General features: G+C 54.0%; 5 protein-coding genes and 1 long non-coding RNA gene across 24 annotated transcripts; 3 read left to right on the forward strand and 3 right to left on the reverse strand.

The window, feature by feature from the left end:
* Positions 1–59,892: 59,892 nt before the first annotated feature.
* BRD1 (bromodomain containing 1) lies at positions 59,893–115,118 on the reverse strand. Of its 10 annotated transcripts, none has more exons than XR_010156183.1 (15): positions 114,743–114,880; positions 110,230–111,610; positions 91,308–91,464; positions 86,554–86,685; positions 86,124–86,252; positions 85,371–85,683; positions 81,622–81,882; positions 75,066–75,376; positions 74,879–74,983; positions 66,378–66,443; positions 66,152–66,287; positions 65,508–65,635; positions 64,522–64,631; positions 62,202–62,356; positions 59,893–61,026 (listed from the first exon to the last, which is right to left on the reverse strand). XR_010156183.1 is itself a non-coding variant. In XM_016939441.4 (13 exons), exons 2-13 carry the CDS (start codon positions 111,594–111,596, stop codon positions 60,843–60,845), a joined length of 3,177 nt encoding a protein of 1,058 aa, XP_016794930.1. In that variant the 5' UTR covers positions 111,597–111,610; positions 114,743–115,118; the 3' UTR covers positions 59,893–60,842. The 10 variants fall into 10 exon arrangements, 7 of the variants coding, with proteins under 7 accessions (XP_016794930.1, XP_016794927.1, XP_016794932.1 ...); XR_010156184.1 differs by having other exon boundaries at positions 66,378–66,575; XR_010156185.1 differs by lacking the exon at positions 66,378–66,443 and having other exon boundaries at positions 114,743–115,118.
* A 5,017-nt stretch (positions 115,119–120,135) lies between these two features.
* Positions 120,136–141,458, reverse strand: LOC129138461 (uncharacterized). Its single transcript, XR_008541714.2, has 4 exons — positions 141,288–141,458; positions 139,089–139,214; positions 124,886–125,146; positions 120,136–121,336 (listed from the first exon to the last, which is right to left on the reverse strand). It is a non-coding gene; the product is annotated as an uncharacterized LOC129138461 (long non-coding RNA).
* Positions 141,459–141,844: 386 nt separating this feature from the next.
* Positions 141,845–181,210, forward strand: ZBED4 (zinc finger BED-type containing 4). 3 transcript variants are annotated; one of them, XM_024352738.3, is made up of 3 exons: positions 141,901–141,990; positions 173,336–173,438; positions 176,103–181,210. In XM_024352738.3, exon 3 carries the CDS (start codon positions 176,432–176,434, stop codon positions 179,945–179,947), a length of 3,516 nt encoding a protein of 1,171 aa, XP_024208506.2. In that variant the 5' UTR covers positions 141,901–141,990; positions 173,336–173,438; positions 176,103–176,431; the 3' UTR covers positions 179,948–181,210. The 3 variants fall into 3 exon arrangements, with proteins under 3 accessions (XP_024208505.2, XP_024208506.2, XP_016794938.3); XM_024352737.3 differs by lacking the exon at positions 173,336–173,438 and having other exon boundaries at positions 141,845–141,990; XM_016939449.4 differs by lacking the exons at positions 141,901–141,990; positions 173,336–173,438 and adding an exon at positions 142,335–142,490.
* On the reverse strand, positions 181,183–210,991 carry ALG12 (ALG12 alpha-1,6-mannosyltransferase). 2 transcript variants are annotated; one of them, XM_009438650.4, is made up of 10 exons: positions 210,718–210,976; positions 205,833–206,072; positions 205,614–205,746; positions 202,478–202,651; positions 201,939–202,133; positions 201,289–201,392; positions 199,777–200,000; positions 196,443–196,612; positions 196,285–196,360; positions 181,183–182,499 (listed from the first exon to the last, which is right to left on the reverse strand). In XM_009438650.4, exons 2-10 carry the CDS (start codon positions 205,992–205,994, stop codon positions 182,466–182,468), a joined length of 1,272 nt encoding a protein of 423 aa, XP_009436925.1. In that variant the 5' UTR covers positions 205,995–206,072; positions 210,718–210,976; the 3' UTR covers positions 181,183–182,465. The 2 variants fall into 2 exon arrangements, with proteins under 2 accessions (XP_009436925.1, XP_001140006.1); XM_001140006.8 differs by lacking the exon at positions 181,183–182,499 and adding an exon at positions 195,322–196,172 and having other exon boundaries at positions 210,718–210,991.
* Positions 210,992–211,084: 93 nt separating this feature from the next.
* CRELD2 (cysteine rich with EGF like domains 2) lies at positions 211,085–220,774 on the forward strand. 7 transcript variants are annotated; one of them, XM_001139663.8, is made up of 11 exons: positions 211,096–211,353; positions 211,731–211,813; positions 212,228–212,338; positions 212,654–212,745; positions 214,086–214,262; positions 214,801–214,947; positions 215,116–215,211; positions 215,808–215,891; positions 216,935–217,030; positions 217,989–218,129; positions 220,501–220,774. In XM_001139663.8, exons 1-11 carry the CDS (start codon positions 211,225–211,227, stop codon positions 220,551–220,553), a joined length of 1,209 nt encoding a protein of 402 aa, XP_001139663.2. In that variant the 5' UTR covers positions 211,096–211,224; the 3' UTR covers positions 220,554–220,774. The 7 variants fall into 7 exon arrangements, 5 of the variants coding, with proteins under 5 accessions (XP_009436927.2, XP_001139752.2, XP_063664357.1 ...); XR_010156186.1 differs by lacking the exon at positions 214,801–214,947 and having other exon boundaries at positions 211,086–211,353; positions 215,808–216,037; XM_001139752.8 differs by lacking the exon at positions 214,801–214,947 and having other exon boundaries at positions 211,086–211,353.
* Positions 220,775–255,100: 34,326 nt separating this feature from the next.
* On the forward strand, positions 255,101–258,668 carry PIM3 (Pim-3 proto-oncogene, serine/threonine kinase). The gene is made up of 6 exons (XM_024352533.3): positions 255,101–255,615; positions 255,708–255,817; positions 255,901–255,951; positions 256,031–256,400; positions 257,281–257,457; positions 257,532–258,668. Exons 1-6 carry the CDS (start codon positions 255,531–255,533, stop codon positions 257,717–257,719), a joined length of 981 nt encoding a protein of 326 aa, XP_024208301.1. The 5' UTR covers positions 255,101–255,530; the 3' UTR covers positions 257,720–258,668.
* The last annotated feature ends 22,808 nt before the right edge of the window (positions 258,669–281,476 follow it).

Consider the following 281,476-nt stretch of genomic DNA (forward strand, 5'->3'; position numbering starts at 1 on the left):
ATGGAAAATGTCCTAGATAACTCACCAAAACTGACATAAGAAGAAAAAGGAAATGTAAGCAGCCCTATATCTATTAAATACATTGTATCGCATTTAAAACCTTTCCGCAAAGAAAACTGTAGCCCCAAGGGATTTCACCAGTGAATTCTGCCAAATATTTAAGGAAGAAAATGCTGATTATATCCAAACTCTTACAGAGAATTGTAGAAGCATGAAAATGCCCCAACTCATTTCTGAACCCAGCATGTCACTGATACTTAAGTAAGACTAAGAAATTACAAGAAAATTGAAATAAAGGCCAATCTTCCTCATGAACTTGGATGAAAACTCCATAGCAAAATATTAGCAAACCAGACCTACTAACATAGACAAAAAGGAATGTATCACAAATACATCTGGAAGTGTGTTCACCTGGGAATGCAAGGTTGATTTAACATTTAAAAATCAATCCGTGGGATCCGTCACATTAATGCTGAGCTGAGGGGTTCACCACATGAAAAGATTCCCAGATGAAAACACTCCTTGCCTCCCACTCTGTTGACAGATGCTGATGGCAGTCAACCAGCCAAAGACCTGTGGAGAAGCAAGGTGGAAACTGGTGGGCTTGGCTGATTGGGAAAAGAAATGACCAGAGGAGGAAGAAAGGAGACAAGGAGGAGGCATTCTCTAAATCTCAGGAAAGCTCCCAAATGCTTCCCGAGCCAGGAACCCAAGACCCACACCTCCCACCACGGGCATTGGTCCCCAAGCCCTCCATCTCCTCAGCAGCAACATTACCCTTAAAGCCCAAATGCAATCAGGTTACTTCCCAATTGAGTGAAACTTAATTGCAGAGGATGAACCCAAAATCCTACTGGGCATCCAAGACCCTTGGCAAAACGGCACTACGCTGCCCTCCAGAGTTACCCACGTGTCTACCTGTGAACCCTCGACCCCTGAGCACTCATGTCTTTGGGAACTTTGATCACACACACCCACCTCTCATGCTCCTGCCTCACCCGACACCCACATATTTCTCTTCTGAGCCACGACCAGTCCCGCCCTCCCTGGGTGCCCCTGTATGTCCACCCTCCTGTGTTGGGTCCTGCTGTGTCCCAGCACCTGTTCCCAGGCCAGCTCTTCCTCCAGTCCTGGCACCACGCCTCGGTTGTTCATCCCCAGTGCTGGGCACATACGTGATGGCTTCGTCCGTTTGGGCCACGGCAGCGAACTACCATAACTTATAAACAGCAGGCATTCACTACTCACAGCTCTGGAAGCTGGGAGTCCAAGAACAGCTCTGGAGGCTGGCAGGCTCTGTGTCGTGGGGACCCACTTCCTGGCTCGTAGATGGCATCTTCTTACTGTGTCTTCCTGTGGTGGAAGGGATGAGGCTCCCTGGAGAAATGGTTGATTGCAGGCCTGGGGTAGGATACAGACCTGGCACCTTGAACATCTTGTTATAGCAGAGAGAAAAGAAGCCTTCAGAGCTGCGTCACATCAAAAGGATTCAAGAGTCAATTCTGTAAAATCCGCTAGTTCAAAACAATAAGAAAGAAACCCCACTGTTCCTAGTTTTTTGAAAACCGGTAAATAAAAGGAAGAATCAAGCCCTAACCTCACTTTCCTACACAAATGATATCTTGAAGTAGTCAAGTGGTCAAGGAGGAAAAGTGTCTCCTAAGAGAAGAATTCCAGCCCTGCGTAGGGAAGGAACAGTGGAATTAGAGCTCACCCCTTTGCAAACTCCAGTGGCAACGGTGGGTCTGGACACTGACCGTCAACAGTGGTCACGTGGCCAAGGGCCTGCCGGACACTGAGTGCACCCTGATGAAGAGCACAGGACCACCGTGGGCCACGCTGCTCACCAAAAAAGCCCAGCAGGCCCACGATCTGACTGTAACCTCACAGGGAATTCAGGGCAGAAGAAGGCATCTGAAATCAGCACCACAGAACACAACCAGCAAAATCCTAAATGTAGAGAAATCAGCAGGCCCAGCGACATGGCCTCTTCAACATGTTCCAGGGAAAAAGGAAGGAAGAGAGCCATTTCCACAGGACTCTGAGACACACCCAAGACCCACCTGCCAAGGCAGCCCAAGGCCAGGCTTGGGCCCTGACCAAACAAAGCAGAACATGAGATGGGAGATGGCTGGGGAAATGTAGACACTGACCAGATACTTGTTGATATGAAGAAATTGTGGGCAACTTTTAGATGTGGGAGTGATATTGTGGTTGCTTTTAAAAAGGAGTTTTTGTCTTTTGGAGATACAAACTGGAATGCCCCATCCATGAAATGCTGAGATCTGGTGCTTCCCTGATGTTCCAATGAAAGGAGCTCTGAAATGAGAGCATCCTAAGGCCCTGCCAGAGGGAGACGGGTATAGCGGATGATGGTCTAATGCTTTTTCCAAATATGTTTGAAGTTTTTTATAATAAAAGGCTCTTTTTATACAAATCCCCGGGAGAGGCTCAAACCGGCCCAGCTGGGATCCGGGGCCCTCTTGGCCCACCCTCTGTGGCCAGGGAGAACACAGGTCAGCCCGGCCCACCTGCAGACAGGCTGGCCCCAGAGCCGGGCCAGGCTGGGCCTGAAGTCAGCACCACGGACAGCTCTGGCCGGGCAGCGAGGAGTAGCCCCTTTTGCATGGAGGCCGCGGCTCCCAGGCCAGCTCCAGCCTTCCCAAACCAGAGTTTTCTCAAGCTCGGGATTCTAAAAGCATTTATGGGGAGACACAGTCCCCTATTCGAATAACATGGTCAGAAGGGCTTTTCCCAGAGAGCGGCTGAGGCGGGGCACAGCTCAGAACAGCAACATGGCAGCCACCGTGGCAAGACCCAGTGGGCTCTGAGCTGTGGCTGGGGCCAGGGCTTTGCCTCGACTGTCCTGAGGGAGGAATTCAGAAAGCTCACTTCCTAACTGAGCTCGTTTCTAATCCTCATGGATACCAAGAGCTGCTTCCACTAAAGCCCCCCTCTTCCTCCACGGGTCACCTGTCACCTCTTTAGTTTCCTCCTCCCAGAGGCCTCCGACACCAAGACAGGGCTTCCAAAACCAGGACTGAGGCAGCTGCCAGCTCCAGGCTGGGCTCTGGGTCTAGTCTGCAGGAGGAGGCTGAGGACGTCTGAGTTAAGGGCCGGAACCTCGAGGCAATATTGATTATGCATCTTTATCACACAAAATCAAATTCCCTCCGCAGAGAGCTTGAATTGCTGGGAAGAGCAGCACAGTCAACACAACAATCACACACCCCTGTCCTCGGCGCAGAATTGGAGATTGTATATATTTATTTGGAAAAGGCCTGGGCTACTTGTGGCATCCTGCCAAGACAATTTGAAAGGTATCAACAGTTTAAATGACATTTTCACCTTCAGCAAATACATCTCTGCCTGCTCGGAATGCGACGCTATCCTGCCCCGGCAATCTATGATACAGTCGCGTCAGAAATAGGTGTCAGCTCTCATTACATTCCCAAGGATAAATCCCACTTATCAGGGCCTGCAGAGTCCCAGGCCTCCTGACATCCCATTTCAGACAGCAGCCTCCCACCCCCGCCCCTCCTCTCCCTAAGAGATGCCGTCGGAGTTTTCAATCGCTGAGCTTCTGCTGGATGGGAGGAGACGGGCAGGCATGGCTGAGCTCCTGCTGGATGGGAGAAGACAGGCAGGCATCGCTGAGCTCCTGCTGGATGGGAGAAGATGGAGAGGCAGCCTGAGATTTTCGGGGCATGGTGGACAGGACGCCCTGTGTTATCAAAGACACCTTGGGTGATCAAGCCCCCGGGCCTGTCTGCTCCCTTGCTGGAAAGTTTTCTATTGTCAAAAAGAAAGACTCTGTTGCTCAGAGGCATGGGTCTCCGGGTCATAGTCTCAGCTACCCAGAAGGGTGTCCTCCCTAATCCCAGGGGCAATGAACTAAGAAGCACAGGGAGCTGTGGAGTCACGGAGCCCCCAGGGAGCAAGAGGAGCAGGAGAGCGTGGCCGGCGGAATCCTGAGAGTCAGACTTTGCAAACAGAGGAAACTCTGCAGGGGAAGAAGAGGGTGTGTGTTTGCAAAGGTCTCAGAGAAGATCGATCAAATTTTAAATCTCTATCCAGTTAATAACGGAAAAAGAGAGAGGAAACAAATAACCAACACTGTGGGAGGCTGAGGTGGGAGGATCGCTTGAGCCCAGGAGTTCAAGACCAGCCTGGGCAACATACTGAAATCCTGTCTTTAAAAAAGTAAATAAAAATAAATTCATAAAAATTTTAAAGACATTTTTAAGCATTGGAAAGACAATCCACCGCCCGGAAGAAAATATTTGTGAATCACAAATCTGATAAAAGAATAGTAAGAAAAAATAAATGCACGAAAGATTTGAACTCATATGTCGCCAGATATACAAATGGCCAATAACCACATGGAAAGATACTCAACATTGTGAGTCATCAGAGAAATACAAACTACGAAGTATCTCTAGACCACACCTTTTCGAATGCCCAGAACTCCGACACGGGCCATATCAAGGGCTGGTGGGAATCGGGGACACCGAGAGGCAGATACCCTGCTTGCCGCTCCCGCATTTGAAGGCTGGTGGGAATCGGGGATACTGAGAGGCAGATACCCTGCTTGCCGCTCTAGCACTTTGGAGAGGAGTTTGGTGGTTTCTGCGGAAGTGAGGGGGATGCGCCTACAGGACTGAGCCATCCCGTGGCCAGCGATCTGCCAAGAGGGGTGAACGCCATGTGTCCGTGTGAAAACACGCACATGTTCACAGCGGCTCCCCTTGCAATAGCCAAAACCCGAAAACAGCCCAATGTTCCCAATGGGAAAATCATAAACAAGGTTTACTATAGCCAGGCGGTGGAATAGTACTCAGAGATAGAAATAAAAGACTTAGGACTGATACACAAGATGCCATAGATGAATTTCAAAATGATTAGGCTGAGTGAAAGAAGCCGGACGGAAAAACTAAAACCCTGCAAGGCACACGACCCCATTGGCATAAAGCCCTGAAGAAGCCCCTACACGGCCGGGCGCGTGGCTCACACCTGTCATCGCAGCACTCTGGGAGGCCGAGGCGGGCGGATCACAAGGTCAGGAGTTCGAGACCAGCCTGGCCAACATACTGAAGCCCCATCTCTACTAAAAATACAAAAAATTAGCTGGGCGTGGTGGCGGGCGCCTGTGATCCCAGCTACTTGGGAGGCTGAGGCTGGAGAATCACTTGAACCCGGGAGGCGGAAGTTGCAGTGAGCTGAAATCACGCCACTGCGCTCCAGCCTGGGAGACAGTGCAAGACTCTGTCTCAAAAAAAAAAAAAAAAGGCCCCACCCAGCACTTAGGGCAGTGGTTGCCTGGGGAGGGGTGTGGGGAGGCGGGTGGGCTAGGAAGGGGGTCTGCAGAGGGGCACAGAGAATCTTCAGGGGGCGGTCTGTTCGGTCTGTTCATTCTCCCGATGGTGGACATGTTTCACGTCCAGCCTTACCAAAGTGCGCACTGCTCAGTCCTGAGCAGCTCCTGCATGTCAGCTACACATCGATAAAGCCAGACTCGACTCCCCACTGGGCACAGGGCATCAGCAGCGTCCAGGATGCTTTGGGGACCCATGAAAATGTTTTCGTTTCTTTTAAAATGTGGAGGAGTGTGACCTTGTAGATTCAAAGCAAGTATTTTAGTTTTTTCTCACACTGGAAAACAAAACGAAAATTTTAGCACCCATGAAAACCTATTGAATTCTGCCTATAACGGAAAAAAAAACAAGATGTCAAAAGATTTAGCTATGTCCAAAGTAACTTTTACTATTGACGTTATTCTGAGGCAAGGAGCCCACAGTGAGTGGCCAAAGCACCATGGGTGGTGAAAGTCACACTGCAGCCCTAGGAGAGGCTGTTCTGTGTTCTGTGTTTTCAGGATTCTAGCTCAGAATGTGTGGTTTCATGAGCAGGGTCAGCCCCACAGGGGAGGCCAGTGCACCCCCGCACTGGCGGTGAAGGGTGGCCTGTGTCATTGGGGTCCTCAGGCTCCCACCAGCACCCACAGCCCAGCCTCACCTGAAGGTGGTCCCAGACTGCTTGCAGCCCTCGTCCCCAAGTCTTGGAGAGGAGAGGCCAGCACATCTCAGAGCCGGTTTGGGAGAAAGGCGCTTCGAATCCGACGTTTTATTTTCCCAGGCGTTTGAGTAGTCCTCAGTTTCTGCTTGCTTGCTTGCTTTTGTTTTGGTTTTGTTATTTGTTTTTTAGAGACAGGGTCTCGCTCTGTTGCCCAGGCTGCAGTGCAGTGGCTCAGTCATGGCTTCCCGCAGCCTCCACCTCCTGGGCTTAATCGATCCTCCCATCTCAGCCCTGTGAGTAGCTGGGACCACAGGCACACACCACCATGCCTGGCCATCAGCTTTCTGATTTTATCAGAGAATTGACCTGTAAAGGGAAGGAAGCGGCACCTGTGGTTTAGGAAAAGACACCACCACATAGGTTGCTAGATGCCATCCGCGCCATCTGCCCTGAGGGCCCCCAGCAGAGACTGGATCCCACTGGGACCCGGTTAAACGTCCGCATGAAATCCATCAGGCTCTGTCAGGCCCTGGCCCTCTCTGCACTCACAGAGATGGGCCTGAATCCATTGACATTCACGTCTCCTTTACTGAGTCTCCTGGAACAGCCCACCTTCCTCCTCCCAGAAGTCTCTGATTTCCTCCCTCGCTGCTGCTGGTGCTGCAAACCTGGTGCACGCCTGAGTCCCCGTCCTCGGCACACCTGCTGCTCTGGAGAGGCTCTCTGTGAATGGTAGACACTCTGGGCTCCCTCGCTGGGCTCCCAGGACCTTTGGGGAGGAAGACGTGAGTCTGCAGCAGCATCTCAGGACAGGGGAGGGGAGGGGAGCACTCCAGGGGTGGGGTCACGCTGCTTTGTGATGCTTCCCATTGCCAACCCCTGCCCCCCAGCTCTTTCTCCCCAGCGCCAGATCAGCCCCAGCACAGAACCCTTGTTCTGGGCAGGTTCAGAGGAGCATCCGGCCCAGGGAAGAGGAGGCCCAGGCAGGTGGGGCCCGGCAGCCCCAAGTGGCCAGAGCTAGGACGATGGCAGGGGCCTAGGACAGAAGAACACGAAGACCCAGGGTCAGGAAGGGAGGGCCAGCGATGCCACCTGAGCAGGCATGCGACCAGACCAGACACAGGAACGAGGGCTCTGGGCAGGTGCCAGAGTGGGCAGGAGCCACACACACTTAAATCTACCCACTTCACACAGAGACACTTATGCACATGCATGTATGACACATACCGCATGTATGACACATGCCACACAGACACACACCACACAGGCATGCATGCAATATGACACGTCTACACACACACACACGCCAGGGCACACATGCACACAACTTAGGCACACATCACCCACGAGGACATGCGGAACATGTGTTCACACCACACAAGACATACAGTCATCCCTCCGTGTCCGTGGGTTCCAGAACCCCCCACAGACACTAACATCCGCAGGTGCTCACGTCCTTTGTCGAAAACAGTGCAGCATTTGCTTGAAACCCAGGCACATCCTCCTGGATGCTGTCAATCATCTTCAGGCCCCCCTGTGACACCGAGTCCAGTGTAAATTCTGTGTAAACAGTTGTTACACGGCACAGGTTTTCTAATATATTTTTATTATTTTTAATTGTTGTTTTGTTATTTTTTAATTTTTTTGATATTCAGTTAGTTGAATCCACAGACGAAGAGCCCACAGATGTGAAGGGGTCATCATATACACACACGTGCGTACATGCACACACAGACACATGCATACTTACACACATACCCAAACAGCATGACACACATACACACACATGTCCACATCACACACACACACCCTGCAGACCCGGGGACTTGGCTGTGCCCTGGGGTCTGACCCCGCCCGTCTGCCCTCCCACACAGCCGTGGTCACTGCTTTTGGAAGTGCTAATGAAAACCTGCTGCGCAGGAGAAGCAGCAGCCGAGTCACCTGGAGCTTGGCAAGCCCATCCCTGGAGGCCGAGGCTGATCACCATAATCCACAGTCCTATTTACATCTTTATTTCATTCTGGGAGCCGCGGCCGCCAGCATTTGCATAACTTACGGCCAGTGGTGTGCGCCCTGCCCCGGGGAACGCAGACCGTCTCCTCCCCATCAGGCCTGGGACCCGCCTGATTGGCAATTTGATTAGGAGACAGAATAATGCCGGGCGATAGAGTATGTAATTTATTTAAATGGAACAAAACGTGACACGCTATCACTGGAACCTGGGACCACACCTGTAGGAGCTTATTTGACACAAATTGAGATTTCAGGGTTTACAGATATTGCAAATGAAAACTCTCCGTAGGGTGTCAATAAGAGTTCAACGGTTCCTTTTATTTGGTTTGAATTAATCACAATATAGGGGAAAAGTAGGTTCTATTTTTTGAAGGCTTTTTGAATAAAATCATTCTAAGAAGCATACATTTCTTCCGGAGATATAATTAAATTTCCAAATTGTAGTTTCCGGCTCTTACCCTCTGCAGTCAGTGCTGGGAAGGAATGTTGCTAATATTCAGGCACCAGGAAAGTTCGCGCTCAGTTCCTAGCCCAGCAGAGCCACTGCGCCCTCTCGGGAGCCACAGAACACCTGTGAGGACAGCACCTGTGGGCTTGAACCAGAAGCCCAGCCCTGCACCTCCCCTCCACTTCCCTTTCTTCTCCTTTTTCTTCCTTTCTTCTTCCTGGCAAACTGCAGAAATACCTTGCTATGAGCTAGGCCTGGACTCCTATCTGTGCAGCCACTCACAGTGGTCAGTTGCATCCGTCAGCCACTGCTGCATAACAAGCAACCCACGGTAAGTGGCCTGAAGTGATAAACAGGTAGTACTGCTCACACATTTGTGGACAGCTGGGCAGGTGTGGTCTCAGCTGGGTCCACTCATGTGTCTGAGGTCCGTTGTGGGTCCCAAGGCGGTTCTGCCATGGTTATCTGGGCTCTCTCCCGTGTCTGGGGATCGGCTGGGTGTCAGCTGGCCTAGGATGGCCTTGACTGGAACAAATGGGCACTCCCCTCTCCTCTCTCATTCTCCAGCAGGCCAGCCCCCGGGTCCAGCAGGGGTCTGAGAGAGCAGAGACTTGCAAGGCCCCTTGAGGCCCCAGAAGACAGCACATTCTTCTTTCCCCCACAGTCTATTGGCCAAAGTAAGCCTCAGGCCCAGCCCAGATTCGAGGAGTGACGAAAGAGCCTCCGTGTCTTTTGGGGGGCAAAGCTGCAAGGTGACAGGACAGAGGCTGTGGAAACTGGGAGACCTTTCTGTCCCCCACAGCCGAGTGGCTGCAGTGGGCCCCAGAGCTGCATCCCCTGGCCTCAAAAGCAGAACAGCCATTGCTGCCCCGCTGCCTATCCTGGTGTCTCTTCCCCGGACCACACGTCTGAGTCTGGGGCCACTGGAGAAGATGGCATCATGACCCAGCCAGCCTGGCACATGTGATGATGCTCACAGCTGGCTGATCCCGCAGGAACCGCAGGGAAGCAGCTGATTAAAGGCATCTCAAGGCAAATACTTGTAAGCAGCAAAACTGCCTGGGGGAGAACAGACAGTGAGTCCACTCTGGTCCGTCTCTAAACCCTCCACTTGCTCAAAGCCAGGGCCTCATGCTTTTAACAAGTTGATCGGCTGAACACGTCTCCCCATGAAGACCCATGAGGTCAACAGCAGTCTCAGCTCTCTCCACGGTGACATCCTCCAGAGCCTTCTTACAGGATAAACTGGAAAGGTCTCAATATTACAGGGAATAAGTAATTCCTTCTCTTCGATGGGCCATCAGTAACCCCACACTTAATTTCCAAACACATGCAAACGGCAGCTGCAGGCATCACTTTTACCCGCATTTCATGAGACAGGAACATGAGCGACACATCTGAACATCACTGCCACTTGGAGGGGTATTAACTAATTTAACCCACAGAATCAGCGTTGTGGCTGAGGGCTCTTCTATGAAATGTCAATAAATATTGGGCCGGGCGCGGTGGCTCACGCCTGTAATCCCAGCACTTTGGGAGGCCAAGGTGGGCAGATCACGAGGTCAGGAGATCGAGACCATCCTCGCTAACAGGGTGAAACCCCGTCTCTACTAAAAATACAAAAAATTAGCCAGGCACGGTGGCGGGCACCTGTAGTCCCAGCTACTCAGGAGGCTGAGGCAGGAGAATGACGTGAACCTGGGAGGCAGAGCTTGCAGTGAGCTGATATCGCGCCACTGCCCTCCAGCCTGGGCGACAGAGCGAGACTCCATTTCAAAAAAAAAAAAAAAAGAAGAAGAAGAAATGTCAATAAATGTGTTCAATGTGTGTGTTTAACATTGTCGGCTTGAACACGAAGGCAAGGAGCAGGCATTGTCAAGAGAATGAACATACTGAGAGGGAAAGAGTCTCCACCTCGCAGTCAGGTATTTCTGAGGAAGAGACATATGAAACGCATGTGGTTTTTCACATTTGGAGAAAGTGACGACTGTAAGAAGCTGACTGGATAAATAGTGGGGAAAGCTCTGTGCATAGCCAGCAGGAGAGTGCCTGGCATCTGCCGGTAGCTACACAGGCTCCTGGGAGAATCACCTTGACTAAGCGTCGATTTCACAAAGCTCCCAAGTCCAGGAGGGATTTCCACCTCTGCCTCCCTTCGTGGCAGTGACTATTCTGGGGAATTGGACTTAGGTGGCCTCTGCTGCCTGGCCCCTCTGCCCGTGCCACAGGTCCAGGGGTGAGTCCTGCCTGTGCCCAGGGTCCCGCAGGTCCCAGCTGGGTGTGGCTGGCATGGCTGGGGGATGGGCCCAGGCACAGGCTCCTCTCCTTGGGTGGAGCCCAGCAGCCCCCACCTCCTGGGCTGGACCCCTGGGGGGCCTGCACTTCCCAGCTGAGCAGGTAGGGAGACTGCCATGCAGATGCTGTGGTTGGAGCAATTCCAAAGCACAGGCTGCCGTATGAACAGGAGGCGAGGATTAAAACAGAAATAAGAAGTTCTCTCTCATCAAGCGTGGCAGTGACATACAAGGTCCTTCCCAGCAGAATTTCGCTTTTGTGTGATGAGAAGTTCTTTGCGTGGAGGGTGGTGATGATGACACAATGACGGGCCTGCGCCTGGCGCCAACTCACTGTATGGAGGCCTAAACATGGTCAGAATGGGAAATTTTATGTATTTTTACCAGAATTTGTAAAAGTCATAACGAGCCCAGTCTTTGTGGCAGAGGTATGCTCAAGTGTCTTTTTTTTTTTTTTTTTTTTTTTTGAGACACAGTCTCACTCTGTCACCAGGCTGGAGGGCAGTGGCTCAATCTTGGCTCACTGCAACCTCTGCCTCCCAGGTTCAAGTGATTCTCCTGCCTCAGCCTGCTGAGTAGCTGGGATTACAGGTGCGTGCCACCATGCTTGGCCAATTTTTTTGTATTTTTAGTAGAAACAGGGTTTCACCGTGTTGGCCAGGATGGTCTCGATCTCTTGACCTCATGATCTGCCTGCCTCAGCCTCCCAAAGTGCTGGAATTACAGGCGTGAGACACTGTGCCCGGCCAAGTGTCCAGTTTTTTAAAGTCCCTCTGATGGTCGCCCACTCACATGAAGACAATGCACTGAGTACCCACATTGGAAGGAGAGCCAACGGCCCCAAAGGAAGCAAGCGGGGCTTGTGGGCAACCTGAGGCCATGTGAGGGAGACCTGCCACCAAGAGGCAGAGTCTATCTATTTCCTCTCTGTGAATCTGGGTGGGTCACTTGCTGGGGCACCAGGTCAGACGTGCCCCCGGGGGGCTCCCAGCCTGGACTCCAGGGGACCCAGAGCCTCTGCTTGCACATCCTGGGACCCCAGGGCCGCTGTGCAAAGAAGCCCCAACTGGACTCCTGGGTGGAGAACTAAGGGCTCAAACCCCCAGCTCTGCCAAAATTAACTGGAGACTCCCAGAAACAGAGATGCCTCGCTGCCACGGGGGCCACAGAGCTGCCTCGCTGCCACAGGGGCCACAGAGCTGCCTGGCTCACCCACCCAAAGTGCCGGCCCTCGGAGTCCTGAGCTACGTGAGTGCTTATTGCTTTCCTTTTTAAGTTTTTATTTTCAGCTGGTTTGTTACACAACAAAAGCTAACTGATTAACCAATAAATTTGAAAATTTAGATGGCAAGAACAAATATAGAGAAAATGTACAAAAGTGATACAAGAGAAACAGAACATCTCAATGATCTTTTGTCTGTTAAAGAAAATGAACCTTCAGGCTAGGCTTGGTGGAGCACACCTGTAATCCCAGCACTTTGGGAGGCCAAGACAGGCAGATCACTTGAGGTCAGGAGTTCAAGACCAGCCTGGCCAACATGGTGAAACCCCGTCTCTACTAAAAATACAAAAATTAGCCTGGCGTGGTGGCAGGCGCTTTTAATCCCAGCTACTCAGGAGGTTGAGGCAGGAGAATCGCTTGAACCCAGGAGGTGGCTGTTGCAGTGAGCCGAGACCATGGCACACTCCAGCCTGGGCGACAAGAGTGAAACTGCATCGAGAGAGAGAGAGAGAGAAGGAAAGAAGGAAAGAAAGAAAGAGAGAGAGAAAGAAGGAAGGAAGGAAGGAAGGAAGGAAGGAAGGAAGGAAGGAAGGAAGGAAAGAAAGAAAGAAAGAAAGAAAGAAAGAAAGAAAGAAAGAAAGAAAGAAAGAAAGAAAGAAGGAAGATGAACCTTCAACCTAAAACTTTCCCACAGAAAGTCTCCAGGCCAGGTGAGTTCCCTGGTGAAATTTTTCAAACATTCAAGAAAGAAATAAGCCCAACCCACACTGCTGGCACAATGATGCCAGCGTAATCCTGGTGCCAAAACCTGACCAAAGGAAAGGTGGCTATGGGGCCAGCCCTCATGAGCAGATGTGCAAATCTAAACAAGTGTCAGCAACCAGACCCAGTGCTGTCTTAAAGGATCTTGAACTGCAACTAAATTATTTGTCTTTTCATTATTAATTTTTCCAACATTGAACAAATGCTCTTTCACTGACACTGGTCCTCTATTTAGCCACATGTGAGCTTCTAATTTAAATTATGTTTTGTTTTTAACATTTTGGCCGCGTGCAGTGACTCATACCTGTAATCCCAATGCTTCAGGAGGCTGGGGCAGGAGAATCATTGAGCCCAGGAGTTTGAGGCCAACCTGGGCAACACAGTGTGACCCCATCTGTACAAAAAAAAGTAGGGGGCAGGTGTGGTGGCTCACACCTGTAATCCCAGCACTTTGGAAGGCCAAGGCAGGCAGATCACCTGAGGTCGGGAGTTCGAGACCAGCCTGACCAACACGGAAAACCCAGTCTCTACTAAAAATACAAAATTAGCCACACGTGGTGGTGCATGCCTGTAGTCCCAGCTACTCAGTAGGCTGAAGAAGGAGAATTGCTTGAACCTGGGATGTGGAGGTTGTGGTGAGCCGAGATCGTGCCATTGCATTCCAGCCTGGACAACAAGAGTGAAACTCCATCTCAAAAAAAAAAAAAAAAGAAAAAGAAAAAACTAACCAGGTGTGGTGGCATGCACCTGCGGTTCCAGCTGCTCAGGCAGCTGAGGCAGGAGAATCACTTAACTCCAGGAGGTGGAGGCTGCAGTGAGCCGTGATCACACCACTGCATTCCAGCCTGGGCAACAGAGTGAGACCCTGTCTCAAAAATAAATAAATGATAAATAAACAATTTCTACTACGTTCTTTGTCTAGCCAGTTGTTCTTGTTCCTAATACTCTGTTCCTGTTTTATGAATGATATCTGTCTTCATCTCTCTGAAGACTGAATTTTCAATGGACTCACTGTGAAGTTCTGACTACTTTGATTACCTCTGGTTTCTCAGCTGTGACTCCTCCTGTTTGTTGAGGCGGCAGCCTCTTTCCAGAGCGGGACGTCTTTTGGTGTTCGGTGATCCTGGCTCCTGGGGCTCTCTCTCCCGCAGGTGTCCAGGCTTGAAGAGGCCTCCGTCTGCAGCACTTTCGCTGCCCTGCTCTTGCCCTTCAGGTTGGATGTCAGTGCCTTGAGTTACAAACCCGTGTCGGGGGCTCCATCCGTCACCACAGCCGGACACAGTGCCACACACCTGTGCTCCCCAGTACTCATGGGGCTGACACAGGAGGATGGTTCGAGCCCAGGAGTTGGAAGCTGTAGCACACGGTGACTGTCTGTGAAGAGCCACTGCCCTCCAGCCTGGGCAACACCGCGAGACCCTGTCTCTAAAAAATAAATATATATATATATCTCTCTCTCCACAGCTGGGTAATGCAGTGGGTTGAATAGTTTCCAAAATGTTCATCCAGAACCTCAGACTGTGACTGTAGCTGGAAATAGATTCTTGGCAGATATGAGTGATTAAGTTTAGATGACGTCACACAGGAGCAGGGTAGGCCCTCAGTCCTATGACTCGTGTCCATTTAGGAAGCGGAGGGGACACAGAAAGGAAACAGGTGCCCGGGAAGATGGCCTTGTGCAGACAGATGCAGAGACCGGAGCGATGCAGCGGCTGCTGAGGACACCTGGGGACACCGGGGCGGGAAGCCGGAAGAGGCAGGAAGCCGGAAGAGGAGGCAGGAAGGAGCTTCTCCCGGAAGCCGCAGGGAAGGCGGCCCTGCCCACACCCTGAAGTCAGACTCCTGGCCTCCAGAATGGAGGACAACACGTTTCTGTTGTTTTAAGCCCCGCAGTATTGGGGTCTTTGTTCCGGCAGCCCTGGGGCACCCCGTGGACACCCTGCCTGAGGGCGCTGCCCCGTCCCCGGTTCCGTGCCCAGGCGTTTGCCCCGTGCGTCCTGTCCTGAAGGATCATGGCCGGGTCACTGTGGCAACGCCGTTGGTCACTGTCCCCACAGAGCAGCTTCTGCAACACGCACGACGTCAGGCGCCGCAACCTCGGGACCCCAGTGACCAGGAAAAAGGAGACTTGTACATAAACAGAACCAGCATTTTCCAGAGAAACTCCAGAACAGAAAAACATGCAGGGCATTTTGGAGAAGGAGAAGCGGGAGTTGAGACCGTCAGAAATGGCGGGAGTCCGTGCCCTGCACCTGCCAACCGCCGGCCCCGTTCCAGGGGGAAACCGCGGTCTCTCCCTCTCCACGGGAGCCAGGAGCCCGCCCGGTGTTCCCCACCTCGCAGGGGGGAGGGAGGGTGGCCTCCCAAGTCGCACGCGGGGAAGCGGCAGCTCCGGGACCCGGGCATGGGTGGCCCTGCTCCATACAGCCCCGGCCACCACACCCCTGGCCGGTCCCACAGCCTCACACCAGCCGCTCCAGCCATAGCCACAGACAGCTGAATCGGCCCCGATGCTCATTCCTGGAGCTCGTGCTCCCTCCTCTGGACTCCCCGAGAACTGTGCCCGGACCGCGCGCAGCCGAGCGTCTCCCTGCACAGAGGCACTCGGCGCTGTCTGCAGAATGAACCGGTGTGCAGAGACACGCGGGCCGGCCAGCCCCTGAGAATCGCCCGGGAGCCCGGCCGGGTGGTCCCCGCGCCTCCCTGGTCTGTCCCAGTCAAAGGTCCTGATTTATCGGGGGATTTTGTGGGACTGGAAACCGCCTGGCTGAGGGAGGGTCGGGAGGATTTCACTCCAGTGTCTGAGGACTGGCTGCTGATGGCTTTGATGCCTCCCCTCTCCCTCCTCCCTGGGCCCCACACCGGCCAGGCCTCACTTTAGTGCCTGTAGAAGATTCGAAGCACAGAAGCCCCTGGCATCCCGGGGAACCCCCGCCCCGGCCCCACCCCAATCACGATAAACCCTGGCCTTTGGACCAGCTCGGATGGGGCGGGGCGGGGGGCTCCTGCTCCCCTGGAAACCTCGGTGGTGTAAGGGATGGGACGTTCTCACCCTCCTGGTGTGTGTGTGGCATCTTCAGTCTTGACATCTGAATCGAACATTGGGCAGGGGTCTCTCCTGTCCTTGCAAGGTGACCGTCACTGGGATGCCCCATCTCCAGCTGAGCAACAGCACTGTGTGTCCCAGACCTGAACAGCGAGTGGAGACAGTGCCGCTGTGCCACCGCAGGGCACCTCCCGCTGCCTTGGACACCCAGGCCCTCCTGGGAGGGATCCAAACCACTGACCAGAAATAACACCTGAAAACCGGAACCCGGGTCCTGGGGTCACACGCAGCCGAAGGGATGGGCTGGGTGCACGAAGGACGGGCACGGTAGAGCTCAGCTGTGAGGGTGTCATCTGGGCTCGGAGCTCAGCCGCTGTGTCACCTGACCCCCTGCAACTCCGCGTGCCAGGTGGGTCGTCTGGTTTTATCCCCAGAGCACCATCCTGGAGAAAACCAAGGACACGGCAGGGTATGAGGAGCATGGGTTCCTGGTTCAGAATGAGCTTAAACAAAAGGTTTATTGGCTGGGTTTGGCGTTCCATCTGTTTATTTGCTTTTGTCTGTGGTATAAATGTCATGAGGAAGCTGAAAATGGAGAATTAGGAATGGGCCTAAGTTGCTAGTGTCTGAAACCAAGGTTAAGCTGAAGGGGAAGCCCAGGGTGGATGGACCCAATGCTAGGTGGCTCAGAGGCTTCAGGAATGGCTGGATCCAGGAGCTTATGTGACGTTATCAGATCTCTCTCTCTTTCTGTCTCTCCTCTCGCCCTGTCTCCCCCTCTGCCCACCACTATCACTACCATGCCCCCCAGCCCCCGTGAACCTGCTTCTCTTTGAGTCAGGTCAGGCCCCTGAACCCTCCTACCCACAGCCATGAGGAAGACGCTGTTCCCCGCAGCCAGCTTCATGCAGACTCCCCAGTTGGCCCTGCTGTGGGCAGGAAGATGAGGCACCTTCCCTGGCCAGCCATAGACGAAGTGGTGGCCCCTGGGGCCAGGAGACGAGGGGGTCCTCTGGTGATGGTGTGGGTGCAGTGCAGCTGCCCTCATGAAAAAAAGAAGACTTCAGGCAAAGATCTAAGTAAGAGATTCCAGGATCTACGATAACCCAGCTCCGAGGGGAGGGAGGGATGCAAGAAACACACAGCGTAGAGTTCAACTCAGCAAGAAGGGGCAGCATGGCTCAGAGTGACGGACCCTCACACCCACCACCTGCGTCCCACCAACCCGATGCCCACAGCGGCTGGACAGGCTGGACCAGGGGAAGTCAGCGTCTTGGATGCTGGTGCTAGGCCACCTGCATTAACCCTCAAGTCCACCCCAGTCTGCAGCGTGGAAACTCAGCACCGGGCTTTTGTGAAGATTTAATGAGTTGGTTCCTGATTAGAATCTGGCCCCAACCACAGGCCTGATGAGGCTTTGCCCGGCAGGCCTCGGGGAAGCTACCCTCCCCGCGCCAGTCTTCTGCAGCCAGCGCATCACGGCGTCTGCAGGGAGCTGCAGTCCCGGGCCCAGCGGCCACCCCAGCACCAGAAGGCCAGCTCCCACTCACGTCTAGAGTCCTAGGCCAGGCACCGACATCCAGAGGCCTCCTTAGCGGGGTGGGGGTGGCAGCTGAGCCACTTTCCTCCCGTCATGCCCTTCCTGCCCCTGGCCCCAGACTGTTTTTAGAGGCAGTGTCTTGCTGTGTTGCCCAGGCTGACCTCAAACTCGTGGCCTCCAGCGATCCTCCCGCCTGACTTCTCCAAGTGCTGGGATTGCAGACGTGAGCCGCCACTGTGCCCGGCTCTGCCAGGAGCCTCTTGCTGGGGGCTCCTCCTCTTGAGGCGATCCCCACATCTGCACTGCACCCGGACAACCCTCACCCGTCCCCTCCGTGGGGTGAATGGGACACGGGAGCCGGTGCCTCCCTCTGCCTCTGGTCTGTGGCCACCACCGTAGTGAGTAAAGGCTTGATGGCCGCGGTCGGTCCAGCTGTTCCTCCTCACTGACCGGCTGGACATCTGGTGGCTCAGCAGAGTGTGTAAGAGCCTCTGTAAGCCCCAGCGCAGGACACACTCTCCAGGTAGCCTTGGTCTCAGGCTTGAGCCAGCCCTCTCACACCAAGCTCAGGCCAGCTCTCAGGAGGCACCGCTGCCTTCCACCCTGGAACAAGAAACCGCAGCCACCGTGAGACTCCAGCTCCCTGCCCGCAGCCCATCGGCCATCCGGTCCTTTCCTTTCAATTTTGTCCAGCATTTCCCCAGCCCAGTCCCCCCAGGCCCTGCTGGTACCCATCCCCGCGGTGCCAAGGGGACGCCTGCCCAAAGCCGACCGCAGCCCCTCTCACGGTGGCTCCCAGTGCCCGTTTAGAGAGAGAGTGAGTTCTTCGGAGGAAAAGGAGAAGATGTCTGAGGCAGCCTCTGCAGGGCAAGTGTTCTGCAGGGCAGGTGTGGGGAAGCTGGGAGTGGTCCCAGCCCTCGTGGGAGGCCTGTGGCAGCCCCGGCTCTGGAGTCAGCGCTCCCTCCTGGGAACCGACAGCTGTCTGTGAGCTCTGACTCGGCAATTCGGAAGTGGCCATGGGGACTGCATGTTTGGAATAGGGGTCTCCATCCCTCCGTTAACTGGAGACGCAGTGGAGACAGTGACTGAGACCCCAGGGGAAGGGACACCTCACAGGAACCAGAGCAGAGAAAACACAGACTTGTCTGAATCCACTTCTAGCATCTCAGTAATTCTGAAACATCAAACAGAGCTCGGCTATCAGAGGCAACAACTGAGTTGGAGGAGGTCCTGCTTCACCCCGAGAGGTTTCCCCGGCCCCGTGAACCATTGTTCTGAGGAAGTTCCCCACCTCCTTCCCCGCTCCCCACAGCCACAAGTCGTGAGGGGCTTCCCCCTGGGTGGGGGGCTCCTCTCCACCTCCACTCACCCTGTAACATCTGTTTCCTCTGCCCGGCGCACAGAACAGGGGCTGCTCAGAAGCTGATTTGTTTTCTGTTGAATTTGTTGAAGAATCATGTAAAATGGACCCTTATAAGGGAAAGTAAGTTTAAACCTTCAAAAGAAAAGTATACACCAACCTGGTTCAGGGTGAGGAGTCCCTGCTTTCTCTCCAGATGTTGGCTGTGTTAGTCAGAGTTCTCCAGAGGAACAGAGCCAGGGGGTCGTGCACAGAGAGAGGTTTATTTTTTAAAATTGGCTCCCACAGTTAGGAAGCTGAGAGCTCACCATCTGCAGCTGGCAAGCTGGACACCCGGGAGAGCTGGACACCTGGGAGAGTCGGACACCTGGGAGAGCCAGACACTCAGGGGAGCCGGACACTCGAGAGAGCCGGACACCCGGGAGAGCCGGACACCCGAGAGAGCCGGACACCCGGGAGAGCCGGACACCCAGGAGAGCCGGACACCCGAGGGAGCCGGACACCCGAGGGAGCCGGACACCCGGGGGAGCCGGACACCTGGGAGAGCCGGACACCCAGGGGAGCCAGACAGCCAGGGGAACCAGAAGCCTGGGAGAGCCAGTGCTGCAAGCTCTAGTCCTGGTCCAAATCTGAAGGCAGGACGATCCCATGTCCAGGCAGAAGGCGCCACGCCTCCGACAGACCCAAGGAGGCCCCACGCGCTGGGGAGGGACCACTGCGTTACTCACCCATGGACTCAAGTGTTCTCCTCACAGCCCAGCCATGGTGACACCTCGATTCCACAACACATCGGCGAGTGCACGGCCTCCAGGTGGCTACATGCCCGGCGTACTCATCACACTTGGCCCGGCGGAGCCTGGGTGGCTTCGTCTGACCTTATCTACTGGGCCAACTTACCCTCCAGATCCCCCAAGCCATGGTCTGTGGCGCCCCTTTCTCCCGTCCTGCTCCAGACAGCGAGGGCCTCTCCGTGGTTGAGGGCAGGGAGCACAGTCTTTGCCGAGCCCGCACGCTGCTCCCGGGATAGCAGGCACAGGCAGACGCAGCCCCGGCCCCGGGAGCAGGTGTGGGCTCCAGCTACACAAAGGAGATCTCAGAATCGGGAAACATGGCCACTCTTGGCACCCAACTTCTTTTTGAAATATTGAAATATTTTTCTTTTTACAAAAATGTGTTGTGTTCAAATGCTATAGGTTTACTTTTGTTATATGGAAATGAATGAATATGGTCTAACTTCTCAGTTTTAATTTCAATAGGGTAGATATCAGTAGACATAAGCCACATAAACAAAAGCTTGCTGGAGTCCTCAATAATTTTTTTTTTTTTGAGACAGGGTGTCACTCTGTTGCCCAGCCTGGAGTGCAGTGGCACAATCTCAGCTCCCCGCAGCCTCAACCTCCCTGGATTCAAGTGATCCTCCCACCTCAGCCTCCCAAGTCATGGGGACCACGCCTGCCTAATTTTTGTGTTTTTTGTAGAGATGGGGTCTCACTTCATTGCCCAGACTGGTCTTGAGCTCCTGGGCTCAATTGATCCTCCCTCCAGCCTCGGCCTCCCAAAGTGCTGGGATTATAGGCATGAACCATCACACCCAGCAAATAATTTTTTTTTTTTGAGATGGAGTCTTGCTCTGTCCCCCAAGCTGGAGTGCAGTGGCACGATCTCGGCTAACTCTCACTGCAACCTCCGCCTCCCAGGTTCAAGCGATTCTCAGGCCTCCGCCTCCTGAGTAGCTGAGATGACAGGCATGCACCACCACGCCTGGCTAATTTTTTGTACTTTTAGGAGAGACGCCTGTAATCCCAGCACTTTGGGAGGCCAAGCGGGGAGGATCACTTGAGCCCAGGAGCTCAAGACCAGCCTGGGCAACATGGCTAAACCCCATCTCCACAAAAAATTTGCCAGGCATGGTGGTGCATGCCTGTGGTCCTACCTACTCAGGAGGCTGAGGTGGGAGGATCACTTGAGCCCAGGAGTTTGAGGTTGCAGTGAGCCATGATCACACAACTGCACTCCAGCCTGGGCAATAGAGCAAGACTCCATCTTAAATAAATAAATAAAATGTACCATCTTAACCACTTTTAAGCGTGTGCTTCTGTGGCGTTAAGTACACCAACATTCCTCTGCAACCATCGCCACATTCATCTCAAGCACCTGTCATCTGCCCAGACTGAGACTCTGTCCCCATTAAACACTAACTTACAATTTCCCTTTCCCGACCCCCTTCCCCGCAAATTCTACTTTCTGTCTGTGTATTTGATGACTCTAGGCTCCTCACATGAGCAGAATTATGCAGTATTTCCCTTTCGTGTCCAGTTTGTTTCACTTAGTAAATTTTTAAGGTTCATCTATGTTGTAACATGTATCAGAATTTTCTTCCTTTTATTTTTTTTGAGATGAGGGCTCACTCTATCACCAAGGCTGGGGTGCAGTGGCACAGTAATGCCTCACTACGACCTCTGCCCCTCCTCTGGGTTCAAGCAATTCTCGTACCTCAGCCTCCCAAGTAGCTGGGACTACAGGTGTGGACCACCACGCCCAGCTAATTTTTTGTGTTGTTGGTAGAGACAGGATTTTGCCACATTGCCCAAGCCGATTTTCTTCCTTTTCGAGGCTGAATAATATCCCACTGGACGTGCAGACCACATTTTGTTTACCCATTCATGCACTGATGGACACTTGCGTTGCTTCCACCTTTTAGCTCTTGTGAATAACGCTGCTGTGAACATAAATGTATAAATATCTGTTCAAGTATTGCTCTCAGTTATTTTGCGTGTATATTCGGAAATGGAATTTCTGGATTACATGGTCATTCAGTTTTTTGGGGAAGCCAGCACATGGTTTTTCCATAGCTGCTGCATCATTTTACATCCCCACCAAGAGTGCACAGAGTTCCAATTTCCCTCTGTGCTCATCAACACTTGTTATTTTCTCTTGCTTCCGTAAGAGCCATCCTAATGGGCATGAGGTGTGGTCTCACTGGTTTTTACTTGCATTTCCCTAGTAATTAGTGATGTGGAGCATCTCTTCATGTGGATCTTGGACACTTGTGTATCTTGTTTGGAGAAATGCCTACTCAACTTCACCCACGTTTTTTATTGTGTTGTTTGGTTTTTGTTGTTGTTGAGTTGCAGGAGTTCTTCACACATTCAAGATATTAATCCCTTATCAGGTAGATTATTTGCAAATATTTTCTCCCATTCCACATGTTGCCTTTTCACCTTTTTGATAGTGTCCTTCAAAGCACAAATGTTTTTAATTTGGGGCCGGGCACGGTGGCTCACCCTTGTAATCCCAGCACTTTGGGAGGCTGACGCGGGCGGATCACCTGAGGTCAGGAGTTTGAGACCAGCCTGACCAAAATGGTGAAACCCTGTGTCTCCTAAAAATACCAAAACTAGCCGGGCATGGTGGCGGGTGCCTATAGTCCCAGCTACTTGGGAGGCTGAGGCAGGAGAATAGCTTGAACCCAGGAGGCGGAGGTTGCAGTGAGCTGAGATTGTGCCATTGCACTCCAGCCTGGGCGACAGAGCAAGACTCTGCCAGAAAAAAAAAAAGAAAGAAAGAGAGAGAGAGAAAGAAAGAAAGTTTTTAATTTTGTTAAGGTCTGATTTACCTATCTTTTCTTTTGTTGCCTATGCATTTGTGTCATATTCAAGAAATCATTGCCAAAATCAGTATCACAATGCTTTTCCCTTATCTTTTCTTCTGAGAGTTTTAGCTTTTACAAGTAGATCTTTGATAAATTTTGAGTTAATTTTCAAGTCTGGTGCTACATAAAAGTTCTATTTTATTCTTTTACATGGGGATATCTAGTTTTCTCAGCAGCGTTTGTTGAATGGACTGTTCTTTCCCCATTGAATGGTCTTGGCACCCTTGTCAAAAATGATTTGACTGTATATACGAGGGCTTATTTCTGGGCTGTATTCTATTCCCTTGGTCTATATGTCCTGTGTTTATGCTGGGACCATACTGTTTTGATGACTGTAGCTTTGTAGTAAATTTTGAAATTAGAAAGTGTGAGTTCTTCAACTTTGGGTTTTTTTTTTTTTCTTTTCCAGACTGTTTTGGCTAGTGAGGATCCCTTGAGATTCCACATGAATTTTAGAGTGGGTTTTTCTATTTCTGAAAAAAAAAAATAAGTCTGCATTTGGGAGGCTGAGGCGGGCAGATCACAAGGTCAAGAGATCAAGACCATCCTGGCTAACACAGTGAAACCCTGTCTCTACTAAAAAAATACAAAAAATTAGCCAGGCATGGTGGTGGGCAGCTGTAGTCCCAGCTACTCAGGAGGTTGAGGCAGGAGAATGGCATGAACCTGGGAGGCAGAGCTTGCAGTGAGCCGAGATTGCCCCACTGCACTCCAGCCTGGGCAACAGAGCCAGACTCTGTCTCAAAAAAAAAAGTGTTTGGAATTTTGATAGGAATTGCATTGAATCTACAACTTGCTTTGGACAAGATGGATGTCTTAACTATAATAAGTCTTCTAATTCGTAAACACTGGGTGTCTTTCCATTTATTTATGTCTTTTTATTTTTTCAGCAATGTTTTGTGCTTTTCAGCATACAAGTCTTTCACTTCCTTGGTTAATTCCTAAGTATTTTATTCCTTGTGGTGCTATTATGAATGGAATTTTTGAATTTCTTTTTTGGATAGCTCATCAGTATATGCAAATGCAATTGACTTCTGTGCGTTGATTTTGTATCCTGCAACTTTGCTGAATTCACCTATTAGTTCTGTTCGTTCTAACAGGTTTTGGGTGGAATCTTTAGGATTTTCTGCATATTCCATCATGTTGTCTGTGAACAAAGATAATTTCACATCTTCTTGTCCATGTTGGATGCCTTTTGTCTATTTCCTCTGACTGCTGTGGTTGGAACTTCCAGTGCTGTGTTGAACAGCAGTGAAGAGTGTGGGTACGTTTGCCTTGTTCCTGGTCTCAGAGGAGAGGCTTTGTGCCTCTTACCATTGAGTACAACGCTCACTGTGGGTTCTTCCTACGTGGCCATTGTTATGTTGAGGTCGTTTCGTTCTAGCCTGGTTTTTTCCATGTTTTTATCATGAAAGGGTGTTGAGTTTGTTCAAAGGCTCTTTCTGCATCGATTAAGGTCACGTGGTTTCTTTCCTTCATTTGGTTAACATGGTGTACAACATTGATTGGTTTTCATATGTTGAACCGTTCTTGCATTAAGGAACAAATTCCACCTGGTCCTGGAGTAGAATCCTTTTAATATGCTGCTGAATTGGGTTTCTGCTAGTATTTTGTTGAACTTTCCATTCTATTACAAAATAAAACGTTTTTATGTTTCATTGATTCATTCTCCTATTACGGAAAATATCGAACATGCACATGGAATCCCTTTCATATGTGTCTTCGGTATCCCTGTGACCAAGAGCAAGAGAGAGTCACGAGAGGCAGAGATCCTCGGAGACCCAGGGCTTTGAGCTGGATGCAGCGCTGGCCAGGCCCCTGGGGTGTCTTGTGGTGGTGAAGACGGGGTTCTGTGGGTTCCACGTGTGGGAAAAGTGGTGAGGCCACCATTTGATCATCTGATGATCAGAAGAGTGTGGGTGGCAGGAGCTGGCAGCTGTCACCAAAGCCACTTCCTGTTGTGCTTAGGCACACAACCAAACTATGTTTTCCAGCCTCCCTTGATATTGAAGATTATCACAGGACTGAGTTCTGGCAAAGGAGTATGGGCATCAGGTGCACCAGCCTGGTCTCCAGGACACCCTGGGAAGCTGTTCCCGGGCTCTTTTTCCCTCTGTCTGGAACCAAAGTGACCCCAGGGCCATGTCTGGGACCACGTGTGGAAGGTGGAGGAAGCCTAGGAGAAGGAATCCAGTTCCTGACCGTTAGGAACAGAGCCAGCCATGAGCAGCATTGGACTCGAGAGTAAAATACACTTGACTGTGTGCAGCAGCAGAGATGTTTAGGGTTTTTCTATTATACTCACTGAGGTATTCACCCATGTAGCCACACCACCATCTCTGGGTGTGGAGCTGCACTGGCCTTTCCCTCTGGAACACTCTGACCTCCCCGTCTCCTTCTTTCTAGAACACTCTGACCTCCTGGTCCCCTTCTTTCTGGAACACTCTGACCTCTCAGTTCCCTTCCTTCTGAAACACTCTGGCCTCCCTGGCCCCCTTCTTTCTGGAACACTCTGACATCCCTCTCCCCTCTCACCTGGCTCTGCTGCCTGCCGGGCTGTGTCCCACGGCCAGGGCTCCAGGGGAGAAGGGGAACCTCAGCCTCTCGGGTAGAGAAAAGTCGGGGAACTGACTCACAGCCTCACGCCTCTGGGGCCCCAGTCACTCTCCCACCTCCCCGCTACCGTACCCGCCCCACCCCCTCGGTCGCACACCTGCCCCACGGGAACACAGCGGAGCCTCTAGAAAAAGTCCAGGTGCTGCTTCCACACAGGCACCAAACCTGAACAGCAGCACAAAGGAAGGTGTCTGAAAGGTGCTTGCAACACTCACCCAGAGATAATGCTGCGGTTTCCACAACTGCTCTGTTTTAATATCGACTCCCACGAGTTGAGGGGACGTTATTTTCCTTATTTACAGATAAGGAAGGTGAATCTAGGCAGCCCCTCCCACTCACCCTCCTGCAGCAACGCCCCTGACACCCCTCTACCCACCCTGCTCCGGATGCCTGAGCTGCCTCCCCTACGTGATGGCCTCAGAGGTCTCAGCTGAGGACCTGTGGGGGCACCTGTGAGGTCCAGTCATCTGAAGCCATGTCCACACTTGAAGACCCAGGCTCGCTGAGAAAGCTCGGCCTCGGCTGGGCTGCTGGGGCTGCTGGGGCTGCAGGGGAGGCCGGGATGACCCAGAGGGAGGAACCAGCACCAGGCTTCAGGGAGGGGGTGGTCGGGGATATTAGAGAGAAGAGTCCGCAGCAGGTCCCAGCTCCGTCGTGTGGCCAGGGACACCCCTGAGGCCTGGTGGCCCATCCCTGCCCCCCCCCCCAGGGCTTATTCTCCCTCAGGGCACCCAAGAAGAGAAGACTTCCCCTGCCCTCATAATCTCACTGCAAAGGCCGGGTAGGGCTGAGACATTTCGGAAGGAGGCCCACTGCCCGCAGAGAGGGTCGGCCTCCTCCGGGGTTCTGGGGAGGGGACAGTGGCAGGAGGCACCTGGTGAGATCTGGTGAGCACCAGTTCCAGAATGGGGGATGTGGGGCGCTGTCCCAGGTCATGACCGTCTCTGGAGGGCCTGACTATGTCAGGCTCAGGACTCAGAGGACCTGTGCAGCAGCAAGAACAGAGGGGTCCGAGGAGGCAGAGACGGGGGAGATGGGGCTCACAGCGGCACTTGTCATGCAGACTCGGGGCTCCTGGGCATCTCTGATACTCAGGGGCCATGGGGTCAAGACGGATTCAGGGATCCGGCCAGGTCCAGGGACTGAGTGGCCTCAGGGTTGCCTCCATCCACTGCACCTGTGGGTCCCCACATGGCCTGAGTCAGCCCAACCTGGAGCTCCGGCCAGGGGCAGTGCAGGACTGGGCAGAGCCTCACCAGAGAGACCAGTGGTGGCGGACACGGAGGGGATGCCATCCTCGGAAGGAGAAAGGGTTTATCTCCTAGAGGAGAGCTGCCCGGCCGGGGGCGCAACAGCGGCCTGGGGTCCAGAACAGAGGGAAGGGGCACCGTGCTGTGCGGCCCGGCTGTGCTTCAGCCTCCTGGGAGACTCAGCCCCCTGGGAGGCTGCCCACAAACGGGCCAGGCGTCCACCTGGAGGAATGAGCTCCCTGTCAGCTCCGTGGCTCCCCAAACTGGCACATATACCCAAGTCAGACAACACAGAAGCATGGTCTCCATGTGGAGTGGAACGCAGACCCCCTGCCCAGGCCCTGCTGGCTGACCTTGGGCCCCTTCCAAGCCACTAAGCCCTCATCACAAAAGTCAGACGTGCTGATCTCTGAAGCCAGGCCTGACGCCAGGGGCCTGGTTTTCCGCTCTTGACGGGAATAGCTCACAGCTGTGTGTCTATATTGGAAGCCGCTTCTACCAAGCCCAGTTATTTATATATCTCCTTCCCAAATGGAAATATAAGGAAATGTGTTAGCAATTTTGACTTTATTTCATAAAACACAGGATGAGGCCAAATGGAAGTCTGTTTCTGAATAAGATTACAGATTACAGATCTGAAAAACAAAGTTGTCTTTCAGCTGCAAATATCATTTAGAGAAAATTTCTTGTTTTGTAAAAAGAAGCTGTGTGTTGACAGATTTCTTCCCCTCAAATTCTAGAGGAATTTCAAAGCTCTCAGAGGTTCTAAGCTCTCAAAGTTCTACCTGTGGGGGAGGTGGTGCTTGCGTCCTAGACACCCCCTGCCCCCTGCAGGCCCAGTGCAGTGGGGTCGCCAGACACAGCTCCGTGCCCACAGGCTTGGTGGCAGGGGCAGGGCTGGCTGCCATGGGGGGGATGCCACCTCCGCCCTGACCAGCACCTCAGGTACACCAGCCCAGCAGCAGGATGCAGAGGTTCCAGGATCCCCATAGCAGGACAAACATCCTCATCCTTCCCTGGGCATCTGGAAACCCAGCTATGCCATCGAAGGCTTCCGGGAAGGCGCACCTTGCCCACTCGCAGCTTGCCCCCCACCCCCAGCTTGTCCCCCACCCCGGGCTTATCCCCAACCCCCAGCTTGTCCCCAACCCCCGGCTTGTCCCCCACCCCACCTTTCCTTTAACTCTTGCTCGGCCTCATGTAGAGGTTGAAGGGAACACCCCCAGGCAGGTGACAGCTCCCCACCATCGGGTGACCCACCCGCTGCCTCCCAAGCCCTCTCACTTGCCCCCCCCCCAGCAACGCCCCTGAGCCCCCACTTCCTGCCCTGCTTGGCAATGCCTGAGCTGCCTCCCCTATGTGATGGCCTCAGAGGCCTCACAGGGAAGCCTAAGACCCCCCGTGCCATGCCCACCCTGCCCACAGGACCCTTGAAGACCCCAGGTGGCCACGGGCTCCCTCCTTTCTGTCCCCTAGTTCCTCACTTCCTGGTGGTCTCTCCTCGCCTGTCACCTCCCCGAAGCCTTCCTTGGCTGTCCAGGCGCCTCTCAGCACACATCTTCCTCTTCCGACCCTGGGTGTCGCATCTGCACGCGTCAGTCAGCGCGCTTGTGCTGGTCTCTCCTTCCCGCTGCTGGTCAACCTCGCCGGGCACCTACCATAGGCCCTGCATCCATGATAGGGACCGGCAGAGCCCTGGGGAGGACACCGAACCTAGGAGGGCTTCCTGGAGGTCAGTGAGAGTGGAGCTGGGAGTATGAGGAGGACCATCACCCCTGGACTGGGTTCCTGCATATATGAGAGAGGAGACTGTGCCATTCCTGCATATACAGAGAGTGTATCATTCCCGCATATACAGAGAGGAGAGGGTTCCATTCCCGCATATACAGAGAGGACAGGGTTCCATTCCCGCATATACAGAGAGGAGAGGGTTCCATTCCCGCATATACAGAGAGGACAGGGTTCCATTCCCGCATACACAAAGAGGAGAGTATACCCTTCGTGCACATGCGTAACCTCATTGCATGCTGATGAGAAGCCTCGGGCGTGCGTGTGCATGGGCACTGGGCGACACACAGCTCTTCCCAGTGATGCCCCTTCTGTCTTTAAAATTATGATTAGTAATGAGCACAGAATTTTTCTTGAAAAAACAAGAGTAAGAAGTCATTTAACGATTTCCAAACTAATTACGAATATGGCCATACTTGAAAAGCCACTACCTAAAAGTGATGACTTGGCTCAAGCTGCAGTGAGAACCCGCGCAGGAGGCACCCGCCGTGAGAACCCGCACGGGAGGCACCCACCGTGAGAACCTGTGCGGGAAGCACCCGCAGCCATGCCACTTTTCACCTCGGCCCGAGGCAGAGACCCCTTCACATCCCCAACTTGCCTGCCCCCGCCTCCTCAGTGGAGTGATAGAATAAAGGACGTTGGTTCTGGTTATCATCTTTGAGTTGCCAGGTTTTTTAATGGCTGCATGGAGATATCATTCACATACCCTCAAACTCACACGCTTAAAGTGCCCAACTCAATGCCTTTTAGTATATTCACAGGCTGTGGGTCTATCACCACAATTTTAGAATATTTTATCACCTCAAAAAGGAAGAAATCCTGCTTCCAGCAGCCATCAGTCCGAGTCTCCCGTTTCCCCGGCCCCTGTCCATCATGAAGCCACTCTCTGTCTCTGTAGATGTGTCTGTTCAGGACATTTCACATCAATTCAATCATACACCATGTGGTCCGTGGAGACCAGCTTTGTTTACTCAGCATGATGCTTTCGAGACTCTGTGGGGGCGATCTGGCTGTGGCATCTGTCACCCCATTGATTACCAGGGTTGATTCCACTGATGTGGCCAGCTCAGCGGCATTCCCTTCCCGCCTGACCACTCCGTGTGCCTCCCTCCCAAAACTGTGTGCTCAGCCAAAGAAAATGACCTTCCCAAATAGAGAAGGACCGTTCTTCAGTCCGGGGTGTCCGAGCAGCCATGCTTCCCTGCTAGAACCTCCAAAGAAGCTCTCGAGGTCCATCCATGGTGCAACAGGAATCAGACCTTTGTTGCCATTTAGGGTTTAATACGATTCTATTGTATGGATTACATCACATTTTGTGTAACTACTTATCCCTTGGAGAAATTTGGGTTGTTTCCACTTTTTGGCTATCACTAATCATGCTGCTATGAACACAGATGTACAGCTTTGTCCATGGACACGTTTGCCTTTCTCCTGGGTAAATGCCTAGGAGTAGAATTCCTGGGTCATCTGGTAACTCTATATTTGACATTGGAGGGAAAATGAGACTGTTTTCCACAGCGCTACACCATTTGCCCCTCCTGCCAGTGATGGATGAGGGATCTGGTTCTCCACATCCTCCCAACACCTGTCATTGTGCCCTTTAGACTACAGCCATCCCAGTGGATGTTAAGCGTTGTCTCTTTGTGGCTTTGATTTGCCTGTTCCTGACAGCTGCTGACGTTGAGCATATGTCCATGTCCTTAGTGGTCATTGGTGTGGTTTGGCTCTGTGTCCCCACCCAAATCTCATCTTGTAGCTCCCATAATTCCTACGTGTTGTGGAAGGGACCAAGTGGGAGATGATTGAATTATGAGGGTGAGTCTTTCCTGTGCTGTCCTTGTGGTAGTGTATAAGTCTCACGAGATCTGATGGTTTGATAAAGGGAAACCTGTTAGGCTTAGCAGTCATTTTCTCTTGCCGCCGCCATGTAAGAAGTGCCTTTCACCTCCCACCATGATTCTGAGGCCTCCCCAGCCATGTGGAACTGTAAGTCCAATTAAACCTCTTTTTCTTCCCAGTCTTGGGTATGTCTTTAACAGCAGCGTGAAAACAGAATAATACAGTAAATTGGTACCAGTGGAGTGGGGCACTGCTGAAGAGTTACCCAAAAACATGGAAGTGACTTTGGAACTGGGTGACAGACAGGGGTTGGAACAGTTTGGAGGGCTCAGAAGAAGACAGGAAAATGTGGGAAAATTTGGAACTCCCTAAAGACTTGTTGAATGGCTTTGACAAAAATGCTGATAGTGATATGGACAATGAAATCCAGGCTGAGGTGGTCTCAGATGCAGATGAGGAACTTGTTGAGAACTGGGGCAAAAGTGACTCTTATTATGTTTTAGCAAAGAGACTGGCAGCATTTTGCCCCTGCCCTAGAGATGTGTGGTACTTTAAAGTTGAGAGAGATGATTTAGGGTATCTGGCAGAAGAAATTTCTAAGCAGCAAAATATTGAAGTGGTGACTTGGGTGCTGTTAAAGGCATTCAGTTTTAAAAGGGAAACAGAGCATAAAAGTTTGGAAAATTTGCATCCTGATGGTGCGATAGAAAAGAAAATCCCATTTTCTGAGGAGAAATTCAAACCAGCTGCAAAAATTTGCATAAGTAACAAGGAGTGAATGTTAATCCCCAAGACAATGAAGAAAATGTCTCCAGAGCATGTCAGAGGTCTTCATGGTAGCCCCTCCCTTCACAGGCCTGGAGGTTTAGGAGGAAAAAGTGGTTTTGTGGGCTGGGCCCAGGATCCCTGCGCTGTGTGCAGCCTAGGGACTTAGTGCCCTGCATCCCAGCCACTCTGAAAGGGGTCACAGTAGAGCTCGGGCCGTGGCTTCAGAGGGCAGAAGCCCCAAGCCTTGGCAGCTTCCACGTGGCATTGAGCGTGAGGGTGCACAGAAGTCAAGAATTGAGGGTTGGGAACGTCCTCCTAGATTTCAGAAGATGTATGGGAACTATTACTGCTGTAATAGTACCTTTTATAATTTTTATATGTTCTAGATATAAATGATCAAATATTTGATTTGCAAATATTTTCTCCCATTCAGTGGGTTGTCTTTTCATTTGCTATAATAGACACATAGTGTCCTTTGATGCACAAACGTTTTTAATTTTGATGAAGTTCAACATATCTGTTTTCTCCTTTGTTGCTTGTGATTTTGGTATAATATTTAAGACACCATTACCTATCCAAAGATTTACATGTGTGTTTCCTTCTAAGAGTCTTATAGTTTTAGCTCCTGCAGTTAGATCTTTGAGCTGCTTTGACTTAATTTTTTGTATGTGTGAAGTGGGAACTCAAATTTATTATTTTGCATATGGATATACAGCTGTCCCAACAGGGTTAGTTGAAAAACTATTCTTTTCCCCCAATAAATGGTCTTAATGTCTTTGCCAAAAACCAACTAAGGGTTTAATTTCTGGGCTCTCTATTCCACTGATCTGTGTGTCCAGCCTTGTATCATTACCACACTGTCTCCATTACTGGTGTTTTGTATTCAGTTTTGAAATAAGGAAGTGTGAGTCCCCCAGCTTTGTTCTTTGTAAAGTTTTGAGTTTTGAGGTTATATTCAGGGTCTTTTTAGATTCCATACTAATTTTAGGATGGATTTTTTTTCTGTTTCTGCAAACAGGTCAACTTGCGTTTGGATAGGGATTGCACTGATTCTGCAGATCAATTTGGAGAGTATTACTGTCTATTCAGTATCAGTCTTATGGTCCATGAACTTGAAATGTCTTTCCATTTATTTAGGTCTAATTTAATTGCTTTCAACAATGTTTTGATGTTTTCAGAGTTTAAGTTCTCCACTCTCTTGTTAAACATATTCCTAAATGATGTTCCATCTTTTATTTCTGATTTTAGTAAGCTCAGTCTTCTCTCTTTTTTTCTTAGTCTAGCTAAAGGTTGGTCAGTTTTGCTGATCTTTTGGAAGAATCAGCTTTTATTTTACTGATTTTCTTTATTTTCTAATCTATATTTCACTAACTTTTTTTCTATTCTTTATTATTTCCTTCTTTCTGCCTGCTTGAGGTTTAATTTGCTCTTCTTTTTTCACTATCTCAAGTTGGGAGGTTAGGTTGTGGATTTGAAAGCTTTCTTCTTTTTAAATGTAAGGGTTCTCAGATGTAAACTTCCTCTCTGCACTCTTTTAGCTGCATTCCATACGTTTTGGTATGTTGTATCTCCAATTTCATTTATCTCAAAGTATTTTCTTATTTTCCCTGTGATTTTGTCATTAATCTGTTTTGTTATTTAGGAATGTGTATTACTTAATGTACACATATTTGTGAATTTCCCAAGTTTCTTTCTATTTTTTTTTCTAATTTCACTCCATTATACTCAGTGATTGTGTTTTGAATGGTTTCAATCCTTTGAAAGTTACTGAGGCTGATGGATTCACAGCCAAATTCTACCAGAGGTACAAAGAGGAGCTGGTACCATTCCTTCTGAAACTATTCCAAACAATAGAAAAAGAGAGACTCCTCCCTAACTCACTTTATGAGGCCAGCATCATCCTGATACCAAAACCTGGCAGAGACACAACAAAAAAAGAAAATTTCAGGCCAATATCCCTGATGAACATGATGCAAAAATCCTCAATAAAATACTGGCAAACCAAATTCAGCAGCACATCAAAAAGCTCATCCACCATGATCAAGCCAGCTTCATCCCTGGGATGCAAGGCTAGTTCAACATATGCAAATCAATAAACATAATCCACCATATAAACAGAGACAATGACAAAAACCACATGATTATCTAGATAGATCCAGAAAAAGGCTTTTGATAAAATTCAACATCCCTTCATGCTGCAAACTCTCAATAAACTAGGTATTGATGGAACATATCTCAAAATAATAAGAGCTATTTATGACAAACCCATAGCCAATATCATACTGAATGGGCAAAAGCTGGAAGCATTCCCTTTGAAAACTGGCACAAGACAAGGATGCCCTCTCCTACTCAACACAGTATTTGAAGTTCTGGCCAGGGCAATCAGGCAAGAGAAAGAAATAAAGGTATTTGAATAAGAAGAGAGGAAGTCAAATTGTCTCTGTTTTCAGATGACATGATTCTACATTTAGAAAACTCCATCGTCTCAGCCCAAAATCTTTTTAAGCTGATAAGTAACTTCAGCAAAGTCTCAGGATAGAAAATCAATGTGCAAAAATCCCAAGCATTGCTATATGCCAATAATAGACAAGCAGAGAGCCAAATCATGAGTGTACTCCCATTCACAATTGCTACAAAGAGAACAAAATACTTAGGAATACAACTTACAAGGGACATGAAGGACCTCTTCAAGGAAAACTACAAACAACTTCTCAAGGAAATAAGAGAGGACACAAACAAATGGAAAAAAAATTCCATGCTCATGAATAGGAAGAATCAATATCATGAAAATGGCCATACTGCCCAAAGTAATTTATAGATTCAATGCTATTCTCATCAAGCTACCATTGACTTTCTTTGCATAATTGGAAAAAACTACTTTAAATCTCATATGGAACCAAAAAAGAACCTGCATAGCCAAGCCAATCCTAAACAAAAACAACAAAGCTGGTGGCATCACACTACCTGACTTCAAACTATACTACAAGGCTACAGTAACCAAAACAGCATGGTACAGGTACCAAAACAGATATATAGATCAATGGAACAGAATGGAGACCTCAGAAATAATACCACACATCTACAACCATCTGATCTTTAACAAACCTGACAAAAGCAATGGGGAACGGATTCCCTATTTAACAAATGGTGCTGGGAGAACTGGCTAGCCATATGCAGAAAACAGAAACTAGACCCCTTCTTTACGCTTTATATAAAAATTAACTCAAGATGGATTAAAAACTTAAATGTAAAACCTAAAACCATAAAAACCCTAGGAGAAAACCTAGGCAATACAGTTCAGGACATAGGCATGGGCAAAGACTTCCTGACTAAAACACCAAAAGCAATTGCAACAAAAGCCAAAATTGACAAATGGGATCTAATTAAACTAAAGAGTTTCTGCAAGCAAAAGAAACTATCACCAGAGTGACCAGGCAACCTAGAGAGTGGGAGAAAATTTTTGCAATCTATCCATCTGACAAACGTCTAATATCCAGAATCTACAAGGAGCTTAAACAAATTTGCAAGAAGAAATCAAACAACCATATCAAAAAGTGGGCAAAGGATATCAACAGACACTTCTCAAAAGAAAACATTTATGCGGCCAATAAACATATGAAAAAAAGCTAATCATCACTGGTCATTAGAGAAAGGCAAAGCAAAACCACAATGAGATACCATCTCACACCAGTTAGAATGGCAATTAATAAAAAGTCAGGAAACAACAGATGCTGGCAAGGCTGTGGAGAAATAGGGACACTTTTACACTGTTGGTGGGAGTATAAATTAGTTCAACAATTGTGAAAGATGTGGAAGACAGTGTGGCAATTCTTCAAGGATCTAGAACCAGAAATACCATTTGAGCCAGCAATCCCATTACTGGGTATATACCCAAAGGATTATAAATCATACTACTATAAAGACACATGCACATGTATGTTTATTGCAGCACTATTTACAATGGCAAAGACTTGGAAGCAACCCAAATGCCCATCAGTGATAGACTGAATAAAGAAAATGTAGCACATGTATACCATGGAATACTATGCAGCCATAAAAAAAGAATGAGTTCATGTCCTTTTCAGAGACACAGATGCGGATGGAAGCCATCATTCTCAGCAAACTAACACAGGAACAGAAAACCAAACACCGCATGTTCTCACTCATAAGTGGGAGTTGAACAATGAGAACACATGAACCATAGGGAGGGGGACATCATACACCAGTGCCTGTTGGAGGGTGGGGGGCAAGGGGAGGGAGAGCATTAGGACAAATACCTAATGCATGCGGGGTTTAAAACCTAGATGATGGGTTGATAGGTGCAGCAAACCACCATGGCACATGTATACCTATGTAACAAACCTGCACATTCTGCACATGTATCTCAGAACTTAAAGTAAAATAAAAAATTTAAAAAAGAAAGTTACTGAGGCTGATTTAATGGTCTAGTATGTGATCTACCATGAAGAACATCCCATGTGTGCTTGAAAAGAATGAGTGTTCTGCTGTTGCGTGGAGTGGTCTGCAGATATCACTTAGATCTACTTGGTTGCAATGTGTTTGAGTTTTTCATTTCCTGTTGCTATTCTGCCTGATCGTTCTATCCATTTTTGAAAATGAAGCATTGATGTCTCCAACTATTTTTGTTGAAATGTCTATGTCTCCATTCAATTCTGTCAGTTTTTGTTTTACATATTTTGGGGCTCTGTTGTTAGGTGCCTATGTTTACAATTGTTATTTTACCTGAAGAATTGGCTTTTATCATTATAAAATATTCCTCTTTATCCCTAGTAACACTTTTTGTTTTAAATTTCTGTAAGTACTCCAGCTCTCTTATGGTTGCTGTTTGCATGGTATGTATTTTTCATCCTTTTACTTTCAGCATTTTTGTATCTCTGAATCTAAAATCTGTCTCCTTTAGACAGTATATAATTGGATATTGGTTCTTTATCCAATCTATCTCTGCCTTTTTATTGGATTGTTTAATCCATTCACATTTAATGTAATTATGAATATAGTTGAATTTGTCTGCATTTTACCTTTTGTTCCCTATATGTCTCGTGGTCTCATGTCTTTTTGTTGTTGTTGTTGTTAATCTATTCCTCCTTTACTGATTTCTTGTTTAATTAAGTGAATATTTTCTAGTGTAATTTTTTTTATTCCTTTCATGGCTTTTTTACCATATTTTAAGTTATTTTCTTAGTGGTTGCTCTACAGCTTACCACATATGCTTAACATATCAGAATCTACTTCAGATTTATATGAACTTCAATTATATGTTGGCATGTTATCCTTATATTATTTATTTTCCTTGTTTATATTATCCTTTTTTATTTACCACTTATTATTCTCTTCATTTGTCTTTTCTTTAACTTTTTTTTTTTTTTTTTTGGTATAGATGAGGCCTCACTGTGTTGACCAGGCTGGTCTTGGAACTCAGCCTCCCAAAGTGCCGAGATTTCAGGCATGAACCACCCTGGCCACCTTCATTTGTTTCTGTGGGTCTGAGTTACCATCTGTTGTGACTTCTTTACTTCAATACAATGTTGTTCCCCATACCTCCTTTGTGCTATTGTCAAATATATTCAATTTTTGTTTGTTACAGGTCCAGGAATACAACCATATACATATTGTTTTACACAATTGATTTTCAAATCACTCAAAGAAAGAAGAAATGTGCATTTATATTGTCTTTTGTAATTCATTATTACATTTCTAGGGCTCTTTTATTTGGTGTGGATTCACATTTCCATCTGGGATCACTTTCAAGGCAGATCTGCCAACCATGAATTATTTTGGCTTTTGTTTATCTGAGAACTTATTTGGCCTTCATGTTGAAAGATCGTTTTCAGGCTATGACAATCTTGATTTACAGGTTTGTTTGGATTTTTGTTCAGTCCTTTAAATATGTCATCCTACTGCCTCCTGGCCTTCATTGTTTCTGATGAAAAGTCACCGGTTAATCTTGTTGGAGTGACCATGACCATGACCATGAGGAGTCATTTTTTTCTCTTGCTACTTTCAGGATGTTTTTTGGTTGTTTTTTGTTTTGTTTTGTTTTGTGTTTTGCTTTCGGCTTTCACTATTTACTATGATGAGTCTGCATGGGGATTTCTTTGTATTTATTCTACTTTGAGGTCACAGGGCTTCTCAGATGTATAGATTAATGTGTTCAGCAAATCTGGGAAATTTCCAGGCATTATTTGTTCACATATTTGTTCTGTCTTTTCTCCTTTTCTTCTCAAGTAAACCTGTGATGAGGATGTTGGTGACTGAAAGTTGTCCCACATTGCTCTGAGGTTCTATTCATTTTTCTTCCATTTTCTGTTTTTCAGATTGCATATCTCTATGAATCTATATTCACATTCACTGATTCCTTCTTCTGCCAGTTCTAAACCACCATTGACCCCCTCTAAAAAATCTTTTTCAATTATTGTATTTTTCAACTCCAACATTTTCACTTGATTCTCTTTTATAGTTTCTTTTTATTCAGTCTGTATTTGAGTCTCTATTGATAGTTTCTATTCATACTCTCACTGTCTTCATGTCTTCCTTTACTTCTTTCTTGTAGAAAGTAAAAGTTCCTCTTCAAAGTTTCCCTTCTTGTTAAAGAATAAATCATAAGTGTTAGAAATAATAGTTTCTTTTAAAGACTAACTTTATGCTAGACATGCTCGTGGACATGTAGTACATTCTGTGTCCTTGTACTTTAACCAAGATATCTGTGCTGGACGTGCTCACAGGCATGTCCCAGCTCGCAGCCTATACCCCTTCCTTATTTGGGAATGTTATTACTTTTCTAATTTCTTTCATAAGCAGCTTCCTCTTTTCCTTTATCCTTCCATTACTTTTACCTATTTAGAAAAGTTTTATACTGTTAGCCAATCGGGTTTTAGTTTAAATTGTGCTGTCTGGCTCTAGCCAATGGAGACAGGACACAGTAACAGGGACAAACTGCATAAGGGATAAAAATTGCTTCCCTCCTTTGTTCAGGTGTGCTCTCACCATTATTCCATCTGCGAGGAGCACCCTTTCTGCAGGAAGTAAAGATTGCCTTGCTGACAGAATTAAATTTATGTTCAAGTGCTATTTCTTTGCAGCACCGGGGAGCGAGCATTTACATATAACAATTCTGCATGGTTTTCTTTAGTTCTTTGACTGTATTAATGATGGATACTTGGAGGTCCCTGTCTGTTAAGTCTGGCATCTGATCCCTCCCATGGGCAGCTTCTGTTACTGCTCTTTTCCCTGTGTATCCGTCATGCATTCCTATTTATTTTAATGTCTCTTAGGTTTTGTTAAGAACTGGACATTTTAAATAATATTTTATAGTAACTCTGGATACTGATTCCCGACCCCCCACCCCCTAGGGCTTGTTTTTGTTGTTGTTTGCTTATTTATTTCTGACTTGGCTAGGTTACTTTAGTAACATTTATTTCCCCCGTAGAATGGCATTTCCCCCTTCAGTGGCATTCTCTAGTGGGCTCAGCCTTGGGTGTATACACAACCACCCTAGATGACAGCAGTTTTGTTTTCACTGGGGCTATTCCTGTCTCTTTCCCTGATCTCTCTGTTAAGCTCTCTGCCTCATTTGCCATTACCCTCAGCCTGTTAAGCTCCACTAATTACCTGCTGGTCGCTCTATTGTTTTTCACTAAGCCCTGGGGCATTAATTGCTCAGCACACTAATTCAATTAAATTCAGGCAGAAATAGTTTTGAGTTCCAGTCTTAGGTTGATTCTGACCCAGGAGGGCACTTCTTAGCTATCTCTTTACTTAGTTCTTTCCAGCAAACTAGCTGGCCCGTGGTAACAGCTCATTGCTGTTAATTAGGAACTATTGTTTTCTTTTTTTTTAACTTTAATTTTAGGTTCAGAGGTACATGTGCAAGTTTGTTATACAGGTAAACTCCTGTCGCGGGGCTTTGTAGTGCAGATTATTTCATTACTCAGATACTAAGCCTAGTACCGAATAGTTATTTTTTCTTATCCTCTCCCTCCTCCCACCCTCAATTTTAACAGCACCTGATGTATGGAAGGAACTCAACGGTTTCCTGAATTTTTGACTTAGCTTTCTTACAATAACGTATGATTTACACTTGTCTCATGCAGGCTAAAGGCAGAGGGAGCAGGCAGGGCTGCTTGGGGGTCTAAACCCACAAAGCCTGCCCCTGGGAAAGGGACTGGGTGCTGTGAGGCTTGGAGGCTCCAGCTCAGCCTGAAAGGTGCAGGTCAGGCCTCTGCTGGGAGGCAGGGAGCCCTTCAGGGGTGATTTTCATGGAGCGTGAAACTGGACCAGAGACCCCTACACACACCCGAGGCCCCTGGGCTCAGAGGTTAGAGGTCAGATGCTGCCCTTGTCTTCCTGTTTCCCCAGGAGGAGGCTGCCTATGGGACCCAGGACAATGGCACCCGGGTGCCCAGTGCACGCCCGGGGTCCCCACCACCAGTACCACCCCACCTACCATAGGCCCAGGACCTTGGGCTCAGCCCCAGCCCCAGAGGAAGGAGGAAACTGACAGGCCCAGGACCTTGGGCTCAGCCTCAGCCCCAGAGGAAGGAAGAGACCAAGGACAGCAGCACCTGGGTGCCCAGTGCACGCCTGGGGTCCCCACAACCAGTGCCATCCCCACCCCCTGCAGGCCGAGGACCGTGGGCTCAGCCCCAGCCCCAGAGGAAGGAGGCTGCAGGGCCCTCTACCTTCTGTACTCAGGGCCTGTCTGGAGTTTTCCTAATTAGCTCTCACTGTCTCCAGGTGATGTGAGCCAACTGCGTGTGTGTGACACTATTCACAGCACAGAGGGCAGAGCTGGTGCTCCCAACCACAGGTGTTCAGGGCACAGAGGCTGCCTTACTTGCCCGGTTACACATGCAGCTTTTCTATTGATTGTCCGTCAAGCGAGCCTGCTGCAGACCCAGCTTCTGGGAGTCCTGAAGGACCCACAATCCCTAGGGTTATACTGCCTGGCTCCCCTAGGTAGTCCCACATCCTCCACCCACCAGCACAGGGGACGTTCATGAGCCCCACCCAGGCACAGAGCTGTGGGGAAGGGGGGGTCTCGTGGAAGGTGAGCCTGGAGGCAGGGCCGTGCCCCTGGAGCCATACAGGGGCTCAAAAGGACCTCCTTTCCCCTCCTGGGGACACCAACCGGACTGCGTCCAGCCTGGGCCCTGGGTTCTCAGAGCTTTTCCCGGGAGAAAGACACCCCAGCCTCCCCTGACAAGCTTGTTCCCAGGACAGCAGCGGCCGGGTTGGACGCCCAGTAAGGGGGCCTTGCCTCCTGCCCTCTCCATCAAGACAATCATACAGGGAAGAAAGGCTTCAGTGCCAGGGAAAAGTAGGGGGCCTAGGACAGAAGCAGCCCCCAGGGGAGGCAGGGGTCAGCCTCCAGGAGCTCCCGGTGGGGAAGAGCCTGGCAGAAATGTGAGCAGTGCTCTGGAATGAGTCAACCAGCGACAGCAGGCAAGCGGGGGCACCCTCCAATTGTCCTGAGAAGGGCCAGTTTCTGAGCCAAGGCTGCGGCAGCCTAAAGTCCCTGCGGCTGCAGCCTCCATCCCACCAGTCACAGCGACCAAGACTTGTGGCGAAGACCTTGCCCTGCTCCCCTCTGGCCAACTGGGGTCTGCACTCTGAGCCTCTCCAGAGTGTCCGGCAGGGCCTGCAGGGCAGGAGGCAGCGCCCACTCCGTGGGGAGCACAGGTGCCCTTCACCCCTACCCTACCCACAGGGCTCCAGGCAGGACAGGCAGGGCAGGGGTCCGCAGCCCCCCACATGGCCATCCCGGGGCTCCACGGCATCGCCTGGAACGTCTCTGAGCAGCTCTGCCCGAGCCTTCCCCTCCAGAGCAGGCCCCGACCCCCAGCCCCAGGCTCACCCCAAGGCCCCCGTCCTCAGCCAGGGCCCCCATGCACTGCCCCAGGTGTCCCAGCCCCGCTGGCTACTCCCCGGGGGTCCCACCGCAGTCCCTGTTTCACCCCTGACCCCTCTGCTGGGACATCTGGCCAGGGACCACTGGGCCCTGTGCCCTCCCATGGGGTTCAACGTCCCCACCCCATGGCAGCCTTCTGGGGACTCCCGTTGGGGTCGTGGGGGCGGCACCATTATGGGGCAGGGGACAGAGCCGATTCCCTGGGCGGGTGTGGTTTGGTCCGCGAGGGCTATGGGGTCCTGGGGGAACGGTGGGCGGCGACCAGGAGAGCCCGGCAGGGACCCCCCCCCCATGCCAGGCCCAGCGCGGCCAGGAGGACCCAGGAGGGGTGAATGAATGAATGAACGAATGAATGAATGAGGGAAGGAAGGGGAGGGGAGGGGAGGGGAGGCCAGACCCTGAGGGCAGGGCAGGTCTCACCCCTGTCTCAGGCCCCCCATGAGGCAGATGGTCCCACCCTGCAGGAGCCCCCCATTCACTGCCCTGGGAGATGCCCGGCTATGTCCTGCCCTGCGGGGCCTCGGGGTCCAGGGAAGAAGTGGCCCCCTCCGGCCCCTCACAGAGGCGCCCGCTGCACCTGAGGGTCCTCGACCCCACCCCGCCATCCCCCGGACCCCTGCCCTGGGCTCCAGCTTCCTCCCGGCCAGCCCCGCCAGCCCCGGGAAAGGCCACGCTGTCTCCTGCCTCCCCGTGGAGGTCTCATGAGCCGCCGCACTCCGGGCTGCGAAGAAACACCCCAGTCCCCTCTCCCGTTACCCTCCCTGCCTCCTGGGTACCCTGCAGACCCCACACGGGACCCCCAGGCAGGTGTGACCTCGAAGAGAAGCCACATTTCACCACCTCCTCAGAGACTCAGATGAAGGTCCACACACTAAATGCAGATCTGGAGGACGCTGAGCCAGGGTCACCTCTGACTTTTGTTTTTGTTTTTGTTTGAGACGGAGTCTCGCTCTGTCGCCCAGACTGGAGTGCAGTGGTGCGATCTTGGCTCACTGCAAGCTCCGCCTCCCGGGTTCACACCATTCTCCTGCCTCAGCCTCCCGAGTAGCTGGGACTACAGGCGCCCGCCACCACGCCCGGCTAATTTTTGTATTTTTAGTAGAGACGGGGTTTCACCATGTTTGCCCAAGCTGGTCTTGAACTCCTGAGCTCAACTGATCCGCCTACCTCAGCCTTCCGAAGTGCTGGGATTACAGGCATGAGCCACCGCGCCCAGCCATGCCCATCAGTTTTGGGGCTATTTGTTTTGGTTTTTTTTTTTTGACATGGAGTCTCGCTCTGTCACCCAGGTTGGAGTGCAGTGGTGCAATCTCGGCTCACTGCAACCTCTGCCTCCCGGGTTCACGCCATTCTCCCGCCTCAGCCTCCCGAGTAGCTGGGACTACAGGCGCCCACCACCAGGCCCGGCTAATTTTGTTTTTGTATTTTTAGTAGAGACGGGCTTTCACTGTGTTAGCCAGGATGGTCTCAATCTCCTGACCTTGTGATCCGCCCACCTTGGCCTCCCAAAGCTCTGGGATCACAGGCGTGAGCCACCGCGCCCGGCCCAGACTTTTCTTTTCTGTGAATGCTACACGTCTTGGCATCTAGCCTGACAGGTAGAATTTACTTGCAAGGACCTCACATTGATCATCAGTCAAGGATCAGGGCTCCAGAAGTAAATCATACAGAAAGTGACCACACCATGTCCCAGGCCACACATGGCCCATGCGCGCCAGGCCCAGGCCAAGCCTGCGGCAGAGTGGGCAGGTGGCCCTGGGAGGAGCAGAGGAGACAGGAAGGCAGGTGCCCCTCAGCTCCCTCCAGCGCCCACCTGGCTGTGGTTTCTCACCGGGAACAAGAAGAATGAAGACCAAACCCTGAGGGGAAGATGTTTCCCAGCCTCTGGGCCAGAAAAGCTGCTCCAGGGAGGAGAGGGGTTGCACATGGTGCCCCACGTCCCCTGTCAGAGGCCGCTGGCAGGACCACATCCCGGAGCCCCCCCAGAACCCAGGAGGCGCAGGCCTGGAGCCCGGCCAGGCACACACCAGGGCTACTCCGACCCTGGAAAGAGGTTAGAAGCAGCCGCTGTCTGGATTCTCAATGACAAAGGGATGGATGTTCAGGAAGACAGAGGGGGAGTGGGGTGTGGGAAGGAGGACACTGAACAGAAAGGGCCTGGATGCCCACAATAACAAAAGCAAAAGCTGAGGAAACTTCACAGGGGGCAGGGTTGGAAAGAGGAGGGGTGGGGTTCAGGCTAGACAGAGGAGGGGTGGGGTTCAGCCTGGACAGAGGAGGGGTGTGGTTCAGACTGGACAGAGTAGGGGGTGGGGTTCAGGTTGGACAGGAGGGGTGGGGTTCAGGCTGGACAGAGGAGGGGGTGGGGTTTAGCCTGGACAGAGGAGGGATGCGGTTCAGACTGGACAGGAGGGGTGGGGTTCTGGCTGGACAGAGAAGGGGTTGTGGTTCCGGCTGGACAGAGAAGGGGGTGGGGTTCGGGCTTGTTCTGCAAACCCAGCGTGGGTACCTCGGCCTTTCTTATCCCCAGCATGCACTTGGAGCCTGTGCCCCTCACCTGTCGGCTCTCCCAGCTCGGGGGTTTGTGCCCCTTCCTGGTCCCCTCCCCTTGGGTGTTGCCCGGACCTGTTTCTTGCTCCTAAGCCACATCATAGGATCAAAGCAATAGAGTGTCCGTGGCTAAGTGTGTGTGCAGGACCACACCACGTACGATTGTGACCCCGCCTTGCTGGAGCTGCTGTCTCCTTTGCTGCGGGAACACAGCAGCCGGGCTGGGCAACACCACGTACCTGGGACCTTCGGTGGCCTCTAGCACCAGAGTGCAGCCTCTGGACAAAAGCCAGTGAGAAAATGAAGCCGTCAGTCCTACAGTTGGAAGGACGGATGGTTGCCAGCACCCTGAGTGAGCGTGGAGGTGAACTCTGCCCCAGCTCAGCCTCCAGCCCAGCCACCACCTGATGGCAGCCTGTGGGCCGAGGACCCCACGAAGTGGTGCCAGACCACTGGCCACAGAGACTGAGATGACAGATGTGTGTCGTTTTGAGCTGCAAGGTTTGTGGTGACCTTGTTACACAAGGACAGACGCTAACACAACGGGTTCCCACAGCAGGTCTCCAGGGCTCAGGGAGTTCTAATCACGAGACCTCGGGGGGGTCTTTCGGCTGAGTGCAGAGAATAACGCGGCTGAAGATCATGGCCAGACGCCTGAGGACAGATCACCAGCCACTGACACCCTCAGCATCGAGAGCTGCTGCCGAACTGTGGCCAGGCCCTTTCTTCTTTTTTTTTTTTTTTTTTTTTTTTTGAGACAGAGTCTTGCTCTGCCGCCCAGGCCCAGGCTGGAGAACAGTGGTGTAATCTCAGCTCACTGCAACCTCCATCTCCCTGGTTCAAGCGATTCTTGTACCTTAGCCTCCCAGTAGCTGGGATTACAGACGCGCGTCAGCACACCCAGCTAATTTTTGTATCTTTAGTAGAGGCGGGTTTTCACCATGTTGGCCAGGCTAATCTCGAACTCCTGGCCTCAAGTGATCCACCTGCCTCGGCCTCCCAAAGTGCTGGGATGACAGGTGTGAGCCACCGCGCCCGGCCAGCCAAGCCCATTTCTAAGAACGTCCATGGGAAGGAAGGAGGGATGTAGCCAGGGCCAGGACCACCCCAAGAGCAGAGTGATGGGTGCGGGTGGGGAGCAGAGCTGGAAGGGGCCCAGGGGCCGTGGTTCGTGGACCTGAGGCCCAGACCAGCCCCCAAACGGTGCAGCTCCTGGCTCTCCATGCAGCTTCCTAGGGACCATCAGTAAAACTGTGACAGCAAACCCATCAGTAATGTGATTTAATTAAGAGATAACGACAGTGGAACTGGGAATTGTGCCGGGTAACGGGTCGTCATCGCCTCAGGAGCAACAACTCGGAACTCAGGATATTAATGCATCACCGTGGCACTGTTTGGGGAGAACTGCCATGTTTTTCAAATGCCTTCAAACTTCTATTTTCCTTCCACAGTCTCTGAGTTTGCCCCAGCCCCCCACTGATTAGTTCCAGCTACATCTGCCTTTTCTCATTAAAAGAAAAGCTCGTGCATTTTATTTTCAATTAACTTGCAGGAATCTATCAGGAGAAAGTCCAGCTGAACCTCATCATTCACAGGGCAATTTCTCAGAACCGCCAGGGACGGCAGGTGTGATCCAGGGTGGGGCTGGCCTCCCACCTGCTGGGGCACGTGCACCCCAAGGGCTCTCTCGGGCCAGGGCCGCTGCGCTCAGCCTCCTGCACAGATGCACCTGCTGGGGCACGTGCACCCCAAGGGCTCTCTCGGGCCAGGGCCGCTGCGCTCAGCCTCCTCCACAAAGCAGGGAGTGTGGGGAGAGGCCTCATCACACTTCCCACCTGGCAGCAGGTGCCTGGACACCTGAATCTCCTCCGCTCTGCCCTCCAGTCTTGTCCCCTTGAAGACACATGGGGCAGGGCCGGAGGGCTAATGCGTTATGATATGGGTTCTGGCCTCTGGCAGCTCTCAGAGCCTGCCTGGCGCTCCCTTGGTGAGAATCTGGCCTCTGGGCACCTCTTGACTCCCCTGGCAAGACAGAGTGGCCTGAGGGAGCCATTGGTCCCAGGGGACACTCGCCAGGACCCTCCCGCAGGCTGTGGATGTGTGTGGCCTGTCCTCGGCTTCCCTGGACCAGACCTGCCCATGGGCCTCTGGTATACGTGGGTTCAGTGCGTGGCTCCTGGGAGAAGAGTGGCTGTTTAGCCACTGAAACATCACCTTCCTCACAGCTCTTTCCTCTCATAAGTTTGCGCCTTTCTCCAGGCCCCAGCTGTGCCCAGTGGCAGGGATAAGATGAGATGTTCTGAAGTACTCGTCAAAGGCCCAGAGAAGCATCGCATGGGACAGGAGGGGAAGGACTCCTGGGGGCCCGTCCTGGGCCTCTGCCCGGAGACCCAGTGTCTTCCTGCCAGCATCTGCTGCCAGGCAGCAGCACCTTCTCCAACACCTCATGCCAAGCATTTAGTGTTTTGTTTGGGAAGTCGCCGGGCACAGCCTGTCTTGCAGGACACAGGAGAGGACACTGGAAATATCACTCATCATCAGAACAACCCTGTTCTCCAGGGCTCAGCTCTCACCTCCACTCCTCAGGGCACGGACAGGTGGGCGGGGCCGGGAGCCTCCGCAGCCCACACCCCTGCGAGGGGTCTTGCAGGAGGGGAGGCATCTGCGGCAGAGCCCAGCGTCCCCACCGCCGGCATCCCTGCCTGTCTGCAGTTCAGCCTGGCTCCCAGCAGGCCCGGCAGCATCTCCTCTGTGAGCCCCCAGCCCCTGCCACCGAACATCGCAGGGCAGCCTCACCTCCCCATCCCTGGGAGGACAGGGTCCCTGGAGCGGACACGGGAGTGGGGCCGCCTCACATTTGCTCCCAGAGCAGACCCTCCTGCTTCCCTCCACAGCAGGCCCTCCGCAGGAAGCCCCCTCCCATGTCCTGTCCCCCACACAGCAACCCCAACCGCCTTCACCCAACCTGCCCCACCCCCGCTGCAGCCCCTTTCCAGCCCAGCTCCTGCCCCCCACCAACCCTCCTCCTCCTAGAAGCTTCTCCCCTTGGCATTCAGGTGAGGTAAGAGACTGGCAGGACTAGTTTTCTGGTCCCAGCCCCACTGACCCAAACACGACCTGGTCCAGGCAGGATGAAGTGAAAAAACCAGCAGGAACCAGCAGACGATGAGAGGCGGATCCCTGGCTGCCCTCACTGCTCATTGGCATCAGACGTGCCCACCAGTGCCATGACAGTTTACCAATGCCCCATACGGTGCCACCCCTTTCCATGGCAAGGACCCATAAGGTGCCACCCCTTTCCATGGCAATGCCCCATACGGTGCCGCCCCTTTCCATGGCAACGACGCATACGGTGCCGCCCCTTTCCATGGCAAGGACCCATAAGGTGCCACCCCTTTCCATGGCAATGCCCCATACGGTGCCACCCCTTTCCATGGCAAGGACCCATACGGTGCCACCCCTTTCCATGGCAAGGACCCATACGGTGCCACCCCTTTCCATGGCAATGCCCCATACGGTGCCACCCCTTTCCATGGCAACGCCCCATACGGTGCCACCCCTTTCCATGGCAAGGACCCATACGGTGCCACCCCTTTCCATGGCAAGGACCCATAAGGTGCCACCCCTTTCCATGGCAAGGACCCATACGGTGCCACCCCTTTCCATGGCAACGCCCCATACGGTGCCACCCCTTTCCATGGCAACGACCCATAAGGTGCCACCCCTTTCCATGACAAGGACCCATACGGTGCCACCCCTTTCCATGGCAAGGACCCATAAGGTGCCACCCCTTTCCATGGCAAGGACCCATAAGGTGCCACCCCTTTCCATGGCAATGCCCCATACGGTGCCACCCCTTTCCATGGCAACGACGCATAAGGTGCCGCCCCTTTCCATGGCAAGGACCCATAAGGTGCCACCCCTTTCCATGGCAATGCCCCATACGGTGCCACCCCTTTCCATGGCAACGCCCCATACGGTGCCACCCCTTTCCATGGCAACGCCCCATACGGTGCCACCCCTTTCCATGGCAAGGACCCATACGGTGCCACCCCTTTCCATGGCAAGGACCCATAAGGTGCCACCCCTTTCCATGGCAAGGACCCATACGGTGCCACCCCTTTCCATGGCAAGGACCCATACGGTGCCACCCCTTTCCATGGCAAGGACCCATAAGGTGCCACCCCTTTCCATGGCAAGGACCCATAAGGTGCCACCCCTTTCCATGGCAAGGACCCATAAGGTGCCACCCCTTTCCATGGCAACGCCCCATACGGTGCCACCCCTTTCCATGGCAAGGACCCATACGGTGCCACCCCTTTCCATGGCAACGACCCATAAGGTGCCACCCCTTTCCATGGCAAGGACCCATACGGTGCCACCCCTTTCCATGGCAAGGACCCATACGGTGCCACCCCTTTCCATGGCAACGACCCATAAGGTGCCACCCCTTTCCATGGCAATGACCCAGAGGCTACTGCCCTTTTCCTAGAAAATTCTAAAATAACTTGCCCCTCAATTTGCATTGGCCCATCCTTAATTTGCATGTAATTGAAAGTGGGTTCTCATGGGTATAAATATAGCTGCCAAGCACCCATACACTGTTGGCTGTGGGTGCACTGCCTAGGAGTTAGCCCTGTCCTCAAGAAGCAGTACCGTTCAATGAAAGACTGCTGTCCAACACCACTAGCTCACCCTTGAATTCCCATTGGGGAAGCCAAGAACCCTCCCAGGCTAAGCTCTAGTTTGGGGTCTTGCCTGTCCAGTAACAGGGGGGGCCTCCCTCTGCCACTTCACTGGCCCTTCCTTGTTCCCCCTCCAAGTGCAGTGCCCAGAACCCAGACACCACCCACTCACGGGACCTTCCCTCTTTCCAGAGAATTCTGAGTCTTGGCCTGGCTGTCCTAACTCCCCTCCCCACAGCTTTTGACTTTCACCTCCACTGGGCTGTCCAGCCATGACCCCAGCCCCCGGCCCCTTCCTGTTACAGCTGGAGGGTCCTGACTCCCACGTCCCCCACAGGGGCCCCCAGCCAAGCACAGCTCCAGACCTGTGGGCCCCATGCAGGCACCATGGTTCATACCTGTAATCCCACCACTTTGGGAGGCTGAGGCAGAAGGATTCTCTCGAGCCCAGGAGTTACAGACCAGCCTGGGCAACACAGCAAAACCTTGTCTCTAAGGAAATAAAAGCAAAAATAAAGAAAATCAAGATGGTAGCAGCAGAGCAGGTGCTCCCACGCGTGCTCGCCCAGTGCATGGCTGGAATCCTGCCTGCTCTGCCCCTCCTGGCCGTGCCCCTCTTCCTGCAGATGACTGATCAGAGCAGGTGCTCCCATGCGTGCTCGCCCAGTGCATGGCTGGAATCCTGCCTGCTCTGCCCCTCCTGGCCGTGCCCCTCTTCCTGCAGATGACTGATCAGAGCAGGTGCTCCCATGCGTGCTCGCCCAGTGCATGGCTGGAATCCTGCCTGCTCTGCCCCTCCTGGCCGTGCCCCTCTTCCTGCAGATGACTGATCAGAGCAGGTGCTCCCATGCGTGCTCGCCCAGCATGTGGCTGGAATCCTGCCAGCTCTGCCCCTCTTCCTGCAGGTGAATGATGGGGACTCTGCACAGTGCCTGCCCCCCTCCTCAGAGTTACCTGCCCTGATGCTCACACAATGACAGCCCTGCCCTCTCCAGCCCCTGCTGTGTCCCTCCACCTTCACCCCACAGTGACTGTGTGCTTCTGTCCGAGTCCCCATGAACCACAAGCCCGTGGTTGAAGGTCTCTTCCTGTTGCTGAAGCCCCAGTCCCTGGTGTGTCCCCCAGGCTATGGTAGGGGTCCCAGAACATCTGTTGACCACTGTAGTCAGTTCCAATTTCAGACATCAGTGTCCACAGGGGCTTTGGTGCGGATGCCAGTGCTTTGGGCTGGCCTCTTCTACAACTCACCTCCAGCCATGTCATGGCCTCAGCTTAAATCCCTTCAGATGCACGACTGACCAGGCCAGCACAGCAGCCTTCTTTTGAAATACCCAGTCTTTCTTCTGAGCAAGGGACGTTTTCACCTCTTCTTTTTAACTTCTTTCGTAGGCTTCTTTTCATAGACTGGATTATCTTGTATAGCAGCATGCATGAGCTTTCTTTTTTTTTTTTTTTTTTTTTTTTTTGAGATGGAGTCTCACTCTGTCACCCAGGCTGGAGTGCCATGGCGCAATCTTGGCTCACTGCAACCTCCACCTCCCAGGTTCAAGCGATTCTCCTGCCTCAGCCTCTGGAGCTGCTGGGATTACAGACATGAGCCACCACGCCCGGCCACAGCATGAGCTGTCTTGTACATCTCCACCATCATGTCTGGAGTTAAGCTTTTTTTTTTTTTTTTTTTTGGTGGAGTCTCACTCTGTCATTCAGGCTGGAGTGCAGTGGCGCGATCTCAGCTCACTGCAACCTCTACCTCCCAGGTTCAAGTGATTCTCCTGCCTCAGCCTCCCAAGTAGCTGGGATCACAGGCACCCACCACCACATCCAGCTAATATTTGTATTTTTAGTAGAGACGAGGTTTCACCATGTTGACCAGCTGATTGTGAACTCCTGACCTCAAGTGATTGCCCTACCTCGACCTCCATAAGTGCTGAGATTACAGATGTGAGCCCCTGCGCCTGGCCTACCCTGTTCTTTATGTATTGAGAGAACTGTTTCTTGTAAGCATCTTCATCTTCCTCCATTAAGTAACGCATGTAATCTGCAACATTCTGGCCTATGATGTGCTTCCAGTGTACTTCTGCATTAAAGTCTTTGCTTTCAGAATCATGACCAGGGAATTGTTTGGTACCGTGAGGGATAGACCAGCCTCCATCCACAGCTCCCTTTAGGGCACCAAAAACTTTACTGCCAGTGGCAGTTCTGGCAAGGCCTGCATCCAAAGAGTAGGCAAAGGCACCCAGCTGACCATCTATGCTTTCCACACTGTATTCATCGCCAGTCACCTCCACTTGGCCTTCTTAGATCTTGTCCAGGCCAAACCTATTGAGAAGCCTGTGGGCCAGCAGCAGGCCAGGACAATACGCTGCAGTGTCATTTGTCAGGCCAACCTTCACATCATATTTTGGCAGTTCGTGTGCATATGCTACACAGACTATCATATCCCCCTCTATACGGGCTAAGCAATCTAACAAACGATATCTCTGTCTGTTACACAAACAATCATCCTGTATTTGGATATGTGGTGTTTATTTTTATCCTGTATCACCAAATGTTTCTGAGCATAGTGATCAGTTTTACCCTCACCTCATCGTCTAAATTTCACTTGGTATCTCTTAAAGCAGGCCTTATTCTTAATTTTAACAAACCCCATCCCATGGAACAGAGACCCACGTCTGTGGCTCAACAGAGACCTACGGGCCCAGCAGCGCTGGGCAGGGAAGGGCTTTACCAAACATTTAAATAAGAAATGCTAATCCTTCAAACATTTTTTCAACATAACGGAAGAGAAGGTAAGACTTCTAGATATGGTTTGGATGTCTTGTCCCCTCCAAATCTCATGTTGAAATGAGATCTCCAATGCTGGAGGTAGGCCTAGTGGGAGGCGTTTGGGTCACAGGGCTGGATCCCTCAAGAATGGCTTGCAGTAATGAGTGAGGAGAATTCACTCATTATTCCTGAGGCCCTCACCAGAAGCAGATACCAGCATTATGCTTCCTGTATATCCTGCAGAACCATAAACCAAACAAACCTCTTTTCATTATAAATTACCCAGCCTCAAGTAATTCTTTATGGCAGTGCAAACTGGAGTAACACGCGTCCCAACTAATTCTGAGGCCAGTATTACCCTGAAACCAAAACCAAAGAGATCACAAGAAAGAATATCCCTTCTGAATACAGATACAAATATCCTTAACAAAATACAGAATTCAGCAATGTATAAAAAGGATTATATCCTAAAACCAAAAAAGAATTTATCCCAGGAATGCAAGCTTGGCTTAACATCCAAAAACCAATTAATGCAATACATTAATAGAATAAAGGGACAAACCACATGATCATCTCAAAAGACACAGGAAAAAATAGAAAATTGCAAGTGTTGGTGGCGATGTGGGGAAATTGGAACCTCGTAAACTGCTGGTGGGAATGTAAAATGATGCAATTGCTTTGGAAATCAATCCAGCAGCTCCTTAAAGTGTTAAACAGGGCTGGGCACAGTGGCTAACACCTGTAATCCCAGCACTTTGTGAGGCCGAGGCGGGCGGATCACGAGGTCAGGAGACCGAGACCATCCTGGCTAACACGGTGAAACCCCGTCTCTACTAAAAATACCAAAAAATTAGCCAGGCGTGGTGGGGGCGCCTGTAGTCCCAGCTACTCGGGAGGCTGAGGCAGGAGAATGGCGTGAACCCAGGAGGCAGAGCTTGCAGTGAGCTGAGATTGCACCACTGTACTCCAGCCTGGGTGACAGAGCGAGACTCCGCCTCAAAAAAAAAAAAATATACATATATATATATATATATATATATATGTAGAGACATGAATGCCAATTCTTATGATGCTTATTTATTCATGAAACCAATGGCTTATATGCCAGAAATTCAGTCCCTGGGTTGACACCAAACCCAACTGTTGGCTTTTCCTGCTGAATGGAGGGGCTGGGAGAAGCCGCCTCCAGCTGGCAGCCTCAGACCTGTGTCCACCTGGCAGGCCCCCACCCAGGCGGGGACAGGCCACCAGGCGGGAGTCACTGGGGCACTGCTGGGGCTCAGGACACTTGCAGGATGAGTGAAGGAGGAGGAGAGGGAGGAAGGCAGAGAGGACCACCTCGGCCACTCTGACCTTGCCTCCTGGCCACGCCTGGGTTCTCAGAGGCAGGAGCTGGGGGGCTGCAGGGCTGGGGGCCACAACCACTCTCCAGCTGCTGTCACCCTCCCTGGCAATGAACCCCAAAGCCCCCACCTCCCCACCGCGGGTGCCAGACACAGGCCTGGTACAGGTTCCACGTTATCCGTGTCAGTGTTTCCCACGCAGGGCCAAGAATTACCAGGACGCTGCTATCATGGCCCAGCAGCATCCGTCAGCCACCACTCACCTCGTTCTGGCTCCAGCTACTCGTACCAGGGTGGGGAGAAGCCCGGGAAGCCAGCTCCCCACGAGCCCCTGGCTCAGCCTCACAGCCTGACTGCGGGTGGGGAGAAGCCCGGGAAGCCAGCTCCCCACGAGCCCCTGGCTCAGCCTCACAGCCTGACTGCATCATCCGAGCCCTTGGCCCTGGCCTGCCCTGACCCTCCTGTCCCCAGGCCCATTTCCAACCTCCAGTATCTGCAAACAGAAAAGGACAGTGCCCCGCCCAGGGGCTTCCCTTACGGCCCCTGCAGGGAGTGAGGCCTCCCTACTTCAGGTGGGCCTGTAGCAGCTGCACCTGAGGCAGGGCTGGCAGCCCCTGTGGGGAGTGAGGTGGCCCTACTGCAGGTGGGCCTGTAGCAGCTGCACCTGAGGCAGGGCTGGCAGCCCCTGTGGGGTGGGAGGCTGCCCCACTGCAGGTGGGCCTGTAGCAGCTGCACCTGAGGCCGGGCTGGTGGCCCCTGTTGGGAGGGAGGCCGCCCCACTGCAGGTGGGCCTGTAGCAGCTGCACCTGAGGCAGGGCTGGCGGCCCCTGTGGGGAGTGAGGCCGCCCCACTGCAAGTGGGCCTGTAGCAGCTGCACCTGAGGCAGGGTTGGGAGGAAATGGCCACCCGGGTCAGCCAAGTCAGATGGGAGCGGGATGGGGAGGAGCCCAGTGGGCCTGGGGCCTGCAGCCACCCCCACAGCAGCACACCCAGGGCAGGGTGCATGGGGACCCCAGGCCCTCAGGAGAGAGCTGGACCTGAGTCCATAGCGGGTACGGAAACCAAACCAACCAGGCTGCTGGACAGGTGCCTTCCAGCCCCGCTGACCAGCCCTGTGGCCAAATGGACGTCAAAGCCGGAGTGCCGCCCATCCCCCAGGAGCCAGAGTGGGAGGCTGGCACAGCCTCCTCGGGCACGTGTGGGCAGGTGGCCCCGACCTCTACAAGGTCATGCGTTGTTTTTTTTTAGTCTAATTAAAGATTGGTCAATTTTGTTTATCTTTTCAAAAAACTAACTTTTGTTTTGTTGATTCATTGTATTGTTTTCTAGTCTCTATTTTGTTTAGTTCTATTCTGATCTTTATTATTTCCTTCCTTCTATTAATTTGGGATTTGGCTCATTCTTGCTTTTCAGTTTCTTCGAGGTGCACTGTTAGGTTGTTTACTTGAAGTCTTTCTATCTTTATATATGTAAAGTGTATCTCTTTATCTATCTATGTAGATAGATAAATAGATACAAAGAGACAGGGACTCGCTCTGTCACACAGGCTGGAGTGCCGTGGTACAATCGTGGCTACCTGCAGCCTCGACCTCCTGGGCTCAGGTGCTCCTCCCCACTTAGCCTCCCAAATAGCCAGGACCACAGACACACACCACCACACCCAGCTAATTTTTGTATTTTTAATATAGATGGAGTTTCATTATGTTGGCCAGGCTGGTCTTGAACTCCTGACCTCCACCTCGGCCTCCCAAACTGCTGGGATTACAGGCATGAGCCACCGTGCCCGGCCCTGACTGTGTCTTTTCCAATAGCCTGTCTTTGAGCTCATTGATTCCTTCCTCTGCTTGACCCATTCTGCTGTTAAGAGCCTCTATCAATTTTCCAGTTCAGCAGATGTTTTTCTCAGTTCCAATATTTCTGTTTGATTTTTTAATTTCAATATCTTTGTTAAAATTCTGTGATAAGTTTCTGAATTGATTTTCTGGGTTATCTTGGAGATCGCTGAGTTTCCCTACAACTGCTATTTTGGATTCTTGTTCAGAGGCTCACATGTGGCCATCTCATTAGTCACTGGTTCCTTGCTTTGTCCCCTTGAGTGGTTCACAGTTCCCCGTTTGCTTGTTTCTTGTGAATGCACATCTGTGTCTTTGCATTGAAGGATTAGTTATTTATTCCAGTCTTCTCTGTCTGGCTTGTTTTGGTTTTTACTGGGTATGTTTGCTTAGAGACTCTTTGCCATGTACCTGTTGAATTTTTTTTCTGCTAGGTTGCTGCCTCCTTCTTCGGCACTAGAGGGCAACATAAGTCCAGGTTTTCCTCAGCTCCAATAAAGGATCAGAGTGGGGCTTCCCGTCCCAAATGGGGAAGGTCCCACAGGGGATACCCCGGCAGTGTGGGAAGACTGGCTGGCGGTCCGTGCCCAGGGAACCTATGGACTGTGCCTCCTACCATGTAGCTGAACAGCCTGACTTGGTGCCTCCTTTGGCTGAATTACAGGGCAGTTTTTAGAGCTGGAGATGCTAGTCCCAACTCTTCTCTTTGTCTCTGGCTGGCCTCAGGGATATTTCTCCTTTAAGCATTCTGAATGCTTCCCTTGGGTTGAAGCAGAACAAGTCTCCTGCCAGGGAGCCCAAGATACTGGGAAGCTGGTAGTCCACCTTGATCTCATTTTTCCAGTGCAGAAGCCATGAGTCAGGGGAGATTTGCCCACACTTGGTGCAGGTAGACTGGGGGAAGGGACATCATAGATATAGAATTCCAGTTCTCTTACTGCTTGCTCAGAGTTTATTCACTTCTCTGTGGCCCTGGGGACTGTCTCATCCTCGTATTTGAGTTCTGGGATGTTGCTGGAGATAATCTTGGTGCTGAATATTTGTTTTGGATTTTCTGTGGCAAAGAGTGAAGCCAGCTTGCTTCTATGCTGCCATCTTGGAACTAGCCATCTCCTCAATTCTTTTTTCATTTGCTTTTAATTATAGGTGATAATAACAAGTGAACTCTATAAACCAGCAGGTGCCACGTGTGGGTGCATTTGCCACATATTGATCCTCCAAGGTGGGGGTTGGCTAACCCACCCTGGGCTCTACTCCCCACCCCCCACCTGGCTCGCCCGTGGGGGCGCCATGGGAGGCCGGTTGCTGAGCCCCAGAACCTGGCTGTCCTCACCTGTACGACAGGATGGGGTGGGGAGTCAGAGGAGGCAGGGAGGAAGTAGAGGGTCTTGGTGCTTCAGACTGGGAGTCCCCACAGCTGGGCTGATGTTAAAACTCTGGGGCGAGAGATCAACAAGAGATGTGTTTCATTTGCAATGGGAGAAACACTGTAATGAGATAAGGTAGAGCTGCACTAAGAGTCAGTGAGCAGACATTGTAAGTGAATGCTAATGTCATGAAATATCCTCGCAGGAGGGGTCCTAGCTCAGCAGAGCCGTTGCCGGCCTGGTCAAGGGCCAAGCTCACGTGCAGGCCCCCTCCAGGGAGTCCAGGCTTCTTACTGCGTCGCTGAGTCTGGCTGCCCCAGCCCCAGGGCTCCCAGAAGCCCCCACTCACACAGTGGAGTACACACCCCACCATGCTCCCTGGAGGGGGGACTTTGGCTAGGTCCCGAGAGTGGGGGGCAGGGGGGCCTCTGGGCACTTCACTTTGGACACTCATTATACTGAAATATGCATAGAATTTGGCCGTAATCTTCTGCTTTCCATGAGAACAGTGATTTTTGTAAACTAGCAGAGGCCTTCTCTCCTACTTGTGGTGTGGGGGTCATTTTTGGGATCCTCCAGCCTTTGCACATCGCTCCCAGCCCCCACTCCCCGGCATCCACAGGCCCTCGAAGCTCACAGAGATGGAACAGCTGTGCTGCCCGGTGCCTGGCCTTCAGCCCAGCCAAGCCTTGCTGCCCTGAAGTGAGCCCAGCAGAGGGAACAGGATGACAGCCTCCAGCTCCGGCCACAGACACCGCCTGACCGGCTCTCATCTCCAGGTAGACAGGAAGACACTCTGAGTCCCTCTCAGAGCCATCCCTCAGAAGGGGGAGCACTGGGGGAGGGGGGAGGAGGCCCCTGAGGGCCACCGTGGTACTCCACTGACCTCCCTTCCTCCAGATGCTCACAGGACTCAGTGCCACGGCCCAGCCTGGGGGGTGAGCGCTCAGCCATCAGGTGGGGCCCCTCACCCCTCGCTCCTCCCCAGCAACTTCTTCAGTGCAGTGGGCACCCAGAGGACAGGGCCTGTGAGGCCAGGGGTCACTGTCCACAAGACCGCAGGGCTGGACCGAGGCTCTGGGGATGGAGATGGTGATGGTGCACAGAGGAGGCTCAGAGGTAGCACTGACCGGGCATGGGGACAGGCCGGGGGGTCAGGGACGAGACCCGAGGGGACCCCCATGCTGAGAGGGCCTCAGGGGAGGGGCGCATCTGCAGGAAGGGGCTGCAGGGCCTCCCACCCACCCCCTGTGCTCGCAGTCCAAGCACAACCTGGGTGCTCAGAGCCTGGGCCCAAAGGATTTGGAGCCTGAGTGGGTCTCTAGGGGATAGAGTGAGCAGTACAGATTTGGGCTGGACCTCCTGGGGGTCTGACTGAGGGTCTTCACTCCCTACCTGCTGCTGCCCCTGGTTCCTGCCACCCCCATGTGGCCCAAGGCAGGGCCCACCCACAGAGAAGGGGACCTGGGGCTCAGCTCCTCACTGCATGCTCCCTGCAGCCCCTGTCCTCTCCCCATGTGACTAAGGGGCTCTCCCCACCTGGCTGAACCCCCAGCTCCCTAAGCCTCACGTTTCTGCCCTCCCTTTCTTGCCCGCACTGCCAGACACATGACTATTTCCTCCTCCCCTGAAGTCAGGCAGGAATAACCTCCCCAAACCAGAGGGACTCCCCGGCCGGTGACAGAACCGGCCAGGGACAGGGGTGGTCCATGGGCCAGCCCAGGGCTCGGCGGCAGCTTGGCAGGGGCTTGAGACCCGGAAAAATGGACTCCGACACTACCCAGGAGGACCCCCCAAAAATGTCCACAGCATTACACACTGACGGACACTTTGGAATCATCCCAGCCTCTCCGAGCAGCCTGTCCTCCTGCATACAAGGCCCACCACAGCCTCAGAAATGGGAAAGACAGATCGGCTTTCCCAAACTGCTCACGCCCCAAGCTAGGAAGGAGCAGCTCAACTTTGAGCCAATTCCACAAGCAAACAGTGCTGGTTTTAGGGAAGGACGAGCCGGACTCCGTGCGACAACCCTGCACAGCTGGGTGGGCAGCTGCACCCAGGAGGAATGGGTGCAGGGGAGGAGGCCAGCTGGACACACCTGAGCGGGAAGCTGGGATCCCACGCTGGATACGGAGCCCCCTGCCTGAACCCCCTGCCTGAACCCCACCAGCCAGTCATTGTGTAGACTCCAGACCCCCCACCAGCCAGTCAACCCAGGGAGGGGAGCATGACTCAGTGGGCGCCGCCACAGTGGGTGGGCTTCGCTAGGGCACAGCCCGGAACCCAGGGAAATTGGATTGCTCTGCACTCTATTTTGAAGGCCTTTTCACATCGGCATACTAAGTTCCTCCTCATTCTTTTTAACCCACTGCCACAGGTTTTTCAGCCAAGACAGGGCGGAGTGGTGTCAGTCAGAACAGGAGACCACACTGTGAACTTGGTTCCCAAACATGAAACCCTGGCGGCTTCGTGCCCTGAGTGCTCTGGGTCTCAGCTGCCGACGCCGAGGCGCTCCTCCGGGGGCTGGGAGGGCCCGGGGTCCTAGCGAGGTAGGGAGGCTGCGGGGAAGTCAGTGGGGTGCGGGCGGTGTGGACACCTCCCCAGCCCCAGCCAGCTCCGGTCCCGGTGGCCTTGGGCCAGAACGGATCTGCTCATGAGGTGGGCACCAGCCCCGTGGGCTCAGGGAGATGTCAAAGGCTCTGGTTTTGGGGGAAAAGGTAGGGAACCTCTTGCTCCCTCCTGGTTCTGAAAAGCCAAGACGCACCAACTCCCCGAACCAACACGCCCACCCTCCCCACACTCAAGCCGAGCGCACCGCCCTGGAGTTAAGGAGGACCGCGGCGAGGGCGCGCCCTGGGAGACAGAACCCTGGAGAGCGCACGACCTGGACGGCGGGCGAGGCCAGGATCCGCGTCTGAGCCGCTGGGAACCCATGAGCCCCGTCCATGGAGTTGAGGAAGGGGGGTCGCCCCACGGGGTGAGCGCCCTCTACACAGCGCGCTTCCTCTTCTCTCGTTAGCGCCGCGGGACCAGCCTCTGGTTCTGCACCTCGCGCTCTGGGAGCAGCGCCCGGCTTTGGCGAGCGCTTCCCCGGGGCTGCCCAGCCTCTGCTCCGCTCGCCCCGCCAGGCCCGGCTCCGCGAAGCCCTCAGGGTCCAGCCCAAGGCCCCGATTCCCCAAGGCCAGCGCCCCGGGGCAGCATTGGAACAGGGCGCGGACGCCAGTCCTCCGAGCATGGAGTAACTGCAGCTTTTGAGAAAAGAAAGCGGACCCCACCCCATCGAGAACGCGGCGCCTTGTTTAGGGACGTTCCTGGGCCGTCAGGGAGTGTCGCCGGCTCCTCGGCCCCTCCCTCCTCCCAGCCCCCACCCCCGACAGCCGCCTCCCTGGGGACCTCCCCTCGGGCTGCGCTTTCAGCCCAAACACAGGGAGGTCTTCCAGGAGCCTGCCCAGTCACCACAGCAGCCCAGAGACCCCCACTCCCACCTGTACCTGCCAAGCCTTCAGAGAGGGCGGCCTGGACATGCCCCGCACGGGAGGAGCCCCGCCTCAGCACCCCTGCAAGTGGCAGCAACCCAGAAAACCCGTGAGAGGCCTCTGAGCAGCCCAGGAAGTGGCTGGAAGACGCATAGGCAGCTCACTCCTCTGTAAGAGCAAGGACCGGAGAACACATGCTGACCCCTGCTTTTGCAGAGGGGCGATGCTTCAGGACAGGCGCGCTCAGCAGGTGTCCATCTTATTTCACACCTTTGTGTTTATATCATCTTATTTTGCATTTTATGTCTAATTAATAATATGCAGCTGGCCAGGCGCAGTGGCTCAAGCCTCTAATCCCAGCACTTTGGGAGGCCGAGGCAGGTGTATCACTTGAGGGCAGGAGTTCAGGACCGGCCTGGGCAACATAGCAAAACTCCATTGCTAATAAAAATACAAAAATTAGCCAGCCGTGGTGGCGGGCACCTGCAGTCCCAGCTACTCCGGAAGCTGAGGCAGGAGAATCACTTGAACCCAGGAGGCAGAGGTGGCAGTGAGCTATCAAGCCATTACACTCCAGCCTGGGCAACAGAGAAAGACTGTCTCAAAAAAAAAATTAATACGCAGCAGAATATTATGTGGTCAGCCCAAGCAGTCCCCCCCACTCAGCCCTCTGTCCCTACAGCTCCAGGCACTCCCCCAGCCCCTCCCCTGGACAAGAGGTAATGCCCAGAGGGTGAAAATCCACCAAGGTTAAGCCAGAAACAAAAAGCTCAAAGCTTCGGCATCTCCCTCTGCTCAGACTCTTAGAGCAGATTCCTCTCATCGACAGCACGATCAGGCTGTGGGTGGCAGAGAAGGGGTGCAAACTGCACCCGCCATTAGCTGGGCTTCTCGGCTAATGAGTGCTCCACGGCCTGTCCCCACCTGGCTCCTGCACCCGCTTCCTTTCTGCGTGGGCGGTGGGTGATCCTGGGGGCCACCAGCTGCTCGTGGTGGGGAGGGGCCTGCCGGGCGGGGCTGGCTGTGGGAAGGAGAGCCACGACAGATAGGAAGCACCTGCCAGATGCAGGACAGCAACTATCTAAGGAAGACTTGATTTCCAAGTTTCTATGGAGATGTTACAAACGGTGTAGGCTTAAAAAAAGCATTTAAAACTTTTATGTAACTAAAGTTTTAAAATAAAAATATGATCAGGTGAAATAACAAATAATGCCATCCCATGACAGTTTTCAAGATAAAGGTGTGTCCCCGCCCCCTGCAGCCAGCACCCCACCCGTCCTTGGGGCTCACCTAGCCGTCTAGGGCTGTAGGAATAAAATGGTCACACCGTCCAAATCTTGACTTTATTTTTAATATAAAAAATGCAAATTTGGAAACCCACCCTACTTTCCCCAACATAATGCTTTACCTCTTAAAAATAAAAATAAAGTACTAATTCTATATACATCACAGGTACCATACAAAAATGTATCCAAAGTTTCTATTGCTACCAAAGTGTTCTAAATTAAAACAAGTTACAGAAAGCCCCTCATTGTAAACAAAAGATTACAAGTTATAAAATCAAAGTACACACAGGCCAGAGTCATTTATACAATGCAATGCATTCTGCTCCCAAGCCAAGTTGAATTTTTATGTGCCTGTATAAAAATGCATATCAATATACCTTTGCAAATGTATTTTTCATTATAAAGCAAATGAATACACTTTCTACAATAAATAATCCGCTGGGAGGCACACCTGCGGGGTTTGAGGTGGGCGGGACGACGGGAGCGGGGACACACCCACCGGCGGTCACGGGCAGCGGAGTGTTTTTGGTGATCTGCAAGTGATGTACACAGCATAACTTTATTCTCCCCTCTTTCCACAAAGTACCATTCAAAATAATGCCATTTTCTTTCTTAAAATACACATTTGTCATTGTAAATTTACATCCCGTCTTATTAAATAAGTGGTACTCTGTGTAAAGAGCATGATTTACAAAATTATTAAACATTCAAAAGTCTTTAAGAAAAAGCTACATATCAAAGAAAGTGACGCCAGCAGCACGGCCCGGGGACGTGCGACAGACGCACTGGGCTGCCCGGACGTGCCCACCCCACTCACAGCGCCCAGACGGAGATGGGTTCCTAGAAAACTTGGAAATAAAACCTCCCCCCTCCCCGGGGAAAAAGAATTAAAGAGCTACAACTAAAAATCAGAATAAGTTAAGTTTTGAACAATATACAAACATGTACAGCTTATCAACACTATGGACAAGACCCACGCTGGCGGCCGGGCCATCAGTCAATGTCACTGAGGTCACTGGTCGGCTCCCCGTGGACGCGGCTCAGGTGGTTCATGGCGCGGTCAAAAGCGATCCGCACGGCCTTCCGGATGCTGGAATTCCTCCCTTCCATCATCTTTAACTTGTCTATAGTTTCGTCAATACCAAGGGGAACCATTTTGGACTTAGGAAGCCACTGCCTTTTTAAAAGGAAAAACAGGGGGAAAATCATTGCTTGCACATGGTATTTCAGCAGGCTCCATGTAATCATCTAACAAATTCACTGCCCTCCGACAGAAAGGGGCCCTGCTCAGCACCACCAAGACAGCTGGGCCCCGTGCAGGGACAGGCCCGAGGCCAGGAGTGCACCCCTCCCTTCCCCTCCCCGACTTGGGGATACGGGGAGCTAAGCAAGGCATAAAAACCATCACCTCCTCCTCCACCTCCAAAATGTTTCCCAGTGCCTGCTTAGTGACAAGACATGCACACACCAAGCCCAGAGTCAGGGTGGGCCCTGGAGCAGAGGCCGGTGGTTGGGGAGACCCCATCAAAGGGGCCCTCGGATGGACAAGGTGTGGGCCTCGCTCAGGGCCTGACAAGCAGTGGCCACGTGGCCAAAGAGGCAGAGGTCGAGGCAAGGAAGAGAAAGACGGTAGGGATGCCTGTGCTGCCAGTCCTGCTCCAGGCACACCATAGGCAGGTGGCCCCGAGCCCCTGCGCCAGGTCCCAAGTGCAGCCAGCTCCATGGGGAACCAGGAAGCACCTGCCCAGGCCACGTGCGCAGGGCACAGCCGGGGCCACAGCTCCTCCCAGAGGCATGTGCTGCCAGCGTGTCCTACACAGAGGGATCTTGGGGTCTAAACCCTGGCACATGAGGGTCCCAGACGCTCTGGGAAAAAGCAGCTCAGGGCACAGGGGGAGCCTCCTGTGATGGGGTGGATGTCTGAGCAGAGCTGCATGATGCTGGGACAGAAGGCTCTAAGAACAGGGCCAGAGGCCAGGCCCGGGCGGGGGCCATGTCCTGCAGTACAGGGGTCCGGGAGCACAGCAGAGGGACCCCCAACACTGGAGCGGACACATGGGTAAGGAGTAGGGAAGAGACAGTCCAGGCCAATGGGGCTCAGGCGAGAGGGAGAGGAAGCCATCAGGCAGAGACAGACCCTGTGCTCAGTGCCCGTCCCACAGTCCCGGCGAGGGGGCTGGGCAGTGCCCTTCTCCACCAGGCAAACAGCGGAGCACTCACCTCCGACTTTAGCTGTGCCAGGGCCCAGCAGACAAAGAGGCTGCTCGCCACAGCGACACTCAGGTCACCGAGCCCACGGCCCCCACACAACCACCCCAGCCGGTCCCCGGAGTCTAAGGCCTCTCAACTCACCAACTTCTCTTATTATCAAAAAAGAGAACGAGGAACAGCTTCTCATCAGACTTGGTCTGCATGTGCTCCCCAATCTTCAGCACGTCCAGGGGTGGGGCCGGGATGGTGACGCCGTTGTGGTGGCCAGGCACACGGGGCATCTTGGGGTCGATGATCTGCACGAGAAAGACCCGCTGAGGTCATTGTGAGGCTCACACCCATAGACAACCGCACCTGTCACTGGCACCCCCCCCCCCCGCCCCCCGCAGCTGTGTGAGCCTCCTCAGACCACCCTCACGTCCCCCTCGCCGAACCATCCCTGCCCCTTCCAGCTGTGTGAACCTCCTCCGACCAACCCCGCCCCCCTACCCCAGCTGTGTGAGCCTCCTCAGAACCCCCCCGCCTCCCCACCCCAGCTGTGTAAGCCTCCTCAGACCACCCCCGCCCCCCCACCCCAGCTGTGTGAGCCCCCTCAGAACCCCCCCGCCTCCCCACCCCAGCTGTGTGAGCCTCCTCAGACCACCCCCGCCCCCCTACCCCAGCTGTGTGAGCCTCCTCAGAACCCCCCCGCCTCCCCACCCCAGCTGTGTGAGCCTCCTCAGACCACCCCCGCCCCCCCACCCCAGCTGTGTGAGCCTCCTCAGAACCCCCCCGCCTCCCCACCCCAGCTGTGTAAGCCTCCTCAGACCACCCCCGCCCCCCCACCCCAGCTGTGTGAGCCCCCTCAGAACCCCCCCGCCTCCCCACCCCAGCTGTGTGAGCCTCCTCAGACCACCCCCGCCCCCCTACCCCAGCTGTGTGAGCCTCCTCAGAACCCCCTCGCCTCCCCACCCCAGCTGTGTGAGCCTCAGACCACCCCCGCCCCCCTACCCCAGCTGTGTGAGCCTCCTCAGAACCCCCCCGCCTCCCCACCCCAGCTGTGTAAGCCTCCTCAGACCACCCCTGCCCCCCCACCCCAGCTGTGTGAGCCCCCTCAGAACCCCCCCGCCTCCCCACCCCAGCTGTGTGAGCCTCCTCAGACCACCCCCGCCCCCCTACCCCAGCTGTGTGAGCCTCCTCAGAACCCCCTCGCCTCCCCACCCCAGCTGTGTGAGCCTCAGACCACCCCCGCCCCCCTACCCCAGCTGTGTGAGCCTCCTCAGAAACCCCCCGCCTCCCCACCCCAGCTGTGTAAGCCTCCTCAGACCACCCCTGCCCCCCCACCCCAGCTGTGTGAGCCTCCTCAGAACCCCCCCGCCTCCCCACCCCAGCTGTGTAAGCCTCCTCAGACCACCCCCGCCCCCCCACCCCAGCTGTGTGAGCCTCCTCAGAACCCCCCCGCCTCCCCACCCCAGCTGTGTGAGCCTCCTCAGACCACCCCCGCCCCCCTACCCCAGCTGTGTGAGCCTCCTCAGAACCCCCCCGCCTCCCCACCCCAGCTGTGTGAGCCTCCTCAGACCACCCCCGCCCCCCTACCCCAGCTGTGTGAGCCTCCTCAGACCACCCCCCCCGCCTCCCCACCCCAGCTGTGTGAGCCTCCTCGGACCACCCCCCCGCCCCCCTACCCCAGCTGTGTGAGCCTCCTCAGACCACCCCCCCGCCTCCCCACCCCAGCTGTGTGAGCCTCCTCAGACCACCCCCGCCCCGCAGCTGTGTGAGCCTCCTCAGAACTCCCCCACCTCCCCACCCCGTAGCTGTGTGAGCCTCCTCAGACCACCCCCGCCTCCCCACCCCAGCTGTGTGAGCCTCCTCGGACCACCCCCCCGCCTCCCCACCCCAGCTGTGTGAGCCTCCTCGGACCACCCCCCCGCCTCCCCACCCCAGCTGTGTGAGCCTCCTCGGACCACCCCCACGCCCCCCTCGCCGAACCATCCCTGCCCCTTCCAGCTGTGTGAACCTCCTCCAACCAACCCCGCCCCCCTACCCCAGCTGTGTGAACCTCCTCGGACCACCCCCGCCCCCCTACCCCAGCTGTGTGAGCCTCCTCAGAACCCCCCCACCCTGCAGCTGTGTAAGCCTCCTCAGACCACCCCCGCCCCCCGACCCCAGCTGTGTGAGCCTCCTCAGACCAGCCCCCCCGCCTCCCCACCCCAGCTGTGTGAGCCTCCTCAGACCACCCCCACGCCCCCCTCGCCGAACCATCCCTGCCCCTTCCAGCTGTGTGAACCTCCTCTGACCAACCCCGCCCCCCTGCCAGCTGTGTGAACCTCCTCGGACCACCCCCGCCCCGCAGCTGTGTGAGCCTCCTCAGACCACCCCCCCGCCTCGCCACCCCAGCTGTGTGAGCCTCCTCGGACCACCCCCGCCCCGCAGCTGTGTGAGCCTCCTCTGGACCTGCAGGCGCCACGAGAGCCGCACTCACCAGTGCCGGGTAGGAGGGGTAGCCGCTGCACTTGGCCCACACCACCTTCAGAGGCTCCAGCACCGAGGCGGCGGCATCAGTGGAGATCCACATGCTGCTCTGGCCGACTTCTGCGGAGAGGGGCGTCAGCAGGACACAGGCGTCAGCAGGACACAGGGGGCACGCCCCGCCCCCCCACAAAAGGTGCAGCAACAGGGTGGGTCCCCCGAGCACAGTCCAGCTCCCAGGCCTTTCTCAGCCACCCCGGCGGCACCACTGCCTCCCCTGTGGAGTCCAGGCCCTTGCATCCCCACTGTCCCTGCAGCCCACCTGGGGCCACCAGCCTCCCACGGACCCAGGGAAGCTCCTGCCCTCCGGGCTACAAGGCTCCAACTCCAGGTGCCCAGCACAGTCCCTTCTGAGCCCTCCTTGCCCCAAGGACGGGGCTCCCAGCATGCTCCTGCCTCATTTACACAACTGACACCCCAAATCGGAAACCAAAGTCCTGGCTCCCCCTCCGCCAGACCAGCTCCCTGCTGTCCCTCCCACCTGGGGGATCTCCGTCCTGATGCCCCCTCTCAGCATGGCTGCCTTCCACAGTGAGGGCTGTGCGACCCCAAACCCTGGGGCCTCCCCCTCCCCCAGGGGCCTGAAGTTGAGGGCACCCACCCTGCAGTCAGTCCCCTGTGCAGCTGCAAATGACCACTGAACCTAAACAACCCCAGACAGCCTTGACAGTGCCTGGCAACCAGCAGCCACACAGAGCTGGACGTTCCACAGGGAAACGAAGGCAGGATGGAGGAGGCGCCACCTCCGCAGGCACCCGGCCAGGGCCACAGCCCAGAGCCCCTCGGTGTGTGATGAACCCTTCCCCGGGAGGTTGGCCAGGGTAGGGCTCCACACAGGGCACCATGCTCCCTGAGCCGGAGTCCAGTCCCCAGCAGTCGAGCCCTAAGACGCTAACCAGGAGGTGTGGAGAGCCATGGAGGCAGGTCCGGGCGACTCACCGGCTGCGATCCTGGCCGCCTTGGCGTAGTTCCCATTCTCGATGCAAGAGATCAGCTCACTGCGGTCCTCCAGCGTGTGCCGTCGCACAAGAGCCGGTTTGCCCCGCCCACATTTGGGCGCATTAAAGCTTCGGGAGGAAGAGCAGAGGGAGTCAGGCGCCCCGCCCCTGCCTTCAGCCTCACTCAGGCTTCGTCCCGTGAGCTGTCCGCCACCAAGCTGGCCACGCATCCTGCCTGACACCCCCACGGCCAGACAGGCCTGTGGGTGTGCAGGTCTGGAGGAAGTGAACCTGTGGCAGGGGGTACTCAGGAGGCCAAAGTGGCCTTCACAGGGCAGACAGGCAGGGCTGTGCTCATTGCCAGATTCTGGGAGGTAAAGATCAAGTGTAAAACTTCATTGCAGATTCTAAAATTGTGTTCCTATTTCACGCAGTGTTTTTCCTACTTCTGCTTGAATTCTATAAAGCAGATTAATATGCAGCATGGGAAACTGTCCACAAGGGCAGAGCACACATGAATCCTGGGCCAGAATTTTTCAGAGAACACTAAGATGGGAGCTGGAATGTCCCGGCTTCCAGGACAGCCAGGCAGGGCGGGCGGTGCTGGGAGCTGCGTGGCGGGAAGCACGGGGCCGCGGTGCCCACCTCGAGTCGCAGAGCGGGCTGTTGCTGGAGGAGATGCTGGACTCGGAGGCACAGCGTCGTCGGGGTGTGGCCTTCCTCCCCAGGCCGCCGCCCGGCTCCTGCTCGCTCCTCGCACCCCCAAAGCCATTGGTGAGACCTGGAACACAGGCGGGCAGGCCCTGAGCTCAGCACAACCAGGGCACACTCAAGCATGACTCAACGACGTTACACTTGGAACACATCTTACAAAGCAGGTTTCACAGACAGGTAAGACAGCATCTTCCTTTTCACTCCCGAGTTCCCGAGCATAGTCCTTACAGTAAGCAGACACCAGTTACTCGTTAAATGAAATCAACTTAACAAATTGCAGTCGGCTCCAATCGTAGTAGTTTGCTGAGCACCATGAAGATGCTCCTCTTGACAAGCCCGGGTCTTTAGACAGGCTCTGTGAAGGCAAAGAAAGGATGCCGTGAGCCTGCCATGGGGGCAGATGTGCAACCTGTGAGTGCAAACACGGGGGCGGCCTGTCCACGTGGGCACCGGCCACGTTTGAACGGAAACTTCACCAGGCCGAAGGGGCCACCAAAGACACAAAAACATGTTCACAGGAGCAGAGCTCCAGGGAATAGGAAATCAGGTTTTAAAAAGAAAAAACCTTGGTTCAAAAGACGAGTGTTAACATGAAGTCAAAAATGCTGACGAAACACTTTAAAACACAAAATCCGGGGCCACTGCCGTGTCTGAGTGTGTCTGGCCTCGCTCACCATGAAGCTGCAAGTACTGTACACAGCTAAACAAAACACCACTCACAATTCCATCATCTCAATGTTTAAAAAATAAGGCAAATCTCAGTATTTTCCCCCTAAAAATCCTGACTTTGTCAGTCAACGGGAAACAACACATCTGCCCAAGGCCCCCCGATGAGGTCCCCCATGGGAGTCACAACGGGGGGATGATGTTCCTGCTGGGGGCCCTCTGGGTGTCAGAGCTGAAGGGGTGTGTGATTTTTTTTTTTTCTTTTTTGAGGCGGAGTCTCGCTCTGTCGCCCAGGCTGGAGTGCAGTGGCACGATCTTGGCTCACTACAAGCTCCACCTCCCGGGTTCACGCCATTCTGCTGCCTCAGCCTCCCGAGTAGCTGGGACTACAGGCACCCGCCACCATGCCTGGCTAATTTTTTGTATTTTTAGTGGAGACGGAGTTTCACCGTGTTAGCCAGGATGGTCTCAATCTCCTGACCTCGTGATCCGCCTGCCTCGGCCTCCCAAAGTGCTGGGATTACAGGCGTGAGCCACGACACCCAGCCATGTGAATTTTTTTATCCAAAAAGAACCCCGTTTTCCTGCCTACCTACCTCATCCTTAAAAAATTTTTAAATCTATTTCCAAAGGAAATTGTGTAAATTTGTAAATAGAGCATTTCTGTAGAATTTTTTTGGAAACGATGTCTCGCTCTGTCACCAAGGATGGAGTGCAATGGACTCCATGGCTCACTGCAACCTTGACCTCCTGGGCTCAAGTGATCCTCCTGCCTCAGCCTCCTGAGTGGCTGGGAGACATGTTTTGAAGGGAATGGCTGGACTGCGGGATTTTCCACCCGCTTCGTACGCTTCCCGTCTGTTCTCAATGAGCATGACCGACTTTTCAATACAGGGGCTGAATCAACCTCTACCCGCTTCATACACTTTCTGTCTGTTCTCAATGAGCATGACTGACTTAAACAGAGGGGCTAAATCAAGCTCAGAAGGGAATGCACAGATTGGGCAGGTGCACTGCTGCCCTCCACAGACTCGAGTCAGACACCAGCTCCGTCTCTCCTGGACTGGAATGTACCGTGAGCTCCAAGGGAAGCTCTGTGTTTCTCATTTTAACCTCGGTCATTTTAAGGCAGGAACTGTGGCCAGTTGGGGGTGTCCTACTCATTTCTGGCAAGGAAACAAATAAATTTAAAAACCTACAGGAGAAGGCCTTGAGCCACACGCTGAGCTGCCCTGGGGCTCCACATCCTCCCCATACTCATCACAGAGCGGGCTCAGACCCTGCACACTCAGGCCCCGAAGATGTCTCAAGAGGGAATTAAAAGTCCCGTCCTGGCCCCCGAGAACCCCTCAGGAGCAGCGACTCCATCCCTACTCCAACCTGAGTGGGTGAAGGCAAGGGAAGCCCACCCAGCTCGCATCAGCAGTGGACGGACGGAGCCCAGCACCCCTGCCAGCATTCAGCCCACAGGCCCGGGGAGGGGTCTGCCAACACGTGTGAGCCGTCTCCAGAGAGCAGCCATGAGCCTGGCGACCCACACCCCACAGCCAGGCCCTCAGCACACTCCAGACCCCAGGTGCAGGGTGAGCCTGCTCCAGGCTGAGCAGACGCGGCCCAGGGCCTGGGTGGGGAGGCTTTTAGTAGTTACTGGTCGGCCGAGCAATGGCCACTTGGGGGAAGACGATGACCAGTGCGGCCTTCACAAGACTGCCCAGAGGTGCCAGCCTGAGGGCCCTAGCACGAGAGCACCCACAGCTGTGCCGGCACCAACACAGCCAAGCCATGCACAGACCACTCAGCAGCCACGACGGCCCCAGCTCCGTGTGCACCACCGCATGGAGTGGGGCCAGGAAGGGGATTAAAACACAAGGCAAGTCCTTAATTCTCAGAAAGAGGAGAATGATAAAATGCCCCTCTTAATTTTCCTAAGCATTCAGTGAGTGCGTGTATGACGCAAGAACACACAGAGGTTCTGCGTGTCACCCATGAAAATGTGACAGCACCTGGGAAGACATGGGCAGCACAGACAAACCCAGCCCAACTGAGACACCACCCAGCCCAACCAAGACACCACCCAGCAGGAGGCCTGGCGGGGGTGGGACAGCTGCAGGGCTTGCTAACAGGCGGTCTGGGGGCTGCGGCAGTGCAGGGTCACCCAGGAAGCCAAGAAGCCAGACCAGGACACAGACACATCCCGGGAGGCTCTGCAGCCACCGCCTGGAGTCCCCAGAACCTCGGGGGAGCTGCAAGGTGGCCTGTGCTGCCCGGACCCTCCCAGCCTCCACCTGGACCACCAGAACATAATCTAAGACAGCTATGGTTCTGAGATCTCTCAATCTCGGCCCTGCCAACTCCCGCCCTGGGAGGCTCTTCCGGCCAGCTGGGAGATGTCCACCATGACCCGCACCTCAGCACCCCTGCAAGGACCTCAGCCCAGAACATTCTGAAGCCCAGGCCAGCCTTGAGGCGGGGCCCAACGTGGGGAACCCAGGGCCTAAGGTCTGCAGAGATGGGTGCCCGGTCCATGAGGCATTTGCAAACAGCAGGCACTGAGGCCGAGCCCAAGCCTCCAAATCGTGTAAATAGCAAGGGGCAACTTTCAGCAACTTTTTCAGCACGAGGTTTTTTTTTAATGCTGAAAGTAAAGCTGGTGACTGTGAGAAATACGTTAAAAGAGGCGGCGGCTGCCAGGAAAGAGCCGCTGCCCCATCAACACAGGAGCTGCACGGAATTCCCACAGCGGCCAGGGTCCACCCACCCTCAAGGGCCTTCCCAGTGACCTCCTAGGAGGCCAAAGACTGAACACAGAAATGTCCCTCTCTGCCCCCAAAGGAGATGGCGCAAAGGTGTCCCACAGCCCAGCCAAGCGCAGTCCCCGGAAGCCTGCCCGTCACCAGGTACGTCCACAGCACACCTGCAACTGTCCCGGGAAGTCCCCAAAGGGTCTTCTGAGAGACTGAAGGCCACAGCGGCTGAGACACCGCCCCTCCCCACAGGGAAGAGAAGCCCCAGGGCCCACCTGGGGAGGCGGAGGCCTGCAGGTCTGACTGATGGGCCGTAGTCTCCTCTGGTCTCAGGCTCCCAGCCCTCAACCCATGTGGACACCACAAATCCTCCAGGCCACAGGTGCAAGAACACCAGGCCCTGATCAGTGGCTGCCGAGACGCCTGAGGGCATGGAGCCATGGGAACACAACCCCACAGCACGGGATACAAGCCCGCCCCTGCCGCCGGCACCCAAGCTGCTACCTCGGCTTCTCCGGCTCATGCGAAGCTTGGCCGTATGAAGCAGGTGGGCTGAGCCTGCACCCTGAAAACCAGAGCCCTGAGGGCCCCACGCAGTGGCAAAGGAGAGCCCACTATCTCCTGTTTTCAGTTTCACTTTTACCATCGTTAAAAGAAGAGCAGTTTTGGTGCATTTTTCAACCTCTCAACAAAAACACACACGGAAGAAGATTCCAACAGCACCCTGCTCTTGCTGGGACCCGCTCCGTGACAATGCAGCCAGGGACGGTCAGAGACAGACCCAAGGCTCATGTTGCTGGGACCTGCTCCGTGACAATGCATCCGGGACGGTCCGAGACAGACCCAAGGCCCAGGCCAGATGCCTGCACAAGACTTGCTCCGTGACAATGCCGCTGGGGACAGTCAGAGACAGACCCAAGGCCCATCTTGCTGGGACCCGCTCCGCAACAATGCAGCTGGGATGGTCAGAGACAGACCCAAGGCCCAGGCCAGATGCCTGCACAAGACTTGCTCCGTGACAATGCCGCTGGGGACAGTCAGAGACAGACCCAAGGCCCATCGTGCTGGGACTCGCTCCGTGACAATGCAGCTGGGATGGTCAGAGATAGAACCAAGGCCCAGGCCAGACGCCTGCACGAGACCTGCTCTTGCTGGGACCCAGCTCCATGACAATGCAGCTGGGATGGTCAGAGACAGACCCAAGGCCCAGGACAGACGCCTGCACAAGATCCCAGGCACAGATGCCCCACCCCACGAGCAGGGCTTCTCAGTTGGCCGCAGGGGCACTCAGCGTGGTGACCAGCAAGAGACAAACAGCAGCACTGCTCAAGAATCCACTGGGGATTGTGGGGAAAAAACAGAGGAAGGGGAAGTAAGGGGAGAAGGAAATCAGGTAGAAAACCCAGAAATACAGAAGATGCTAGCGAGTGAGTGAGCACGCACTGTCCATGCCACATCCTCAGACAGTGCCGAGCCAAGTTCCTCCATATCCCATGGCACAGACACAGCACAACGCGCCTGGGCATGGCCGTCACACCTGAACCACCAGTCACTCTGGGACGGCTCCGCACATGCTCAGGACAGCCTCAGAATGCTGTCCACTGTGTCGTCAGCTGCAGCAGGCTCCCAGTCGGAGCCGGGCTCTCCTCTGCGTCCTTCGTGACTGTCCAGAGGGAAGGCTGAGGTGCCACGACATCCCGCCAGCTCCAGGCGTGCACCGGGCGCCAGCACCATTCCCACTGCCGGGCTCTGACTTACAGAGGGGGTGGGCTGGGGTGGGGGAGAGCTCCTCCAGGGCTGCTGTTTGTGATTTTGTTTAGAGGATGTTTGAGCTGATGATTCCAATGTGATCCGCAAGAATTAAGTGAAAGGCAAGATGCAGTGATCTTTGTGCGTTCCAAAACGGCCGCTTAGCAGAACTCCAGTCCAAGTTGAGGTAAGAGAAAATGATTAGGGTCCAAAGAGTGAACTACCCAGCACATTAGTGGTTAAAGTGAGAACCTGGAAAACAGTGAAAAAGCCATTTAGTCTGAATGAAAGGGCAGGACAGCTCAGCCTCCTCCCTGAACAGCCGAAGGACACTGAAGACACCCCCGCGCTCTCACGCCCCAGCACGTGCACAGGGAGACTCGCGGCAGGGGTCTCCGCAACGGCGGCGAGTAGACAAAGACACCCCCACGCTCTCACACGCCCCAGCACGTGCACACAGAGACTTGCAGCAGGGGTCTCCGAAACGGTGGCGAGTGGAAGGCTGCTTCAGGTGACGGTTCACTGCTGGTGAGCGTGCAGTCGCGGAGGAAGGAAGCCACGAGTCAGGGCCAGACTCTGGGGCTGGGCCATCGCAGGAACAGAAGCCTGGCGCACAGCACAGCCAGCCCGCAGGCGACACGGGCAGGAGGCCCACAGTGAGTGCATCGCCTCAGGACCAGCGACCCTGTTTCAGCCTAACTCAGAATTATGCGTGTGCTGGAAAATGCCAGATAACTCCCTAAAGTTCAGAGCACACAGATGCATGTATGGAAAACATCAGAAGGTTCCGGATAATTCCTGTCCTAAGACTGCGAAGAACTGCAGCTCGGGGCAAGAAATCCCCCATGTGCAGAGCACCAGAAGGTTCCGGTGAAACCAAAGCGAGGGCGGATGGCGGGACTGGCACCATTCAGAGCATGCCCAGCCCTTCCCCGGGCGCCTCGGCCACAGCAGTGGAATGCCTCCCACTCCCGAGGGCCTGGTCTTAATGCTGCTGAGGCTCCCGGCTGCTCAGGAGAGAGCTCAGGAACTCACCGCACCTCCACGGAAATCCACTGTCACTCGGAAATGAGAGAGCAGAAATCTCCACTTCAGTCAGGATCAGAGGGCACCATGATTCTCAAAAGCCACCATGGGCCACGCTCACTGAAGGTCTGCAGTAAGACTGCTCTACACCACTGTCACCACGGGAAGCCTGCAAAACACTCCACTCCAATGTAAGACAGTGGCCCGGAGGGGACACGTGCTCTTCTACAAGGGACATCTGATGAACGAGCCTGAGAGGTTGCTGAGGACGTGGCCGCCAGCCGGCAAAACTGTCCACAGTGGGAGCCCACAGCTGGGGCAGGGCCCGGTCAGGTGGGGCCACCTGGTGGAAGCCACCACGTGAGCATCCTGCTGAGTGTCGACGGGAGGCCACCTCAAACCCCAGCCCCACGGCCGGCAGGGCCTCCACGCACACAGCCCCATACCTCTGCCGCCGACAGACGTGAAACCCCGAGGAAGTGGAGCGTCAGCCGAACTCCAAGTTCTGCATGCAGAGGGGACGCCCACAATTGCACTGACCCAACCTCTAGTACCCAGTGCACAGCACCCTGACCCGATTCATCACAGAATTTCCGGGGTGCTTGGAAAACCAGGTCAGAATCTTTCACCAAAGGCGGCTAAGAAAGACCAACGTGGTTAAGACACATCCCCCAGTCCTGAGTCAAGGACATCTATCCTTATTGGTATCTTGTGAAACATTTCAATAGCTTCCTATTACTTAGAAAGCAAAAGAGCTTTTTCAAATTATTTTAAAATGCCAATTTAACATCAATCCATCAAAGTAAAAGGACATGGGTAGAAGATTTCTACACATTCAGTTATGTGCAAAATTTTCATACAAATCAAAATGAAATTTACCAGAAATTACTTTGGCAACAAGACACATGACCTGCTTGCTGGCAAGGGTGGGAAGTGAGCCTCCTTCTGCACAAAGACCTTTGACAGTGCCTGGTCTCACTCCCCTCCCCGGACGCTTCAGGCCAGAGACCAGCAGAAGGAACAGGGACAAGATGTGAGGAAGTGGCCTGGGCAGGTCTTGCCCACCACAGCCTTCCATCTGCACCCGGCCTGGTGAGGCTCCATGACACAGGACTCACTTGCTGCCACTCTGGGAAATAAGCAACACCCACCCAGCCCCACCCTCTCTCACTGCTGAAGTGCACGAGGCACCACCGCACACCAGCACAGCCAGGAGAAAATGCGCATCTCCTTATCTAGGTATAACAGGCAGACAGGACAGACGGGAACCAAGCCTTGACTCGGGACAAAAACCAAAATGACAAACATGCTCCAGACACGCTTCCAGAAAAGAGTCGCTGGCAACCTGAGCCGGCACCTCCAGAAGCGCAGCCAGTACCGAACAAGCAAACCGATGACAGCTGCTCCTCTTTAAAGGACAAACTCCTCAGCTTCCTCTGAGGGGCGGGGAGCAGAGGCTGCAGGAACATTAGCTGCCTCCTCAAAGTGCTCTCAGCACAGCACACACACGGCAACACCCTCACCAAGTAATTCAACAGAGTTCAGTTACAAAAGCGCAGCAAGAGATGAGAAGCGCTTTCCGGTGCTATTTCAGCAGGTCCTAATACCTCATCACATATGTGGCTAAGAGGGCCACATAAAACAATGAGTAAATGTTGCTGAAATCAACTGCAAAGTACTGCATTTACAAGGGCAGGTCCTCTCAGAGGCCCAGGGAAGAGCCAGGCTCAACCCCAGGTCCTAGGTCTGTGGGGCTGCAGGAGACCTGACTGAGGGGTGCAGAGTCGAGCTCCCACAAGTGCTAGGAGCGGCCAGTCACCAGCTTATCCAGATGTGCACAGCAAAGTCAAGATGACCAATTAAAACTACACCTGAATTCATTCTCAGTACTTTTTTAAAGATCAGAAGGGGCCAGGTGCAGCGGCTCACACATCTAATCCCAACACTTTGGGAGTCAGAGGCCAGGAGTTCAAGACCAGCCGGGACAACACAGCGAGACCCCATCTCTACCAAAAATTTTCAAATTAGCTGGGAGTGCTGGTGTGCACCTGTAGTCCCAGCTACACAAGAGGCTGAGGCAGGAGGATCACCTGAGCCCAGGAGTTGGAGGCTGCAGTGAGCCACTCACTCCAGCCTGGGTGACAAGGCAAGACTCTCCTAAAAAAAAATCAGAGAGGAAGTATGTGGCAGAAGACAGGACCAAGGACCATCGACCCCTGGCCCAGGGCAGCCCAGCAAGGTTGCACAATCTCTGGTGGCAAACAGGCCTCCCACGAAGGCGCCGGCCTCAGACCCGCAACTCAAGGCTTTTCAAAGAAAACACTGCACTGTTGTCTTCTCTGGAAATTAAGAGAATGCTGCAAAAACAGAAGCTGGACACCCCCCCGTCACACCAATGATCCTGAAGGACGCTCCCGGCACTGGTCGGCAAGGGCGCCTCTCAGGGCCTCTCAGGGCCGCCCGCGGCATTTACCTGCGTCCAGGCGCTTTCCTGGGGACTCCTCCTCCACCTCGGAGTCTCCGCATGTGCTCCGCGACCTTTTCCTTGGCTGCAGAAGAGTCTCCAACCTCGGAAGGACTACAGACAAAAAGGTTTTGGTCCCTAGCTGAGGAGAAGTTGGCTGGGTTTCAGTGTTCTTGGCAGACTTTGGGGGGCTTACACTTTTCGATTTGCAGAAGAGAACAGAAGTGCGTCTGTTTACATCGCTTGCTGGCTCCGCCACCGCGGAGGCCGCCGCCGCCGGCACATCGCCACTACTGGCGCGGGTGGGCTCTGGAGGGCGTCCGCTTACCAGTGCGCTCTGAGTGCAAGCGCTATGTGATTCATTATCAAATGTGACTCTTTTGAAAAGTTTACTCTGCTCTGGGTTGAGTTCTACTGGTTTGAGGGTTGGTGGTTCTGAATTAGTCTCCGAGTTTGAAGGAAGAGGTAATGCATCTGATGGTTCAAGTTTAGGGGGAGATTTATCTCCTGAAAAAATTATAAATAAAGTGATTTTTGAAACCTGAAGATTATAAAATCTATTATAAAACTTACTATAAATGTGAAGTCCACCAAAATACTAATTCAGTTAAGGAAACAAGGCATCGCACGTACTGTCTGCTCGGCAGTGTGGGCCCCGTGGGCTCGGGCCACACTGTGTGTGCTTCCCTAACGCCAAAGGCTGCGGCCCTGGGTGCAGTGCCCAGGCACACAGTTACTCTCTGAAAAAAACTGTGAAAGATTATTTCACATGCGCCAATATTAAACACGTCACTCGAGTTCATGACAGTTTCTGCAATGAATAATTCACTTACCTTGAGGAAGAAAAGGTATCTCACATAACTAAAGGGGCCTTAAACGGGCATTCCCACAGAGCTCTACTGGGCCACGAAGTTAGCAAATAAAAGGAAGGAAACATTAAATCTGATCTCTGGTCAAGCTCTTAAGTCAAAAATGCAAAAACAAACAAACAAAAAAAACAGGGAGTGGTGAGTGGCTGTGGACGATTTTCAAGAAAGGCAGGGAAAAAAGCCCCGCTCCCCACAGCACAGAAGTCCGTGCCACATTCCCAAATATTGTGATGGGAGCTTTCAGGAAAAAAAAAAAAATCTGACTTTTAAAAATAAGAAGTCTTTGGAAAAAGACTGCTTTAACCTCTTTTTAAAGTCTTTTTGACATTATAAAAACCGGAAGTGTGAAATGGTAAAAAGCCCGAGGTCAGGAGGACGGCCTGGGGCTGGTCTGTGGGGCTCTGTGCACTGTCCCGAGTCCAGGGGGCCGGACAGGCTCTGGCACGAGGCTAACAGGGTGAGGCGACGCCACAACAAGCCAAGCCCAGCCACTGAGGCTTCCTTCCAAGCAGGACCGGTACTGACAACAGGAAGTGTGACATAAAACCAAGAGTGACACTTTAAATAATCCTTAGTATATATTATCACTGGGTACAGTTTTCATTTCATTAAACCTGCAAACTTTCCTAAAACCGTTTGAAGTATGTATGGTTACTATTGTCATTCAAAAAGTTGTTTTGAAAATACAAAACTACACAACTTAACAGGACTCAGAGCAATGTTTTGAGGCTGAAGAAAGTTCTCCCAAGGCTGGGCCATGACGCCGGGCAGCAGTGCTTTCGGCTGCGAGGTGCCTCTGATTTCAAATGACACTCGGCGCCTTAGAGCACCTCACAGCCAATTCAAATACAAGGGGGAAGCCTCACCTCAACAAAAAGCCTCCCATGCCAGCCGCCGGGAGCACAGCTGTCATGTGGGAATGCTGGATCCCAAGGCAGGGGCACACGCGAGGTGACAAAACTCCCTCCCTCCTGTTCAATGTCGCCAACAGGCTTAAGGAAAAGGTGTTTGTGAAACACCTGGGAACACTGGCCGGAGGGAACTGGGCAATGCGGAGAAGGGCTGCTGAAAGGCTGGAGGGAACTGGGCTGCGGAGAAGGGCTGCTGAAAGGCTGCTCATGAGCATCCCTGGTGCCTGTGCAGCAGCAGGAGGGGATTCAGCACTGAGCCTGCAGCGTCCTGACGGAGCTGGTGCCTGGGGCACAGGGCCTGGGGCCTCACTTCACTTCCTGCCTCCTCTTCCCCCTCCTAGCCTCCCCCCCGCCCCAAGTTCTCGTCCTGATCACGACATTCAACTGCTCACTGCAATCCCAATGGCCTCTGCAGGGCCAAGGCCAGTGGTCAACCCCAGTCTTGGCCTCTATGGGTGCAACAGCACCAGGCCAGCAGAGATGGAGCCTGAAGGAGTCTCCTCCCAGCACCTCCGGGAGACCCCCCTTCCCCCGACCACCTACAGCCCACCTTCTCCACAGCTATCTAACGGGCACCGTAAACCCCCATCTCCTGCTTCTGGTGCAACCCTCAGAACCACCACTCCTGTCTGGCAGCAGCCCTGAGACGTGCAGACGTCCCTGCCTTGCAGCAGGCCCTCCCCAACCATGGTCCACAACCCCTCCTCCACACCTCCAGCTCTCGGCCCAGCTAGGATGCCCCATGTGGGACTCATAACCATCTCCACGCTGCAGGGACTTCCCTAACCCCTGGTCTATCCCAAAGCAGGCCCCTGTGGCCCTGTCTCAGCCATGCATGCACCCCACACGCCCCTGGCCTCTCTGCGGCAGCTCCACATGCAGGCCGGGCTCCAGCCGCCAGCACGCAGGCTAAAGGATGCGTTCCTGCAGCACTGACCAGAGGCACAAAGGAGGCCGTGGTAACAGAGGTCGCTGTCGTCTGGGTGCTCAGCCACCTGCCCAGCCGGGACCACACAGGCCCCTCCCCCAGCCGAGACCACAGAGGCCCCCGGACTGTTCAGTGCCTCAGTTCCTCATCCATAAAATCAGAAAAAACAGGACCTGAGCCTCCAGCCTCCACGACACAACAGGCAAGCCCAACCCGTCCCTCGAGTGGAAATGTGACTGGAAGTTGACATACAAGAAGGAAGATTCCTCTCAAAGCTCGCTGACTCTGGGCCATCTCAGGCTGTCACTGAACTGCACATGGGAAAAGCTCAGAACATGCTCGATACAACTCGGGCATAAGCCTCTCAGACCCCGTCAATGTATCAGTCAGGATCCTAGAATTCCAGTCCCTGGAACTTGTCACATATTCCAAATGGCAAAATGGTTATCTAATCCAAACCAGCTACTCTAAGAAACTAAAAGACCTAGTTAAGTCTGCAAGAACAATTCCGCAATATTTTGCCCACCTGGCCACCCGCTATGTCAATCAAAGGCTTCTGTATCAAAGCCACAAGACGCTTTGGAAAATCACAGCGTAACACAGGCAGACATTTCAGCTCACGAGCAGCAACCACACTGTCCCTCCAACAACCCTGCCTCAAGCCTCCGTCCTCTGCAATCCTGAAGGGACAAAGCTGCGTACTCCGCACCTTCTACCCCGAGGAACACGCATCCTTCCTTTCCTGAGGGCCACAGTGCTCCACGTGCTCAGCGCCCGTGCACGGCAGGGGGACCTCCACACGTGCACTTCAAGGGCCCACAGCTGCCCTGGAATAAAGGGGACGCCCCGGAGCCTCTGGCAAGGGCATCACTGTGACTGGAAATCCCAAGGACTCGAAATGCAAGCCCCTTTCACCAGCTCATGGTGCGGACCCTGCTCCTCCTGACTGCACTGACCTGCCTCACCATGTCAGCAGACACCAACCTCAGCACAGGGTGGAGACAAGCCCTGTGCCAGCTGCAGATCCGTCCCACAGGCTCATCAGACAGGCTGGAATCCCAGCTGTGGCGTGGCCCCCACCCAGCTGACACGCAGCCCCGGGGAAGTCAGCCCTGGCAGGGCCAGCTCACAGCAACAGCCCGAACCTCTGCACTCGGCAGACTGAGTCGCGGCTACGGCAGAGCCTGCGGGAGGGCCTGTACAAGGGGCAGACCGGGGCCAACCATGCAGCCCAGGAGGCGTCTCCTTCCTTCAGACACTAAAGTCTCAGGGGCCTGGCACTCAACGGCTACAGCCTTGTTCAAGCTGCTTCAAGTGGAAGCAAAATATAAACACAACACACAGACTGTTAAATTACAGTTTAAGTGAGACTGTGTATTTGCCATTGAGGAATTACTCTTTTCAGGTGTGAAAATATTGTGGTTATATTTAAGTAAAATGATGGAGAGGCTTTACTGATGAGAACGTTCATGCTGGGTTTTTAAATGTCTGATTCTTGGTTTTCATCCTATTATAAGTATCGTAAGTCACATTTCTATACCAACCAACAAGCTTGCTTGTGGCTGTCTTCCCTAATGACTTCCCCATTCCAGTCTGGCACTCGCCTCTCCAGAGACCCCCGTCTTCTCTAAGAGGCAGGATTCCGCCTGCCCCACCTCTCCACAGACCCCCAACTTCTCTGAGGGGCAGGACCCCGCCCGCCCCACCTCTCCAGAGACCCCCGTCTTCTCTAAGAGGCAAGATTCCGCCTGCCCCACCTCTCCACAGACCCCCAACTTCTCTGAGGGGCAGGACCCCACCCGCCTCGCCTTGGAGTGGACTTTCAGGCCACTTGCTTCTCCACCCACCTTCCCATCAGCTCACAGGAAACGCCCTTTTCATCAATTGAGTCATTGTGAACATTGGGTGTAACAGGTGATTCGAGGCCACCTGTGTCTCAGTCACATTGTGTTTTCCTTACAATGGCCCCAGGAAAAAAATAAAAATAAAATGATTCCAGAGCTGCAAAGCAACAAAAATGGTCTCCAAAGGCTCCTGCTAAGCGTTGGGGATTATGAGGAGCCACGCTCACCACAGCGGAGGGCCAAGCAGCTCCAACCATGCGAGGTCCTCAACCATGCGAGGTCCTCAGTCCTGTGACCCAATAACCATGCGAGGTCCTCAGCCCTGTGACCCAATGGCAATGGAGGAAGCCACTGATAAAAAAAAAAAGCTAAAAAGGTAACTTACTGCTCTACAGTGAAAATGGTACAACTGTGTGCGAAGAGAAGCGCTGGAAGCTATTTTGAGAATGGTGAGTGGACCTGCTGGCAACCTCCTCACAACTCAGTCCTCAGGGCACAGAAGACAAGGACGGAAGGGCAGTCCACCTAGAGGGAGGCCCGCACAGCCAGAGGATGCCTCGGTGGGCTGCACGGAAGCAAAGGCTGCGGGACCAGGCACCAGCCTGGACTCCTGGGCACAATGGGGCGGCCCAGGGCCCGGACAGGTATGGCTGCCAGAGGGTCCTGTAGGCAAACGTTCCTCAGAAAAAACACGAGGCCCCCAAAGCAGAGGAGGGATCACGTGCCAACAATAACAGCCTTTGGGAGAAGAGAAAACCAAGCGCTCACCTTGAAATAGAAAAGCCTTTATTCTATGGACCTAACGTAATTGACGCCAGCCCCAAAAGAGACATTCTAGAGTCTGGGTACTAGACTATGGTCAACTAAACAGAAGAATCCCAAAACAGAAAAACAAACAGGCACAAAATGAGCAAAAGGATGCATAAGAAATTCTCAGCTGTGTGCACAGGAGTAAGTTTCTAAGAGAAAGAAAAGCTTAATGGCTCTCATTCAAGTTGCCCAAATGTAAAACAGGATAAAAGGGGCGAAGCTCTGCAGACAGGAGCCACAAGAAGTTCAGGGGATGAAAAGGGCCCTGAGACCATGGGGACCCGCTGACCTGTGTGGCATCATGAAGACACTGCGTCACTCCGAGCACAGACGTCCATAAGAGATGAACGTCTTTGTTTTAAAAGAAAATTGTACAACAATTCTGTGTCTTATTTCAACCGTCTGCTGTTCTGACTTGGATGTGCAGGGGAAGGGCAAGAAGGCCGAGAACCAGCTGCCAATGTTGTGGCAAGAGGGTCTGACCCTACTGTCTGCTTCGTGTAACCGGAGCGTGTCAAGGTCAACTGCAGAGACACACAGCAAAACACAGCGGCAATGACTTTCTATCAACGTCTCCAAATCCGATTTAGTTTTAAAATTCCTCTTTCACCAAATATGGGACACACCAGCTCTACTTCCTCACCCTGCCAACCTAGATGTACACAGACCATCGCTCGTAAACTCCCTCCTCACCATGCCAAGCCTGCATTTGCCCCGGGTTTTGCTACTTCTCCTTCTAGATAGGCGGATTTCTTCCCCTACATTTATTTCTTAGTCATAAAAACATCTTTGCTGCCTGGACCTTTCCCCAGACATTCTTTGGCAACGATCACGGCTGCTACCTACCAACTCTGCAGAGGAGCTGGCCGGGGACCCTTGAGGCAGACAAGGCCTCTGCAGGTACCGTCCCTCCCTTCACAACATCAGGGAGGAGTGTTTAAGTGCCAATAATCTAAAACAGCCCTTTCAAAATGCTGCATTTGATGGCCTAGCGCACAATTAAATGGCTCCCCGCCAATTTACAAAATGCAACAAAAACATTTCTCACTCTCATCATTCAGGCTACCTTTACTCTTCAACACAGTGTAAGATCTAAACCATTCTTTTCAAATAGTTTTTCAGGCCCAAGTTAAAGAGAAAAATTTTATCCTGTGCCTTAAATTTTATCCACTGATTATGTGAGAAAACACAGACAGCACAAATGATAACGTCTCCTTAAAAGGAAACAACAGCCCAGTGGGAAAATCAAGTGTTCCGGGCTTTGTGAATTTTACGGAACTGGTGCTAACCTGAGCCTCCGTGCACACCAACGCTGCTGCCCGTGTCTGGGTCTGTGCCTGTGCCTGAGCCCTGACGGCAAGAAAGCGGGGCAGCCCTCACCGTGGCTTACCTTCCTCGCCCGCCTCCGGCCCCAGCGCAGCTCCGTCCTCTTCGAAGCCTTCCAAGCCTGGCCCTGTGGGCGGGGGCTGGCTGTGCTGCTGGCTCAGCTTGTTTCGGAGAAGGGCAATTTCCTTTTTGAGCAGCTTTGCCCGCTTGCTCCGGGAGCCGCTGGACTTCATAGCGCAGGTGAGGTCGAGCATGTCCAGCAGCTCTCTCAGCTGCTCCTCCAGGCCCAGGTGGGCTCTGTTGGCGGGGTCCAGCAACCTGTCCACTGAACCAAAGGACACATGCTGTCAGTCATCGGGTCCCACGCACCTTCTGGGAACACATCACCGGTCCCGTCTTTCAAATCATCTTCGGCCAAGGCCCTGAGAGTGGCTGTTAGCAACAAGGCCCAGGCCCTGCTCACCAGAGGCCCCTCCCCTGCACTCTGAACCCACGAGTAGCTGCTGCTACAGGAACACACTGGGATGCTCCTGATGGAGAATTTCTACTCCCATGACACTGTCAGCACAGAAGGGGCAGCGTCCAGGTAAGATCGCAACCTCTCCTGGACCAGGACCCACTGAGGCTGCCTGTGCAGACAGCCTGGCTGCCTGGGTGAGGGCACAGCACACAGACCCCAGAGAGAGGCGCATGCTCCACCAACCCGGCACAACTCAGCTGGACCTGCGCTGGCTCTGCAAACAGAGGTGACGACTGGCAAATGTGTTAAGTTAGGGCCATTGCACATCCTAAGTGGTGTCTTGGCTGAAGTCTTCAGACGCTGATCATTGTGTGGCTTTAGTAAACGGGTTGTAAAATTCACAGATCATTCTGAATTTCAGATGTATTTACTACAAAGTCCCTAGGAACTTCGCTTTCAAAAACACCAAAATTTATAAAGCACAAATTACCTTAAATAAGTAAGAGATGGCCAAGAAAAGAAACTGCTCCTCAGAGCTATCTGAAGATAAAACCAGAGCGAGAAGGAGAAAGAAGACAAAAAAAAAGTAAGACTGCCCAAAAACACATGAACTCTCTTCTCTTCATCTAGAAACAGGTGTTTTACTGAAAGCATCTGTCTCTTTGGCTGAATAAATAAAGTAGTAGAGAGAAACAAACCAGTCCTTCAAGACTCGTATCCATAACATCACTTTGAACAAATGTCATAGATAATACTCAAAAATGTTCATACAAAAAAACACATCCTTTGAAACCCCAAGAAGAAAGCCTCGAAACGTCTGATTCTTTCAAAACAGAGACCCACGGCCTCCAGGTCTGTGGCTCAGGCTCCAGGCAATGGGAGGTGTCGGCCGTGCTGAGAAGAGCAGCAGGTGCACCCTCAAGGCACACCATGGCCACTGGCTCACCTGTGCACTCCCAAATACTGAGAAAGAAAGAAACCAGGACTTCTCATCCTTCATTTTCTCCTTAGCAAAAAAACCCGGGTGTAGAAATTCACTTAACAACTTGCATGACCATGATCTGAAAGGCGCTGACACTCAGAGGCCTCCACACCTGCTCTGTTCGAGGGAGGTGGCATGGTGCTGGGAGCATGATGTGGGGGAGCACAGGAGCAGGGCCCTAGGGGCAAAGGAGGCTCCGGGCTGCTCAGAAGACAGGGAGTCCAAGAGTGATGCATCTTCCTGCTTTGAAGGGCAGGCAACCAGCGTACGTCCTGAGCAGCCAGCAGCGGGCACCAGGTGGGCGTCTGAGAGCTGATGGCAGGCAAGGCATCCAAGCCAGAGCGTGATGGCTGTGGGGGGCGGGGGAAGCTTTCCCACAGTCACCAGAGGCTAGAGAAGGACCTTCCAGGACAAGCATGAGCCCATGGAGCCCTGGGCTCACTCTGAGGCGGCTCAGCCCTGGCTCCTCTCAGATCCCCATGGGAATGTTTCGGAAAAGGATAGCTGGTCTGATCAGCCTGGAGAGCGCAGCTTCAGAGAGGGGTTAAAGCTCCACCCGGGTTCACCAAGAGCCAGCAGCACTGTTTGGAGCCTGTGTTTATTTTCTAAATTTCTCCAAGAAAAACGTGTTACTCTTAAAATCAGAAAATCAGAGACAAAGAATAAAAATATATTTCCATTGTGTTTTCTTTTTTTTTTGAGACAGAGTCTTGCTCTGTCGCCCAGGCTGGAGTGTAGTGGCGTAATCTCGGCTCACTGAGAGCACCGCCCCCGGATTCACGCCATTCTCCTGCCTCAGCCTCCCGAGTAGCTAGGACTACAGGTGCCCGCCACCATGCCTGGCTAATTTTGTTTTTGTATTTTTAGTACAGACAGGGTTTCACCATGTTAGCCAGGATGGTCTCGACCTCCTGACTTCGTGATCCACCCGCCTCGGCCTCTCTCTTTTTTGTTTTTTTTTTTGGAGATAGGGTCTCACTCTGTCACCCAGGCTTCAGTGCAATGGCACAATCTCCGCTCACTGCAGCCTCCACCCCCCAGGTTCAAGCGATTCTCCTGCCTCAGCCTCCGAAATAGCTGGGATTACAGGCATGCGCCACCATGCCCAGCTAATTTTTTGTATTTGCAGTAGAAACGGGGTTTCTGCATGTTGGCCAGGCCGGTCTCAATCTCCCGACCTCAAGTGATCCACCCGCCTAGGTCTCCCAAAGTGCTGGGATTACAGGCACGAGCCACAGAACCTGGCCCTATCCCCGTTCTTTAAAAGAGTACAGCCCATCCTCCAATCCTCACAGGTGCCGAGTGCTGCGGGACCCCACGGGAAGCAGGGAGCCCAGCACTGCTGCCATGAGGGGAACAGAGGGCGAAGCAACAATGGCCCAGCTTGGTTGAATCCCACGATGGCGGGAACGTGGACCCCGCGATGGCGGGAACGTGGAAGAGAGGAAGAGGGCCAGGCCTCATCCCAGAAGAAGCGACCTAGCACGGGTCAGTGATTCATCAAGAGAAAGGGTAGGCCAAGAAATCAGGGATATGGGACCTTTAGATACATAAGCCAAACACACCGTGATTTCTGCTCAGTTTGTGGCTCAGAGCTGGAGCTGAGGTGCTGGAGCTCTATGTGCTTTGACAACCCATGTGGGCAGGACACACCCTTCGACAGACAATCCCAGAGGTGCGACTAACAAGCAGGGTGCAGGGGACAGCCCTGGTTTCCGAGGACCAGTCTAGAGAAGGGTGCAGGTGACTACACACGGCTGCAACACGTGCCTGGGCAACCAAGAAGCACAAGCCCAGGCTGGAGTCCAGGTGGGCCGTGGACACACTCCCAGAGCCCTTTCTACAACATGTGCAAACCACGAAGTTAAAGGGCTGGAGGCAAAGCCAGAGTTCCTCCGGCTTCAAGCCACCCTCAGAAGTTAGCCGAGGCCCACTCTGGATGAAAACCCCCAATTAAGCTGCTTTCTGGGTCTGCATCGTCGAGACCGGCCACCCCATAGGGAGCCACAGCCACACAGTCCTCTTGGTGGGCACCCAAAACGCAGCCAGTCTGAAGTGACAGGTGCTGAGCGTAAAATACACATCAGATGGCAAAGAAGGTGAAAAGCTTATATATCCTCAGTAACGTTTACCGATCCCATGTTGAAATCAACTCTTCCATACACTGAGTAAAATAAGACATATTATTAAAGTAAATTCCACCTGCTTCTTTTCCATTTTTCAGTGAGGCTACTAGAAAATGTAAATGATGTATGCGGTTGCATGCTAGTGCTCCCGGACCATGCTAATAGGGAGCTGGCAACACAGAGCAGGACAGAGTCTGCTAGAAAGAGCGTCTTCCACCTCCTCCGGACACGGCGCCAGTTCTTACCGTCTTCCCAGGAGAAAGGCCGCCGCGGTGCCGCAGCAGGCCGCTCAGGCAGGTGCATCCCCGAGGCCTCTTCCAAGCCGATGCTGTCTACCTCGCGCCGGGCCTGCCTCAGAACAACACCTCCCTGATCGCGCAGCCTCACCGCGGCTCTATAGAACACGGTGTCCCTGGCATTGTACTTCATGCAGTTATCTATAATGAGATCAAAATCCTCCTCAAACTCATGGAGGTTTTTATACCCTTGAGCTTCTAACCGTTTCCTCATTGTGGCAAAGTCCATGGGATGTTTAATGTGATCCAAATAATCTGGTACCTAATTTTAGGGAGGAAAAAGAATCATTTACAAACTAAAACAGGATATTAGTTGACTCTATATTCATTATTCCATATAACCCACAAGCCCATCCTATCTGAGAGCCACACACAGACACGCACACGGTACAGACATAAGACCCAAGTACTGCAGGGACCTTCCCGACCCCAGCTCCTTCAGCTAAAGCGCATTGGAGGGTGCCGGGCGGATGCTGCCACAGCCCAGGGTACTGTCTGCACAGGGCCTCTCGCCCACTGCACTTTCAGTATTTTACAATGAAATGTATCACTTTTATAATTTAAAAACAAATACGTTAAATAAAAACGAGAATTAAGAACACAAGGGATGTACTCTAGCCAGTCACACGTTTCCCGGTCAAACGGCAGCACAAATCCACAGTCACACATGCGGCAGGACAGACGAGCGCCGCAAACACCCACCTCCTTCAGACTCACGGGCTGCGCAAATATCCTGGCGGGGTCCTTGTCCTGCAGCTGGTCCAGCACTGAGCGCAGCAGCACCGTCAGCGGGGTCAGCCGCAGCTCCATGGCGACCTGCTCCACCTTCACCTGGGGGGGCCCAGCAGAGCCTCAGCTTTAGGGAGCCGCACATGCGTCTCAGCCCCACCACGCGCCCCACAGCCACAAGCAGCCCCCACAGGCTCCTGTGCTTCCGTCCAGGCATAGGACAACGCAGCCTCCACTTAGGGCTCTGCAACCCATGGCAGCCAGGCACCCGGCCTGGGCTGAGCAAGGCACTGCCGTGGGCCAGGACCCACCGGGTGCAGCCCACCCTCTGCAGGAGCTGCCAGCGTCCCACCCACGCCCCGTGGCCAGTGGTGCACTCCACGCGGGACAGGCCCAGCCCCACCTGCTCACGCTTGAGCTTCTCCCGCTTGCGCAGCAGCTCGATCAGCAGGCGAGCGCGCTCCAGGTCGTGCCGCAGCCGCTGCCAGTACTTCAGCTTCTCTTTGGCAGCCTTCATCTCCTCATCATTTTCTCTCTGAGAACAGTGAACACTTCCGTCAGTCAAACCCAGAGGCTCCTTCTGCAAAAGGCCTCAGATACCATGCAGGTGAGACCCCAAGAGGCATCCACGTCAGGGGTCCTGCAGGCCCATCCTGGGGAGGACAACAGACCCACCCTCACTAGAGAGCCCCAGGACAGCACCGGGACAGAGGGGACAGAGGAGACAGAGGGGATGGAGGGGACAGAGGGGACCGCCAGGCCAAGGTGAGCAGGGGGCTGGCCCCGGTGCACAGGTTCCACCCTCCAGAGAGGACAGAGGCCTCCGCAAGCTGGCGGCGGGGGGGCCTTCACAGAACCAGAAAGGCCCACAAAGGCGGGGCCAGGACAGAATGGGGGACCCTCGAGGACCCACCTCCAGGACAGCTGGGAATGGAGGGAGCGGCTGGAAAGAAACCAGGTGCACAGAAAACCACATGCTGGGCCCATCCTGGCTTGGACAGAGCATGACGGGGGCCTGGCACACAGCCGACCTGCTGCCCTGCCCTGCACAGCGCCTCCATCCCGACACACGTTTCCCCACAGCCAGGGTCCCATTTCCATTGACAGCACCTGCTCCCTTCTCAGTGGACAGAAGGGTGCGCCAGACAGCACAGGCCGCCAGCCTCAACCCAGCCAACATCCACACCAGGGTGATCAGAAGAAAATCAGAGCCCTGCAAAGGCCATGACACAGATGGTCGCAGGAGAGTAGGCCACCTGGGTCTGCCCTCAGCCCCGTCCTCACCATGTCCCCCAGGCCTGGCCGCATGAGGCCTGCTCGTCACAGTGGCGGGGCACCCTGACCCTACCTCAAAGGGGAGAGGAAGTCAACGAGGGAGTTGGCCTGGGTGGGCCCCCAACACCTGTCATCCTCCACAGCTGCAGGACACGCGCGCCCTGCCAGCCTCAGGACAGCCGTGGCCATCAGTTTCTGGCACATGCTTCACAGCCCTGAGACCCTCCTCTCCCCCCACACCTCTGTCCCCGGGTTCCCACCTGCCCACCTCAGGATACTGTCATAGCTTTTCAAAGGACCGAGGGTGTGAAGGCAAAGACTGCTGGACTACAAGATGCAAGGACCCCGGACTCCACAAACTGCTCAAAAAAGGAGGCTCAAGGAGGGAGGCCGAGCCCCGCACCCCCACCCCCAAGGCCAGGCCTCTCCATGGCGAGGCAGAGCGTTGCTGCGCTGGTGTCACCTGAAGTGAGGATCTCTGGGTTTTCCTCAATGCTGCTGAACACCCTCAGGCAGGAAATCGGGGCTAAGAGTAACAAGATCCACATCAACTCAAGCAAAGGCAGGAAAATGTGGGCTCCAAAAACCAAGCTCCCCGGAGCATCTGAGTATTGCCTGTCCCTCAGCTTGCAATCGACACTTCTGAAAACCTCGGCCAAAAGGACATTTGGCCTGGGAATCTGTTACGAAGCGGAAGAAATCTCCTCATCACCAGGAAGACCTTTATCACGCACTGGCTGCTAAGCAAACTTACTAGTCTGCTCCCCAACCTGGTTTAACAAACGCCATCGGCAGTGGCAGGGGCCCCGCTGACAGCACCTGGGCCCAAGGTCCCATGACACATGCAGCCTCATCCACTCAGAAGGATCAAGGTTCCTTACTCGGCTCTCAAGGGCTCGATATTTCCCATGTAAAAATCAACAGTGGGAGGCTCCACGAGAAAGGACAGAAGTGAAGAAGCACTCAGGCATCCCCACTGCTGGGAAGAAGCTGAGCGCCTCCGCGTCCATTCCAGACACATGGGGGAGACACAGGGCAGGGCTAGGGGACGGTCAGGTTAAAATCGCCTCTGCTGGGAGGCACAGGCCAGCTCCTGGGGTGAGGGCCCACAGTGTTACAGAGTGGCCGACCCCAGGCCTCCTGGCAACAGCACCCAGCTCCTGCCACTGGGCCCAATGCCGCCAGCAGGTGCGTGGGACTGGCAGAGGCCACACACGCAGCACAGCAAGGACGATGTGGGCAGCAGCGCCCAGCATGCCACAGGACAGACACTGGGAAAGCTGCAGGATGCGCTCCCAGGACAGGAAGGGTGGGCCACGGGAGCAGGAGACACAGTGGGACGCCACCAGCATACACACAAATCGCTGCTCACCCTTTATAAAGCTAAGCTGCCGCCCCTGTTCTCCCTGTGGCCTTCAACAGCCACACACACCAGAACAAAAACCAGGGCCTATATGCGCAGCCAGCACAGACCCGCCATCGCTGCAGCACCCTCGGCGCCTGCTGGCCTCTCAGAGACCCCGTCCAGTTCATCCACCTGCCCCCACCACAGGGTCAGGCTGGGGCAGGTACACAGAGACACAGAGGAATCAAATGCATCAGGTACTTCCAAAGCTTCAAAACCATGAAACCACACCAAGCCGTGGCCATCCCTGGCCAGGAGAAGGCAGAAGCACAGTCTCTCCCAACAGCCCGTTCACACAGAGGCAGGTTTCCAGGCTCTCCACGCCGACTGCTCTGCTGCGGCTCAAGTCCAGGCAGCTCCTTCTGCTCCTTCCCAGGTGTCTTCGCGAAGCTGCCCCCTCTGCCAGAAGAGCTGCTCTGGCCGGGCTGTGGGAATGTTCTCTCCTTACAAACATATTCTGCACACAACAGGACGTGAGGCCTAACAGGCAGCGATGAAGCAGAGGGGGCCCAGCTGGCAGGTTCCAGCGGGTCACCTCTTCTTTGCAACCCTCCCCCTTCCCTTGCCTGGCTCCACCACGCCCCAGGCCACCCCCAGCTGCCTGGGTCCCCATGGCCCCTGCCCACTGGCCCACGTGTCCTGCTACTGCAGGGATTCTGGCCCTCGTGTCCCAGCTTATGAGAGTCGAAATGATGATTCCCACAGCTGGACGTCCCCTGTTTGGCCACATCCATGCCCACTTTCCATGGAATCTGCCCTTCACAGCTCCTCTGTGGCTTATCTGGAGTTCTGTCCAGCCCCGAGATAAGACCCAAGATCTGAACCCTCAACTTCCTCCCAAAAAAGCCTCTCTTCCATTCCCCAACATCGCAGGGGCCGAGACCAATGCCTCCACTCTCTTCCTTTCCCCAACATCGTGGGGGCCGAGACCAATGCCTCCACTCTCTTCCTTTCCCCAACATCGCGGGGGCCGAGACCAATGCCTCCAGCCCCCAGAGCTTCCCGCCGCTCAGCCACTTCCTGACTCTGCCTCTTAAGAGCCCCCCAAACCGTGCTGTCCTTTCCGGGAGCCCTGGAGGCTACGAGGTGAGGACAGAGGAGAGATGGAAAGCCAAGTCACGTCATGGAACGCAAGATGCAGTTAACTCATTCAACAGCCAAAAGACATTCACTGAAGCCTCAACTCTGTGGCCACGTGAGGATCTCACTTGGAGAGGGGCTGGCTCACAGACCTGCCCGGGTAGCCCCAAGTTCCATGGACAGACACACAGTGGGGCAACCCAGGTGGACGGCACGGGAGACCTGGAATACTCCACAGCCAAGACGCGCCAAGGCCGTCAGAAAACTTTGGACCCCACCACACCAAATCAGACCCACAAACCACCACCTGCCAGACCAGAGCACCAGACTCTGTAGTTCCCTGGAGCACAAGGCAGCCACAGCAGGTGACTGAACAGGGCTCACGCTGCAGGGGCAGAGTCTGCGAGGCAGAGACAGCACCGGCCACCGCACCACCGCACGGGGACCCAACCGTGAACCCTGTAGACTCAAGCTTCCTGTGAGCAAGTCGCCACCTCACAGCAGAGCAGGATGGTTTCGCTTCGTGCCCAGGATGGCAGTGAAAAGCACCATGAGGAAATTCCAAGAGGCACTCAGGCCACGCGACGCCAGCAGCAGACAGCTCTTCCAAAAGACCAGGGCTCCTCACGCGCCCTCAGCGTGGGCAGAGGGCGCTGGCCGCAGGTCCTGGGCCGTATGCAGAGCTGCTTGTGTTTTCAATTACTTTTGTGCATCTCACAGAAGCTACTTCACTCTGTAAACCCATTTTTTCAGAACTGTTTCACAGTATCAGATGAGTCTATAAACTCAAACCTACTATCAAAATGTAAGAGTTTGGGTTTGTTCTTTTAAAAAGGAAAAGTCCTGCTCCTTCCCTCCCACTCTCTCAGCTCTCTCGAGCCCTCCCCACCCCACCACAGTCCCAGCTAAACCAACCTTCAGAGCAAGGCCCTCGAAATAAACCACTCCTCACATATTTCCAAAACCCACCCTCCAGGCCCAGCACACAGACCCCCACCCACATGGCCCGGGTGTGCTCACCGGGTCCCACTCCTGCTGTCCCCAGCCCGGACGCTCATGCAGCCACAGCATAACACATCCCTGAGCGTCCCCAGTCCCCAGAGCTGGCCACTGCCCATCAGCATGTGTGCGGGCAGGGCAGGGCGGGGGAGCGCAACTCAAAACGGAAGAAACACCCAGTGACAGGCATGGATGAGAATCACCCCCCCAGTCGCAGATCCAGAGCCCAGTGCACACCTGACTCCTCCTACAGCTCCAGGGCTGGACGAGACCGAGGCTTCCCAACGGGGAGCCTGAGCCCAGGGGGCAGCACCATGACCAGCCTGAACCAGGTGCCCTCTCCCTGGAGGGTGGGGGTGAGAGACGCAGAAAGGCTGTGGGGGCCACGAGCCACATACCTGCTGTGAGCTTCGCTGAGACTGCAGGCTGGACTGCAGCCGCCGCAGCAGGGGGGCCCCGTTCCTGGACAGCCGCTTGAGCAACCAGTAGCTGTGGGCTCGCTCCACAAACTGCTTCTTCCGCTGAATGGCCACCTGATTCGCAATCCTATTTAACCTAAAACACAAACACTCAGTGTATCTTTGAAGCAGTACATTAAGATGTTTCATCAGATAAACTAGAAATGACAGTATTACTGCTAATAAAACCATGTGTTCATACTTTTTCTCCCTAAGCCATGACACCTGTAATTTCTACTATCCCTAGTGCTGCTAAAACAAAATTCACGATCTCCAACCATTTGAAGATTTCATCCACTTTTTAGGTTGGGCACAGTGGCTCCTGCCTGTAATCCCAGCACTTTGGGAGGCCGAGGCGGGGGGATCCCTTGAGGCCAGGAGTTTGAGGCCAGCCTGGCCAACATGGTGAAACCCCGTCTCTACCAAAAATACAAAAATATTAGCTGAATGTGGTGGTACATGCGTGTAGTCCCGGCTACTTGGGAGGCTGAGGCAGGAGAATCGCTTAAACCTGGGAGGTGGAGGTTGCTGTGAGCCGAAATCGCACCACTGCAACTCCAGCCTGGGTGACAGAGCGAGATTCTGACTCAAAAATAAAATTTAAAAAAAAAGATTTCATCCACTTCTCATTCACTACAACATTTATCAGATTGAGTATCCAAAAAGAAAACATGCTGAGCAAAGCCTTCAACGGTTTTCATTCTTTCTATGTGACCCCATCTGCACACAAGCTGACTTCAACCACATCTGTGTCAGCGGGCCCAAAACCTCAGACCCTGTCCACTTGGACGCCATGGGAGAGGTGGGCACTGGTCCCCATGTCACCTCCAAGAAGAGAGACAGAGCTCAAGGTATAAGCCGCTAACAGGTGCTGTTTTACCGTGCTCACTAAAATGACATCAGTCATCTTCAAGTCTCCCAAGAAATGCAAAGTGCTGCCCTTGGGGGCACATGGAGCCACCAAGACCCTCGGCGCCTCTCATCCACCAAGGGAACCCAACGCCGCCTCTTCCGGCAGAACCTGATTCAAGCGTGGAGCCTGCAGGAGAACACTCACCAGACCCAGAACTGACCGTGAGGTGCCTCCTCACAGGGAACCCGCCAGGGGAACTTTGCCAGAGTGACCCATCAGCAAGAGCTCCCGTGCAGATGTGGAACCCCTTTACGCTAAAACAATCCTGCCCACCACTCCAAGGGCAGTCTGCATGCTCAGGACACCAAACGCCTGCCCACGAAGCACAGCCCTCCAAGGACAGCCAACGGAAGGAAGCCAGAGGCTGGAGAGGGCATCGGCAGGTGCACTAGGACGCTGGGCTCTGATCACAGCCCCACAGGGCTCCTCCTCTGCAGGCTGGGCTGGGCTGGACCTGGTCACCTCATGGCCTGCTGTTTTGGGAGCAGTTTGTTTTTACCACTTGGGACTGAGGCAAACCATGTGCAGTCAATAGCACAACCCTTAACTCTTCTGGTTCAGTGAGTCTTTTTTTTTTTTTTTGAGATGGAGTCTCACTCTATTGCCCAGGCTGGAGTGCAGTGACGCAATTTCAGCTCACTGCAACCTCCGCCTCCCGGGTTCAAGCGATTCTCCTGCCTCAGCCTCCCTAGTAGCTGGGACTACAGGCGCCCGTTGCCACACCCAGCTAATTTTTGTATTTTTAGCAGAGACAAGGTTTCACCGTGCTGGCCAGGCTGGTCTCAAAACTCCTGACCTCAGGTTTCTGTCCACCTCGGCGTCCCAAGTGCTGGGATGACAGGCATAAGCCACCGCTCCCGGCCCACACCCAGCTAATTTTTATGTTTTCAGTGAAGATGGGGTTTTGCTATGTTGGCCAGGCTGGTCTCGAACTCCTGGCCTCAGCCTCCCGAAGTACTGGGATTACAGACATGAGCCACCACACCCAGCCAGCCCTATCTCTTAAAAAAGAAAGAAAGAAAGATTCTGTTTGTTTTTATTTCTTCTGACCCATGAGATGTGAGAAAAGATTCTGACCTCATCGCAACAAGCCACCATCTTCTCCAGAGTCAGGGCTTCTGGAAATGTCAACAGCCCACAAGTTGTGAGCAAAAAGGCTTTGATGAAAATGCTTTAAAAACTTAAGAGCCAGATGCAGGGGTGTGCGTCTGTGACCCCAACTACTTGGGAGGCTGAGGGAGCTCATGTGAGCAAGAGGCTGAAAACCCCAAAATTAGAGTGAGGAAGAGCATGGAAGAGCAGCTTCCCAGCTGAGGCGATGAGCACCCCCACTCAACTCGGACAGAAGAGTTAAGGGGAAACAGACCTCAGATAAGAAAACTAAGCAAAGACATACATATGACAACCACAGAAAGCAGTCCCTGAGGGCTGGGTGGACTGAGATGCCGGCAATACGGGCAAGATGAAGGAGGCCTGGGGGCAGCAGCCACAATGCCCACCTCAGGGATGATTGCAGACAAGTCAGAACCCACACTAAGAGCCGGGCGCAGTGGCTCACGCCTATAATCCCAGCACTTTGGGAGGCCGAGGCGGGCGGATCACCTGAGGTCAGGAGTTCGTGACCAGCCTGGCCAACATGGTGAAACCCCGTCTCTACTAAAAATACAAAAATTAGTCGGGTGTGGTGGTGCGTGCCTACAATCCCAGCTACTCGGGAGGCTGAGGTGGGAGAATCGCTTGAGCCCGGGAAGCGGACGTTGCAATGAGCCAAGATCGCACCATTGCACTCCAGCCTGAGGAACAAGAGCGAGACTTCGTCTCAAAAAAAAAAAAGAACCCACACTAGGGAAAAGAACCCTGGAAATGAGGGAGGTCACCAGAGTTCCAACATCAAGTATTCCTTGGATTTTTGTTAAGCCAAGTCTACATGTTGACACATAAATACTTTACCATGGGACCCACTAAATGCACTAGGGAACGTATGGATAGGAAGACCAATATTGTTAAGATGTCAATACCACCGAAAATGATCTACAGATCCAATGCAATTCCTATCAAAATACCAATGATGTCTTTTGCAGAAATAGGAAAATCCACCCTAAAATTCATATGGAAACTCAAGGAACACCCAACAGCCAAATCACCTTGAAAAAGCTGTAAAAGTCACGCTTCCTGACTTCAGAACTTACCACAAAGCTACGGTCATCAAAACAGTGCGGTGCTGACGAAAGGACAGACATATAGACCATGGGAATAGCAGAGAACCCTGAAGCGAGCCCTCCCGTATCCAGCATAGACTGTTGACAAGGGTGCCAAGACCATTCAGAGGGGAAAAGACAGTCTTTTCAGCAGATGGCACCGGGACAAGTGGATATGGCCATGCAAAAGAATGTGAAGTTGGACCTTGCCTCATTTCACACACAAAAATTAACTCAAAATCAAAGACCTAGACATAAGACCTAAAACTATAAATCTCTTAAAACAGAAGGGAAAAGCTTCATGACACTGGATTTGGCAATGATTTCTTGAATAAGACACCAAAGGCACAGGAAACAAAAAGAAAAAATAAACTGGGCTTCATGAAAAATGTTAAAATGTGTGCATTAAAAGACACACAGCAGAGTGAATGGGAGGAAATATTTTCAAATCACGTATCTGAAATGGGATTAATATCCAGAAACTCCTAAAACTTGACAAAAAATAACCCAATTCAAAACTGGTTAAAATACTCAAATAGACAATTCTTCAAAAGTGCAAATGTTCAATAAACACAGAAATGCAAATCCAAACTATGATGTCACCTTCACACCTATTAGAATGGCTATCAAAAAATACTAACAAAAAACAAAAAAAAAAATGTTGGTAAGGATGTGGAAACCCTGAACCCTTGCACACCGCCGGCAAGAACGTAAAAAGGTGTAGCCGCTGTGGAAAACAGTGTTGTGGCTCCTCAAACACTTAAAACACTTAAAGACAGAAATGCCGTGTGACCTGGCAATCCCACTTCCGGGTATACACCCAAAAGAACTGAAAACGGGCTCAGATACTTATCACCCATGTTCTTCACAGCATTATTCACGATGGCTAAAACATGGAAGCAACCCAAGAGCCCATGGAGGAAGGAATGGGTAAGCAAAAGTTTATCTCCACATACAGAGGGTTATGCAGCCTTAATAGGCAAGGAAGTTCCAATGCATGCAATGACATGGAAAAGCCTTGAAAATGTGCTCAGTGCAATAAGCCAGACACAAAAAGACAAATACTGCCTGATTGCGCTTATGTGAGGGACTGAAGAGGAGTCAAATTCATGGAGACAGGGAGTAGAACGGTGGACGCCCGCAGCCAGGGAGGGAGGAATGGGGAGTTCCTGTTTAACTGGGACAGAGTTTCAGACTGGGAAGACAAAAAGGCTCTGAAGATAGATGGTGGTGATGGCTGCACAGCAACAGCAATATCGAAGTGCTTCATGCCCCTGAGCTATACACTTACAATGATTAAGATGGTACATTTTATGTTACGTGTACGTGACCACAGTAAAATACTGAAAAAACTTGAATACAGAGAGTTAAATGGAATGTGCACCTTCCAAATGAGTAGAGGAGGAAAAATGCCCCCGACTCCAAAACAGCAAAACCATCTGAGTCAATACATCAGAAGAAAAAGTGAGCCGGGTGCGGTGGCTTCCGCCTGTAATCCCAGCACTTTTGGAAGCCGAGGCAGGCGGATCATGAGGTCAGGAGTTCAAGACCAGCCTGGCCAACATGGTGAAACCCCATCTCTACTAAAAATACAAAAAAATTAGCCAGGCATGATGGCACACACCCGTAATCCTAGCTATTCAGGAGACTGAGGCAGGAGAACTGCTTGAACCCGGGAGGAAGACATTACAGTGAGCCGAGATCACACCACTGCACTCTAGCCTGGGCAACACAGCAAGACTCAGTCTCAGAGGAAAAATAAAGAAAAAGGGAAAAAAAGGATCATGGAAACAAATCCAAAATAGATCAGTAATCCAACATAAGTCAACAGTCTAAAGTTGCTAATGAAGAGGTTGTCAATCTGGTTAAAAATTTAAAATTCCAGTTTTAGGCCAGGTGCAGTGGCTCACGCCTGTAATCCCAGCACTTTGGGAGGCCGAAGCAGGTGGATCATGAGGTCAGGAGTTCAAGACCAGCCTAGCCAAGATGGTGAAACCTCGTCTCTACTAAAAATACAAAAATTAGCCAGGCGTGGTGACAGGTGCCTGTAATCCCAGCTACTTGGAAGACTTGAGGCAGGAGAATCGCTTGAACACGGGAGGCGGAGGTTGTAGTGAGCCGAGATCGCGCCACTGCACTCCAGCCTGGGTGACGGAATGAGACTTCGTCTCCAAAACAAAACAAAACAAAACAAACAAACAAAAAAAAAAAAAATATATATATATATATATATATATACATACATATGTAATTCCAGTTTTAAAATACCACAGCAAGGCTGAAGCTGGACATAAGGAAAATGTTCAGGTGTACACTAAGGAGCAGAAAGTGGGTACTGCTGACCGATCAGCTGAACTGAGGCCAGAGAAACACCATGACTGGAGTGAAGAGGGCTACGAGGGCTACTGCACCATCATCGAAGGAAGTGACCAAATTCCAAATGCATACACACCGCCTAACGGGACATCTTGAAAATATCAAATGCAAAACCTCCAGGAGCTACAATGAGAACTGTTAAACCTACAAGCCTAATGAAACCAATTCACGCAAAAATAAATTAAGGATATTAAAAATGTAAGCATGACTTATACATTTGACCCAACAAGCTCATAGAGAATATTGCATCAAAGAAAGAAAGAACACACATATTCACAAGCACAGATGGACTATTTATAAAAAATGTATAACCTATTGGGCCATAAAGTCTCAACAAGCATCAAAGAATGAATGCGTACCATGCAGGTCACGTCCTTTGCCCACAGCACAAGCAATGGATATCAAGAGTTTAAAAAATTAATTTGGTTAAAAAAGAAAGAAAGAGAAAGAAAGAAAGCGAGCGAGCAAGCAAGCAAGCCCCACATGCTTCTAGACTGCTATCAGGTAAAGGTAGAAATTATCATATATAGGAAAACAGTGGCCAGACGCGGTGACTCACACTTGTAATCCCAGCACTTTGGGATGCCAAGGCGAGAAAATCGCTTGAGCCCAGGAGTTTCAGAACAGCCTGGGCAACACAGTGAGACCCCAGCTCTTAAAATATATATATGTGCATATATAAAAATAAATAAAACTCCTATTAAAAGACCCTTGGTTAGACAAAGGCTTCTTACATGTGACACCAAAAGCACAAGCAACCAAAGAGAAAACAGATAAACTGGACTCCACCCAACTTGTAAATGTTTGTGCTTCAAAGAACACTGAATAAAACGATAAGATGACCCACAGAATGAAGAGAAAGTATTTGCAAGTCATGTATCTAATAGGGAGTCTAGTACCCAGAACAGACAGAGAACTCTTATGACAACAGTAAGAAGTCAGCTAACCAATGAAAACATGGCAAAGATCTGAACAGACATTTCTCCAAAGAAAATATGCAAATGGCCAGGCAACATCTTCAGCCACTGTGGAACTGCAAAGCAAAACCCCCCTGAGCGATCGCTGCCCCTGCACCATGGAATGGGTATCATCAAAAGGACAGCGCCTGAGAATATACAGGGGTACAGCTGCCTTGGAAAACCATCTGGCACTTCCTCAAAATACTAAACAGCATTACCACATGACCCAGCAACTCCACTCCTAGAATATACCCAAGAGAAATAAAAACACACTACCTAAAAACTGTTACACAAATGTTCAGAGCAGCATTGTTCATAATAGCTCCAAAGTAGGAAAAAAACAAACATCCATCAAAAGATGAACAGATTTTTTTAAACGTGGCCTATCCATACAATGAACATTACACAGCCATGAAAAGGAACGGCACACTGACCCAGGGGGCACGATGGATGGACCTTGGAAACATGCTCAGTGAAAGAACAAAAAAAACACATTTCATAAAAGAACAAAAAAACACATTTCTATGAAATGCCCACAACAGGCAAATCCACGGAGACAGGATGCAGATGGGTGGCTGCCAGGGGTTGGGGGAGGATGAGAAGGTGGGAAGTTGGGGTAATGGCTAAGAGGCACAGGGTTTCCTTTGGAGGTGATAAAAATGTTCTAAAATTGGTTGTGGTGATAAATGCACAACTCTGTGAACTAAAATCCACTCAACTGTACACTTCACATGGGTAAATTTCATGGTGCGTGAATGACAAGAGTCCCCCCTTAACCAAGGGGGATAGTTCCAAGACCTCCAGCGGCTGCCTGAAACTTGGAACAGGACCGAGCGCCAGCCTGGATGTTGGTACCTGCTACTAAGCGGGTTAAGGTGCAGGCAGCTGCACGGCGTGGGTGCACTGGACAAAGGTTAGATTCACGCTCCTGGCAGGCAGGACACGACAGCGAGACTGTGATCACGCTGCTCAGAATGGTGCACAACTGAAAACTTATGAACTGCTTACTGCTGGAATTTCCCATTTAATACTTTCAGACTATGGCTGACCATGGGCAACTGACACCATGGAAAGCAAAACCACAGGTAAGGGGAGGGTACCAAGTGTCTCAGTGAAGCTGACAAAATTCTCCCACGGGCGGCAGAACAGGGATGGAATGGGACACACCGCACAGGCGAATTCGGCCGGCGGTGCTGAGTCTCCCAATTCCTAGGCTATGGGTGGGTTTGTGGGCATTGCTATTTACATTTATGGTCCACACATGATTTGGCATGTATCAAACATCATCAGTTTTTAAAATATACTAAGATCTATAGTATTAACATATCAAAAATTCCTCTCAAAAACAGAAAAATCACACAAAATTTAAAAATACGTTAAGATTAAACAGTATTTGAGAGGCAGAAATAAAAGAACATGGATAAAATCCTATGGCAAGGAGCACAGTCTGCTCCTTTTTTTTTTTTTTCAGACAGTCTTGCTCTGTCACCCAGGCTGGAGTGCAATGGCGCGATCTCGGCTCACTGCAAGCTCCGCCTCCTGGGTTCAAGTGGGAGACTGAGGCAGGAGTCATTCTTCACAGATACTGTCCACAAAGACAATCCAAAAGAATCCTACAACATGTTGTATCCATCTACAACACATAGCTAAAAAAAAAAATGCTAATTTTAAGAAGTACTATATTAACAAGTGCCTAGAAATAAATCTAATAGATTTTTATGGAGAAAACCATCAGCTTCTATTATGACATTAAAGAAGTCCTAGAGAGAGCCAGGAGTCGTGGCACATGCCTATAATCCCAGCTACTCAGGAGGCTGAGGCATGAGACTCACTTGAACTCTGGAGGCGGAGGCTGCAGTGAACTGAGATCATGCCACTGAACTCCAGCCTGGGCGACAGAGCAAGACCTTGTCTCAAAAAAGTAAAAGAAGCCTTACATGGGCAGCAAACTGGGCCACCTCCATGTTTAAGTGAAATTAACAGTGTAATTAACGGTGTAAAGAGTCCAAGCTTCCTAAAGGAACACTAATGTCAGGAGGACTCTAACCAGAAGTCTGACAAGGTGAAGCAGGAACTTTAAAGCTACTGCCCACTGTACACAGACGCACCAAGGACCTCACACACCAGGACCACTCTGGAGACAAGGTACTGCCCACTGTACACAGATGCACCAAGGACCTCACACGCCAGGACCATTCTGGAGACGAGGTGCCGCCCACTGTACACGGACACACCAAGGACCTCACACGCCAGGACCATTCTGGAGACGAGGTGCCGCCCACTGTACACGGATGCACCAAGGACCTCACATGCCAGGACCATTCTGGAGACGAGGTGCCGGCCACTGTACACGGACGCACCAAGGACCTCACATGCCAGGACCATTCTGGAGACAAGGGGTGCCCTCCCAACCGCAGACTGAGGCTCAGCACAAAGCTGCTGGGTGGCCCAAGGTCCAGGTCACAGCTGGCCTGAGACCAGGAGGCCAAGCAGGCTGGCTCACAACCCAGATGACTCACCAGGCCTAACCCAACCTCACACCAAACAGCAATTCCAGGAGGGCTCAAGACTCCTCGAGGTGGCCGGGCACCATGGCTCACCCCTATGATCCCAGCACTTTCGGAGGCTGACGTGAGTGGATCATTTGAGCTCAGGAGTTCAAGACCAACCTAGGCAACATAGTGAGACGCCATCTCTATTTTTTGTTTTTTTGAGATGGAGTCTCGCTCTGTCACCCAGGCTGCAGTGCAGTGGCATGATCTCAGCTCACTGCAACCTCTGCCTCCTGGCTTCACGCGATTCTCCTGCCTCTCAGCCTCCCTAGTAGCTGGGACTACAGGTGCCTACCACCACGACCAGCTAATTTTTGTATTTTTAGTAGAGACGGGGTTTCACCATGTTGGCCAGGATGATCTCAATCTCTTGACCTCGTGATCCGCCCACCTTGGCCTCTCAAAGTGCTGGGATTACAGGTGTGAGCCACTGCACCCGGCCTTTTATTTTTATTAAAAAAATTTTTGGCCAGGAGCCATTAATGGCTCATGCCTATAATCCCAGCACTTTGAGAGGCCGAGGTGGGCGATCACTTGAGGTCAAGAGTTCGAGACCAGCCTGGCCAACACGGCGAAACCGCATCTCTACTAAAAATACAAAAATTAGCCAGGTGTGGTGGCAGGCGCCTGTAATCCCAGTTACTCGGGAAGCTGAGGCAGAATCGCTTGAGCCCAGGAGGCGGAGGCTGCAGTGAGCCGAGACTGTGCCATTGCACTCCAGCCTGGGTGACAGAGTGAGACTCCATTTAAAAAAAAAAAAAAAAAAATTTGTAAAGACTCCTAGAGGAAATACAGGGAGCAGCTTTACGGCTGCAGAGTGGGGACGAGTTTCTTCAAGCAGACCCAGCATGCACATGCCACATAGGGAAAGGGTGATAAATTTGAGGAGTACGATGAAATGAACAAACTTCGGTTCATCAGACACTAGAAAATTCAGGCTGCTTTTCAGAACCTTTACACACTGATGGGTGCACAAACGGAATTCCATGGCCAGGACTCGCTTCAAAACAATGGAATGGAAGGAATGGGAGAGGGAAGGCTGGCCAGGTGTGTATAACTTCTGAAGTTGAGTGAAAGAACAGGGGGCTCTCTCCAAAGATTTCCAAACTAAAAAAGAATTTTTTAAAGACATCACTAAAAATGAAAAGATACACCCACCCACGGGCACAAGCCCCCGACAAACTGCACAGGCAGGGCAGGAGCCCCCGGTGCAGGCCCAGAACCCTGGCATGACACACACGCAGACCCCATGCCAGGTGGTGCGAGGTGGAGGACGCCGTGCCCACATCCATCGCTCAGAAAACACATGAGACCAGCCGGCCAGAGCCCTGAATCTCACCTCAGGGGACTCCTGCACCAAGGCTGGGGCACCACAAAGCCTGCTGCCCATCGCCAGGGGACACCTGCTCTTTTCACATGCCTGACGTGCATGGGCAAGGGCCACATCTGGGATCCTCTCCGACGGGGCAGGGTGTGCAAAAGAGGACGCAGCCCCAGCAACAGGCAACTCTATGTAGAGCACCTGGGTAGTCCCTGCTCTCTTTATTTTTGTGAATATTTTGTAAATTTGAAGTTATTTCCACATAAAAAGGTAAAATCAAGCTCCCCACCAGCCCGAGCCCGGGAGGTGCTCTCAGGAAAGCCACCATCGCCTCCAGCAGGTAGCACCTAGGCTGGAGCAGAGGTGATTATGTGTGGCAGTAATCTGCCCCGCTGTCCCCAGTAGTAAAGAAAACTTCACATAAATTTTCAACCCCACTTCTACCAAAAGTAAGTAAATATGGTGAAAGTGGAGAGAGACAGAAATCAGCTACACTGTGGTGTCTCCCCTCTGCTGAGAACATCTTCTACATGCCTGGGGTGCTTCAGGGAAGAGAACCCGGCCTAGAGGAACGTTGCCCCACAAAGCTAGGGGTGGGAATGACATGGTTGGGTACCCAAGTCGCCGGGGGCAGGGCAGAGCTGTCTAAATGGCCAGATGACTGTGGTTCGTGGCCCACGGCCCTGCTCTGTGAAATGCTACCTTTAGTTCAGTAAATGCCAGCATCTTTAGGACAGTCTGAGTGCAGAGGAAGGTGCGGTGAGGCCAGTGAGAAACGCAGCCCATGCTCTGAGCACTCAGAGTTTTCCCCAGCACAATTTTTATTTGCTTCAGCTTTTTCAATTAAAACAAATCTAGGCCAGGCACAGTGGCTTATGCCTGTAATCCCAACACTTTGGGAGGCTAAGGTAGGCGGATTACCTTAGGTCAGTCAGGAGTTCGAGACCAGCCTGGCCAACGTGACGAAACCCCATCTCCACTAAAAACACAAAAATTAGCTGGGCGTGGTGACATGCACCTGTAATTCTGGCTATTCGGGAGGCTGAGGCAGGAGAATCGCTTGAACCCGGGGGGCAGAGGTTGCAGTGAGCCTAGATCACGCCACTGCACTCCAGCCTGGGTGACAGAGCAAGACTCCATCTCAAAAAAAAGAAAAAAAAAAAAAAAACTGTTTCCAGATATAGTAATGTCCATTTCTGTAGAGGAGAATCCCTCCTGCCTGTCAGCCTGCACCAGGAAGGGCTCCGTTGTGAGCTGCCAGCTACAATCTGCACTAAAACCCAGAAAACCAACAAAGTCACAGGAGGGCAGGAATGAGTCAGTGTCTGAAATGGCATTCAGGTCTGTTCCTCATACAGGAGAGCAGGCGCTCCTGCAGGCTGCGTCCACCCAGGTGCCCTCCCCAGCTCCCAGGCACTGGCTGGACCTGCCCTGCAGTTCCTCCTTCCAATGTGTCGTCCTGGCGCTTCCTTCCCGAGTGCCCACCACTCCAGACCTGATGCAGGTCAAGCACAGGGAGCTGCCACCTGTGGCCTCATGGCCCCTGCCATGCCTCCCAGTGCCACCCGCAGCAGCCAACTCATGCACCCACACTGCCCGGGAGGCACCCACACAGGGCCTCCCGGTGCCACCCGCAGCAGCCAACTCATGCACCCACACCGCCCGGGAGGTACCCACACAGGGCTCTCCCCATTGGGCACTGAGCCACTGTCTCCTGCTTCAATCCATGCCAGATACAAACTTTTAGAAAAAATTAACAGCCAGAAACATGGAGGAAAAAAAGACTTAAAAACACAAGCCAAAGGGGGCCGCGGCCGGTGGCTCTAATCTGTAACCCTAGCACTTTGGGAGGCTGAGGACCACTTGGGCCCAGGAGTTCAAGGATGCAGTGACCTAGGATTGCGCCACTTCACTCCTGCCTGGGCAACAGAGCAAGACCCCGCCTCAATTAAAAGAACAAAACAAAACCTCTGCAGGTACCCACTAGGTGACAGCTGGGATCCTCACAGGGCCTACCTAGTGGACTCAACGCCCCCAAGACAGAACAGCTTCCCCACCCTCTGAGGACGGCTGTGCAGGTCAACAGCCTGGGGCTGCAGCAAGTGCCCAAGGGAGACAACGCCTCCCGACAGTGACCCCAGAAAAAGTTCCAGAATAGTGACATCTTTATTCCAGAGTCAACATACTACCCTCCAGCATTAGACTACAGACTAAGGCTGGGGCTGGGCGAGGTGGCTCACACCTGTAATCTCAACACTTTGAGAGGCCCAGGCAGGAGGATTGCTTAAGCCCAGGAATTCAAGATCAGCCTGGACAACATAGTGAGACCCTGTCTCTAAAAAATAGACTAGGGCCAGGTGGCCTCCAACACTGCGGGAAGTGAGTCCAGGTAGGAAAAAAGTGCCTTCCGAATTCTGGGGCCCAAGGTGCCTACCCTGCAGGGAATAGTAGACAGACACTCTCTGGACTGCGGGGGCCAAGGCCCGCCACCCAAGGCCCTTAGCAGCCGGCATATACCACCTGTGGGTGACCTTGTCTACACAGGACTTTGCTATCCATCCGCCAAGACCTGAGGGAAGAGAACTGCCGGACCCCATTCCTGCCCCTTCTGCCACCATTTCAGACACCCCACAGGGACTCATTTTGGGGGTTCCCAAATGAGTTCCCACTGACTTCCAGGAAATCCATAAGCTGCTCTATGACCCCAGCTTGGGTGACCATCTCTCCTTGAAACGCTGACCCTTTTCCCCTGACCTCACAGTGCCTCAAGCTCCAGGAGTGGCTCAGAAGGGGTGCAGAGCCCAGTGGTGATGGCACGGTGGGTCAAGGAGTCACCCCTGGAGGTGATGTGTCTGGCAGAGGCCTTGGGGAGCTCAAAAGGATGGCACTGGGGGTGCATGACTGTTCATGAAGCCAAAGAGAAATAAAAAGAGGCAGCAGAAGGAACTTTCTTCATGTGAGATAGTTCAAGTTCAGACTTCCTGCTAACAACATCTATTAGGACATGGGCTGGACCAACTAATCTTCATATGGAATACCAAGACAGGAGATCCAGACGAACTCCATCATGTGCGCCAAGCCCAAGCTCAAACAATCAGCTGGTGCAGCACGTCTGCTGAATGACTGTGCTGTGACGGGCTAGGACCAGCAGGCGGCCCAGGGGCCCTAGACTGCTCTGTTCACCTCCATCCAACCACATCGCTCTGCACACCAGGCACCATCTCTGTAGGCTCACCACTAACAAAGGGACCGGTACCATCTGAGGACTGCCTTTACCAACAAGACTAAAAGATTTCTTGGAAGAATATCAATTCCAGGGGTCAATGTTTCTCTTTCTCTAAACATGCCTCACATAGAGGATCTCCAGATGCAGCTGCGTCAAAGAGAATCAAAATTCAAGAGACTGCTCTGGATAACCATGCAAAACCCCTTAGAGACAGGGTCTCACTCTGTCACCCAGGCTGGAATACAAAGGTGCGATCACAACTCACTGCAGCCTCGACCTCCTGGGCTCAAGCAATCCACCCACCTCAGCCTTCCAGTGTTAGGATTACTAGCCTGAGCCACCGCACCCGGTCAACTTTTCTAACAGCTCAAGTCACTCTAATTTAAATGCATGAGGAGAAGTAGCTAGGTAAAGTTCGCCACGTATTTTCACCTGAGTGATGCTTCCCTTCCTAAGGCTGACCAAGACCAGTTGATCCTTTTAAACTCAAAATAAAATGACACCAGTGAAGGCGGGAGGAGCACCCTATCAGGGTGACGGCGGGAGGAAAACCTCATTTGAATGAAGGTAGGAGGAGCGCCCATCACAAAGCCTTGCCTATCTGAGGCTCTTGTCCGTGAGGCTGAAGTCCAGGCTCTCGTAGTAGGGGAGCTCGTCCTGGAAGACCTGAAGCAGTCAAAGGAACCGACACAGGCCATCTGCCTGCTGATCACGGTCTCTTTTAAGACACTTTCTACTTTGCATTCTCATGAACCTAGGAGTTTTGTTAAACAGATTATGCGTGTATTTATGCCTCATTTCATGCAATAACCAAAAAGAGTTGTCAGGAAACCCTGTTTGTCTTTTCACCCCATGTATGAACTCTCATGTGAATGAGTCCTGCAGTAATCCATGTTAAGGGAGCCCTAATTTCAAACTGGTGCAAATGGAAAAGACTTTCCCTTTTCCTTTAAGACTAAAGACAAAATGTCCTCCTGGCCGGGCTCGGTGGCTCACGCCTCTAATCCCAGCACTTTGGGAGGCAGAGGCGGGCGGATCACGAGGTCAGGAGATCAAGACCATCCTGGCTAACATGGTGAAACCCTGTCTCTACTAAAAATACAAAAAATTAGCAGGTGTGGTGGTGGGCGCCTGTGGTCCCAGCTACTCAGGAGGCTGAGGCAGGAGAATGGCGTGAACCCGGGAGGCGGAGCTTGTAGTGAGCCGAGATCGTGCCACTGCGCTCCAGCCTGGGTGACAGAGCAAGACTCCATCTCAAAAAAAAAAATGTCATTCTATACAGGTGCAACTCAATCCGTTAATAAAAACTGATGTATGCTGGAGAGAGGAAGTGAAAAGAAAAAATAGGGCTGGGTGCGGTGGTTCACGCCTGTAATCTCAGCACTCTGGGAGGCCAAGGCAGGCAGATCACCTGAAGTCACGAGTTTGAGACCATCCTGGACAACATGGTGAAACCCCATCTCTACTAAAAATACAAAAATTAGCCAGACACCGTGGCACACACCTGTAGTCCCAGCTACTCGGGAGGCTGAGGAACGAGGATCGCTTGAACCTGGGAGGTGGAGGCTGCAGTGAGCCGAGATTATGCCATTGCACTCCAGCCTGGGCAACAGAGCGAGGCTTCATCTCAGGAAAAAAAAGAACAGAAAAGAAAAAATAACAATAAATCAATGTAAGGCCAGGCATGGTGGCTCACGCCTGTAATCTCAGCACTTTGGGAGGCCGAGGCAGGCAGATTGCTTGACCCCATCTCACCAAAAAATAAAAACATTAGCAGGGCATGGTGGCACATGCCTGTGGTCCCAGCTACTCAAGAGGCTGAGGTGGGGGAGTCGCTTGAGCCCAGGAGGTCGAGGCTGTAGTGAGCCATAACCATGCCACTGCACCCGTCTGAGCAGAAGAGCAGGACTCTGTTCAGGAGATTCTCCTGCCTCAGCCTCCTGAATAGCTGGGATTACAGGCGCGCACCACCACGCCTGGCTAATTTTTATATTTTTAGTACAGATGGGTTTTCACCATGTTAGCCAGGCTGGTCTCGAACTCCTGACCTCGTGATCTACCCACCTCGGCCTCCCAAAGTGCTGGCATTACAGGTGTGAGCCACACACCCAGCCCTGCCTGTTTTTCAAAGTGTTTATTTACCGCTGTTATTATTTAATCATAGTATATCAAACTTACAAAAAAACAGATTATAACCTTAAAACTATCTCTTTTAGCCTGGCGCAGTGGCTCACGCCTGTAATCCCAGCACTTTGGGAGTTCGAGGCGGGTGGATCACCTGAGGTCAGCAGTTCGAGACCAGCCTGGCCAATATGGTGAAACCCCGTCTCTACTAAAAATACAAAAATCGGCCGGGTGTGGTGGCAGGTGCCTGTAATCCTAGCTACTCGGGAGGCTGAGGCAGGAGAATCACTTGAACCCAGGAGGCGGAGGTTGCAGTGAGCCAAGATCACCGCACTGCACTCCAGCCTGGGCAACAAAGCAAGACTCCACCTCAAAAAAAAGGGGGGGAAAAAAAGAACTATCTTTTTTACTTGAAATTTTAATTTTTTAAACCACTAGAATTATAAAAGCAGTCCGTCCCTGAAGGCAGATTCTGTTCTGTCCACAGGGAATAAGGAAGATCCTCCTTCTCTAAAATCTCTAAAACGCTGCTCAGATGGGGTCACATCTCCCTTCCAGCGTGACTGGCTGGCCTGAAGCATAACATCCTCAGATGCTCTAGGTGGGTCCTACACCAGAGCCATTGGTTAGTGCACACCATAACCAACTAGATTCAGCATCCCCGCCCACGGCTGCACATCAAGAAGCTTCACCATGGGCCAGGCACAGTGGCTCGTGCCTGTATTCCCAGCTGAGGCTGGGAGGAGGCTGAGGCGGGAAGATCGCTTGAGTCCAAGAGTTTGAGGCTACTGTAAGCCATGATCACGCCACTGCACTCCAACGTGGGCAACAGAACAAGACCCTGTCTCCAAACATAAAATAAAAAATAAGAAGCTTCACCCTCATCTACACAGAATTCAAATGCACAGCTGAGGCCTCCTACATGCACCCAGGGGTAGTGCCCAGGGCCTAAGAACAGGGCTGCCAGATCAGCTGCCTCTCAGACCACAGCAAGGCAGTAAACCCGGTTTCAGGCAGCAGTCAGTACTGTATTGAGAGCCTGCCCCTCACAACCACCCCAGAGGTGGGTCCAGCACCATGGTGCCAACAGGCCAGGCGCACTGGGAGCTCCTCCACTGGTGGCAAGGTGGCCTGAAGCACCAGCATCTCCTGGAGACTGGGAAACCCAGACTGCAGAGACCGCGGCCAGGAACACTCGTCCAGGTTTGTTTCTCTCTCTACTCGAAGCTGAAATAATAGTTTATTCCCAAGTTAGGAAAAGAACAGAACCACATAGTACGCGGTTTAGCTCCAATACATGCTTTCAAATATTTAGGTCGAGTTTTCTTCTCAATCAGCCCTGGCCACTTCAGCCCCCATGTCTCTGCATGCAAACGCTGCCTCCTTCAAACAGTCCTGCCTACCCAACATCAGGAGCCAAAGAACAGAGAGCGTGCGGCCCGGCCAGGCCCGGCCTCTCCCAGAGCAGGTCCTCATCTGGTACTGGCCAGGGAAGGGAGCACTTCAGACTTTTGGCTCTTCATTTTGTTAGATCACATTTTGTTTATTTTGCTTCAATTTCAGTAAAGCTGAAATTTTTAGACCTCTTATACAGAAGCTCTTAATACAAACCCTAGACTTTTTGACTCATAGGTAGAAATCCAAGCAAAACCATCTCTTCAAAGTCAGATTAATTTACAAAGACAAACACCTTGGTTTTGACAGGGTTTTCCCTGGATGGGAAGGATTATGAGCATTTTTTGTTCATTCTGTCTGAATTGACTAATTATCTGAGTATTTACAGCTCTGTGAAAAGAAACGACTTCACTTTGGTAAAGTAGAGTAGTATTAACAAAAATCACTTAAAACTTCTTTTTTTTTTTGAGACACAGTTTCACTCTGTCACGCAGGCTGGGGTACAGTAGCACAATCTTAGCTCACTGCAACCTCCCAGCCTCACCGCCCAATGCAGCTCAGCCTGCATGCGTCCCACCTGTGCTGCCCTCCCCTCACATGTGGGGCAGGTCTGACACCTCAGAGGGTCCTGCTCACTGACCCCCGGCAGTCCTGGAGGGTCTGTGTGGTACTGGGGCTCTAGGCGTCTCCCCCAGCCAAGCTGCAAGCTCAGCACCAGGCTGGCTCTACCCGCCCTGTTGACCGGCAGGCCCCATCTGTGCTCACAGCTCCTCCCCTTGTTTGGCCACCCTTTCCTCAGGGCATCTGCAGCAAGTGGGGGGCACAGCACGGGAAACGGGGCCAAGGCCACAGCAGTGGATGTCCCGATGCCGGCAGTCACTGGGAAGCCCAGGCCAGAGCCCCTCGGGTTGAAAGTCACACAGAGTTCCTGCATGGGCTTCATTCCTTCTTAAAGTTTAGTCACTGAAATTCTTAATAATCTTCACTCACGGCTGGCATGGTGGCTGACGCCTATAGTCCTAGCACTTTGGGATGCAGAGGCAGGCAGACTGCCTGAGCTCAGGAGTTCCAGACCACCCTGGGCAACATGGTGAAACCCCGCCTCTACTAAAAATACAAAATTAGCTGGGCACGGGAGCACACGCCTGTAGTCCCAGCTACTCGGGAGGCTGAGACACAAGAATTGCTGGAACCTGGCAGCAGAGGTTGCAGAGAGCTGAAATCGTGCCACTACGCTCCAGCCTGGGCAACAGAGCAAAACCCTATTTAAAAAAAAAAAGGCTGAGCAAGTGCTGTAATTCCAGCACTTTGGGAAGCCAAGGCGGGCAGATCACTTGAGGTCAGGCGTTTGAGACCAGCCTAGCCAACATGGTGAAACCCCGTCTCTACTTAAAAAATACAAAAATTTGTCAGGCATGGTGGCGCACGCCTGCAGTCCCAGCTACTCAGGAGGCTGAGGCAGGAGAATTGCTTGAACCCAGGAGGTGGGGGTTGCAGTGAGCTGAGATTGCGCCACTATACTCCAGCCTGGGCGACAGAGCAAAACTCCATCTCCAAAAAAAAAAAAAAACTAGAAAACTACAGATCATTCCAAGCCTACAGACTAAAATCTTTTACAACATCTATTCCCCAAAAAGACATGGTAAACAAGCAGAACCACACTTCAGGGGAATATTAGGAAGCTGCGCCAACTAGAAACGCAGCGACCACACAGCACAGGCCCTGCAGGCTGTGCCCACGTCCTCCCAGGGTCCCACACTGCAGGCTCCTTGTGGACTCAATGCTTGGACACGCTTACCTCTGTGGGGGAATATAAGGAGCGCACACGGTCGGCAGGACCGCGCAGGGCTCAGCCACAGCTTTCTTAGCCTTTTTTGCCTTCTTCCTGACCTTGGATGTGGACCTGACCGTTTTAACCGAGCTCTCTTTTCGACAGACGCCATTTTTCATTTCGACATCCCCGTAAATATTCAGAGGCCTCCGGGTGCAGCCTGGAGGCGTGTGGACATCACAGTAAGCGGTCTTTCTGACGGAGAAGGTGGTGCCACCGCCAGTCAGTTCCTTCACGGGCTCCATTTTCATGTACAGGCCAGCCTTCTGGGCACACGTCACATGGAATGCTGTGTAGCAGTTTGCTTTGTGGCACTGGATGCAGGCACCCACGCCCTTCTGCTTACAGAGGTAGCATGTCAGTTTCCACCGGGCTGGAGGGATGTTCCTCACCCCATCGATGGGCTCGATGAACACCGTGTTGGCAAAGCCGACCTCTGGGATCCACAGGGCACACACCACGTGACCCCAGCGGTCGTCATCTGTCTTTTTGAAGGCACCACCCTTGTTGGGGCACAGCACACAGTCGGCGGGCCGGGCCCGGGACTGCAGGCAGTGGCGGCAGAGCCACTGGCCCTCGGGGATGTAGGGCACCCCGTAGCACTCCTGGTGCACGGCCAGGTTGCACATGTCGCAGAAGAGGATCACGTTGCTGTTCTGACACTCCCCGTCCATGCAGATGCAGCACACGGCGTCCTCGTCTATCAGAGACTGCTGCTCGCCCTGCTTCTGGTTCTCGCAGTGTGACTCCTTCTCGAAGCGGTCCATCAGGAACTCAAACATGCTCTGCGACACGGCGGGGACGCAGTCGCCCTTGCGCTTCTCATTGACGATCTCCAGCCAGGCATAGTCCTCCTCGTCCATGTCATACTCCACCTCGTTGTCCAGTTCCTCGGCCGACTTCTCGATGAACTTGTAGTACACGGGAGGCCTCCTGGGGGCGGACGGAGGGCTGTACTCCACGATGCGCACCTTGGGCTCCGGGAGGGCACTGGCCGAGGCCGGCGTGCCGTGGGCGCTGGGGAGGGCCTCGTTTTTCTTTTTGACTCTGTTGTTTTTGTGACGCTTAGTTCTTAAGCAGACAGGAGGCCGCTCGCTGTTTTCCTTATTGCTGTTGCACTCACTCATCTCTTGAGCAGTGAGGTCATCTTCCAATATGATCTCCAGGGGATCAAAAATACTGATCCTGTGCAAGCGCCCTTCAATTTCTATCTCTACCATCCTTTGAGCTTGAGCGTACGTCAGCGTTTCTCGCGTAGGGGAGTGTTTAACACTGCATGGGGAAGAAGGATGCCTCGCTGCAGAGCCTCGATGACATCGTCCTTTCCTCCTCATTTGGTAATGATTACCTAAAATGAAGGCAAAAGTAAAGGTAATTCTACGCAGGGTGACCAAAGACTCGAGCAAGCCACAAAAGCATGCATGGACAGATCTAGCTCAGCAGCTCCAAGCCCAATCAAAGCAAAACTCACAGCTAACCTCTTTCCAAGGTGTCCAAAACCACACATCCAGGCCTGAGCGAGTCCCCAGGACCAGGGAGGGAGCAGCAGTAACAGGCAGAGAGGCAGCCTGAGGAGCCCTCCTGAGCACCTGCGTCCCTACCACCACACACCAGTCCCCTCTCAGACCACACCAACAGGCTGCGGAGACCACAGCAACGCTCCCCAAGGAGGAGGGGTCCGGCCCAGAGCCCACAGTTGCAGGACTTTCCCAGCATGCAGGCGGTCCCCCAGGAAGTCCACATACAGGGCTGGACCCCACCAGGCACAGAGGCTATGCCCACCAGACAGGCATGCTCAGTGGCTACCTGGTCCTATCGGATGCTCCCCCTAAACCACTCTTCCCCTCCCCACTACTCCCAGGAGAGCACTCCCATGAGCCCAGAGTCACCACAGTCCTTGCAGCATTCCTGCTGGGGCCAGGGGTAGGAGACAGATCACAGCCTGTCCATCCTCTATAGACAGGCCCTCTACACGCACACCACGGCACAGGGGACCAACAGGGGAGCCCTGTACTGGTCTGAGAGGACAGTCTTGGCCCCTGGGAGGCCCCAACCCCGCTTCTGCAGAGCCTTGGCAGTGACCACCATGGAAACCACCACAGGCTGAGCCAACCTGCCCCTTCCCCTCAGGGGCACTCCTCAAGCCCCACTGAGACCATGGTGCTGGCCACGTCCTCCTCCTTTCTGAGAGAATCCAGACACGTGCATGACGCCAAAGGGAATCTCTGTTCTCCCCGGCACACGTGAAGGCAGACGCTCCACTCAGGCTCCATAGCGAGGGGTGACCCCCAGGAACCCCTCGCTGCTTGCAGAGACCCTCACCAGGAGGGTCGCCAGCGCTGGCTCAGGTGCCTGAAGACTTGGCCACAGAGGCTTAGGAGAATCTGCTTTTCCAGAGGTGGGCAAAACCAGTGAGCTGCCACCCATACCTCCAGCTCCTCGTGGCAGAGGCCTCCGCTGTCCCAACACCACGGACTGTGTCTATTCCTAGCTGTCCCCAGGGTGCCTGGTGTGTGGACACCTCCTGTGAAGACCACCACCTGCTGGGCAGTGCCTCCCTCCAAAGCGCCACACTTCACTGACAGGAAGCAAAATGATTTTTCAGTGACTAACTCGCAAAACAAATATTCTCAGCTGAAGCCCAAGGCATACTCTGCATCTAGCCCTGCCACGTCAGGGACGCCTGGCCTCGGGGCCCAGGGGCACCCACAGCAGCCTTGCCCTGATCTATTGGGCCTGAGAAAAAGCCCTCAGGGAGCAGGCTTCCTTCTGTGAGTCCCAAAAGGAAATCCCAGCAGACTTCAAGAGCACTTCTTAAGACAGACCCTCCAGACACTGGGTATCTTTCTCTGTATCAGACAGAAATCCTCATTGTATGTTGAAACCAGATTGCAATTACCTACAGAAAGGAATAGGAGAGAAAATGTGGTCGGCCAAACCTCAGACCCCCTGCATCTCCAGGGCCTGCAGGTACCCACTCAACCCTGGATTCCTGGGGAGCTGTCAGCACAGCCACCCCCCAGCCGGCCCTGTGAGCCCTGCAGAGGTGACACCACAGCCTGCAGAGAGCGACCCTAGTGCACCCGGGACGCCGACACGCGTCATTACTGAGGTGGGGCAGAAGCAACAGTTGGTTACTCACCAGATCAGAAACGAACCTGTAATTTTCCCCTCGACAGCAAAGTCCTGAGTCGCCCTAACGACAAGCAGCCCCTGGAAACCCACTCTCTCCCAGGGAGCCGTGAAGCTCTTCATCGCAACACTTTCTACAAGGGGAGAACTGAACCGAAGGCTTCACGGCCACAGCAGCTCTATACCCTCAACATGTAACTGGGACCCGGGGAAAGTAGGCCCTCAGCAGGGCAGGGCGACCCACGACCTCCTCTGCTTCACCGCTTCCCCCCTGGGCCGGTTCTGTCCCTGGCCCTTCCACTGGGACAAGCATTTCCACTGGGAGGGATCCGCGAGGGCACGCACACACGTAGCTTCTCAAGGAATAATTCCCTTAAGTACATCGAAGAGCCGTGCGGGCCACAAGCGGGGAAGGCTGCCCACAAGACGGCCGCTTCCATCTTCCCACCGCCCGCCCAGGGAGAAGCCGGCCACGCGCCGGGCCTCTCCGTAAAGGCCACAGGGCCCGCGGCCGCTGAGCTGTGCGAAGTTGTGTGAAGCACACAGCACTCGGGACGGCGCTGGGCCAGCCAAACAAAAACATCCGCCGATTCCACTAACTACACAACCACCTGGCGACAGACCCTCAAAAACAGACGCGGGCGGCCGCGCTTTCTGGGGAGACGGGGCCGCACCCCGCGGGGCAGGGGCTCCCGCTGCTACGGATTCTCAGAACTCCCGCGTCCGCTCACAAGAGCCGCGTTTCCCGTGAACTGCGCCTCAATCGTGTCACTCGTTTTAAAAGGCCCGGGGAAGCCTCGCGTTCGTCGCGAGGCGTCTCCCTGCAAACGCCCGGGGAGGCCGCGGTGCCGGTTCCCAAGCCCGGCCGCCGCAGGCCGCGCGGCTCCTGGGCGATCTCGGGGCGCGTCCCTGCTCACAGGGAGTTCCCGTCTTGGCAGAGCTCGGCGGGCCTGTCTGTTACATAAGGGGCGGCCCGGCCGGCTCGGCGACTGCCCGAGGCCCGACCCGACTCGAGCGCGGACTCCGGGCAGGCGCCCGCGGCCCAGGCCGCCGAGACCCACAGCCCGACTCGGCCTCCCTCGACTCCCCGGCCTGACCTACCCGGTCTCCCCGCCCGGCCTCCCCGTCTTCCCGCCCGTCTCCCCGGCCGCCCGGCCCGACCTCCCCGGTCTCCCCGCCCGGCATCCCGGGCTCCCGGCCCGCAGACAATGCGGAGCCGCCGCCGCCGCCGCCGCCAAACATGGCGTCGGCACCACAACCCCGAGAGGCCGGGCCGAGGCGGCGGCGGCGGCCGGGCGGCCCGCGAGGCGGCGGGGAGGCCTCCCCGGCCAGGCCCCCGCCCACTCACCTTCGGGGCGCCGCGGCCGCGGGAGCCCGGCAAGCGGGCGGGCGCGGGGGCCGGCGCGGCCGAGGCGGTGCTAATGGCGCCCGCGGCTCCTCCGCCAACGGCCGCGCAGGCCGGGCCCCGCCGCCGCTCCTGGGCGCGGGCTCCTCTCGGCCGCGGCGGCTCCGGGCCCGGCAGCGGCGGCCGCGGACTCTCGGGCAGCGGCTCGCGCGGCGCGGCGCGGGCTCGGGCTCGGGGCCCAGCTGGAGGCCCGGCTCGGAGGGCCCGGCCGGCGGGCGCGGGCGCGGGAGCGGGCGGCGGGCGGCGGGCGCGGGACGCGGGGCTGGCTCGGACGCCAGGGCCGGGTCGCTCGCTCGCTCCCCAGCGAAGCAAACAATGCGGCGAGCGCTCCGCCCGGCGCGCTGCGTGCGAGACGCGCCCCGCCCGCCGCCGCCATGACGCGCGGACTCCGCTGCCTCGGCCGCGCGCGGGGGAGGGGGCGCCGCGAGGAGCGGGGGCCAAAGGGGGCCCTGAGGCGGCGGGGACCGGGCTGGGAGTGGGGGGTCGGGAGGATGGAGAGTGGGGGCCCTTGAGTTAGGGAGGACCGGACCGGAAGGTCCCTGAGGGGGTCAGGAGGATGGAGAATGAGGGGCCCTGAGGCAGGGGGACGTAGGCCTAGGAGTGGGGGGCCCCGAGGCAGGTGGGGAGCAGCCGGGAGTCGGGGGCCTTGAGGCAGGGGGGTACCGGCTGGGAGTGGGGGTCCCTGAGGCAGGGGGGTACTGGCTGGGAGTGGGGGTCCCTGAGGCAGAAGGGCATTGGCCCAGGAGTGGGGTCGCTGAGGCAGGGGAGATGGCCCAGGAGTGGGCGGCTCTGAGGCAGGGACTACCACCGGCCTGGAGTGGGGGGCCCAGAGGCGGGGGGACGGGCCGGGAGTGGGGGTACCTGAGGCAGAAGGACATTGGCCCGGGAGTGGGGGGCCCCGAGGCAGGAGGGGGGAGCAGCCACGAGTCGGGGGCCCTGACGGGGGAACAGCCAGGAGTGGGGGTCCCTGAGGCAGGGGGGGACCAGCTGAGAGTGGGAGTCCCTGAGGCAAAAGGCCATTGGCCCAGGAATGGGGGGCCCTGAGGCAGGGGGCGATTGGTCCATGAGTGGGGGGGGGCCTGAGGCAGGGGGCGATTGGCCCATGAGTGGGGGGCCTGAGGCAGGGGGCGATTGGCCCATGAGTGGGGCGGGGGGGGACTGAGGCAGGGGGCGATTGGCCCATGAGTTGGGGGGGGCCTGAGGCAGGGGGCGATTGGCCCATGAGTGGGGGGGGGCCTGAGGCAGGGGTCGATTGGCCCATGCGTGGGGGGCCTGAGGCAGGGGGCGATTGGCCCACGAGTGGGGGGGCCTGAGGCAGGGGGCAATTGGCCCATGAGTGGGGGGGCCTGAGGCAGGGGGCGATTGGCCCATGAGTTGGGGGGCCTGAGGCAGGGGGCGATTGGCCCATGAGTGGGGGGGGGGCCTGAGGCAGGGGTCGATTGGCCCATGCGTGGGGGGCCTGAGGCAGGGGGCGATTGGCCCACGAGTGGTGGGGGCCTGAGGCAGGGGGCGATTGGCCCATGAGTAGGGGGCCCTGAGGCAGGAGGCTATTGGTCCGGGAGTGGAGGTCCCTAAGAGGACAGAGGGGGCCCTGCGGGGGCACTGGGTGGGAGTGGAAGGGGCACTGGCCGGGACACGCGACTAGGTAGAGGTGGGTGGTGCAGCCGGGCTGGGGAGCCTCCCCTAGTGAGTGTCAGGCCCGGTGTGCAAGTAGCCCTGCCAGTGTGAGGGCCCTGCCGAGGCCAGCGTGAAGCAGATGCCCTTTAAGGTTGCAAGAAAAGGCCCCTGCGGGTGGGAGTTGAGAGGCCTGAGTCTCTGCCTTCACTTTGGCCTTTTGTGTAAACTCTAAAATTCAGTGGGGTCATAACAATTTTCACTCCAAGATTAAATCCCAAATGTTTTAAGGTGAGGCAGGAGCTCCTTGGTTTCCTTGAGAATTTGTGATCAGGACGATGGTGCTGTGGAATCCCTGGGTTCCAGCAGCATAGCCTGTGGCATCCAGGCAGGCCCCTCAGGAAGAGCAGCTGTCCACCCTGGGACAGACCTTCCCCACGGGGGCAGCCGAGCGGCCCCACTGCTCAGGGCACTGCACCAAACACCTTATTGGGAGTGGGGTGGCCTTGTTCGCCCAAGTGTCCCTGATAGGGGCCAGGCCCCACAGGCCTTTTCCTGGCCAGTCCTCATGCCCATGGCACCCAGTGTGTGGGTTGTGACGTGAAGACTCAAGGGCAGGTAGGACCCCAGCCAAGGCCCCAGTGGTCAGTCCTGATCTAGGACTCCCTGCAGACACACCCTTGAGCTTAGGGGGTGCAGGCCACTGGGGCCCTGACCTCTTCTGCACCAGACCCAGGAGCTTCGTGTCACCTCCATTCTACAGATGTCTGTTTACCTGTGGCCAAACAAGCAAGCTGAGCCCGAACGCTTCTCTCCTCCACCTCAGGGAAGCCAGATGGAAACCAAGCTGGAGGTTCTCCACAACACAGAGCAAAAGTAAGACACAGTCTCATGAAAGAGAAGATGAAAAGACACGAAACCCTTCACAGAACAGGAGACGGGGACAGTGGCCTCTCAGACAATGGAGGTGATGCTCAGAGGAGTGAAGAACAAAGCCTCGAACGTAGGCATGTCAGAGGGATACTCAGGAAGGCCTTCGGAGAGGATCTTCTTTAGAATTCAGACTGATCCTACAGAGGAGGGGTTGCCAAAATACTAAGAGAATTGAACCGTAACTCATACACAGTGAAACTAGCGTTCCAGTGAGACAGCAAAATAAAGGTGTCTTCACGGCCGGTTAACATCCACATTTACCACACACGCAGTCTGTAAAAGTACTAGAAGAAATACCTTAACAAAGTGAAAAGTGGACCCAAGAGTAAGACGTGGATGCCAGCAAATAAATCAGTCTGGTCCGTTAAAAGAAAATCAACCTGAGAGAAATCCCGGATGAACTCAACATGACACATGGTAAGGCGGGGTGCAGAAGGAAGTGAAAGTGCACGAAAGCTCTTGTATTGTTTGGTTCGAGGATTTTAGAATCGATAGAAAAAAAGGTTACAAATTTTAGCTGGGCATGGTGGCTCACACCTGTAATCCCAGCACTTTGGGAGGCCGAGGTGGGCAGACTACCTGAGGTCGGGAGTTCAAGACCAGCCTGATCAACATGGAGAAACCCCATCTCTACTAAAAATACAAAAAAAAACAAAAAAAAAATTAGCCGGGCGTGGCGGCGCATGCCTGTAATCCCACTACTTGGGAGGCTGAGGCAGGAGAATTGGTTGAAACCGGGAGGTGGAGGTTACAGTGAGCTGAGATGGTGCCATTGCACTCCAGCCTGGGCAACAAGAGCAAAACTCCATCTCAAAAAAACAAAAAAAAATTCTAACTATCAGAAAGTTTCCACAAGAATGGTGGAAAAAGAATTTACCACTTTCAGAACAGCTGAGGAAAAAGCGAAATGAAAAACGACAGCAACAACAACAACAAAAAAAACAGGAATGAGTAAAAGATAAAATCATGATAAATACAGAACATAATATGAGTTGGCAGAACTAAGTTCAAACATTTGAGTAATCAGAGGAATGTGATTGGATTAAATGCATCTATTAAAAGACAACCTCTCTGAATGGAATATAAATATGGTGAAATATTCTTACAAGAAATTCACCTGAAAAATAACAGATGAAAAATAAAACGATGGGGCCAGGCACAGTGGCTCATGCCTGTAATCCCAACACTTTGGGAGACCAAGGCAGGTGCATCACCTGAGGTCAGGAGTTCAAGACCTGACCAACACAGTGAAACCCCATCTCTACTAAAAATAGAAAAATTAGCCAGGCATGGGGGCACATGCCTGTAATCCCAGCTACTCAGGAGGCTGAGGCAGGAGAATCACTTGAACCCAGGAGGCTGAGGTTGCAGTGAGGCAAGATTGCCCCGCTGCACTCCAGCCTGGGTGACAGAGCAAGACTCCATTTCGTAAATAAAAGGCTGGAAATTATCATATGTTTGTTCCTCAAAAGGCACCATAAAGAGACTGAAGAATGAAAAACTAAAAGATATGTACACCTTGCAGATGATTAGTATTTAGAATATATAGAGAACCCCTTCAGATCCATTAGAAAGAGACAAACGAGCCAACAAAATGATGCACGAAACCCACATCAACAAAGAAACCCATGTCATAATCAGGCTTCTTGCAGAGAACATGGAAAGTCCAATCATCTTACTAGTAAATTTGGAAATGCAAACAAAAAACACACCAAATAGGCACCAGTATTCATATGTGGCAATACTCAGCGATGGCAAGATGGCAGAGCAATACCCTGCTGGCCAGAATGTCGAGTGGGACAATTATTTGGTAAATATCTTGGCCGTATGGCGTTACCCAGTGAAAGTGGACATGTTTATCAGTTACCTCTTGCTGCAAAACAAACCACCCCCAAAACTTTGTAGCTCAAAACAGCAGTCATTCCTTTTGTTCACACATCTGCTATTTGGGCAGGATTCAGCAGGTACAACTAGACTACTTCCTGCATCCTTATCTGGGGCACCTCCACTAGGGGCTGGAGGAGCCACTTCCAAGATGGTGCACTCACGTGGCTGGGACCTTGATCCAGGCTCTGGGCTGAGGGACTTGGGAACATCCTCATGGAACAGTAGCCATGCTGCAGGAGCAAGGGTCTCAAGAGAAGCAGGTGGGACCTGTATCACTTTTCACATCCTAGCTTCTGAAGTCACACGCATCACTTCTGCCGTAGGGACAAGCCTGTCCAGATTCAAGAGTTAGGGAGAATACAGACCCCACCTCTTGGGACATGTGTTATCATCACATTTTAAGAGAAGCATGCTGTATGGGAGAAGTTGTTGTGGCCACTTTGAGAAGATGCAAGCTCCCCCAGTGTGCATACCCATTCCCGGCTGTAGGGTTAAGTCAATTTGTATTCCTAGGTGCATTCCGTGCCTGGGTGTGTGCCTAAGAAACCTGTTCATCAGGGCCGGGCGCCGTGGCTCACACCTGTAATCCCAGCAGTTTGGGAGGCTGAGGCAGGCAGATCATGAGGTCAGGAGATTGAGACCATCCTGGCTAACACGGTGAAACCCCATCTCTACTAAAAATACAAAAAATTAGCCAGGAGGCTGAGGCAGGAGAATGGCGTGAACCCAGGAGGCAGAGTTTGCAGTGAGCAGAGATTGCGCCACTGCACTCCAGCCTGGGCAACAGAGCAAGACTCCATCTAAAAAAAAAAAAAGAAAAGAAAAAAAGAAACTTGTTCATCAGGAAGCATGTGCATGAATGTTCAGAGCAACACTGTTTTTGGTGTTTTTTTTTTTATTTTAACGCTGTTTTTAATAGCAAATACTGGGAGAAATCTTACATATCAAAGGACGGTAAAATGGACAAAGTGAGGTGTATCCACGCAATGGAATAGCACACAGCAACAGAAATGAATGAATTCCACCACCAACACGGCCAAATCTCAAACACATAATTTTAAATGGAAGAAAGAAATCTCAAAAGATTACAGAATATGATTCCATTTACACTCAGCAGACAGAGCTAGGAAATAAGTAAGTATGTACAAACACACATACACACACACACACACACACACACAGCCATATCTTTTCTGATACCTCTTAGCAAACCTTGAGTTCATACTGATACCTGTACCTCCAGTTACAATCTAGCATGGAGTTGATTCTACCCTTCTCTGTTTCTACATAACTATCTATGCCTTCACTTAGTAGCTCAGTCCCCTGCTACATAACCATCTCTAGGCTATACAGGACAGAAACTTGGCCCCAGACACAACCACTGCCCCCCATTTTGCACCAGCCAAAAACGCGGTTCTGGGGGCATCACTGCTCTCCAGAACGGTTATACCTGCAGGCTGAAAGCACAGCCCAAGAAAAGGCAAGGAGGAGGATGTTCATGTTGTTTCTGATATTCTGTTTCTGGCAGGAATAAGACAAAACCCTTCTTCTTTGATCTATCTCACCTTTAATTTATTTAATTTTTATTTTTACCCGGTGTCTGCAACAATCTACTTTAGGAGACTATCCTTTCACAAACATTAAAACGTTCTTTAAATGGTGTTTTTCTCACTTCAGAATTCAGGAAAAATAGTTTTACTGACATTTACTTTTAATAAAAATGTAGTAATTTGCATTGTTGCAGTAGAAATTTGTCCTCCTTGTCACCAGGATATAATCAGACAATTAATAGTGGAGCCCAGGCCTTACATGGGTGTCATATTTGAGAATAACTTTCCTGTGCTTCCACAACACGCCCACCTTTAAGGAACAAGGGTTGTGGCTTGTGTGCTGAACCAATGCCCACACAACCCTCAGACCCATACTGGCCGGGCACCTGTACTCTGGCACACAAAGCCTCAGCCTCACAAGTAGTAAGAAGGATACTTCCTGGCAGGCCAAGAGCCATGGCAGACACTGGAACCTTCTGGAAGATAGAAACTTGCACACACACAGGTCCCGCGGGCACACCTGAGGGAGGTGGATTTGGTTCAGCTTCCTGGCCTAGGAATAGAAGAGCAAATAAGAGAAATTAAAAAACAAAAAATCTCAGGTGTGATGTAGGCTCAGTCCTACATTCCTTATGATGACACGTCCAGACAGAAGTTGATTTTCCGGCTTGGTCATTGCATAACGCCATCTGGTTTACATGTGTCACCTAACAAGGACACTCGTGCATGGTAATTACCACTTCTCGCAGCACCTGTGTAGATGAATTAGGTCAGAACGCAAGACTAGCTTTCTGTGGTCAAGAATAACCTTCGGAGATTATTTATCATCCCAAGAGGGAGCTAATAAAAATGTCCCAGATTAAGGATTAGACACCCCAAAATGAGTGTGTCCATTCAGTGGCAGGCTGTGTTCCTGAGCAAGCCTGCCAGGCAGATTTTCGGATCCTCTGGAGTGTGCACCTGCTTAACTTGCTATATACTATTGATTATGATATTTTACAACTCAGCAAGGATAGACTTTAATTTGTTGAAGATAGATGGCTAAGTAAAATTATTCCTGTCTGACAGCAATGCAAATAAATTTTGCCCAGTAGTGAGTGATAGAAATTATTTCTGTCCAGTGGAAAAGATTACAGTAAAAAAGGTTGCAGTTTGACTGGGCGCAGTGGCTCACGCCTGTAATCCCAGCACTTTGGGAGGCCAAGGTGGGAGGATCACCTGAGGTCAGGAGTTCGAGACCAGCCTGGCCAACATGGTGAACCCTTGTCTCCACTAAAAATACAAAAATCAGCCGGGCATGGTGGCGGGCGCCTGTAATCCCAGCTACTCAGGAGGCTGAGGCAGGAGAATTGCTTGAACCTGGGAGGTGGAGGTTGCAGTGAGCTGAGATCAAGCTATTGCACTCCAGCCCGGGTGACAGAACAAGACTCCATCTCAAAAAAAAAAGAAAAGAAAAAAAGAAAAGGTTGCGGTTTATGGCCCTGTAGAACATTAACCAGTTTTTTTTAAATAAGCAGAATTACTCAAACTTTTTTAAGTCACTACAAATACTTCCCTCTCTCCAATCTTTTGAACCAGCCTCACCATCATGCTGGTTTCCTCATTAATGATTAAAATAAATCTTTGACACGTCTTCACTTTAGAGTTGTATGAGTCATGTTTTTAACTTTTTTTTTTTTTAAGACAGAGTCTCGCTCTGTCACCCAGGCTGGAGTGCAGTGGCGCGATCTCAGCTCACAGCAAACTCCACCTCCCAGGTTCATGCCATTCTCCTGCCTCAGCCTCCCAAGTAGCTGGGACTACAAGGGCCCACCACCATGCCCGGCTAATTTTTTTTTTTTTTTTTTGTATTTTTAGTAGAGAAGGGGTTTCACCATGTTAGCCAGGATGGTCTCAATCTCCTGACCTTGTGATCCGCCCACCTCGGCCTGCCAAAGTGCTGGGATTACACGCGTGAGCCACCGCGCCTGGCCCTGTTTCTAACTTTTTAAAAAGTATGCTTTGACAGCTCCAACATCTAGCTGCCTTCTCAGCCTCTCCTCCAGGATGTCCTGTAGGCATCTCGAACTCAACGTGTCTGGCACTCAGCTTTTGGTCTTCATCCCCAAACTTCTCTGCTGTCTCCCTCCTCGGTTATGGGTTGAATTGTGTCCCCCCTGCAAAAGGTATGGTGAAGTCCTAAGCACAGTACCTGGGAATATGAGCTAATTTGGAAATAGGGTCTTTGCAGATATAAAGTTAGGATGAGGCCAGGCACAGTGGCTCACGCCTGTAATCCCAGCACTTTGGGAGGCTGAGGCGGGCGGATCGCCTGAGGTCAGGAGTTCAAGACCAGCCTGACCAACGTGGTGAAACCCCGACTCTACTAAAAATACAAAAATTAGCTGGGCATGGTGGCGCATGCCTGTAGTCCTAGCTACTCACAAGGCTGAGGCAGGGGTATCACTTGAACCTGGGAGGCGGAGGTTGCAGTGAGCAGAGATTGCGCCACTGCACTCCAGCCTGGGCAATAGAGTAAGACTCCATCTCAAAAAATAAATAAATAAATAAGAATAAATAATAGGCCGGGTGTAGTGGCTCAAGCCTGTAATCCCAGCACTTTGGGAGGCCAAGGCAGGCAGATCACGAGGTCAGCAGATGGAGACCATCCTGGCTAACACGGTGAAAACCTGTCTGTACTAAAAATACAAAAATATAGCCAGGCGTGGTGATGGGTGCCTGTAGTCCCAGATACTTGGGAGGCTTAGGCAGGAGAATGGCGTGAACCCAGGAGGTGGAGCTTGCAGTGAGCTGAGATCGTGCCACTGCACTCCAGCCTGGGCGACAGAGCAAGACTCCATCTCAAAAAAACAAAAAACAAAAAAGACATAAGAAAAAAAAGAATAAATAATAATAATAATAATAATTAAGTTAGGATGAGGTCATTGAGTTGGGCCCTAATCTAATGACTGGTATCCCTTTCTAAATTACAATCTGCTAACCTTCTCTGTATCATTCCAATTTTAGTGTATGTGCTGCTGAAGCAAGCACCTGGTATTCTTATAAGAAGAGAAATTGGGACACAGACACACAGAGCAAAGACAGCTATGTGACAATGGAGACAGAGCAGAGTGATGTGGCCACAAGCCAAGGAATGCAAAGTATTGACGGCCACCAGAAGCCGAAAGAGGCAGGAAAGACCCCTCTTTATGGGTTTCAGAGGGAACACAGTCCTGCTGATGCCTGGACTTCGGGCTTCCGACCTCCAGAGCTGTGGGAGAGTGAGTTGCTGCCATTCTCAGCCCCCCAGGCTGTGGCGCTTTGTCATAGCAGCCATAGGACATGAATCCACTTTCTCAGCTAAGGCAACTCCGGGCTTCCTAGGTGAGAGGCACTCCTGCGCTGCTCATGTCTGACCCGCTGGCAAAGCCTGTCGGCTCCCCTTTCAAAATAAGTCCAGAGCCAGCCCTGTGTCACCGCCTCCTCTGTTCCCTCAACACCTCTCACCTGGATTATCCCAGTAGCCTGACACACCTGCTTCACCCTTGTACCCCTCTGCCTCTTCCTCTCTACAGCAGCCCAAGTGACAGCATCTCCTGTGTTTAACACCTTCCACTGGCTTCCCATCTCCCTGGGAATAAAAGCCACAGTCCTCAACTCCACAACAAAAAACACAGAACCTGATTTTTTTTTTTTTTTTTTTTTGAGACGGAGTCTCACTCTGTCGCCCAGGCTGGAGTGCCGCGGCGCGATCTTGGCTCACTGCAACCTCTGCTTCCTGGCTTCAAGTGTTTCTCCTGCCTCAGCCTCCCAAGTAGCTGGGATTACAGGCGCACACCATCACGCCTGGCTAATTTCTGTATTTTTAGTAGAGACGGGGTTTCGCCATGTTGGCCAGGCTGATCTCGAACCTCTGACCTCAGATGATCCGCCCGTCTCGGCCTCCCAAAGTGCTAGTATTACAGGTGTGAGCCACTGCGCTCAGCTAGAACCTGATTTCAAAATGGACAAAGGACTTGAATAGACAACTACAAATAGCCAATAAGCACATCGAAAGACGATCATCATTAGCTCTCAGGGAACTGCCAATCAAAACCACAATGACATCCTACTGCACACCCACCTGGAGAGCTAGACCCAAAAAGTCAGGTAGTGAGTGTTGACGAGGATGTGGAGACACTGGAACTCTCTCATGCTGCTGGTGGGACTGTCAAATGGTGCACCTGCTTTAGAAAACGGCCGGGCAATGCCTCAAAATGCTGAACACAGAGCGTCCATAAGTCCCAGCAAGTCCACTCTGAGGCATATCCCCAAGAAATGAAAATATGTGTCCACATAGACACTTGTATGTGAAGACTCATCGCAGTGGTATTTCTCATAATAGCTGAAAAGTGAAAACAGGTCATGAATGGATAAATCTGGCATATACATAGATGGTATATAATTTGGCAGTAAAAACCAAGTATTGACATGTGCTGCATCATGAAGAACCCTTGAAAACATGACGCAGCCACAAAAGATCACATATTGTAATGATTCCGTTTACATGAAATGCCCAGAATAAGCAAATAGGTTGCCGGGGTCTCAGGGAGGGGAAACAGGGAGTGAGTGCTAACGGGTATGAGGTTTCTTTTGGGGATGATGAACAGGTTCTAAAACTGACTATGGTTAGGATCACACAGCCCTGTGAATACACTAGAAACATTTCATTGAAATTGTTTTTGAGACGGGGACTTGCTCTGGTACCCAGGCTGGAGTAAATCACAGCTGCTGTAATCACAGCTCACTGCAACCTTGAACTCCTGGGCTCAAGGGATCCTCCCATATCAGCCTCCTGAGTAGCTGGGACTAAAGATGCACACCACCACACCTGGCTAAGTTGTTTTTGTTTTTTTTTTAATTTTTTTGTAGAGACAGGGTCTCGCTTTGTTGCCCAGGCTGGTCTCAAACTCCTGGACTCAAGCACTTCGCTCTCCTCAGCCTCCCAAAGTGCTGAGATTATAGGCAGGGGCCACTGCACCTGGCCTGTCCATTTTAAATATACAGTAAACTGCATGGTATGTCTGTGAATTCTTTATCAATGAAGCTATTTTAAAATCCATAGAATAAATAATTACATAAATAGGCCAGGCGCGGTGGCTCACGCCTGTAATCCCAGCACATTGGGAGGCCGAGGCGGGCGGATCACGAGGTCAGGAGATCGAGACCATCCTGGCTAACACGCTGAAACCCCGTCTCTACTAAAAAAAAAAATAGAAAAAAATTAGCCGGGCGTGGTGGCGGGCGCCTGTAGTCCCAGCTACTCAGGAGGCTGAGGCAGGAGAATGGCGTGAACGCGGGAGGTGGAGCTTGCAGTGAGCCGAGATCGCGCCACTGTACCCCAGCCTGGGAGACTGAGCGAGACGCCATCTCAAAAAAAAAACAAACAGTACAGAAATAAAAATTAAAAGTAAAACCAGAGACTTCTAGCTCAAGAGGAGATGGAACGGACTCATCTCTCCGTGCTCCTCCAGCTACACACACCTTTCAGCACTGGGAGCCAGTACAGCAGACAATTGCAGGCCTCGAAGTGGGGGGAAGAGGGGAACCGGCCGGTGGGGACCGCGGACTGGAAAAAGCGCGGCCGCCTGGAGCCTCCCATCCCCGCCCGGCAGTGGAAGGCAGTCCAGGCCCAGTATCTCCTGACCCAAAGTGGTGCAAGGGGGTCCAGGCCTAGGGCCTCCTCTCCTCCCCTCGCCTCTCCCCACGCCTCCCCAGTAGCTGGGGGAAGCCCCACAGCCCTCCCATAGGGGAATCTGCAGAGGCGGAGCCGGAACTTGCTGGCACCAGGTCCGCCCACTCCCCACCTAACAGCTCGGAGAAGCCTGGAGAGGCGCCTCTATCCCCACCGGCAGCAGCAGCCTAATTACGTAGACGCCTAAATAGCAGATCTAGTAGATAAACTAAATTCTTGTAGGAACCACAACCCACAAAAGTAGGCCAGGATGTGCTGCACCTCAACAGGGTGACTGCCTGCTAAAATAGCAGGTTTAAGTAGGATTCAGAGTCTGCTAATATACAAACTGTCCAGATGACAATTCCACAATCATGCATCACACCAAGAGCCGGGAGACTCATAACTCGACTAAGAAAAGACAAATAACGATGCCAACACCGAGATAAATCAGGTATCGGATTATCCGAAAATGATTGTAAAGCAGCCGTCACAAAAATGCTTCAACAAGCATTTACAAACTATCTTGAAACAACTGAAAAAATAGAGAAAAAAAGTTTTTGTTTTTTTTTTAATGAAATCGGGGTGTGGGGAATGAGGGTAGGCGGCTGAGGCAACAGAATCGCTTGAGCCTGGGAGGCTGAGGCTGCAGTGAGTCATGATCGCACCGCTGTACCCCAGCCTGGGTAACAGAGAGAGACTCTGTCTCAGAAATAAAGAAAGAAAAGAAAAGAAAAAAGAACCAGATGGAAATTGTAGTGTTGAAAACTACAATAAACCAAACTAAAAAACTCACAGAATGGGCTCAATCGCAGCATGAATATGACAGAGGAAAGAATCCGTGAGCTGGAAGACAGAACAATAGAAGTAACCCAATCTGAAAAAAAGATGGAAAATAGACTGAAAAAAAACTGATGAAACATAGCCTCAGGGACCTGTGGGACTATTTTTAAAAATCTAGGCCAGGCGCGGAGGCTCACACCTGTAATCCCAGCACTTCCGGAAGCTGAGGAGGGCAGATCACCCGAGGCCAGGAGTTGGAGACCAGCCTGGCCAACATGGTGAAACCCTGTCTCTACTAAAAATACAAAAATTAGCTGGGCGCGGAGGCTCACACCTGTAATCCCAGCACTTCCGGAAGCTGAGGAGGGCAGATCACCTGAGGCCAGGAGTTCGAGACCAGCCTGGCCAACATGGTGAAACCCTGTCTCTACTAAAAATACAAAAATTAGCTGGGCGCGGTGGCTCACACCTGTAATCCCAGCACTTCCGGAAGCTGAGGAGGGCAGATCACCCGAGGTCAGGAGTTGGAGACCAGCCTGGCCAACATGGTGAAACCCTGTCTCTACTAAAAATACAAAAATTAGCTGGGCGCGGAGGCTCACACCTGTAATCCCAGCACTTCCGGAAGCTGAGGAGGGCAGATCACCCGAGGTCAGGAGTTGGAGACCAGCCTGGCCAACATGGTGAAACCCTGTCTCTACTAAAAATACAAAAATTAGCTGGGCACGGTGGCTCTTGCCTGTAATCCCAGCACTTTGGGAGGCCAAGGTGGGCAGATCACCTGAGGTCAGGAGTTCAAGACCAGCCTGATCAACATGGCAAAACCCCATCTCTACTAAAAATACAAAAATTAGCCAGGCATGGTGGCAGGCGCCTGCAATCCCAGCTACTTGGGAGGCTGAGGCAGGAGACTCACTTGAACCCGGGAGGCAGAGGTTGCAGTGAGCCGAGATCGCACCACTGCACTCCAGTCTAAGTGACAGAGCAAGACTCTGTCTCGAAAATAAATAAATAAATAAAAATCTAAATTTTGTGTCATTGATGTTTAAGACGGAGAGGAGAAAGAGCATGGAGCTGAAAAAAATATGTGAAGAATTAACAACTAAATCTTCCCAAATTTGGCCAAAGACATAAACCTCTAAATTCAAGAAACTCAGAAAACCCAAATAAGAGAAATCCAAAGAAATCTATGCCGCACACATCGTGATTAAACTTCCGGAACTAATGACAAAGAAAAAACCCTTGAAAGCTGGCAGAGAAACAACACATTGCCTATGGGGAAGAACATAGCTTCGTATTGGAAACCACAGAGGCCAGAAAGAAGTGGTCTGGTGTTTCTCACGTGCCGAAAGAACTATCAGCCACGGATTCTACGTGGAGTGAAAATGTCCTTCGGGAACAAAGAGAAATAAAAAAAATTCACAGACCAAGGCACATGAAAAGAATTTCTCACTAGCAGAACTACCCTTAAAGAACAGCTAAAGGGGGGCTGGGCGCTGTGGCTCACGCCTTCAAACCAGCACTTTGGGAGGCCGAGGTAGGCGGATCACATGAGACCAGGAGTTCGAGACCAGCCTGGCCAACATGGTGAAACCCCATCTCCACTAAAAATACAAAAATTAGCCAGGTGTGGTGGTGGGCGCCTGTAATCCCAGCTACTCGGGAGGCTGAGGCAGGAGAATTGCTTGAACCTAGGAGGCGAGGTTGCAGTGAGCTGAGATCAAGCCATTGCACTCCAGCCTGGGCGACAGAGCGAGATTCCATCTCAAAAATAAATAAAAGAATAATGATAAAAATAAAAATAAATTAGAAAATAATGGAATTGTCTATTTTCTATATATACTTAGTGCCACATCAGACAGTGTTATAATTTTGCTTCAACCGTCCAATATGATTTTAAAAACTTACGAGAAGGCCAACCTAGTGTCTTTACCGGTGCTTACTCATTCTACCGTCTTCTTTCCTCCCTGAACATTCGTTTGTTGTCATTTCTTTCTTTTTTTTTGGAGACAGAGTCTCGCTCTGTTGCCCAGGCTGGAGTACAATGGTGCAATCTCAGATCACTGCAACCTCCCTCCACCTCCCAGGTTCAAACAATTCTCCCTGCCTCAGCCTCCCAAGTACCTGGGATTAAAAGCACACGCACACCACCATGCCCGGCTAATTTTTTGTATTTTAGTAGAGACAAGGTTTCGCCATGTTGCCCAAGGCTGGTCTTGAACTCCTGACCTCAGGTGATCCACCCACCTCGGCCTCCCAAAGTGCTGGGATTACAGGTGTGAGCCACCACGCCCCGCCTGTTGTCTTTTCTTTTCTGTTCGGAGAATTTCCTTTACCTGTTCTTCTTTTTTGAGACAGAGTCTCACTCTATCACCCAGGCTGAAGTGCAATGGCGCAATCTCTGCTCACCGCAACCTCCGCCTCCCGGGTTGAAGAGATTCTCCTGCCTCAGCCTCCCGAGTAGCTGGGATTACAGGTGCCCAATATCTCACTTGGCTCATTTTTGTATTTTTGGTAGAGATGGGGTTTCACCATGTTGGCCAGGCTGATCTTGAACTCTTGACCTCAAATGATCCACCCACAGCCTCCCAGAGTGCTAGAATTATAGGCATGAGCCACCGCGCCCGGCCAGCTAGGTGTAAATTTAACAAAACATGTATAGAACATGCTAAAAACTATGAAATGCTGATGAAAGTAATCAAAGATCCAAATAAGTGGAGAGATAAACCATCTTCACAGATTGGAAAGCTCAAATAGAAAAAGTGCCAGTTTCCCAAGTATGGTGGCTCAGACCTGTAATCCCAGCACTTTGGGAGGCTGAGGTGGGCGGATCACTTGAGGTCAGGAGTTCAAGACCAGCCTGGCCAACATGGTGAAACCCCATCTCTACTAAAAATACAAAAATGAGCCAGGCATGGTGGCAGGTGCCTGTAATCTCAGCTATTCAGGAGGCTGAGGCAGGAGAATCGCTTGATCCCAGGAGGCGGAGGTTGCAGTGGGCCGAGATCGCGCCACTACACTCCAGCCTGGGCGATGGAACATGACTCTATCTCAAAAAAAAAAAAAAGAAAGAAAACAAAAACACCCAAAATTGACCATAGATCTAAAACATGAAACTATAAAACTTTTAGGAAAAACATAGGAGAAAATCTTTGGGATCTTGGGCTAGGCAAAAAGTTCTTAGGTTTAATACCAAAAGCGTGAGCCATAAAATAAAATATTGATAAATGGAACCTCATTAAAACTAAAAACTTTTGCTCTGTGAAAGACCCTGTTCAGAGGATGAAAAGACAAGCTACAGCCTGAGAAAAAGCATTTGCACACCCCCGTCTGACAAAGGACTGGCGTGTAGAATATAGAAAAGCTCTCAAAACTCAACAGTAAAAAATAAAAATAAATAAGCAATCCAATAGAAAAGTCAGCAAAAGATATGAAGAGACATTTCCATGAAGGGAATATACAGAATAAACACACACCATGATGTCCATCATCCTTAGCCATTATGGAGGTGCAAACTAAAAGTGCAACAAGACATCACACCTATTCAAATGACTCATATGAAAAGCAGTAACACCACCAAACACTGGCAAAGACCTGGAGAAGCTGGGCCATTCATGCATTGCTGGTGGGAATGTAACATGGTACAGCCATTCTGGAAAACAGCTTGGCAGTTTCTTCAAAAACTAACCATCCGACTACCATGGGACCCAGCAGTAGTGCTCCTGGGCATTCATCCCCGAGAAAAAAATACTTTTTTTTTTTTTTTTTTGAGATGGAGTTTCATTCTTGTTGCCCAGACTGGAGTGCGGTGGTGCGAGCTCAGCTCACTGCAACCTCTGCCTCCTGGATTTCGGCGACTCTTCTGGCTCGGCCTCCGGAGTAGCTGGGATTACAGGTGCCCACCACCACACCCGGCTAATTTTTTTGTATTTTTAGTAGAGATGGGGTTTCACCATGTTGGCCAGGCTGGTCTCAAACTCCTGACTTCATGATCTGCCCACCTCGGCCTCCCACAGTGCTGAGATTACAGACGTGAACCACCATGCCCAAAAAATAAAGACTTTTGTTCACACCAAAACTTGTACATGAGTGTTCATAGCAGTTATATTTGTAACAGACCAAAACTGGAATCAGCCCAGATGTCCTTCAGCAGTGTATGGCTAAACACACCATAGTACTCCCATTCCACGCAGCTCTACTCAGCATGGAAAAGGAGCAGGCCGTTGGTACATGCAACTGGGATGAAGCATCACCAAGGAATTATGCTGAGCAAAAATAGCTGATCCAAAAATGTTACTTACTATGTGATTTTTTTATTTTTTATTTTTTATTTTTTGAGACAGAGTTTTGCTCTTGTTGACCAGGCTGGAGTGCAATGGCGTAATGTCGGCTCATTGCAACCTCCACCTCCCGGGTTCAAGCAATTCTCCTGCCTCAGCCTCCCAAGTAGCTGGGATTACAGGCATCCGCCACCATGCCCGGCTAATTTTTTGTATTTTTAGTAGAGATGGGGTTTCACCATGTTGGCCAGGCTGGTCACGAACTCCTGACCTCAGGTGATCCACCCGCCTCGGCCTCCCAAAGTGCTGGGATTACAGGCGTGAGCCACTGCACTCAGCCTACTATGTGATTTTTAAATGACACAGTTTTAGAAAAGAACAGATTTGTGTTTGCCAGAGATTCGTGTCAGGCTGGGGACAGGAGGGAGGCGGGTGTGACTATAAATGGACGACCTGAGCAATCCTGTGGTACTGGAGCCCTTCAGCATCATGACTGTGGGTGCGCAAGCCTCGCCTGCTGATAAAATCATGCAGAATTTAATATACACATAAAAATGAGTAGACGTAGAACTGAGGTACTCTGAATAAGATCCGTGGGTCGTATTGACATCCATACCCTGGCTGTGACGTTCCACTCTAGTTTTGTAAAATGGTACTTTTGGGAAACACTGAGCAAACCATACAAGAGATCTCTCTATGCTATTATTTCTTACAATGGCATGTAAATCTACAATTATTTCAATACAATTTTGCACTGCAGCTCAAACTCGTAATCCCAGCCATTTAGGAGGCCAAGGAGAGAGGATCACTTGAGCCCAGGAGTTCGAAGCTGCATTGAGCTAGGATGGTGCCACTGCACTCCAACCTGGGGGACAGGGCAAAACCCTGTCTCAAAAAAAATAAAGATTTTAAAACTTAAAATAAATAAATATTTAAAGTTTCCTGCCAGGAACGTTTTCTAAGAAAATACCCAGAGGATCTGCAAAGGAACAAAAATGATCATGCTCCTCTGGGAACTGTTTTTGACAGGGAAAGGGACACACTTCAGATCCTTGCTGAAAGGAAAAAAAACTGTTTTCCTCTCCTCTGTCACATAGAACACTCTGCCTCCGACATCAAATGGGGGCAGAGGGTTCCCATATCAGCCACTTCTCCTAGTCCCTGGACACCAACTGCGAGTCCAGCAATTCACTCTGACACTCTCCACCTCCAGTTCGAGGCGGATCCCACAGGTTAGGGGCTCCGTCCCACAGCCTGCCCCCACTTCAGGTGCCAGTGGAAGGTCTGGGTCGCTGGTACTTCTGATCAAGCAAGTGTGATTCAGGAGTTCCTACAACCCCTTCTTTGCGTTGGATACTTTACTACGAATAGAATGGCTTATGGAACTCAGAGAAACATGTTTGTTTGTTTGTTTGTTTATTGAGGCCCAGTTTCGCTCTTGTCGCCCAGGCTGGAGTGCAATGGCACGATCTCAGCTTACCACAACCTCTGCCTCCTGGGTTCGAGCGATTCTCCTGCCTCAGCCTCGCTAGTAGCTGGGATTGCAGGCATGCTCCATCACACCTGGCTAATTTTTTATTTTTAGTAGAGACAGCGTTTCTCCATGCTGGTCAGGCTGGTCTCAAACTCCCAACCTCAGGTGATCTGCCCACCTCAGCCTCCCGAAGTGCTGGGATTACAGGCGTGAGCCACCGCGCCTGGCGAGAAACATGTTTATTATAAAAGATACGATAAAGGATAGGGATGAGGAGTCAGATGAAGGGTGCGTAAGGCGAAGTCCAGAAGCGTTCTCAGCACAGGAGCTGCCAGCCCTGGGGAGCTGGGGTGCTCCACTCCCCCCACAAAGAGATGTGTTCACCAACCTGGGAGCTCTCCAAACCCCCACTGCTGAGGGACTTTTACGGAGACGTCTTCATGTAGGCATATGGTGCATTAGGAATGGCGCCTCTAGCTAGCCTGTCTCCCCTGCTCAGAGGTGGGGGTAGGGCTGAAGCTCCAGGTTTCTCACCATGGTGTGGTCTCGCTAGTGACCAGCCCCCATCCAGGAGCCCACCAAGAGTCACCCCATTGGAACAGAAGAAGCTCCTATTATCCAGGAAATTTCAATGGTTTTAGGAGCTCTGTGTCAGGAACCAGGGGCAGAGATGAAATATCTATTTCTTATTATGTCACGATCCCACAGGACTGTGTACGTGAATGTGCCATGCAGTGTCAGGCAGCCATTCAAAATGACCGCACACCGCCATCATCAGTGGCAGGCGAGGCTCTTTGCTAAGCAAAAACAGCAGTTTAGAGAAGAGAACACACACGGTGCAAAGCCCAGAGGTGCCACGTGGCTTCCTGCAGGGTCGCCATGAGTGCACTGGCTCAGCAAACGAAGCTCCTGAAATTCCAGACGAGGTGGGAGATTGGTTTCGGGGTGTCTGCAGCTTTGCCACAGATAGCAATGCTTTCTAGAGGAACTTCATCCTCGGTTCGGGATTCTTTGCTGTGGAAGTTTGGCTGGACATGAATTTGAGTGACGTCCGTTGGCCTCATGGCATCTCAGGCACAGAGATAGCCAAGTAGACAAGTGGAATCTTGCGCTGTACCTGAACCTTCCAGAAACAGAGCCTACAACCTGTGACCACGAGATGTGCCACCAAAAAAGATGGCAGCTGAAGTTAGACTCCGCCGGCCCCTTCCTCCCTCCCTGGCTTCCTTGCGTTCCTTGAGTGCACTCAGAGCTCCACTCCCCGGTTAGCAGTCAGGCCTCAGCTATGGCACTGCCTCTGCTCTGAAAAGTTCTGCACGTAGCTCCTAGGTTCTGCAGGGGGTGATTTTTGCTCTTGTCCTGAAGAATAACAACAGCATTTTAACAAGTGTTTGAAATAAAGATGGCACACATTTAGGCCAGGCACAGTGGCTTGTGCCTGTAATCCCAGCTACTCCAGAGGCTGAGGTGGGAGAACCCCTTGAGCTTAGGAGATTCAGGCTGTAGTGAGCCAACATCAAGCCACTGCATTCCAGCCTGGGTGACAGAGCAAGACTCTGTCTCTAAAAAAAAATAAAAATAAATTATATATATGTGTATATATATTTATATATATATGTACTCTTTTCTTTTGCCCAGGCTGGAGTGCAGTTGTGCGATCTCAGCTCACTACAGCCGACATGAACACTGCAGCCTCAAACTCCTGGGTTCAAGTGATCTTCCCATCTCGGTCTCCCAGTGTTGGAAGTACAGGTGTGAGCCACCATGTTGGCCTTCTTTTTTAAATCTATGGTCATATATAAAACCTAGGCAATGCCAGCTGGGCGCTGTGGCTCACGCCTGTAATCCCAGCACTTTGGGAGGCTGAGGCAGGTGGATCACGACGTCAGGAGATCGAGACCAGCCTGGCTAACACGGTGAAACCCCATCTCTACTGAAAACACAAAAAATTAGCCGGGCATGGTGGCATGCGCCTGTAGTCCCAGCTACTCCGGAGGCTGAGGCTGGAGACTCGCTTGAACCCGGGAGATGGAGGTTGCATTGAGTCGAGATTGTGCCACTGCACTCCAGCCTGGGTGACAGAACAAGACTCCGTCTCAAAAAACAAACAAACAAAAAACTAGGCAATGCCAGGTGCAGTGACTCATGCCTGTAATCCCAGGACTTTGAGAGCCCGAGGCAGGCAGGTTTTTTGAGCCCAGGAGTTCAAGACCAGCCTGGGCAACGTGATGAAACCCTGTCTCTACTAAAAATACAAAAATTAGCCAGGTGCCTGTACTCCCAGCTACTCAGGAGGCTGAGGTGGGAGGACTGCTTGAGTCTGGGAAGTTGAGGCTGCACTGAGCTATGATCACACCACCGCATTCCAGCATGGACAACAGAGCAAGACCTCGACTCAAGGTAACAAACAAAAAACAAAAACCCTGGGCAATATACACCTAATTGTTCTTAAAGTTATTCCTTTAGGGATGTGTCATAAGTAGTTTTTTCACCTTTTTACATACTTTTGCTGTTGACTGGACTATATACAGAGAACAACATGCCTGTTATGATTAGGGTTGCAGATAAAATACGGTACAATCAGTTACATTTTAATTCCAGATAATAATTTTTTAGTATACGTACGTGCTGTGCACTTTTTTTTTTTTTTTTTTAGACAGAGATTCGCTTTTGTCGCCCAGCCTGGATGGCCCAATCTTGACTCACTGCAACCTTCGCCTCCCGGGTTCGAGCGATTCTCCTGCCTCAGCCTCCCTAGTAGCTGGGATTACAGGAGCACGCCATCATGCTCCGCTAATTTTGTATTTTTCGTAGAGACGGGGTTTCACCATGTTGGTTAGGCTGGTCTGGAACTCCCAACCTCAGGTAATCCGCCCACCTCGGCCTCCCAAACTGCTGGGATTACAGGCGTGAGCCACCGCGCCCGTCCGGTCCCATGCAATTTTGTATTTTTATCCACCAAATCTGGCAGTCCCAGCTATGAACACAAGCTCCAAATCCCTTTCCACCCATGGACCCTCAGACAGAACCAAGGCCACCGCAGCCTGGAGCAGCTGCCGCCCCTACCCCTCCAGCGCGTTCCCTTAGCCCCCTTGCGTTCCAGCTCCCCCGGCTCCAGCACCTTCCTGACCTGAGCACCGGCGGGCTCCTGCTCACTGTCCAGCACCCGACGCACCTGTCCCCGCCGCGCAGTCCCTTCCCCCCGGCCTGAGCTTCCCTCCCGGCGCGCACTGCCCTTGTGACCCTTTCCCTCCCCGGCCACAGATGCAGCTCTCGGCCAGAAGCTCCACTTCCCCGAGGCCCTCGCCCCTGCCAGGCAGCTCCCCTGCGGCGTCGCCCACCCAGAGTTCTCCCCCTGGACGCTCCCTCAGTGCCCCCCTAGCAGCCCCGGCGGTCTTCTCCCCACCTTCAGCCCCCTCCCCGGTCCCCCAGGAAGGGGCCAGACTCCAGCTCAGCGCCCAGCGCTTCCTGGTCTTTCCCTTCTGGGCGCCCTCCCGACAGTTCCCTTTAGGGAAGTTGGCCCGCTGCGCGCTCCCACCCCCGGCCGCCGCCTGGACAGACGCGCGCAATCCGGAGGGCGCAGGCTCCGGCCCGGAGAAGGGGGTGCCGCCGGCGTTCCGATTTCTCAGGAATGGGGAAACAGAGGCACGGTGGATCCGGCGGCGGGGCTGGGTCTCGGGCTGGACGTTGACCTAGGACCCCGCCCCTGCCCGCCCTGCGCCGCGCCCCTCCCGGGCCGGCCTTGACCGAGTGGCTCCACGCGGGCCCGGGGCTCGTCCACCCGACAGGAGCGGGGGGCTGCAGCCCACGAGCCCACGAGCCCGCAGCGACGCACCCGGAGTGTAACCCCGCAGAGTCACGGAGACACTTTCCCGGTGTGGGCGCCTCGCCGCGCTTCCTCCCCGCGGGCTGCGGCCACCCCAGGGCAGGACAGAGCCGAGATGCCCGGGTGGGAGCGATGCCCGCGTGGGGGCGATGCAACGGGGGAGATGCCTGGGGGGAGGGTGGTAAGGTGAAACCTGGTGGAGAACAATGGGGGTGGGTGGGCGATTCCTGGGGAGGTGCCCGGTGGGGGGTGTTTCTGGTTCGCCCGGGGACAGTGCGCGTCCCCCCGCCCGCGGCGCCCGCCCTGCCCGTCCCACCGAGGTCCCCCGGGAGCGTCTGGACCCACGGCTTCGGGGGGTTTCTCCGAGACCTGGGCGCTGTTCTGGGGGAGCAGGGGCCCGGGCCACCAAGGTTCGTGCGGGCCGTGGGGTGTCCCACGCCCGGGCTCGGGGATCCCAGAGCCCCGCTTCCCTCAAGGGCGCCGCGCCCCGGACTGCAGGTGGAGACGGGGACCGGCCCCGCGGGGTCGCGGACAGGTGCGGGGCGGGACAGGGTGGGAGGCGGCGGGGCGCAGAGTCCTCCGGTCGCCGGCGCGATCCGGGCACCTTCCTGGAGGCGGCGGGAGCGCGGTCGCGGCGCCTCCGGGGTGGGGTCCAGGTTGGAGGCTCCGGGGCGCACCGCCCTAGCCCCACCCCGGCCGGGTTCCCGCGCTGCCTCTGCGGAGAGGGAGGAGGGAAGGCAGGCAGGCAGGCAGGCAGGGAGGGAGGGGACGGCCGGCAGGCGTGGGGTCCGCGGCGTCAGGGCTCCTTCCTCCCGTCCGCTCCATCTTGCAACCCGTAGCCCGGGCGGGGTCTCGCTGCCCTCTCCCCGAACGCAGCCGCCTTTTCCTCCCTCCCCAACCCCGAGCGCCTCCCTTCCCGAATGCGGGAGTCCATAGTGCACGGGAAGCCTCTTCCCCTCCCCACCGAGGCTGCCCAACGCCCCTTCCACCCTCCGACCCCCGGCAACCATCCCTCAAATGCCCCGGCGGCCAGCAGGGCTGGGGTGGGCGCAGGAGAGCCAGGGGTCCTGCCCGCATGCAGGGGTTTCGGGTCGCTGTGGCCGAATGAACGCGCGGGTTCAGACGAGCCTGTGATGCCCCCGCTTTCCATCTCCTCGCGACCTGGCCCCAGAAGACAGTCTGAGAGGCCGGTGGCCGCGGATCCTGGACGCGCTTCCCTCCTGCCTGTGGTTTCCCTTTATTCTGGCAGCGCTGTGAGTCCACGCTTCACTTATAGGAGCCACATCCAGAACCTTCTCCTGGGGCCACAGCGTGGGCTTCCGAGACCTGTGTGACCCCAGATCTGCCCCTTCAGGGCTGCGTGGTGAAGCCCTCAGGACCCTCCGCGTGGGTTGGGTGACGTGGATGAGGGACAACGTGGTGAGGTCCCCGTCATGGGGAAGAGTGACCAGTAGGTGCCCAGGGCCCAACCCTCCTCTGCACCAGAGAGAAACCATCTCCTCTGCAGCAGCCCCCACCTGGACGCTCTGGAGTCCTCCCCACCTCCCTCCCCAGTGGGGTGCACAGCATTCTTGCTACCCTGAAAGGCAGACAGGAGGCACAGGGTGGCAGAGGGGGGCCAGGTCTGAGATTCCAGATGGAAGGGACCATGGGGCTCCACCCCACCACCACTGTAGGCAGGGGACTGGCAGGTGTACACCCTCACTCCTGCGGGGCCCAGGGACACAGCCACCCTCCTTTGAGGCCCTGGCCCTCAGGACCCTGCCACAGCGAGGTCTGTGCCTCCCCAGTGACCAGTGGTCACCGGGCTCGGGGTCACCCAGCTGCTTCCACATGTGACACCATCAGCTCCATGCCCTACCCCCAAGCTGGGCTCATAATCTTAATTCACAGCTAAGAAACTCAACCAAAGTCACATCACATGAGGGCGAACCCTCCAGGGCCACAGTGCTCCAAGCACGGAGGGCTCCCTGCCTTCGGAAGATGCTGTGGGTCCACCTGCAGCCTCAGTGGACAGAGGACCAGGGCACCAGCTGCTCTTCTGCCTCAGTGCTGAGCATCCCTGACTCGCACTGCCCTGTACAGGTGGGGCTCAGAGTCTGTACATGGAACTCAGATAAAACACCTGGCCCTGGGATGTCACACTTTGGTTCAGATGAATGAAAAAATAAGATACTGACATTCTGGACGACTACGAATCGACTTATGTCTTTCCCGTGATGGGAAACTGTCCCATGAAAAGCCACTTACATGTTTGGATGGTCCTGTAGAAAATATTTTTTCTTCTCCTTATCGCACTCTCTATGATGCATAAGAATGCAATTTAAGACAAACAGCAAATAAATACCATCTGTGTATGTACCAAGCACTTGCAGACTGAAAAAAAAAAAAAAAAGAAAAAGAAAAAATAAGATATTGTATCTTGGGCACACAGAAAGTGCCCATCAAAGATTAAATGAATGGACTGCAGCTGGTGGAGGCATGGGGTACTGGCTTGCCGAAACAGTCCCAGTTGATGCTGGGTGCTGGCCCCATGATGTCTAGTGTGCCCTTCCGTGCTCCAGGGTGCCCCATTTGGGCACTTAGTCCAAGGGCCACCCGACATACAAAACAGTATCTTCCTGTGAGGGGCCAGAGAATAGGCTGCACCTGGCTGCCCTGCACAATTTGGAAGGCACTAGGAGGGACCTGTCAACCTGCACTCACTCACTCACCGGCAGGCCCCTTTGGGAAGAGCTGTTGCTCTTTGGCCCCAGGAATCTTCTATTTCTGCACATGAGTGCCAGGCAATTGTGGGGCCCCATTAACCTACTCCACAAAGCGTAGGGGGCCTTGCTCTCGGCACTGGGCATGCTCCCTCAGCACATACAACAAAGAAGTCCCCCCTCCCACTGATTCTAGCAGGAGGCTGTTGGGGGGCAGTCATGACACAGGCATATACAGTGTGTCAGATGTGTCAGAGCCCGGAGAGGGGATGAGGAGAGTGCAGTGTTACTTCCTAGAGCATGGCCCCGGAGAGCCTCCCACTATGCTGACATATGGGCAGCCGTCTGGGAGCTTGACACTGGCAGAGGGGAAGAGTAGTCCAGGCAGACAAAAGTCAGTGCGAAGACCCCAAAGCAAGCATCAAGGAGGCTGGGGGCTGCTGCAGATCTGATGAGGGGATGGCAGGGGCAGAGCAGGCCTGAGAACACTGGCCTCCACTCTGAATGAAACAGGGATCCCCAGGCCGGGCACGGTGGCTCACACCTGTAATCCCAGCACTTTGGGAGGCCAAGGCGGGCGGATCACGAGATCAGGAGATCGAGACCATCCTGGTCAACATGGTGAAACCCCATCTCTACTAAAAATACATAAATTACCTGGGCGTGGTGGCGAGCGCCTGTAGTCCCAGCTACTCTGGAGGCTGAGGCAGGAGAATCGCTTGAACCCGGCAGGCGGAGGTTGCAGTGAGCCGAGATCGCGCTACCGCACTCCAGCCTGGGGACAGAGCGAGACTCTGTCTCAGAAAAAAAAAAAGAAAGAAAGAAACAGGGAGCCCTTTTTGGGTGTCAGTGCCTGGTCTCAACTCCATAGCTATGGTGGAAGGTAAAGCAGTTTACCTTTTAACTACATGAACAAGCATGGTGGTGTTCCAATTGAACTCCTTAGGAAACCGACATTTTAATTTTTTTTTTGAGACGGAGTCTTGCTCTGTCACCCAGACTGGAGTGCAGTGGCGCGATCTCGGCTCACTGCAACCTCTGCCTCCCGGGTTCAAGCGATTCTTCTGCCTCAGTCTCCCGAGTATCTGGGATTACAGGAGCCCACCACCACGTCTGGCTAATTTTTAATTTTTTTTTCAGTAGAGACGGGGTTTCTCCATGTTGGCCAGGCTGGTCTCGAACTCCTGATCTCAGGTGATCCACCCGCCTCGGCCTCCCAAAGTGCAGGGATTACCGGCGTGAGCCACCGTGCCCGGCCGATATTTGAATGTCATATACTTTTCATATATCCTAAAATACTGTTTTAATTCTCCCCCAACCTCTTAAAAACGAGAAAAGCATTCTTAGCTCAGGCACCATAGAAAACCCGGCTGCAGGCTGGACGTGGACTTTGGAACAGTCGGCGTGCGGGTGAAGGGGCACAGCCGCGGGGCAGGGGCGGGCTCCGGGCAGAGGCGGCCGGGATAACTCTACGCTCCCGCTCCAGCCGGTGACCGCCACGCGGGCTCCTCTCACTCTCACACTCAGGCCGAGAAAATGCCGAAAGCCGTGTCACCAACGGGGGACCTCGGGGCCACATTCAGCATGCAGAGTTTATTTGGTCTGCTCAAACATTTGTGTTAGGAAATAACACGTTAAAAGTGCACATTTCCTTCAGACCCTGAGAAGCGGGCGAGTCCCGTGCGCTCCGCACCGCCAGCCCCGGCCCCGCGCTCGCCCAGAGGGCCGCCCTCCTCCCGCCGACCTGGCTTGGGGCTTAGGCGTTAATCCCGTCCCCCGGAGGGGCCGCGCGGGGAGCCCCGATCGCCTTAGGGTCAAGGGCTTAGGTCCCAGCCCACGGGGCCTGACCGCACCGCACTGACCGGCCTCTGCGCCAGGTAAGGGGGTTCGGGGCGGGACCGGGACCCGTGCTGCTAGCCGTCCCGGAAACCCGCGGTGGGCCGTTGGGTGCGCGCCGAGCCGCTGCCAACTGCCAAGCCACGGGACGAAACCGCGGCGCCCGCGCCCCGCCCAGCCAGAGCGCCTAGGCCCTTCCCCTCGCCCGCCAGCGCCGGAGCGCCCACTGCGCCTGCGTAGTTTGCCCTCCTGGACCCGGGGGCGGAGCCGAAGCGCGCATTGCGCCTGCGTCTTCCGCCCGGCCCCGCCCCAGCGGCCGTGCCTCCGGCGCTCCGTCCTCCCGCCCGGCCAGGGACGAGGCGGGGCGGGTACGCGGACACTGCGCCTGCGAGAGTAGGCCCCGCCCCCGATCGGCCCCGCCCCCGGCCAGCCCCGCCCCGCGCCGCGCGGGGCCCTGGGAGGGGCGCAGCGTCCGGCGGCGTCGCGGGCGGCGGGCGGCGGGGCCGCGGGAGGGGCGCGGGGGCAGACAAAGCCGCGGTAATGAATGGAGCGTCCGCCCGCGCCGCCGTCGTCCGCAGCCGGCCGGGAGCCGCCCCAGAGGCCGGGCCGAGGTGAGTGCGCGGGCGCCGCCGCCCCGCCGCCTGCCGCGAGCCCCGTCCCCCGCGGACCGCGCCGGGGCCGGGCCGGGCCGCGCCATTGTCTGCGCCGCGCCGGGGCCAGGGCCGGGGCCAGGCGGGCCGGGGCGCGGTTCCGTGGCCTCGGGGTCCCCGCCCGGCGCCGCCCCGGACCCGCCCCCGCGCGGACCCCGACCCTGACAGCTGGCGCGGGGGCGGCGCCGACTGAGCGGCCGAGTGCCCGGGGTCGGCGCCTGGCCTGGCCCACGTGCCCGCGCCGTTGCTTCCGGGCGGACGGGACGGGGCTCGGGCTCGGGGCGCCGCCTGGGTCCGCCGGGAGCGCGCTGTCCCGGCCACGTCGAGTTACCCCGCGAGCCCGGTCCCTGGGACTTCTCTGGATGTGTCATTCCCGTCCCACCTCCAGGAAGGGCCACCTGGGCCCTGCTTCATGTCTCAGCCCAGACGGGTCCTTGCGACGCGCCCCGAGGCAGGTTATTGTACGTGGTTCTGGGGATGACCGTTCACATTTAATGAATAAAAATATAACTTGCCTTGCGAACCATAATTTCAAATGTTTTTCGACTGCAGTGGTTTTCCTACACCCAAATGCGCTCGCAGTCAGTTTTGTTTCTTCTTTTGTCCCGTTGTGTGACCCACACCGTCTTCGTTGCTAAGAGAATCGCAGCCCCTCGGGCTCCCTTCTGCGCCTTTCTATTCCGGGTGGCCCTGGTAGACCCGGGCACCTCTATGGAAACACGTCCCGGCCAAGCTGAGCCGTCAGAAGCTTCTGTTGGTGTTCTCGTGTTGGTCGAAAGGGAAGTTATTTATTTTGAAGTTAACTCTGATCAGATTACGTTTTTAGAAATCCATTCAGACCTCATAATGAGGCCAGTTTGGTAAAGCAAGGGCATCCTGCGACTTTTTACACAGAAATGTTTTTTATTTTTTCTGTGTATGTCATTCATAGTGATAAAATTGAGACTAGGAAGGATTTGGTTGGGAATTTTTTTTAAGTGCTATGAATAAGCCACATTGTGATTATGAATTAATTGCAATTACTAAACAAAGTTACTTTGCAAGAGGAAAGTTTACAGGAGTTTGATTCCATACTCCGAGGGTTTCCAATGGGACGTCCGTACAAGGCTGCACACTTCCCGTAGTCCTTAAACGGATTATATCTGCCTGTCATGATTGGATATTTTTCAAGAAAAGATCTAGCACAAGTTAAGAGAGACTCTGTGAATCTTGAAAAAGCTTCAGAGGCCCGGTCTTTGAGGTGAGGACACAGTTAATCTATATGGAAAGACTAAGACTTGTAGTCCACTTGACAGGTGGTTACAGGGTCTCCCCCAACACACACTCTTGTCCAGGTAATTCCTGAATAAGGTGGTTGATGTTGTTGGATGTAAAACCTCTGCTCTTTAAGGTCACCTCCTCCCCAACCCCCTCCACACACACAGTGAGTAACTCAGCTGTGCAAAGTATGCCCATAACACCTTGCAGAAAGACTAAAAAAATTACTAGGGGAGCGGACTGACTTCTGTGTGTGTGCAGAGGAGCTGAGAAGCAGCTTCTTTAGCGAAAGGTGTGTGCGTGTGTGTGTGTGTGTGTGTCTCAGATCCTTGGTGAGGAGCCCTGGGGAGTGGACTCCTGGCGGCATGAGGAGCAGGAAGTGACCGTGGTCAGTGCCGTCCTTCACTTTGTTTTGCGTTTTTTTCTTTGCCTGGCTTTAGCTTCTGGTCTCATTCTCTTTGGTGTGGTGGTTGTCTTTTGAGAGGAGGGAGCAGGTGAAACAGCTGGGCGTGGCTCTGCCCAGCCCTGGGGTAGAGGCCAAGCTGGCCCTTCCTTACCAACGTTGTTTCCTTCACTGTTTAAATCTCAGGACCTGAGAATGTACCTATAGGAATTGCTCTTATTTACATTTGGCTGTGTAAGAAAGTCACTGTGCCTTTAGCCCGTGACACCCCTTAGCGGTTTGGTTTTGGCTTTCTGTTTTAGTGTCTGTGGATTCCAGCAGCTCTCTGGCTTCAGCCCTTTCAAGGGTTCGGCCCTCTCTGCATCCCAGCCTTCCAGGCCCTTCTTCTGCTCCCCACTTTTTAGCACCTAGGTTTTTCTACATTCTGCAGTACCTCAGATCCCTTCCTTGGTAATCACTGGATATGTGCTTTTGTAGTTCAAATTCTGGGAGGCATTGTTAGGAATAAAATAAGCTCTTTGCCATTTCTGAGGCGGAGGGGAGCAGGAGAGACAGAGGTGCTTGCCTCTCTGCCTGCTGGGGCCATGGTGGTTTTCAAAGAAGGCCCTGGCCGCAGGGAACATGGTGGTGGTGAGGAGCAGCGTAAACCAGAGAAAAAGGCTCAGTAAGCGCTTCAAGGAGAAACACCGGCAGGTGAGAGCAGGGGTAATCCCAGTTTCTCAGGAAAGCGTGCTCCGGAGACCTCATAGGGAGAGGAGGTTAGAGTCCAGCCCTGAAGGGTCTGGGGGCGATGGCGGAAGCCCCAGGAGAGCATTGTCCCTGAGGTGCAGAGGCAGCCTCACGGCATCCCAGTGCGTACCTCCTGCCCGGCCCAAGGGCCTGCTGCTGAAGCCTCCTCCCAGCTCCCCTGGGTTGTTTCGGGATTCAGGGGACAGGCAGCCTAAATGACCCACACTGGAATGCCGGCCGGCTTCCCACCTCTCATTCTAGGTGAAGGCTGAACTGGAATCCCGGCCAGCTTCCCATCCCTCATTCTAGGTGAAGGCCGAACTGGAATCCCGGCCAGCTTCCCATCCCTCATTCTAGGTGAAGGCTTTTCAGCAGCCATGGTCCATGTCTTTCCCAGCAAAGTCTGTGTGCAGTAGAAACAGCTGATGCTGGCCTGGCCCTGGGGATGGGGTTGTGACTGCTGCAGCCCCCTACCTGATTAGGGTCGGGAGGACCTGGCCCCCCGCCCTTCCTGCCTTGCCACCTCCACAGACAAACCCTGAGGGGCTGACTTCCTCCAAAGCTGCTCCTCATCGAGGCCCACCTGGTGGTCTCTGCTCCACCTGTTTGCTGCAGGGAGCAGGGTCGGGAGCATGTGCATTTGGGAGAGCTCTGGTTGCTCCGTCATAGAAGCCATGCTCCACATCCTGTAAGTGAGAGACCCCCCAGCAGCGTTCAGCCACAGCTGCGATGTCAGGCCTGTCACTAGTGGGACTGCCCGGACCCCCAAGGTATGGGTAACGGCGAGGGTGCTGGTGTTAAATACAGAGGACCCACAAAACCATCTAGCAGACCAATCCATATGACCCTGTCATGTGACCCAGAACATTTCAGGGATGGAACACGGACCGGCTGACCTTAGCGTGGTCGCTGGCTTGCTTTGGAAGGTGCCGTTTCCAAGACGCCCTTACCTGGGTTCCTGAGCACGTCTGACGGAGCAGCTCTGACTCCGGGTTTCTGGAGTCAGACCCCTTGCCACTGTCTTTGACCTTTAGCTTTGGGTTCCCCTTCTCAGTTTGTTTGTTTGTTTGTTTATTCCCACTCTGTCACTCAGGCTGGAGTGCAGTGTTACAATCTCGGCTCACTGCAACCTCTGTCTCCTGGATTCAAGTGATTCTCCTGCCTCAGCTCCCTGAGTAGCTGGAATTACAGGCACCCGCCACCGCACTCAGCTAATTTTTGTTTGTTTTTTGAGATGGAATCTTGCTCTGTCACCCAGGCTGGAGTGCAATGGCACAATCTCAGCTCCCTGCAACCTCTACCTTCCAGGTTAAAGCGATTCTCCTTCCTCAGTCTCCTGAGTAGCTGGGATTACAATAGGCGTGCGCCACCGTGCCCAGTTAATTTTTTTTTGCATTTTTAGTAGAGACGGGGTTTCACCATGTTGGCCAGGGTGGTCTCGATCTCCTGATCTCGTGATCTGTCCACCTTGGCCTCCCAAAGTGCCAGGACAGGACTACAGGCGTGAGCCACCGCGCCCAGCCAGTTTTTGTATTTTTAGTAGAGATGGCGTGTCACCATGTTGGCCAGGCTGGTCTCAAACTCCTGACCTTAGGTGATCCACCCGCCTTGGCCTCCCAAAGGGCTGGGATTACAGGCGTGAGCCACCGTGCCCGGCCCCCTTCTCAGTTTAGCCCAGACCTGGATGTTGGCTTCTGTGTGGGCAGCTGTTGTGAGCCATGGCTCCTGCTGGAATTTGTGGCAGTTGATGCTGCTGTGCACCCCCAGAATAGGTGAAGGTTACTCAGGTGTAGCCCCGAGGGTAGTTTATGTCCTCAGGAGGAGAAACTGCCATGTCCCCGTCTGAACCAGGCCCGGAGTCTTGATGCATAGCTCTTTGCCTCCCTGGGTATACTCGACAGCTTGTTGAGAGTGCATGTGCTCTGAGTTGAAAACGAATATATTTCTGTTGTTTGAAGGTTATTATAAAGTTTCTAACTTACAGAGTTGGCACTCCTATGTCCCTTGCCCCCAGCTGGAGCTACCGTGACTGCCACCCGCTGCCACCTGGCACTTGCTGAACTGTCTTGAAGGAAACTGCAGATATCTGGACACTTCTCTAAGTGTTCTTTCTCCTAAGAAAGGGAAAAGGACATTCTACTGTCTAATGACAGTCGCGTCATCGATGGCGTCTACAAAACGTGACTGTGTCCCTTGGCGTCATCCAGTAGCCAGTCCACGGTCTGAAGTTGTCCCCCAACGTCTTTACTAGCTGTTTTTCCCAACCAGAATCGAGTCCAGGGCCACGTGTCACAGTGGCTGTGAGGTCTCTTTGCGCTCCGGTGCCCCCGGAGCACCCCCTGTGATCTGGCAGTGGGAGGCCTGATTTGATACAGGGGCACGTTTGGGGCGCAGGTGATGCTGTGTGCTGCACTGTGGGCGGAGGCTGTCCCATGAGGACGGATGCGACTTTGCTCACTGGCCCTTTAAATTGTGTCCCTGCCCCCCACAGTTGGCGAGTTAGATGAGGGGGTGTCTCGGGGTGTGTGGATGCTCTGCTCCCATCAGACTTCCACATGCTGTTCGCTGGTCTCCCCAGAACCCGTGGGCAGCGGCACCTTGGCTTTAGTATGCTGTTGTTCCTTTTTTCTTTATTTTTATCTGTGTTTCCCTTCTTTGTTACCTCTTAGAAAATGCTGAGTTCTTTCTCTTTATTACCAATTCTTAGCGGAAAATGGTCTAGTAGACACCTCTGTGGGGACAAATTTTTACTTTTCCTTTGTCTTCCTTGAGTATCAAGGTGGACTAGTGGACTTTTATTTATTCCATGTCATAATCTAGTAAAGCCTTTTGTTTTGTGATGCTCAAATAGCTATAAATGTGACCAGTTGGGAGCCCCTTCCAAGCTGGCCCGTGTCCTTTTCACTCCGCACGTGGTCCTGGGAATGCATCCTTTCTGGCCCAGCGTCCCAGGCTCACGGTGATGTCTTTCCCAGGCCTGCGTCAGCTGCTTCTCCAGAGCGCCTGGGTTCCTTTTAGTGCAGAAAGGCATCTGGACACCGAGGTCCAGGCGGTAAACGTAGTCATTGTGCTCGTCTGTTATTGCTTAATGCCCTCTTCACGGACACAGCTAGAAAATATGTATTTAAAACATTGTGAGTTCAGTCAATTTGAATTGTAGTTAAAATTAATTTTCATTAAAATTATGTAGTTTTGCGGGGTGTGGTGGCTCACACCTGTAATCCCAGCACTTTGGGAGGCTGAGGTGGGGAGACTACTTGAGCTCAGGAGTTCCAGACCAGTCTAGGCAGCGTGGCAGAACCCCATCTTTAAAAAAACATACAGAAATCAGCCGGGCATGATGGTATGTGCCTGGAGTTCCAGCTACTCAGGAGGCTGAGGTGGGAGGATCACTTGAGCCTGGGAGGTTGAGGCTGTGGTAAGCTGCAATCACGTCACTGCACTGCTGCCTGGGCGACAGAGTGAGACCCTGTATCAAAAACAAAACAAAACAAAACAAAAAATACATATATATAGTTTTACTTAATTTCTTTGATTCTTAAATTTATGTTATTCTGAAAAATCTTAATAATATCACTGGCCTTGTTTTGTGCTAAAATGTGCATACAGTAGGTTGTAGAATTACAATACCACTCCTGTAAGAAAACTGCTTCGTTAACTTTGCAGGTTTCTGTTGAGTTCTTTTTGTCCTTAGTTATCTTCCACTTTGGATGAATAAAGTGCTGTATTTTAAAGTTCCTTGACAAATACTCTTGTTTTATTTTTTATTTTATTTATTTTTCCCAAGAAAGAAATAAGACAAATATTCTTTTCTCTGGTTATGTTGCCCATTTGTTTCAGATCATTTTTAGATTTAGGATTTTTTACAGATTTTATGTACAAAATAATTACCTGTTATAAAGGTCAGAACTACATAAAAGCTGCCTTTCTTATCCCCACCGCTCTTCTAAGCAACCTTTTTTTTTTTTTTGAGACAGAGTCTTGCTCTGTTGCCCAGGCTGGAGTGCAGTGGCTCGATCTTGGCTCACTGCATCCTCGGCCTTCCGGGTTCAAGCAATTCTCCTGCCTCAGCCTCCCGAGTAGCTGGGACTACAGGCGCCCACCACCACGCCCAGCTAATTTTTTGTACTTTAGTAGAGATGGGGTTTCACTATGTTGCCCAGGCTGGTCTCGATCTCCTGAGCTCAGGCATTCCGCCCGCCTCGGCCTCCCAAAGTGCTGGGATAATGGGCATAAGCCACCATGCCCGGCCTAGGCAACGCTTTTTACTTCTGCTACGTCCTGTAAAAGTAAGCAAAACACACCCACAACTCATTTCCCCTCCTGTCTTTCACAAAAGTTAGCATGGGCTGTTGACACTGTGTGTGTCTGGTTTTTCTTGTTTGTTTGTTATGAGATGGAGTCTCGCTCTGGATTCAAGCGATTCTTGTGCCTCAGCCTCCTGAGTAGCTGGGACTACAGGCACCCACCACCACGCCCAGCTAATTTTTATATTTTTAGTAGAGATGGGGTTTCACTGTGTTGGCCAGGCTGGCCTCAAACTCTTGGCTGCAAATGATCTGCCTGCCTCAGTCTCTCAAAGTGCTGGGATTACAGATGTGAGCCACCACACCTGACCTGTTTGTTTTGAGATAGCGTCTGGCTCTGTTGCCCAGGCTGGAGTGCAGTGGCCTGATCTTGGCTTACTGCAGCCTCGACCTCACGGGCTCAAGTGATTTTCTCACCGTACCCTCCTGAGTAGCTGGGACTACAGGCGCATGCCACCATGCCAGCTGATTTTTTTCAAATTTTTTGTAGAGATGGGAGTCTCACTATGTTACCCAGGCTGGTCTTGAACTCTTGGGCTCAAACGATTTACCTGCCTTGGCCTCCCAATGTGCTGGGATTACAGGCGTGAGCTGCCGTGGCTGGCCCGTGCGTGTCTGGTTTTTCTGCTCAGCACATGTATGAATGTGTGGGTCCTATTGACGGGCTCTGATCCTTTGCCGTGGGATGCCGCTGTGACTGACGTTGCCGTGTGTTGCATTTTTTGTGTTTCTGGTGAGGACTGTCTTCAGGCCTGTTCGTAGCGTGTGGTTGCTGGGTGGGAGGATACATGTAATTTTGGTGAGTGCTTCCAAGTTCCCCCGCACAGGCCTGCACCCTGTCAGCACTGCGGGAGAGGGCCTGACCAACAGAGGGCATTACTAAGCATTTGGATTTTTGCCAGGATGGTAGGGTGAGAAGGGGTATCTTGAACGGGTTTTCATTTAATTTGCTTCAATCTGAATGTGAAAAATGAAAAAACTGTGCTTTACTGAATTGGATGTAGCACGGAGCAGTTGAGATCATTGAATGCAAGTGGCTCATTTTGTTAGTAAGTCCCCGAGGGCGGTTGGCCCTGTGCGTGGAACCTGTATGCAGCGGCCCCAACGCTTCTGCCGCAAAGTCGCTTGGAAGGTGGTTTCTCTTTCTTATTTTTTGTGCGGCGGAGGCCTTACTTTTTTGCTGAGACTGGACTTGATCTCCTGTGCTCAAGTCTCCCACCTTGGCCTGCAAGTAGCTGGGACTACGGGCGTAAGCCACTGCGCCCAGCCTAGTGTAGCTTTATAAGTGTGTTTTTAAACCTTTTTTATTTTAAAGTGTGGCACAGATACAGAAACTGAATAAAATCAGTGTCTAGCGTAATGAGTCATATGATAAGATGGACACAGTTGTAACTGGTGCTTGGGTCAAGAGGTGCTTGCCAGCTTCCAGAGCCCCTGTGCGTGCCGCCCCAGCCCCTCCCAGCAGAGGCTGCCTCAATCTTACTGTTACAGCAGCTACTTCCTTATTCTTTGTTGTTTTGACTGAACTGAGTACCTCTAAATATTAGTTAAGTTTTTCCTTTTTTTTTTTTTTTTTTTTTTAGACGTAAGTCTTGCTCTGTCGCCCAGGCTGGAGTGCAGTGTCGTGATCTCGGCTCACTGCAACCTCTGCCTCTTGGGTTCAAGCAATTCTCCTGCCTCAGTTTCCTGAGTAACTGGGATTACAGGTGCCCACCACCATGCCTGGCTAATTTTTGTAGTTTTAGTAGAGACAGGGTTTCACCCTGTTAGTCAGGCTGGTCTCGAACTCCTGACCTTAGGTGATCCACCTGCCTCAGCCTCCCAAAATGCTGGGATTACAGGTGTGAGCCACCGCGCCCGGCCAGCCTTTCAGTCTGAATCTACAGGTTACATTATCCACCCCGCCTCCCGTGGAAGTATTTTCTGAGGTAACTTGGTGGTTGGACTCGTGCATCTCACGGTCTAGATTTTGCTGGCTGCATTCTTCTGGAGAGGCCCAGTGTGTTCCTCTATCCTTTGGTTTCCTGTAGATTGTGTTTGGTTGGTTGGTTGGTTGGTTGGTTGGTTGGTTGGTTGGTTTTGAGGCAGGGTCTTGCTTTGTGGCCCAGGATGGAGTGCAGTGGTGCTCCCGGGCTCAAGTGATTTTCCCACCTCAGCCTCCCTAATAACTGGGACCACAGGCACGCATCACCACACCCAGCTAAGTTTAAAAAAATTTTTTGTAGGCCGGGTGTGGTGGCTCACGCCTGTAATCCCAGCACTTTGGGAGGCCGAGGCGGGCGGATCATGAGGTCAAGAGATTGATACCATCCTGGCCAACATGGTGAAACCACGTCTCTACTAAAAATACAAAAATTAGCTGGGCGTGGTGGCGAGTGCCTGTAATCCCAGCTGCTCAGGAGGCTGAGGCAGGAGAGTTGCTTGAACTGGGGAGGCGGAGGTTGCGGTGAGCTGAGATCGCGCCACCGCACTCCAGCCTGGGGACAGAGCGAGACTCCGTCTCAAAAAAAAAAAAAAAAAGTGTGATGTTCTGGCTGAGTTATTGCTTCTTTATGTAGTAGATGAACTATTAAACCTCTTCTTATCCACTCTCTGGTGTTATAGTTCATGGAGAAAACTGAAGATAAATGCCTGATTCTTTTTTTAAATTCATCAGTTTTCACAATGATGAATCATTTTCCTATCAGCCTCCAGAGGTGACCAGTTAGGGATTTGATGTTGGTATTGATGAACTAATGAATTTAAACATATTTGGGATGTTAAATTCTGTCCTCTTTGGACAGTGAGAGCCCCTACAAGCTGGCTCCTGGATCCTTTTGACATCATTCCTGAACTCTCTCAGAGGTTTCTGGCTGTCTGATATGTTCTGTGCTCATCTTGTATTTTTCCTGCTCCAGACCTGAAATAAGCCATTTCTTCAGCTCTGGTTTCTTTTAATGGCTTGGAAGTTTCAAAACCACAGTCTGCACGTGACAGGTGCTCACTGCTGTTGGGTTGGCCGCTGGTTCTAGGCCTCTGCTGGAGTGTGTGATCTGCTTTCTGACGGCAGGGCGTTCACATGGGCGTGCTTTAATCTTACGTCTCCGTCCTCTTTTTCCACTGAGAGTGCTGGTGTCAAGGACAGTGGAGATGAGAGAATTGGAATATCGCATAATGTCTCATCTGTTTTATCTCTTGCTACAAACATCACAATCTCAAAATAACAATGGCAGTACAACTGCCACCTATATCATTACTGAAAACAGTGAAGATATTTTTTGCCTAAGTCTTCCCATTCTGTGTAGTTATGCAGGGTCTCAACTACAGAGTGTGTAGCCATTACGTACTACAGATGCTCCGCAACTCAGGACACGGCCACGTCCGATAAACCCATCAAAGTCGAAAATGCACTTAATACCTGATTGGAGCCTGGGCATGGTGGCTTACGCCTACAATCCCAGCACTTTGGGAGGTTGAGGTGGGAGGATCACTTGAGCCTGGGAGTTTGAGACCAGCCTCAGCAACCTAGTGAGACCCCCTCTCTACAAAAAATGTTTTAAAATATTAGCCAGGTGTGGTGACACTCAGGTGTAGTTCCAGCTACTCAGGAGGCTGAGGCAGGAGGATTGCTTGGGCCCAGCAGTTTGAGGCTACGGTGAGCTGAGATTGTGTACTGCACTCCAGCCTGAGCGTCAGAGTGAGACCCTGTCTCCAAAAAAAAAAAAAAAAAGCCCTGATTAAACCATCGTAGAGCTGAAAGATTGCGAGTCAAACCATCGATTAAGTTCAGATGCTCCTTGATTGACCATGGGGTTCTATCCCAGCAAGCCCCCTCCCCCCCGCCGTGAAGTCAGAAACCACGGAGTCCAGCTATTGTGCTGTGTTTCTCCCCCACAAACCCTTATTCAGTCCTAGCTCTGCAAGTGACGGCAGCCCCGGGTCTCACTAAGGGCAGGGGTGTGTTCTGAGAAATGCGTTACTCAGCGATGTTGTCGTTGTGTGAACCTCATAGAGTGCACCTACACAAACCCAGATGGTATAGCCTGTCACTCCGAGGCTGCAACTCTGCACAGCAGTTACTACACTGAAGCCTGTAGGCATTTGTAACACCGTGGCAAGTATTTGTGTGTCCAAACAGAAAAGGCACAGTAAACAGACGGTGTTGTTATCTTATGTAGCCACTGTGGGGTGCGCTGCTCTTTGCCAAGTGAGGTGTTGCTGTGCAGCACGTGACTGTGTGTGTTAAATGCTTACACGGGGGCCGGGCGCAGTGGCTCACGCCTCTAATCCCAGCACTTTGGGGGCTAAGGCGGGCGTAACTCCTGAGTTCAGGAGTTCGAGACCCGCCTGGCCAACATGGTGAAACCCCGTCTCTATTAAAATACAAAAAAAAATAATAATAACAACCCGTCTCTATTAAAATACAGGTGTGGTGGCAGGCACCTGTAATCCCAGCTACTCAGGAGGCTGAGGCAGGAGAATGGCTTAAACCCGGGAGGCAGAGGGTGCAGTGAGCAGAGATCACACCACTGCACTCCAGTCTGGGCGACAGAGTGGACAAAAGTAAAAATAAATGCTCACATTGGGTCCTCATGTTTCTGTTGTGTTTTGGTTGAGGTTTGCTCTCCGGTAGATCTCTCAGGAAGGACTCATGGAACAAGATTTCTTGACTTCCTGCATCTTGATAGTAGTTTTTCTGCATTCATTGTGCTCGAAGGTCAGTTTGGCTTAGTATAAAATCCTTGGTTCACATTTTCTTTTTTTTTTTTTTTCCCTTTAATTTTTTGTAGAGCTGGGGGTCTCACTATATTGCCCAGGCTGGTCTCAAACTCCCAGCTTCAAGCAGCCCTCCTGCCTCCACCTCCCGATGCTGATTATACGCGTGGGCCACTGTGCCTGGCTAGTTCACTTTTTTCCTTGAATATCTTAACTATGTTATTCTATGGTCTTCTAGAATAAAGCATTGCTGTCAAAATCATGACAGTTTTTTCTTTCCAAGTGACTTTGTACTTTGCCTGAGAGCCCAAAGGATTTCTTTTAAGTCTAGTAATAAATTCGTGTTATTAGTTGAGGATGGATTTTCTCAGTCCCTTTCACTATGTGGCTTGACAATTTCTAATCCAGGAAAGGTTTTTAAGCGTTTAGTATTCTGTTCTCTTGCCCTGTCCCCTCCTGTTTCTGGGGTGGCTGTTCTGATTGTACCTATGTTGGATCTTCTTTACGTGTCTTTTAAATTGGTCCGTTTCTCTTGAGTCTTTTTTAATCCCCTCATTTCTCTTTCATTAAAAAAAAATTGTGTTTCCCTTTCATTTATCTAAAGCTGTCATCTGTGGAGTTTGTTCTCCTGTTTCTTCTTTTTTAGGTCTTCATTCTTGAAGTCATATTTTACTTTTATTTTTAGTGTTTTTGTGGGACCTATAATCTCACATCAGAATTTTTCTATCCTGATTTATGTTGTTTCTTTATATCATTTTCTTAATTTCTTTAGTTTCTTTGCAATAGGAAGTTACCGTTTTCATTTAATTTGAGGTCACATTTTTCTGTGAGCGTATTTCATTATCTGCAGTGATGTTTTTCTGCTCTTTATTTTTTCTCATACCCTTCTGTGAGATTTGACAGAATTCTTTTCTGTTGCCTATTATATTAGTTTTCTAGTGCTGCTTTAACAAATTACCACAAACCGAGTGGCTTCACACAAACGGAAATTAGGAGTCTGAAATCTGAGATGGGCCTCACTGGGCTAAATCAAGATGCTGGCGGCTGTTGAACGGTGGCTCTCAGGGCAAATGCACGTTCTTACCTCTTGCGCCTTCAGGAGGTCACCTGCCTTCCTTGGCTTGCATTGGTTTGGTTTGCTGTTTTTTCTAGTGTTTTCTTTTAGGTGAGTACTTTATTGACTGGAGGTCATCTTTTCTAACACAGGTATGTAGAGCTTTCAGTTTCTTGCTAACCACCACTTCAGCTGCATCTCATCCATTTGGTGGGTTGTATTTTTATTGTCATTCAGTTGAAAACACTTTCCAGTTTCCCCTCACAGTTTGTTTTTCACCCGTGAGTTATTTAGAATTGTATTTTGTTTTCAAATAATTGCTTATTTCCCAGATTTCTTTCTTTTGTTTTATAATTTAACTCCATTGTGTTTAGAGGACTTGTATAGTTTCAGTCCTTTTGAAATGCCCAATGCATATGTTATGGGCCGGCATGTGGTCTATACTGTGGGAGGTTCCCTGGGCCCCTGAAGAAGCGTGTGCCAGGCGGCAGTGGGAGCGGCGGTCGGGGAGGCACTCCGGTGCGTCCACTGGGTCAGTTGGCTGACGGTATTGCTCAAGTCTTCTCTGTTCTCGCTGACTTTCTGTCTAGTTCTGGGTGGCCTGGTAGGCCCAGCAGCTTCTCTTCCTGCGAGTTTTTGCCCCAGAAAGAAGTGTCAGCTGTTTTGTTTTGCCCCAGATCGGACCTTGGACCCTGACTCTCCTCTGCTTTGCAGATGTGCAGAAAGTCACCCACCTCAGCAGCTTGGTTCTGTGGGCCGTCCAGTGATACCTGTTGGCTACTTGGGGATGCTCGGTGTATCACACGCTTGATGACATCTTTCTTTTCCAGCTGCCAGATCTAATACCATCTAGGCCTTGTAATACTGACTGCAAGGGGGCTTCCATCCTGATACACCCATCATCAATTAAAAATATCCTCAGTGGAAAATGCATTTAATACACCTGACCTGCCGAGCATCATAGCTTAGTCCAGCCCCCCTCAAATGTGCTCAGACACTTACATGAGCCCACAGTTGGGCAGAATCACCTGACACAAAGCCTGTTTTGTCATAAAGTGTTGAATATCTCATGTAAGAGTGTCACACCATATGTTGTTAGCCTAGGAAAAGATCAACATTCAGAATTCAAAGTACAGTTTGTACTGAATGCCAGTGGCTTTCACACCATCGTAAAGTTGCAGGTTCGTAGGTTGAACCGTCATTAAATCAGGGACCCACTTACCCATATTCATGGTTTGTCCCTTCCACTTACATTTGTTGGTTAACGGAAAGACCTTGTCAGTCTTCTTTTTTGTTGTTGTTGATAACATCAGAGGATTGTGGTTTTGCTGTTCTAGTTTACCTTTTATTGAGAGATTTGGGGAAACTAAAAAATAAAATATAGGCAGTGTTACAAGCAAACAAATGAGCTTACTATATTTCAAATGAATAAAATAACTACACTTAAGGAAGGAAGCTGGCTGAGGCTGGTGGATCACCCAGGATCAGGAGTTCGAGACCGGCCTGGGCAACGTGGTGAAACCCCATCTCCACAAAAAATGCAAAAAATTAACTCGGTGGTGGCACACACCTGTCATCCCAGCTACTGAGGAGGCTGAGGTGGGAGGATTACTTGAGCTCATGAGGCGGAGGTTGCAGTGAGCCAAGATTGTGCCACTGCACTCTAGCCTGGGCAACAGAGTGAGACTGTCTCCTCCAACAAAAAAGAAAAATGAAAACTGACCCAAGAAACTCTTGGACACGATGTGATTATAAACCTTCAAGTATAAAGATAAAAATTATAAATGAATTGTGATCTCCAGCTAGAAGGCTGGTTTTCTTGGTGGCCTGGGTTAGTAATTCTGCAGCTACTTTATGCATGTGTTGTAGGGTTGAGCAAATGAGGAAATCTGCCAGGAGAGTGGGAGCCCAGCCTCCCAGAGGTGGATTGAAACGTCACGGATGCAGGCCGGGCGCAATGGCTCACGCCTGTAATCCCAGCACTTTGGGAGGCCAAGGCAGGCGGATGACCTGAGATTGGGAGTTTGAGACCAGCCTGACCAACATGGAGAAACCCTGTCTCTACTAAAAATACAAAAAAAAAAAAAAAAAAAAAAAAAAAATTAGCCGGGTGTGATGGTGTATGCCTGTAATCCGAGCTGCTTGTGAGACTGAGGCAGGAGAATCACTTGAACCCAGGAGGCGGAGGTTGGGTGAGTCGAGATCGTGCCATTGCACTTCAGCCTGGGCAACGAGAGCAAAACTGTCTCAAAAAAAAAAAAAAAAAAAAGGAAAAAGAAAAAAAGAAAAGAAAAATCACGGTTGTGGAAAGGGGGATGCTCAGTCTTGTGATCTCAGGGTCAGGGCAGAGTTGGCGGTGTCAGTGTGACGTTGTGGCTTTGATTCACGTACACACATGCATGTTGGTGTGTGTGTTTATGGGTTCTGGTGCTTCCGCTGGAAGGGCCTAAAGGGCACCCGTAACAGTGAGTGCACGGCTGCCTGCCTCGTACCCGCGTGGCGGTTACCCACCTCGGGCCTTTATGGCAGTGCTCGTCCTCCAGACCAGATGGTTTCATCTCTGCCTGGAGAACACTCTTGCGTGGACTTTAGTGTGGGTCACTTAGAGACACGTTCTGTGTTTGGTTTGTCTGATGGTGTTTTTTAGTTCCTGTTTATTCCTCAGGGAATATTTGTGCTGCTTACTGAATTCTGGTTTGGCTCTCATTTTTCACAGCTTTGAAGATGTCATTCCTCTGTCTCCTGGTTTACATTGTTTCTCTTAAAAAGTCAGCAGTGTATCTCATTGGTTTTTTTCTTAAAATAGCTTTCATGGAAATAATCTGATATACGTAAAAGTGGAAAGGGTAGCATAATAAACCCTGTGCACACATCCCCAGCTTCAGAATTACCAGTTCACAGCCATTCCCATTTCATCTGTGTCCTCCACTCACTTTTTAAAAAGTTTTGTTTTTAAAAAGAATTTCAACTTTGATTTTAGATTCATCAGGCACATGTGCAGGTTCACGACATGGTATATTGCGTGATGCTGAGTTTGGGATAAGAATGATTATCGCCCAGATCGTGAGCATGGTACTCAATAGGTTGTTTTTCAGTCTTGTCCCCTCCTCCCTTCCTCCCTCCCTCACTCCTCACTCTCGCAGTCCCAGCGCCTGTGGTTCTCATCTTTATGTCCCTGTGTACCACATGCTTAGCTCCCACTGATAGGTGAGAACATGTGGTATCCGGTTTTCTGTTCCTGTGTTTGTTTACTTAGGATGATGGTCTCCAGCTGCATGCATGTTGCTGCAAGGGACATGATTTTGTTCTTTTTTATGGCTGCATAATATTCCATGGTGTGGATATACCACATTTTCCTTATCCAGTCCACCATTGCTAGGCACGTAGGTTGATTCCATGTCTTTGCTATTGTAAATAGTGCTGTGATGAACATACATGTGTACGTGGGGTTTTTTTGTAGAATGATTTATTTCTTTGGGTACATACCTGGTAGTGGCATCACTGGGTCCAGTGGTAGCTCTGTTTTTAGTTCTTCGAGAAAACTCCACACTGCTCTCCGCAGTGGCTGAACTCATTGACATCCCTGCCAGCAGTGCTTGAGTTTCCCTTTTCTCTGCAGCCTCTCCAGCATCTGTTATTTTTTTCTTTTTTAAATAAAAGCCATTGTGACGGGTGTGAGATGGTATCTCGTTGTGGTTTTGATTTGCACTTCTCTGATGACTGTTGATGTCGAGCATTTTTTCACGTCTGTTGGCCACTTTTATGTCTCCTTTCGAGAAGTATCTGTTCATGTCCTTTGCTTGCTTTTTAATGGGGTTATTTTATTTCTTGTTAAGCTTCTTATAGATTCTGGATTTCAGACCTTTGTCAGATGCATAGTTTGCAGATATTTTCTCTTATTCAGTGGGTTTTCTGTTTATTCTGTCGATGGTCTCCTTTGCTGTGATAGTTTCAGCTATGCAGAGGCTCTTTAGTTAGGTCCCAGTTGTCAATTTTTGTTTCTGTTACAATCCACTCAATTATTTTGAAGCAAATACCCAAAATCATAATTCACGTAGCTACATTTCAGTAAGTATTTTTAAAAGATAGATTTTTTTTTTTTTTTGAGATGGAGTCTCACTCTGTTACCCAGGCTGGAGTGCAGTGGTGCAATCTTGGCTAACTACAACCTCCATCTCCAGGGTTCAAGCAATTCTCATGCCTCAGCCTCTCAAGCAGCTGGGATTACAGGTGTGCACCACAATGCCTGGCTAATATATTTTTTTTTAGTAGAGATAGAGTTTCACCATGTTGGCCAGGCTGGTCTCAAGCTCCTGGGCTCAAACAATCCATCTGCCTCAGCCTCCCAAAGTGCTAGGACTACAGGCATGAGTCACTGTGCCTGGCTTAGAATTCTCTTTTAAAAGTTAATTCATCAGCACTTTGGGAGGCCGAGGCAGGTGGATCACGAGGTCAGGAGTTCGAGACCAGCCTGGCCAATGTGGTGAAACCCCGTCACTACTAAAAATACAAAATTAGCTGGGTGTGGTGGCACGCACCTGTAATCTCAGCTACTCAGGAGGCTGAGGCAGGAGAAAGCTTGAACCTGGGAGGCGAAGCTTACAGTGAGCCGATATTGCCACTGCACTCCAGCCTGGGCGACAGAGCGAGACTCTGTCTCAAAAATAAAAAAAAAGTTACATTTTCAGTATAATGTAGTCTGGTAAGCGTGCAATAGCATGACGTCTAAAACAATGTACCTACCTTGATTTTTAAAAAGCTTGTTGCTGAAAATGCCAACAGTCATCTGAGCCTTCAGCAACTCATAATCTCAGCTGGGAGGAGATGTTGCCTTGGTGTCCAGGGCTGCTGACCAATCAGAGTGCAGATTGCTGAAGGGTGGGGTGGCTGTGACTATTTATTTATTTATTTATTTTTGAGACAGAGTCTTACTCTGTCGCCCAGGCTGGAGTGCAGTGGTGTGATCTCAGCTCACTACAACCTCCACCTCCTGGGTTGAAGCGATTCTCCTGCCTCAGTAGCTGGGATTACAGGTGCACGCCAACATGCCCAGCTAATTTTTGTATTTTTAGTAGAGACGAGGTTTCACCATGTTGGCCAGGCTGGTCTCGAACTCTTCACCTCGTGATCCGCCTGCCTCGGCCTCCCAAAGTGCTGGGATTACAGGCGTGAGCCACCGCGCCCGGCTGACAATTTCTTAAAATAAGACAATGAAGTTTGCTACATCGATTAACTCTTCTAGGAAAGAGTTCTCCATAGTGTACATTTTACCCACAGTAGAACTTCTTTCAGAATTGTAGTCAATCCTCTCAAACGCTGCTGCTGTTTTATCAATTATGCTTATAGAATATTCCAAAATCTTTATTGTCATTTTAACAGTGTTCATAGCATCTTCACCACGAGTAGATTCCATCTCAACAAACTAGTTTCTTTGCTCATCCCTAAGCAGCAGCTCCTCATTCACTCAAGTTTTATCCTAAGAGTACAGCAATTCCGCCGTATCTTTGGGTTCTGTGTATAATTCTAGTCTTTGCCCTTTCCACCAAATCTGCAGTTACTTCCTCCATTGAAGTCTGAGCCCCTCAGAGTCATCCATGAGGGTTAGAATTAACTTCCTTCAACCCATTCTCCTGGTGATGTTGGTATTTTCCCCTCCCAGGAATCACACATGGTTTTGTTTTTGTTGTTTTTTAGAGACATGGTCTTGCTCTGTCACCGAGGCTAAAGTGCAGTGTCACGATCACAGCTCACTGCAGTCTCAACCTCTTGGTCTCAAGCGAACCTCCCATCTCAGCCTGCCAGGTAGCTGGGACTCCAGGTGTATGCCACCAAGCCTGGCTAATTTTTATTTATTTTTTTTTTTTTTCCTGAGATGGAGACTCACTCCATCGCCCAGGCTGGAGTGCAGTGACGTGATCGCGGCTCACTGCAACCTCTGCCTCCCAGGTTCAAGCGAATTCTCCTGCCTCAGCCTCCCGAGTAGCTGGGACCGCTGGCACCTGCCGGCTAATTTTTTTGTATTTTTAGTAGAGACAGGTTTCACCATGTTAGCCAGGATGGTCTCGATCTCCTGACCTTGTGATCCACCCGCCTCGGCCTCCCAAAGTGCTAGGATTACAGGCGTGAACCACCGCGCCCAGCCAATGTTTTAATTTTTTGCAGAGCTGGGGTTTTGCCATGTTGCCCAGGCTGGTCACAAACTCCTGAGCTCATGCAGTCCACCTGCCTTGGCCTCCCAAGGTGCTGGGATTACAGACATGAGCCACTACAGCCAGGGATTTCCTTCAAGAACTCTCCTTTGCATTCACGTCTTGGCTGTTGGTACAAGAGTCCTCGCGTTGGCCTCTCTCAGCTTTAGACGTGCCTTCATCACTAAGCTTAATCATTTCTATCTTTTGAAAATGAGAGACATGATACTTCCTTTCACTTGAACATGTGGAGGATTAATCGGCCTAATTCTAATTTCTCGTGTGTCTCAGGGAAGAGGGAGGCTGGAGGAGAGGGAGAGGGACGGGGAACTGCTGGTTGATGGAGCAATTAGGACACACATTTATCAGTTAAGTTCACGTCTTACATGGGTGTGGTTTGTGGTGCCTCATGTTAATTACAATGGTAGCATTAGAGAGTACTGATCACAGATCACCATAACAGATACCATGATAATGGAAAAGTGTGAAATATTGCCAGAATTACCAAAATGTGACACACAGGTGGAGAGCCCCTGCTGTTAGAAAATGGCACCGATGGACGTGCTTGATGCAGGATTGCCACAAACCTCCAATTTGGGGGAAAAAAAAGTATCTGCAAAGAGCAGTAAAGCGAGGTGCGGTGATATGAGGTGATACGAGGTATTGGGTCTTCCCACCTCCTCACCCCCACCCTGCAGCCCCAAGAAAGGCTCAGAGAGAGTCAAGACCAACCTAGAATGAGATGTCTGTTTTGAAGAGAGAACAGCTGGGTTCTTCTCGACCCACAGGGATGCACGGCCCACCTTGTAGGTTGGAGCGAGGAGCGTGGAGGACAAGATCATCCTGGAATGAGAACATAAGGGCTGGGGAATGGGGCGGCGCTGCCACCAGGGAGGAGAGATGCCTGAAATTAGAAAGGACATTCCTGGGGAGCTGGCCCGTGCCGAGAACAAGAATGAGCTTGAGTCCTGTGACCTCTCTGAACTCTCTTACTCTTTAGCTCTAGTACTGTTTTGTAGAGGCCTTACAACCTTTATGACATCGATGGCCCTGTTGTCTGCCCATCAAGGCAGTTCTGATTTTCTCTGACAGCCGCCTCCTGCCTGGGCAGACTCCCATCCAGTGCTGTGTAGAATATGCCGAGGGGAAGCACTCACTCTTTCACTGATGAGTATGATGGGAGCTGCACTGTTTCCCGGATGCCTCTCATAAGGCTGAAGATGTTTCCTTCCATTCCTGGTTTGTGCAGAGTTTTTGCTGTGAATAGAGGTAGAAGTGTTGGCAAATGTTTTTCTACATCGAATGACGTGCCCATATGGTTTTCCTCCTTTTGCTAATGTATTGTTTTAATTTTTTTTTTTTTTTTTAGATGGAGTCTTGCTCTATCTCCCAGGCTGGAGTGCAGTGGTGCGATCTTGGCTCACTGCAACTTCTGCCTCCCAGGTTCAAGCGATTCTCCTGCCTCAGCGTCCCAAGTAGCTGGGATTACAGGGGCCCACCACCATTTTTGTATTTTTAGTAGACGTGGGATTTCACCAGTTTGGCCAGGATGCTCTTGATCTCCTGACCTCGTGATCCAGCTGCCTTGGCCTCCCGAAGTGCTGGGATTACAGGCGTGAACCACCATGCCCAGCCTTTTTTTTTTTTTTTTTTTTTTTTTTTTTTTTTTTTTTTTTTTTGAGACGGAGTCTCACTCTGTCGCCAGGCTGGAGGGCAATGGCTCGATCTCAGCTCACTGCACCTCGACCTCCCGTCCAGGTTCAAGCGATTCTCCTGCCTCAGCCTCCTGAGTAGCTGGGAAAACAGGTGCGTGCCACCATGCCCGGCTCATTTTTGTATTTTTAATAGAGACGGGGTTTCACCATGTTGGCCAGGCTGGTCTTGAATGCCTGACCTCAGGTGATCTGCCCACCTTGGCCTCCCAAAGTGTTGGGTTTACAGGTGTGAGCCACTGCACCCGGGCTGTTTTAATTTTTTGACTATTAAACCAACCTTTTATTCCTGTGATGAATCATGACGTATTATCTTTGATACATAGTGCTTAATTTAATTTGTTACAGTTTTGTTAAGGATTTTTTTTCTGTGTTCATAGGGTATCAAGTTGTTTCTTTTATCGTAATGTCTTTGCTGGTTTTGGTATCAGGTTAATGCTGCTGATATAAAGAATTGGGAGGTGTTTCTTCCTTTATTTTCTGGAAGAATTTGTATTTTTTTTTTCTTTAATGTTTGGTAGAATTCACCACTGAAGTCATCTGGGCCTCGGAGTTTCTCTGTGGGAAGGTTTTTCAACTATAAGTTCAATTTGTAAATAAAAGGCTAATCAGGTTATTCTTGAGTTTTTGTAGTTTCTGTCTTTCAAGTAATTTGTCCATTTCATCTGAGTTGCATAATTTATTTTCTTTTTTTTTTTTTCTTTTTTTTGAGACGAGTCTTGCTCTGTCACCCAGGCTGGAGTACAGTGGCGCCATCTTGGCTCACTGCAGCCTCCATCTCCCGGGTTCCAGGGATTCTCCTGCCTCAGCCTCTCAGGTAGCTGGGGTTACAGGTGCGCACCACCACGCCTGGCTAATTTTTGTATTTTTAGTAGAGACAGGGTTTCACCATGTTGGCCAGGCTGGTCTCGATCTACTGACCTCAGGTGACCTACCTGTCTTGGCCTCCCAAAGAGCTGGGATTACAGGCGTGAGTCACCCCGCCCAACTTGTCCATTTCATCTGAGTTGCAGAATTTATTTTTATAAAATTTTTTATATGTTTCCTTACTATCCTTTTATATATGTAGGATCTGTAGTGATACTCCCTCTCTCATTCCTGGTAGTGGTAAATTCTGTCTTCTCCATTTTTTTCTCTAATCAATATTTGTAGAAGCTTATCAATTTTATTGCTCTTTCCCAAGAACCAGAGTTTAGTTTCATTGATTTTTTTTCTTTTTTTTTTATTTCATTGATTTCACATCTTTGTTTTTTTCTTGCTGCTTACTTTGGGATTAAATTTGCTTTACTTTTGTGTTTTTTTTCTTTGATACTGCGTGTAATATAAAAGTGTTATTTATTTGAAAATAGTTTGGATTTTTTCAGATATTATTGTATTGCTGAAGTTTTATTCAGTTCCTTTGTGAGAAACCGTTCTTTGATTTTGGTTCTTTTAAATGTATTGAGGTTTGCTTTATTGTCCAGAGAAGAGTCTGTCTTGGTGAAGGTTTTGTGTACACTTGTAAATAATGTGTATTCCGTTGTTGTTGGACTGCTCAATAAATGCCCATTAGGTCAACTTGGATAATAGTGTTGTTTTGAATCTTCCGTATCTTTACTGATTTTTATGTACCTGTTCGTTACTTATTGAATAGTTCTGTGGAAATCTCCATCTGTGATGGTGACTTATCTTGTCTCCCTTTAGTTCTCTCAGCTTTGCTTCGTGGTTTTGAAGGTCTCTTTGCAGGTATATGCACCTTTGGGAGAATGCGCTCTGGATGAATTGACCCCCTTATAATTTTGTGATGTTGTTTGTTATATTTAGTATGTTATTCTTAAATCTTTACCCGGTATTAATGTCGCCACTCCAGCTTTCTCTCGGTTTGTATTAACATGGTATACCTTTTTCCATCCATTTGTTTTTAGCCCTTTTCCTGTTTGCCCTGAGAACACTCACTGGCAGTGCTTGCAGCTGCAGCGTTTACCCCGAGATAAGTTTGCCACGAAATCTCTCGTTTTCATGATGACTTCTGCATTGCTCGAGTATATCGACTTTGGAAACAAAAGACCTCGTTCTATTTATGGCATTCTGTTTTTAGTAGTGGTATTTCCATTTACAAAATATAGGAATTCTCAGTTGCTGAAAACGTCAAATCCCAGAAGACACAGCGTTCCCACACGTGGTGTTAACATCGTTCCCAGTTGCTGGCCAAAGATTATTCCTTTGATGAATCCAATTTTTCCAAAATAGATGATTCTGATGATTCAAATGACTCTGATGTTAGTTCTGTTTAGAAATAATTCCAAGAACAGTTTTTATGTTTTATTTTCACATTGAAAATCAGTCAGATTTACCTCAGCCTCAAAGAGTGTGTTTATGTAAAAGTAAATGAACGCTGGCAGTGAGCTGCAATTTTTTTTCCTAGACGAGAAAAAGATTAAGCTATTTGTGTCTTTATGTTTAAAGCGTGTTTCTTGTAGGCAGCATATAGGAAGTCTTGCTTTTTTATTCATTCTGACAATCCCTGTCTGTCTCAAAAAAACAGCTTTATTATTTATTCATTTATTTATTTATTTTGAGATGGAGTTTTGCTCTGTTGCCCAGGCTGGAGTGCAGTGGTGCGATCTCAGCTCACTGCAACCTCCGCCTCCCAGGCTCAAATGATTCTCCTGCCTCAGCCTCCCAAGTAGCTATTATTACAGATATGTACCACCACACCTGGCTAATTTTTGTATTTTTAGTAGAGATGGGGTTTCACCATGTTGGCCAGGCTGGTCTTGAACTCCTGACCTCGTATGATCCCTCCCACCTTGGCCTCCCAAAGTGCTGGGATTACAGGTGTGAGCCACCACGCCTGGCCTAAAAAACAGCTTTATTTGGGTATAATTGATATACAATAAACTACACATATTTACAGTGCATAATCGGATAAATATATATCCATATCCATATAGTATGCATAAACAGCTGCTATGAACATTTGCATATGAATCTTCATATGGACATGCTTGTGTATCCATAAACCCATCCTGCAGGCGGCATGGACGCACGCATCCCTCCTGACTGTGTCTTCTGCCCCTCGTGGCCCCTCCTCCCGCCAGCACAGACCTGCCCTTTGGCCTCCTGCACTCTGCAGGATTGTTTCGAGATTCATCCGTGTTGCGTGTATCCATTCATTCTTTTGTTATTGCTGCATAATGATCCATTGTAGGGCTGTATCACAATTTGTCTTCTAGTTTTTAGATACTACATATAAAGCTGCTGTGAATTTTATATGTAAGTCTTCATACAGAGGCCAGGCGTGGTGGCTCATGCCTGTAATCCCAGCACTTTGGGAGGCCGAGATGGGCGGATCACCTGAGGTCAGGAATTCAAGACAATCCTGGCCAACGTGGTGAAACACCGTCTCTACTAAAAATACAAAAATTAGCCAGACATGGTGGCAGGCACCTGTAATTCCAGCTACTCAGGAGGCTGAGGCAGGAGAATCGTTGGAACCCGGGAGGTGGAGGTTACAGTGAGCCAACGCACCACTGCACTCCAACCTGGGTGACAGAGTGAGACACTGTCTCAAAAAAAAAAAAAAAGTCTTCATACAGAGATAGGCTTTCATTTCTCAAGAGTAATAATAACTGGGAGTGGAACAGCTGGGTTATGTGGTCAGTATAAACACCAAAGAAGAGATTGCTGGAGCGAATAGAGAATCCAGAAATAGATCCACACATATGGGAGCAACCAATTCTCAACAAAGTTACATGGGCACTTCATGGAGAAAGGATTGTCCTTTCAACAGATTGTGTTGGAACAGTTAGACATCCATGTGCAAAAAAATGAACTTCAATCCTTCAAAGATCTAAATATAAAACTTAAAACTTCTAAAAGACAACACAGAAGAAAGTCTTTGAATTAGGCAAAGATTTCTTTGGTACAAGCCCAAAAGCACAATCCATAAAGAACAAATGAGTGAAGTGTACTTCATCAAAAGTAAAAACTTATGCTCTTCAACATACACTAGTAAAAGAATTAGAAGACGAGGTGGGTGGATCACCTGAGGTCAGGAGTTTGAGACCAGCCTGGCAAACATGCTGAAACCTTGTCTCTACTAAAAATAAAAAAAATGAGCCGGGAGTGGGCCGGGCGTGGTGGCTCATGCATGTAATCCCAGCACTTTGGGAGGCCGAGGCGGGCAGATCACGAGTTCAAGAGATAGAGACCATCGTGGCCAACATGGTGAAACCCCGTCTCTATTAAAAATACAAAAAAATTAGCCGGGCGTGGTGGCCGTGCCTGTAGTCCCAGTTACTCAGGAGGCTGAGGCAGGAGAATGATTTGAACTGGGGAGGTGGAGGTTGCAGTGAGCCGAGATCGCGCCACTGCACTCTAGCCTGGCCACAGAGCGGGACTCCATCTCAAAAAAAAAAAAAAAAAAAAAAAAACAGGAGTGAAGTGGCGTGATCTCAGCTCACTGCAACTTGCGCCTCCCGGGTTCAAGCGATTCTCCTGTCTCAGCCTCCCAAGTAGCTGGGATTACAGGCACGTGCCACCACGCCCCGCTAATTTTTGTATTTTCAGTAGAGACCAGGTTTCGCCATATTGGCCAAGCTGGTCTCAAACTTCAGCCTCCCGAAGTGCTGCGATTACAGGCGTGAGCCACCAAACCCAGCCTAATTTTTGTATTTTTTTGCAGAGACGATGTTTTGCCATGTTGCCCAGGCACACACCACTATATCCGCTCTTACAATAGCTGTTTTAATGTCCTTGTCCACTAATTTTATTATTTGTCTTATGTCCGGGCCTGTTTTTATTGGTTGGTTTTTCTCCTGGTCAGTGTCTGGGCGTGTTTCTATTGGTTGGTTTTTCTCCTGGTTAGTGTCTGGGCGTGTTTCTATTGGTTGGTTTTTCTCCTGGTCAGTGTCTGGGCGTGTTTCTATTGGTTGGTTTTTCTCCTGGTCATTGTCTAGGCGTGTTTCTATTGGTTGTTTTTTTTCCCTCCTGGTCAGTGTCTGGGCTTGTTTCTATTGGTTGGTTTTTCTCCTGGTCAGTGTCTGGGCGTGTTTCTATTGGTTGGTTTTTCTCCTGGTCAGTGTCTGGGCCTGTTTCTATTAGTTGGTTTTTCTCCTGGTCAGTGTCTGGGCGTGTTTCTATTGGTTGGTTTTTCTCCTGGTCAGTGTCTGGGCGTGTTTCTATTGGTTGGTTTTTCTCCTGGTCAGTGTCTGGGCGTGTTTCTATTGGTTGGTTTTTCTCCTGGTCAGTGTCTGGGCCTGTTTCTATTAGTTGGTTTTTCTCCTGGTCAGTGTCTGGGCGTGTTTCTATTGGTTGGTTTTTCTCCTGGTCAGTGTCTGGGCGTGTTTCTATTGGTTGGTTTTTCTCCTGGTCAGTGTCTGGGCCTGTTTCTATTGGTTGGTTTTTCTCCTGGTCAGTGTCTGGGCGTGTTTCTATTGGTTGGTTTTTCTCCTGGTCAGTGTCTGGGCGTGTTTCTATTGGTTGGTTTGTTTTCCTCCTGGTCAGTGTCTGGGCTTGTTTCTATTGGTTGGTTTTTCTCCTGGTTAGTGTCTGGGCGTGTTTCTATTGGTTGGTTTTTCTCCTGGTCAGTGTCTGGGCGTGTTTCTATTGGTTGGTTTTTCTCCTGGTCAGTGTCTGGGCGTGTTTCTATTGGTTGGTTTTTCTCCTGGTCAGTGTCTGGGCTTATTTCTATTGGTTGGTTTTTCTCCTGGTCAGTGTCTGGGTGTGTTTCTATTGGTTGGTTTTTCTCCTGGTCAGTGTCTGGGCGTGTTTCTATTGGTTGGTTTTTCTCCTGGTCAGTGTCTGGGCGTGTTTCTATTGGTTGGTTTTTTTTTCTCCTGGTCAGTGTCTGGGCGTGTTTCTATTGGTTGGTTTTTCTCCTGGTCATTGTCTGGGCGTGTTTCTATTGGTTGGTTTTTCTCCTGGTCAGTGTCTGGGCGTGTTTCTATTGGTTGGTTTTTCTCCTGGTCATTGTCTGGGCGTGTTTCTATTGGTTGTTTTTCTTCCCTCCTGGTCAGTGTCTGGGCTTGTTTCTATTGGTTGGTTTTTCTCCTGGTCAGTGTCTGGGCGTGTTTCTATTGGTTGGTTTTTCTCCTGGTCAGTGTCTGGGCGTGTTTCTATTGGTTGGTTTTTCTCCTGGTCAGTGTCTGGGCGTGTTTCTATTGGTTGGTTTTTCTCCTGGTCAGTGTCTGGGCGTGTTTCTATTGGTTGGTTTTTCTCCTGGTCAGTGTCTGGGCGTGTTTCTATTGGTTGGTTTTTCTCCTGGTCATTGTCTGGGCGTGTTTCTATTGGTTTTTTTTCCCTCCTGGTCAGTGTCTGGGCTTGTTTCTATTGGTTGGTTTTTCTCCTGGTCAGTGTCTGGGCGTGTTTCTATTGGTTGGTTTCTCTCCTGGTCAGTGTCTGGGCGTGTTTCTATTGGTTGGTTTTTCTCCTGGTCAGTGTCTGGGCCTGTTTCTATTGGTTGGTTTTTCTCCTGGTCAGTGTCTGGGCGTGTTTCTATTGGTTGGTTTTTCTCCTGGTCAGTGTCTGGGCGTGTTTCTATTGGTTGGTTTTTCTCCTGGTCAGTGTCTGGGCGTGTTTCTATTGGTTGGTTTTTCTCCTGGTCAGTGTCTGGGCCTGTTTCTATTGGTTGGTTTTTTTCCTGGTCAGTGTCTGGGCGTGTTTCTATTGGTTGGTTTTTCTCCTGGTCAGTGTCTGGGCGTGTTTCTATTGGTTGGTTTTTCTCCTGGTCAGTGTCTGGGCGTGTTTCTATTGGTTGGTTTTTTTTCCTCCTGGTCAGTGTCTGGGCGTGTTTCTATTGGTTGGTTTTTTTTCCTCCTGGTCAGTGTCTGGGCGTGTTTCTATTGGTTGGTTTTCCTCCTGGTTAGTGTCTGGGCGTGTTTCTATTGGTTGGTTTTTCTCCTGGTCAGTGTCTGGGCGTGTTTCTATTGGTTGGTTTTTCTCCTGGTCAGTGTGTGGGCCTGTTTCTATTGGTTGGTTTTTCTCCTGGTCAGTGTCTGGGCGTGTTTCTATTGGTTGGTTTTTCTCCTGGTCATTGTCTGGGCGTGTTTCTATTGGTTGGTTTTTCTCCTGGTCAGTGTCTGGGCGTGTTTCTATTGGTTGGTTTTTCTCCTGGTCATTGTCTGGGCGTGTTTCTATTGTTTTTTTTTCCCTCCTGGTCAGTGTCTGGGCTTGTTTCTATTGGTTGGTTTTTCTCCTGGTCAGTGTCTGGGCGTGTTTCTATTGGTTGGTTTCTCTCCTGGTCAGTGTCTGGGCGTTTTTCTATTGGTTGGTTTTTCTCCTGGTCAGTGTCTGGGCCTGTTTCTATTGGTTGGTTTTTCTCCTGGTCAGTGTCTGGGCGTGTTTCTATTGGTTGGTTTTTCTCCTGGTCAGTGTCTGGGCGTGTTTCTATTGGTTGGTTTTTCTCCTGGTCAGTGTCTGGGCGTGTTTCTATTGGTTGGTTTTTCTCCTGGTTAGTGTCTGGGCCTGTTTCTATTGGTTGGTTTTTTTCCTGGTCAGTGTCTGGGCGTGTTTCTATTGGTTGGTTTTTCTCCTGGTCAGTGTCTGGGCGTGTTTCTATTGGTTGGTTTTTCTCCTGGTCAGTGTCTGGGCGTGTTTCTATTGGTTGGTTTTTTTTTTCTCCTGGTCAGTGTCTGGGCGTGTTTCTATTGGTTGGTTTTTTTTCCTCCTGGTCAGTGTCTGGGCGTGTTTCTATTGGTTGGTTTTTCTCCTGGTCAGTGTCTGGGCGTGTTTCTATTGGTTGGTTTTTCTCCTGGTCAGTGTCTGGGCATGTTTCTATTGGTTGGTTTTTTTTCCTCCTGGTCAGTGTCTGGGCTTGTTTCTATTGGTTGGTTTTCCTCCTGGTCAGTGTCTGGGCGTGTTTCTATTGGTTTGTTTTTCTCCTGGTCAGTGTCTGGGCGTGTTTCTATTGGTTGGTTTTTCTCCTGGTCAGTGTGTGGGCCTGTTTCTATTGGTTGGTTTTTCTCCTGGTCAGTGTCTGGGCGTGTTTCTATTGGTTGGTTTTTCTCCTGGTCAGTGTCTGGGCGTGTTTCTATTGGTTGGTTTTTCTCCTGGTCAGTGTCTGGGCGTGTTTCTATTGGTTGGTTTTTCTCCTGGTCAGTGTCTGGGCGTGTTTCTATTGGTTGGTTTTTCTCCTGGTCAGTGTCTGGGCCTGTTTCTATTGGTTGGTTTTTCTCCTGGTCAGTGTCTGGGTGTGTTTCTATTGGTTGGTTTTTCTCCTGGTCAGTGTCTGGGCGTGTTTCTATTGGTTGGTTTTTCTCCTGGTCAGTGTCTGGGCGTGTTTCTATTGGTTGGTTTTTCTCCTGGTTAGTGTCTGGGCCTGTTTCTATTGGTTGGTTTTTCTCCTGGTCAGTGTCTGGGCGTGTTTCTATTGGTTGGTTTTTCTCCTGGTCAGTGTCTGGGCGTGTTTCTATTGGTTGGTTTTTCTCCTGGTTAGTGTCTGGGCCTGTTTCTATTGGTTGGTTTTTCTCCTGGTCAGTGTCTGGGTGTGTTTCTATTGGTTGGTTTTTCTCCTGGTCAGTGTCTGGGCGTGTTTCTATTGGTTGGTTTTTCTCCTGGTCACTGTCTGGGCGTGTTTCTATTGGTTGGTTTTTCTCCTGGTCAGTGTCTGGGCGTGTTTCTATTGGTTGGTTTTTCTCCTGGTCAGTGTCTGGGCGTGTTTCTATTGGTTGGTTTTTCTCCTGGTCAGTGTCTGGGCGTGTTTCTATTGGTTGGTTTTTCTCCTGGTCAGTGTCTGGGCGTGTTTCTATTGGTTGGTTTTTCTCCTGGTCATTGTCTGGGCATGTTTTTATTGGTTGTTTTTTTTTTCTCCCGGTCAGTGTCTGGGCGTGTTTGTATTGGTTGGTTTTTCTCCTGGTCAGTGTCTGGGCGTGTTTCTATTGGTTCGTTTTTCTCCTGGTCAGTGTCTGGGCGTGTTTCTATTGGTTGGTTTTTCTCCTGGTTAGTGTCTGGGCCTGTTCCTATTGGTTGGTTTTTCTCCTGGTCAGTGTCTGGGCATGTTTCTATTGGTTGGTTTTTCTCCTGGTCAGTGTCTGGGCGTGTTTCTATTGGTTGGTTTTTCTCCTGGTCAGTGTCTGGGCGTGTTTCTATTGGTTGGTTTTTCTCCTGGTTAGTGTCTGGGCCTGTTCCTATTGGTTGGTTTTTCTCCTGGTCAGTGTCTGGGTGTGTTTCTATTGGTTGGTTTTTCTCCTGGTCAGTGTCTGGGTGTGTTTCTATTAGTTGGTTTTTCTCCTGGTCATTGTCTGGGCGTGTTTCTATTGGTTGGTTTTTTTTTCTCCTGGTCAGTGTCCGGGCTTGTTTCTATTGGTTGGTTTTTCTCCTGGTCAGTGTCTGGGCGTGTTTCTATTGGTTGGTTTTTCTCCTGGTCAGTGTCTGGGCGTGTTTCTATTGGTTGGTTTTTCTCCTGGTTAGTGTCTGGGCCTGTTCCTATTGGTTGGTTTTTCTCCTGGTCAGTGTCTGGGCATGTTTCTATTGGTTGGTTTTTCTCCTGGTCAGTGTCTGGGCGTGTTTCTATTGGTTGGTTTTTCTCCTGGTCAGTGTCTGGGCGTGTTTCTATTGGTTGGTTTTTCTCCTGGTTAGTGTCTGGGCCTGTTCCTATTGGTTGGTTTTTCTCCTGGTCAGTGTCTGGGTGTGTTTCTATTGGTTGGTTTTTCTCCTGGTCAGTGTCTGGGTGTGTTTCTATTAGTTGGTTTTTCTCCTGGTCATTGTCTGGGCGTGTTTCTATTGGTTGGTTTTTTTTTCTCCTGGTCAGTGTCCGGGCTTGTTTCTATTGGTTGGTTTTTCTCCTGGTCAGTGTCTGGGCGTGTTTCTATTGGTTGGTTTTTGTCCTGGTCAGTGTCTGGGCGTGTTTCTATTGGTTGGTTTTTCTCCTGGTTAGTGTCTGGGCGTGTTTCTTTTGGTTGGTTTTTCTCCTGGTCATTGTCTGGGCGTGTTTCTATTGGTTGTTTTTTTTTTCTCCTGGTCATTGTCTGGGCGTGTTTCTATTGGTTGGTTTTTTTTCCTCCTGGTCAGTGTCTGGGCGTGTTTCTATTGGTTGGTTTTTCTCCTGGTCAGTGTCTGGGCGTGTTTCTATTGGTTGGTTTTTCTCCTGGTCAGTGTCTGGGCGTGTTTCTATTGGTTGGTTTTTCTCCTGGTCAGTGTCTGGGCGTGTTTCTATTGGTTGGTTTTTCTCCTGGTCATTGTCTGGGCGTGTTTCTGTTGGTTGGTTTTTCTCCTGGTGAGTGTCTGGGCCTGTTTCTATTGGTTGGTTTTTCTCCTGGTCAGTGTCTGGGCGTGTTTCTATTGGTTGGTTTTTCTCCTGGTCAGTGTCTGGGCCTGTTTCTGTTGGTTGGTTTTTCTCCTGGTCAGTGTCTGGGCCTGTTTCTATTGGTTGGTTTTTCTCCTGGTCAGAGGTGGTTTTCTCCCGCTTCATTGCAGGTCTGGTTGTTTTTGTCAGCCATTTTGTATTTTACTTTATTGGGTGCAGGATTTTGTTATATTGCGTTAAATGCTGTTGAGACTTGTTTTAGGTTGTAGTAAAGTTAGTCATAGACCGTTTCCTCCTCTTGAGGCCGGCGTTTAAGCCGTGTTCGGGTGGCTCCTAACACGGCTTAAAAGAGCGGCCGTTGTTGTGAAGCCCACTGTTCAGTCCGGACCCTTCTGACCCTGCTTGCTGTTCACTCTTGTTGGTGGAAACACAAGCTGTTCCCAGCCTCCAGGGAGCCCTGGCAGTTCTTTTCCCCTTTGGTTCTCTGAGGGTGGTTTCCTCAAATGCAGATGCAGATCAGTATTCAGCCAAAGACAGGAGGAACCTCCGCAGGTCTGCGTAGCTCCCTCCTCCCCCGCGCTCGGGACATGCTGGAGACCACCGGGCTCTGCCAAGTTCCGACTCCCCGCCCCGCAGCCTGGAAGCCTGGAAGCCCCGCCGTGAGCGAGGGCAGGTGGGGCTCCCTCTTTAGCTTTCACACTTCTGTGATCACTGTCCTGTGCTTTCTCTTCTCCAGCGTCTGAAAACGTCGTTTCGTGCACGGCGTCTGGCTTATGAGTTGTCTGAGGTCAACCTGGTTTCCTTTGTTTTGTTCATCATGGCTAGAAGTGGAAGTGACTGTGAGTCCAGCTTTGTTCTTTCTTTCCAAAATAATTTTATTTATTCCTGATTCTTTGTATTCCCATATCAATTTTAGACTTCTGTTTATCAGCTACTGCAAAAAGCGTTTTGGAATTTTGACTGGGATCATATTGAATTTATAGGTCAATTTGGGAAAATACTGATATCAACATTGAGTTTTCTAATCCATGAACTTGGTATATTTCTCCATCTGTTTAAAAGCCTTTAATTTCAGCAGTGTTTTGCAGCTTTCAGTATACAGGTCTTGTTTTTAAGACCTGTATACTTGTGTACCTGTATACTAAAACAAGCATATTTTTAAAAATTTATCTCTTATTTCATGCTTTCATGCATGCTTTTGGACGTTATATGTGGAATTTAAAAATGTTTCATTTTCTGGCCAGGCGCAGTGGCTCACGCCTTTAAACCCAGCACTTTGGGAGGCTGAGGCAGGTGGATCACGTGAGGTCAGGAGTTCAAGACCAGCCTGGCCAACATGGCGAAACCCCGTCTCTACTAAAAATACAAAAGGAATTAGCCGGGTGTCATGGCACATGCCTGTAATCCCAGCTACTTGGGAGGCTGAGGCAGGAGAAGCACTTGAACCCAGGAAGCGGAGGTTGCGTGAACTGAGATCGTGCCGCCGCACACTGCAGCCTGGGCGACAGAGTGATCCGTCTCAAAAAAATTTGTTTTTCATTTTCTAATTCATCTATAGAAATACAGTTGCTGTTTTTTTGAGATAGGATCTCACTGTTGGCCAGGCTGGAGTGCAGTGGCACAATCATAGCTTACCACAGCCTCAAACGTTTGGGTTCAAATCATCGTGTCTCCTCAGCCTTCCAAGCAGCTGAGATACAGGCACACACCACCGCACCTGGCTAATTTTGTTTGTAAAGACAGAGTTTCACTGTTATTCAGGCTAGTCTTCAAACTCCTGCCCTCAAGTGATCCTCCCATCTCAGCCTCCTGAGTTCCTGAGTAGCTTCGGACTACAGGCTCACCATACTCGGCATTTTTTGTTTGTTTTGTTTTTTGTTTTGTAGAGAACAGGGTCTTGTTTTTTTGCCCAGGCTGATCTCAAACTTGTGGTTTCAAGCGATCCTCCCACCTCAGCCTCTCAAGTACTAGGGTTACAGGCATGAGCCACTGCGCCTGGCCTGTGTTAATTTTTTATTTTTCTTTTTTATCTGGCTGTACTTTGTAGAACTTATTGGGAATGCTTTTCAGAAAGAACCTGCATTTATTTCTGGTGGGAGCTAGCCGTTTTTATTAACCTTGGAACACTTTTTAGGGCAACCATACATCTTGCTTTGCTACAGATAGGTTTGGCTTAAGCCTGTTTCCCCAGCAGTATTATTAATAGCTCCCTTTCACTCTCAGAAATGCCCTGGTTTAGAAAATACATGATGTGGTGACTTCAGTTCTTGGTTCCTGCATGGTGGAGGAATGTCGGGTTCAGCTCCTCCCTGTGGGGGTGACCCATGCTGACCAGGCTAGGGATGGCGCACCTCTCCTGCCCATTTGCCACTCCCTGTGTCCCTTGAAGAGTTCTCCCACTTTCTGGCATGCCCAGTAATACTTTAAAAAGTAAGTTTGTGGTGGGCGCATTGGCTCGCGCATATAACTCCAGCACTTTGGGAGGCTGAGTCAGGAGGAGGGCTCACACCCGGGAAGTCGAGGCGTCACTGAGCTGTGGTCACGCCACTGCACTCCAGCCTAAGTGACAGTAAAACTCTGTCTCTTCCAAAAAAGTTTGTTAGAGGTTTTCTAGAGTCTGGTTTTATTATAGAATATTTATGCTGCCATATTCCTGAAAACATGCTTTTGTTGCTACTTGGTTTTAGTTCCTTAGTAAACTGCTCCGTCTCCTACCCCACATGACTCCATCGTCCTCCGAGCTTGGGCTCAGTTACACCCTTACAGCTCCTGCCCCTGTTCTCCGTCTTGCCCTGCTGTCTCCTGTCTTTGTAACGCCATGTTCCTTCACTTCCAGCGTTCACCATAGCTGGAATCTCACGGTTCTTGGCTGTCAGGTCCCGTGACTGTCTCCTCTTGGCTGCATTCCAGCACGGCGCAGCATCACTTGGGGACGGGGCATTGAATGGGTGACAGGAGGACAGGCTGGAAGCGGTTTTCACCCACAGGACGCCTTTCCCTTCTCAGATGCAGGAGCCACCGTGGTCCGTTTCCTATTCAGCTTTTCGTCTGGGTTGATGATGTCACACGTTAGCTAGAGTTTTTCAAATTCGTATTTCATGTATCAGGTCTTCTAGCAAGGAAGGATGAATAGATCTCAAGGAATTCAGCTTTGCTGATTATAGCAGCTGTGAGTACCTCTCATGAACTGTTTGAAGGATGAGGGCATAAATTCTAGATGAGGCAACCTCTTTATACCATTCTAGGTTTTAATTCATGTTCCCCAATCCTTTATTAAGAGGCCACTTGCATTTTTTTTCATGTCTCTATTTTTTGCTTATTTTGCAATTTGGGGGTATTGTCATCCTGTAAATGGATTGCAGGAAGTCAGAGAACAAGTTTTTCGATTCCAGTTTTCCATTATACAGTTTTTTTCTATACCTATTTAGGCTGATGGAGCCATGACGGTAGAGGTTAAAATGTGTGATTTAGTTCCATGCTTAATTTTATTTCATCTCTTATAGGTAATGCACAAGGGTCACGTGTATGCTGTCAAGATGATCAGGCAGATCCTGTCCTCAGGACCAGAAGCACGTCTCTGCTGCACACATCGTTGTCTACACCATGAGTATTTAGTAGCAGGACTCTTGGAAAGCAGTGATCTACGCTCTAAGACCATGAGTCACAGATTCTTTTTTTCAGTACTATTTATGATTAGCCATATTTCTAGAAACATCCTGAAAGATGGAATTATGATGAAAAAGTGAAGATAATCTACATTCGGGGGCACAAATGAGCATTTGGATCAGTGTTTTATGAACCTAAGATACAGCCGGAGTAGTTATGGTCAGTCATGGAGAATAACTTGAAAACTTGTCCCAAAGAGGACGGTGATTTCGTTTCTGATAAAATAAAGTTTAAAATAGAAGAGGAAGACGATGATGGAATTCCTCCTGATAGTTTGGAAAGAATGGACTTTAAAAGCGAGCAGGAGGACATGAAGCAGACGGACAGCGGTGGGGAGCGAGCGGGCCTCGGTGGGACGGGTTGCAGCTGCAAGCCCCCGGGGAAGTACTTGTCTGCAGAGAGTGAGGATGACTATGGCGCGCTGTTCTCCCAGTACAGCAGCACCCTATACGACGTGGCCATGGAGGCCGTGACCCAGAGCCTCCTTTCCAGCCGGAACATGAGCTCCAGGAAGAAGTCTCCAGCCTGGAAGCATTTTTTTATCTCTCCCCGAGACAGCACTAAAGCAATATGCATGTACTGTGTGAAGGAGTTCAGCAGAGGCAAAAACGAGAAAGACTTGAGTACCAGTTGTCTCATGAGGCACGTGAGGCGCGCACACCCGACCGTGCTCATTCAGGAAAATGGCAGCGTGTCTGCCGTGTCCTCGTTCCCCTCTCCCTCACTCCTGCTTCCACCGCAGCCTGCGGACGCGGGTGACCTCAGCACCATCCTCTCACCCATCAAACTTGTCCAGAAAGTGGCGTCTAAGATCCCGTCCCCCGATCGAATAACAGAGGAGTCTGTGTCTGTAGTTTCTTCTGAAGAAATCTCCTCTGACATGTCCGTTTCGGAGAAGTGCGGCAGAGAAGAAGCCCTGGTGGGGTCGTCTCCCCACCTCCCTGCTCTCCATTACGATGAACCTGCAGAGAACTTAGCGGAGAAGAGCTTTCCACTTCCAAAGAGCACCTCCGGGTCCAGGAGAAGGTCCGCCGTCTGGAAGCACTTCTACCTGTCGCCACTGGACAGCTCCAAAGCTGTCTGCATTCACTGCATGAACGAGTTCAGCCGGGGGAAGAATGGGAAGGACCTGGGCACGAGCTGCCTCATCAGGCACATGTGGAGGGCACACCGCGCCATCGTGTTGCAGGAGAACGGGGGCACGGGCATCCCGCCGCTGTACTCCGCCCCTCCCACTCTGCTGCCCTCCTTGCTGCCGCCGGAGGGGGAGCTCAGCTCTGTGTCCTCGTCTCCGGTCAAGCCGGTCAGAGAGTCTCCTTCGGCCTCCCCCTCCCCTGACAGGCTGACTGAGGACCTGCAGTCTCACTTGAACCCTGGAGATGGGCTGATGGAAGACGCGGCGGCCTTCTCATCTTCCGATGACGTAGGGGAGGCCTCGGCGTCCTCTCCCGAGAAGCAGCAGGCTGATGGGCTGAGTCCTAGATTGTTTGAATCTGGCGCCATCTTCCAGCAGAATAAAAAGGTCATGAAGAGACTGAAGTCGGAGGTCTGGCATCACTTCTCCCTGGCCTCCATGGACAGCCTCAAGGCCGAGTGTCGGTACTGCGGCTGTGCCATCAGCCGGGGGAAGAAGGGTGATGTGGGCACCAGCTGCTTGATGAGACATCTCTACCGGCGCCATCCAGAAGTTGTCGGGAGCCAGAAGGGCTTCCTGGGTGCGAGTCTGGCAAACTCTCCGTATGCCACTTTGGCCTCTGCAGAAAGTTCCTCTTCCAAATTGACTGACTTGCCAACAGTGGTCACAAAAAACAATCAAGTTATGTTTCCTGTTAATAGCAAAAAGACCTCGAAGCTGTGGAATCATTTTTCTATTTGCTCCGCAGACTCCACAAAAGTCGTGTGCTTGCACTGTGGCCGGACCATCAGCCGGGGGAAGAAGCCGACTAACTTGGGTACCAGCTGTCTTCTGAGACATTTACAGCGGTTCCATAGCAACGTGCTGAAAACTGAGGTCTCGGAGACGGCTCGGCCCTCCTCTCCGGACATCCGGGTGCCGCGGTGCACAGAATTATCAGGCGCTTCCTCTTTTGATGACACCAATGAGAAGTTTTACGATTCTCACCCAGTTGCCAAAAAAATCACAAGTCTCATAGCTGAAATGATTGCACTTGACCTCCAGCCATATTCTTTTGTAGACAATGTTGGCTTTAACAGGCTGCTTGAATACTTGAAACCTCAGTACTCCCTCCCCGCCCCTTCCTACTTCTCCAGGACAGCTATCCCAGGTATGTATGATAATGTGAAGCAGATAATTATGTCCCACCTTAAGGAAGCTGAGAGTGGTGTGATCCACTTCACGTCTGGAATATGGATGAGTAACCAGACCCGCGAGTACCTGACCCTCACGGCCCACTGGGTTTCCTTCGAGTCGTCAGCCCGGCCACGCTGTGACGACCACCACTGCTCGGCGCTGTTGGACGTGTCGCAGGTGGACTGCGACTACAGTGGCAACAGCATTCAGAAGCAGCTGGAGTGCTGGTGGGAAGCGTGGGTGACCTCCACCGGCCTTCAGGTGGGCATCACCGTCACCGACAACCCCAGCATCGGGAAGACGCTGAGCGAGGGGGAGCACTCGAGCGTGCAGTGCTTCAGCCACACGGTGAACCTGATCGTCAGCGAGGCCATTAAGAGCCAGCGGATGGTGCAGAACCTGCTGAGCCTCGCCCGGAAGATCTGCGAGCGGGTGCACCGGTCGCCCAAGGCGAAGGAGAAACTGGCCGAGCTGCAGAGGGAGCACGCGCTGCCTCAGCATCACCTCCTCCAGGACGTCCCGTCCAAGTGGAGCACGTCCTTCCACATGCTCGAGCGGCTCATTGAGCAGAAAAGGGCCATTAACGAGATGTCCGTCGAGTGTAACTTCCGAGAGCTGATCAGCTGCGACCAGTGGGAGGTCATGCAGTCCGTGTGCCGTGCGCTAAAGCCCTTCGAGGCTGCGAGCCGGGAGATGAGCACGCAGATGTCCACCCTCAGCCAGGTCATCCCCATGGTACACATCCTCAACAGGAAGGTGGAGATGCTCTTCGAGGAGACGATGGGCATCGACACCATGCTGCGCTCTCTGAAGGAGGCCATGGTGAGCCGCCTGTCTGCCACCCTCCACGACCCGCGGTACGTCTTCGCCACGCTGCTGGATCCTCGCTACAAGGCCTCCCTGTTTACGGAGGAGGAGGCGGAGCAGTACAAACAGGATTTAATCAGGGAACTCGAACTCATGAATTCTACCTCAGAGGACGTGGCTGCCTCCCACAGGTGTGATGCTGGCTCCCCGTCGAAAGACTCTGCCGCAGAGGAGAACCTGTGGTCACTTGTGGCCAAGGTGAAGAAGAAAGACCCAAGAGAAAAGCTGCCTGAGGCCATGGTGCTTGCGTATCTGGAGGAGGAGGTGCTTGAACACAGCTGTGACCCGCTCACCTACTGGAACCTGAAGAAGGCGTCCTGGCCGGGGCTGTCCGCGCTGGCCGTCAGATTTTTGGGCTGCCCCCCAAGCATCGTCCCTTCAGAAAAGCTGTTCAACACACCCACTGAGAACGGTAGCCTTGGCCAATCCAGGCTCATGATGGAACATTTTGAAAAACTTATCTTTTTGAAAGTGAATCTTCCCTTAATATACTTTCAGTATTGAAACTCACGACGGCACCACTAGGCCAGAGGCGTGGCTGCCCCAGCGTTAGCAGCCTGTACCAGGTCTGTGACCCACTCTGCCCACGGCTGTGCACGACATCAGACCAGGCACTCTCAGGGCCGCTCTCCAGCTCACCACAGTGTCTCCACGTGCCTTACCCCTTGTCCTTCAGGCCAAGTTTCGCGGGGTGTTTTATTAAGACGTCCACCAGAAATAGCTTGTCCTGTCAACTATGAAATATGGTGACTAGATTTTAATTCATAACTGTAAAGTTTTTTAAAGTTTTGGGTTAGTAATTTGTTTTACTAGAATGACAAAGAAGATGTAAACCATTTTATTCTGTAGGCTTTTTACTCAATTATGTACAAACCACAAATCAGGTACTGTATTTTAGTGAAGCATTGCTTTAATTGCAACAGAATAGCTTTTGTGGCTATCAAATGAAATCTGTAAATAGGAGGTGGAGGGCAAGCCATCCTGACTGAGCAGTTTTTAACCGCAGGTTCTAAAGTGTCCCGCGGAGTACAGATAATATTCTGGAAGGTAACTGTTTACTACGACAGAGACGTGGCATTTGGAAACGAAACTTAGATGTTTCATGGAGCTTATTTTGAGAACTTTCCCATTTCAGGTTTCTGCATTCAGGCTTTACATGGTCAGTTAACTCAGAGATACCCCAGCTGTTTATCATCAGCTCCTCTGAAATGTGATCCCTTTGTAACTGTGCTCATCACTTCGCCAGTGCGTTCAATGACACACTGATGGCAGGTGGTCCCTGCTGAAACCCCCACGCCTCCGCTTCAGCATCTCCACGCTCTGAAGCTGTCTTTCGAAATGTGTGCACTGACCCCCTTGTTTGATCAAATTTGTGTAAAATTTTTTTAGAAGAGATGGCTTATTAACAGGGAAGAAGCTTGTTATATTCCAGTTGTAAGAATAGCCTTAGTGTTTAGATTTTTTTATGATAGGGAAGATGCGGCCATCACTGGGATATTTTCGAATCCCAAGGACATCAGAGTGAAGTATCAGTTGTCAGATGATTTTAAAAGTTATGTCTTCAGAGAAAAAAAGATTAATTTTCTCATTTTAAACCAATTAAATATCCTGAGTGAGACAAATCACTCATTTGCCTACAACCTTTTAGAAAAGTTGTTGTTTTGTTGAAATACTGTACCTACGCTTAATCTAAATTTGCATTGACTATGTTTTAGTGTATTTATAAATGGTGAACTCAGTTTCTGAAATTAAACTTTTTATTTGCAATTTTCTAGTGCTGGCAGACACTGGCTTTTTATTTTTAGGATAAGAAAACAGGCATATTCTTTGTGGTCCATTATCTAGAGCCCATACTTGGGCAGCATTTGAAATTTCACCTTAACCCCAGACAGGGCTCCGGGGAAGTGGAGATGTAATTCTTACAACAACAGTTCTGATCATGGCCATGGTGATGACTTTCCAGGTCTCATGTTCAAGTGGTGCCAGAATGCAGGAGCCGGTGGGCAGCCCTGAGGGGTTGCCTTGGCCGCAGCCTCTGTGCACGCTCTTCCTGGTGACCTCTTACCCGGTAGCTGTGTGCTTGTTCCCGTGAGAACAGCCTGCTTCCAGAGTGCCCAGGAGGGCTGGTCAGGGACAGTGCCCGTGAGGCTGCAGAGGAGGTGGGGTCCATGGCCCACCCATCTCTCCCTCGCCAGCAGCCCTGGCCAGTGTCATCCTGGTGTAGAAAGGCTTGCGCACAGGATAGGAGGGAGCCACAGTTCTTGCTTAGCTGTGCTCACGACCAGCTTGCAGTCCTGTGTTTCTTAAGATTGTATTTGGAATGGTAATATCCTTAGAATTTTGGGATATTGAGCTTCATGGATTTTCTCTCCAAAACAAGCCAGCACAACTAACTGTAGCAGAATTGTATCCACTCATTCATTCAACTGAGATGAAGTGCCCTCCCTTTTCCAGGGCCTGGGCTAGTTCCTGGAATGCAACAGAGATTTCCGTGGACACAGTCTCTAGTCTCACAGAGCATATAGTCTAGTCCACGATGGGCAAGCTGCAACCACAGACCCAGTCCGGCACTCTGCCCATTTTTCTAAGTGAAATTTTCTTGGAATACAGTCACAGCTGTTTTTTTTTTTAACATGTTGTCTTGGCTACTTTCAGGCTGCGACGGGAGAATTGAATAGTTGTGACAGAGACCACAGGCCCACTGAAAGGGACAAACAGGGCTGAAAATACTCACTGTTTGGCCCTTTCCAGAACAGCAAGTTTGCTGGCCCTTGAGCTAGCCTGCCTTTATGGTTTTTTTGTTTGTTTGTTTTTTTAAGCTTTCAGCTTCATGCTGCTGTATTTTTAGTTGAAGTGTTCTGAGTAACAGTCAGTGTATAAAAGGGGATTGCAGAAAAAAATGAGGGCTTGCTTTACTCAACAGAAAATGTGGCCCTTCCTGAATGACACTAGGAGAGTCATTTTATCTCGTACATTCCCTTCATTTCGTTGGTGGACATTTGTTGAAACCGGCACTCAATGGTCAAACCGTCTGTGCCCTCCAGTTGCTGACAGTCCTGCAGGAAGATGGACAAGAGGCCCAGTGCTGACAGTCACACGACTCTCACTACTTGAATGAGGGGACTGTGGGTGCAACTAGAAAATATGTTGATTCTTAGCCATTCCCACCTTGCCTCTCCGTTCAGAACCCCAGCTGCGAGCTGTTTGTTTCCCTGCCTGGAAATGATGTTTTAGGCAGGTTCCTTAATTTCTCAGGTCTGTCTCAGATAATAAAAAGCTCTTTGTATGAGCCTCAGAACTGTCTCTTCAGTGAATGAAATTACCAGTCATTATACGAAGGGACTTTAAAAATTTTGTGGAAATATTGAAGTAAAAGATGATAAAAAAATAAAAACTTTATTTCTTGGCTGGGCACAGTGGCTTATGTTTGTAATCCCAGTACTTTGGGAGGCTGAGGTGGGAGGACTGCTTGAGGCCAGGAGTTCAAGAAATTAGCCAGGTTTGGTAGTGCATGCCTGTAGTCCCAGCTACTTGGGAGGCAGAGGGAGGAGGATTACTTGAGCCCAGGAGTTTGAGGTTGCAGTGAGCTGTGATCACACCACTGCACTCTAGCCTGGACAACAGAGCAAGATCCTCTCTCTTAAAACCACCAACAATGACAACAACAAAACAACATTTTTATTTCTCAATGTAAGCTCCATCAAGGTCAAGATACTTTTGTAAGCTGTGACACCAGCCATTTAGTCCACCTCTAAAGAACTGCGGGCTCTGGGAATTTAACCATGTCAATGCAGCCTTTTTAACATTATTAACGGAAGAAAAAATGAGTGCTTTTAAAGATTTTTTAAAATGAGGAAACAAAGTCAGAAGGAGCAAAATCGGGACTGTAAGGTGGATGCCTAATGATTTCCCAACAAAACTCTTGAAGAATTGCCCTTATTTGATGAGATTGTCATCATGGAGAAAGACAGTGGTGAGGCTTTCCTGGGTGTGTTTTTGCTAAAGCTTCGGCTAACTTTCTCAAAACACTCTCATAATAAGATGTTATTGTGGCCAGATGCGGTGGCTCACGCCTGTAATCCCAGCACTTTGGGAGGCTGAGGTGGGCGGATCACGAGGTCAGGAAATCGAGACCATCCTGGCTAACATGGTGAAACCCCATCCCGTCTCCACTAAAAATACAAAAAATTAGCTGGGCGTGGTGGCAGGCACCTCTAGTCCCAGCTACTCCAGCTACTCGGAAGGCTGAGGCAGGAGAATGGCGTGAACCTGGGAGGCAGAGCTTGCAGCTAGCTGAGATTGTCCCACTGCACTCCAGCCTGGGCGACAGAGCGAGACTCCATGTCAAAAAAAAAAAAAATGTTCTTTGGCCCTCCAGAAAGTCAACAAGCAAAATGCATTGAGCATCCCAAGAAACTGTTGCCATGACCTTACTTTGACTTGTCCACATTTGCCTTGACTAGGCCACTTCTACCTCTTGGTAGCCATTGCTTTGATTGTGGTTTGTCTTCAGGATGGTACTGGTAAAGCCCTGTTCCATCTCCTGTTATAATTCAAGGAAATGCTTCAGGGTCTTGATGCCACTTGTTTAAAATTTCCATTGAAAGCTCTGCTCTTGTCTGCAGCTGATCTGGGCACAACGGTTTTGGCACCCATCGAGTGCAAAGCTTGCTCAACTTCAATTTTGAACCAGTTGAGATGTCTGTGGTCTTGGCTATTGTTCTGTTAATCGTCAGTCCTCTTTAATCAGAGCATGAACAAGATCAATATTTTCCTTGCAAATTGATGTGGATGGTCTGCCACTGTGGTCTTCATCTCCAATGTTGTCTTGATCCTTCTTAAAACGAGGTATCTATGTGTATACTGCTGACTTCTTTAGGGCACTGTCCTCATACACTTTTTGTAAAGCATCATGATTTTCACCATTCTTCCACCCAAGGTTCACTATAGACTTGATGCTTGTTTTTGCTTCAGTTTTTGCAGAATTCATGTTCTGCTAGGAGCCCTTTTCAAACTGATTCTTACTGCCTCAAACTAGATCTATTCAGGCATGTTCTAACAAGTTAGTATGAGTTTATTTTGGAGCAAAAGAATTTTGAAATGCATGCATAGTTTTGTCATAATATGCATTTTCCATGAACTTTTTGAAGACCACTCCTGCAATAATAAAACATTGAACTTCATTTAAAGCTAAAATTCCCTTCTCTTCCACTTCTGACTATGAGGCAGCAACTGCTATCAGACCAAACCTTTCCCAAGAACTATCAAGGCCATATAAAATATATTTTTAAAAAGAGCTTTTTGCATCCTGGCTAAAACAGTGAAACCCCGTCTCTACTAAAAATACAAAAAATTAGCCGGGTGGGTGGCGGGCGTCTGTAGTCCCAGCTACTCTGGAGGCTGAGGCAGGAGAATGGCGTGAACCCGGGAGGCAGAGGTTGTAGTAAGCCGAGATCATGCCACTGCACTCCAGCCTGGGTGACAGAGCGAGACTCTGTCTCAAAAAAAAAAAAAACAAAAAAAAAAACAAACAAAAAAAACTTTTTGAAGACATCAGAGAGTAATTAAGACAGCCAGGATTTGAGGAAACAAAATCCTAGTAAGATGAGACTTGCATAAAGGTGAGTCCTGTATTCACATTTTTTCCTGTTGGGCCATTTGCTGGTGTCCTGCCCTAAGGCCTGACAGAAGGTGGCAACCAGAGCTGGCGTGGTGTCACTGGGCTGGGAGACCGGCAGCAACACACAAGCTGTCATGTTGGCCAGGATGCCAGGAGCCTCAGAGAAGTGGCCCAATTCCCAGTGTGCAGCTTCCCCTGCAGCAGGTGCCTATTCCTGGTTGCTGCTTGTGCTCGAGGCAAGAGGCTTGGAAACCCAAATATAGCAGCAAAAGGCTGGAAAGCTGAGACATCTTTGGGCAAGGGAGACAAAACTTGGGACTTCAGTGCCTGCCATTGAGAAAACTCTGAGGTTTCCAGGTGAGACCCCTGAAGGGCAAACTGGAGAGGGACCAACCCTCACCAAGTCTGGACATGGCTTGAGCCATCTCAGCCTTGATTGCATCAGGGCGATCTGCCTCACCTTTCTGCTAGAGGAAAACTAAATTTTCTTTCAATGAAAACATCAGAGCTCCTGTAACTTTACAGATAAACAGTTTGACTCTCATAAAAAAATTATGAGACACACTGAAAAAAAGGACTAAGTGACTGAAAAGAGAATCATAAGACAATAGAAATAGTCTCACACGTGATCCAAATACTGGAGTTTTCAGACACGGACTTTATGATTTATACATTCAATAATATGGATGAGAAGGTGGAGAATGCCACCTGAGAGAATCTGTAAACGTGCTAATGCTGAAAAACACAACGATGAATGAAGAATTCCCTAGATGTAGTTAGTACCAAATTAGGCTTATAGATGAAAGGATTACTGAATTGGAAGACAAGCCAGTAGAAAACATTCATATTGAAGTACAGAGAGATGAAAAGTGCCTGAGAGACACAGCGCAAGGGAAAAGACTAGCACACAGCTGACGGGAGTCCCAGAAGAAGAGAGAGAAGGGGTGGAGGGCCATTTGGATGAGATCACAGCTGAGGACTTTCCAGAACTGTTGGGACATCAGCCATAGGTGTCAATATCTTTGAACCCCAATGAGGATAAATTGAAAATAACAACCTGCACCTAGGCACATCATGGCAAAGTGCTGAAACCCAAAGAGAAAGAGACAACCTTAAGCAGAGGGAGGGAGGAGAGACACTTTTACCTTCAGAGGAGCAATAAAGCTGGCAGCTGACTCTCTAAAACAAATAGTTGGAATGGTGGAGTGGCTTTTTTTAAATGCTGAAAGGAAATAATTACCAATCTAGATTTATATACCCAGTGAGAAGATTCCTCAAAAGTGAGGATGAACTTAAGTTTTTGGACAAAACAAAAAATTGCAGAAATTTGTCACCAGCCAACCAGCCCTAAAATATATCCTGGAGGGAATTCTCCAGGTGGACACTTGGTGTGGGAAGGAACAAGGAATACTCCTGAAAGAAGCAGAAACGGGAAAGCTAAATAAATAATAGAGTGCCTAAAACTATCTCTTAGAGTTCAAAATACAGGTAGACTTAAGATACATGGACAGTAAGGACAAAAGGTGGGAGGGAAATAAAGGATTGCACCATCCTGCAAGGGGTGAAAGTATGGATTTCAAGTAGATTCTGGGCCAGGTGCAGTGGCTCACACCTGTAATCCCAGCACTTTGGGAGGCCAAGGCAGGCGGATCACCTGAGGTCAGGAATTTGAGACCAGCCTGGCCAACATGATGAAACCCCGTCTTTACTAAAAAAACAAAAAATTAACTGGGCCTGGTGACGCATGCCTGTAATCCCAGCTACTCGGGAGGTTGAGGCACGAGAATTGCTTGAACCCAGGAGGCGGAGGTTGCAGTGAGCCGAGATGGCACCACTGCATCCTAGCCTGGGCGACAGAGCAAGACTTCATCTCAAAAAAAATAATAAAGTAGATTCTGACATCAGACGTGATCTCTAGGGTAACCGCTAAAAGCAATAAACATGTTGATGAAACTGGACTAATACCTACTTTCACTAATCCCAAAGAAGGTAAGAAAGGAAAAATAACCAGATGGGACACATAGGAAACAGAGGCAAATGGTAGCTTTAAACCAAATGTGTCAGCAAGCATATTAAATGTAAGTGGAATGCAAACTCCAATTAAGTGTGTTAGATTGGATAGACAAAACCCAGCTATGTTCATTCACAGGCTTCACATATCAAGTCCAAGGATGCAGAGTGAATGCGAGAGGCCAGAAGCCAGGGCACCACCCACACATCTGCTACAGCTGTTTACATCTGACAGCACGGCCTCAGGCAGGAGGACTCATTAGAGATGGAGGGACAGCTCAGTGACCAAGTGGTGAGGTTAATGGGATGACACAACAATGCTAAACATAAAAGCACCAAAGAACACAACTCCAAAATGTGACTGGAACAGAAAGAACTAAGAGGAGAAATAGACAATCACAGTGAGAGATCTGAACACTTGCCTCAGCAGCAAATAAAGTGAGTGTTGTTCCAGAATGTGTCCTGACTGACCACTCCCTCTGGCCCCAGTGACCATCCTGCTGGACGGCCGTCTCCTCCCTGGTTGAGCAGCCTTGAGCAAGGGTAGCAGTGGGCAGTGTGTGGAGGCCAGAGGCCTCTCACGTCCACCCACCCCAAAGGCACTGCCCTGGGGGACAGCTGAGTGAGGAGAGAGGGAGACACTCTTGAAGCAGGGAGGGGAGAGTTGGAGGGAGTCACGTGTGGGAGTGAAGCCCAGGAGGAGGAGGAGGGGCAGGAGCATTGCCGCTGGGGGCAGACAGGCTGATGGAGGGAGAGGGGAGGCTCTGAGCCCCAGGTGACACCATGCTGTACACATTGCTTTACAGCCCATCTTTCTATGTTAGTAAACCCACTTCATTATTTTATAGGGCTCTGTGGCTGTATTCAGTATTTTATCACCATAAAAATTCTCATTGGAGCTTCTGAGTTGAGAGGCAGAGGCATTTGCAGGGGTAAGTCTTCCCATCCTCCTGCTCTAACATCCACTCGCTTCATTCTAGTCGTTTCTCGTTAGGGTCCTTTGTAGGGATTTTGTAATTTTGGTTGGATTTGTGAGAGGGAATTTTATTCTGCTTCATTTTAAAAGTGGGTCAGGTGTGGTGGCTCACACCTGGGATCCCAGCACTTTGGGAGGCCGAGGTGGGTGGATCACCTGAGGTCAGGAGTTCGAGACCAGCCTGGCCAACGTGGTGAAACCCCAGCTCTACTAAAAATACAAAAATTAGCCAGGTGTGGTGGTGCACACCTGTGGTCCCGGCTACTCAGGAGGCTGAAGCAGGAGAATCACTTGAACCTGGGAGGCAGTGGTTGCAGTGAGCTGAGGTCGCACCATTGCACTCCAGCCTGGACAACAGAGCGAGACTCCATCTCAAAAATAAAAAAAAACAGTGGTGCTGTAAGGAGAGTTTGTATCCTTGAGGGAAGACCATTTATGTTTACTTACGGCTTTACAATTAACATTTAGTTTATTGAGGTTACTAATTAAAATACTAGGTTTTCTTTAAACATTTAAAGAATTGCCTTCTACTTATAAATGAGTGGATTTTAATTGAGTAGGACCAGTCACTCTAAAGGAGTCTTGATTAATATTTGATCAGCTGCAGTTAAATGAGATTAGATTCACTCAGCCATCAGTCCACTTGGCAGTCTTGGTTGCGTTCTGGGAAGGGCAAATGCTGGGTCTCCTGTGAGCAGCCCCTCTGCTCAGCACTGTGCCCCAGGGAAGGGCCCGTGTCCCTGCTGGGTCTCCGCCCACCATCTCTTCCCAGTGAGCTGGTCCTGATGTCCATGTCAGCCTTTCAGTGACTGTTGCTGCACCTTCCTGCACAGTCTGTTAACAGACCAGAGGAAACCCACTGGTGTGGCTCAATAATTCTAAATATGCACGTGTCTCTTGCATGAGACTTCTGGGGTGCTGACAACAGGGCTCTGGACCTCAGTTTTCACCTAGGCGTCATCCTCATGCTCAGGAACGTCTGTGGCTAAATCTCTCCCTGTGAGATGCTCTTTTCCTTCAGGAAATAAAGGTTTTTCCAGAAGCATCCCAGCAGACCTTGTTCGGCTGGAGTGGGTCCTGGGGGACCTCTCCAGTATCCTCCTATGGAGGTGGGTGAGGGAGAAGAGGCCACATGGCCACCTGCCCCCAGCCTCTGCCATGTCCATGGTCCCAAGGCCATGTGAGCCCTCATGCAGGCCCAGGTCCTGGTCCCCTGCTCCTCTCTGGCGTGGTCCAGCCCATTGTCTCTCCGCCACAGCACCCTCAGTCTCACAGCATCAGTGAAGTCTTAATATCTTTTCTCTTTTCCTGTCAACATTTACCTTGGTACTTTGTCCTCTTAATTTTATTTATTATTTTTTATTTATTTTGAGATGAAGTCTTGGTTTGTTGCCCAGGCTGGAGTACAATGGCGTGATCTCAGCTCACTGCAACCTCCGCCTCCCGGGTTCAAGCAATCCTCCTGCTTCAGCCTCCCCAGTAGCTGGGATTACAGGTGCCTGCCACCACGCCTGGCTAATTTTTGTATATTTTTTTTTAGTAGAGACGGGGTTTCGCCATGTTTGCCAGGCTGGTCTTGAACTCCTGACCTCAGCTGATCCACCCACCTTGGCCTCCCAAAGTGCTGGGATCCCAGGCGTGAGCCACCACACCTGGCCCACTTTTAACATGAAGCAGAATAAAATTCCCAGTCAAAAAAAAAAAAAAATGCTCCACCTGCTTATCCTATCCTCCCTGCCAACCCCGGTCTTTTTTGTCTCCATAATTTTTCCTTTTCTAAAATATCAAATAGTTGGACTCATACAGTATGTAGCCTTTTCAGACTGGCTTCATTCACTTAGTAATATGCACTTAAGATTCCCTCATGTCTTTCCATGGGCTAGTCATTCACTTATTTTTAGCACTGAATAACAGACGTGCCACAGTTTATCCATTCACCTACTGAAGGGCATCTTGGTTGCTTTCAAGGTTTGGCGATTATGAATACAGCTGCTATGAATATCCTTGTACGAGCTTTTGTGTGGACGTAAGTTTTCAACTCCCTTGAGTAGATACTGAGGAGCTTGATTGCTGGATCACAGGGTAAGAGTATGCTGTTCTGTACGAAGCTGCCAAACTCTTCCAAAGCAGCGACACTGGTTTGCATTCACGCCAGCAATGAATGAGTTCCTGTTGCTCCACATCCGCACCAGCACTTGGCATTATCCATTTTGGATTTTGGCCATCCTAACAAGTGCGTAGTGGTGTCTCATTTTTGTTTTAATTTGCAATTCCCTAATGACCATATAATGAGGAGCATTTTTGTATATGCTCAATTGCCATCTGCGTATCTTCTTTGGTGAGGGGTCTATTCAGATCTTTTGCCCATGTTTTCTTTTTTTTTTTTTTGAGATGGAGTCTTGCTCTGTCGCCCAGGCTGCCGTGCTGTGGTGCAGTCTTGGCTCACTGCATGGGTTCACGCCATTCTCTTGCCTCAGCCTCCCAAGTAGCTGGGACAACAGGTGCCCACCACCACGCCCGGATAATTTTTTTGTATTTTTTTTTAGTAGAGACGTGGTTTCACCATGTTAGCCAGGATGGTCTCAACCTCCTGACCTCGTGATCTGCCCGTCTTGGCCTCCTATAGTGCTAGGATTACAGGCGTGAGCCACCATGTCTGGCCTCAATCACATTGTTTTCTTATTTTTGAGTTTTAAGAGTTCTTTGTATATATTGGATACCAGTTCTTTTTTTCTTTTGTGAGACAGGGTCTCACTCTGTTGCCCAGCCTTGACCTCCTGGGCTCAAGCGATCCCTCCTGCCTCAGCCTCCCAAGTAGCTGGGACTACAGGCATACACCATCACACCTGAATAAATTTTTTGTTGTTGTTTTTTGTAGGGACGGAGTATCACTATATCACCCAGGTTGATTTTAGAACTCCTAGGCTCAAGCGATCCTCCTTCCTCAGCCTCCCAAAGTACTGGGATCACAGGCGTGAGCCACCGCACCTGACCCAGTTCTTTATCAGATATGTCTTTCACAAATATCAAATATTTTCTCCCAGTTTGTGGTTTGTCTTCTTATTCTCTTGAGTGATTTTTTTCTTTTTTTTTTTGAGATGGAGTTTTGCTTGTCACCCAGGCTGGAGTGCAGTGACACGATCTCGGCTCACTGCAACCTCTGCCTCCCAGGTTCAAGTGACTCTCCTGCCTCAGACTCCCAAGTACCTGGGATTACAGGTGCCCGCCACCATGCCCGGCTAATTTTTGTATTTTTAGTAGAGACGGGGTTTCACCATGTTGGCCAGGCTGATCTTGAACTCCTGAACTCAGGTGATCCACTGCCTCGGCCTCCCCAAAGTGCTGGGATTACAGGTGTAAGCCACCACACCCGGCCGAGTGAATTGATTTTTGAGAAAAGTGCACAGGCAATTCAGTGGTGAAAAGACAGTATTTTCTTTCTCTTTCTTTTCTTAAGAGATAGGGGTCTCTCTCCATCACTCAGGCTGGAGCACAGTGGTGCAATCACAGCTCACTGCAGCCTCAACCTCCTGGGCTCAAGGGTTCCTCCTGCCTCAGCCTCTCTAGTAGCTGGAACTACAGGCGTGCACCACTGAGGATAATGTTTTCAACAAATGGGGCTAGAATAAGTGGATATTCATAGACAAAAAAAAAAAAAAATCGATCCATACCTCACACCATGTTAAAAAATTAACCCCAGCCAGGCACAGTGGCTCACACCTGTAATTCCAGCACTTTGGAAGGCCAAGGCAAGCGGATTACTTGAGCCCAGGAGTTTGAGACTAGCCTAGGCAACACAGTGAGACCCCATTTCTACAAAAAATACAAAAAAATTAGCATATGAAAAGACATTCAACTTCACTCATAAGAAAAATGATGCAGGCCGGGCACAGTGGTTCACACCTGTAGTCCCAGCATTTTAGGTGGGAGGCCGAGGCGAGTGGATCACTCAGTCAGGAGTTCGAGACCAGCCTGGCCAATATGGTGAAACCCCGTCTCTACTAAAAATACAAAAAAATTAGCCGGGCATGGTGGCGTGCACCTGTAGTCCCAGCTACTTGGGAGGCTGAGGCAGGAGAATCACTCGAGCCTGGGAGGCGGAGGTTGCAGTGAGCCGAGATCGCGCCACTGCACTCCAGCCTGGGTGACAAAGTGAGACTCCATCTCAAAAAAAAAAGAAAATGATTGAAACGACACTGAACCATCACTCACCCCTCAGACTGGCCAATTAAAAAGGCTTGGCTCTGTGGGGTTGCAAAATGGGACCACCCTGTGGAGGGAACCTGGCAATACCCAATGCAACCAATGCGCAATCACCCCGCAGCCCAGCACTACCACACCTAGGAATTCACCCTGAAGACACACATCAAACAATATGAAAGTACAAACGCACTCAGTTATTCATGGCAGGGTTATCTGAATTTACAAAATATTGGAAATAACCTAACTGACCACAGAGAGGACAGCAGCTGAGGAAACTGCGGCTTATCACGTGGTAGAGTGCCAGCCAGTGAGAAATCCTTGCGTCGACACCATGGTTTCCAGGAGAGAGTGTTATGTGAAAAAAACGGTGGCTGGAAGCTCACGCCTGTCATCCCAGCACTTTAGGAGGCCAAGGCAGGAGGATTGCTTGAAGCCTGGAGTTCAAGACCATCCTGGGCAACACAGCGAGACCCCATCTCTTCAAGAAAAAATTTTTAAAAATTAGCTGGGCTTGGTGGCACACACCTGTAGTCCCAGCTACTTGGGAGGCTGAGATGGGAGGAAGGCTTGAGCCCAGGAGATGGAGGCTACAGTGAGCTATGTTTGCAACACTGTACTCCAGCTTGGGTGACAGAGCAAGACCCTGTCTCTAAAACAAAACAAGCCAAAGTGCAAAAGAGCCTACAAAGAATGCTCCGTCTAGGAAAGAGGGGAATATATGTGTATATGTTTATCTTTACAAAATTAAACACACGGGAGATAAACCAGGAGACAATTATGCTCATTACCAAAAAGCGAGGAGGAGGTACAGGAGGGAGTGGCTCCCTGCATCTGTCTTCAGGGGCAGTTTTGACATCTGGAAGGATGGTCACACTCTACAAACCTAACAGGATGGGGGTGTGGGGTATGGTGGGAGGCACAAGACTGAAAGCAAACGGAAAGGATGAACCCAGCTGTATTTCCAATGAAGGCACCACTACACTGACGGTGGAGAAGCCGACCCAAGGAACTCATGAGCACAGTGCTTGACGGCACCCGCAGTTGTGGGCAGGGAGTGAACTGCAAACAATCCCGACCTCTTCATGGTGGGTTTGTTTTTGCAATCCTGTGGCAAAGCTGCACTGGAGTTCTCGAGCAGGCGTGCACTGGACTCCCTAGCAGATGCGTGAGGATGCTGCTGTTGCTGGGGGCCAGGGTCCTCAGGGTGGAGATGGGGGGTGGGGGAGAACCGTGCAAGGTGGGACGGAATCCAGGCACGGTTCTGTGCTGTTTCAGATCTGTACACGCATATTACATATGTACGTGTGCGTCTGCACGCAGCAGGCCTGTCCTCCCTAGCCTGTCCACAGAAAGGGCCTAAAGCTCAGGCACCCCGTGGCATCGAGCACACCTCGTGTCTAGATCCTGGTCTCTAACGCTGTTCCCCACCAAAGTGAGCCAAGACCCACAGAGCAATGGCCGAGGCCAGAGGCCCAAGAGGACGCCCTGCCATGCCTGGTCATGAGGAGGTGCTCGAAGGAGAGGCACGGCGCACAGGCAGAGCATGGCAGGCTTCCCACCAGCAAATCTCGTACACTTTGAACACCAGGATAATTAAAGACAGGAGTGACTCACAGACCACTGAAGTCGGGAGGCAATCCACATGTGGCCAGCGATAAAAGAGAACAAATGAGCGTGGATAACCAGTGAATACCTGAGACACACAGGTGGATGGATCGGGGAGGGAGCCCATGTCTGTGGATGCTGGGGCCAGGAAGCCTGCTCTCCAGCCCTCACCATCTGGCCTCTGTGGGAGTCAGGAAGTGTCTGCACAGATGTTCGCCAGATGCAATGGGAAAACCAGGAGGCATCAGGTGGAGAGGCAGCTCCAGGGCACCTGGGCAACAGCCACAAGCTCTCAAAGAGCACAGGAAGAAATCATGTCTTTATGCACACGTGTGTGCATGTGTGGTATGTATGCATGGTGTGTGCACGTGTGCATGATTGCATTGTGTGGTGTGTATGCATGGTGTGTGCACGTGTGCATGATTGCATTGTGTGGTGTGTATGCATGGTGTGTGCACCTGTGCATTGTGTGTGTGCATGCGTGGTGGGTATGTATGGTGTGTGCACGTGTGATTCTGCATGCATGGTGTGTATGCATGGTGTGCACATCTGTGCATTGTGTGTGGATGCATGTGTGGTGTGTATGCATGGTGTGCACATGCATTGTGCATGCGTGGTGTATGCATGGTGTGTGCACGTGTGCACTGTGTGGTGTGTATGCATGGTGTGTGCACGTGTGCACTGTGTATGCATGGTAATGTGCACGTGTGCACTGTGTGGTGTGTATGCATGGTGTGTGCACGTGTGCATTGTGTGTGTATGCATGGTGTGTGCACGTGTGCACTGTGTGGTGTATGCATGGTGTGTGCACGTGTGCACTGTGTGGTGTGTATGCATGGTGTGTGCACGTGTGCACTGTGTGTGGTGTGTATGCATGGTGTGTGCACGTGTGCACTGGTGTGTGCATGGTGTGTGCACGTGTGCACTGTGTGTGGTGTGTATGCATGGTGTGCACGTGTGCACTGTGGTGTGTATGCATGGTGTGCACGTGTGCACTGTGTGGCGTGTATGCATGGTGTGTGCACGTGTGCACTGTGTGGTGTGTATGCATGGTGTGTGCACGTGTGCACTGGTGTGTATGCATGGTGTGTGCACGTGTGCACTGTGTGTGGTGTGTATGCATGGTGTGTGCACGTGTGCACTGTGTGTGGCGTGTATGCATGGTGTGTGCACGTGTGCACTGTGTGTGGCGTGTATGCATGGTGTGTGCATGTGTGCACTGTATGCATGCATGTGTGGTGTGTGTGCATGTGTGCATGGCGTGTGCATACGTGTGCAGCAGCACCTGGTCCCGTCTCCAGTGCCCAGCAGCGTCACACGCACTCTGGTGTTTTATAAATGCATGGTCAGTGAGGCTGACAGCACCAAGCTGTCCCTTTACCATAACACCTGGAATAGTCACCTGTGATAAGCTATCACATAGGAAACATTTTTAAAATTTCATTCTCATTATTTTCTGTAATCTTGAGAGGTTCCAATCAACATTTATTGTCTTATTCTTTTTATCTCATTCCTTTTTGAATCTGTTTATCTCCTAAAATTTTATCTGTGATGGAGATGGGATGCCTGTGAATACAAAAGTTGCAGTGGTGGCACCAGGGTGGGGGGGTGCGGCCGGGGCCACCATGGTCTCCCCTGAGAGGGGGTGCTGTCTTAGGTGCCCCAAGAGGCCCTCGGGCAGCAAGCGTGTGGTGCTGCCAAAATACAGCTCCCCCTGGGTGGGCAGGACACACGTGGCCTCCTGGCAGACAGGTGCCTGGGTGAGCCCGCTGCTCCTGATTAGTCATGAATGGCACCTGGTCTGGGCGACAGTCACCCGCAGGAAGCCCTGAGCTGGCCACCATCACCCTGGGCAGTGGCTCCCGGGGTGCCAACAAGACCTGGGCCCCTCGTTCTTTGGTGCTGAGAGCCCCAGCTGAGGCTGTGGAGGAGGCCCTGGACCTGGTCTGGTGTCTGTCAGAGGCAGGTGCCCAGTCCTTTGACTTGCTTCTCTGAATTGTCATAATTGTGCTGGAATTGTGCCAGAAACTGGTAGCGATAACAGCTCCTGGAAGGCCTGTGGCTGCTGAGGGCTGCCTGGTCCCCCTCAGGACAGCCGGGGGAGCCTCTCCAGAAGCACCAGCTTTGTCTGCAGGTGGACGTTGAAGGGGGGCAGTTGGGTCAGGTTCAGACTCACACCTGTGGTCCCCACGACGCTGGCCAGGACCCGGTGTGTGTCCCTGTAGAGGGCCAGGAGCCCAGGGGCCGCCTCCATGAGGATGTGTGTGTATGCCAGCATGCCTGTCCCCGGCTGCACATCCTCCCTCTTGTCGTACCTGTGGGATGAGAGCTGGTGGTCCTGCCCAGGGCCCCCACATCACCCTGTCCCCCGCCCCCAAGGGGCCCTCACATGGCCTCTGGGAGGGCCGTGCTGTGTGTGGATCCTACCTCCAGGCGCTGTTGACTTGGAGAAACCGAGACACACCTGTCTGGGCGGCTGCCACGTCAATGTGCAGAAGGACGTCTAGGAAAACCAGGCCTGCCATCAGAGCCCAGCCCTGCAGTCGGAGCCACAGCAGTCCCCAGGCAGTGCCCCGAGCACCCACCTGTCTGGGGGGGCACCAGCTGGTGCAGCCTCTGCATTGCGACGCCACCTGGGTAGTTGAAATGGGACACATACAGGGCCGTGGCCGAGTAGGCGGCATTCACCACGAGGTGTCCGATCACAAGCAGAGACCCCGCTTTGTACAGCCAAGACTTTTTATAGTTATTCAGCCTGAAAAAAGAATGGTTACACATCATAGGCAGAACGTGGTGACAATAAAATTAATCTACCTACAAAACATACTAGGAGCATAACCTGCTGTTCAACTTCACCAAGTCATAACAAAGAGTTCACCACCAAATAAACAGAGTCAGTAACCCGTGAAAGTGGTTAAGATACTGCCTCAAGAATTGTCTGTGAAATTCTACCCAAGATGCCAATTTAAAATTTAGATGAGATTTTAAAATATATATATATATTTTTGAGACAGAGTCTCGCTGTGTCACCCAGGCTGGAGTGCAGCGGCATGATCTCGGCTCACTGCAACCTCCGCCTCCTGGGTTCAAGTGATTCTCCTGCCTCAGCCTCCCAAGTAGCTGGGACTACAGGTGCACGCCACCGCGCCCATCTAATTTTTGTATTTTTAGTAGAGACAGGCTTTCACTATGTTGGCCAGGCTAGTCTTGAACTCCTGACCTCGTGATCTGCCCGCCTCAGCCTCCCAAAGTGCTGAGGTTACAGGCATGAGCCACTGCGCCCAGCCTAAAAATATATTTTCAAACAATCCCAAGTGACTGTGTAGGTCAGAGTGCCACCCGCGCGGCCAAGCCCACTCCCAGCAGGTCTGAGTGGGACAGGGTGCCGCCGGTTCTCTCACGATCAACTATGCCAATCTCAGGATCCTACGGCAGAGTTAGCAGCTGCCAGAGACAGTGTGGCCCACGAAGATGAGGCTCTTTATTAGCTGGTCCTTAACGGAAAAGCTTGCCAACCCTGGTCTAAACGCCCTGAACCCCCGATCAAGACTCACTCTCTTCCAAACCCACCAGGCTCCTTGGAGCCCTCTTCTCCACAGGCCCTGCCCTTTGCTATGGTTTGGATCTGCGTCCCCACCAAATCTCATGTCCAACTGTGATCCCCAATGCTGGAGGCGGGGCCTGGTGGGAGGTGACTGGGTCATGGAGGTGGAGCCCTCAGGAATGGATTAGCGCCATCCCCTCCATGCTGTTCTCATACCGAGTGAGTTCTCGAGAGGTCTGCTTGTTTGAAAATGGGTGACGCCTCCCCCGTCCCTCTTCGTCCTGCTTTGGCCACATGAAAGCGTGCCCGCTTCCCTCGCCTTCCGCCATAATGGAAAGTTTTCCCAGGCCAGCCTGGAAGCTGAGCAGACACCAGTACCACGCTTCCCGTACAGCCTGCGGAACCGCGAGCCAATGAAGCCTCCTCTTTATAAATTATCCAGTCTCAGGTGTTTCTTTACATCAGTGCGAGAGCAGACTAGTGCACCCTTGAACAATCTCTGGTGCGGTTTCTGAGCTCGAGGCCCCACCTAGGATGACCGCAACCTCCTAAGTGCCTGCCCCAAAGAGCTCAGCACTGCCAGGGCGTTCGCCCTTTGTTCCCGCCCAAACCTGGAGTGGGCAGTCACTGCGCAAAGCTCGCAATCAGAAACCTTCCACCCCCAGGACTGTCTCAAGGCCCTGGGCCCTGACACCACGGGAGACGGCCTGCTCTTGCTCCCACGGTGGCCAGGCTGAGGACCTGACTTCGGAGGGGGCCTTGCTCTACCCTGCACCCCCTCATTTGGACTCCCCAAGTTTGTCCTCCTCCGGATAAGGCTGACTGGCACAGCGGGGGCCCTTGCATGGAGCAGCCCCTCATGCCCAGCACACCAGGCCTCAAAGACACAGAGCTGGGTCCAGTTCCCACTGGATCTTCTTCCCTGCTGGAAAAGCCTGTCACCGAATACAATCCATCCGTGCCGCTCTCCCCGTCTTTACCCTCTTTTCCATGACTCCGGTTGGGGTCTGCTCCTCCTCCAGCCCTGAGCCGACCCCTGAGACGAGAGGGAGACAAAGGCACAGAAAAGCAGAGGCAGAGCTCCCAGGAGCCCCCAACCCAGGCATGGCCACGGCAGCCGGAGGAACCCCCAGCGAGGAACAGTCACGGCAGCCAGAGGAGCTCCCAGGCCCGAGGGCAGTGCGGGGCAGTCGGAGCTGGGGGGCACCGTCCCCTCCCCTGTAACAAGTGTCACCGGAAAGCACCTGACCGCTGCCTGAGATCAGGGACCGCATTGTGGGGCTTCCTCTCCAGCCAGAGTGGGCACCTCTCAATGCCCCAGGCCGCGGCCCTCCTGGCCTGCAGCCCTGCTGCCCCTCAATGCCCAGCATGGCCTGAGTTGGCCTCCTGTTCCCATCAAGGCAGCAAACTCTGAACGGGCACAGAGCTGGCCAGCCTCAGCCCCGGGTCCTTCCCCAGCACCCACAGGGCCAGCAGTGATGGACTCTCCTGGGCCTGAGCCCCGGGTCCTTCCCCAGCACCCAGAGGGCCCGGCAGTGATGGACTCTCCTGGCTCCCTGAGGCTTGTGACACTGAGTGGCAGCCGCGCTCAGACCACCCCACCCTCAGCCCAGGCAGTGCCCTCCCCAGGCCCTGCCAGGCCCCCAGCTCCACCTCCATCACCTGCTGCCTGCAGTCCCTCCCCGCAGGAAGCCCCCTGCCCTCCACAGGACCTTGAGCCTGGGCCACGCTGGGCCCTCTGCACCCAGCCATAGGCACCTCCCTCACCATCCCCCTCTTCCAGCCAGATGACCCGCCTTGACAAACGCCCTCAAGCCCGAGGCCCTGTCAGGATGGCCACGAACGCCCTTCCTCTACCTGACCTGTCGCCCTCAGAGCCTCCCAGGCCTGGCTGCCCCTGCCCTCTGCCGCTGCTACCTATGTGAGTGTCCCTCTCCCATGACAGAGACTGGGACCGCTGGTGCATCACCATATGTGGACCAGTCACCAAATTAACCCAAGACAGAGACCACCTGAGCAAAGCCCTCTGTCAGCACAACGCCAGGCCGGTCCCATCCCATGCAGCCCTCAGGGAGGAGAGAGGACTGGGGTCACCCTCTTTTGACATAAGCGCCTAGTTCAACACACCCTGTGTTTATCTTAAAAAATAGCCCTGGTGGCTCACACCTGCAATCCCAGCACTTTCAGAGGAGGAGGCAGGAGGATGGCTTAACCCCCTAGGAGTTGAGGGGTGCAGTAAGCCCCACTCCAGCCTGGGCGACAGAGCAAGACCCTGTTTCAAAAATTAAACACACACATACATCCCGCCAACAGTAAATCAGTGAACCTGTTTCCAATGAAACTATAAAAATGCATGTCACAAAAAGAGCACTCACAGGTAGGAGCAGCCTCTGGCAGCCGTGATGTTGAGCATGGGGAAGGCATAGATGATGAAGCGTAGCTCCTTGTGTGGCAGGAGGGAGTAGAGTGCCACAAAGCCCAGCGCCAGCACCGTCAGTGCGTGCGTCCTTCTGTCTACCAAGCCCAGGGGGATGAAGAGCAGGCTGCAGCCCAGGCCGCGGGGCAGGGCTGAGTAGAAGTACCACAGCAGCGGGGAGGTCTGCGGGCTGGGTTAAGGAGGCCACACACCTGTCCACGCATGAGCCCGTGGGCTGGGTGGCAGGGTCAAGGCGGAGAAGACGCTTGAAGACAGTTGTGCTGAGAGATGCAGCCTGGACCATGGCTCGTGTGCACAGACACCACTCAGGCCTCAGGTCCCTCCTAAAAGACAGAGCCCAGGCCACAGCTCGGGTGCACCATACCACTTGGGCGTCGGGCCCCCTCCAGGCAGGACCAAGGCAGCAAGGGCCACGGAACGTTCGGTCTCTGTACCCTTTTCTTCACTGTTAAAAACAGATGGTCGGCTGGGCGCAGTGGCTCATGTCTGTAATCCCAGCACTTTGGGAGGCCAAGGTGGGTAGATCACGAGGTAAAGAGATCGAGACCATCCTGGCCAACATGGTGAAACCCTGTCTCTACTACAAATACAAAAATTAGCTGGGCATGGTGGCATGTGCCTGTAATCCCAGCTACTCAGGAGGCTGAGGCAGGAGAATCACTTGAACCAGGGAGTTGGAGGTTGCAGTGAGCCGAGATCATACCACTGTACTCCAACCTGGCGACAGAGTGAGACTCTGTCTCAAAAAAAAAAACAAAAAAAAACCAAAAACCAAAAAACAGACGGTCACGGGTGACACACATGTTGGGATTCGTTATGCTGTTCCATCTATGCGTGTACGTTTGACATAATTCCTAAGAAGGCGCTTTTTAAATGCAGATTGTCCGGGCCGGGAGTGGTGGCTCACACCTATAATCCCAGCACTTTGGGAGGCCGAGGCAGGTGGATCACCTGAGTTCAAGAGTTCAAGATCAGCCTGACCAACATGGTAAAACCCCATCTCTACTAAAAATACAAAAATTAGCCAGGCGTGGTGGCGTGCGCCTATAGTCCCAGCTACTCATGAGGCTGAGGCAGGAGAATTGCTTGAACCAGGGAGGTGGAGGTTGCAGTGAGCCGAGATCACACCACTGTACTCCAGCCTGGGCGACAGAGCGAGACTCAGTCTCAAAAAAAAAAAAAAAAAAAAAAAAAGCAGATTGTCCGAGGAGCAGAGGAGAGGCTGGGGTAATCTGGGGCAGGGCTGTTTCCAGGCTGAGAGACGGCAGCCAGGACCTCACCTCCCATGGCCAGCATTTCCCAGGAGCAAGTGGGAGGGAGGGGCTCCATCCTGACCCTGCAGCCACGCTGCACAGAAGGGAGAAGCAGCTGCTTCCACTGCCCACAGAGGCCCAGGAGATGTGGCTGGGGGTCCCACCCATCGCCCTACTGCACGGACACTGAAGGATACCCCCCAGTTGGAGCTTTTGTTCAGGACGGTGTTGTACCAAAGCACCTTTCCTTCCGGCCAAGTGAGCTGCCGCCAAAAATAAGAGTCCACAGCAACCGTCAGTCCTAACAAAATAAAATAGAGTTTCTTAGTCGCAAACACAGCCATCAGTAAACATCCCGCCACAATGCAGCCCCCATCACTACAGAAACTACAAGCTGCTTTCATATAAAAGAGGTTGGGCTGGGTGGGAAGATTGCTGGAGCCTAGGAGTTCAAGGTTGCAGTGGGCCATGATCACGCCACTGCACTCCATCCTGGGTGACAGAGCAAGACTATCTCTAAAACAAAAAAAGAAAAAAGACACCAACTGTGTCGAGGACACCACTGCCCAGAACCACCGCCTGGCGCAGGGACAAGCCGCCCTCCACTCTTGTGGACTCCCCCAGCCCAAGGACAAGGGACAGACCAGTGAACAGGAGCTCCTAAGGCGCACCGTGGGTCCCCCTGGAGATCCCCGGGCAGGGGGCTTAGGATCGAAATGTTTTTAACACTGCTAAAGTTAGGGTCATTTTATTTCATGGGGATGAAAACCTCCCAAATTTCTCTTGACCTTTGTAAAACAAGGCAAAACAAAATCCAGTTAGAAGCATCCCACAGCGACTGACTTACCTAAACAGAGGATCCCTGCTGGGATGGCGTGGTGAAGCGTTCTGACTACAGAAACCTTTCGGTTGCCCAAGGCCAGCAGCAGCAGGAGGCCCAGGAACAGGCACAGCTCCGCCCTGAACACGATGATGGCGAAGGCTGACAGCCAGATGAAGCGGGCCCACTCGTGCCGCAGCCAGGCCGTGAGGGCCAGCAGGACTGCAAGACAGTGCGGGAGGGTGCTCGTCAAGACACAGGGCCCACCCGGCCCAGAAAACACCCGGGGAAGTGAAGGGTGATTCCTTTTCCTATTATAAAAGCCACACAAATATCCCAGAAAACAAACTGCTCAGAGCCGTCCCCCGCACCTATGCTGTTGGCCAGGAAGTGTGTCCCAACCCAGCATGGAAAACAAAGAGCCTGGTTTCAGGTCACAGACCATCCTGAGGAACCCAGTGGGGAATGGCCATTACAGGGGAGGCACTGCCACCAGCTGCACAGCCCGACTCGGGGAGCCCCTGCCCGGCACCGCGGGTGTGCAGGCCCGGCCGGCAGCTACGTACCTACAGGCAGGGCCAGCACATTGGGCAGTGTCCGCGTGCAGTAGAACATCAGGTGGAACTGCATGGCCGTCACCCAGCAGAACATGGTGGCCACCATGGCCCCGAAGTGCCGTCTCACTTCCTTTTGTAACGTCCAGAGTCCAAAAATCACGCCGAGTCCAAGCACTCCTCTAACTAAACAAAGACAGTGACAGCACAATGAGCCTGCAGCAGAGGAGTATCCAGTGGGGCCCCCTACGTGGGTCCTTCTACACAGATCTTTCTATATGGATTTTTCTATGCTGCTGCAATGCCAGCTGACGGCTACATCAGGCAAAGCAGCCTTGAGGGCATCGTCTCCATGTTGAAAACAGACGACTGGCCCCAGGCGCCCTGCGCTCCTGTCGGGAACTGAGGACCCTTGCGGGGGCTGCTCTCTGAAGCATGAGGGAGGACACACAACTTGGGGGTGCCATGAGCTGAGCCCTACACTAAACCAGAGACCCCACCGGGCTGTGGCATCTCCAGGGGCAATGTTTGCAAAGGCCGGGCTCAGACCTTGCTCTAACCAGCAGCCATGAGGAGGTGGGACGTGGCAGGAACACAGGCTCCCAGGCAGGAAGGGGGTCAGGACCCCTCTCCCCATTTGACAGCAGGAGCCACCTCTGGGCTGGTGGTCTGATGAGGAGGTGGTGAGGGGGCAGGTGTGCCCAAGACAGTACCCAGCCGACCACACATCCTCACCGTGGACCGGCCTGTCAGCCGCTGGCAAGAGAGACTGAAAACAGGAAGAAAAATGAACTTCTGGGTGGCTCTTGCTACCTTTCCAGAAGGTCAGAGGAACTTCAAAGCCATGTGAGAAGCAACTGGGTCCAGGCAGCTGTGGGGGCCAATGGGCAGAGATACTCAGGCACTGCCAAGGGGGCCACAGATGTCTGAGGGCTGGACCTGCTGTTCCCAGAATACCCCATGTGCATACCAGGCATTTTCTTTTCACTGATTGCTGGATTCGGACTGCAAATGTCTTTTTTTTTTTTCTTTTAAAGGACAGAGTTTCCCTCTGTTGCTCAGGCTGGAGTGCAGTGGCATAATCTCGGCTCACTGCAACCTCTGCCTGCCGGGTTCAAGCAATTCTCCTACCTCAGCCTCCAGAGTAGCTGGGATTATAGGCGCATGCCAACACGCCCGGCTAATTTTTGTATTTTTAGTAGAGACGAGGTTTCCCATGTTGGCCACGATGGTCTCAAACTCCTGACCTCAGGTGATCCCCCCGCCTCGGCCTCCCAGAGTGCTGGGATTACAGGCGTGAGCCACCATGCCCAGCCTGAATGTCTTAATAGGACATTTTTCACTGATACTCACGAGTGGCTCTGGCTCCAGCTGCTGTATTTTTGGTGCTGGAATTTCCCCTGGGCTTTTAAACAATTCACAGACCCCGGCAAAGCCCCGCTTCCCCTTTTCCCCACCAGGTCCATCCCCTGCGTCTCTTCTCTTGGTTTTCCATCTTCCCAAATGCCCAACAATCTCAACCCCGTGCCCAACAAGGGTAGCCTCGGCCCCAGGATCAGCCTCGGCCACGGGATCACCCTCGGCCCCGGGATCAGCCTTGGCCGTGGGATCAGCCTCGGCCCCGGGATCAGCCTCGGCCGTGGGATCAGCCTCGGCCCCGGGATCAGCCTCGGCCCCGGGATCAGCCTGGCCCCGGGATCAGCCTCGGCCGCGGGATCAGCCTCGGCCGCGGGATCACCCTCGGCCCCGGGATCAGCCTCGGCCCCGGGATCACCCTCGGCCCCGGGATCACCCTCGGCCCCGGGATCAGCCTCGGCCCCGGGATCACCCTCGGCCCCGGGATCAGCCTCGGCCCCGAGATCAGCCTCGGCCCCGGGATCAGCCTGGCCCCGGGATCACCCTCGGCCCCGGGATCACCCTCGGCCCCAGGATGACGTGCTCTTCATCCAGAGAGGAAGGATTTTGGCCTGTGGCAGGGGCTGGGGGGGCACTAGCAATTCCAGGTCACCTTAGTGGGATCGGGAAGGACACAGGGTGGGCTCCCGTTCACCAGCTGAAGCTGCAGCCCTCCAAGGTTCTGTCCAGCTGGAGTCCACCCAGCTCTGCCCAACCTCCCAACCTCTTGCTGCCACCCCTGGAATAAGCAGAAGCTTCCAAGGGAATGTGGACTCAGCCCCGGAATTGCCTGTGGACTTCCTTTCCCTGGCTCGTGGCCCCCCAACTCCTCCCCATCTGGGGCTTCCTGATGCCTCCACAGGACATGCACGGCTTGTCCAGCTGTCCCCGTGCCATGGTGGGTTTCCGTTCCCAATCTGCCCCTTCAAGAAGCAGAACTGCTCCTTCCCCAGGAACGTGCTACTTCTTAAAGCTCTCCACGCAAGCTGGACTGACTCGCTGGAAGCATGTCTGGGTATTAAAAGCAATAAAAGTGTACTGAAATGAAAAAGTGGTGATTGCTGACTTCAAAAACTCAGGTTGTGTGACTGGGCGTGGTGGCTCATGCCTGTAATCCCAGCACTGTGGGAGGCTGAGGTGGGACAATCACTTGAGCCCAGGAGTTCAAAGCTGTAGTGAGCTATGATTGCACCACTGCACTTCAGCCTAGGTGACACAGCAAGGCCCTGTCTCAAAAACGAAAAAAAAAATCGGTTTTCAGAACAATATGTACAAAACGTTCTAATTTTTTTTTTTAAAGTCCTCATGTCGGCACAGAGAAAGACCCAGGATTTGCACACAGGCCCTGCAGTGGCGGCTTCTGGGAATGTGAGGTTTCTGTTTGTAACATTCCCCAAGGCAAATGGTGCTGCTTCTGCAGGAATAAAGGCTGTTGACCCCATGGGGGCTTGCCAGGTGAGGCGGGAGCAGCAGGCTCAGGTGGCGAGAGCTGCCTCACAGGCAGTCGGCATTTCTCTTGTACCTGCCATCACCCCTAATTTCATAGTCAAGAGTGTGGAGGCACAGAGGGGCTGACTCAGATGTCCCAGGCCTGACCTGAGCGCCTGCTCTGAGCCGCCATGCCACGGTGATCGAGGGCAGGCAAGACTGTAACAGACAGTGTTCCTGGGCAGGAGGGACCGCGGCCTCGCTGAGGTCACCCGATGACACCACAGTCCCTCACTCCCTCCTCCTTTGTTGAAGACCCCCTTACCTATTAGCTGAGAGTAAAACTTGGACATTTCTAACAGCGAAAGCACGTAAACCGCGGGGCTGGAGAACACTGCGATCACCACTGGCCCGAGGAACGTCCTGGGGACGACTCCGGGGAACTCAAGATGGTCGTACTGCGAGGAGAAGGGCAGGTCAGTGCACCGGGGCCCTGCCAGCTGGTAACATGAGGTTTTCCCCAAAGACAGCAGGGGCCCCTCACCTGCTCCAGGTCTTGCCAGTGGTAGAGCAGGTCATGTGTGGCCTGCAGGTTGAAGCTCTCCTCCACTTTGGTGTAGGGACAGATGACCAGGTGGACAGTGGCTACGGCCATCAGCAGCCCCAGCAGCAGGGGCCGCCTGCCTGATGACCCCTTTCCAGCCATTCCAGGCTTTCAGCTTCACGTACCTTCACAGGCCAACGGTGCGAGACACCAGCCGTTAGCACTGCCACTCCACGCATGCTGGAAAAGTGGAAACAGAGTCCTGAGGTTCGAAAGTCACGCTTGCGCTCACGTTTGGGAGATCCGGGTAAAGGGTTAGCAGGAATTCTCTGAACTACTGTCTTAGTCGCACTACTACAAATCTGAAAACGCATCAAGATGGAAAGTTTGGAGAAAAAATCACACTTGAGAAGCTTTCATACTGTAACCAGTGATCTGACACTTCCAGCTCTGTGAATGTTTTTCTGGGCAGAAGGATCTCAGTCGCAGAACCCTGAGTCTGACCAGGCCTGGGCCACGAGGGCAATGGAGGGTGGTAAATGGCCCCTGCCCCCCAGTCTAAATCCGGCAGGAGAGTCAGCAAAACCCAGGCTTGGCCCCGAGGGAACCGGCTGAAGAAGACAGAATGGGAGGCTGAGGGGTGCCGGTTAGCTGGGTGGGAGGCACCAAGCTGGAGAGTGGCAGACAGGGGCCCCGGGAGGGCAAGAAACTGAACATAGTACAGCTGCCGGGACACAGGGCTCGAGTGGCCAGCAAAGCCCCCGCTCCCAGGAATGGTGGGATGGGGCTGTGGACGCCTGCGCCGAACCCCACCCTGGGGGCTGGGAGAAGCCATGGCCGGCTTTCCCAAAGGTGGCACCACACTGGCCATGAGCCTGCATGTGAGCCTGGGAAGACTGGCAATGGGTCCCCCAAACACTAACAGGACAACCTCAGGGGCCCGTGGCACGGAGCTTCCTGAGAGGCCAGCAACATGTCCAGCTGCTACACGTGAGAGACCAAGGCAGGGGAGGGGGCAAACTCTTCACGTTTCTGGCTTCTTTTAAAACAGGTTTGATTTTATTCAATCCAAACCAGAAGGGCCAGAAGCAAAGGGAGAGAGAACCCCAGGGCTTACCATTTATTAAAACTACTTTAAAAATTTTTTTTAAGAGACAGCATCTTACTCTGTCACCCAAGCTGGAGTGCAGTGGCGTGATCATGGCTCACTGCAGCCTCAAACTCCTGGGATCCTTTTGCCTGAGCCTCCTGAGTAGCCGCAGCTACAGGTGTGGGTCACCACACTCAGCTAAGTTTTCTTATTTTTTGTAAAGACAGGGTCTTGCTTTGTAGCCCAGGCTGGTATGGAATTCCTGGCTTCAAGCTATCTTCCTACCTTGGCCTCCTGAAGTATTGGGATTACAGGCGTGGGCCACCATGCCCAGCCAAAACTATCTTTTGATCAAACGGAGAGTTAAGAAGTATACAAAGATGGCAACCAAAGGAAAATCTGTAGATTAGAAGGAAGGGGAACCCTATTTGATATGGTGGGCAGGGGGTGGAGAGAAAGAAAAAAGAAAGCTTTAATAATTTTATGACTGAAATGGTATGCAGTTCTCTCCTTTGCCAAATATAAAAACCTGCGGCCGGGCGCAGTGGCTCATTCCCGTAATCCCAGCTCTTTGGGAGGCTGAGGGCCAGGTGCGGTGGCTCATTCCCGTAATCCCAGCTCTTCGGGAGGCTGAGGTGGGTGGATCACGAGGTCAGCAGATCAAGACCATCCTGGCCAACATGGTGAAACCCTGTCTCTACTAAAAATACAAAAATTAGCTGGGCATGGTAGTGCACGCCTATAATCCCAGCTACTCGGGAGGCTAAGGCAGGAGAATCGCTTGAGCCCAGGAGGCAGAGGCTGCAGTGAGCCGAGATCACACCACTGAAATCCAGTCTGGGCCACAGAGCGCGACTCCGTCTCAGAAATAAATAAATAAATAATTAAAAATTTTAAAAAAATAAACTTGGTATCAAACAAAGAGAAAGATCGAAGGACTAGGTTAGGAATCACTAACTGAGGGAGGGCCCACTCAGCTGTCTCCCACTTGCTAAGACACAAGCTTTTTGACGGTGGGGGGGTTTTTGATGCTGGATGATTTTTCCCACCAGCGCAGCCTCAGCACCAAGGACAGAGGCCAGCCGCTGTGGTCTGAAGGCTGCCTCACTGCCACCTGCCCTGCTGGACTCATCCTGCGGGCAGGGCTTGCTTGGTGGACTCACTGCTGAATCAGCAAAGCCTGCCGCACAGTAGGCACTCAACAAGGCTGCCGAAGAAGAAATCGGTAAAAACTCCTACACGGGGATCTCATCACACCAGCTCACGTGCTTATTAAAAATATGTTCCAGCAGCCGGGAGTGGTGGCTCATTCCTGTAATCCCAGCACTTTGGGAGGCTGAGGTGGGTGGATCACAAGGTCAAGAGATCGAGACCAGCTTGGCCAACATGGTAAAACCCCGTCTCTACTAAAAATACAAAAAAATTAGCTGGAGTGGTGGCGAGTAGTCCCAGTTACTTGGGAGGCTGAGGCAGGAGAATGGCGTGAACCCAGGAGGTGGAGCTTGCATTGAGCCGAGATCGCGCCACTGCACTCCTGCCTGGGCGACACAGCAAGACTCCATCTCAAAAATAAATTAATTAATTAATTAAATTAAATAAAAATATGTTCCAACGGCCGGGCGTGGTGGCTCATGCCTGTAATCCCAGCACTTTGGGAGGCTCAGGTGGGTGGATCACAAGGTCAGGAATTCAAGACCAGCCTAGCCAGCATGGTGAAACCCCACCTCTACTAAAAATACAAAAATTAGCTGGGCATGGTGGTGTGCGCCTGTAATCCCAACTACTTGGAAGGCAGAGGCAGGAGAATTGCTTGAACTCAGGAGGCAGAGGTTGCAGCAAGCCAAGATCGCACCACTGTACTCCAGCCTGGACAACAGAGCCAGACTCCGTCTCAAAAAAAAAGAAATAGGAAGCAAGCCGGATGTGTTGGCTCACGCCTGTAATTCCAGCTACTCAGGAGTTCAAGACCAACCTGGGCTACAGAGCCAGACCCTATCACCACAAAAATAATCCCAGCTACTCAGGAAGCTGACATGGGGGGTACTGCTTGAGGCCCGGAGTTCAAGACCAACTTGGGCTACATCATGAGACCCCATTTCTACAAAAATAAAAAATAAAACAGAACGGGGAGCATCTACGTGCCAAGATGTGGGAGGTGCACACAGCAAGTGCTGCTTGGCAGTCCCCCCCAACCCCACTCCACACCTCTCCACCCAGGGGATTTCCCCAGCAAGGAAGAGTTCAGCTGTGGGGTGAAAACATTACGTGCTGACTCTGACACTCCTGGTGGGCCCCCAGCACCTCCTCAGACCCAACAAGGTGTGCCTTCTGCTGATGACCAGCACAGCTCACTTTCGAAGGCATGAGAAGACCAAGGGTGAGTCTGGAATCTCTGCCAGGAGCACGGGAAGACCAAGTCGACACCAGCAAGCACGAAAACCACGACAAACCCCCCACCAGGCGAGGGTGAATGGACACTGTTCTGCACTAGCCCACTCTGCTGGGCAGCTGGTCAGCAGCTGTGGCTAATCTAAGTGACGGGTGCCTCGGGAGCACCCACAGGTTAAAACGGGCCCAGGCCATGACACTTTAAAATGGTGGTTTACAGAACAATGGCATCTCAGATTAGGGAATGACCTGCAAAGACCCTCGTGTCCCCATCAATCCAGATTTTAAGGCCTCTACCGAAATTGATCAAATCAGGCTAAGCATGGTGGCTCACGCCTGTAACCCTAGCACTTTGGGAGGCTGAGACAGGCAGATCGCTTGAGGTCAGGAGTTCGAGACCAGCCTGGCCAACATGGTGAAACCCCGTCTCTACTAAAAATACAAAAATTAGCCGGACCTGGTGGTGGGTGCCTGTAATCCCAACTTAGGAGGCTGAGGCAGCAGAATCACAGGAACCTGGAAGGCGGAGCTTGCAGTGAGCTGAGATCGCGCCACTGCACTCCAGCCTGGGCGACAAAGTGAGACTCCGTCTCAAAAAAAACAGAAAAGAAACTGGTCAAATCAGATGTTACTTTTTTTTTTTTTTTTTTTAATGTGCAGTCCTTCCTTCCACAGGCAGGAGTTCTCTGAAATCCAGACGCTGCACGTTTTATTTCCCCTAATTTAAACCAAGGGTTCCTGAACATGAGCGAGTGTTCATCACCTCAAGCGCCTGTAGAAATGCAGATCCCCAGCCCCCAGAGACCCTAAGTGGACCCCAGCCCCAGCTGGAAAGTCCAGCCCCCAGGTGAAAAACCCATCCCCCAGGTGGGAGGTCCAGCCCCAGGTGAGAAGCCCGGCCCTAGGTGAGAGGTCCAGCCCCAGGTGAGAGGTCGGGCCCCCGGATGAGAGGTCCGGCCCCCGGGTGAGAGGTCCAGCCCCGGGGTGAGAGATCTGGCCCCCAGGTGACAGGTCCAGCCCCAGGTGAGAGATCCAGCCCCAGGTGGGAGGTCCAGCCCCAGGTGGGAGGTCCAGCCCCAGGTGAGGAGCCCGGCCCCAGGTGAGAGGTCCAGCCCCAGGTGAGAGGTCCAGCCCCAGGTGAGAGGTCGGGCCCCCGGATGAGAGGTCCGGCCCCCGGGTGAGAGGTCCAGCCCCCGGGTGACAGGTCTGGCCCCCAGGTGAGGAGCCCGGCCCCAAGTGAGGGGCGCAGCCCCAGGTAAGGAGCACAGGGCTGTGACGCGTGGACATGCGCGGTGAGGCCTCAGGAATCCAGCGCCAGCGCCAGCTCGGGTCGCGCCCTCGCCCGCCTCCTCCCTGGTCTCGCCGCGCGCCCGCCTGAAGGCCCCGGTCGCGGCAGCGCGCACTGACCTCCGCAGCTCCCGGCGGCGTCCTTCGAAGCGCGGCTGCCTGGGCCAGCCTCGGCAGGAAGCGGGACGGCGGAAACAGAACAGAGCCCGAATCTAAAGTCCTTGCCCAAATCTAAAGTGGCTACCGCAGCCCCAGCCGCTACGGCCGCAGAGACCCTCTGTGCCCTGAGTAAAGATGGCCGCAGCGGGCTGCGCGCGAGGGGCGGGGAGCGGGAGGCGGGGTCGGACCTGCACGCCCCGCCCCCGGACTCCTGGCGGCCGCTGATCCGGGACCTTCCCATTGGTCGCCTCTCGTGGCGGACTCGGATTGGGCCACATCAGGCCGGGGCGGGTCCCATCAACCAATAGCGGCGCGGGGCTGGCGGGTGGGGCGGGGCCTCGCCGGCGCCGTCAAGTAGCCTGGGGGACCGGCCGGCGCGGCTGGGAGCGGGTGGGCGGCCGGGAGGCCGGAGCAGCACGGCCGCAGGACCTGGAGCTCCGGCTGCGTCTTCCCGCAGCGCTACCCGCCATGCGCCTGCCGCGCCGGGCCGCGCTGGGGCTCCTGCCGCTTCTGCTGCTGCTGCCGCCCGCGCCGGAGGCCGCCAAGAAGCCGACGCCCTGCCACCGGTGCCGGGGGCTGGTGGACAAGTTTAACCAGGTGGGAAGGGGCCGGGCGGGGTCGTCAACCTTGGGCCCGGGGTCCCCCTCACCCTGGATCCGGGGTCGCCCCACCTTGGGCCCGGGGTCGCCCTCACCCTGGATCCGGGGTCCCCCTCACCCTAGACCCGGGGTCCCCCTCACCCTGGATTCGGGGTCGCCCCCACCGTGGGCCCGGGGTCCCCCTCACCGTCGATCCAGAGTCCCTCCACCGTGGTCCTGGAGTCCCCCTCACCCTTGACCCGGATCCACCCCCACCGTGGAACCAGGGTCGACGCCACCGTGGGCCTGGAGTCCCCTCACCCTCGACCTGGGGTCGCCCCCACCCTGGACCCGGGTCAGGTGGTACCAAGCACTATGGGCACTGTCTCCTCGCAGGGGATGGTGGACACCGCAAAGAAGAACTTTGGCGGCGGGAACACGGCTTGGGAGGAAAAGACGCTGTCCAAGTACGAGTCCAGGTGGGTGCCCTGGAGCACCCCTGTGGGTCTTGGCCTGGCGCTGTCCTGGGAAGCCGTGTCCTGCCTTTGGTGCCTGTGTTAATGACAGGGAGACAGAACAGCCCCCGAGGCACCAGTCACCCGTCCGAGTCACCTCGGCTTCTCCCTGAGGACTAATGGCTGGCCCCTCTTGGCCTTCCAGCTTCTGCTCTGGTCCCTACCCCCTCAACAGACTGGCTTTTCAAAATGTAAACTGGAACACCAGCCCCACTTGTGGGAACCGCTCCTGGCTTCCCCTGACAGTGGGGTCCCCTTATTCTCTGTGCCCGGAGTCCTGGCTCCCCGGCCCCTGCACCTAGGTTGGCGTATTGGTTCGGATTTTTCTTCACTGCCTTGGAGGCGCTGACGGTGGGCCCGTGTGGGCCTGTGTTTCAGCGAGATTCGCCTGCTGGAGATCCTGGAGGGGCTGTGCGAGAGCAGCGACTTCGAATGCAACCAGATGCTAGAGGCGCAGGAGGAGCACCTGGAGGCCTGGTGGCTGCAGCTGTGAGTGCCTTAAAACCTCTTAGAAGATACTTTTTATTTTCCAACTTAGAATTTGAAATAACCTCAGACTTAGAAAGGTACAGGAACAGTATGGAGCTCCCACCTGCCTCGCACCCACCTTACCCCTGCATTACCGTTTTTTATCACCAGAGTCAGCGATCAAAACCAGGAAATTAAGGACAAGATTCTGTCCACACCTAGACTCATGTTTCCTGGACCTTACAATACTCCAGAGCATATGTTACGTTCAGCTGCATATTTGTTTTAAAGAACCGTGTCTGCTGGGATTCAGTGAATGTTTTCCTCCATCCTCAGGAAGAGCGAATATCCTGACTTATTCGAGTGGTTTTGTGTGAAGACACTGAAAGTGTGCTGCTCTCCAGGAACCTACGGTCCCGACTGTCTCGGTGCGTTTCTCCTCAGGGAAATCCCATCTCCTACGTCACTTCCCCTCTTCTTCTCATGATTCTTGGGAGGTAAAAGCACAGAGGGGACCTGGGGTGCATCAGCTTTCTGTAGGGTCTGGGACCCTGCCGGATGGCTGCCTCCCCCATCCCCAACACAGCTTGGAGCACTTCGCACCCTCCGGCTGCAGCCTCACCACTAACCTCATGCTTTAGCGTAAAACTCTGAGTATGTCGTCCCAGCTGTGCTGTTAATTCAGGGGTTCACAGACTCAGGTTGTTCACAGCTGAGTCCACTCACCTGAGAGTCTGTCCTGACTGACCTGTCCAGGTGCTTCTCCATGTGTGCACAGAGGTGACCACACCACAGCTTCTGTGGCTGCCATTGCAGAGAGCCCAGGGCACTGGGTGTCTATCAGGCTGGGCACATGGCCTTGAGCCCCAATGGGTGCCGAGGGACAGGGCTCTTCTGTGAAGAAGTGTGCATTGAAACTGAAGTCACGGTTTACTGTTTATGAAAGCCAATCGCGTGGTCAAGCGAGATCAGGTAGCAGAAGTTTCAGGTTCAGACCCCCCACCCGCCCACCATCAGCCTTCTGCCAGCCCCTGCTGCTGTCCCTGGCATGCACTGGAGGCCGCAGCTAATGTTCCCACTCTCCCTGCAGTCCCCGCGCCTGATGCGTCAGTGTCCCCATCACCATGTTTCAGCTGAGGCTGCCCAAAGCCACACAAAGCGCAGTCATGTGTAACGACCAGGCGTGTTCTGAGAAATGCATCATTAGGCGACTTTGTCATGGTGCAAACATCACAGCGTGCACTCCACACGCCACACGCACACGCCACACGCCTAGATGGTGCAGCCGCTCTGCACCTAGGCTGCCTGGCAGGCCCTGCTGCTCCCAGGCCGCACACGTGTACGGCTCGTGAGGGTCCTGAGTACTGTGGGCCATTTGGCACGTGGTAAGAATGTGTCACCTGAACACATCTAAACATAGAACAGGTAATGAGGCACATTGTGATGTCACTAGGCAATAAGAGCCGCTCAGCTTTAGTATCATCTTAGGGGACAGCTGTGCTATGCAGGGTCCCTTGACCTAAACGTCATCATGCAGCACGTGGCCATAGTGAAGCCCAGGAGCCTGTGGCTTGCTCCACTCAGGCGATCCACCGCCAGCCCTGCAGACCCAGGAAATCAGTTTCCCCAAACACCCACTCCAAGCCTTCAGGCTCATGTACGTCCTCAGAATCGTACAGGGTTTGGGTGCCATGCGTTCTCTCCGTGTGAGAACTCCGCACCGGTCACCACCAGGTGTGCTCTGAGCATGGTTTTGTGTCCCCCAAAGCATGCCAGGGCGGATCCCAGAGGCCCTGCAGCGGGAATGGCCACTGCAGCGGAGATGGGAGCAGACAGGGCGACGGGTCCTGCCGGTGCCACATGGGGTACCAGGGCCCGCTGTGCACTGACTGCATGGACGGCTACTTCAGCTCGCTCCGGAACGAGACCCACAGCATCTGCACAGGTACGGGCTACGCCTGGGCTGGCCCCGGGGTTGAGGCGGGATGACAAGAGCCCCTTGCTGGAGCTGCCTGCCTAGATGGGAACAGGGGCCTGTTGATCTTTTAACCCCAGATGTCCAAGGAAGCTTCGGGGGCCCAGAAGGATGAATGAAAACATCAGAGGATAGAGGCAGAGGTTGTCAGGGGCACTTCCTGTCCCGTAACAGCCCTCAGAAGGGAGAAGCTACTCACCTTTCTCTCTAGTGCAAGGTCCGCCCCGACCTTGAGTTGTGATGGGCCATGCAGTGCACAGGTCCTGGAGGTGCCATGTGGGCCCCGCACCGGCCCAGAGAGCAGCATCTGTCAAATCCCTGCAGGCCGTTATGAGTGGCATCTTTCCAAAGGACGTTTTCTCCCTGGTTGTCACTGATATGTAGGAAAACTCTGAGTGTCTCGGACGTGAGTGTGTGGTTGGCGGGCAGCCCCTAGGCTATTCTGGGCAGACAGACCCGTGGATCGCCAGTCAGGACCGGCCTCTCCGATTGTTACGCCCCTCACCAGTCAGGACTGGCCTCTCCGATTCTTACCCCCCTTGCTGTCTGTCTCTTGGATGTTGGCGTGGCGTGGGCCACGCATGGATCCGTGGCCGGAACACGCACACCCAGCCAGGCTACAGCTCCAGAGTATGGATAGCTGCCTTCTCTCCAGGTTATTAAAAATTCCTTGGAGTCCTGGTTTGCTGAGAATTTTAAATTCATGGGCACTGAAAACCCCACGTTGCTTTTCCCTCTTAAGTTCCTCACTTTTAAACGAGCCTTGTCCCCAAGCTGGTACCTGAGAGTGGGGTTTGTACCCAGGCCCGTCTTTGCCTTCCAGCCTGTGACGAGTCCTGCAAGACGTGCTCGGGCCTGACCAACAGAGACTGCGGCGAGTGTGAAGTGGGCTGGGTGCTGGACGAGGGCGCCTGTATGGGTGAGGAGCGGCCCGGGGGTGGAGGAGGGCGCCTGCGTGAGGCATGGGGGGTGTGAGATGGGGGCGTAAGGCGTGGGGGGTGTGAGGCGTGGGGGTGGGAGGCGGGGGGGCGTGAGGTGTGGGGGCGTGAGGTGTGGGGGCGTGAGGTGTGGGGCCGTGAGGTGTGGGGGCGTGAGGTGTGGGGGGCATGAGGTGGGGGCGTGAGGTGTGGGGGCGTGAGGTGTGGGGGGCGTGAGGTGTGGGGGCGTGAGGTGTGGGGGCCGTGAGGTGTGGGGGCCGTGAGGTGTGGGGGCCGTGAGGTGTGGGGGGCGTGAGGTGTGGGGGCGCTCACTGTCTCACTCTCACACAATGTGTTGCCATCCTCATGGGGCGCCTGCCCCGGTTGGCACTGAGTGTCTAAGGACAGGGCCTGGCCATCGCCTCATCCCCTCCCCTGCCGCGTGGGGCCTCCGAGGATGGCATTTGAGATGATTCCTCCTCGGGCTGCCCTTCCCCAGCCGGCCCTGGCCACGGGCTGTGTCAGGCCATGATCGGTCCTTCCCCGCTCCCTGGCTGGGCTGTCCTGGGCCGCTCACAGCTGTGCCGCTCTGTTCCAGATGTGGACGAGTGTGCGGCCGAGCCGCCTCCCTGCAGCGCTGCGCAGTTCTGTAAGAACGCCAACGGCTCCTACACGTGCGAAGGTGGGCCAGGCGGGCGGGTCTGCACTCCGGGGTCTGCACTCCGGGGCCTGCCGGGTTTCGTTGCTGCCTTTGTCAACATTCATTTATGGCTTCTTAGCGTCACTTCCATACATCCTGCCTGCCCTGAGAACACTTAGTGTGGCAAAGTAAGTCATAGGTATTTGCTGCAGGAAAATCAGAAAATTCAAGTAAGATGAAAAGAAAACAGTTAAAAACCCAGGAACTCCCTGGAGAGCGCACCCTGCTCGTGCCCCCCCAGCGCCCCCGCAACGTGCCCTGCGTGACTTTCCGCAGCGCCTGTCGGGTGTTTTCCACTCAGCAGCTTGTTGTGAACGTCTCTGCGTCCTGTGGTTTCTCTGTCACGCTAATGATTTTGGAGCCATTATTTCATACTTTTACAACAATGTCTGTTGCTGGACGTTTACGTCATAACAATTTTTCAACTGTTATAAACCGTGAACACTTGAAGGTAAACTTTTCACATTCCTTATGATTTTCTGTGGATTAATTTCCAAATCGCTCAGTCAAGGGAATGTGTCTTTTAGAGCCATAGTGCCCCAGAAAAGTTGTGCTGATCCCCAGTCCCAGCAGCAGGGAGGAGGCCGCCTCTGCCCCGTGTGTGTGACAGCCCCAGGCAGTTTTCACTGTTGGGAGTGCAGACAGTGGGTCCCTCAGTGAGCCACTAATACTGGAAGCCATGCGAGAGGCTCTGGTTATTCTTAGGAAGCTCCTGGCAGGCTGGCAAACCAATGGTCACCGAGCTGGAGGTGGGTTTGTTTCTAGAATCTCTGTAGCACCCAGTTTCTCCCAAAGAGTTCCAAGCCAGGTGGTCTGCACCATGGCTCTCCGGGAGCACCTGCCGCACAGCAGGTCGCGAGTCTGTGCTTTTGCCGGGAGACAGAGACAGATCGTTATAAAGTCACTTGGTGATGAATGAGGAGAAAACCCAAATCCTGGCGGCACCGGTGCCTTCTGCATGTCGGGGTCTGACGGGCACTGGTGCCTTGTGCATGTCAGGGTCTGACGCTTGCTCCCTGTTGCAGAGTGTGACTCCAGCTGTGTGGGCTGCACAGGGGAAGGCCCAGGAAACTGTAAAGAGTGTATCTCTGGCTACGCGAGGGAGCACGGACAGTGTGCAGGTCAGTGACGGGGTCTGTGCTGGACGCTGGTGGACCCTTCCCAAGTGACCATGATGTGAATGGCCCCAGCAGGTACTGCCAGGGATGGGAAGCAGCTGAGACCCGTCCTGCAGACGTGGCTCCCCGAGGGTCACTGCGCACTCGCCCTGAGGTCCACATGAGACACAGAAGCAGTGGGGGTGGGGGACAGGCTCTGCATGGCCGACCCCGGTGTGGATGGCGCTGCTGCACCAGCCTCTCGCCGGTGGCCTCGTTCCCCAGGTCCACCGCCTCTGCTCTCTCTCCAGCTCCTGGGTGGCGATTGCCCCGAGGCTTAAGGCCAGGCCTGCCATGGTTGTGGGCTGCCTGGGTGAGCCTGGGCATGGATGGAACCCGGTGGAGAAAGTGGGTTTCCTGGGCAGGCGCGGTGGCTCACGCCTGTAATCCAGCACTTTGGGAGGCTGAGGCGGGGGGATCACGAGGTCAGGAGATCGAGACCATCCTGGCTAACACGGTGAAACCCCATCTCTACTAAAAATACAAAAAATTAGTCAGGCGTGGTGGCGGGCGCCTGTAGTCCCAGCTACTCGGGGGGCTGAGGCAGCAGAATGGCGTGAACCCGGGAGGCGGAGCTTGCAGTGAGAGGAGATTGCGCCACTGCCCTCCAGCCTGGGCGACAGAGCGAGACTCCGCCTCAAAAAAAAAAAAAGGAAAAGAAAGTGGGCTTCCTGGGTGCATGCTGGCCTTCCGTCCCCACCTGGAGGTCTCTTCTCTGCATTTTCTACCAGTTGAGGGCCCAACTTGGAGACGTGAAATTCTTCCCTCTCGAAGCCTTTCCTGACCTTTGCTCCTTTCTGTAACGTGACGTTTGTCATCGTTGTGCTTTCTTTATGTGAATGAATCTGAATGAATGAATTTCATAATCCGCTGCGCGTCTGCTGAGCAAAGTAATTATTAAAACGGAGTCTTTTCATTTTAGATGTGGACGAGTGCTCACTAGCGGAAAAAGCCTGTGTGAGGAAACACGAAAACTGCTACAATACTCCAGGGAGCTACGTCTGTGTGTGTCCTGACGGCTTCGAAGAAACGGAAGATGCCTGTGTTCCGCCGGCAGAGGCTGGTGAGTGGCACGGCTGCCCTCCACACAGGCTGCCCTCCCCTGGGCCGCAGGGCTTGCACGTAGACTGGCTGCTTGGTCTGAAATCCACACAGATGGTGGCCTTGAGATGGTGAGAGGGGGATTCCCGGAAGACAGGTGCATGACACCTCTGTGTGGGCACGCTTGCGCGAGAGGTACTGGCTTCCTGAGGATGAAGCCCCAGGTTCACAGCTCAAACGGAAGTTAAGGCGATGAAGGGGGAAGTCTCTGAAGCTCAGACCTCAGCGGGCGATGAGCAGAGGAGCAGACGCAGGAGAAGAGGCAGCTAAAGAGCTGGAAAAGTCATCCGGGGAAGCAGCCCAGGGTGCCACAGGGACAGGCAGGAAGTGGTGGAGGGCAAGTGGGTCCCCCATATCTGTTTCCTGGGGCTGCCTTACCAAGAATCAGGAACTTGGGGTTCCAGCAACAGAAATGTGCCGCTCACAGGAGCCAGAAGTCAGAGGCCCAGACGCAAGCAGGCTGCTTCCTTGGGAGGCTGGGCGGGCGCGTCTGTTCCGGGCCTCTGTCCTCGCCTGGGGACGCCACCTGCTCCCCGTGTCTTCACGTGGTCTCCATGCGGGTGTCTGTCTCTGTCCAAACCTCCCCTCTTTGTAAGGACACCAGTCACTAATGCCCTCATGTTAACCTGGCCAGTGGTAAAGACCCTATTTCCAAACAAGGTCACAATCACAGGTACTGGGAGTAAAGACTTCACCGTGTTTTGGGGGACATAAATCTGCCCATGACAGTCCTCACAGAAGTCTAGAATATAGAGAGTGGGAAAGAAGCAGTGTTCAAGGAGATATTGGCTAAGGGTTTTTCAGAATGAATAAGGCACGATTCAGATTCCAGAAGCTGTTTCCTGAGCAGGACAAATAAAAGCAATTCCACATCTAGAAGCATCATAGTAAACAGCAACAGCAAGACAGAACTGAGGGGTTAGCAGAGACGGACAGGCCAGAAGACAAGGCTGCTTGCTACCCCCTCAGTCCCCTCTGCCCTGGGCTGGCCCTGCCTCTTGCCCCTCCTTCCCCCAACCCTCAGTCCCCTCTTGTCCCTCCCTCCCCCCACCCTCGGTCCCCTCTTGCCCCTCCCTACCCCCACCCTCGGTCCCCTCTTGCCCCTCCCTCCCCCCCACCTTCGGTCCCCTCTTGCCCCTCCCTCCCCCCACCCTCGATCCCCTCTTGCCCCTCCCTCCCCCCACCTTCGATCCCCTCTTGCCCCTCCCTCCCCCCACCCTCGATCCCCTCTTGCCCCTCCCTCCCCCCACCTTCGATCCCCTCTTGCCCTTCCCTCCCCCCCACCCTCGATCCCCTCTTGCCCCTCCCTCCCCCCCACCCTCGATCCCCTCTTGCCCCTCCCTCCCCCCACCCTCGGTCCCCTCTTGCCCCTCCCTCCCCCCCACCCTCGGTCCCCTCTTGCCCCTCCCTCCCCCCACCCCGGGTCCCCTCTTGCCCCTCCCTCCCCCCCACCCCGGGTCCCCTCTTGCCCCTCCCTCCCCCCACCCTCCGTCCCCTCTTGCCCCTCCCTCCCCCCCACCCCGGGTCCCCTCTTGCCCCTCCCTCCCCCACCTTCGATCCCCTCTTGCCCTTCCCTCCCCCCCACCCTCCATCCCCTCTTGCCCCTCCCTCCCCCCACCCTCGGTTCCCTCTTGCCCCTCCCTCCCCACACCCTCGGTCCCCTCTTGCCCCTCCCTCCCACCACCCTGGGTCCCCTCTTGCCCCTCCCTCCCCCCACCCTGGGTCCCCTCTTGCCCCTCCCTCCCCCCACCCCGGGTCCCCTCTTGCCCCTCCCTCCCCCCACCCTCGGTCCCCTCTTGCCCCTCCCTCCTCCCACCCTCGGTCCCCTCTTGCCCCTCCCTCCCCCCCGTCCCCTCTTGCCCCTCCCTCCCCCCCACCCTCGGTCGTCCCCTCTTGCCCCTCCCTCCCCCAACCCTCAGTCCCCTCTTTCTCCTCCCTCCCCCACCCTCGGTCCCCTCTTGCCCCTCCCTCCCCGTACCACCCTCAGTCCCCTCTTTCTCCTACCTCCCCCACCCTCGGTCCCCTCTTTCTCCTCCCGCCACCACCATTGTTCAGGCTCCCATTCTGCCAGGCTGCAAGGAACCCCTTGCCGCTCCCAACTCTGCATCCTCCACACCCACGGCAGCGTGGGGGCTCTGAAATGCCGTCTGCCTCATCTCTCATCTGCTTTGTGGGAAACGGGGGTCTCCGAGCTGCCCTTGGATGGCTGCGTCCGGGGCTTTGAGCCAGGACTGGACGGGCAGGCCCTGCACATGCGCTGCTGTCCCGGGAAAGGCCTCATCCCCAGGGCCCTTTGTGCTCAGCTTTGACGACCTATGCTTGTTTTCTGACAGAAGCCACAGAAGGAGAAAGCCCGACACAGCTGCCCTCCCGCGAAGACCTGTAATGTGCCGGACTTACCCTTTAAATTATTCAGAAGGCTGTCCTGTGGAAAATGTGGCCCTGAGGATGCCGTCTCCTGCAGTGGACAGCGGCGGGGAGAAGCTGCCTGCTCTCTAATGGTTGATTCTCATTTGTCCCTTAAACAGCTGCATTTCTTGGTTGTTCTTAAACAGACTTGTATATTTTGATACAGTTCTTTGTAATAAAATTGACCATTGTAGGTAATCAGGAGGAGAACGGGTGTGGGTTTGTCTCATTAATCAGGACGGACCTTTACCACTGAGTTTGCACCTGTCCTGCCAGAGCCGGGAGGTTACCAGGGCTGCCGAGGTCCGCAGAGGCAGCAGGTCCGGTCCTGGGCTGGTGGCTCTGCTGTCCCTGAACAGGGCTCACGTGCCACTTGGGGGAGGAGGGGAGGGCCCTGCCTTGGGCGAGAACCTGAAGACGTGACCAGGTGGGTTTCAGGGGTCCAACCTATGGGCCCCTCTTCAGTGATTCAAAGGATGTACAAGCAGGGACCCTCAGGCAGGGGAAAAGCATCTTTGGGGGCTTCGCTGGAGGAAACAGCCACTCACAAACCGCAGGGCCTGCCCGTTCCTCATCTGGGAATGAAGACACTGCAAGAAGAAAGCTGGCTGCGGGTGAGAGGCTGCAGGCTCTGGGAGCTCCGTTCTGGGGGGCCACGGCCTCCTCCCTGGGCTCTTCATAGCCCCCAAGTCCCACTTGGCCTGGTCCCCACCACCCACTCCTCAGTCACGCCACCCCTCCTGTCACCTCCCCCCCCCCCCACCCTGCCGATGTCCCCCAGTGGTAGGTGGCTGTCCTGCTCCTGCCCTGGCTCCCCCTTCCCAGGCCGTGCACCATCCTGGCACTGCTGACCCCCATGTCCACACTGTTCTGTACCCACGAACCCCATCTCAGTGCACCTATGCTCACTGGGCCCCAGGTGGTCACGCTTACCTGGGTATTGGAAGAGCCCCTGCGGTAGGACTCTGCCCCGTGGGTCCCTGGCCGGCAGAGGCAGCCACAGCCCACTTGGGCAGGCTGAGTGGTGCCTGGCCCTGCATCTCACCTCTGGCTCTTCCTGAGTCAGTTGCACTCAGCAACCTCACGGCCTCTCCCTTTCTCCCTCTAACCCTAGGCCAGGGTGCCCCAAATCCCTAGAGGGGGCACAGATCAGCTTAGGCGAGGTGGGGGCTGCTCTTGTCCACTTCAGACCTCTCAGGCAGTCTCCGCTTCATGTGATGATGGGACCACCTAGAGATGGGGTCCTGACGGTGCAGACCAAGGGCAGAGGCCAGAGGGGCGGGGGCTGGGTGGGCCCTTGGGGGGCTCAGAAAGTGGGATCAGAGCATGGTGGAGAGTCCACAGGGATGGCCGTGGAAAGAAGTAGGGAAACACCAGCTGAGTCCCTGGGGGGCCGAGCACCTGAGTCTCCCGTGGGAGGGTGGAGCCACCCACGGGTGGGTGGGAACTAGGCGACCCCAGCGGGAAGCCCAGAAGGCAGGCCCTGTCCCTGGGGGATACCTGGGGGAGGAGGAGAGGGCGCAGCCAGGCAAGAGGACGCCCCAGGGGAGAAGAGGAGCCAGGCAGGGGCTGGCCCAGGGCCACCTTGTGCACCCTCACGTGCGTGGACAGCGGCGGTACAGGCGCCTCCCATGTCCCGCGCGTCCCTGCCCGGCTCAGACCTGCGGAGCCGCCATTGATCAGGCGGGACCGCGGCCGGGTCTGGGACCCCCGCCCCACCTTCCAGCCGGGACCTCTGTCCTGCTCCTGCCCTGGCCCCCCCTTCCCAGGCTGTGCACCGTCCTGGCACTACTGACCCGCATGTCCACGCTGGAGACGGCGACCCTCCTGGGCCCGGGGAGTCGAGGACGGGAGGTGTACAGGGCAGGGGCCGCGGTTCCGGACGTTGGGAGCAGGACCCTGGGCGCGCATATCCACTTTGTCGCCAGTGAATGCTAGGGAGTCCTCGGAGGGGGTTCGGGGCCAGGCCAGGAGAGGTGCCCGCGGGACACGGGGGACGGGGACTGGTGGGGGCGGTTGAGCAGGAATGGGGGACGACCCCGCAAGACCCTGCGGCAGGGCCGAGGCGAGGGCGCAGGCAGGGTCCTTGGAACCGCGGGGCTGGGGTCCACCTGCCCAGGTGCTCGAGGGGCGCCTGCGGGGCTGGGGCTGGGGCTGGGGCTGGGGCTGGGACCGGGAGCGCCGCCTCCTGGGGGGGCTCTGGTCTGCCCCTCCCCACGCGGCGCCGCCCGCGCCCCGCCCGCTCCCGCCGGACACAGCGGACCCTGCCTCGGATCGCGACCCCTGCCCGGGCCCAGCAGGTGGACCGCGAGGCCACGCGAGGTACCGCCCCTCGGAGCCGCCCGGCCTGGGCCGGGGACCGGGACGCGCGCGGCCAGCAGGTGGCGCTGTGGGACCGCCCTGCTCGGCCCGGCTCCCGGGACTCGGCCGGCCCCTGCCCGCTGCACCTGCCCCATCACACCTCGGCGCTGCCGGGGCGTCTTTCTAAAAGGGGAACTTGGAAGAGGGAGGTTGGGGTGAACTGTGGACCTCCGCTGTCCTTCTGGGCCCAGGCAGAGACCCTGCCATAGCCCTGGGGGAGTCCCACCCTCTGGGAGCCAGGACTGGGGTCTGCAGGGCTGAGAGGGCCTCCACTTTGGTTCCCAGACCCCGGCATCTTGCTTTGGCACATACGCAGGTCCTGGAGATGGCTTCCATCCCCACAGGGCACTCCTTGTCAGGCTAGAAGCTTCTAGAAGTGCCCCCTGGTCAAGCCCACCCCTGGCTTTGCTGTAAACGCGTCCCTTGGTCGAATGCAACAGACAGTGGGCGGGATCCGCAGGATGAGATGTTCTGTGAGCCAGCGGTTCTCAACAGGCAGCTGTTGTGTCCTCCAGGGGACAGGGGACCGCCTCTGGAGGTGCTGTGGGTTGTCACGACCTGGTGAGGAGTGCTTCTGCCAGGGCACAGGACACCCTGCCACAGAGGATGGGCCCCACCAGAGGACAAGCCAGCTCCCGCTGCCACCAAGGCAGACAGATGCTCACAGCGGTCCCTGGACAGCGGCCTGGACCTCAGCCAAGGCGTGTTAGACAGGGAGGCGGCCATGGTGTGAACGTGGGTCTGCTCTGGGAACACGAATCATGGGGTGGGGTCCGCGCAGGCCGGGACCACCTATGCGTGCTGCGTCCTGCTGTCCTGGATGTACCACATCCCCCTGAAGATGACCGTTGCCTGCTCAGCCTCATGACAGGGCCGGTCTAATAGCCAGTGCCAGTGGGCAAGGCAGAGACACAGCCATGGGGCATCCCATGGCCAGGCTGTGCATCTCCACAGGGGCCCAGAACCACAGCAGGAATCCTCGACGCAGGCACACACTGAGGATGGCATGGGCTTCCTCTGCACTGTGTTTGGGGAGGGTCTTCCACGGGCACTTGACCTTAACCCCTCCTTTACCACCCGTGCCTTTGGTCTGCGGAGTCAGATCGTAAGTAGCAGCCGGGACACCGGAGTTGGGCTTGGACGGCGGTGGAGCTGGTCCTGCTCTGTGCCTGTTCAGAGCTGTCCTTTTGTGTCCCCCAGTATTGGGTTGGAACAGAGTCCCCAAATGTGGAACATACTGTTCCAGCTCCCAGAAGCCTTCCAGGTGCCGTGTGTCCTGGCGGGGGCTGCAAGAGGCAGCCACTTATCTGTCCTCTGCTTTGGAGGGGATTTTCTCACTCAGGAGGGCCTAGTGTGCTCACCACGTCTTGGTCATCTGGTCTCATTAGCACAACACCATCGATAGAGGGGGCCAGTGTGACATCCTGGGGACATTCATTCAGCTGGTGCCAGTCTCTGGATTATTGTGAGAGAGGGCAGGAACGTTACCATAGCCCTGGGGAGGAACTGAGTGTTTCCTGTTTTGAGTTCCAAGGCAGTGTGACTGATCTTCCTGCCAGACAGGAGATGGAGAAGAATGCGCACCCAGCAGTGGCCTCACCGCACACCTGGGGCTGGGGAGCCTTCTCTAGCAAAGGCGCCACATCTAGCTGGGTTGTTTTTGCAACAGTCCACTCTCCTCCAGGACCCACCCACCTGGCTTTTGCAGTGGTCAGATTGGTGGAATAAAAGGAGATCCTTGGCCGGGCATGGTGGCTCCCGCCACTGTATTCCTAGCACTTTGGGAGGCCAAGGTAGGTGGATCACCTGAGGTCAGGAGTTCGAGACCAGGAACATGGCAAAACCCCATCTCTACTAAAAATACAAGAATTAGCCAGGCACGGCGGCAGGCACCTGTAATCCCATCAACTCAGGAGGCTGAGGCAAGAGAACCACTGGGACTCGAGAGGCGGAGGCTGCAGTGAGCCGAGATCGCTCTGCTGCACTCCAGTCTGGGCGACAGAGCGAGACTCCGTCTCAAAAAAAAAAAAAAAAAAGGAGATCCTTGCATCCTTTAGATCTTTAGATGTGTCCCTAGTTTCCCCCAGTTTTGATTTACTATTTTGGGTGGGGATGGTCACAGATTTGCACCGGACTTACCCATTATGATGGCCAAGGAAATGGTGTCTACCATCAAGAATGTCGGCTCCATCCGTCCTGTGACTGGGGAAATGACCCACTGGATGAATGTGCAGACTCGAGGCTGGTGGATCAGACCTGGCCCGAATTCCACTGCTTCCCTGGCTCCTGTCAGCCCCTCGCTCTAACGGGAGCCATGAGGATGCTTCAGGCCTTCAGATGCCAGCATCGCTCAAACCCTGTGTCCAGCACTTCTGAAGATGTGTGCGTATTTCCGTTGCACTGTGTCCGGTTACCGAGGTCGGCGGCCACAGGCCGTTTGGTGGTGGTGGCGGGCGGGGGCAGGGGTAGGGGGACCAGAATCATCCTGGTGCGGATTTGCCTTGGCATTGCACATCTTCCTCTTAGGGACTCAGCCTTCACTTTAGCGAGATTTCTCTGGGTCAGAAACCCACTCAGGTCTAGAAACTGGGCAGCGTCATGACTTTTTATTTATTTATTTATTTTTATTTATTTATTTGAGACGGAGTCTGGCTCTGTCACCCAGGCTGGAGTGCAGTGGTGCGATCTCGGCTCACTGCAAGCTCCACCTCCCGGGTTCACACTACTCTCCTGCCTCAGCCTCCCGAGTAGCTGGGACTACAGGCGCCTGCCACCACGCCCGGCTAATTTTTTGCATTTTTAGTAGAGACGGGGTCTCGCCGTGTTAGCCAGGATGGTCTCGATCTCCTGACCTCGTGATCCACCCGCCCCGGCCTCCCAAAGTGCTGGGATTACAGGTGTGAGACACCGCACCCGGCACTATTTATGTATTTTTGAGACAGAATCTCACTCTGTAGCCCAGGCTGACAGTGCAGTGGTGTGATCTCGGCTCACTGCAGCCTCTGCCTCCCGGATTCAAGTGATTCTCCTGCCTCAGCCTCCCGAGTAGCTGGGATTACAGGCATGCACCACCACGCCCGGCTAATTTTTGTATTTTTAGTAGAGATGGGGTTTCACCACATTGGTCAGGCTGGTCTTGAACTCCTGACCTCATGATCCGCCCACCTCGGCTTCCTAAAGTGCTGAGATTACAGGCGTGAGCCACCACGCCCGGCCTTATTTATCTATTTTCGAGAAAGAGTCTCTCTGTGTTGCCCAGGCTAGAGTACGGTGGTGTGATCTCAGCTCACTGCAACCTCTGTCTCCCAGGTTTAAGCAATTCTCCTGCCTCAGCCTCCCGAGTAGCTGAGATTACAGGCACCTGCCACCACGCCCAGCTAACTGTTGTATTTTTAGTAGAGATGGGGTTTCACTATGTTGAGCAGGCTGCTCTTGAACTCCCGACCTCAAAGTGATCCACCTGCCTTGGCCTCGCAAAGTGCTGAGATTACAGGCTTGAGCCACCACGACCGGCCATGACTTTTTACTGGAGCGAGTGCCCTTGGCCTCCACATCACACAACCCTAATTTATTTTGCTCCAACAAGCTGAGCAGTCTCTTGTGGGCTGCCTGTCCCTCTCCCAGGAACATGCTGTTCTATCAGCCACCTCCACAACCCCACGCAGCTCTGACCCTGGGCCCGCTCCAGCCCTGCAACTCATTAGAGAGCTGCCTTCACAGCCACTGATGGTCAAATGCTGCTGCCTGGCCATCACCCCCGTCCCTGTCAGCCAGTCCAGTGCTGTGACCGTCCCCTGCTCTCAGTTCCAGAGGACAGCTGGGATCTGTGGTGTCACATGACTTTCAGCCCCCGTCTGCGGTGGCTGTTCTGACATTCACCCCTCCTCACGTGTGTCCCACACTCCAGGAGCCTCTGGGCCGTGAAACAGAGCAGCAGAGGACACCGCCTCCTGGGGTCCTAGTCCTCAGAAAAGGGCCCACAACCCGTCAGCTCTCCGCCATCCACCACATGCAGCTTATCTGGCTGGGCACGGCTTCGGGTCCCGGGCTCCTTCAGGCTGTGGCCCCTTTGTCACTGGGCCAGCACATCCCCACCAGGATACACTGCAACTTAATCCCAGGAGGGTCTCGGGCAGGTCCTGGGTAATCCCAGGAGGGTCTCGGGCAGGTCCTGGGTAATCCCAGGAGGGTATCGGGCAGGTCCTGGGGAGCCGGGGCAGGGGGCCGGCCTCTCCCACGGAGGAGGCACGGTTTGGAGACATCCTGTTTCTTCCCAGCCAGCACCGAGGCCCGGGCACAGCAGACCCCTGGGGATGGGGTCACCTATTGGTGGCCCCTCTGGTCACCGAGTCTGTGCGTGTTCTCCTGGCCTCTCCATGCAGCCTTCTGTTGTTTTTCCAGAGCTTCAGGGGCGGGCACCAGCAGTCCCCCGAGGACACTGTTCTCAAGGTTGCTCCCCCTGGACTCTCACCCCAGGCTCACCCACCCCAAGAGTGCAGGCCCCTTCCCGTCGCGTCCACCGCCAGTGGTGCCCGCTGCACAGAGTGCCTTTGCCTGCACACCTCCCTGGCGCTGCCTGTCTGTGGCTGGCTCCAGAGTGGCAGGCGGTCTTGGCGCCTCAGCCATGTCCTCAGCTGACCTGGGGGCTGGGTGAGGTGAGGCACCCTGAGACTTCTTCAGCGTGCTGAGCTGTGAGGAGGGGGCTGGGCCTTTGGCCACCACAGGATGACTCAAAGGGTGTGACCTTCAGTGGGGTGCTCTCCTCAGCCTGCCCCTGCTGCTCCCTCAGCCCCCCTGGTCCGGCTCTGTCCCTTTTCAGACTCCCAGACCCCGCAGGCCTGGGGTGGGGACTCTGCCTGCCACCTGGGAAGGGTGGTCGTCAGTGGGGCGACTCAGGGTGGAGAGCCCTGGCCCAGTGGCCCTGCCATCCTCCTCATATGCCCATGACCAGCACGCGGGTGTGGACTGCGCCTGTGCCAGGTGGGCCCTGGGGGTCGGGGGGCAGAAGGGCCCAGGTCCTGCAGGGGAGTGGGGGGCGGTGCTGGGGCCCAGAAAGGCTTACTGTAATGTGGCTGGTGGGGGCCACCGGCTCTCAGGCCACACACTCCCCCTCCAGGCCCAGCGCCCCTCCCCGCCTCCCTGGGGCTGGGGTCTTCCCAAACCCCAAGCCGGCTGCTCTGCACCAGTGAGGGGCCGGGAGTGGCCTGGCCTGAGGAGGCTGCAGGGCACCCACCTCTCCAGAGACCCCCTCCACCCACTCCCGGGGGATCCTTCTGGAGAGACTGTTCCCAGCCGTTGAGCAGGGTCCGCTCTCCCCCCCACCCCGGTCTGGCCTTTGGGAGGGTCCCCCCAGAGCCAGGGAGGGGTATCTGGCCCCTCACCCCTCAAACGGCAGTCCAGGGCCAGCGTCTTTCTGCGCTCACCTGCCTGCGACCGGGCTCTCTGGGCCACAGGGCGGCCACCACTCGAGGGTCACCCGCAAGCCTCGGAGTCCCTGCTCGGAGCGGGGGCTGGTGGTCGCGGTGGGGGTGGGGAGCGGGCACCCACTGGGGATTCACCCCACCCGGGCCCCCCTCCAGCCTCTGCCCGGCGCCCGGGTCTTCGGTCCGCCCTTTGCAGAGGAAGGACCCCGCCCTGCGCAGAGCGGGCTTGGGGGACCCGGGCGGGCGGCGGGGCGCGGGGTGGGGCGCGGGGGGCGGTGTTGCTCCCGCGGGCGGGAAGGGCGGGGAGCGGCCCTGCCGGGAAGGGGGCGGCGCCGGAAGCGTCATCTGGGCTTTCCCCGGCGGGAGGGGGCGGGGAGCAGATGGGGGTGCTACGAGGAGGTGGGGGGAGGGGACGCAATGGAGGTGCCGCGGGTGCGGTGAAGAGCGAGACTGGGGCAGATGGGCGCGGGGACTGGGGCAGGGGGATGAGGGTCTGGGAAGGAGCAGGTGTTGGGGACGGAGAGTGGGGGCGGGGAGTGGGGGCGCGGGGAGGAGCAGGGTGGGGGCGGAGGGGAGGATGGGGGTCCAGGAGGAGCAGGGGCGGGGACGGAGGGGAGGGTGGGGGTCCGGGAGGAGCAGGAGTGGAGGCGGAGGGGAGGGTGGGGATGTGGGAGGAGCAGGGGTGGGGCAAAGGGGAGGGTGGGGGGGTTCAGGATGAGCAGGGGTTGGGGCGGAGGGGAGGGTGTGGGGGGTCCAGGAGGAGCAGGGGTAGGGGCGGAGGGGAGCCTGGGGGTCTGGGAGAAGGAGGGGTGCGGGGTGTGGGGCCTGGGGTGAGCAGGGGTGGGGGCGGAGGGGAGGGTGGGGGGTCCGGGAGGAGCAGGGACGGAGGGGAGGGTGGGGGTCTGAGAGGAGCAGGGGTGGAGGGTGTGGGGCCTGGGCTGAGCAGGGGAGGGGACCTGCAGCCCGTGCCCAGCCCCATAGGGACCCGCCCGCGCTCCTCCCCCGCCGCCCCGGCCCCGCGCTCCTCGTCGCTGGGAACCCCCTGCGGGAGCAATGACGATGAGCAGGACGATGGCTGTGAGGGCCCAGCCCGAGCTCTGGGGCGTGGGCCGGAGCGCGGTTGGCCTTGACCTTCTTGGAAAGCCCTTGGCGGCAGGTGACTCCGCTTAGTCACGGCCCCGGGGGCTGGGGCTCCCCGAAGGAAAGGAGCCCCCGCGGAAGCAGGCGCTGAATGAGATGCACGAGCGCCACAGCCGCCGCCGCACACCCCCCGCCCCCCCGGGGTGGAAGCCAGGACCTGCGTCCCCAGCTCCCCCAGGCCCGGCGGTGGGCTCTGGACACGGCCCGCCCACAGGGCGCCTGGCTGGGCCTCCGAGCTTTCCTGTTTTCTCTGCAGCCTGGCTGGGCTTAGGGAGAGGTGGGGGGGTGCGCCTCTTGATGCTGGGGACGCGTGTGGCACAGGGAGCCGGGTGCAGCCAAGGCTTGGAGGGGTGCCCCCCGCCCCACCCGGGTCACACTTCACCCTTCGTGGGGTCGGGATCTGGTCTTTTTACAAGCTAGGCGCCCCCCCCCCCCCTTTTTTTTTTCTCAAAAATGATCACAGGGAATGAGCCTCAGCCAGGACAGCGGGCTATGAGGCTGCCTGTTGCTCCCACCAGCCTGAATTCTGGCAGGGCCCTTCTCCTCCACCCACAGCCCTCCATCCACACCCCTCCAGTGGCTCCAAGGCCCATCTGACTTGGCCTCAGTTCACCTGTTTACTTCAGGGACACCTGGTTATACTGCCAGAGGCAGGTTGGGGGGCCTGCAGGGCCGGCCTCTCTCAAATCCGCTTCTGGCTCTGCGGTCCCCACAGCACTTCCTTACCCCTTCCCCATGCTGGAATCTGAGAACCAGATATGGGGGTCCTGGTCTCAGCATCCCTCTCCATCCGGGGTGCCCTGCTGCTGCCAGCTCACGTGCCCACCATCCCATCCTCCTCAGGGTCAGTGTGGCTGCAGAACGGCCTCCGGGGAGAGCAGGGTGGGGGCTGTAGCCTGGTGCACCCCCAGCCTGCTGTCCCAGGTGAATGCAGACCCCTGGCTCAGCTGCTGACCAGATAACAGTGGCCCTTGTGCCGCAGCCTGGGTGGGGGCTGGGGTACCAGCCCCGGGTGTCTCCGGGCACAGGATGGCACCCACCCCCACCCCACCCGCAGGCAGCGGCCAGCAGGAGACATTGTCCGTCCCCCTCAACCCTGGCTATTAATAGCTCCTCTGGGCTAGGAGCGGCTATAAATAGCCCCAGCTCCTCACACAGGCCCATTCAGGCACCCGCTGCCTGGGTGTGCACAGCAGCCACACTTGCGCTCACTCAGAGCCGTGCACGCGGGAACCGTGCCACTTCTGCCCCTCCACGCCATCTGCACTGCACAGATCCAGGCTGTCCCTGCAGCCCTCACCGGGTCTCCTGTGGCAGGGGAGGGCCCTGAACCCTCTGGAGGCTTTTCCCTTGCCCCCTCCCGCCACGCCCAGGGTCCTCTTGGGGCTTCTAGCTACTCTAGGGTCTTGCTCTGGGGCTTCTGGAAGTCAGACGCATTCACCCAAAGCCAGCCTGGGGTGGGGGGAGGTCCACCTGGAGGGAGGCCCAGCCCCTGCAGAGACCTAAGCCTGGCCTCTGCCCCAAGCACTGCTGCCTCGGGCCATGAGGCTCACAGGGTCTCCTTAGCCCAAGGCTGGTCCAGCCTCCCACCTGCCCTGTGGGGCAGACGTCACTGAATTCCCACTCCTTGCCCTGGAGGCCTCATTGCCGTCAACTAGGCTATGGCCCCCACTGTGACTCCCACTCCCAGGGTGACAGAATGGGCACCTGGTCCAGGAAAGCCTGCTCTGTGGACCCCCTACCCGTCCACACTGTCCACGCCCCATGGCTGGTGGTGACAGGAGACAGGATGGGGGGCATGGGGGCTGCTGTTATTGTGTCCAGAGGAGAAAAGGAAAACAATCCTGTTTACGGAAAAGGAATGTCCGTCCACTGCCGCCAGCCAGTGGCCTTCCTGGGGGGACAGAGGCCCTTTGTTGGGAAAACAGGAAGCAAGGATTTCCAGGATCTGCCAGGCCGCCCGCCGGCCACCCGCCCCACTTCCGCCAATTCTCGGCAGCCTGCGCTGGCCACCAGCTGCCCGTCTGTCCATCCACGTTTCTGTCTATCCGTCTGACCGTGGGGCCCAGGCGTACAGCCTCAGCACATCCTGCTCTATGTGGTGCCTCAGTCGCACAGGGACAAACACCCACAGGGTCCTTGCAGGGCCTGGGAGGGCAGCCTGGGAGCTGAGACCCAAGGAGTGAGGACCCGTGCCCCACACAGGGAAGGGCAGTGCCAGACATGGAGAAGGCGGATGGGGCAGGGGCCACGGGGCAGGAACCGGGGAGGCGGGAACAGCCAAAGGGAAGCTGTGCCAGACTCTCCCCTCCCCACCCAAGAGCCGGGGATGGTTTTGGGGTGGGTTAGGGGTCACTGTGTCCTTACTACCCAAACCCACTTGCAGTCCATGGCCCACGCGATGCTCGCCTGTCACTGACCCGGGACAGCATGGGCTCACTCGTGCATGAACACCAGACGTGTGCACACTCAGCGGACACTCACCTGTGCACACACAGCACACACGTGCACACACCACGGACACTCTCACCTGTGCACACACAGCACACACATGCACACTCAGCGGACACTCACCTGTGCACACAGCACACACGTGCACACACCACGGACACTCTCACCTGTGCACACACAGCACTCACGTGCACACTCAGCGGACACTCACCTGTGCACACACAGCACACACGTGCACACACCACGGACACTCTCACCTGTGCACACACAGCACACACATGCACACTCAGCGGACACTCACCTGTGCACACACAGCACACACGTGCACACACAGCACACACGTGCACACACCACGGACACTCTCACCTGTGCACACACAGCACACACATGCACACACCACGGACACTCTCACCTGTGCACACACAGCACACACGTGCACACACCAGCACCCACCAGCACGGATGCAGGCACCGTCATGAGCACGGAGACCACCCCAGGACACCAGCAGCTGCACCCCCCGGCGGGGCTGCACTGGCCGACAGTGCCCAGGGGACTGCTCCCAGCCCCTGTGGGGGGCTTCTGTGATTCTGTGTGGGTTCCTGTGTGCCCTGTTTGGGCTCTCACCGGTCAGAGGGGGCTGGCACAGTGCCTGTGACTTCAGTCCTGGGCAGGGCCAGGAGGTGCCAGGAGCAGGCAGGCCTGGGGCAGGACTCTGTTTAGGGCCAGCTGGAGGACCCTCTGCCCCCACCTCCACATCCCAAGTCGGCAGCTTCCTCCCACTGTGGTGGTGATACAGGAGATAGAAAGAAATTATTTAGGTAGATAATGAGGGCAAAAGAGTCCTCAGCAGAACCTCCCTTCTAACAAAAAGCAGGCCGGGCGAGGTGGCTCACAGCTGTAATCACAGCACTTTGGGAGGCCAAGGCGGGCGGATCGCCTGAGGTCAGGAGTTCCAGACCAGCCTGGCCAACCTGGTGAAACGTCTCTACTAAAAATACAAAAATTAGCCAGGCATGGTGGTGTGTGCCTGTAATCCCAGCTACTCAGGAGGCTGAGGCAGGAGAAGCGCTTGAACCCGGGAGGCGGAGGTTGCAGTGAGCCGAGATCTCACCACTGCACCCCAACTTGGGTGACTTAGTCTCAATAAATAAATAAATAAATAAATAAATATTAGCCAGGTGTGGTGGTGCGTGCCTGTAATCCCAGCTACTTGGGAGGCTGAGGCAGGAGAATCGCTTAAACCTGGGAGGCGGAGGTTGCTGTGAGCCGACATCGCAGCACTGCACTCTCAGCCTGGGCAACAGAGAGAGACTCCGTCTCCACACAAAACAAAAAAAGCAGAAAGCAGCCCAAGAAATCACTTCTTTTTTAACAAAGAGCAGCCTGGAAGATTAGGCGGCAAACAGATCAGGCTGGAAGCTTCACAGGACATGGAGGCAGCTGCACAGACAGAAAGGGCTCCCTGGGGCCAGGAACGTCCACCCTGGGGCTCCATGTCCCTCTTAGTTAGCACACACGCACAGTAAGAAAAAAATGAGCGGCACGGAGTAGCTGCCCACCTGCATAATAAAAGACTGGGGTGCCGGCCGGTCACGGTGGCTCACGCCTGTAATTCCAGCACTTTGTGAGGCCGAGAAGGGCGGATTACCTGAGGTCAGAAGTTCAAGACCAGCCTGGCCAACATGATGAAACCCTGTCTCTACCAAAAATACAAAAATTAGCCAGGTGTGGGGGCGTGTGCCTGTCATCCCAGCTACTCAGGAAGCTGAGGCAGGAGAATCGCTTGAACCCGGGAGGCAGAGGTTGCGGTGAGCCGAGATCGTGTCATTGCACTCCAGCCTGGGCAACAAGAGTGAAACTGTCTCAAAAAAAAAAAAAAAGATTGGGGTGCTACACTATGTAGATGGCACGCCCGGTCCCAACCAGTTTTTCGTGCCCTATGTAGATCAGACACTGCCTCCCCACTAGCTCATCTATAAAAATCTCTGCATTTCATCTCGGATGGGCAACCCATTTTTCTGGGACCCCTCCCTGTAGCAGAGAGCTGTTCTCTGTCTTTTTTCTTTTTCTTTTTCTTTTTTTTGAGACGGAATCTCACTCTGTCACCCAGGCTGGAGGGCAGTGGTGTGATCTCAGCTCACTGCAATCTCCATCTCCCAGGTTCAAGCGATTCTCCTGCCTCAGCCTACTGAGTAGCTGTGATTACAGGTGTGCACGACCACACCTGGCTAATTTTTGTATTTTTAGTAGAGATGGAGTTTCACCATATTGGTCAGGCTGGTCTCAAACTCCCAACCTCAGGTGATCAGCCTGCCTCAGCCTCTGAAAGTGCTGGGATTACAGGCATGAGCCATCACGCCTGGCCTGGACAACCTGCATTTAAAAAGCACTTTCTTAGGAAGTATGTCAAATGTACATGGCTTGAGCCACCACACCCAGCCTATTCTCTTTCTTTCTTTTCTTTCTTTCTTTCTTTTTTTTTTTTTTGAAAGAGTTTTGCTCTTGTTGCCCAGGCTGGAGTGCAATGGCACAATCTTGGCTCACCGCAACCTCCGCCTCCCGGGTTCAAGTGATTCTCCTGCCTCAGCCTCACGAGCAGCTGGGATTACAGGCATGCGCCACCACGCCCAGTTAATTTTGTATTTTTAGTAGAGACAGGGTTTCTTCGTGTTGGTCAGGCTGGTCTCGAACTCCCAACCTTAGGTGATCTGCCCGCCTCAGCCTCCCAAAGTGCTGGGATTATAGGCTTGAGCCACCATGCCCAGCCTATTCTCTTTCTTTTGCTGATTAAATGTCTGCTTTAACCTCACCCTTCTTGTGTCCTCGTCCTTGATCTCCGTGGCTGTGAGACCAAGAACTTTGGGTGTCACCCCAGAAAAAAGGCTGCTTCAGCAGTCCATCTTCTGACCCGGGAGACCCCTGCCCTGGTGTAGGTGAGGGAGGCCCACGTGGATCTACGATGCCAGGTGGGGAGGAGGACAGGTGTGAGGGGACAGCTGGAGCAAGACCCCTGGTCGGGTGTGCCTCAGTTCAAAGGCCCAGACAGTGCAAGCAGAAGAAGGAGAGGGTGCTGGGAGGAGCCGTGGCAGGGGCCAATCCAGGGCCTCTGGGCCCGGTGAGGGCTTGGGGTTAACTCCCATCAGGTGGGGCTGCACCAAGAGGCTGTGGCTGATGCTCAGGGGGTCTGTGCTGCTGAGCACAGGTGGGGACTGGGAGCAGCAGGCTGTGAAAGTCCCAGCCCGTTAGGAGGACAGGCAGTGGCCTGGCTGGATTCCAGGTCTGTTTTAATGTGGAGCTGATGGAACTTTCGGAGGCCGCGGTGAATGGTGAGATGTAGACAATTCCAAGAGCGGACACGGCTGGGGGGGCCAGGGCCTCAGTTCACACCCTGACCTGCCTTTGCACAGAGCGGCTCCCAGAAAATCACACCCTTTCTGTGGCAGACACAAAGGTCAGGTGTGAGGGGGCAGGTGGACTGGGAGTTGGAGGAAGGGGAGGGCCCGGCCCTGTGAGCAGAGGGTGACCCTTCCCTGGCATCTGCTGCTGCCATGTGCCCCAGAACCACGAAGGTGTCTGGGTCCCACATCCACGTGCAGGCCTTGCATCCATGGCTAGGTCCCACGTCCAGTTCCAGGCCCGACATCCTGGTCCCTGGGTCCAGCCCATGGCCTTCCTCCATGGGCGTGCTGAGGGCCTGCAGCCCGTTCTCTGCCAGCCTGGCCCCTAACACAAGGCAGTGACCCCAGCCTCTCACCAAGGGGACCCACTAGCCACACTGCATCAGGCCTATGGCAGGTGCTCAGTGCAGTGTGGGCCATGATGCCGGCAGGCCCCACACCTCTCCAGATGCTTCCTGACCCCAAGGAGCCTGCATGCTGGCCAGGGTGGAAGCAGCTCTGAAGAGTCAGCACTCGCGGTGGCCAGGACCAGAGAGGAAGGCAGAGTGCCTGTGTCCCAGGAATGAAGAGGGCATGGCGCCCAGCTGCGGGGCTGCTCTCAGGGCAGCAGCTGCTTTGGGGACACCTCAGCTGGAGTCTCAGGTCAGGGAACCCTTGTGTCCACACATCCACCTGTCCATTCACCCAGGGGTCCACCCATCCAGCCTTCTGCAGTGCTGACATCCATGGGCTCCCCAGGTTCATTTAATGGTGAATGAATGAATGAGCCCACTGTTTATCCAGGTGCCACTGTGGGCCATGGCACAAGTGGGTTCTCAGGAAAAACTATTTATCAAATGATGAATGAATGAATGTGTGAGAGACAGAGTGAGTGAGTGATTGAGTGAGTGATTGAGTGAACGAGTGATTGAGTGAATGAGTGAATGATTGAGTGAGTGAATGACTGAGTGAATGAGTGAGTGAGTGAATGAGTGAATGAGTGATTGAGTGAACAAGTGATTGAATGAGTGATTGAGTGAACGAGTGAATGAGTGAATGAGTAATTGAGTGAACGAGTGAGTGAGTGAATGAATGAACAAGTGAGTGAACGAATGAGTGAGTGAATGAGTGATTGAGTGAATGAGTGAATGAGTGAGTGAATGAGTGATTGAGTGAACAAGTGAGTGAATGAGTGAGTGAATGAATAAATGAATGAGTGAGAGAATGAATGATTGAGTGAATGAGTGAATGAGTGAGTGAATGAGTGATTGAGTGAACGAGTGAGTGAATGAGTGAATGAATAAATGAATGAGTGAGAGAATGAATGATTGAGTGAATGAGTGAGTGATTGAGTGAATGAGTGAATGAGTGATTGAGTGAACGAGTGAGTGAATGAGTGAGTGAATGAATAAATGAATGAGTGAGAGAATGAGTGATTGAGTGAATGAGTGAGTGATTGAGTGAATGAGTGAATGAGTGAATGATTGAGTGAACAGGTGAGTGAATGAGTGAGTGAGGGAGGGAGTGAGGGAGGGAGGGGGTGAGTGAGTGGGGGAGAGAGTGAACTGGCCTCCCAGCCCCCCAGCTGCTCTCTGCTGACCCAAGATCTGGAGGTGCCCAGCTCCCGTCCTGCCCTCCCAGGTCAGTGGTGGCTGCATGTGGGAGGGAGGAGTGGTCCGAATGTTGTACTGTGACTTCTGAAGCCACAGGCAGCGCCGGAGTGTCTGGGGAGGACACAAAGCCAGGCTGTTCCCTGCGCAGGGGCTGGGCCTGCCTGGAGGTGAGCCGGGGCCAGGCAGGCTGGGGCCCAGGAGAAGGAGGGCCGGCCTTGCAGACAGGACACGCTGTGGTGGGCGCCGGAGCCTCCAGACCCGGGGTCGGCCTCGCCCATGCCCAGCCGGCTGGTGTGGACCCCCAGCTGTCTCAGGTGGGGTGGGGTGGCCCCTGGGTGGCGGAGTTTCTGCAGCCCACCGAGCCACAGGCCGAGAGGGGCCCATGGAGACTGGAATGCCAGCTCCTCATGGAATGGCCTTGGTGGCTCTGAGCGCTTTGCCTGAAAATCACTCTTTCCTAAAAATCACTCTAAGGAACTTGCTCCCCAAGCCTCCAAACCCAGAGCAGAGCCCCCGAAGCTGCTTGACAGGCGGGTGAGTGGGTGGGGCCGTGTGGTAAAGATCATGTCATCTGAACAGCCCCCGCAGGAGGCCCTGGGTCGGCCTGGCCCCTGGTCGCTGAGGAGTGCCCAGCCCTCCAGGCCCCTGCAGGTCCCCCCAGCGCCCCACACCAGCCCTCCAGGGTGGGCCTGGCTATTGTCTCATTTCCAGCCAGGCCAGCTCTGGGTGCCATGCAGCTCATCGTGAGCTGAGAGCGGAACTCGGGGCCCTCGAGGCCCCCCCTGCCCCGCCGCCCAGGCCTTTAGGGAAGGACGCACCCACCAGGCATGTCAGGAAGGTCGGGTTTTCTCCACGGATAAGGATCCCCACCTTCGGGGTCATCGGAGGTCACGCTACCCAGAAGGAAGAAGGTGAACGCAGGCCATAGGGCTTCCTGGAGGAGGGGAACCCGGGGAGCAGCACCCAGCCAGCCAGACGCACGGGGGTGGCATGTGTGCATAGGCGTGTGAGTGCTGCATGCATTTAGCGCCAGGGAGGGAGGCCCAGACTCACAGTCTTGCCAAGCTAGACACCTTTAGCCCTGGGCCCCCAAGAGGGGCAGCAACCCAGCGGGCAGGCTCCTGGCAGTCTGAGGAACAAGGCCCGGCTGGTAGGGATGGACATTTCCACTTCAAGACCCGCCAGAATCCCCCACCTGCGGGTCACCCAGGCCACGGCTGGCCACAAGCCGCCCTGCCGGAACTGCATGTTCTCAGTGTGGGCCCGAAAGGGATGGGGAGGCTCCTGCTCATCCTCAGCTGCACTCCCGCCCCCACTGCCCCTCTGGGAAGCCCCTGGCGTCTAACATCCCATCAGCCAAAGACTTGCCAAGCACAGGCCCACGCCTGGTCACCCCCAGCAGGGTCACCTCACTCTGGCCATGGAGGAGGTTGTGACACAGGATGGCCAGGCCTCAGCCCCACAGAGCTGCCTCCCTGAACCCTGTCCTGGCCTGGGAAGACTGGCTCTCACACTGCTGGGCCTGGGGACCAAGCCTGTGGGCAGAAGCGGCCCTCCAACGCTCAGGGCAGGCCTGGGGTTGTCCAGGCCTCCCGGGTCCTGCCTCCTCCTGGACCTGGCCTTGGTCTGAGCACCTGTTCTCTCCATGCGGGTACCTGGGCCTCTGAAATCCCCGCTGGTGGAGGAGGTGTTGGGTGGCCCAGGATCACCAGCACACCAGGTGGCAGCCTCCACCCCAGACCTCAGGCTGCAGTGCCAGGCGCCCAGAGCGCCAGGAGCCCACCACAGTCACAGTGACAGCCGGGCCGTGCATCTTGGGGTGCGCTTGCGCCAGCCCAGAGCTCCTGACCGCATGATGTCCTGGGGGGGTTGGGACCCAGAAAAAAGTCTCCCTGCTCACCAGCCCCCCAGGAAACTCTGCCCCTTTACAGTGTCACTGATCACCAGGTCCCCAGGAAACTCTATGCCCCTTTACAGTGTCACTGCTCACCAGTCCCCCCAGGAAACTCTACGCCCCTTTACAGTGTCACTGCTCACCAGGCCCCCAGGAAACTCTACGCCCCTTTACAGTGTCACTGCTCACCAGTCCCCCAGGAAACTCTACGCCCCTTTACAGTGTCACTGCTCACCAGGTCCCCAGGAAACTCTACGCCCCTTTACAGTGTCACTGCTCACCAGGTCCCCAGGAAACTCTACGCCCCTTTACAGTGTCACTGCTCACCAGTCCCCCCAGGAAACTCTACGCCCCTTTACAGTGTCACTGCTCACCAGGCCCCCAGGAAACTCTACGCCCCTTTACAGTGTCACTGCTCACCAGTCCCCCAGGAAACTCTACGCCCCTTTACAGTGTCACTGCTCACCAGGTCCCCAGGAAACTCTACGCCCCTTTACAGTGTCACTGCTCACCAGGTCCCCAGGAAACTCTACGCCCCTTTACAGTGTCACTGCTCACCAGCCCCCCAGGAAACTCCGCCCCTTTACAGTGTCACTGCTCACCAGCCCCCCAGGAAACTCCGCCCCTTTACAGTGTCGCTGCTCACCAGGTCCCCCCAGGAAACTCCGCCCCTTTACAGTGTCACTGCTCACCAGGCCCTCCAGGAAACTCCGCCCCTTTACAGTGTCACTGCTCACCAGGTCCCCAGGAAACTCTACGACCCTTTACAGTGTCATTGCTCACCAGGCCCCCAGGAAACTCCACCCCTTTACAGTGTCACTGCTCACCAGGCCCCCAGGAAACTCCGCCCCTTTACAGTGTCACTGCTCACCAGCCCCCCAGGAAACTCCGCCCCTTTACAGTGTCGCTGCTCACCAGGTCCCCCCAGGAAACTCCGGCCCTTTACAGTGTCACTGCTCACCAGGCCCCCCAGGAAACTCCGCCCCTTTACAGTGTCACTGCTCACCAGGTCCCCAGGAAACTCTACGACCCTTTACAGTGTCATTGCTCACCAGGCCCCCAGGAAACTCCACCCCTTTACAGTGTCACTGCTCACCAGGCCCCCAGGAAACTCCGCCCCTTTACAGTGTCACTGCTCACCAGCCCCCCAGGAAACTCCGCCCCTTTACAGTGTCACTGCTCACCAGGTCTCCCAGGAAACTCCGCCCCTTTACAGTGTCGCTGCTCACCAGCCCCCCAGGAAACTCCGCCCCTTTACAGTGTCACTGCTCACCAGGTCCCAAGGAAACTCTACAACCCTTTACAGTGTCATTGCTCACGAGGTCCCCAGGAAACTCCACCCCTTTACAGTGTCACTGCTCACCAGGCCCCCAGGAAACTCCGCCCCTTTACAGTGTCATTGCTCACCAGGCCCCCCAGGAAACTCTGCCCCTTTTGGGGCCAGAGATGCTGTGAGAAGTGGCCTTTTATTATATAAAACTGTTTTATGCAGAATTTAAGATGTACATGTGACCCCTGAGATTAAACCACAGCCCCAAACAGCTCCCTGATTTTAGCCTTGTAGGAGACCCTGGGGCAGAGGGAAACTGCTAAACCAGACTTGGATTCCAGACCCACCTGGAAGTCATAAATGTGTGTTGTTTTAAGCCACTATAATTTGGAGTCGTTTGTGACACAGCAGAGCAACAGATTACCATCATGGTGTTGAAGGTAGAGCCAGCTGGGCTTGCTGGCTGACTCCAGGGCATTGGAGGACGCCAGAGCATTGACCTGAGCCCCTGGTAGGTGCGGCTGTCAGCACTGGGACAAGGACAACGAAGGCTGCAAGTCAAGAACTCTGCGCTGGGGCCAGGCGGCGGCTCACACCTGCAATCCTAGCACTGTGGGAGGCTGAGGCTGATGGATCACCTGAGGTCAGGTTTGAGTTCAGCCTGCCCAACATGGTGAAACCCCGTCTCTACTAAAAATACAAAAATTAGCCAGGCATTGTGGTGCATTCCTGTAATCTCAGCTACTCAGGAGGCTGAGGCAGGAGAATCACTTGAACCCGGGAGGTGGAGGTTGCAGTGAGCTGAGATCGCACCACTGCACTCCAGCCTGGGCAAAAGAGTGAGACTCCATCTCAAAAAAAAAAAAGACTTTGGATAAATATGTGTTGTCCAACAACTTTGGATAACAGAAAACACCACAACAAGTTGAGAAATGGATTACAGAAAAAAGAACGAGCTTCGTACGTTAGCACCTATAATGTCATTTCATCCTGCATTTTGAACAATGAACCCTGAATTCTCATGTGCGCTGGGCTCTGCAAATCATGTGGCTGCTCCCCGTAGTCAGGAAGGAGAGTGGGACTCAGGGGAGGAGGCAGGACGAGCTGAGACCCAGGCTGCCTGTCCCTACCACTGACCAGGACAGCGTTCCAGCCTCCCCGTCTGCTCAGAATCTGCCCTGACCTGCTCCACACCCCCGCAGGCCCGCAGGGGAGGGCAGAACTAGAAGGGACCAGCGCATAGGGACCTGGGGGTGCTGGCATTGAGGTCTCTGGGCCTGGGATGCTGACCTTCCCGGAGCCCTGAGCTGGGCCAGGACGAGGTCTTCCCATCAGACTTGCCGCTGGCTAGGTGACCGGCCTGTCTCACAGATGAAAATATATTCTGAGGCCCAAAGGGGGCCCAGACCCTGACTTCGTGGCCCAGAGCCAGGTTCTCCCCATAACCAGCAGGCTTCTTTACCCACAGGCCACTGTCCACCCAAGCCCCGCAGGCAGGAACCCTTGGTATTGGGTGGCCCTGAGCTTGGGATTTGCCGCTGGCTGTGTGGCCCTTCGGAGCCAGTCCTGCACACCCGCAGGCACACACACATGCACACTAGCATACAGCCACAGATTACACAGGCACCAGCTTCCCGGGAATCCATTTGTCATGCAAATGCCCCTCCTGGGGCCCCTTGCCTCCCCAGAGCTGTGTCTGTCCAGGGTGGGGCCCAGGTCCGTGGAGTCCTGCAGTTTCCTGGCCACAGCTATTGGCAACTGAGGGATGTCTCTCCAAAGAGGACCCAGATCCAAGTCCAGGCTTGCCTGGGACCCGATCCCTGCCCAGTGCGGGGGCTGCAGCCTCAAGGCCCAGTCTGGCCACCGCCAAGTCCACTGGGAGCCAAGTGTGGCTTCATTCCCTCGTGGCTTCTGGTGCACCAGTGGGGTGGGGGGCCAGGCCTCTTTCCCTCCTTGGCTGCCTCCAAAGCAAGAGGGAGGGACTCTCAGCCCTGTGCCCACCGACAGGCCCAGTCTCCATTCCTCCTAAAGCCCCTCTATGGCCCCCCAGCCGTTGGAGCTGAGCTTGTGAGAGCCGTCCCCTACAGGGTGGGCTCGGGAGGCAGAGCTGTGAGCCTGCTCCCCGCCCACCCAGAGCCCAGCTGGGGCAGACCCAGGCATCCAGGCCGGCAGGGTGAGCCTGTGCCCAGGTTGGGCAGCCCCCTATGCTGGGGGTGGCCAGGCTCTGGGCCTAAGTGCTGCCAGGAGACAGGGTGTCTGGGCTCTGGGATGCTGGCTGAGGGACACAGGCTCCCTCCTGTCCTCCGGGGCCAGTGGACCCTGGTGCAGCCCCCATGCCTGCTGTCCTGTCCCCACACAGCCTGTGAAGCAGGCTCCAGGCACACATGGGGGCCACGGGGGCAGGTGGTCCAGACGGCTCTCAAGGCAAAGCTGGGAACACTGTCCCATCCCTCTGGAACCAGCCCTGGTGAGGGGTGCAGGGGCCCTCAGTGGCCACCTCATAGGACCGGGCACCGGGCACTTCATGAGGCTGTCTGCTCGGCCACAGCAGCCCTGCTGATGGAAGCCAGCCCTGGGCCCACTACAGCTGAGCCACCCAGGGGCCTGGCCACCCAGAGCTTCCCTGATAGGCTGCGCTGTGCCTGGAGCCCCCCAGTGACTGTCTCCTGCCCAGCCAGGTCCCAGACCCAGGGCAGCCTGCAGGACCCCGGGCCTCCACTCCCGCCACCTGAGTGTCTGTTCTGCGTCTGCCCCGCCCCTGCCTACTGGCAGCCTCAGCCCTGGACGGGCCTCAGCCGTGGGCTTTCTCAGGGTGTCTGGGTTGGGGCGGGCAGAGCTGCGCTCTGGGGGTTCCCATGGTCCCCTAGAGGGTGGGCTCAGCGGCATCAGCTGCCAGAGAGGCTGACCGGCCCTCGTGGCTCTTGACGGTATCTGCAAGAGTTTGCCTGGCGTGGTGGGGGGTGTTGCTGGCCAGGAACTTTCTTGCCATCGTCTTTCTTGGTGTCTGTCTCCCCTGGGTTCTCTGGACCCTGTCAAGCCTGTATGCTGAGGGTATGCTGTTACCAGGTGGCAAGGTGTCTCAGGCACTCCTTCAGGGTGAGCAGTCAGCTCCTGCTGCTGCCAGGGCAGAGGTGCAGAGAGGGGGGAGCAGCTGGTGGTGCCGGAACCCACAGCAAACCCCCGCCCTCCAGCCCTGCCCCTGACACACCCCCGATGGCCTGGCAGAGCATCCCACCAGCCCAGCAAGAGGGCTCCTCTCCTCACCTGCCCAGGTCCCCTGGGGGAGGGGCCGTCCCTGTCCCCGCTGTCCCCCAGCCCTGGCCAGGGCTGCCCTCAGGGTGGGGAAGGCAGGCCCCCGCCACCCTCTCAGGGCCACAGGCCTGGGGCAGGCCAGAGGGCTGGGTGAGGAGCCCTGGCAGGGCCCACCTGCAGCTCCCACTGGCGCCCCAGAGAGACTCCGCACCTAGGAAGGGCCTCGGCAGGGACCAGAGCCAAGCCCTGCCCGCTTGGCCTCTGCCCCAACCCAGATGTACTGAGAAAGCCCAGGGCTGAGGCCCGTCCAGGGCTGCACCCGCCTGTGGACAAGGGCGGGGCAGATGCAGGACAGGCACTCAGGTGGTGGGAGTGGAGGCCTGGAGTCCTGCAGGCTGTCCTGGGCCTGGGGTGTGGCTGGGCAGGAGAGGAGTCGCCAGCAGGGCCGGGCAGAGTAAGCTGCTCTCCCTGACGGGGCTCCTTGGGTGGACTTGGTGGGGTGGTCAAGGGGGTGGCCAGGGCACAAGTGCCACACCCAGGCTGCAGCAGGGACAGCTCCACATGGAGGCCTACGGGCACTGGAACCCTTGGGCGCGTGCCCTGGCCTTGCAGCCACCCTCCCGGCTGGCCCCACGCCACGGCCGCGTCCCAGGACACGGTGTGCAGCCGGGAACAGGGCGTGTATTTGCTTAGGGCGCCCAGGAGCTGCGGCCTGTAGGACAAGGGCCCATTGTGTGCCCAGCTGCCCCACCCCTGGGCCTGTCCACGCCCCTCGAACCCCGTCCACACGGCCCCCCACACATGACACCCTCCGCCAACCCTGCTACCCAGCCCTCTTGGCCTGTGCCCCCACCCTGCTCCTCCACCATCGCCCCTGCCTGCGTCCCCGCAGCCAGTCCTCCATGTTTCCTCGCTTCCCACCCTGACACCCCTCCACCCACCAGGACCCAGGTTCTCAGAGCAGAGGATCAGATTTCCGGCATTGCTGCCCGGGCTCCACGCATCCGGGCCTCGCTCACGGGTCTCTCTATACACGGGTCTCCGCTATACAGAAGGCCGATCAGTGACCCCTGCCCCTGGAGCAGAGCCCCTCAACCGGCGGGGACACAGGCTTCCCACTGGAGGGGCCTGGGGAGAGGTCCTTGGCTGGAGAGGGGGGTGGGCCGTCAGAAACTCCCCAGGCGGGTCCAGCATGCTGGGGGGCAGCACAGGCCCAGGGCTGGGACCCTCTGCAGTGTGGGTCTCGCAGTGTCCCCCCGCTGGCCAGAGGTGAGGCCTCAGGTGTGGCGGGCACAGCCCATGAGAGCCGCACCTGCCCGAGGGCCCTGGCTGTTGGACTTTCCACTCTAGAGGGGCTCAGGGGAGGCTCTGACACCAAGGGAGCTGGACCTCCTGCACCGTCCTGGGGACCCAGGCCCTCGGGTCCGCCAGACAAGCCCGGCACAGCCACTGCAGGGCCTCATGTCAGGCACACCCCTCCTGCCCTGCAGTAGCACAGGGGGATTGGGGTCACCATCAACCACGGGGAAGCACAGAGGGGTGGGGGGATGTGGGGGACAGGGGGGTATAGCGGGGGGAGGCGGGCATGGGGCCTGGGCCAGGCTGTGTTATGGAGGAGCCGGTGCAGGGGGTGGGGCCTGGGCCAGGCTGTGTTGTTGGGGGTAGTAGGGGTGGGGCCTGGGCCGGGCTGTGTTTGGGGCTGTGGGGCCTGGGCAGGGCTGTGTTATAGGGGGGTGGGGGGGTGGGGGGCCTGAGTGGGGCTGTGTTTGTTGGGGCAGGGGGGTGTGGGGCCTGGGCTGGGCTGTGTTGTCAAGGGTACACTGGCTGATGAGGGAATTCTCTACCCAGCTAAGCAAGTAACTAGAAGGACCGGGCCTAGCCGCCTGCTGGAGCTGCCGGGGGTCCAGGGGCAGCCGCCCTGCCAGGCCTACTCTACGGCAACACGGAGCGTTTGCAGGAGCTTCTCCCAGGCCCTGTGGGCCAAGGGCTCAGGAGTCCAGGGCAGCGCAGGACGGGCACGGCTGGGGGCCCCTCATAGCCAGAAGGGCCCCTGGTGAGGCCAGGCAGAGGGCGGCTGCCTTTCCACAGTCCATCCGCCCACTCAGCCACATTTGGGGGTCTCTCTGCCCACCGGGCTCCACCCTCCTCCCACTCCCCACCCCAGCTATGACATCTTCTCGTGCCAGCCTCACAGGGGCCTTAGACTGGACGGCAGTGTTTGGCTCGCAAATGAGGAACGGAGGCTGGAGGTTACTGGGACAGGGGCGGGGAGGCTGGTGGGGGCTGAGGAAGGGTGTTGGGAGGCTAAGGTGGTGCTGAGGAAGGGGGTGGAAAGGCTAGTGGGGGACTGAGGATGGGGGTGTGGAGTCTGGGAGGCTGAGGCCAGGGGCGGAGATCTGGAGGGCTGAGGATGGGGGAAGGGAGCTGGGAGGCTGGGTGACTGAGGACGGGGGCGGGGAGGCTGGGGGGCTGAGGACAGCTTCCTGGCAGGCCTGGCTGCGTGGGCCCCTCCTCAGGCCAAGGGCCGGCCAGGTAAAACCAGCCTGACCGGGTGCTGCGTGTGAGCCTGTGTCTGTCTGCGTACTTGTCATGTGTGCTGTGGACTGCGGCCAGGAGGAGCTGCGTGCGTCACAGCAGTGCCCTGTGGCAGGAGGTTGGGCGGGGCCCACCTGCGCGAGGCCCACCTGCCCAGCCAGGGCGGGGAGCAGGTACCAGCAGCCAAGACTTCAGGGCTGGGCCCCAGGGGAGGGCAGGGCTGAGGCCCAGGCAGAGCCCCTCCACCTGTCTTCACAGGCCAGGATGCAGAGACGGGTATCTGGGCACCGAGTGGAGACAGAGAGAGGCAGGGAGGTCACCAGGCCCCATCAGGAGGCCAAATTTGGCCTGGGGCCTGGCCCTGAGTGGGCTAAGACTCAACTCCATAACTCCCACCCCTGGCTATGCCCACCCACCTCAGCCCAAGGGTAGCTGACCAGTGCCCTCCAGAGCCCTGAAACCCCGGGACAGGGCCAGTTGGAAGGGCCACCAACTCCCGCACACCTGTGGCTGGTTTCTGCCCAGATCTCACTGGAGGGATCCACGCCCAGGCAGGCTGCTGAGTCGCCTCTGCTGGGAGCTCAGGACCCAGGTGGGATTTCAGGACCGCAGGCCCTCCACTGAGGCCCGTGTGCCCCCACTCAGCCCAGCCCACCTCCCTCCCACCCACATCCTTCCAAGACTCAGCTCCTCCCAGTGCCCTAGGCCTGGCCAGTGGCAATGCTGGGGTGTGACCACAAGGCCCATTTCACAGCTAGGAAGGTGGGCTCAGGGTGGAGGCCCCACCGGGCCACAGACTCCATCGAGGTGCCTCTGATCTTGGGGCTAAGTCAGTGACCAGGAAAGAGAGGCCGCCCGACTGAGGTGTAAGGAGTGCCTGGGCCCCAGCAACTGTAGCCCTCACTCCTGCCATCGGCAGGCCTGGCCTCAGCAGAGCTGACACAGAAGAGTGGGTTGCAGGCTGAGCTGGTCCTCCGGGGCCCAAACCAGGCCTGGCACCCACGACCCTGAAGAGTGGGTCCTGCTGGGACCCCAACCACCCCGACACCTAGTCCGGGCAGGGCGGCAGGGACGGGAGGGAGCTCTGGGCCACCGAAGGGGCGAGGGCGCTGGATGGGGAATTTCCTGGAGGTGGAGGAGCCCAGCAAGAGTAAAAGTGCAGAATTCTTTCCATTCTTTGCATTTCTCTGAGATGATTCTGCAGAGTGTGTTGCCTGGAAGACCCGTGGTGTCTGTGTGTGTGTGTGCACGCGTGTGATGCATGTGCATGTGTCAACATGTGTGTGGTGTGTGTGCACGTGTGTGGTGTGTGTGCACGTGTGTGGTGTGTGTGCACGTGTGTGGTGTGTACTTGTGTGTGGTTGTGTGTGTGTGTGCGCGCAGCCTGCCCCTGGTGCCTCATCCCCCCCTTCCCCCTGGGAGCGGCCCCGCTGTGCTGGCAGCTCGGCCCCCACAGGTCTGCACTGGTGAACCCTCATGGTCCCTCAGGGAGCCTGGGAGAGGTGAGGAGGACCTGGATAGGGCCCAGGCCCAGATGCCTGCAGGGGAGAAAGCTCCACACAAGGGATTTGTGAGGCCTTGCCCCAGCCCCAACACGATTCAGGTGCCCAGCTGTGGGATATGGGGACAGGCAGGTGACGGCCCGGCTCTCAGGCTCCGCATCTGGACGATGGATGGACACCCATAAGCAAGACCCTGAGGCCCTGTCCCTCAGCTTCCCCAGGCAGGGCCGCAGTGCCCTCCTCCTGAGGGCTGGGAGGCCACAGCGCCCAGTGGGAGGAGGGGGCTGGGCACAGTGGGGCTGGCTCCAGAGCAGAGGGAAGGAGCCACGGGAGCTACACCCCCTGGCGAGGGGTGGTGTGAAGGTGCCTTTGGAGGCACCTGCCTGGCACGTATGGCTGGCTGCATGCACACACCCCCACGCTCACCTGGGACAGGTGTGCACACAAGCACTTGCTCCCTGAGCCCTGACCTAGACTGACCCTCTGCCGGGACTGCCCAGATGCCCTCCAGGCCAGACTGAGTCCTTCTCAGCTCCTCGGCCCTGGGTCACCCAGAGCACTGCCATCGGCTTGGGGTGCAGCCAAGAGCGGACAGGGTGTTCAGGGATGAGCTGGGCAGGCGCTGGGGCCTCCCCATGTCAGAGGCCGCTTGGCTTCTGGGTACCTGCCCTCCTCTCCCCCTTCCTCTCCCCCACCCCCAAATGTCACTTCCCAGGAATAGGGAAGTGGACCTGAGGCCGGAAAACAACTTGGCCACTTCTTCTGAACATCACACTCCACCCAGGCTACTTCACGGCCCCACGTCTCGGGGGCTGGGGGGGACCCTGGACAGAGGTGGGGACAGGGCAGGGCCCCTGCCTGCCAGGCCTCAGCAGGTCCCTCTGGACTCTCCCAGCCTAGACCCAGGGGCAGCCCTGGGATCCGCCTCCTTCAGCCACTCTGGCACTCCTGTTCCCCCAACATGGTCAAGCAGGAAGGGCCTGGGAGGGCACAGCTCGTGGGGGTTCCAGGAAGCAGCAGCGGGGCCGGGAAGGGCTGGCAGGCCGGGTCGCCACTCAGGGTGGCCAGACCGCCCTACCCCCGCAGGCCCTGGATGTTGACACAGACACACCCACAGGTGCCCCTTCCTAGGTCCGGGAGCCCCGTCCTCTGCTCCTGCTGCATCCTGGGGTCAAAATGCCCCCGGGGCCTCTTGGTGGCCACCCAGGCTGGCTCTGGGGACACTCCTAGGAACAGACCCAGGTCCTTCTGGAAAAGGCCGCAGGAGGAGAGTGTGGAAGGTCCCCGCAGAGCCACACAGGCACAGCCTGGAGGACATCACTTCCTGGGGCTCATGCAGCTGACTCGTCCCCAGCCCTGGCCCAGTGTCATGTCCAGGCGGTGGCTGCCAGGATCCGGCCCTTAAACACAGCCTGGGGGCCACTCCCAGCCGCCTGGAAAGGAAGAGATAGGCTTGCACTGGTGCTGTCCTTGTTCTTTCTCCGCGAGCAGAACTTTGGGCCACATAGGTCCTTTCTTGGAACCACCGACTGCCCCCACCAAACCCCGGTGTGGGGGACTCTCTCCCCTCCCCCAGGCCCATTTCTGGGCCATTTGAAGAGGACATCCCAAGGGCCTGGAGTGCCCACTTGCCAGCTCCAAGCTGTGTGGATTCTGCCCGGGTCTGGCAAGGAGGGGCCAGACAGAGCCCGGCCTGACGCTGTCACCTGTCCTGCCCTGAGCTGTCTGTGGGCAGAGCTCAAGCTCTGGCAGCAACACTCCAGTCTGAGTGCCCAGCTGGGCCATCTGCCATTCACAGGCCTGACCTTCCCCCAAGTCCCCATGGCTGGGAAGGCGGCTGCCCCCTCTGACAGGAGTGGGGATCCAGGAGCCCTGGAGGTGCGTGCATCTCCGGGGTGGTGACAGCGTTCTGAGCCCATGCTCTGAAGGAATGTTTGCTGTGATCAGGCCCCCTGGGGCGTCTGAGCCCCCTGGGACTCCATCTGCATGTCCGGCTCCTCATGGCTGGACACTGGCTGGAGCAGTCCTTGGACCATCCTTGGAAGCTTCAGAAACTCTTCCAAGAAAGCGTTACTCCTGCTGCGGGCCCTGGGCTTCCGGCTTCTCAAAGCCCCCCTGGGTGGCTCCAAACTGTACAAGCCTGACTGGGGACCCCCGGCCTGGCTCTGGGTGGGAGAGAGCACCCCACTCTCACCTCTGCACATTCTGTGATCCCCCAACGCCCTCCTGACCTCCTCCGGGGAGCCCCTGGGTGAGACCCACGGGGGAGCTGGGCTCGGCGCGTGTGTGAGCCTGCAGCAGCCACACAGACACCCTGGAGGAGGGCCAGATCTGGCTTCTGGCTCCTGGGGAACCCCCACCACCACCTCTCCTGAGTCTCCTCCTCATCAGAATGCTGGGGGCCAGAGCCAAATGGCTGGGGCCTATCCTGTCTGGGCACCAGGCAGAGGCCACCCAACTCCCTGAGTCCTCCAAGGTCTCCAGCCTGGGCCCAGAAGCTGAGCCCTCGCAGTGGGGTCAGATGTGAGTTGTTGAGGGCAACTCTGCCTCCCCAGCCCCGTGTGGACCAGGCCAGGACAGGAAGAATGAGGTGGGGCCCCCATGACCAGCTGCGGCTCTTGGCCTGCAGGATTTCAGCAGGGAGAAGGCAGAACTGCCATGTGGCACGCTGAGCACTGCCCAGCCGCCTCATCCCAGGAGCCCTCCTCCCGGGGTCTGTGCCCAAAACCACAGGCTCTTCTACCGGGCGCCCACTGGGTGCTGTGGGACGTGCTGCTTGGCACAATGTCGTCAGATTCTCCGCACAGCCTCCACAGAAATCGCAGTGCCTCTCCAGAGACTGAGCCTGGTAGAGTCTGGGGATGTGTCTGTGACTCTGGGCTGGGTCAGCGGAAGAGCAGGGACCCAGGCCGAGGTGCCAGGACGGCCCCAAAGGGCCACCAGGGAAGGCACTGCAGGGCCAAAGGCCAACTGCTATGAAGTGGGCAGGGCTGTGGTCCAGGCCCAAGGCCAGGGTGGCCTGTCCCTGGTCAACAGGTCAGAGGTCCCAGGTGAGGGGGCCCTGCACGCCTGCCCTGGCCCCCGGCCCAGGCCTGGGCCACACAGGCCACACAGCTCCGGCTCAGGCTGAGTCGTGGTCTGGGTGGTGGCAAGGCCACAGCTCTCCAGGTTGGCGGATCCAGTGAGGCTGCTGCGCTGAAGCCACAGTTCCCACCTTCGCTGCAGCCCCCGGGCGACCAACAGAGGCAGCCCCCCTCCAGCTGGGTCTCAGCGTCTGCTCCACCGAGGACAGGGTTCAGGACGGGACACTCCCACAGCATCTTCTATGTTTGTGCAGGACTCTTTCTGCAGAGTCCAAGCGACGGATGCCAGGCGGCCATGCTCACTGGGGCCCAGGCCCCGGGTGGCTTATGGAATATAAATGGTCTGTGCTGGTAGCAGGTGGGGGTAACCTGGTGGGAACAGCTGCCTCTCTAACACAGGCCAGGCCTCAGCTGAGGGGTAAAACTGGTGTCCTCCAGGCAGGGACAGAGGCTGGAAGAGGCAGCCAAAGCGGCTGGGCCGGAGTTCATGCAGGCCGCCCACACCCCCAGCTCCCACTGACTAGGCGCCCCACTCCACCCCAGGCCCAACCCTGGGATGCCTTTGGTGAAACGTTGCAAAATCCTGGCACAGCTCTGCTGGCTCCTATCTGCAGCGGGTGAGAGGCTGCGACGACCGAGAGTGGAGGCCAGAGGGGAAAGGGCCTCTCCCCACAACAGGCATCGCCTGCCCCCGCCACTGCCCTGGGAGCACCCAGTCTTGGCCGCTGCAGCCTGTGTGGGCTGGAAGACGAGGTGCAGCAGGTGCCCCTCCCAAGCTGGGAACAGCTGGGGGAGTCCGGTCTGCGGGGAGATGACGCAGAGCTCCAGCCCAGGGCCTGGGGCGGCCGTACTGGGACATTGATTCTGGGTGGCAGCAGGTGCTGGTGGGGGCCAGGCCCATGGGCTGGGGAGGAGGGCCTGTACTCTGGTGGCCCAGGGGAGCCACAAAGGGTCCAAGGCAGGACTGTGAGGGGCTCACAGTGGGGAAAAGACCAGGGTGGCCAAGGGGGCTCACACTGGGGCCTGGGATGAGGGTGGGAGTGGGCAGGTGGATCAGCAGGAGGGAGGTTTGGGAATGGGATAGGCCTCGGTAAGGGCTTGGGGGCAGGTGAGGGGACGCCCCCTCCTCAGGCATGGCCTGGGTTGGAAGGGCATCACATACAGGCAGGACAAGGCCGGGCAACCCTGTGGGATAGGCACGGGGCAACTGGAAACAGGCTGATTAAGGAGGCCTTGGTCATTGGCTTGGGAACTGGGGGTGGACAGGATCCCCAGGGAAGGAGGGAAGAGGGGAGGGATGGGCCGGCGGGAGGCAGGACAGTGGGGACACAGCCTGGGGAGCAGGAATGGGGGTGCCCGTGGAGCATGAACCCTGTTAACACTCCCCTCTGCAATGCCCCAGCTTTGAGGGGGTGTCTATAAGTGTGATTCTGTGTGTGAGTGTTTGTGAATTGGTGCGTGTGAGCAGTGTCAGCATGCGTGTGTGTGTGGGAGACTGTAAGTGGCCCCAGCCACCTTCCATTCCACCTCCTCATCCTCCCGAATCCAGGCAGGCCAGCCTGGCTTGGGTCACCATGGCAAGAGCGTGACCCTCCTTCCAGCAGGTCAGGGGACCTGGGGGGACTCGCCGTGTCCACTGCGGAGCAGGGCCGGCTGTTTCCAGGTCAAGCAGTCGGGATGGGATGGCTCAGGGGCTGGGCTGGGGACTGGGGTGTGCAGACCCTCTGACAAGCTCTGCTCCACTCCCCTGTCCCTGCCCTGGGAAACACCTGCTCCAAGGACGGGCAGAGGCCCTGGCCCTGGAGCAAGGCTGCCCCTCTCAGCAGGATAGCCCAAGGGAAGGAGGCACCCATGCCATGCTGGCCTGAGCTTCAGGTGGGGTGGGGGGTGGGAGGACACAGGAAGGGGCTGGGCTGGGCCCTCTGCAGTCAGTACCCAGGTGGAGCGGCCCCCGCACCAAGACCCCGCCAAGCCCACCTCCTGGCTCACCTCCTATCTGCAGGAGCGGCCCCAGCTCTGGCCCATGGGCTGGGCCTGCCCATGGGGCCCACTGGATGGGCCATCCATGAACCAGGAAAAAACAGGCAGGGCTGGTGTCCTGCACTGCTGGGGACTTGGCTGGGGGGTGGGGTGTTGATGGGACCTGTGGGAAAGGGGTGGCCCAGGGCAGAGGGTGAGAGGCCCTGAGGCCTCTCAGATTTTTCTTGCCCCGTATGCAGAGCGCAGATGCTCCACAACTGGGATGACCCATATCCGTTTGCCAAGCTGAGGAACAGGCTGGGCTGTGCCCAATGGCAGGGGAGGGGCACGACAAGGTGAGCAGGGTTATCTGGGGTTACTGGGGACCCCAGTACTCCGACTAGATCAGATGTGGTGGCCTGGGCCAGACACAGTCTAAAAGAGGCCTCAATGTCAAACAGTCCCGGGGGAGAGGGAAGGGCTGGGGTCCACGCTGACCCCGCACGGAGCTCACCGTCAGTGCAAGGGTCCTCGCTGCACACACAAGCACGTACAACAGTAAATCTACAACATACACCAGTGTCTGGACAGACGTGGTTACAAAGATGTCACACTTTAGGGAAAGGGCTGCCTCCGGCCCTGCCCTGCCCTCCACTCCAGGGCCAGGCTGCTGGACCCCCAAGCAGGAGCCCTCCGGAGGCTTTCACAGAGGCCTGTGTGGCAGGAATCCCATCTGGAGGCCTGGAGGAATCTCCAGCACACCTGGAGTGAGCGGGAGGAGGGCCGTGGAGGACAGGCACACCATGCTTTCTGAAGGAGCAAGTCCTCCTGGCTCTTAGTTAAGGGACACTTGAGGGTTTCAGAGCAAGACCCGGGGCCTAGGGAGAGCCAGGGTGGGGTGCCTGCCCGCCAGAGCCTGGTCTTCTACGGCCAGGATGACTCAGGGAAGACTGGCCTGGAGCCTGACATGTCAGACTCAAGGAAGACTAGCCTGACATGTCAGGCTGAGGACCCTCGCCCCTCCAGACTGACATGAACTCAACTGTAGTGGTCACCCCCTAGACCTACCGTGCTCTCCAGCATCTCTGCCCACCTCTGCTGCGTGTCCAGCACAGAAGAGGGCGGCCCCACTGGACCCTCAGGTAGGTCCCCAGGAGGACCCACGTGGGCAGCAGCCCCTCCTCCTTCGCAGGTGCTGTGTGGATACTGCTGGAGGGGTAGGCTTGGGGTGTCATCCTACCAGGGATCTGATCTCGGGGGAGCCCTGTGCTGGGTGCATGGTGGGTGGGGGAAGGCTAACCCACCAGCCCCAACCCTGCCCTCGTACTGCGGGAGAGAACTGGACAGAGCTCTAGGAAGCAGCGGCAGGAGGGGGAGGGGCCTGGGGACAAACAATGTCGGGTTGGCTTTGATCCTCAGGACCCAAGGGACAGGAAGAGATGAGCCAGGCAAGAGAGGAGCCCCCAGGAGCACAGGCATGGGCCCAGGCAGCGGGCGACGAAGCGAGCCCCAGAGGGCGCCCAGATGGCAGGTGGGCCTGGGCCAGTCCCGAGAGCCACAGCCTCAGAAGGGCTGAACAGGGGAGTGGTGTGTGAGTGGTCAGCGCAGGGACAGCGATGGTGACTGTATAGAGATGAGAGGTCAGACTTGGGTGAGGCTGGAAGCTCCGAGGCAAGTGTGTGTGCACGCTGACGGTCACACCAGACCGCCCGGGGATGTATGCCACAATACTTAGACCCCTGAGGGCCACTGAGAACGCCTGGCAGTGCCAAGAGGACCAGCCCCTGGGCCCTCTGGCCCCCAACTCTCAACCCACTAGCCCTGGGGCTGGCGGGTGGCCACTCACGTCCTGGAACCCTGAGCTGCTCTCAGGCCGGTGACTTTGGACCAATGTTGGCAATCTGTGGGTTTGCACCAAACCACACAGGTGAGTCAGACTTCTGTACAGAGAGCAGGGAAGGGGCACGACAGGGTGAAGTCCAGACCAGGGCAATGTGTACCCCGGCTGTTCAGCCTTTGAGTGCGGCTGTCGCAGCAATCAAGGTGGGCTCCCTGGTGGAGGTGGACAGCAGCTGCTGGAGAGCCCGGAGGGCAGCCAGGACCGTGTCAGACGGCAGGAGTCGGGCGGGGCCACTCCAGGCACCGGCCAGCAGGGCAGAGGTACCAGGGAGGGCCCTCGGGCTGCGGGCGTGAGGTCAGAGCCCAGGGTGAGGAGGAAGCATCGCCAGCCAGGTGCGCTCTCGGCCCCCGCCGGGGCTGCGAGGCTGGGGGCTCTGCCGCTGGGAGGGCTTCCAGAGGAGCCGGCGCTACCTCCCCGCGCGCCCGGCCACGTGCGCGATGGGATGCGCAGACAGCCGGGGACGCAGACTGGCGGCGTGTGTCACCTCGAGGCCGCGGGACAAGCGGAGGTCACCTCCCGCACTCCCACACCCCCAGGAACCCTGCTCGGGGCCGGCGGGTGACCTTCCTAGGTACTGCTGGGGGCGGAGCCAGGAAACGGCTCGCCCCGCCCTCGCCCCGCCATTGGCTGGGGCGCCGGATTTCTTTAAAAACTCCGGCTTCCATTGGCTCGTGCAGCCCCTCCTCGTTCTTCCCGAGGCGCCACGGCCGCCGCCCGCGCGGGCACTGCGCCTGCGCGGAGTGAGAGCGTGAGCGCGAAGAGCGGACCGACGCGACACGCCGTGCGCCTCCGCGGCTGCGCTACGGAAACGAGTCCCGGAGCGGCCCCGCGCCCGCCGCACCCGGCCCTCGCCCGCCCGAAGACAGGCGCCCAGCTGCCCCGCTGTCTCCCCAGCTAGCGCCCGGCCGCTGCCGCCTCGCGGGCCCCGGGCGGAAGGGGGCGGGGTCCCGGCTCGCCCCGCCCCCGCGGAGGGATACGCGGCGCCGCGGCCCAAAACCCCCGGGCGAGGCGGCCGGGGCGGGTGAGGCGCTCCGCCTGCTGTGCGTCTACGCGGTCCCCGCGGGCCTTCCGGGCCCACTGCGCCGCGCGGACCGCCTCGGGCTCGGACGGCCGGTGTCCCCGGCGCGCCGCTCGCCCGGATCGGCCCGGCTTCGGCGCCTGGGGCTCGGGGCTCCGGGGAGGCCGTCGCCCGCGATGCTGCTCTCCAAGTTCGGTTCCTTGGCGCACCTCTGCGGGCCCGGCGGCGTGGACCACCTCCCGGTGAAGATCCTGCAGCCAGGTACGCGCGGGGCCGGCGGGGCCGGGGCCGGGGCCAGGGCGGGGACCGGGGGCGCCCCGGGCCGCACCAACCCCGCCCGCGCCTCCCTGCAGCCAAGGCGGACAAGGAGAGCTTCGAGAAGGCGTACCAGGTGGGCGCCGTGCTGGGTAGCGGCGGCTTCGGCACGGTCTACGCGGGTAGCCGCATCGCCGACGGGCTCCCGGTGAGTCGGACCGCCGGGCGGGCCCGGGGTTCTCGCGCGCCTTGCGCCTCGCTTGGCCCGGCCTGACCCCCGCGTCTCCGCAGGTGGCTGTGAAGCACGTGGTGAAGGAGCGGGTGACCGAGTGGGGCAGCCTGGTAAGTTGGGGCACGGGCGGCGGCGGCGGCGGCGGCGGGGAGCGGGCGCGGGGCTTTTGCTGACCGCCGTGTCCCCCAGGGCGGCGCGACCGTGCCCCTGGAGGTGGTGCTGCTGCGCAAGGTGGGCGCGGCGGGCGGCGCGCGCGGCGTCATCCGCCTGCTGGACTGGTTCGAGCGGCCCGACGGCTTCCTGCTGGTGCTGGAGCGGCCCGAGCCGGCGCAGGACCTCTTCGACTTTATCACGGAGCGCGGCGCCCTGGACGAGCCGCTGGCGCGCCGCTTCTTCGCGCAGGTGCTGGCCGCCGTGCGCCACTGCCACAGCTGCGGGGTCGTGCACCGCGACATTAAGGACGAAAATCTGCTTGTGGACCTGCGCTCCGGAGAGCTCAAGCTCATCGACTTCGGTTCGGGCGCGCTGCTCAAGGACACGGTCTACACCGACTTCGACGGTGAGCGCGGGCGCGGGGCAGGGAACGTTCCGGGGGCCTTGCCGGCGGGTTAACGCCTGCAGGGGCGGCACATGGAGGGGCTGATGACTGTTGGGCGGCCGCGCGCCCTGGGTCTGCTCTCGTGGGGAGCAGAGGCCCACGCGCTACCCTGGGGAGGGCTGAGCGAGGGATCAAGAGCGGGATCGTGCTGGGTGGGGGCTAGGGGCGCGCTCAATATTGCTTCCTCCATCGCGTTGGGAGGTACGGGGCCTCTTGCCCCGGTGTGGGAGGCGCGTGACATCCTTCCGGCCCGAGAGACCCCCGGCTGGGGGCGGTAGCGGAGGAGTCTCCGTGCGTGACGCAGGGTGCAGCCGGGCTGGGTCCGCGCCGGGAGCCTGGAGGCCCCCGCGGCGCTGTTGGAGTGGCGGGGCCTCCCCTGCGTGGGGGCGGGAGCTGCGTGCGTGCGGAGCGCGGGGGCGCCGCGGCAGAAATCCCCGCATTGCGGAGCTTGGGGAAGCCGGGGCTCCCCGACCGCCCCTCCCTCCTCCCTCCCTCTCTCCCCGCCCCCCGTTCCCGCAGGCAGGCGCGCCGGGCGGTAAGGGACCCGCGCTGTCCCCCCCCCCCCACCCAGGTAGCCTCACAGCGCATCTGTTTGTTGTGAAAGCCGAGCTCTTACTCATGTGACCTGCTCCTCCCCCGCGGCCAGCGGAGGGGGACGGCCGGCCCCTCCCCCAGCCCCCCCATCGCCTGCCGGGGTTTTTCCAGGGTGATGACGAGCAGGATTTTGAGGCCTGGCTCTGCTTCCTGTGACTGAGGCCAGGGAGTTAACCAGCAGGGACCTCGCCGTCTGTTGAGCGGCTCTGCCTCTGTGGTGGGCGTGCTAAGCCCTGTGTTCCCTTAGGCACCCGAGTGTACAGCCCCCCGGAGTGGATCCGCTACCACCGCTACCACGGGCGCTCGGCCACCGTGTGGTCGCTGGGCGTGCTTCTCTACGATATGGTGTGTGGGGACATCCCCTTCGAGCAGGACGAGGAGATCCTCCGAGGCCGCCTGCTCTTCCGGAGGAGGGTCTCTCCAGGTGCGTGGTGGCTCGAGGCGGGGGTGGGGGCCTCGCCCTGCCTGGGCCCTCCCTGACCTCTCCGCTCCACACAGAGTGCCAGCAGCTGATCCGGTGGTGCCTGTCCCTGCGGCCCTCAGAGCGGCCGTCGCTGGATCAGATTGCGGCCCATCCTTGGATGCTGGGGGCTGACGGGGGCGCCCCGGAGAGCTGTGACCTGCGGCTGTGCACCCTCGACCCTGATGACGTGGCCAGCACCACGTCCAGCAGCGAGAGCTTGTGAGGAGCTGCACCTGACTGGGAGCTAGGGGACCACCTGCCTTGGCCAGACCTGGGACGCCCCCAGACCCTGACTTTCTCCTGCGTGGGCCGTCTCCTCCTGCGGAAGCAGTGACCTCTGACCCCTGGTGACCTTCGCTTTGAGTGCCTTTTGAACGCTGGTCCCGCGGGACTTGGTTTTCTCAAGCTCTGTCTGTCCAAAGACGCTCCGGTCGAGGTCCCGCCTGCCCTGGGTGGATACTTGAACCCCAGACGCCCCTCTGTGCTGCTGTGTCCGGAGGCGGCCTTCCCATCTGCCTGCCCACCCGGAGCTCTTTCCGCCGGCGCAGGGTCCCAAGCCCACCTCCCGCCCTCAGTCCTGCGGTGTGCGTCTGGGCACGTCCTGCACACACAATGCAAGTCCTGGCCTCCGCGCCCGCCCGCCCGCCCACGCGAGCCGTACCCGCCGCCAACTCTGTTATTTATGGTGTGATCCCCTGGAGGTGCCCTCGGCCCACCGGGGCTATTTATTGTTTAATTTATTTGTTGAGGTTATTTCCTCTGAGCAGTCTGCCTCTCCCAAGCCCCAGGGGACAGTGGGGAGGCAGGGGAGGGGGTGGCTGTGGTCCAGGGACCCCAGGCCCTGATTCCTGTGCCTGGCGTCTGTCCTGGCCCCGCCTGTCAGAAGATGAACTTGTATAGTGGCTAACTTAAGGGGAGTGGGTGACCCTGACACTTCCAGGCACTGTGCCCAGGGTGTGGGTTTTAAATTATTGACTTTGTACAGTCTGCTTGTGGGCTCTGAAAGCTGGGGTGGGGCCAGAGCCTGAGCGTTTAATTTATTCAGTACCTGTGTTTGTGTGAATGCGGTGTGTGCAGGCATCGCAGATGGGGGTTCTTTCAGTTCAAAAGTGAGATGTCTGGAGATCATATTTTTTTATACAGGTATTTCAATTAAAATGTTTTTGTACATAGTGGATAATCCTGTATTTATTGGGCTGGGCATCCTGGGGGAAGAGAGGGGCTCTGAGGAAGGGCTTTGGCTGCTGGGTGACCTGACAAGTTTCCCGTGGGGCTGGTAGTTTTGCCCACGGGGGAAACGGGGGGGGCCCAGCTGGGTGCCAGCCTCCCCAGTGCCACAGGCTACTTCATGTGGCTTGTGGCCCACCCCACTACCCCGTGCTGCACCCAGGGAGAGGAGCAGCTGCCTCCTGGGGTGCCTCCAGGAGGTGGAGGCAGGGAGCCAGGCCCTGAGGATGCAGCAACCCCCACTAGTCAGGAGGTCATTCCTCGGTGGTCCCAGGAGGATCTCTGCAGCCCCCCGCCAGGGAGGCCTTGCCAGTGGAAATGGCCACACTTGCATCCTGGCTTGGTGGAAACAGAGACGTGCGGGGGTGGGGGAGGGAGTCCATGCTGCCTCAGAGGGTGGCTGGGGGTTTTGAAGGACAAGGAGAAGTTTGCCAGGCACATGGGGTGGGAGTGTGTTCCGGGCAGTGCCAAGGACGCGCGGAGGACATGAGGGTGGGGTCTGGTGGAGGGTATCGGGGTGTTCAGTCAGTTATAGTTAGACCCTGGCCTGGCGGGTGTGTGGTGAGAGTGGGGTATGAACCAGGTTCGGGTGTGTCAATGGGCCTGGCCACAATGTTCCTGGTGGGTAGAGGAGGCCTGGGTGGAGGGTCCCAGTGAGACTGCTCCCCCACCCCCACCCCAGGGGCCTTCTGCTCAACTGCCCACCCTGTGCTGGGCTGTGGGGTGCCCCATGTTGGCAGTGGACCTGCACCTGGGGCATCACCCAGTCTGCCAAGCGCACCTACTCGGCTCTCTGGCTCCTGGAGCCCTGTCTGCCCCCTGCCTCCCATCTGCCCCTCTGAATAAGAGTCCCTGATAAACAGCCCGGGGCAGGCAGCACTGTACTGGACAGAAGACTGTCCCAGGCCTGAGGCCAGAGGCTGTGGCAGAGGCGGGAAGTTTGGGAAAGTGAAACAGGAGGAGACGAAAGTCACCCTTCCCCTGGAGAGCAGGCAGAGAGGGCTCGGGTGGGGGGCTCCCGCCTCAGGTTGTGACTGTTCAGGGCATCAGTGGGTGTCTGTGGCCTCTGCTGTGGAGGTCCAGGAGCACCTGGAGGGCAGCTGCTCAGTGAGGCAGGTCCCTCGGGGCCCTCATCTCACCCTACAGCCTCAGCCCAGCAGGGGAGATGAGGTGCCGGGAAGGACAAGCCACCGGTTCCCATAGACCCGGCCCAACCAGCATGCCCTGAGTCCAGTCTGGTCCAGTGAGGCATTTCCCCATTACCCCACCCCCCACTGCCAAAATGGGACCCTCGGGCAGCAGCCATTGCCGCCCACCTGCTCCTGGGCCAACTGCCATGGGCATTCCCCAGCCCCCAGCCATGGGCATCCCCAGCCCCGGCTTCATCCAGGCAAAGGCCCTCCACGCAGGTTGCTTTTGGGAAACTGAAGGCCATTTGGGCAGATGTCAGAATAGGACTCTGGTCCTTCCCACTGCTGTGCTCCACACACTGCTGCTGAGGGCTGGCTGGGGACCCCTCTAAGGTGGCCTACAGGGTGGGGACATCTGCCAGGGCCCTGGGAATGGGTGCAGGGCGCTGGGCTGAGGCTCCCAGCGAGATAGCTCTGGCCTTCTAGCACAGGGGATGGCGCGCTTGGGGGGCCCTCTGGACATAGCCCTCCACCCCCTGACTCAGGAGGAGACAGGGCCCAGCCAGCCTTGGGTTCTTCCTCAGGCTCTCGGCCACAGGTCGTCTGCCTGGCTGAGCACCGCGGCCCAGGGGCGGCAGGAGCTGGTGGAGGATGCCTGTGGGCCTTTTCTGGCTCCTGGGGCGGCCCATAGTGAGCTTTCAGAGACATCTCTGAGGGCACCATCCTGGTCCAGAGACAAGCAGAGCTCCAGAGCCCAAGCGCCAGGAATCTGCTCCCCTGCCGGCCCCACCCCACCTCCGCTGCTTTGGCTCTGCTGGGCCACTTGACTTTGGGTGCTGGACGAAGGAGAAGGATTCAGGGCCTCCCCAACCCTTCCCTGGCCCCCGCAGCCCCCAGCTGTCTGGGCTCCCGCACACCCTTCCCCTAGACACTCCCTGGGGCTCTGGCAGGATCCAAGTGACCGTAGGCCTGGTTCCTCCCCCCCAGCCCCCACCCTAGACCCTGCGGTCTGGCCTCTCCCTGGGGGTCGAAGCCCAGCAGAATCCACTGTGTTCCTGCAGGGCCTCTGTGGGCTCCTAGGTGGGTCCTTCCCTATGGACTGGGCCCCTCCCACCCTGCCTAGGAGCCTCCAGGGCTGCAGTACCCCTTGGCCACTCGGGTTGAGGGATGATGTGTATCCCCAGCCATGCTCACCCCTGCAGGGTGTACACCAGGTGACTGGTCTGGACCTGCTGCCTGCAGGATCTGGGGCCAGAGTCCAGGTCAGAACCAGCCCACCGCCCTGAGCCTCTCTCAGGGGAAGATGGGGTACCCAAGCACATCCACCCCAGGGCACCCTCCTCCTAGCTTGCAGACCTGGGCCTGCTTGGCCGCTTATGACTTCGGGTGGGCGCCTGGCCTCTGAGGCTGTTTCCCCCACCTGGGTCATTCAGAGCTGGGTCCAGGTGACCCATCCCCAAGGGAGGCCCCTTGCTTGTTCATGGGGGAGCAAACCCTCACCCCACCCATCCTGGTCGACATCTGGGGCACGGCACCCTGGGAGAGGCTTTCCTGCAGGGCCCTGGCCAGGAGGAGGGCAGTGGCCAGGCTGGAGGGGCAGGCCCTGCCCCCACCCTGCCCTGTCAGGCCTGACTGCCGGGAACCCGGGGGGCAGAGGCTGTTCAGTTGTGAAACGAAAGCTCAGGGTTTCGCCAGGGCTGCCCGGGAAGCGGTGGGCCTGGAAGCCATGTGCCAGAGGATCTAGCACCGCCATGAGAGGCCTCTGTCTGCAGAAAGGGGAAGGACTCATTGAGAAATTCCTGGCTGGGAATCTAGCTTGGGCCCTGTACTCTCTCAGCCCCGGCAGGGGTCAGGGGCAAGGGTCAGGGATGGACAGAGACCCAGCAAGCTCTTATCTCCCCTGTGCTCTGTGGGCAGACTGGCTGACACCCTTCCCTAACGCCTGCCTGGGACCCTAGGCCCAGCCGCACCTGGACGCTGCCCACGCAGATCCCCCAGCGGCCCCCGTCCAGCCTTGGTGTCCTGACTGCTTCCTTTGGAAGAGCCTGGGTGCCTCAGACCCGGTGTGGGCTTAGCACCCCCTTCTGTCTCCCTTGCTCTCCCCGACTCCCCGGGGCCCGGTGTGATGCTGGTGTCACATCACACCGCGAGCTCAGCCTGAGGGTCCAATGGGTGTGTGGGTGTGTGGTCAGCCCTCAGCCCCTGCCTGTCCAGGGCATTCCCATGGGCATTCCCCAGCCCCCAGCCATGGGCATCCCCAGCCCCGGCTTCATCCAGGCAAAGGCCCTGGGAGCTGCTCGGCCTCTGCCCACAGAACAGCCCCGCAGCTGCACAGGTGGCTTCCTACAGTTTCCTTTTGTGCTGTTTCCGCTACAGCTCAGGGGCTCCCGGGCCAGTTGGGTGCCCGGCATGGGGTGGGGTTCGCAGGGGCTGCCAGGGATCACTTCCCTTTGCCGCGCAGCTTTGGCACCACAGCCGTGCTAAGGTTTCGTTTCTGGAGCTGCTTTGGAAGAAAGAAACTGAACAGGGCTCTGATGGCTACAGAAGGTCTGTGTCCCAGTCTCTCCTTCTGGGAAGCTGGGCTGGCCTTGGGCCCAGAGGGTGAGGAGGCCAGGAGAGGCGGTCAAGCAGCGTGGCAAGAAGAATGGTCCTCGGAGTGGAACCTTGCCCCCTGTGTGGGTGCCGGGCAGGCTGTGGGGCACGACCAGCCTTGGCCCCTCCCCCGACCTGTTTACTGACCAGGCCACCCTCAGGGGCATAGCTGTGGACAAACCAATCAGTTCCAAGGCTGCCGAGTGAGCCAGGACGGCATCTGTGTGGCCCAGCCTGCACTGACAGCTGGAACGACGCACTCACCACAGTACACAGCAGTCACATGACACCAAGGGCCACAGCCTGTTCAGGACTCCCCGTGGGGTGGATGCTGTCCAGAACTTGGCAGAATGTTTCTAAAGGACACCTTTAGATAGCAAATCAGCAAAGGACCACCCGTGCAGAGAATAATTGGACCAGGTGTGGGAAGAGAGGTCGGCGTGTGGACGTGGGCGGGGTAGGGGGTACGGAGCCTGGGCACAGTCTTCTGGAAGTTGGGGGCAAGGAGCAGAGGGTGGAGGACGAGACCCAGGAAGCTTCCGGCCTGGAGGAAGGCAGGTTGGAGTTTCAAGGGTCTCGTCTCCCAGACAGTCCTTCCTAAGGCAGCCTGTCTCCCTCTCCTCCAGCCCCATCCTGGACCTGAGACAACCTGGGTCTGAGGGAGCCCCTCCCAGACCCAAGGCTCCGCACACAGGGCTGGTTCTGATGAGCAGATAGATCCTGCTCCTGCAGAGCGGGGTGTCCTGCAGATGCCAGGGACCTGCAAAGCCTGGCACAGGGCAGCACAGACCTCCCCGCCTCGCCCGCCCTCCACAGAGCCTCCAGGCCCTGAGCAGTGGGACAGCCGGGGGCAGCTGGAGGCACCTGCAGGCACCAGGTCCAGACCCGTCCTCCTGGCCAGGTCCCTGCAGAATCTCCCAGGGGTGCCGTGCCCCAGATGCCAGCCAGGATGGGTGGGGTGGGTGTTCGCTCCCCCATGAACAAGCAAGGGGTCTCTCTTGGGGATGGGTCACCTGGACCCAGCTCTGAATGATCCAGGTGGGGGAAACTGAAGCCCAGAGGCCAGGCGCCCACCCAAAGTCATAAGGGGCCAAGCAGGCTCAGGTCTGCAAGCCAGGAGGAGGCTAGCCTGGGGTGGGTGTGCTTCTGGGAGCCCCATCTTCCCCTGGAAGGCCAGGGCGTGGCTGGCTGTGAGCTCTCCCCTAATCCTGCCGCCTGCCCTCCTGCAGGGCCCTGGGCTGCACTCTGCTGCTCCACTGACACAGGTGGGGGCCAGCTGAGGAGCCGATGGCCCTCCAGGCCCAGCACATGATGCAGCCCCATGCCGCTCTCCTGGCCTGAAGCCCTGTGGCCACTGTGCTGAGGCTGGCTCTGTGGGCTTCCTCCGGACTCTGGGGCTTGGCCCGTGCAGGGCAGGTGCTCGGATGTCCTGGAGGAGCTCCTGGGCAGCGTCCGTTGGGCCCCTCACCAGAACTGCTGTGATCAGTGACCCCCACCCCACTGGCCACTCCAGCAGGGGGCGGGGGGCATGGAGAAGGGAAGCACTGGTGCCCCAGTCCTCGGGCCCAAAGGTGGTCTGAGCATTCCCTGAGGCCGCTGAGTGTCCTGCCAGGGTCCGGGCTGTGCGACCGCCCTGGACCGCACCTGGGAAGACGTTCCCATCAGGCGGCTGGGCCTGCTCTGGTTTGCAGGTGCCCTGGGTCCTGGGGCCCAGTGACTGGCTCCACCCCTTGGGCCAGGCCAGGCAGAGCTGTTTGCCTGCAACCAGGGACCAGGGGTCCTGGGCCACTGGACGCTGCCAAGGCTACAATGTGCCCTGAAAGCATGAGGACCTTTTCTGGGCCTCTGTGTCTAGAAAGGACATGAGATATGGGCCCGCATATCCCATGGGGGAGCGGGTCAGTGTAGAGAGGACCAGGGACCTCAGGCCACATGTACAACCTGCTGGCCAGGTCCCCACAGAGGCAGCCCTATCCCACGGAGCATCCCAGAGGGGCCACCCCAAGACTCCCAACCCTCCACTTGCCCCTGTCTGGTTTTCTGCTCACCAAATCCTCCCACTTTTCACTCAGGAGGGAACCAGATGTTCCTGAGCCTGGGGGCTCACCCCTGCCTGAGAGGCATGACCAAGACCTATGTGGGCGGGATCATTCCAGATGTAGCAGAAGCATGGTGAGGGCTCTTTGGGGCCACTATCACCGTCAGCCTTTGCACAGGTGGGCTCCCCAGTGGGGCCTGGGAGACAGCACAGGCAGCTCTGCAGAGATCTGGGGAGAGGGGCTTGGCAGTGGGGCAGCAGGTGCAAAGGCCCTGAGGCAGGCGGAGGGGCCAGGACCACAGTTCCATCCAGCACTCACCCTGGGCCCTGCCTCCTGGTCTACTCCATGCCCAGGGTCCCCCTCAACAGTCTGTTCCGTGTGGGATGAGCTGAGGGGAGGAAGCAGGGGTCTCAGAAGCACAAGGGCCCTGAGCAGAGCCCTGGGGACTGTCTCCTGCTGTGACACAAGGGCTGTCTCCTGCTGTGAGACAGGACTGGGCAGGGGCTGGCAGGCATGTGTCTGGGTGGCCCATGCCAGCCGTGGAGCAGGCCAGGGGCTGCTCTGATGCCCACAGGACTGCCCATTTGCCAGCACAGGACCTGGCCCTGGAGGGTCCTGGAGTCCCAGCTCTACCCTGAAGCAGCCACCTCAGTCCTCCCTCTAGAAAGGACCAGCAGGGTCTACCGGGCCACCCAGGAATGCAGGCAACTCTTATGATGTGTAGGCACCTGTGTGTCCACATCTGTACACGTAGAAAAGTGTCGGTGGTGTGTAAATCTATACATGTTCCAAGTGTGTGTGTCTGGGTTTTTGTGTATGTGCATGTGTGTGTGTGCATGTGAATCTCTGTGTGTGCAGGTGTGATTTCCTGTGTGCACATCTATGTGTATATGCATGTGGGCACATGTCTGCCATGTATGTGTGTGCTCCAATGTGTGTGATCCTGTGTGTGCACACGTGTGTGTGCATGCACGTGTCTGCACCTGGGCAGGACCTGGCCTAGGAAGAGCCTGGAGCCAAGACTAGCAGTTCTCCCCTCCCCCGCCCCCAAATGACGTGGCCGCTGCCACCGCGTGACTCACCCTCCCTTCACTCAAAGGGCACAGCAGCACGTGGGGGCGCCTCCTGTGACTCAGCACCTCCCGGAGGCGGCGAAGGGGGACGCTGGTGACAGGGGAGGAGTCTGGAGCTGAGAGGCGAACGGAGAGCACAGTGGAGCACACGGGCCCTGCCCACCTGCCTGTCCTGTCCAAGGATGCTGGGGCCCCGACCAGCCGGTCACAGGCGCGTCCTAGCTTTGGGGGCACACACGTGTTCCCGTGTGCGATGCGGGCTGGACCGTCTGGGGCCCCGGATGGGGTTTAAGAACATTTCCGGGCCCTGTGTCCCCCATAGTTGGGGGAGCCGCTGCGAGCGAGCACAGGGGAACGCGAGGCCGGGGTGGGTTCCTGGGCGCCGACGACGCAGGAGGAGGCGGATCTGGGGGCCGGGGGGCGGCGCAGAGAGCGGGGCGCGTGGGGAGCGGGAATGCGCTTTGGGGAGCGGCGCAGGCGGAGCCGGCCAGATCTTTAAGGCGGGGGAGGATGGTGCGGATTGGGAGGTAAAAGGTCGGCCTGACCCCGGAGCCGAGGAGGCCGGGCTGGCCAAAAGGACCCCGCCCACGGACGCGGCCCACGCGAGGCCCCTCCCTCCCCAGCGCCGAGGACGCGCTTGTCCGAAGCGGGCCTGGCGCGGAGTCCGGGGAGAGACCGAGGACTGTGGCCCGCGGACCTCCCCGCCCCCACACCCTGGCCCAGCCTCGGTACGTTCTGTCCCCGTCCCCACCACACGCGGTCTCCAGGGCCCGGCACCTGACACCAGGCCCTGCTGCCGCCGCTGCGCCCCGACAGCCAGATGAGCTGTGGGCTGCCTGGGCCGGCAGGGTCCCTGGGGCAGGAGGAGGGAGGGGAGAGGGGCCAAGATTCCACCCACCATGGCACCTGCGAGCGCACTGGCTCCAGGACCACAGGTGCAAGCACTGGCGGGGCCCCAGGCCAGCCCTCCACGGAGAGCGCGGTCCCAGGCGGGCTGCGGGGGCAGGTGCGGGGCCGTCCAGCGTGTGGCTGTGGGGCGCCCAGTGGGGTTCTGCCCCCCGGGTCTCCTCCCTCCTGGGGAAAAGGAGCTGGAGACCGCCTGCCCTGAGGTCAGTCAGTAGGGTCGGCGCAGGTAGCAGAAGGCGAGCAGGTTGCTCTCTGGCGGGTGGGTGGGGAGTGGGTGCCCCCTTCATCCCATCCACAGCTCAGGCCCCCGTCTCTGGGGACCTCCGGGCACCGCGTGGAGGAGCCCTGGCCTGCGGGGAGGGGTCTGCGGCGGGAATGGGTAGCCAGGCTGGGGGCACCGTCGGGGCGTCCCCACCACCTCGGCGCCCACGTCGGGTTTTGCGGGGGCTTCCCACGTGGGCCCCTGGGTGGGCGCCCACGCCCCATGCGCCTCCCCTGCGCCCCAGCCTGGCGGAGTCCTCCAGGTTCCTGCCCCTCAGGCAGCCGCACCCTGCCTGGTCCGCGGGACCCCCTGCAAAGCCCTGACCTCCTCTCCTGGACCCTCCCACCTGGGCCCGCCGCCCCCACCTCGGGCTGCTCGACCACCCGCGGGCACCCTCGTCTCGCAGCCCCGCCTGGACCTCTTCCTAGCTTTGCACTTCCCCAGACCCCGGCCCCACCGCCCCCAGCCTCCTGTGTCCCGTAGGTCCCTCTGGCGCTGCGCCCCCACCTCCTCCAGTCTGGCTCTGTGTCCCTGCGAGGTGCTGGGTCCCTTCCCACCCCCGCCTCCTCCTCCCTGGTCCCACTGGAGGGGCAGGCAGGGCCGGGGCCGAGTCTCCACACCTGAGGAAATCCCTTCCTGGCCCGGTCCCACCCACGGCCCCCTGGCAACCCCACAGGCCAGTGGCCACCCTCCGGGAGGTTCCAAAAGATGGGGTGTGTGTGTGTGTGTATGTGTGTGTGTGTGGTGTGGTGTGTATGTGATGTGTATAGTGTGTGTGTGTGCTATGTGTATTGTGTGGTGTGTAGTGTTTGTGTAAGATGTGTGGTTGTGTGTGGTGTTTATGTATGGTGTTTGTGTATGGTGTTTAGTGTGTGTGTATCATGTGTATTGTGTATGGTGTGTGTGTTGTGTATGTATCGTGTGGTGTTATGTATAGAGTATGTCATTGGTGTGTGGTGTGTGTATCGTGTTATGTGTGTCGTGTTTTGTGTGTGGTGTTTTCTGGTGTCTGGTGTTTGTGGGTGGTGTGTATATATCATGTGTGGTGTGTGGTGTGTGGTGTGTGTGTCATGTGTTTTGTGGTGTGTGCTGTGTGTGTATGGTGTGTGTTGTGTGGTGTTTTGTGGAGTGTGGTGTTTGTGTGTGTGTATGTATCATGTGGTGGTGTGTATGGTGTGTCATGTGTTTTGCATTGTGTGGTGTGTATAGTGTGTGTATGCGGTATGGTGGGTATGATGTGTTTGTGGTATGTGGTATTTGTGTCGTGTGTTGTGTCTGTGTTGTGTGTGGTGTTTGTGTGTGGTGTGTATGTATCGTGTGTGGTGGTGTGTATAGTGTATGTGGTATAGTGAGTATGGTGTGTTTGTGGCATGTGGTGTTTGTATGGTGTGTGTTGTGTGTGGTGTTTTGTGGTGTGTGGTGTGTGTGTGGTGTGAATATATCGTGTGGTGTGTGTGGTGTGTGTGTCAAGCATTTACTGGTGTGTGTGTGCTGTGTGTGTATGGGGAGTGTGTGGTGTTTTGTGTGGTGTGTGTGTCAAGCATTTACTGGTGTGTGTGTGCTGTGTGTGTATGGGGTGTGTATGGTGTTTTGTGGTGTATGCTGTGTGTGTATGGTGTGTGTTGTGTGTGTATGGGGTGTGTATGGTGTTTTGTGGTGTATGCTGTGTGTGTATGGTGTGTGTTGTGTGTGTGTGGTGTTTTGTGGTGTTTGTGTGTGGTATGTATATATCATGTGTGGTGTGTGTGATGTGTGTGTCATGCATTTACTGGTGTGTGCTGTGTGTATGGTGTGTGTTGTGCGTGTGTGGTGTTTTGTGGTGTGTGGTGTTTGTGTGTGGTGTGTATATATCATGTGTGGTGTTGTGTGTTGTGTTTGTGTGGTGTGTGTTGTGTGTGTGGTGTTTTGTGGTGTGTGGTGTTTGTGGTGTGTATATATCATGTGTGGTATTTGTGGTGTGTGTGTGGTGTGTGTGGTGTTTTGTGGTGTGTGGTATGTATATATCATGTGTGGTGTTGTGTGTTGTGTGTGTGCTGTGTTTGTACGGTGTATGTTGTGTGTGTGTGGTGTTTTGTGGTGTGTGGTGTTTGTGGTACATATATATCATGTATGGTATTGTTCGTGGTGTGTGTGTGCGTGGTGTGTGTGGCGTTTTGTGGTGTGTGGTGTGTGTGGTGTGTATATATCATGTATGGTGTGTGTTGTGCATGTGTGGTGTTTTGTGGTGTGTGCTGTGTGTGTATGGTGTGTGTTGTGTGTGTGGTGTTTTGTGGTGTGTGGTGTTTGTGTGTGGTGTGTATATATGATGTGTGTTGTGTGTGTATGGGGTGTGTGGTGTTTTGTGGTGTGTACTGTGTGTGTATGGTGTGTGTAGTGCATGTGTGGTGTTTTGTGGTGTATGGTGTTTGTGTGTGGTGTGTATATATCGTGTGGTGTGTGTATGATGTGTGTTGTGCGTGTGTGTTTTGTGGTGTGTGGTGTTTGTGTGTGGTGTGTATATATCGTGTGGTGTTGTGTGTTGTGTTTGTATGGTGTGTGTTGTGTGTGTGGTGTTTTGTGGTGTGTGGTGTTTGTGTGTGGTGTGTATATATCCTGTGTGGTGGTGTGTGTTGTTTGGTGTGTGTTGCGCGTGTGTGGTGTTTTGTGGTGTGTGGTGTTTGTGTGTGGTGTGTATATATCATGTGTGTTATGTGTTGTGTTTGTATGGTGTGTGTTGTGTGTGTGCGGTGTTTTGTGGTGTGTGGTGTTTGTGTGTGGTGTGTATATATCATGTGTGGTATTGTGTGTGGTGCGTGTGTGTGGTGTGTGTGTTTTGTGGTATTTGTGTGTGGTGTGTATATATCATGTGTGGTGTGTGTGGTGTGTGTGTCATGTGTTTTGTGGTGTGCTGTGTATGGTGTGTTAGTGCGTGTGTGGTGTTTTGTGGTGTGTGGTATTTGTGTGTGGCGTGTATATATCATGTGTGGTATTTGTGGTGTGTGTGTGGTGTTTTGTGGTGTGTGGTATGTATATATCATGTATGGTGTTGTGTGTTGTGTGTGTGGTGTGTGCTGTGTTTGTATGGTGTGTGTTGTGTGTGTGCTATGTATATATCGTGTGGTATTGTGTGTGGTGTGTGTGATGTTTTGAGGTGTGTGGTGTTTTGTGGTGTGTGGTGTTTGTGTGTGGTGTTATATATCGTGTGGTGTGTGTGGTGTGTGTCATGTGTTTTGTGGTGTGTGCTGTGTGTGTGGTGTTTTGTGTAGTGTGTTGTGCGTGGTATGTGGTGTTTTCTGTAGTGTGTTGTGTGTGGTGTGTGCTGTATGTGTGTGGTGTGTATGTGTGTGGTGTGTGGTGTTTGTGTGTGGTATGTATGTATCATGTGTGTTATGTGTGCTGTGTGTGTGCTGTGTGTGGTGTTTAGTGGTGTGTGGTGTGTGTGTGGTGTGTATATATCATGTGTGGTGTGTGTGTCATGTGTTTTGTGGTGTGTGCTGTGTGTGTGATTTTGTGTGGTGTGTTGTGTGTGGTGTGTGTGTCATGTGTTTTGTGTGTGCTGTGTGTGTGTGGTGTGTATATATCATGTGTGGTGGTGTGTGTGGTGTGTCATGTGTTTTGTGGTGTGTGCTGTGTGTGGCGTGTGCTGTGTGTGTGGTGTGTGTGGTGTTTAGTGTTGTGTGTGGTGTGTGTGTCATGTGTTTAGTGGTATGTGTGGTGTGTATATATCATGTGTGGTGTGTGTGTGGTGTGTGTGTCATGTGTTGTGTGGTGTGTGCTGTGTGTGGTGTTGTGTGTGGTGTGTGTGTCATGTGTTTTGTGGTGTGTGCTGTGTGGTGTGTGTGGTGTGTATATATCATGTGTGTTGTGTGTGGTGTGTGCTGTGTGTGGTGTGTGCTGTGTGTGTGTGGTGTGTGCTGTGTGTGGTGTGTGTGGTGTGTGGTGTGTGTGTGTGGTGTGTGCTGTGTGTGTGGTGTGTGGTGTGTGTGTGTGGTGTGTGTGTGTGGTGTGTGGTGTGTGCTGTGTGTGGTGTGTGCTGTGTGTGGTGTGTGCTGGGCATGTGTGGTGTGTGCTGGGCGTGTGTGGTGTGTGGTGTGTGTGTGTGGTGTGTGTGTGTGTGGTGTGTGTGTCATGTTTTTTGTGGTGTGTGCTGTGTGTGGTGTGTATATATCATGTGTGTTGTGTGTGGTGTTGTGTGTGTGTGGTGTGTGTGTGTGGTGTGTGGTGTGTGTGTGTGGTGTTGTGTGTGTGGTGTGTGTGGTGGCAGAACCCAGCAGGGAGATACAGAGGGAGGTGGAAGTTCCTTTGGGGAAAGATTTCCTTCCCTAAGGAGGCCGGAGGGATCGGGGAGCCGGGCAGGCACAGGCGGGGCTCCGGAGTGGTCGTCGGGGGAGGCCGTGGGGCCACGACCTGCTGCCGGGGCAGGGACAGGCCTTGGGGCGGGGACAGGCCTTGGGGCCAGGACCTGCTGCCTGGGCGGGGACAGGCCTTGGGGCCATGGGGCTGCCAGGGTGGGGACAGGCTGTGGGGGAGGCTGTGGGGTAGGACCTGCTGCCGGGGCGGGGACAGGCTGTGGGGCCATGGGGCTGCTGGGGTGGGGACAGGCCATGGTGGGAGGCCGTGGGGCCAGGACTTACTGCTGGGGTGGGGACAGGCCATGGTGGGAGGCCGTGGGGCAGGACTTACTGCTGGGGTGGGGACAGGCCATGGTGGGAGGCCGTGGGGCCAGGACTTACTGCTGGGGTGGGGACAGGCCATGGTGGGAGGCCGTGGGGCCAGGACTTACTGCTGGGGTGGGGACAGGCCATGGTGGGAGGCCGTGGGGCCAGGACTTACTGCTGGGGTGGGGACAGGCCATGGTGGGAGGCCGTGGGGCAGGACTTACTGCTGGGGTGGGGACAGGCCATGGTGGGAGGCCGTGGGGCCAGGACTTACTGCTGGGGTGGGGACAGGCCATGGTGGGAGGCCGTGGGGCAGGACTTACTGCTGGGGTGGGGACAGGCCATGGTGGGAGGCCGTGGGGCCAGGACTTACTGCTGGGGTGGGGACAGGCCATGGTGGGAGGCCGTGGGGCCAGGACTTACTGCTGGGGTGGGGACAGGAGTTCTTGTCCAACCAGGGGCACCTCCAGGGCAGGCTCATTTCTTTCCACTGGCTAAATTAATTAAAAAAAAATTCCTCTGAAACGAATACTGAGTCACTTTAAACATTTCTCAGATGTAAATGGAAATCTAATAAAATCTGTGAAAGGTATTTTTAAAACAGCTTTATTGAGGTGTGATTTACATACCATAAAATCCACCCACTTCCAGCAATTTCAGTGATCCACCCACGACTCAGTGATTTCAGCGCAACCATCACCACCCTCTAATTTTAGAAATTTCCATCACCTCGAAGTCCCCTCGCAGCCATGAGCAGTCACTTCCTCTTCCCACCCCCAGCCCTAAGCAAACTCTAACCTGCTTTCCGCCTTCATAGATTTGCCTTTTTTGGAAATTCCGCATAAATAGAATCATACAACTGGTAGTCTTTGGTGTCTGGCTGCTCTCACTGAGCATAATCCTTTGAGGTTGGTCCACACTGTAGCATCATGGGTGGGTAGTTCTTATAATTTTCTCCCATTGTACGGCAAAGCCATATTTTGTTTAGCCATTCACCAGCTGATGGACGTTCGAGCTGTTTCCATATTTTGGCTGTTATTAATAAAGCTGCTATGAACATCCAAGTAGAATTGTTTATGGTTTTTTGTTTTTGCGACAGGATCTAGCTGTCACCCAGGCTGGAGTGCCATGGCATGATCATGGCTCACTGCAGCCTCTACCTCCTGAGCTCATGCGATTCTCCGGCATCAGCCACCTCCTGAGTAGCCAGGGCTACAGGCGAGCACAACCTCACCGGGCTAATTTTTTTTTTTTAGTAGAGACAAGGTCTTACTCTGTTGCTCAAGCGAAGGTACAATTCCTTGTGTGGACATATGTTGTCATTTCTCTCAGGTGGAGACATAGGAATGGCATTGTTAGGTCAGACGGTAAATATACATTTTACTTGTGAAGAAATTGGCTATACTTTTTTAAATTTTTTTTATTTTTTTTTAAGACGGAGTCTCACTCTGTTGCCCAGGCTGGAGTGCAATGGCTTGATCTCAGCTCACTGCAACCTCCGCCTCCTGGGTTCAAGTGATTCTCCTGCCTCAGCCTCCTGAGTAGCTGGGATTACAGGCGCCTGCCACAATGACCAGCTACTTTTCTTTCTTTCTTTCTTTCTTTTTTTTTTTTTTTTTTTTTTGAGACAGAGTCTCCCTCTGTCACTCAGACTGGAGTGCAGTGGCGTGATCTCAGCTCACTGCAACCCCTGCCACCCGGGTTCAAGCAGTTCTCCTGCCTCAGCCTCCGGAGTAGCTGAGATTACAGGCATGCACCACCACACCCAGCTAATTTTTGTATTTTTAGTAGAGACAGGGTTTCGCCATGTTGACCAGGCTGGTCTTGAACTCCTGACCTCAAGTGATCCGACTGCCTCGGCTTCCCAAAGTGCTGGGATTACAGGTGTGAGCCACCGTGACTGGCGGCTATACATTTTTCATATGTCTGAAACGTATGAAGTTTCCAGTGTTCCCACGCCCTTGTCACCCCTTCTTCTTATCGCCCTTTTTTGTTACAGCCATGCTAGTGTGTGAAGTGGTAACCCACTGGGCGTTTTCCCTGCCGCCCTTTGCAGAGCAGGGCTGACCCACAGGCACGTGCCAGAGCGGGCTCCCACGGGCTTTGATTTGAATTTTTCCAGTAGTTAATGATGTTGAGCATCTCGTCATGTGTTTAAAAGACAAAGCCATTTATGTACCTTCTTTGTTGAGATGTCTAATAAAATTTTTGCCTTCTTTTTTTACTTGGGTTGTCTTATTTTTTAAAATATATTTATTATTAATTGTAAAATATACGTAACAAAAAACTTTTATTTTTTCTTTCTTTTTTTTGAGACAGAGTTTCACTCTTGTTGCCCAGGCTGGAGTGCAATGGCACGATCTCGGCTCACTGCAGCCTCCGCCTCCCAGGTTCAAGCGATTCTCTTGCCTCAGTCTCCCGAGTAGCTGGGTTTATAGGCAGATGCCACAATGCCCAGCTAATTTTTGTATTTTTAGTAGAGACGGGGTTTCACTATGTTGGTCAGGCTGGTTTCAAACTCCTGACCTTGGGTGATCTGCCCACCTGGGCCTCCCAAAGTGCTGGGATTACAGGCGTGATTTTTTACATTTCTATTTTGTTTTTGTAGAATCAGGGTCTCATTATGTTCCCCAGGCTGGTCTCAAATTGCTGGGCTCGTGATACTCCTGCCTCGACCTCCTATTGTACTGGGATTACAGGTGTGAGCCACTGTGCCCAGCCAATTTTTGTTTTCTTAATGACGTTGTTTGAAGGACACCATTTTCAGTTTTGATCAAATCAAATTTATCTCTATTTTCCTTCATGATCCTGCCTTTGGTCTTGCAGCTGAGAACACTTTGCTTCACTCAAGGTCAGTCACGAAGATTTCCCCTCGTGCGTCCTTTTAACCATTTCATAGCTTTAGCTCTTTCATTTAGGTCTATCTATGGTTCATTTCAAGTTAATTTTTGTGTATGGAGTGAGGTAGGGGTCTAAACTCATGTTTTTACATGTGGATATCTAACTGTCATAGAACCATTGTTGAAAAGAGAGTCCTTTCCCCAACTGAAAGCCTTGGCACCTTTGTCAAACATCAACTGACCCTAAATGTTTAGGTTTATTGCTGGATTCTCCATTGATCTATATCTTGATTCTCATGCCAGCACACACTCTACTACTGTAGTTTTATAGTAAGTTTTAAAATGGAAAGTGTGAATCTTCCAGTTTTGTTCCCTTTCAAAATTATTTTGGCTATTCTGGATCCTTTGCATTTCCATATAAATTTTATGATCAGATTGATAATTTCTGCAAAAAAAAAAAAAAAAGCAAACCCAAAAAGCCTGTTCACGTTTCAACAGGGATTGCATTCAACCTACAAACCAATTTGGAGAGTATTGTCATCTTAACATTGAGTCTTATAATCCACAAATACTGAATGTCCATCCATTTGTTTAGATCTTCAATATCTCTTTGAAATGCTATACAGTTTTAAGCATACCAGTCTTGCACTATTTTCGTTAAACTTATTCCTAGGTATTTTACTATTATTATTTTGAGACAGGGTCTCCCTCTGTCTCCCAGGCTGGAGTGCAGTGGCACAATCTCGGCTCACTGCAACCTCCACCTCCTGGGTTCAAGCAATTCTCCTTCCTCAGCCTCCTGAGTAGCTGGGATTACAGGCGTGCACCACCACGTCTGGCTAATTTTTGTATTTTTAGTAGAGACGAGGTTTTGCCATGTTGGCCAGGCTGGTCTTGAACTCCTGACCTCAGGTGATCCGCCCACCTTGGCCTCCCAAAGTGCTGGGATTACAAGTGTGAGCCACAGCGCCTGGTTGGTATTTTATTGTTTTTTAATGCTGTTGTGAATAAAAAGCCTAAAACTCCCGGGTTCACTCTTAATCTGCATGTGTGTGGATCTTCTAATTAGCATATCACATACTTGGAGAATTGATCTAACAGGCCGACCTCCACTGAGGTCTCAGAGTGACCACTAGGTGGTGCACACGAAGGCTAGTCCTGAATAGAACAGTAAAGGCTGGAAAATGAACTGATACTGGAACCACACTGCACAAGAGACTAAAATAAGAATGACAAAAAAAAAGACCGGAGAGTCATAATACACCACTCAACATTTCCACGATAGAAACAAAAATCAGTTGGCATATGAAGAAAGCAAAAATCTAAGCTCATGAACGGAAAAACAACGAACACCAATGATACGGTGGCTTGCACGAATCATCTGACAAGGACTTTAAAACAGCTGTTGTAAAAATGCTCACACCAGCAACTGCAAACAGTCTTGACACAAATATTAAAATACAAGGACTCAGAAAAGAAATAGAAGATGTAAAGAAGAACCAAAGGGAAATTTCAGAACTGAAAAATGTAACTGAAGAAAAAACTCACTGGATGGATTCAATAGCAGAATTGAAGTAACAGAGGAGTCAATGACCTCAAAGGTATGTTCACAGAAATTAAAATTAATCTGAGAAAGAGAGAGAAAAAAGAATTTTTAAAAAATGAACAGAGACTCTAGGACCTGTGGGATGATAACAGGGCTAATATTTGTGTCACTGGAGTCCTAGAAGGAGAGAGACCACGAGGCTGAAAGAATATTCAAGGAAGTAACAGCTGAAAAATTTATCAAGTTTAGTAAAAGACCCAACAGATTCAAGAAGCAGAGCAAACTCCATCCTGGTTAAACCAAGAAATCCATTCCAAGACACTTTGAAGATTAAATTGCTGAAAACTACAGACAAAAAAATCTTAAGGCCGGGCACGGTGGCTCACCCTGTAATCCCAGCACTTTGAGAGGCCAAGGTGGGCAGATCACTTGAGGTCAGGAGTTCGAGATCAGCCTGGCCAACATGGTGAAACCCCGTCTCTACTAAAAATACAAAAACGAGCCGGGTGTGGTGGCGTGCACCTGTAGTCCCAGCTACTCAGGAGGCTGGGGCACAAGAATTGCTTGAACCCGGAAGGCGGAGGTTGCAGTGAGATCATGCCACTGCACTCCATCCTCGGTGATAGAGTAAAATTCTGCCTCAAAAATAAAAATAAAAATCTTAAAAGCAGCCAGAGAAAATCGATGTATTATCTATCTACAGATGTATTATCTATAAAGAAAAATGATTTGAATGACTGGATTTCTCATCAGAACTCATAGGGGCTACAAAGAAAAGATACAGCATTTTTCAGACTTCTACGTCCAGCAAATTTCCTCAGCCTGACAAAAGACATCAACAAATATCCTGCAGCTAACTGCATACTTTATGGTGAAGGCCTAGATGCCTTCCCCCTGGTCCTAAGACCAGGGTCAAGGTAAGGATTTCCACCCTCACCCTCTTTATCAACACCATGCTGGAAGTTCCGGCTACTGCAAAAGGGAGAGACCAGAAATAAAAGGCATACCACCTGGAAAGGAAGAAATGAAAGTGCCCTGATTTGCAGACAAACATGATTATTTATGTAGAAAATCCCAGGGAACCTATTAGAAACCAAGAACAAGGCCGGGTGCCATGGGTAACACCTGTAATGCCAGCACTTTGGGAGGCTGAGGCAGGTGGATCACTTGAGGTCAGGAGTTCGAGACCAGCCTGGCCAACATGGAGAAACCCCATCTCTACTAAAAATACAAATATCGCTGGGCGTGGTGGTGGATGCTTGTAGTCCCAGCTATTTGAGGGGCTGAGGCAGGAGAATCACTTGAGCCTGGGAGGCGGAGGTTGCAGTGAGCCAAGATTGTACGACAGCACAACACTCCAGCCTGGGCGACAGCGTGAGTGAGACTCCGTCACACACACACACAAAAAAAACCCACAAAGAACATAGAACCAATGAATGAGTTTAGCCAGGTTGCAGGTTACAAGGTCAACACATAGAAATCAATCAAGGCCTGGCACAGCGGCTCACGCCTGTAATCCCAGCACTTTGTCAGGAGATCAAGACCAGCCTGGCCAACATGATGAAACCCCGTCTCTACTAAAAATACAAAAATTAGCTGGGCGTGGTGGCAGGCGCCTGTAATCCCAGCTACTAGGGAGGCTGAGACAGGAGAATCACTTGAGCCCAGGAGGCGGAGGTTGCAGTGAGCCGAGATCATGCCACTGTACTCCAGCCTGAGCGACAGAGGGAGACTCTGTCTGAAAAATAAAAATAAATAAATAAATAAATCAGTTTTATTCCCATATACAAACAGTGAGCAATAGGAAGCCAAAAAATATTAAGGTTATAATTTACAATAGCTCCAAAACATGCCTGGATGTAAATCCAACACAACGTACGAAACCTGTGCATTGGCAACTATAAAACGCTCTTGAAAATAATCAAAGGGAAAGACTTACTGGGTTTGTGGATTTGAAAGCTCAGCGTAGTAAAGAGGTCCTTTCTCCCCAAGTGATGTACAGATTTAACACAAAACCAGGCAAAATTCCAGCAGGATTTTTTTTTCCTTTGGTAGATGTAGACTGATTTTAAACTTTATATGGAAGGGTAATTAATTAGAATAACTAAAATTTGAAAGCAAGAAAATAGTTGTCGGATTCAGACTATCCGATTTTCTTTGTTTTTGAGATGGAGTCTGGCTCTGTCACCCAGGCTGGAGTGCAGTGGCACCATCTCGGCTCACTGCAACCTCCACCTCCCGGGTTCAAGCGATTCTCCTGCCTCAGTCTCCCGAGTAGCTGGGATTACAGGCGCCCGCCACCACGCCCAGCTAATTTTTGTATTTTTAGTAGAGATGGGGTTTCGCCATGTTGGTCAGGCTGGTCTTGAACTCCTGGCCTCAGGTGATCCTCCCGCCTCGGCCTCCCAAAATGCTGGATTACAGGCGTGAGCCACCGCGCCCAGCTGACTATCCGAGTTTAACACTTACTATAGCGCCACAGCAGTGATGACCACGTGGAATCGGCAAAGTGATAGATGCACAGATCCACAGAAGGGAACAGATAGTTCGGATACACCCACAGAAACTCATCATCTCCTTTGATCTTTGGCAAAGGGGCCATCCAGTGCAGAAAGGAAAATTTTCTCAGCAAATGGTGCTGGAAAAACTGGTCATCGGTATTCTGAGATGAACCGTTGTGGGTGTTCCTGGGAAGGCCTAGGGGAGCTGGGGACGGGGGCATTTCCAGACGAGCGAACCGGCACCTCCCACTGCTCCAGGGCGTGCAGAGCTGCCTGAGGCCCTGCCGGGGTGGGAGCCCAGCCCGCTGGGCAGCCTGCCCTCGGGTCCTCGTTCATGGATAAAAAGGCACAGGTCAGAGATGGAGAAGCTCGCCCTGGCCACCCAGGTGGTGAGGGTCACCCTGCGGCCACCCAGGTGGTGAGGGTCACCCTGAGGCCATCCAGGTGGCGAGGGTCACCCTGAGGCCATCCAGGTGGCGAGGGTCACCCTGAGCCTGTGTCCACCCGGCTCCCTCCAGACTCCCGGGGTAGGGGAGCAGCGCTGCTACGCAGTGGAATCGCCAGCTTCGCAGGACGCAGGCGCCCGTGGGGTCCCTCCTGGGGTGAAGGGAGGGTCTCTCCAGGAGCGCCCCGTCGGGTTGGTTCAGCTGCGAGGGGAACACGCGTCCTGGGAACCTGAGGCTGAGGCAGGAGCTTGTCCTCAAAGACATCTCCCCCAGTAAAAGCTGAAGCGAGGGGGCGGGGAGACGGGAGACCTTGAGCCCTCGCGCCCTCGCTCCGGGCTCCTGCGCGTGGAGGGGGCAGGACGCCCCGCCCTTATTCCCGCCGCCAGGGGGCTCCACGGAGGCCGCCCCTCATCCACAGCAGCTGCGGGTCCTGCCCGGCCCTCCAGGGCCTGTAAGCCAAGCCCGAGCCTCGCCCCCGGGCCCGCCCCCTCGCCCCCGGGCCCACCCCCTCCTCCCGCCCCCGCAGCTGCTCCCTCTCGCCTCCCCGGGAAGCGCGACGCCCCCGCCTTCCCTCAGGGCCAGAAATCCGGGCGGGAGGTTGGGGCGGCGTCTGCTCCGCCGGGGGCAGGTATCGGGGCGAGTCGGAGCCACGAGGACTCTCCGCAAAAAGCCCAGCGACGTCGGTCTTCGCCAAGAGGCAAGTGGCCGCCCCGCTCCCCAGCTCGAGGCGGTTCGTCCCCACGTGGCGTGGAGGCGGCGCCGGACTCGCGTCCTCTGCAGGGCTCAGGACGGGGCCTCCTGCCTCGCGCCTGGAACGCTCTCCCCGCCCTCCCCACAGCCCGTCCACACCGCCCGGGCGCCCCTTCTCGCCGGCTCCCACCCGCGGGGCCAGGGCCGCTCCCATGGAGAGACGGGGATTTCACCATGTTGGCGAGGCTGGTCTCGAACTCCTGACCTTAAGTGATGTGCCCGCCTCGGCCTCCCAAAATGCTGTGATTACAGGCATGTGCCACCATACCCGGCTAATTTTATTTTTAGTAGACACAGGGTTTCTCAATATTGGTCAGGCTGGTCTCGAACTCCCAGCCTCAGGTGATCCGCCTGCCTCAGCCTCCCAAAGTGCTGGGATTACAAGCGTGAGCCACCGCACCCAGCCTTCAGTGTCATGTTTAAGAAAACGTTGCTAGCTGGGCACAGTGGCTCATGCCTGTAATCCCAGCACTTTGGGAGGCCGAGGTGGGTGGATCACCTGAGGTCAGGAGTTCAAGACCTGCCTGGCCAACATGGTGAAACCCCATGTCTACTGAAAAAATAGAAAATTGTGGCATGCGCCTGTAGTCGCAGCTACTCGAGAGGCTGAGGCAGAAGAATCAGTTTAAACCTGGGAGGTGAAGCCTGCGGTGAGCCGAGATCATGGCAGTGCACTGCTTGGCAACAGAGTGAGAGTCTGCCTGAGGGGGGGGGGGGAAGAGAGAGAGAGAGAGAGGGGGAGAGGGAGAGGGAGAGGAAGAGGGAGAGGGAGAGGGAGAGGAGAGAGGAGAGAGGAGAGAAAGAGAGAGGAGAGAAAGAAAAGAAAGAAAGAAAACGTTGCCAAATCCAGTATTTTCTCCTGTCTTTTCTTCCAGAAGCTTTGTAGTTTTAGCTCCTAAGTTGAATCTTTAATCCATTTGGAGTTACTTTTTGAATATGGGGTAAGGTCAGGGTCCAAGGTCATTCTTTTGCATGTGGTTAACATTTTCTCAGCACCGTTTGTTGAAGACACTGTCCTTTCCCCCATTGAATGGCCTTTTCCCCCTGTAGGGAATCAGTTGATCATATGTGAAAGTTTAACTCTTAATTCTATTCCATGTCTATCCTTATGCCAATACTATACAATTTTGATTACTGTAGCTTTGTAGTAAGTTTTGAAATCAGGAAGTATGAATCCAACTTTGCTGTTTTTCAGAATTATTTTGGCCATTCAGGTCCCTTGAGATTCCAGGTGAATTTTAGGATAGCGTTTTCTATTTCTGCAAAAAAACACCATTGGGATTTTGATAGGGATTACACCAAGTCTGTAGGCTACTTTGGGTAGTATTGCCACTTTAGCAGTATCAAGTCTTCCAATCCATGAACACAGATGTCTTTCCATTTAGTTAGGTCTTATTTAATTTCCTTCAGATGTATTTTGCAGTGTGCAAGTTTTTTAGTGTACAAGCCTTCCATATTTTTGGTTAATTCTTAAGTATTTTGCCTTTTTGGTGCCATTGTAAATGGAATTGTTTTCTTAGTTTCTGTTTGGGATTGTTCCTTGATAGCGTATACAGATGCAACTAATTTTTGTGTATTGGTTTTGTGTGCTTTACAACTTTGTCCAGTTTGTTAGCTCTAAAAGTGTTTTTCTTTGTGGAGTCTTTAAGATTTTCTGCATATAAGATCATGTCACCTACAAATAGAGATAATTTTAATTCTTTTCTAATTTGAATGCTTGTTTGTTGGTTTATTTAATTGCTCTGGCTAAAATATTCAGTACTACGTTAGATAGAAGTGTTGAAAGTGGGGATCTTCGTCTTGTTCCTGATCTTAGGGGGAAAGTTTTCAGCCCTTCACCATTGAATATAATGTTAGCAGTGGCCTTTTCATATATGGGCTTTATCATGTTGAGAAAGTTCCCTTCTATTCCTAGTTTATTAAGCATTTATATAATGAAAGAGTGTTGGATTTTGTGAAGTGCTTTTTCTGCATCGAGGAAATTATGTGTTTTTTTTTCTCTTCATTCTATAAATGTGTTGAATCATAATG

Source organism: Pan troglodytes, chromosome 23 (assembly GCF_028858775.2).
Source record: "Pan troglodytes isolate AG18354 chromosome 23, NHGRI_mPanTro3-v2.0_pri, whole genome shotgun sequence".
Lineage (NCBI taxonomy): Eukaryota > Metazoa > Chordata > Mammalia > Primates > Hominidae > Pan > Pan troglodytes.

Excerpts from the sequence above, each read along its gene's own strand:
- BRD1 (XM_016939438.4), bottom strand. The coding sequence starts at position 111,596 with ATGAGGAGGAAAGGACGATGTCATCGAGGCTCTGCAGCGAGGCATCCT. Across the intron at positions 66,288-74,878 it reads AGGAAAGCGCCTGGACGCAG|GTCTCACCAATGGCTTTGGG; the intron begins GTAAATGCCGCG and ends CCTGTGTTCCAG. Across the intron at positions 62,357-64,521 it reads ACCCCTCCTACCCGGCACTG|ATCATCGACCCCAAGATGCC; the intron begins GTGAGTGCGGCT and ends TTTCTCGTGCAG.
- PIM3 (XM_024352533.3), top strand. The coding sequence starts at position 255,531 with ATGCTGCTCTCCAAGTTCGGTTCCTTGGCGCACCTCTGCGGGCCCGGC. Across the intron at positions 255,616-255,707 it reads GGTGAAGATCCTGCAGCCAG|CCAAGGCGGACAAGGAGAGC; the intron begins GTACGCGCGGGG and ends GCCTCCCTGCAG. Across the intron at positions 256,401-257,280 it reads GGTCTACACCGACTTCGACG|GCACCCGAGTGTACAGCCCC; the intron begins GTGAGCGCGGGC and ends GTGTTCCCTTAG.
- CRELD2 (XM_001139663.8), top strand. The coding sequence starts at position 211,225 with ATGCGCCTGCCGCGCCGGGCCGCGCTGGGGCTCCTGCCGCTTCTGCTG. Across the intron at positions 211,814-212,227 it reads CTGTCCAAGTACGAGTCCAG|CGAGATTCGCCTGCTGGAGA; the intron begins GTGGGTGCCCTG and ends CCTGTGTTTCAG. Across the intron at positions 218,130-220,500 it reads TGTTCCGCCGGCAGAGGCTG|AAGCCACAGAAGGAGAAAGC; the intron begins GTGAGTGGCACG and ends GTTTTCTGACAG.
- ZBED4 (XM_024352737.3), top strand. The coding sequence starts at position 176,432 with ATGGAGAATAACTTGAAAACTTGTCCCAAAGAGGACGGTGATTTCGTT.
- ALG12 (XM_001140006.8), bottom strand. The coding sequence starts at position 205,994 with ATGGCTGGAAAGGGGTCATCAGGCAGGCGGCCCCTGCTGCTGGGGCTG. Across the intron at positions 201,393-201,938 it reads AGCAGGGATCCTCTGTTTAG|GACTGACGGTTGCTGTGGAC; the intron begins GTAAGTCAGTCG and ends TTATTTTGTTAG. Across the intron at positions 196,361-196,442 it reads GCTGGTGCCCCCCCAGACAG|ACGTCCTTCTGCACATTGAC; the intron begins GTGGGTGCTCGG and ends TGGTTTTCCTAG.